Here is a 288,358-nt window from a genome sequence, read left to right as displayed (position 1 = left end):
TTGTGTGGCAGGCAAACTCATCTTTCTCTCTGCATTTGAAAACTGCTGAGAATGTACTGTAGAAAGTGTCTCACCTTGTAGAGAACTTCTTGGAAATCTGCAGAGCTTTCTGGAGAATTCTGCAGGTTGGTAATTTTGAGGAAACAAAGACAAATGTACCGTAGAATTGCAGAAGTATACTTTTTATTATTAAGTTGTTTTTAATCATTTCATTTGAAAATGTTATTGCTGAGTTTTTAATCATTCATATATTATCACCTCAGGCCCAAACAACCTCTCATTAACATCCTTCAGTGTTGTCTGCAGGTTTGGGCAAAATGTAGAATTGTCTGTCGGTTGTTCTATCATTCTGTCTTATCATTATGTTGGCTTGAGAAAGCCGGCACACTGTTATACTTTTAAACTTTTAATATTCTTCTTCTTCTGAGACTAAAATGAAGATCAATCTATATTTAAAGAGGTCATATGATGCTATTTTCAAAGATCATTATTTTGTGTATTGGGTGTAATAGAATATGTTTTAATGTTCAATAAAACACATTATTTTGACACACTGTACATTATTGTAGCTCCTCTATGCCCAGTTCTCCTAAAATGCTTAGATTTCTACAAAACCCCTCCTTCTGAATGTGTGCACTAATTTGCAAGCTGAGACAGTCCATTGTGATTGGTTGAACATCTCAAGTGGTGTCCGAAATGTAACGCCCCTTACCATAATTGCAAGCTTTAGCTTCAAAGTAATTATAAAGGCAGTTAATAATGTTGTCAGTTTTACCATCAGTTCAAGCCCGAGTCAGGTTCTGAAAATGCAGATGACCATGCCTATTGGTTGGAACCAACTCACCATAACTTAAGCAAACTCCACATTTGAACAGTCAGTAGCAAATAATAACACATACACAGGCTCTGATTTAGAAGCGCCAGATTGTCCTAGCAAAGTTGGAATTGCCTCAATTGATTTAGAAACGGCCTTGTCCTCTCGCAGGTTCAGGAAACCATCCTCTGTAAAAATGCACTGCACACACACAAAAGGCCGCATAAAGTGCTTTCGCATAGAAACACACAGCATCTCCACATCATGGCAGCAACAACACTACTGCGATACCCTCAAACCACACCTTCTTTTTGTGCGTATACATTAGGGTGGCATTATGGAAATATTGCTGCATAGTGATATAGGCATGAACACCTATGAACCTGAAACTTGATTTTTGTGCTATTGTTTGTAATTGCTCATTGTGAAATTTAACTGGTATCAACAATTTTGTTGCCATAATAAGCTTATTTCTTAGAATAAAAAATGACAAATGACTATATAAAATAGATACCTGTTGTACTTTTTTTGTTGTTGCGGCGGTTCTATCTTAAGAATGCTGAACAGACATGTGATCTGGCTTTTTTGCCTCAAGCTGCCCATGTTGGCTTTCTCAAGCCAACATCAAAGTTTGTTCACAAACTTTAGCCTCTAGTTCTGTCTGACATTTTATTGTTCTTTCTGTCTGAAAAACTGAATGACAGAATGATAGTTTGTCTGTTCTGTCAGTGTCTTGTTCTATATCTATCATTTTATAATTCTGTCTGTTGTTTTATCTGTTTGTCAGTTTTTCTTTCTTTCTGTCTCTAAAAATCTGTCATTCCCATGGTTTTAGTTGGCTAATGATGCTTTTGGGAAACACACCCCAGTTTGTCTATATTTCTGTTTGTTGTTCTATCATTCTGTCTGTCAGTCTATCACCCTATATCTCGGTTGTTTTGTCTATCATTCTATCTATCGGTCTGCATTTCTTTATGGTGCTATATCCTTCTGTCTCTTTCTGTTGTTTTATTGTTCTGACTTTCTGTCATTCATATAAGGTGTATGCATATTTTTTGTTAAACCGACTTTAATTTTTTTCTTAACTTTTGCTGTACAAGTTAAAAAACGTCGATATAAAGTATTTTTATTTCAGTTCACCTTAAGTCTTCTTGCATAAAAATTCAGATTTAATATCTGCATGCTGTTTGCTGCCTCAATTCATATTCTAAACTAAATGTCAAAAGTGGAAAATTGATTTAAAAGTAGCCTCATTACAAACTTTAACATCCAGAACCATGTATTAGATGTTTTAGAAAATTTGATAATGCCTTCAGGCACCAATAAATTGTAGCACTCCAACATATTTTTGAAACATTTGCCACATTGAAATCCAAAGAATTCTGCAGACTTTTCCCCACAGTTAGTATAGAAAATGTGGAAAAAGAGTGTTCATATTCCATCTGGGCCACATATAACCCACATGTAATAGTTTAACCACAGTCATAACAAATACTGCAGTTAGTCTGTCACATGAGAGTCTTGTTCATAAACTAACTGTGATCATGTTTAAGGTACCTTTTGGTGTGCAGTTATGAAAGTTTTTTTTTTTTAAAGTTCCTACGCTAAAATGTAATTTGCACATGTGCATCAAACTCCTGGCATCCCTTTGTCAGAAATGACAATTAGATGAAAATATATCCAAAGAGAAGCAAATGACCCTTCAAGGCCACCATTGTTCTCTCATCACTCTGGGTTTTGTTTGCGTATCTCCCCCGACTCGTGTGTCGTTGTTGCTCTGTGTGCGAGTTTGTGCTTGTGTGTGTGAGAAGTAATTATGCAAATGATGGTTGACGTCCCAGTGAGGAACAAAGTTGATGCAAACACCCCGTTACCGACATGTGCCTGTGTATTTACACACGCACACATTTCATCCCTCCGACTGACCTGTGACCCTGCAGTTGCTCAACTCTCTCAGTTCTGGAAAGACAGGTTCAGAGGACGGATGACAAAAGGCTCAACAATGACTGTCATTGTGGCTTTTCCTGCTCTGTTTTATCTGTCTGCGGGGAAGACCCAGAACCCAGGGTATAAAAATACTTAAATATTGAATAAAAGGGAAAGAATGCTGTCAGACTCTTTATTTAAGCTGTCTGAAGAACTGTCTGATGGACCACAGTCTCACGGCCTCTGTTTTATGAATCCGTTTTTTTGAGTTCTGGATGTTTTCCCTCATTATTAGCCATTCTCTTTTCTGCAGAAAAGAAGTGTCACTTTAATTCAGATTCTGAAGATTGACAAGTGAAGCTTGAGGAGTTTCAAATGAGTGTAGTTTCAGTCCGCTTCAGTCATCAACCTTGGGCCCTCAAAAAACATACTCTGTGCAAGTGGATGTGAATGCAGACTCTTCTAGCATTCATAACGCAAGTGGGTGTTTTTTTCCACTATGACCACTTTTGGTCATGTGTACTATTAGAAAATGAACCTTTAGTGATGAAAGTGTGCTTTATTGAATTGTATGTTCTGTGATAGAAATAATAACTCCTACATTTTAAAGTCAGCTTTTATTTCTGTATCCAAAATGCAAACAGTGAAATAATATCTCTCTCTTTTTGCATAATTTGACAAAAAATACAGTTATTATTTATATATATGCTATTATTACTTTATTAAAGGCATTTTTTAAATGAATTTAATTTAATATAACAATTTACTATATATCAGTTTAATATGCAATCTTGCCATTTAATATTAACTGTACACAGTAATATTTATAATTTTTTTACAGTTTATTTACCTTTTGTTTTACTTTGTTTAGATTATATGTAGCCTAATAATTCAAATTTATCACGATTTTTCACGCATATGAAACATAGCAAAAGTAAATGACAAAATAAAACATTTCCAAGTCAGTTTTAATGTGACCATGAAAATTTTTTTAATTATTAACAACAAATGTATTTATTTATTTACTTGCTTACTTGCATAAAAATCAGGGACATAAAAGTGCCTGAAGTTGAAGAAACAAGCAAAATGAATAATTAACATCCAATTTCATAGCAAAAACATTTGAAGTTAACTCTGTTGCTTCTTTTTGAGGTTTGTTTCCACCACAATAATGTAAGCATGCGTTTAAAACTGAGAATAAAATACAACAGCAGGACCGCATGCTTGCAGTGCATTTGCCAAAATATGTTTCTGGCCTAAATTTCATCTCTTCGGGCAACAATTTAAGTTTATTGTCTATCCAATGTAAAGCTGCTTTTAACCAGCTAATGTAGCCAGTTTAAAAGTTTTCATTTGTATGACATTGTTATTACATTTTCAGAATAACAACATTAGCCAGTATCAGTGGTGGGTTTGACACACGTATAATCTGGCTATAGTTGTGTTTATTACTGTGATCCAGTGGTGGTAGACTTATTTATGTTATTGTGGTTTTACAACCGAAGGGAATGCAAACGACTGAGCAGACTAAACGGATTACATTACACAGTCATTTCTCCCTTTCTCCTCCCTCTCTCCATCTATGCCATACCTGCCCGTCTCTCTCTCTGCTTTTTTCTCTATGCCTGGGGAGGGAATTGGGCTGGTTATGCATGTTCAGTAACAGGAGAGCCTATTGAAGGAGCCGTGGTGCTAATTTGCCATGGCCATGTTCCCCCTGAGTGAAGGAGATCTGCCTCACCACACACACACACACACACACACACACACACAGTAACATAAAAGCAAGAAGTTTATACTGAGAAACTGACATTTAGCAGAATTTAATATTGAGTTATATAATGTGATTTTGGGCCAATTAGATTTCACAGTGGGCGGAGCTACATAGCATGAAATCAGGCGGCCAACAAAATGTTTTGTCACTTTTCTTGGGCGAAAGCTCTTTTTTCCACTTCACGATAAGCAGCAGGCTTGTTTATATGGAAGCCTGTTTATAGCACCACAGGTAAAAAAAGTTTTGCCAGTTTAGCTCTCACATTTGTGAGTTTATAGGCTTTTTGCTAATTCTAACTATTTCCTGCAATTCTGAGTTCATATCTCGCAATTCTAACTTTTTTTTTTTTTCAGAATTGCGATATATAAACGCACAATTGCTAGTTTATAAGTCTAAGCTGCAAAGTTATCCATTTTTAAGAAAAAAGTAAGAATTGTGAGATGGTAATTCTCAATCATGAGTTCATAATTCAAAATTACAAGAAATAAACTCAAAAAAAAAAAAAAAAGTTGCAAGATGTTTACGAGTTTATAACTTTCAGATACAAGAACTCATAATTCTGAGAAGAAAAGTACAAATTTTAAGATATAAACTCACACATGCGAGAAAAGTCAGAATTGTGAGACCAAAAATGTACAAGCGTCCATATATTTAGAATTATTATAGTGTTATATTGTAAATTTGGTAACACTTTAGAATAGGGAACACTTATTCACTATTAACTATGACTTTTCCCTCAATAAACTCCTAATTTTCTGCTTATTAATATTTAGTAAGGTAGTTGTTAAGTTTAGGTATTGGGTAGGAATAGGGATGTAGAATAAGGAATTAATATGTGCTTAATTACTACTAATAAATTGCTAATATTCTAGTAATATCCCTGCTAATACGCAACTAGTTAAGAGACCCTAAAGTGTTACCGTAAATTTTATACTTGGTAGAATAATTGTTGTAATTAATTTTATATTAATAATGAATATTACAAATAATATCAATGATAAATTAAACTGTATCATATTGCTGTTTGCCACTATTTTCTAAATGCATTAAGCAGATCAAGACCTTACATCGCACTGCATGATTATATCACAGTTAAGGGGGTTTCAGGAGACACTGAGACTAAAGAAAAAAAGAGGCACAAAGCAATTCCTCCCTTTATGCCCCATTTTTTCACTTCCTGTTGAACTCTGGAATAAGACTGGAGCAAAAGCGATGATGGTGGGAATCTAGTGGACCCTAATTTGAGCCCTGACCCCTCCGTTAGCTCTAACGGCTCCAGACACAACACATTCTGTGTGTGCGGCTCAGACCGCATGAGCTGGGAAAAGGAAACTGAGGTCACTAATTACTCAGACAGCAGAAGCTCAATGATTAACAGGAAGGTGGGAAATACTAATGTTAGCTGTTTGGGTAAAAAAAAGAACCTTTCAGTATTGGTATGTACTGTTTAACCAAGTGGAATTGGACAAATTGTGCAAGCGGGCCTACTTAGCTTTTGATAATTAGTTAAAGAAAGACATTCATAACAGGGAAGCATTTTTACTATGGTTAAGTTAAAGGTTAAAGGGGTGTTATTATGTATTAAATAAAGGGGAGTTGAAATATTAATATAAAGGAAATAATTAAAAAGTTAATTGTCATGAATACTGTTCCTCGTCTTTTTCCTGTAAATGCTTCAACATCATCAGTGTGTCAGCATATGAGATAAAGAACTGAGAATGTGTGAAACCAAAAATATGATAATGTTGCACATTCTAAAGTGACACTATTATCTTAGATGTGATTGATGAGCCGGGAGCCCTTGACGTAATGTCGCCTAGATGGAGATACCTATGAAGCTGTGAAAGCGCTCACGTGAAAAAACATGTGGCGTGTGGGTGAATGCCTGACGTCTGTCAGTCACAGGACGTGCTGTTTTGCCACACTTCTGCACTTGTGAAATGCCTCTAAAATATCCTGGTTATGTGCTCTCCATGGACCGGTGGATATAGTTTATGTGTGTGTGGGTGTGTGTGTGAACTCTGCTGACACCTCAACTAAATTATGAACTTAACAGTAGCTACTGTGTTTGTGTGTGATGGCAAGGAATTATATATCAATTATAAATACTATAAATAAAGTTAAATGCAACCTTGGTGAGCATGAGAGACTTGTTTTAAACACTTAGAAAATCTTAAAGGGATAGTTCACCTAAACATAAAAATGAGCTATTAATTTATTCACCCTTAGGCCATTCAAGATGTGGGTGACTTTTTCAATAGAACAGTAAAGAACATTTTATTAGAAACCATGGTCATTGATGATTGATTAAATGCAATTCAATGGCTACCATCACTTAAGAGTAAAAAAAGCATATACAGGCAGCATAAAATTTATATTTGTGGCTCCTGAAGATATATTGAGGTCTTATGAAGCAAAATGATAGATCTGTGCAAGAAACTGCACATTATTACCTGTAATCATTAATACCTGTATTACTTGTATTCCTTTAATAATTCCAAACTTAGCATTAGTGTAGGGTGAAGTAAGCTAAAATGGGCCAAATAAGGATGTAGCATCATATCTCTTTAATTCTTTTTTACAGAAAATCACAATAACTCATCTTGCATTGTTGCTTCAACACTTGTTGACATGTAACAATCATTTTTATTGGTCTGAGTTTTTTAAGGCGGGCAGGGCAGAGTATTACATGAAGCTTGTCAGAGAAATGGGAAGGTATTGAGCCTGACAAAGAAAATTTCATTAATCACTAATAAGGGTACTAAAGCAACTATAAGTAAGCTTACAAACAAAGCAAAGGTTTATGACATGCTCTTTCAAATAAAAAAGGTTTAATTTATAAAAGAAACTTTGAATTTTGTGAAAAGGGTCATTTTAGGTAGAAATGGCTGGTTAAGTTAAAATGGGCCATGATTTTGAGCTAAAATGGGCTGCATACACACAAACATAGGCCTAGATATGTATCCATACAAAATCTTAACAGTCTTTTAAAAACTTGCATTGCAGACAGTATGGCAGAAGGACAAGCAAAGAAAGGAAAAAGAGAGACGAGAAGAGAAAGGGAAAGAAAGGAAGATGTCAGTAAAATGAGCTGCATACACACACACACGCACACTTTTAATTCTATTGACAGCTATAGTTAGTATGTTTTGTCTAATGGAGGTAATAAACAAAATAATATACTTTTTTTTTTTTGTCTTTTTATTATATAGCTAGCTTTTTGGGTTCCTCAAAAAGGGATCCTTGCATTTTTGGAGCTTTGTGGCATCAAAAAGTTTGAAAACGCCTGTGTTAGAGATCATTTGCTTAATGGCATCTTCAGTTGGATGACATTAAGATGGTATCAACAGCAACTGTTCCAAACAAGCATGTGATGATATCTAGAGCCACTTAACCTGGAATCAAAGAGGTAAAAGAGGTCAAAGTCTACAACAGCAAGCCCGCAGCATTCCACATTTATCAGCATAAACTCTTCAAATTCCCACATCATGTTCTGACTAACAGATTTACATATCCCTCAAGTGTGCAAGCTTCTTTTTTGACTGTCATGAAACCCTCAAACATCAGGAAAACCGTAAAGGCTCAAAACTGAGAATCATAACCCACATCTCACTGTAATCGACCGCCATCAAACCTCAGTTGTTAGATAAAGTTGTTCAGTGGTTTTAAAACATACCATAACAGAATGAAGTGTCCGATCTGTGAACTGTTGTCCGGTGATTGTGTGTGTGTGTGTGGATCGGGTTCAAGTTGCATGTTAAACAAACAGCACTTTTGAATGCTGAGCTCCAGAGGTAAGTAAATTAGTGTAAATTTGCACAAGTAACCCAATTTTGAGGGAAAACATATGCAGGAATTTTAATTGGACACAATGGAGCTAGAATCACGCAGCAGCCAGCGATAAATTAGCCGAAACCAATGGGAAGACTAATGGTTTGTGTAGGCTGCCGCTGCTGTTGTAGAGAGAGAGAGAGAGAGAGAGGGAGACAGACAAGGAGAGATACAGTTACAGTCCAGTCAACCAAGCATGAAGGAATGGGTCAGTCTGTATCCGGAAGTTATTTATTCTGTCATGGTGGGGAAGAAAACAACAAAAACTCTTGATATAAATGTGAGATTAAGGAGTAATTTTACTTAGTTTGATGTTGCAAATCCTACCAGTAGTAGCCAATGAAGTTAATCAGTAATTTTTCTTAAAATTTGACTTTAATGTTCAGTAGGTATGTGGGGTATGTTTATGTAACTTGTGTCGGAGGGAGAGAACGCAAAAGAGAGAGAGGGATTTGTTTATAAACTGGCAGTGACAAGGGGGAAGCCATCTGACATGTTTAAACTAACCTGCCATGAACCGGTCGCCGAACTCCTTCACAAGTTCTGCAAGTGTGTGTATGTGTGTAAGTTTGTGTGTATGCATGTATATGTGGATTACAGAGGTTAAAACGTGGTTTTTAATGTACATATGCTACCCGTTAAAACAGCGCTTTATGAAAACAGTGGCTGGTCGCCAATCAGATAAACTCAGAAATAGGCAGTGAGAGAGTGAAAGACGGAGAAAGAGAGAAGGGGGTCGTGGAAGGCAATCGTGAGGGAAGAAGTGAAAATGCAAGGAAAATTGAAGATTGTCTCGGTATGTAATGCACATTATGGGATAGTTCAGCTAAAAATGACAAAATCTGTCATTGTTTCTTGTTTCAGTCCCGTATGATTTTTGGAACACACCAAATTTTAGTTCCCCTCCAATGAGCTCCACTGTGACCAGATCATTGAGTCGGTAAGATCTGAATCAGTCGGATTTGTGATGGAATCATTCAGCTGGTTGTGTGAACTGAATCATTTGATTCATAAAAAAGATTTAGCGTTTACATACAAAAATAAGATTTACGTTTACATACAAAAATAATCTGTAATGAGATTGATAAGCCTTCATGAAGCTCAGTCTGAATTAAATTTAGATTGGGTTGTAATGGGTGGAGTAGACCTGAACTAATTACGTAAACATTTGAATCCAATTATCTTCTCAGTTATATCCAAAAAGTGGCGTGATGCATATATCTACATACCTCTTGAATGTGTGTATGTTTATTTTTGCATTACAAACTGTGGTGGAGACTTAATATTTACCAAAAAGTTGCAAAAAAAACCCTGACACATCAAGTTTTGTTATCAAACTCTAGGTTGATTAATCTAACTTAATCTGTTAGTAATTACATAGTTATCTACACAGCACAGCTGATTGGTTGCTTTTCCATGAGCTTGCTGCTAATGATTTAAAAACTTGGCCACTGTTAGCATTTGCAGTGCACTTTCAGAAACCCTCCAACTTCCCCAGCTCCACCTGTGTAGATCTGCTAATAATTGTATGTATGTTGTATATGTGGGGGTAATTCATGTAGACTATGTTATAAATGCAGCAGCATATCTGTGGACGTATCGGCAGTTTCGGTTCTTGCTCTGCCGCAGCAGCAGCGAAGCAGATCTAAATATACATTGCATTGTTTATTACCATGCTAAACTATCCGAGAGTTGTCATTACAGAATGACAATTATACTCACATCAGCTCCATTGACATTATTGCTGTAACTTTCTCTGGGTCTGAATGCAGCCACTAGGCACTGTTTTGTTTGACATACATGTAATACATATTTAAACTAATATATGAATTGGATTGAAAAGTTTTGGGTACATATAAACAGAACTTTCAGAATCTGAAATCGAATTGGATTCACTTGCACTGCCGAAAATTAGCGCACCTTAATTGAATTATTTTAATAGGCACAGCTACGTGTGCATTTATTTTCAGGGGATTTTGATAAGAAAATACAACATGGCACCATTTTCCTGCATCTCTGGCACAGGAAACGTGAAAAATAAAGAGCTTTTAATGCCTTCCTCACTCATTTTCTTGGTCTTTCTTTCTTTTTAACTCTCTCTGTCATTCCGGTTTTTGAAGATTGAGGAACACTGCCGTGTTGACTGAAAAAGACTTCGTCCCAGATCAGCTCGATCTCCTCTTCTTTAAACACCCCCCGCCAATTTCTGTCACTCCGGGAGACGAACGCACGTTGCTGAGCTTCTTTTTCCCCCCTTCCTTCTTCCCCACTGGCTGGCTAAAACACGGTTCCCCTGCCTTTGAAGTGGCTGCGTGCAGAATGGAGATTCTTTGCATGGTAAATTCGCCCCAACGCCCGCAGCATATCCATTACACGAGTTTAAAGAATGCTGGAGACTCGTTCGTGAAGGCGGCCTTTTTTCCCCACTTCACAACCAATTTCTCTGTGTTTTGAACTTGGGCACTCATGAGCCATGTAATCTATAAATTAGGCCCGTCTTGGGTGCACAAACTCCACCAGCCATACTGCGTTTGAAGTGCAATTATTTTGCTCATTACAAGTTCATTTTATTGTTATAGTTTGCAAATGTTTCCTGGGGTCACAATGTTAAAAGTTTGAGAAGAAGTGCGAACGAGGAAATTAAGAAGGCTGTTGAGCAGAAGTGGCGGCTTTGAAGGTTTCAACCAGTCTTTCTTTAAATGTGTGAAGATATTAAGCAAAATGACACTATCAGCTGAGAACTTTGGGAGGTGATTTGGAAAATGAAGTTGGTTAATTCACCTCTACTCAACCTTAATTCACCTCTAATTAACTGTTACTTTAAATGGAGATTTAGTTATATCGATCAGAAGGTGGAAAAATGATACCTCAAACTTATGAACCAGCACGCCAGTACGTTGAATGTTTAAGTCTGAGAGCTTTGGCATTTGCATTATTAAATCCCATGTCTGATGCTTTATCTATTTAATGGTACTTATTTCCAAATGTCAGTAAGAGTATATGAAATATGTACGACTTCCTGTATAGATGTATTTTGATTGCGTGGGTGTGTCTGAATTATGGAACAGCAAAACAAGGCCAGCGTGTTCTCTGATTTCAGTTTTGCACACTAATGTTATCCGGTCCCGGAACAAAGCAAACATTTGTGTTCCTTCATAAAGGCCAGTCCTAATGACGTAATGGAGTCTAATATCACCCGCTCAGATCAACGTGAAATAATAGCCATCACTTTTAAGCCGATTTGATATTTAGTGTCTCATTTCAAATTAAGCCTTCTGATATCAGGCCTGCCTAAAATGATGAAATGGATCTAACAGTTCGCTGCAGTCAGGAGATCACCCTATGGATATGCCCTAATAGCTACACTTTTCATTAGTCACTTATATTTAACAAAAACAAGAAGTTAATCAGTTAGCGGTCCAAAGAAGAAAATGTAACCACTGCACGTTGACCCATAATTTCCCACAATGCTCTTTAAAGAAATGTTAAGGGTTCAAAGAAAGTTAAGCTCTATGGACAGCATCTGCAGCATGTCAGTTACTACCATAATAAGCTTGTATTTTTCCAACTTTTCCAAATTTTCCATAATTCCACTTTAGAAAAATGTGTTATTTGTGCTGTAAAATCATAGTTTTAGTGGTTACTGTTCACGTAACCTCTGATTTGTGTATTACCAACTATTTTTGGGTATTTTAGGCTTTGATTTTTCATAAAATGAATTACTGAATATAACTTTGTACACAAAAAGTTTTAAAGCAATTGTATCTGATGTGGTAACACTTAATGTTACAGTTACACCTATTAGTTGCTTATTAGCAGGCATATTACTAGAATATTGGCCATGTATTACTGATAATTAAGCACATATTAATGCCTTATTCTACATCCCTAATCCTACCCAATACCTAAACATAACAACTACCTTACTAACTATTAATAAGCAGCAAATTAAGAATTTATTGAGGGAAAAGTCGTAGTTAATAGTTAACAAGTGTTACCGATTCTAAAGTGTTACCATTATAGTAATTTCAGTAAAGTAAAGTTCATACATAAAGTTCTAGCACACATTTTTGCACATTGGCTTAGATACTTTAGTTGAAGGACCAGTTCTCACTATTAAAGGGTTACTCCACCCCAAAATGAAAATTTTGTCATGAATCACGTACCCCCATGTCGTTCCAAACCTGTACAAGCTTCGTTCGTCTTCGAAACACAATTTAAGATATTTTAGATGAAAACCGGGAGGCTTGTGACTGTCCCACTGACTACCAAACAATTAACACTGTCAAGGTCCAGAAAAGTATGAAATTTTTTTTCATAATACTCCATCTATCATCAGTGGTTCAACCGTAACGTTATGAAGTGACGAGAATACTTTTTGTACGGAAATAAAACTAAAATAATGACTTTATTCAACAATTCGGCACCGTAGCTGCATTTTGGAGAGTATCGCTACATGCAAAATGCGTACACTCTTCCGTGTCAGCTGCGACGTAAATCCACGTAGAAAACGTATCCCTATGTTGCGGTTGACATGGAAAAGCGTACGCATTTTGCGCGCAGCGATACTCTCCAAAATGGCACTACGGTGATGTTACGGTGCCGAATTGTTGAATAAAGTCATTATTTTTGTTTTATTTCCATGCAAAAAGTATTCTTGTCACTTCATAACGTTACGGTTGAACCACTGATGGTAGATGGAGTATTCTGACATTTCTGGGCCTTGACAGTGTTATTTACTTGGCAGTCAATGGGACAGTCACAAGCCTCCCGGTTTTCATCTAAAATATCGTAAATTGTGTTCTGAAGCCGAACAAAGCTTTTATGGGTTTGGAACGACATGGGGGTAAGTGATTAATGACAAAATTTCCATTTTGGGGTGGAGTATCCCTTTAACTAGTTGCTTATTATATGCATATTACTAGCATATTGGCTGTTATTAGTACTTATAAAGCACACATTAATGGCTTATTCTGCATGACCATATTTTAGCTCCCCTAATCTGACCCCATACCTAAACTACTTTACTAACTATTAATAAGCAGCAAACTATGACGTTTTTTTTTTTTTTGAAGCAAAGGCCAAAATTCATAGTTAGTTAATAGTGAACTGTGTCCTATATGTAATTTTAAGGACCTATAATATTTGGTCCTTATAATAAAGTTTCACCAAATTTACATAACAGATTTACAGAATCTGAAATGTAAGCATTTTATATATGACATGTTTGGGATTTTTAGTGTAATATAACATGGAATTTATGCAATTTTTAGATTTTTTGTTGTTTAATTGCTAAAATATGATAAATGCTATTACATTTATGTTGCACATTGGTCATCCATTCTGTTTGTGCATTATATTCAAAGTTATCATGAGCCATATCTGAAAGTAGTATATTATGACAACAGTATATATCCAAGCATACAAAAGTATACATTACTTACCAATACTTTGGAATTCTTAATAGATCAAACTGTTCTGTCAGGCCAGTTTCATGTTAACAAGGACAGTCGTAACTACATGACTTCTGCTTATTTTTATAAACTGAAGGATGTCTCAAGGCAATATTATTTTCTATGGGAATCAACAACATGTCACAGATGCAGTCAATAGAGCATGCATTGAATCCGAAACAATTTACAATATTTGCAAAGTATTTTAGACATTTTTCACTCCAGGCTTGTGTATATTTACCCAGGCATTATTCTGCAACCCACTATGTTTCAGCATCAGTAAAGGAATAGGTTCAGGGTTTCCTTTGTTATTCTTAAGAAGTGAAAACAACTGTAGCCATTTGAGGTTTGTTCACAGTTTTATAACATTACACACTCACACATGCTTGTTTTTCTCTTTTCATCAGCTCAAGAGATAGTACATGTTGTGTTTCTCTCTCCTTTCTCTCCTTTTCTCGTTGTCAACTTGTGTATTTAATACCATCAATGCTAAATAAACTCTGCCCACATTAATAGTTGCTGGCGAGGAGTCCGCGAGAACAAAAACAAAAGGCAGAACAGGTTCAAAGGCAATGCGTCTACCAGCTTTCTCTATTCCTTTCTCATCCCTGTCTCTTCTCCTCTTCCTTTGGTTTAGGCGAAAGCGCTTTGTCTGGTAAACGGCTCCATCTTTTTGATACAGGCGTTTATTAGCTGTTGAGTTTAATTAAAAAAGGCCATTCATATGAAAATGGGACTTTGATAGTGATTGGTTTCCCCAGCAGCCTCTTCCAGATGCTTTTAATTAGAGCACTGTTTGATTGACATCAAGCCCGTAGGCTGGTGGCTGACTGCAGACGCATTCACACACACACTCACACACATACAATACACAAACACTCATAGTCATATGCACAAATTCACTCATGCAGTCACATGCACTGTGTGTGTACCACAGATCCAGTTGGTTTTGACACAGTGAATAGCCAGGTAATTAGTGAGGAGGCAGAGCTGAGCCAAAGTTAATCACCTTGGCCTTGTCAGTCATGCTCTTTGCACATTGTTCACACATATAATTAATGCAACACCCCGAAAATTGGCGTCCTTACAAGCTGACCGGCAACACACACACACACACCTTTCATGAGAGTGGCCTTAAAGTAAAATTCCCGGTTCAGTACAAGTTAAGCTCAATCGACAGCATTTGTGGCACAATGTTGATTACCACAAAATAATTTTCACTCATCCCTAACCTCAATTTAAAAACTGATGTTACAGTGAGGCATTTACAATGGGAGTGAATGGAGGCAGTTTTTGAGGGGGTTAAAAACAGAAATGTGAAGCTTATAATTTTACAAAAACACTTCCAATAATTATTCTGTTAAAACTTAATGTCAAGGCCATAGGCTGGTTGATTACCATGAAATAATTTTAACACTAGTTTCTTTCTTTCTTTTTTTTTTCTTTTTGAAAAATTGAGGTTGCAGAGAATTGAGGTTACACTTACATTAGAAGTGAATGGATTTAAAATCATAAAATTGTATAAAAGCGCTTGCATTAATTCTTCTGTTAAAACTTTTAACAGAAGTTGTGTTTTATTTGAGCTGCACAGGATAGTTCCTGTAATTTTTCACAGTTGTTTCAGGATTTTACATAGCCATATCAAGGAAGTAAAATTGATTATAACTAAACATAAAAAAGTGAGTGAATGTTTCATGCTAAAATAATGTTAACACGAATATGTCACAAGAAACACAAGAAAAAGTCTTGTGGCTATACTATTGATACAGTGAGTATTTTAATGTTTACAAATTGTTTTTTAGTTAATTATTAATTAATTAATTTATATTTATTTTAAGAATAGGAAGGACAGTTGTTAACACAGTTGGTAACACTTTGCTTGAAGCCATCATTTATAATGCGTTATAAATGTATTGATAATATGCATTGCAATTCGTTATATATTTTCATAAATAATTGTTTACTTGCAGGTTCCTTGTTATACAAGAAATTGGTTGTTTGTGTTTTAATTATACTTTCTGAGGTCTATAAATGAACTGACATAATGCACTATGGTTACAGTTATTCATAAGTTCATGTATTGTATACATAATGCTTCATACAGGCTTCAAGTAAAGTGTTACCATAATAAACTGAATCAAAATGATCCCAAACGCGGTGTCAATTGAGCTTGACTTGTAAGTAAGCTAGTGAGCTTACGTGAGCCACTGAATTCAGTACTGATGTAACTCCAGAGAAAGGCTATTTTTCTTTTGTTTGGTCACTGCGGCGCAGGCCTCATCTGCTCTCTGTGCACGCTCACTCACTCCCTGCTGTATTATCTGAATGTCAGCTCCACATGTGGCACTGATAAATTTATTCCACACATGTTTATGGCCACTGGTTTACGCGCAGCTTCATCCCAACCTGGCTTCTTCAAACGTACAACTCCATTTTATGGAAGAATACAGAGAGATGAGGACGTCTGGGACGTGTCGGGATAACTGATGTTACAGGGTAAAAATCCCATCTGCCTTCAAGGGTTATTGTTGTAATACTCCTCCTGCAATGATGTACGATTTATAAGCGTGCACACTCTTACGAATCCAGTTCACTTTTCGCTGTCCCCCGCTAACCTACGTCTAACTCCGACCCATCAGCCCTCATTTACGATTGCGTGTCTTGTGTTTGCGCTTTGTTTGGTTTGCCTGCCGTTTGGCTTTGATTTGGGAGACAGCGCTAAAAGCCTGGTGAAATCTGTAGAGAAACGTTTCAGGCCAAAACCTTTTTCCAATTACCCAGACTTCATTACTGCGCTGTCATAGCTCACTCCATGGAACTCCAGGCCTTTACTTTATGGCTGTGGAACAAAAAGCCCCGCTGTTGTTTTTTCATATAGACTGATTTCCTGTTCACCCAGTTTAATACATGAGAATGGGACTCAGATATCATTCAGTAGGAGGCACAGACAGAAAATGGCATTTTCTTGCCCAAACTCAGAGCCAGGCATGCTGTCTTCCACAGGTTTCATGATGGTCGCCATCCTAATGTGTCTTTATTCAATTAGGAAGCAGTGAGTAGGTATTCCAGCTCAATTACTCTTAGTTTGGGCCTCTTAGTATCTGATATTTGTAAGCTAGTTTTCTTTTAGCAGGAAATGCAAGTAAGTAGCAAGCCAATGAAGACATTGACATTATAGCTATATTTATGTGTGCAACTATGTTTTTATCTGGTATATTTGATCTTTACTTAATATCCTAATGATTTTTTGGGTTAAAAGAAAAAACGATAATTCTGACCCTGTACAATGTATTTTTGGCTATTGCAACAAATATCCCCATGCTTCTTAAGACTGTTTTTGTCATCCAGGGTCACAAATAAGTATGTTTAATATAGTATGAATGTACCACAGGTACCATGTTGTCATTGTCATGTGACCTACGGCATTGGTTGCATCGCTTCATTGCCAGTAACAGCTTCTCTCCTGTGGCCTCATTGGATAGTAAAGTTATCCATGACATGCACATTTCAAAACATCTACTTTCAGACTACTGTTTTATGAGATCTATGAATTTGGCCATACTACTCAACTGACATACTGTTTTCTGCCTACTATTTAATATTCAGACACCTTATCATGGTAATATGCAACCAAAAAAAAAAAAAGCCACATGCTAATGCTATTATACGTCAACATTTTGTGTAATACGATTTAACATAAAATATCAGAGAGTCTGGTCACACTTTATATTAGGTGGCCTTAACTAATATGTACTTACATAAAAAAATAAGTACAATGTACTTATTGTGTTCATACTGTATTGCAAAACACTATTGCTGCCATTGAAGTGAGATACGGGTGAGGTTAGGGACAGATTTGGTGGTATGGGTAGGTTTAAAGGTGGGTTAAAGTGTAAGGGATGGGTCAACAGTGTAATTATAAATGTAATTACAGAAATGAATTACAGATGTAATTACATATAGGTTTTTTTTTAATGTAAGTACAATGTAAAAGCATGTATGTACACAATAAGTGCATTGTGCCAAATTATTAATTTAAATATAAGTGCATAGTAGTTAAGGCCACCTAATATAAAGTGGGACCGAAAGTCTAAATCTTAAATACTGAGAAAAATGTTCTTAAAATTAATGTTAACGATAGCTAGTGGTTGCTATCCAGGCTCACTGGAAATACATGCTTCTACCTACATTACTGCAAAACTCAAAAAACACACCTATACGTATAAAATGCTGCAGTTTCCAGTTGAAATGAACACTAGAGGCAGTAAAACTTTTATTCCTGTTTACACAAAGTATGATTTACAGGCAGAGCTGGGTAGTAACTGATTGCATGTAATCTGGATTATGTAATTAAATTCCAAAAATTAAGTACTTGTAACTTGTTTAACTAGGTTAAATTACATTTTAAAATACTCATAATAAGACTACAGTTACTCTTTTATTGATTATATGATTACATATTATTAGCAGTATTTTATTCACAATTTATTGGTTCTCCCTAAATCCTCTTTTTCTTTTTTAAAATTTTCCTTTCTTAAGTAGCCTACCACTTATATACAGACTTGCAAAGTCTTGCAGTTTTGTGGACATGCACACAGTGTCCAGTCATTAGTCAGGTGGCTACACAGCATTTGACCTCTGGATTTTATGCAATTGAACATTGCATAAACTACGGATGAACATATTATTTTTGATTTGATTTATCACTCAATAAGTTATTTAAACATGTATTACCGTGTCTTTTGAAGGCTTTCATCTTTAAAACACTTTAAAATTCACAAATTCACAATTTTTTTAATTACAGGTTATGCAGGCATTCCCAAACTTTTTTTTTTTTTGTCATCTGGACCTCTTTCGCCTAATATATTTACTTAAAGTACCCCTGAGATTTTAAAATAAATATTTTAATAATTATATTTCACATTTACATGATCACAGTTCCCTATCTGTCCGTCACTACGAGTTATGTCGTGATGACATAACTCGGGGATTTACTTGAAAGCCCCAATCATCTCTGACTTAAGAGAAAACGCCAATGAATATTAGCTAGTGGATTTTGCATACCTGAGCCACTCCCCGTGCATACGGGTATAAAAGGGCGACAGGTGCATCCACTCATCAGGTTTTTGCTTCGGAGCCGAGTGGATGAACGTGTTGATCTCCACAAAGCCATTCATCATCTGTCTGGAAGCTGTTCTGGTTGGCGTCACGGTGCGAACAGCGGTGTCCTGTCTGCAGCGATTCCCCTAGTCACTTCAACTGAAAGAGCAGATTTCATAAAAGAGCAAATCATGGCCGGTTCACGTCTTTTTAAAGACGCTGTTCCGGTGTTGTGCCGAATTCTGCACCCCTGCCAGATTATGCACCCCTTCGTTGATATCTCTGCCTGATTGCCTAATCGCAACCCCACACCTACTCCTAAACCTACCAATACTAGGGGGTGCATAATTTGGCAGGATGCTTTTTTCGGCACAACACCGGCCGTGTCCTCTTGGTTGCGGTCGTTTCCTGTCCTCCGTCAACAGCCACGATCGTTGTCTTCAGTGTCTGGGCATCTGTGCATTCGTGGATGGTTTATACGTTAATTTGTGCGTGTAACATGGCAGCGCTGCGATCGCGCCTCTCTCTCCCTCTGTCACTACCCGCGCTGGCTTCTCTGCCAGCACGGGCCACGAGCAGAGAACCATCGGCTAGTGCTCTGGGCGATCTGAGGGTTACAGTGAGAGCCTTTCCGCCGGGCCAGTCCCCACGGACCTTTCACTCCTCCCGCAGTAGCTGTTCTGTTCTCCCCGGTGATTCTGCTGTGCCGTCGTACGGCGTGCCCAGCATTTTCATTCGGCGCGCCGATAAAGGATTAGATGTCGATCGCGGCATCGGGGGATGGGCAATCGTCCTCTGAGGATGAAGATTCGGCGCGGCTGCCCCCCACGGGGTTCGCGGCCGCCGCCGAATCGGACCCAGAGCTGACGGCCGTGCTTTCCCGGGCCGCCACGGTGGCATGCACACCTCCCAGTCCCGAGTCCTCGCGGTGAGATGAGTGGCTCCTCGGCATGGGCTGTGGCTCGCGACCACGCCCTGCCCTGGTTCCTTTCTTCCCGGAAGTGCACGAGGAGCTGATGAAGTCGTGGACGGCCCCTTTTCACGGCCAGAAGCAGCACGTCTGCCTCCCCCATCCTTGCTACCCTCGATGGCGGGGCGGCTAAGGGTGACGCTGACATTCCCCAGGTGGAGAGAGCGGTCGCGGTGCACTTATGCCTGCGAAACGCCACCACTTGGAGGAATCGTCCGCATCTCCCGTCCAAAGCCTATAGGCTGATGGCTGTTCTCGGCCAAAGCTTACAGTGCTGCGGGCCATGCCGCCCCTGCCCTGCATGCCATGGCTATCCTGCGAGTACACCAAGCCTAGGCATTAAATGCAGGAGGGTAGTACCAACCCGAGGTTGACGCAGGAGCTGCGCTCAGCGACTGACCGTGCCCTACGGGCAACGGAAGTCACAGCGCAGTCCCTCGGGAAGGCGATGTCCACACACTTGTGGTCCAAGAGTGCCATCTATGGCTCAGCCTGCTGAGAGGGGCGAAGTCGACAAAGTACACTTTCTCGATGCTCTCGTCTCCCAGGCTGGACAGTTCGGCGACACTGTCGAGGACTGTGCCCAGCAGTTCTCGGCAGTACTGAAGCAGACCGAGGCCGTCCAGCACATCTTGCCCCGGAGTGATGCACTGCTCCGCCGCAGGGCAAGCCCCAGTCTGCTGGTCGCCGTGGGCGCCTCCTGTGTTCCCCTGAGCTGCTGGGGTCCGGTGTTGTGCCGAATTCGGCACAATCACAGGGGTCTGGTGTTACGGCACCTCAGCCAGTTGGGGCTTCGGGTCAACTGGGAAAAGAGCAAGCTCTCCCCTGTGCAGAGAATCTCTTTTCTCGGTGTGGAGTTAGACTCGGTATGACGGCGCGCCTCACAGACGAGCGCGCCCAATCAGTGCTGAACTGCCTGAGTTCCTTCAGAGGCAGGAATGTTGTTCCACTGAAACAATTTCAGAGGCTCTTGGGGCATATGGCATCCACAGCTGCAGTCACGCCACTCGGATTGCTTCATATGAGACCACTTCAGCATTGGTTGCGCTCCCGAGTCCCGAGGTGGGCATGGCGCCGTGGTTCACTGCAAGTGAATATCACACGGGAGTGTCGCCACTCCTTCAGCCCCTGTTGGAAGTGAATCTGGCCTTGCGGCTGTTTCGGCCACTGCTGCTAGGCAAGCATGTGTTGGTCCATATGGACAACACTGTGGCTGTCTCGTACATCAACCGGCTGAGAGGTATACGATTACACCGCATGTCACAGCTCACCCACCATCTCCTCCTCTGGAGTCACACGCAGCTCAGATCGCTGCACGCTGTCCACATTCCGGGAGAGCTCAATCGTGCGGGCGATGCGCTCTCACGACAGCTCACTTCCCTGGAGAGTGGCGACTCCATCCCGAGACGATCCGGCTGATCTGGAGTTGATCTGGGGAAGCTCAAGTAGACCTGTTTGCTTCCCACGAGTCCTCCCACTGCCAGCTATATTTCTCCCTGACCGAGGGGCCCCTCGGCACGTACGCACTGGCACACAGCTGGCCTCGGGCTTTACGCAAGTATGCATTTCCCCCAGTGAGCCTGGTCCCACAGACACTGTGCAAGGTCAGGGAGGACGAAGAGCAGGTCCTGTTGGTCGCGCCGTATTGTCCCACCCGGACCTGGTTTCCCGAACTCATTCTCCTCGCAACAGCCCCTCCCTGGCGCATTCCTCTGAGGAAGGAACTCCTTTCTCAGGGGCTCGGCACCATATGGCACCCACGTCCAGATCAGTGGAACCTTCATGTGTGGCTCCTGGACGGGACGCGGCAGACTTAAGTGGTCTACCACAGGCCGTGGTAGAGACCATCACTCAGGCTAGAGCTCCTTCAACAAGGCAAGCCTATGCACTGAAGTGGCGTCTGTTCACGAACTGGTGTTCTTCTCGCCGGGAAGACCCCCGAAGATGCACGATTGGAGTAGTGCTTTCTTTTCTGCAAGAAAGGTGGCGCGTAGGCTGTCACCCTCCACCTTGAAAGTGTATGTGGCTGCTATCGCGGCCCATCACGATGCAGTGGATGGCCGGTCCCTGGGAAAGCATGATCTCATCGTGAGGTTCCTGAGGGGTGCCAGGAGGTTGAATCCCCCTAGGTCACCCCTGATGCCCTCCTGGGACCTCTCTATTGTCCTGGACGTCTGGCTGGACTTCAGAGGGGTCCCTTTGAGCCGCTAGACTCAGTCGAGCTGAAATTCCTGTCGGCTAAGACAGCGTTCCTGACCGCGCTCACTTCCATCAAAAGGGTCAGGGACCTCCAAGCGTTTTCGGTGAGTGAAGTGTGCCTTGTGTTTGGGCCGGACTACTCTCATGTTGTCCTGAGACCCCGGCCTGGATACGTGCCTAAGGTTCCCACAACGCCCTTCCGCGATCAGGTGGTGAACCTGCAAGCACTGCCCTCGGAGGAGGCAGACCCAGCCTTGGGGTTGCTGTTTCAAAAGCTCTGAGCAGCTCTTTGTCTGCCACGGAGGTCAGCAGAAAGGGAAGGCTGTCTCCAAGCAGATTTTGGCCCACTGGATAGTGGATGCCATCGCCTTGGCGTACCAATCCCAAGGTGAGCCGTGCCCCCTTGGGGTGAGGGCTCACTCCACACGGAGTGTTGCCTCCTCCTATGCGTTGGCCTCCTCTTTGGCAGACATCTGTAGAGCTGCGGGCTGGGCGACACCAAACACCTTCGCGAGATTTTACAGTCTCCGCGTTGAGCCAGTCTCTTCCCATGTGTTGGGTAACAGGTAAGTGGCGGGAAGAGTTGGCCGGTGTCACGCTTGCTGTGCCATTCCCCCTTACCCGGGGATATGAGCGCCTGTTTCTCTCCTCCAGTTTAGTTCCCCGGACTGCGAACCCTGGGGGAGTCCTCCAGCACCCCCGGCAGTCAGACCGGGCGGAGCAGTCTGACGCCAGGCCCGGGTCTCCGGTCAGCCCCTGTACTCGGCTAGGTGCCCGTGTGGCCTGATTCCCTTCGGGTGATCCCACACGTGTATTCATCCACGGTACGGTTTCCCTCACGGTAAACCCGTGTCTTCCCTTTGACAGAGCTTTGTCAGACCCTGCTGGCAGCCCTCCTCCCTACTCCTAGGTAGGATCTGCCCCAGGGTCTAGGCGTATATAGCACTGCCCCAGGCCTGGGACAGTCCATACCAGTGTCTCCACATGTTACCTCCCTTCGGGCAGGATGTGGCCTCCGTAGCGCCCTTCTCCGGAAGGCTCGCTTCCCCGTCGTTACTGCCAAGCTGTAACAACAAATAGGAAAGACTTGAAGCGGTCTTTCATAGAAGGTCGAAATCCCTTCCAATTTCTTGGGGAAAGGAACAGCGGCTTGGCTATCTCCAGCAGCAATGTACTCAGTGGTCCCTGCGGGCGCCAAGGTTAGCGAATTTGCGCTGGGGCGGTGGGAAGGTTGCGACCTTCGCATGGCATTTGTCTGTCACGCGCTAGCTTGTCAACATCTGCATGCCACAAGGTCGTGACGGGGTTCAGGTTGTGGCGCTTTCCATAGACCCCTAATGTCGTCACGACATAGCTCGTAGTGACCGACAGATAGGGAACGTCTCGGTTACGTACGTAACCCTCGTTCCCTGATGGAGGGAACGGAGATGTTATGTCCCCATGCCACAATCTTGAACCATCGCTGGTTGCCAGGGACACGTTCTCGGCTCCTCAGCGGAAAACCTGATGAGTGGATGCACCTGTCGCCCTTTTAAATAAAGTTTATTTTATACCCGTATGCACGGGGAGTGACTCAGGTATGCAAAATCCACTAGCCAATATTCATTGGTGTTTTCTCTTAAGTCAGAGATGATTGGGGCTTCCAAGTAAATCCCCTAATGTCGTCACGACATAACGTCTCCGTGCCCTCCATCAGGAAACGAGGTTTACGTACGTAACCGAGACGTTCTCTGACATTGGTTAATGGTCATATGAGATGCAGGTAAACAAGTAAAATATTTCATTTATTTTAGTCAGTGTTTTATTTTGATTGATTTTATTTTAAAATGATTAATTTTAGTTTTAGATTGTTATGATTTAATTAATTATTAGCTTTTCATTAAACTCACGAACCCCCTGAAGTTCCTTTACGAAACCCAGTATGGGAAACCTTGAAGTAATGTAACGTTTAATGCACTTCATGATGTATATAACAAAGAATGGAATATATTTTCTTATTACTTTTTATATCAATACGGTACAAGATTATACTATTTAAATCAATGTGATAAATGAGTTGGGTCAAAAGCAATCTAAAAGTAATCAAAAATAGTCTTCTTATATTACCTAAAATGTGTAATGTAATGGATTATGTAAGCATCACATAAACAGCTTCATATGTATGAGTTTTCTAATTCAGTAGGTTTGCTCGGTAGCTCACCCGATATGGCATTGCACTTGAGAGGCAAAGTGCTCTGGTACAAATCCTGTGAAACTAAGGTTTAATGAAACAGCTCTAATCTGCGTATAAGGAAGATAAAATAGCACGGCTGCATCAGTGAATGTGTTGTAATATCACTTTTGCATTCATTAAGACTATTGGGTAGGTTTAGGGTTTAGTTTGGTTTGGTGTAGAGGGTATGTTATTTTCTAATGCAATAGAGCAGTAACCTTTTAGCGAAATTAATTTGAATCCTGAACGGCCACAATACGTACCTGAACCAATGTAATAAAAATGCCACAATACATGCCTATACCAATGTAATAACAATGTGCTCGGTCATGCATTGAGTGCAAGTTTTGGCGCCACTCACTGGATATTTCACTTTGAAACTGCCTCGAAACATGCAGTAAGGCACGTAAAATGGGTGCTGCAGAAATGTCGCCACAAGCATGTGCTTCCAATGAGCCTGGGTTGAGCATTTCACATTAGCACGTGACACTTTAGCTACTCTGACAGTACACTTCAGGAAGATTGGATAACCTTTTTATTGAAGTACCCTGACATGACCTAGCACAAAACAACAGTGGCTGCAGGTGTACAAGAGAAGACTGTTTCTATGTGTCTGAGTGTGTGTGTGTATGAAGGAAAGTAAATCCAGATTGTCTCTGACCGTGTTTAGCACTACCAGTGCATTCACCGCTCTGGCCCAGCTGCCTCCTCAGGTGAGTTACCTGTGCTGGCGGGTCTCTCTAAACCCCCTGTATTCAGTGACACGGGCGCCGTCGCTCTTCGCTCAAATATCACTTAACACTGATTAACCCACGCTGGGCCGGCACTGGGTCCTCACTTCCCCACCTGCCAGCTGACTGCCATTAGAAATTCCCTTATCTAGTCTCAGATCTGTCTACAATAGAGCCCAGGCCTAGCCGAGGGGTTAAGGAGCCTTCTTAAATAATAAATCATTAGCTAAATACTTTTTGTTGATTTGTGTCGTGTTACACGTACCTCAATTTGCTACTCCCGGCACAGTGTCCCATTCAGCAGATGCCTCGTCTGTGTCTGCGCCGTCATTAAACCACTGCAAGCCAGAAATCCTTTCCTCTGTTTCTCTCATTCTGTTTTTCTCTTATGATCGTCGTTGAGCACTTGTTTGCTCCTTTATGTGTTTTTTTAGTCAGACTCAAGAAAAGAATTGCAAAGGGATGATGAATTATTAATTGACTCTTTGTCCAGCTCTGCCCCCTTAAGTTTCTGTCGTTTTCTCAGATGAGCTTTATAGAATTTTCTACAGGGATTGATTAGAGATTCCCATAAACAGTACAATTATCAGTAAAGTGTGGGCGGGAATGTAACGGTCCTGGACCAATCCGAATGGAATAAACTGGGACTCTTATTTTGAAATGTCTATGATTTACTATTTCCAACTGCTCATATAAAAACATGAGGGGGATCAAATATTAGTATTAATGACCATCTGCAACATATTACAATAAAAACACCATAAAAGAAACATGGACATAACTCATGAAAAGTAGATTATAAGCAATCTATTGCACGATAATCATAGATCATGAACTGCTCTGAAACAGTGAGCTTGTGGAACACGCAACAGTGCTACTTTTAGATTTTAAAACCTTGCATAATCAAATGAATCGCCATTACTGTTTTTCCATCTCCAAATATACGACTACTTATAAAGATCACTAAGATGTGTATCACCTAAATACATTTTATCACACGTGGCAAATGCGAGCGCTCACACTGTTGAGTCCTGACCAAAGTTTTATGCGTTCATCAAAAACATTTAGCCTACGCATAAATGCACATGCATGGCAGAACTTTACTGTAGATATCTGCTAACCGTGAACAGTAATTGGGAAATTATTGTGTTCATAGGTGAAAAAATGTTCATGCATATATGCAGTTTTCATGCACAAGTTGCCCATCTACGCAGAAACGTGTTCCTATATATACTGGTTTTATTTAGTTGCATTTATATGCAAGGTTTTTGTGTATATGAAGTTTCTCATTTATGCGTTAAAGTTGTCAATATACTTTCCTGTACAAGAGTGAAAAGGCTTTCACTTTTTCTTTGTCCTCCTTTCATGTCCTCTCACATCAGGTGGTCTTTACTGTCTCTCTCTGTTCGTTGACATTTAATCGGCCATGCTCACATAATGCAGCCAAAATTATTTTTCCACTCTACATGGCTGGGGCCACAGGGCTACGAGTTGTGTAAGAAAACAACTTTTCTGTTTTCTCTGTAGACACACACACACGTGTGTATTTGTTAGGCACACTCATGAAGCAGAGAATAGATTAGGCATTCTTTGAGTATGACTTGCGTAAAGTGATTATAAGTCAACTCAACCCAACGAATTTAGACTTCTTGACGCCCTCTCTGTTGCTGCCCCCCAGTCAGATTCATGTAATCAGATTAAATGCTAACAGAGGCTCAAGAGTGCCTGGACGCACACACATTGCTACTTTGATGCCGCTGTGTCGGAGACAGACGACATTAGTCCTGTCTGTGGCCCTTCAGCCCTGCAAGCATGTAATCTCAATCTGCAGAGAGAATAAAGAACGTCCCCTCAAGCTGATGCATTAGTAAACAGCGAATGCTCACACTCCTGCAGCTGCTGCGCTCTGCCTGTGTGTATGTGTTTACACTCTCAAAAATAAAGGTTTTTAACGGCTCTTTTCAACACCTTTTAATAAAAGGCACTCGTCTTTTCAAGCTCTGTGGGGTTCTTGAGTGTATGTCGTTTTTGGATATATCTATGGTTCTTTGGAGGCTGGAAAAGTGATGTTACATTATATGTTTTGGTGTTTGAGTGACTTAAATTTCATGTCATGTTGAAATTGATTGTACCATTATTATGTGGTACATAAAAAATGGTAATGGTGTAGCCAATGATGTGTGTAATGGCAATTACAAATTTAAGTTTTTTATTTTCCCTTCATTGCAGAAAAATGCAGGGAAACAAATCCAAATAATTGGCATCTCCTACCGTTTCGAGACCAATCAGAAAAGCTTGTGAAATTCTTTGCATTTAGTATTTTATTAATTTCATCTCTGAGATTTTACAATTTTCTTTTTTCTTGCAATACTGCTTGTTGGAAAAACTGTGCTATTTCGAAAGCAGCTTATAAAACACTGGTTTAGGGTTAGGGGTTAGTCATTAAAATTCACTCAATTTAAAAAGAACAATAAAACCAAGGTAATCCAAGTTCAATTTCTGCTCCTCACTCTCCTAGAACTTTATTAGTATTCCTATAAAAAATAATAAAATAAAATAAAGCATTAAAATTGTGAATTTTAAGGATTTCCTCTTAAGGTCATTGTAGCACTGCATACAAGTAAGTCACCTAACACATAACAATTAGCTAGTATTTCAAAACATTGTGAATAACAATTACAGTGCAATAAAACTGGAATTATTATCTTATAACTAAATTAGCTTTAGGGCCATCTGGAATAAACTGACATAAAGAAGGGCCTGTTGTTTCACTGTGGGTGGTTTCACCATGGGCCATAAACCCAAATTTATGCTACGTGTGCATTTAAATAGACTTACGGAGTCACAATTTAAAACCATAATCACTCTCTGTAACATTCTGCTTTTATATTGGCTGATAAGTTGATAGATTTTATCTTTGGCATTATTTGGTAAAGCCTAACATCTTGCACTTGAATAAGATCCCTACAGATAGCACTTAAAAGCCATTCGGAAAACACTCATTTGCAAGGAGTTCCAAAGCAGAATTTGTTCTGATCATGGACCCTGGTGATTTTAGTCTTGCCCAAGATCAAGAAAACGGCCTGTGATTAGTATAACTGGTATGTCGACATGTATTTGACCAGCTTTGGCCCAGAGGCAGCCTTTATGAGTATAACTTAAGACCATATCAACAAGATTGACACTTCATTCAACTAGTTGCATAATATGATCAGTTGTAAAAACAATACATGTTGTTCATTATATATCATAAATCATTAAAAATGCACAAAGTCATTTTTTCCATTAAACTGTTTTTCCACATAAAGACATGAATAGTACCTTATGCTTAAATAGGCTTCAAATCATATCATGCACATTTGCATAAAGCCTATTAATTTTTATTTTTTTTTAAAAGGACTGCACGCATACAATATGTACATACTGTATTATATGCATGCCCCCTATTGTACACATAAAAACCAAAGTATAGCCTACTTTGGGCTTAAAGGGATAGTTCACCCAAAAATGAAAATTTGGTCATTAAATACTTACACTCATGTCGTTCCAAACCCATAAAAACCCATTGCGTTCATCTTGGGAACACAAATGAAGATATTTATTAAGCTCTCGAATTTCATCAAAAATATCTTAATTTGTGTTCCGAAGATGAACCGGGGGTTTTGGAATGACATGATGGTGAGTAATTGATGACAGAATTGTCCTTTTTGGGGAGAACTATGCCTTTAAGAGGAAGACTAAAGTCACATCAGCAGCCTAATAAACTCAGTTTTGTTTTACATGGAGCGGGTCATCTCATGGGGGCAGCCAGGTTGATCACATGAGCTAAATGCAGCACACTTCATCTGTGCAACCCACATACTGTATTATAAGATAAATAATAATTGTATTAATCCCTCACAGGTAACTGTGCATTTATACAGTGGTACTGGCAGCTAATGGTATTTTATTTTATGCAATGCTTCATCCACACCAGTAGGTGTCAGTACAAGTCAAAGACAAGTGGCATATTAGCCAGTGCAACATCAGAAAAAAATACATCTTTTAACTGATCAAAAATGGTAATAATTGGAAATACGAGTGCTTGCTTTCTGTTTTTCTGTAATAAAGTTATTATGGGATGCGTTTGGGATGCCCAATGAATGTTTTTGTATCCATGTATATGTATTTAAGCATTAAAATGTATTACTTATTCATTTATTTATACAAAACATTTATTTATTTATGTCTAACCAATCTCTCTCTGTCTCACTTGCTTTTTTCTCACCCTTCCTCTCTGTCCCTGCCCCCACAGGCTGTAGCGGTGCTGATAGGCATCTCTGTTGGAGTCCGCCTGTGTTTCTGCAGACAAACTGCCTCCACCAGCCACACTGTTCTCCCTGGGAACCCTCCATGAACCCTCCACTCCTTTATTGCCCCTCTACCCCTGTGCACGAACCTGTGTGCCAGCCTGCCCTCCGCCCACACCGGGCTGCGGCTGGACCCTCACACAGGTCAGAGTTCGAACTTTGTGTTCCACTGTGAAACATAGTGAACCAAAAATAGCCTATCGGTGCGAGATGTGTGTTTCTGCTGAAACCGTATTAAATGCGGCCGTGGCGGCCATCTTGCATGGCTCACTACCCATTTGCTTTGCCATAACGGGGGACGATATAACGGGTGTGGTAAAGCGTCTCCTCTCGCTGTGATTGACCTTTGGATGACCTCAGGAACTCTGGGCCGCTCAGAAGGCGGTTGTTTCGTCCACAGCGTGCGCATTCCTCCTAGGCTATCTCAGCCATCACTTGACAGGAATTATATAATTGCTGCCTGTGATCTCATTCTCCTCAAAGAGCATTTTGAAGTTTCCTTCCCTTTCTTTCCCTTTTGGTTTCCTCTCCCACTCTTTTTAATGTTGAAATTGCTCACATTAAATCACCCTCTTCCTTCGATCCCCCCAATATTCTCTCTCTCTCTCTTCCAGTGTTTGGCATTCAGTCCTTCTGTTCTTGTCAAATCATTTATGATACATTTATCGCTGTAATGTGTGTGTGTGTGTGTGTGTGTGTGTGTGTGTGTGTGTGTGTGTGTGTGTGTGTGTGTGTGTGGAGGTGCATGCTGAGCGGCACTCATTTAGCAAGCACAGAGATGAAGTGATACAAAGTAACATTTATATATAACTACACAGCGTGATGTCTGTCCTGTATAGTAGCATTAACTTGACCTGTAAATGTGATCCTGTGACCCAACCTGGGGTGCATTTCCCAAAAGCATTGTTAGTTAACTATGCTTGTTAATTCCATTGAACTCTATTGGTAGCGACAGAACTTGTGACCATAGTTGTTTTTGGAAAACGCACCCCAGACCAGTACTGTCGAAATGAAGAACTGCTGATCTGCATTTATACATTCAGGATTTTTAAATATATTACGATTTGCATTTATATATTTGGAATACACCTTCATATACTTAAAATGTATAAATGTACAATCTGATGCACAATTATATTGTACATCAGTAATAGAAAATATTAGAAATATTTCTACATATTCTTTCATTTGAACCTAAAGCTATATGTTCAAGATTTGCTTCTGTATTCTATATTATTCTATATTTATAGGTTACATTACATTTATATATTCAAACTTATAATTGCATATTCTGATTAGAGCTGTCAAACAATATTTCAAAAAGTTTTTATTTACAAAATATATGTGTGTACTGTGTATATTTATTATGTATATATAAATACACACACATACAGTATACATTTGGAAAATGTTTACATGTATATATTTATATTCATATAATTTATATTATATATAAATATATTTAATCTAAAAACTTTTAGATTAAATATATTTATTAATTTTTTCTTAGATATATACATGCATGGTTGTGCATTTATATATTCATAATAAATATACACAGTACACACACATACTGTATACTATGTGAACAAAAACTTGGATGTGATTAACCGCAATTAATTGTTTGTCAATATATATATATATAAATGAATTGCTTTATTTGATTGTTTTTAATATATTACATTAAATGTGGCCAGCAAAAATAGAATACAATTGTACAATAGTACAAAAAATATAATTAATAACCATATGTACTGACAAGATTAGAACTATAGAATGACAGTGTGTTTCTGCATTGGACTCAGGTCAAGTAGTAATAAATGTAATATCCATAATTATAATAATAAATGTAATATTAATAATAATAATAACAATCATAAGAAATTAAATGTAATATAATAAAAACAAATAAACATTAGATGTACATGTATGTATACACACACACACACACTCTAAGAGAAGAATAATAAAATGACAGTGGGTCACATATTTGGACTTTTCCTCTCTTCACCGCAGAATTGTTCATGCGTGGCAGGATCATCAGTTAACGACGTCCTGACACGTTAACCCAAGTTCTCAGGGCTCAGATCTCAGAGCAGTGGTCAGGTAGCGGCCAGGACCCTCTGAGTCTGACTCACTCGGTTCTGCTGAATCCGTGAGGACTGTGTGAGTAATAAACGGGGGTCTCGACCTCTGTGGGTGTTGAACAGAGAGGATGACACATAATTGAGAGAAGTCACACATCAAGTTCCTCTTTAATGTGATGGATGGGCGACTTTGAGTTGTATTCATAAAGAGCCTGATCACAGATCAGATTCCTCTGTATTTATTTACTGATGTTATGCAGAAAAACAGATCTGGGATCAATGAGTTTGGATGTGTGATGAGTCACAGTAAGATGGTCATTCCAGCAGAGTATATGTATTGTCTTTATGGTGCACAGAGAGGCATGTGCTATATTGATCATTCTACATTCTAATTAATTAGGTATTGCATTAGTAATAATACATTCTAGAATATTATGGGTATTAGTAATATAGAAACCATTTGAATGCTTGGACAAATGTGACTGAATAAAAGTTTCTTGTAATCTGAGGAATCTTTTGAATTTAGAGCTTAAATATTAGTTTTATGGAGAAGTTGTGCCCCTACATGAATTTTGAGAAAGAAAGAAAGAAAGAAAGAAAGAAAGAAAGAAAGAAAGAAAGAAAGAAAGAAAGAGTGTTCAACATGTGTGGACTCTATTATTATCTATTATAGTACTATTCGAAAACCATTTATTGAGAATTAACAATATGTGCTTCAAGAAGTACAGGAAGAGGTACATTATAACATTTGTTTTTTACATATACTTTTGTTTACTTGTGTTTTTCATAAATGTGATGACTTTTATTATTTTTAAAATGTGGAAAGAAGTAAATAAAAATACATATAATAATGCATATACTCATACAAAAAACATATTAAAAACATAATGAGCAATAGTAATTAATTAATAAAATACTAGCATATTTTCAGTTGTAGTTCCTTTGCTAGACTGACAGGCATGTAAATTGCTATGCATAAATTTAGTAGCCTGTATGAGGTTTATTCAAATTTCATAAAATGATGATTGTCAAACAAGCTGTTAAACTAAGTTTTCTTTTTTTATAAGCAGTTTTTGTTTTCTATTTGTTTTTCTATGAGGTTTGCAATGTTCTGAATAGTTTAAAATGAGTGTTTTTTTTTTGTGTGTGTGTGACATTTTTGTTCTAGCGATAGAAATACAAAAATAAATTTAAAATAAAAGTTTAAATAAGATAATAAAACTTAAATATGAATATCAAAAGAGCTAGAATGGGTAACAGGGATGGAAATTAATTACATTTATTATCTAATTAACATTAAAATTTAAAATTTAAAAAGCTAGAATTAGTAACAGAATTGCAAATTTAGCCTAAATGAAGCTGTTACTCATGAGAAGACAGTTTGAGACCAAATGGTATTGTACTGTATATGTTATTTGTATTAATTTATAAATGTACATTTCACATCAATCAGATGAAAGTGGATGGGGATTAGCAACAGCAGGCCAAAACATTCACTTTCAACTGATTGATAAATAATGTGTTAAATTTGTGTGCGAGTCACTTGTCGCTTACTGGATCTGTGAGCCTGCCTGCAGTTCACACATCACCATTAGGAGGCAGTAGTGTCCTTTAACAGATACAGACCTGTGTGTGTGTGTGTGTGTGTGTGTTGCTGGATTTATAGAGGGTGGAAATGCTGTTATTATATATCATCTTCCTCATCTATCCTGAGGTTGAAAAAAGCATCTTTCCTAAGGCAGGCTGATCATCTTCTGCATGTTTGTAGGGAGGCACTGCTGACATCTCTCACTCCATCTTCCATTCCTCCTTTCTTTGGATGGAGAGGAAAAATCTGGCCTTCGTGATTTCTCTGGCTCGAGTCTGTTATGAGCAATGCCTGATCCTTCTCTGACAGCATGAAATGAGATTTTAACTTGTGAGATGAAATCAACTACAGAGCCCAGTGTTGTTTTGCATCATATCTGTCTGTGAATTCTTTGGAGAGGTTTGATCACAAGCCTGTATGAATGATGCCATGCTTGTTACAGGTCTATGTGTGTATAGGTTGTCTGTTTGGCACTGCAGAATTCATGCTTGTGTTTGACACTCTTAGTGTTTCTTTCTTTCTTTTCTTTTTCCTTTTTTTTTGGGGGGGGGGGGGTCCTTTAGTTCTTGTTTTGAAAAACAAAACACCAAAGAAAGCCTGAAATTAAAGAGAAATTATAAACGCAAGGAAACTTAATGACTTCCATATACATATACCATGGTATTTGTACATGATACCTGTCTTAAAACCATGGTACATACAGTATAATAGGAAATTAAAAAGACAAAAAAAAAACACGGTACTCCACTGTATTTGGAGTTTCATTATACTTATGTAAATAAAAGAAAGAGTATGGTGCCATTATTTTACCATGGTAGTCCAGGATCTTTAGCAAAAATCATGGTACCAATACCATTTTCTAAGATAATGAAAAAATATAACAGAAAAAAGAAAGAAGAAATGTTCTCCAGATTACTTTAAAAATATCATATTATCATTAAGAAAGAAAGAAAGAAAGAAAGAAAGAAAGAAAGAAAGAAAGAAAGAAAGAAAGAAAGAAAGAAAGAAAGAACAAATTTACATCCAGACATGTGAAGGTATTACTTTAAATAACATTACCACACCATTATACTTTCTGAAAGAATTAAAAAGAGAGAAGCAATCATGGCAAAGAAACAACAAAGACAGGTACAACAACGGTATTACCGTTACCATATCAGTTTACTTGTTGAAAGAAAGGAAACAGAAAAGACACACACACACACACACAACATATTCCCATCTAAAAATACCAAGAGAGTACCGAGGTACTTATCTAAAAAACATGGTACTAACATTGTCGCACCATTGTTGCTAAAAACAAACAAATAAACGAAACAGTAATCAAACAAAGAAATAGTCGAACAAATAAAGAAATGATCAAAGAAACAAACAAACAAACCTCAAACAAACAACATATTTACATCTCTTTTATTTTTTATTATGCCTTGATATGTACGTCTAGCGTTATCATACCAAAGAAAGAAAGAGCAAAAACAAACAGTCAAACAAACCAGTAATCAAACAAACAAACAATCAATCAATCAGACAAATAAATGATCCAAGAAACAAACAAACAAACCTAAAGCAAACAACATATTTACATCTATATTTTTAATTTTATCTTGCTACGTGTCTAGCATTAAGAAAGAAAGAAAGAAAGAAAGAAAGAAAGAAAGAAAGAACAGAACAATCGAACAGTACAGATAAGAGCAGAGAAGCGCTGAAGAGCATCGAGCAGTCAGGCCACCCTTGAGCTGTGAATGATGAATCATGTTGTGGATTGCAGATTGCAGATGCATTCAAAAACAGCCTCATATTTTACACTGTTCGAGACAGATTAGCTCGCTCCTAAAACTGAGACCAGCCTCATGAGAGAGAGAGAGAGATTTGGGAGCTGAAGGAGCATCTTTCTCTCAGTTCCCGTTCCCACAGTTTCACCATCCGTTTATGTTATGAACAAACACATGTAAGGATGTTTCACTTGAAATCCATAAAATGAATTTCACCCATCCGCCCCGTACATATTTTCATACAAGTGCTAATTAAGAAAAACATGCCGGACCAGGATATTAACATGTGCACGCCGCCCCTCTCCACAGCACAAAAAAGCCCCCGCAGACCGCAGAATGAAGGTACGAGAACAAGAATAGGGAGGAAATTTGCTTGAAATGTAGCTATGAGCCTGCAAAGATCTTATTACATAGATGTCCGATAAGCATCTCAACTGGAATAATACTTTGCACAAGCTGCACATTTAATTAAGCATTCATATGTGCAGAGCGACGGGAAAAAAGAGGGAGAGAGAGGAGAAGAGAGATTGCATTCATCCTCAGCCTTTGCCCTTTTCTTCCCTTTATAATCTGGGCGCTGTGAGGATGAGAGGAGGTGAAGACAGAGAGTGGGAGTTCGCCTCTTAACTTTGTGTCTTATTTAAAGCTTTACACATGTTTTTCTGTTAGCACACTCGCTACCTCCCATTGCTGCCCCCGGGGTACTCACTTTGAGGTGTGTGTGTGTGTGTGTGTGTTGGCCTGTGGCTGTGATCTCAACAATCCTGACATATTTGTTTTTGTCTTTGCTTGCATTCCGAAGTCGTTTTGCATTTGTTGTTGTACATTTATTTACAGGTTGTGAGTGATTCATTGGCTGAGGCCAGTAACAGTGGCTCAGTCATCAGTGTGTGTGACAATAGATGTGTATATGTGTGTATCAGCGCTTCAGGAGTGTGTGTTAGGAGCCAGCCTCCCATGGGAAGCCACCGATAGGAACCACTTGTCTAAACAGGACAGGACACTTTAGACACTGGAGTACCACTGTAAATCTATCTATCTATCTTACAATGTCCGATATTAACATATAATAATAACAATATAATGTTTATTGATTCATTGTTTTAATAAATGTATTAATCAACAGCCCAGTATTAAATAATTAATCAAGAAAGATATGTTAAAATTGCATCTGGCAGTGTTTTGAAAGGTCAAGTCAAGTGCATTGCATTGTGGGAACTTTTTTTTTTTAAATAGTGTGCTCTACTGCATACTGCCCATTGTGACAAATGTAGTAGGTCATGCAAGACTTTTGTGCATGCTGAAATATGCATTCGCATACTGCATATCGTCAAAATAGTATGAGCATAATGCAATTCTGGACATAGCTTCAGATTTCATAGCTTTAGATAACTATTTCATTTTGAAACTAATTTTGGGTATGTGTTGTCTAATTAAATAATGAGTCAAGGAGAAGTTAAAAGTCACAGCTGGTATTGTTTGTAAAGGTCAAGTTGACCACATTGCATTATGGGATATGGCGAGTCATTGTGATTTTTGTATACTGCACATTTTGGCAAATGTATGAAAGGTCACCCAGGTCTTCCATGAATATAGAATATGTATACTGTGCACAGTATGTATGTAAATATTTCAGAAGCTGTATGAGTGATCCTTTCTCGTGTTTCCCAGCATTCTCATGCGTTCTGATAGGGGCCTAAAAACGCAAACTTTTGAAAATGGGTTTCAAAGTGCAAAGTTTTAGAAAATATACTGTTGTAAACTACAGTGTACACTACAAAAATGCAGATTTGAATAAGTGGTGATGTCATGCACATGTTCTGGCATGCATAATATAGCATTCTTAGTCATTTTTGTGGATCTTGTGAGAAAGGGGGTTGTTTTGATAAGAGAAATAGTGATTTTTTGTGTTTTTACTTAGTAATAGATGGATATATGTCTGCTTTTGTAAGTTACTAACTCCCCTCTTCCTCTAGTGTGCATGTGTACTCACACACACACACACACTGCAGTTAACTCTTGAGAGGGTCAGGAATTGAGCAATAAAGAGAATTGGTGCTGCATTGTGAGACATGAGGTCGCTCTCTTGGGGTCTTTCCTAAACGTGTGTGAACAAAGATTAAGCCCCTCACACACACACACACACACACACGCACGGACACACACACACACACAACACTCCATAAATTCATTTTCTCACTTGTGACCTTTCCACACAAATCACAAATAAACATCTGATAGAGCATGTTGGCATGCAGATTTACTCTACAACATTTCTATATGGTGCTTTTAAGTGCAAGTATTATTTATGTATTTGTTGATTTGTTATCTTACCACATATAAATCTGTTCAAATTAACTACACAACAGTTGTGATACGGTGACAGTCAGTTTAATGCTTTTGGACATTTAACAGAAACATTTGCAGAAAGAGTTTTGCATATTTTACAAATCTGCAAGTTTCAGTTAACTGTAATAGTGCCAGGTGTCAGGTGTGAATTAAGATAACAACAATGCACAATAGAAACCAATGTTACTACTTGTTACTACAATAAAACCAAAATAAATTGTTATGGGATACTCTTCAAATGGTATATATTTTTTTGTTTTGATGAGCATGTTTTTGAGCATACAGTATGTGTCTGTGTGTGTGTGTGTGTGTGTGTAAACAGTTCTGTAATATTAAACTTAAATGATTTTGCATATTTTACTATAATTTTTAAAATAATGACAATAATTACTATAATAATAATAAAAATAACATTTACTATAATAATAATTATAATACATGTTATATACATTTGAAAACTATTAGATAGAATTTCTAAGATTTTGAAAAAGTAAAAAAAAAAAACATTGTGAAGAAAAGAAAAGAAAAGAGGAAATGATAGCAGACAACTTTATATGACATGGCAATTTAGTTGAGGTGGTGAACTAAAAAACTACATTTATGAATAAATTCATTCATGATATATGTAAAATACCTTTACCTTGAAAATATATTTGAAACGTTTTTGTTTTGTTTTGTTCAAAATAACAATTAAGATGTGTACAGTCACATCTATTCAAGGTGTAAGTAATACTTTTGTTTAAAATGGTGTAAACATTACAAAACCAACATGAATTCTTCCTTTTATTTATCTTCATCAAATTTAATTGTGGTAAATAGTTTAATTAGTTTTCCCTTTTATTCGTCCTTAGCATTATTTTCATTCTGATCAAAAAGCATGGAAAAAACAAATCACCTTGGGATGTCACATACCACACACACACACACACACACACACACACTGCGGAGGCCTGATGTAAATGAGCTAGATTGGAGAAGGAGGGGTGGGGCCTGAGTGAGACGCACAGAGAAAGAGAGAGAACTAAGACAACAGTATCAGTTCTATTATCACATTGAAAGGGGACTAGAATGAGACACACTCCCGGCCTTGTGTCCACAGGACTGCACCTGCAGGGCCGGGGTCATTGTTAGGGGCCCGTCCGTCCCCCCTCCCTCCTCCTCCTCTCTTGGAGGGCTGCTGCTCTTTTCTCTTGCACCCTTTCTTTTCATCATCCCTCACTCTCCTCGTCTTTTCTGCCGCTGCGTAAACACAGCTGAGAGAGAGGCGCTCACGTGCCGCCCCGCCGAGCCTTCTGCCAGAGGCCTGCTCCGGCCGTACACACACACGTGTGGGGCTGAGATTATGTTTGCACTTCTGAGAGTTTGTGTGAGTCCGTCTCTCTGTGTGTGTGTGTGAGTGTTTTTACATCTGAATGTGTGAGTAAATGTTAGCGCGAGTCATTGTCTCAATATCTGTCGGCTTTTTAATGCTGATGAGTTTGCTCAGTGCTGTCTGTTTGTTTGCTCTGGAGGAAAGTGTGGCGGTTTTAACAACACTGCTCATTGTTGGCTCATTCGTCTTTATGGTGCAGCATAGACACACCTGCCCATCGCTTTTATTTTGGGTTGTGTGTTCTAATGTATCATGTCTGGATGTAAATTGTGTGTGTGTGTGTGATAGATATATACTGCCAAAAATCTGTTTACCAATGAAATTAGTTTTCATATCTCATATCTTTTTTCTTTTGCTTACTGGATGCTTTACAAGAATGATGATGATTGCCATATCCATGCACCATGATATCTACATGATATACCAAGCTACTTACAACGCACAAAATGGTATCATGGTAGTTTTTTGGTGACATTATACTGCTAAGTATAGTTTGATCATTGATATTCAAATTCTGACATTTGATGGTGACAAATAAATTCAAAATATATAATAATAACAATAATAATTATAATTATTATTGTTATTAATACTACATAATAATTCACTAACTGCATCTCTCTCAAAAAATACTGCATCTCAAAAAATATGAAATTTTAATGCACCATTTAAATTATATTTCAAGGAACTTCAAAAGGATATGTAAAAAAAATAAAAAATAATAAAAAGATAGTATCATTGCAACTGTTGTTAGTAATAATATACTGATAAATAAAGTTTAATAACTGGTTAATAGTCAAATTCTATATATGTAATTATTATGTTTGTATTTGTTTTTGTTTTTCCCTCTCTCTCGTTCCCCCTTTACTTCCCATAGGCAGGAGGTAATGGCTGCCACCTGATTCCAATGGTTGGTGATCTGAGGTGATTGCAGGAGGAGGATTTAAGCTGCACCATTGCACTGCACAGGGTGTGTGTGTGTGGAGGCTGCGTCCTGAGGCTTCTATTCTCAGCTTTATTAGTTGTTTTGTTTAATATTTTGTTGATTGATTTCTTTGTAGTGTTATTGTGTTAACACTCTCGTGGTGACTGAGGCCTACGACAAGAAGTTTGGTTTGGAAGTTATTATTCCAAAATTATTACAATTTTAATAATAATAATATTAAATTATTACAATTGTAATAATAATTTTATTACATTATTATGTGTTATTGTTTGTTATTTATGAAGTTTGTTAATTAATGGGGAATATGTTAGTAGAGCGGTGGGTGCCATTTTCTTCTGTTTATGCTAGTTAGGGAGTTAGTGTATTGTTATTGTACTTCTGTTTCCTTTTCTTTGTTTTAGCTTAGTTAGTTTCTTACTGAGCCCCTAAAGGGACATTGGCAAAAAATGAAGACTTTCTCGTGCGCACGAGAAACTATCGCGTGCGCGCGAGAAACTTTCGTGTGCTCACGAGAAACTATCGCGTGCTCACGAGAAACTATACTTTCTCGTGAGCACGCGATAGTTTCTCGTGAGCACGCGAACGTTTCTCGTGCGCACGCGAAAGTCTTAATTTTTAATTTTTTTGCCAATGTCCCTTTAGGGGCTCCGTAGTTTCTCCCTAATAGTTAGAGGTTTTGTTATTTTGGCCTTGCCCCCTCTTGAAGCTTCAACATCCTCCCATAACTTGAAAATAAAAGAACTTGGTTCTTGATGAGTTGATTGTTTTGCATTTGTTAAAGCACCGGGGTTGGGAATTGAACCTTGCTGCCTCCACACATCACATTTTTATTCTGTTACTTGTTCCCCTAACCCTAGACTAACGGGGAACGTAACGGTATTTGTGTAGATATGAACATTTTTAATGAAATATAGTTGCATTTAATCAATTAATGCATAATAAATTAATACAATTATGAATGTATTCATCTTTAAATATAGTATTCATTTTGTGGTGGTTGTTGTTATGTAATATTTAAAATTGTGATAAATATTTAATGTTGCAATAAATGTAATTTTTAATTTAATTTAATTTAATTTTTAATATTATAGTTGTTGTTGTGTTATTAAATATTAAATACTTGTGTATTTATAATGAAATTGTACATGATCAGACATAGTTACAATTAAAATAAGTTAATAAATTAATGATTAATAAATTAATACAATTATAAATGTATTGTTCTTTCCAGTATTCATTTTATTGTTGTTGTTGTTGTTGTAGTTGCTATGTAATATTTACAATTATAATAAATATTTAATTTAATTTAATTTAATTTAAGATGAACTTATTTTAAATCATTCAGTGAATTTCCTGTATTTTCTCTCTCGCTCTCTCTTTTTTTTTTTTTTTTTAAGTTTTGTGCGTGAATGACTGGCAGTCATTTATTCAGGTAGGTCAGGACAGGTAGGGCATGTGTTTTGTGCTTTGAAATGATGAATAGCATCCCCTTGCTACCAGTGGCTGGTATTCTAACCATGTGGGGCTTTTACAGCTTTACTGTGCCTTTTATTTATTTTATAAAAAGCCCTGCATCAGTCTCCTCAGGTTAAAACAAACACACACACACACACGCCTGCTCTCCTCTCTGGCTCCAGTACTCCGTCCAGGGGGCAATAAACTCGTTATCTCCCTCTTTCAGATCCTAATCTGAAGGCTGGCCTGCACATTGCCAGGTGACCCTGGGTGGGGGCTGCCAGGGCTCCTTAAATCCCCCGCTTTCCCCTGCTTGTCAGCACCCCTCTACCTCATTCCACCCCTGAGCCCACCCCCTGCCTGAGGGCCGCCCCAGCGCCCCGCTCCAACAGCAATTAATCCATCTATTGATCACAGAGTGCGACTCAGCAAGCTTCTGAACCTGCACACCAAAGCTCTCCTGTCTCAGATATTGAACTGCTTTTTTTCAGTGATTTTTAAGTGTTTTTGTTGCACTTGGTTTCTCTGTCACCTCTCTCTCTTTCTAAAATAGCTCCTGCAGGCCACTGTGGTCATCATAACGTCACACTTGGGAGCCATTTTGTCTCGGCCCTGTCAAAAGATGGTAAGATGAACCAGCCCAGGCTGTTGGTATCTGTTGTAATGAATGATCTGTCATAATTAATCATAATGAGAATGTATGAGAAAAGCCACTTGTAGCAAAGCAGGTATGAAATGGTTTCCACATCCTACTAAAATAAAGCTACTGTAAATTTGTAAATAAATAAATATTTATATATTATATTTATATTTGTATTATTATTTGTTGGTTTGTCTGTTTAAAGATTTCTACTTTAATATATTTTAAAATATAATTTATTACTGTGCTGCAAAGCTGAGTTTTCATCATTACTCCAGTCTTGGTATCACATGATCCTTCAGAAATCATTCTAATATGCTGATTTGCTCAAGAAACATTTCTGAATTTTAACATGTTTAAAACATGTCTTTGCTGCTTAATATTTTTTTGTAGAAATGTTGACATTATAATTAATTTTTTTCAGGAATCTCTGTTCAATACAAAGTTTAATGAACAGCATTTATTTGAGATCTTGTGATGCCAAATACTGGAAAAACTATAGATTTTTTTTTATTATTATTTCATTTCATATAATTTTTTATATACAACTGTATGTTCTTCATGAAAAAAAGAAGAAAAATGTTTTCATAACTTTAATTTCAGTATTTGTATTATAGTATTATATAAGATTTTTTAGCATTTTTATTGAGATCACAATTAGATTACATTATTATTAATTTAGCAAATTTATTAATTTAAATAATTTTTGTCATCTTGAGGCACTTTTTGAAATTTGCTGAGAATTAAATGGGTTTGTTGTAAACTGTATACAGTTAGGTCCATATATATTTGGACACTGACACAATTTTCATAATTTTGGCTCTGCATGCCACCAGAACAGAATTAAAATGAAACAATCAAGATGAAATTGAAATGCAGACTTTAAACTTTGAACAAAAATATAACACAAAAAGCTTAGGAATTACAACCATTTTTATACACAGTGCCCCCATTTTCAGGGGCCTAAATGTAATTGGACAAATAATCATAAATAAAATGTTAGTTTTTAATATTTTGTTGAGAATCCTTTGCAAGCAATGACTGCCTTAAGTCTGGAACTCATGGACACCACTAGTGACCGGGTTTCCTCCTTTGTGATGCTTTGTCAGGCCTTTACTGCAGCTGACTTCAGTTGTTGTTTGTTTGTGGGTCTTTCTGCTTTTAGTTTTGTCTTCAGCGAGTGAAATACATGCTCAGTCGGGTTAAAATCTGGAGATTGACTTGGCCAGTGCAGAATATTTCCCTTTTTACTTTCAAAAACTCCTGGGTTGCTTTTATTGTATCTTTTGGGTCATCGTCCATTTGTACTATGAAGAGCCACCCAATCAGCTTTGCTCCATTTGACTGAATCTGGGCAGAAGGTATATCCTTATATACAGTGGTGTGAAAAAGTGTTGGCCCCTTCCTGATTTTTTTTGCATGTTTGTCACACTTTAATGTTTCAGATCATCAAACAAATTTAAATATTAATCAACGATAATTAATAATTAAATCAACGATAACACAAGTAAACACAACATGCAGTTTTTGAATGAAGTTTTTTATTATGAAAGGAAAACAAAATCCAAACCCACATGGCCCTGTGTGAAAAAGTGCTTGCCCCTAAACCTAATAACTTGTTGGGCCACCCTTAGCAGCAACAACTGCAATCAAGCGTTTGCGATAACTTGCAATGAGTCTGTTACAGCGCTGTGGAGGAATTTTGGCCCACTCATCTTGGCAGAATTGTTGTAATTCAGCCACATTGGAGGGTTTTCGAGCATGAACCGCCTTTTTAAGGTCATGCCACAGCATCTCAATAGGATTCAGGTCAGGACTTTGACTAGGCCACTCCAAAGTCTTCATTTTGTTTTTCTTCAGCCATTCAGAGGTGGATTTGCTGGTGTGTTTTGGATCATTGTCCTGCTGCAGAACCCAAGTTCGCTTCAGCTTGAGGTCACAAACAGATGGCCGGACATTGTCCTTCAGGATTTTTTGGTAGACAGCTGAATTCATGGTTCCATTTATCACAGCAAGTCTTCCAGGTCCTGAAGCAGCAAAAGAGCTCCAGACCATCACACTACCACCACCATATTTTACTGTTGGTATGATGTTCTTTTTCTGAAATGCTCAGTCCACAGAGTATTTTCCCAAAAGTCTTGGGGATCATCAAGATGTTTTCTGGCAAAACTGAGACGAGCCTTTATGTTCATCAGCGGTTTTCGTCTTGGAACTCTGCCATGCAGGCCATTTTTGCCCAGTCTCTTTCTTATGGTGGAGTCATGAACACTGACCTTAACTGAGGCAAGTGAGGCCTGCAGTTCTTTAGATGTTGTTGTGGGGTCTTTTGTGATCTCTTGGATGAGTCGTCGCTGTGCTCTTGGGGTAATTTTGGTCAGCCGGCCACTCCTGGGAAGGTTCACCACTGTTCCATGTTTTCTCCATTTGTGGATAATGGCTCTCACTGTGGTTCGCTGGAGTCCCAAAGCTTTAGAAATGGCTTTATAACCTTTTCCAGACTGATAGATCTCAATTACTTTCTTTCTCATTTGTTCCTGAATTTCTTTGGATCTCAACATGATGTGTAGCTTTTGAGGATCTTTTGGTCTACTTCACTTTGTCAGGCAGGTCCTATTTAAGTTATTTCTTGATTGCGAACAGGTGTGTCAGTAATCAGGCCTGGGTGTGGGGGGGTAAACACTTTTTTCACACAGTGCCATGTGGGTTTGGATTTTGTTTTCCCTTCATAAAATAAAAAACCTTCATTTAAAAACTGCATGTTGTGTTTGCTTGTGTTATCTTTGATTCATATTTAAATTTGCCTAAATTTGAAACATTAAAGTGTGACAAACATGCAAAAAAAATAAAAAATCAGGAAGGGGGCCAACACTTTTTCACACCACTGTACTTCAGAATTCATCCGGCTGCTTCTGTCTTCTGTCACATCATCACTAAAGACTAGTAACCCAGTGCCACTGGACGCTCATGCATCACACTGCTCCAACATGTTTCACAGATGATTCTTCATGCTCTTATCATACTTTTGTCTTCCTGTCATTGTGGTTCAAGTTGATCTTAATTTCAGCCATCCAAAGAATGTTTTTCCAGAAGTGGTCTGGCTTTCTTTTAGATGTTTTTTTTTTATTAATCTGTTTGCACCTTGTAGTGAACCCTCTGTATTTGTTCTCGTGAAGTCTTCTCTTGATTGTAGACTTTGACAGTGACACGTCTGCCTCCTGGAGAGTGTTCTTCTCTTGGCTGGATGTTGTGAAAAGGTTTTTTCTTCACCATGAAGAGAATCCTCCGATCATCCACCACTGTTGTCCTCCATGGACATCCAGGCCTTTTTATGTTGTTGAGCTCACTAATACATTATTTTTTTCTCAGAATGTAACAAACTGTTGATTTGGCTGCTCCTAATGTTCCTGCTATCTCTCTGATGTATTTGTTTAGATTTTGAAACCTAACAATTGTCTGTTTCACTTGTATGGAGAGCTCCTTTGACCACATGATGTGGGTTCACAGCAACAGCTTCCAAATGCAAATGGCACACTTAAAATCAACTCCAGAAATTTAACCTGCTTAATTGATGATTAGATTACCTGCTTAATAGATATAATGAAAGAATAGCCCATGGCTGTCCATAATTCCTTAGCCTTTCCTCCAATTTTGATGTGATACCCTCAAATTAAAGCTCAGAGTGTGCACTCTAAACCCATATTCATTATATAACTGTAAATTGAATATGTTTTGGTCAGCAGCTACAATAATAAAAATTGTGCCTGTGTCCAAAAATATATGGACCTAACTGTATATACTGTATAATTTAGGAGTAAAAAAAAAAGTGATAATTGTGAATGGGAAACATCAGCTATAAATATAAACCAGTTGATGAGGCATTTGCATTACTTCTCTCTGTCTTTTAGCAGGGTTGTTCAAGTGTGTAAAGATTTTTTGAGAGATTCATAAGGCCGCAAAGTGACTTACCAACCCACATTCCATGTGATTAATGCTCTGTTTTGCATGTCTTATGAAACCACAAAATAGCTTTGTGTGAAGAACAGGGGAAAAGTAAATAATTATGCACAGAATATCTTCCCAAATTACAACATATGTGCAAACTTTGTTTCCATTTAGCTTGTTCTGGACCCCGTCGATGGTCACTGCATGGACAAAAACAGGTGAAACCTTTTTCAAATATCATCTTATGTGTTCCATAGAAGAAGGCCAGTCATACAGGTTTGGAACAACCCAAGGATGACAGAATTGTAAAGTTTTAATAGTGGCTCTAATTCTACTGGAACAGGTAAATCCACAACTATAAAAATAACCATAAAGAGGAACATTATCATTGGAATCACTATCAGAATGATTTGTTTTCCAGCTAATGAATGATAAAAAAAATTGATAGGCAATCAGATTTCAGTGCCATGCGCAAGAGTTTAAACAGGCAGACGACAAATAATAAACAGGACGATCCCATCCGTTGGTGTGGACGACACTAATGTAGTTATCTTTATAGTTATCATTCTTGGTGTGAACGAGCCTTAAATGGAGTCCCAAAATGTGTGTGACTTGTTACTTTAGTTCAGGGGTGTCAAACTCCGTTCCTGGAGGGCCACAGCCCTGCACAGTTCAGACTTAACCCTAATTAAACTCACCTGATCCAGCTAATCGAGTCATTTAAGCTTATTTGAAAACTACATGGTATGTGTTTTGGGGCAAGGTTGAAACTAAACTCTGCAAGGCTGCGGCCCTCCAGGAACTGAGTTTGACACCCCTGCTTTAGTTCATATGACATTACATCACCGAAATGAGGGTTTAGTGAGTGTATATGTGTCGGCATAAACACTGTGTGTGTGTGTGTGTGTGTGTGTGTGTGTGTTTGCACGTGCACATACGCCGCTCAATCCAGCGTGCCGGGTGCATGAGCGGGACAGCCTGAGCTCAGTTAATGCGTCCCACTGCATGAGAGAGCAGTGTGTCACTGGGCCGCTTTGAGCTCTGGGGGCTTTGATCTGACTCTGCGGCCTGAACCGGGGGTGTCGAGCCTGTCGAGGGAATGATGGAGTGATAGGGCTCTCTCTCCTCCTCTCGCTCCTGTCCGTTCAGGCTTGAATGCCCCTCTTCATCCTCTCTAAATGCCACATTATGGGGCACTGAAGAGTGGGATATCCTGCGCTGCCCTGGGGGTCGCAGGTCGAGAGGAACAGACGACGAGATGAAAGAGACTCTAATTATGCCGAAACAAAAACTACCTTGTCTCCAAACAACTATTTTTGGTGGGAAACAAGGGAATTCGAGATCCAGACATTTCTCTCCGGGGTGCGTAACACTTATCGCTGTTGGCGTCCTGTCATGGGTGCTTGTGATTGGCTGGGAGCGGCTCCTTATCTGATGGTGATTGGTTGAGGCCCACGGACACAGGAAGTGACAACGTGGTTCCCACAGTCCCTTCCTGTGAGAACGGGAAACTATGTGGAATTGGGGAGTACTGTATACACACCCACCAGCGTGCGGAGAACACAGAGTCTGTGTGTTCATGTCTGCGGGTCACGAGCCGTCTGCCCCCAGCTCTGTTTGTTTCTTTGTGGTTGTGTGAGTGTCTGCGTGTTTGTCTGTGTCTCTCTGCGTAAGGTGGGTTCATGGGTGTCTGTTTGGGCTGGGCTGGGCCGGGCTCTGGCTGGAGTAACGTTGAGAAGGGTGAAGCTTGGTTCGTGATAAGGTGAGAGGGCAAGAGAGGGCAACAGCTACAGGAAACAGTATCTTGATTTAATTTTAGTTTCAGGGTACTGTGACATTTATGGCGAAATATGTTTATTAACCTTTAAAAATAAAGTAATAAAGCATATTTTGAAATATGTATAATATTGTGTAATATTGCGCCAATTTAAAATATTTGTTTTCAATTTTAATATATTTTAAAATGCAATATATTCATGTAATGGTAAAGCCAAAATTTCAGCATCATTAGGCTACTCCAGTCTTCAGTGTCACATGATCCTTCAGAAATCAGTCTAATATGCTGATTTGCTGCTTAGTTATTGTTAATTATTTATTGATGCTCAGTTTTTAATAATAATTAAAGTTATTATCAAATTTGAAAACAATGATGAATAGAAAATTCATTTAACAGCATTTATTGAAATAAAATATTTTGTAACATTACAACATTATAGACTTTACTGTCACTTTTGATCAATTTATTGCTGTGTTGCTGAATGAAATTATTGTTATTGTGTTGTGATTGTTTTTCTATAACTTGTTTTTCTATAACAAATAAAATATAAAATATATAAAATTCTATAATATATTTTTCTATTTTTTTTGTGTGTGATGTGTTTTCTCCGTCTGATCAAGATCAAAAACTTTTTTTTTTAAATAAATAAAAAAAAATTAAATAAATTGGGTGCTTATATCAGTTGCCGCTGATCTCACCTACTGCTCTCGCACTGATGGCATACGTTCAGCAAAGTCAGCATGTTAAACAGAAGCCTCGCTGTCAGTACTGAGTGCTCGAAAAGAGGTAGTGAGGCAGAAAAGAGGTAGTGTGGCCCAAAAAGGAAGTACATTTCATCATCTGTGCGCTCAACATCACATGCTGACAAAAAGCCTGAGTGGTTTTTCAGTTAGAAGAGCTGGACTATTTTCCATGAATACAGTTAAATTCTCTGTAGGGTGTCTATCTAGCAGATCTGTTTTCTCTGGAAATCAGGAGTCCATTTTTAATGGGGTTTGTTGACAGTTTTTGACACACAGTATTTCATGAATCCCTCTGTCAGATGGGGCTCATTTTCTTAGGAGAGAGGGATCATCTTAACTACTCTGAGAAGAATTTAGGATCCACTAGTTGAAACTGAATCCTTTGCTAAAGGATATTATGAGATTTATATTTGGGCCATCAAATATAATTGCAGCGCAGTATATACATTTATACAACAGTTCTTTCTGGTCCTCAAAACTGATTGACTGATGAGAGTGTGATATTCAAGTGATATAGTAACTCCAACCGTTTCACTGTTTGTATCAATCAGCTTTTTCTCACAGCTAATGTCATGGCGGACACCCAAATCCACTTTAATTGTAAAAATAATACTGTTTTTGTGTAACGGAATGTAGTTTTAAGAGTTTTTAAGGGGGATAATGTTCTTGTTTAGACTTCAAATATTATTTTTTTAATAAAGATAATGTCTATTTGAAAATTAGTTTCATCTTTTTTCGAAGATGTTAGCTCCAGGACGTCAGCGGGCATTCAACACTCACCGCTGAGAGCAGCCTCACCTCGGCCAGATCTACGGGAATTTGCTGGTGTCTCTGATGTCTCTATAAAGATTAAACATGTGATATAATTTGTTTGGGGTAAATCTAACGGGCAGTCTTTTGTTTCATTAATATATTATTTGTTCCAGAGCAAATCGTTTTGGTTGAGGGCAAAATCTCATTATGTTATATTTTATGTAGTCTCAGCCTCAGGCGTCACGCCCACAGAACGTTGGCTAAACGTCTGATGCATATGGCACACTTTTCTGGAAACACTTGAAGTGAAGTAAAGTGAAGTGAAGTGACATACTGCCAAGTATGGTGACCCATACTCGGAATTCGTGCTTTGCATTTAACCCATCCAACGTGCACACACACAGCAGTGAACACACACACACACCGTGAACACACACACACCGTGAACACACACCCGGAGCAGTGGGCAGCCATTTATGCTGCGGCGCCCGGGGAGCAGTTGGGGGTTCGGTGCCTTGCTCAAGGGCACCTCAGTCGTGGTATTGAGGGTGGAGAGAGCGCTGGACATTCACTCCCCCCACCTACAATCCCTGCCGGCCGGAGACTCGAACCCGCAACCTTTGGACTACGAGTCCGACTCTCTAACCATTAGGTCATGACTTCCCCTTTTTTTTTTTTTTTTTTTAGTGAAGATAAAAAAAATATGTAATAATATTGGAACTATGTATAATATTGTGTAATATTGCTGCAATTTAAAATATTTGTTTTCTATTTTAATATATTTTAAAATGCAATATATTCATATAATCATTAGGCTACTCCAGTCTTCAGTGTCACATGGAATGTCAAAGTCGTCATCTGACTGGTTGAATTAAAGCGGTGTATCGCGTTTAAATTCGGTCTGCCGGGAAACAAAGATGCCGTGGCGCCAAACTCCCTCACAAAAGAAGAAAGGAGTCGTGTTTACAAATGTGACGACAAACGCTTATCAGGGTCAACTAAACGCTGGATTTTCAAAAGTACGTGAAATATTTAATGTTCACGGCATATAATCTTTAAAATACATTCGAGAGTTTCACACACCGGTTTGTTATTGTGGCGACATTTCTGTCAAACGGCCTCATGGGCGGGCCTTGGCCAATGAAAACGGCCATATATTCCAGACCTTCAGACGGCTGAAGGTCTGGCTACGCGAAACTATATTTTATGTAACTTTAATGCTGTATATCAGAGCGCTGCCTTTGCGCTTTGACTGAATTGCCTAGCAACTTTTATAATGGCTGTTATATTACTAAACAAATAATATTTTATATAAATAATAGTAGCATTTAATAATAGCATTTAATATTGGGAAACATGTTTGTGTTACTGATGGTGATTTTAGTTACATTGCCATTTGATGGTGACAAGAGACTGTTTTTATGAGTGAGTCAGCAGTAAAGACTTTTATATTAAAAGAGACTGAACAGGGTTTTAAACAAGGAAGTTGTTTTTATTTTCAACTACACCTTGTAAGACGCAGCCAATAAATACACTGAGCCTTGCTGTCAGAAATCACCCTTAACAGGTTAAAGGATATCATGACAAAGATGTCACATTCAAACTAATGTTTTATTGTGAATATGAGATTGGCCTGCAGAATGAATGCTGTATTAGATGCAGGTAATCAAACTCACCGCAGTCCATCTCTCTCTCAAAATACTCTGCATTCAGTGAGCTTTTAATACAATACAATAATTAATAATAAGAACAATGAAAGAATAAGCTTTCAATGAAGCAACTCAGCATTCCTTTGTTAGTAGTTCTAAAGTGACCTTTTCTAATTAGTAAAGGAGGCTTGGGCTCAGCTGTGAAACTGTCCTCTGTTGGTTTATTTACATGTGCTGGTTTCTTTTAGGTAAGGTTTTGGCCCCCAAAGGGCCTTGGCTGGTCCAAACTGGCCCCGAACTGGCCGATGGATTTAGGTTTAATGTTGCACTCCCCTGTAGGTGATGGATAGAGGTGGGAGGGGGGCAGAGAGAAAGGGAGGAGAGATGAGAGAGACCTGACCACCCAGGCCTGTCTTTACGAGGATCTACAAGGAGTTGGCTGCAGGTCATCTCAGAGGGTTCAGCCGCTCAGATTCCTTAGGGAGATTCACGATCGGACCCTGCAGGAATGTGGTCGGGCCACGTGCCAGTGCACTTTTCCAGGTAAACGGGAAGGGGAACTTTTTGTGTGGGTTTGTTTTTGCATTTCTCTGCATCTAAACCATATTATCTAACCTTGTTAAGCAGGCTTTCTCCCCAGATTCTGTATTCAAGTTCCAATTGAGCACTAATCATTTTCTTTCAGGTTATGAAACCCCCCAAACCCACCTGAAAGATGTTTAAACGACTGACAAGAAAAGACAACAAGCAAAGCAGACAGAAATTTAATTCTAGCTCTTTATTACTCATAGAGATTTACGGGTGATTACTTTTAAGTCTTCTTCGAAGCCGTAAAACTCAAAACGTTTTATGTTGGGAGGTGGACTAGGTGATATACTGGGCAGAAACATCAAACCAAAACAGGAAAAGAAGTCGGAGTCTCTTAAAATGAGGAATTCTGAGATGCGGGATGTCCTAGTACAGCTGGGCCCAGCGAGGAGAGGTCATCCCTCTCTCTCTCTGTTTCTCTCTCATTATGGGTTTCCCTTCAAATGCATCCTAAAACACATGATCTATTTTTTTTTTATCTTCAAATGTATTCTAAAACACATGATCTAAAGGGACAGCTCAGCCAGTTCTTTCATCATTTACTTAAACTTGTATAGCTTCTGTCCTTCTGCAGGACAGTTTTTTTTTAAATGGTATTTGTCCATACAGTCAAAGTCAATGGGGTCCAAAACAACATTGAAAATATCTTTTGTTGTCTTGTGTTGGGGAAAGCTACTATGCAACTCAATATCACTCACTTATACTCCCTTAAAAAAGTAACTAATTGCATTGCTTAGTTACTTTTTATGAAAAGTAATGTGTTGTGTTACTTTTGCATTAATTTTTCTCATCTGGGCTGGGCTTGCATGGTATTCTTCATATATATATATATAAATTGTGTGCTTTCACACCAACAGTAAAATGACTAAAGGGTGTAGCTCAAACAAAGCTTTCTGCTGTGCTGCCATCCTGGATTGCAGAAGAATAGGACACTGGAGAAGAAAGTTCAACACTCTTACTGCAACACAGAAACACAAATGCAACATTTAACAAGTCAATTTTGCCTATTATTGGTGAACTGGATCATTAAAGGTCAACAGCAAAGAAATTTGTTAATGAAATTGACTTAAATGCATAAAGGATATTTGTGTTATTTAACATATTTATGTGGTTATGTGGAAGGAAAAAGTCATACAAGTTTGAGTTCATTAAAGAAACGTGATCTTATGGGAACAGTGAGAATTAATAGGTCATTTGTGTGTGAACTAACTGTTTGTACCTTACGTGTTAACTGAAAGTGACCGAGGATTGCTTTCCAAGAAATTAAGTATGAAAGAGAGGAAGTTGCCAATGCTGTGGAACTCAGACCCGCACTTGCCAATTTAATACATGTACACACCTACATGAACACATTCTCTCTGTTTCTGTTATAAGAGAGCACAGAAGTAATCAGAGCAGCTCCGTAGGTCAAATGTAGGTATGATGTATCCGGGCACTCGCGGTTCCTCTGAAAACACAGATAAGATAGACACAGATAAGAAAGACGTACAGGTGTATCTGTAAAATGAACCATGACAAAGTCTGATAAAGTATGTTGCATTGTGTCATGGCAAAGGAACAATTATGTCATCATTTATAAGTTTATACACACGTATGCATATGCATATGCATATACATATACATACATATACATATGCATATGCATACTGTATACATTTAGTTATGGTTCACAAATAAGTCTATAACGCTCACCAAGGCTGAATTTATTTGATAAAAAGTAAAAGGTAAAAACTGTGACATTGTGAGATACAGTATTATTACAATTTAAAAGAACTGTTTTCTAGTTTCATATATTTTTAAATGCAATTTATTCCTGTGATTTCAAAGCTGTATTTTCAGCATCGATACTCCAGCTTTCAGTGTCACATGATCTTTCAGAAATCATTCTAATTTGCTGATTTACCAAGAAACATATATGTTTTTTTTTTTTTATTATTGTAAATATTTAAAACAGTTGTGCTGTTTGATAGTATTGTGGAAAATGTGATACGTTTGTTTTCTAAATTATTTGATGAATAGAAAGTTCAAAAGAACAGTATTATTATTATATTTTTAAATAAAAAAATTTTTTGTAACTTTTTTATATCATTGTGATATATTATATCATTTTGATCATATAATATAATATAATATAATCTTTTTTAAAAGTAATATTGTATCATGAGACATAAGAATCAGTTGGGTTTCCCTGCACTGAAATCAATGATGTTTCATGAACCAAATTTAAACACCCAGGTGTTTTAAATTGAACGTATTTATTATAAATGTAGTTATATTACATGTTACTGGGATTGTGGTGACTGTCTGCATTTGGCATTACTGAGAGACCCGTTTTAGTAGCTTTTTAGTAGTCCATTATATTTAAGTCAAAATTGTGCATGGACCTAAACACCGCCAGACCACTTTTTTCTTGCATAGACACAAATTATACTCTCACACACAAACAAACTCAAGCACACACACACACACACACACACCACACTGATGGTTGGCAGTGCCAGTGCTGGGCAGGGTTGGTGGAATCACAGTGATCGGGCATGACAAGGCATGCAGTCTTATCCCGCAGCAGCATGTAGACGAGGCTTAGCATGTGTGCGCGTGGAGGACGAGTAAAGAGAGATCTCGCCGTCTGTGCTTGGATCTGTTTGGTAAGAGATGGGAATATGTTGAATGGTGAAATCTTGACTTTGGACCGATCAGTGTGGATTTAGAGTTGCTTCCTGGCAGGATGGGATGCAGCAGAGAAACACTCCTGACAGAATAATCGCCCTGAGGCTTAATACATACACACATCCTCACATCTCATCGCTGCAATGATAAGTTCAGCGCAACACACACACACACATTCAGAGGCACACACATGCTCACGCCAAGGTGAAGAGATGACACTGATACAGGTGTTGTGTATTCATATTGTGTGTGTGTGTGTTCATCTATATGATCTCCACAACGAAAGATCTGTGGAGTCGGTGCTAATCTCATACGCGTTTATCCGTCCTCCTATCCTCTCTTTCTTCCATTTCTCTCTCCACACAGATTAATAAAACACGGGCAGCCGAGGCTCTGACGTATGCTAATGGGCCTAGTGCGATTCAGCAGATCATAAAACTCAGATATTCCTTCTTATATAAGGAGCCCAGACGTGAATGTGAGATGTTAGAGGCTTGTGTGGACTGAAGCAAAAAGAAGCCATGAATTAGGATGTAAAAAATTAAATGCAAAACACAAAGCTCTTCTAGAAATGAATCTGCCTGGATGTAGACATGCAATAACAGCCTTCGTAGGGTGACCAGACATCTTTCTTCTGTGGAACACAAAAGAAAATATGTTCTATGTTCTAAATGTGTTTGTTTATGTTGTCGGTAAAAAGAAAACCAATGGGGTCCAGTGTTGTTTTGGACCCCACTGACTTTCATCATATGGACAAAAACAGATCTTCAAAAATACTTGTCAGAATGTCTTCTTTTATGTTCCATCAAAGAAAGAAAGTCATACGGTTTTGGAACAAACAAGGTCGAGTAAATGATGATGGAATTTTCCATTTTTGCTCAACTATCTCTTTAAAAAAGGATCCTTTGTGTCCTTCTGGAATCATTTGTGGTTCAAATAATTTAAATCGGTCCATGAAGATCAAATTTAGACAGCTAAACACAAGAATGTGTAACACTAATATATGGAATAGCATTTTATAGTTCTATGTTCCCGTGGGTTATTTGCTAAAATGTACTGGTAAGTCTTTACTTGTAAATAGCACAATCTACAAACACAATGAATTGATTTTGTGTTATTTTCATTTGTTTCATTCAGAATCTGAGGAATCTAATTAAACTGAAGGGAAGTTTCCAGGAAGATGATATTAGATTTAAACTAAAGATATATGCAAAAAAACTACATAAATGATATCTTTTGGAATGACTGCTAACCATTTCTAAATGCTCGCCTGTCACTCCAGTTGTTTGAGACTTGCAGAGTCCATGAAATTATAGTTTTAAAATTATAAATTGTAGTTGTAAAATTTTGTTTTAATTTTGTGGCTTTTGGTCTGTTCATTTTTTTTTTTTCAAAGAACAACAACCGTTTTTAAAGAAAAAGTTAAAAGTAATTTTTGTAATTTTGTAATTTTATAAGTTATAAATAGGTCAAATTATCTGATATATTATTCGGAGATTATATTGTTTGAAACAGTAATGAGGGTCTACAAAAGTATTTTGATATCTATAGGGGATGATACAATTGTCTCAATTATAATATCAATTGTTGAGCCAATTAATGGGGTCTTTAAAAAATCTGCTCACGCTAATACACACACACACACATAAAAAGATGGTGTTGTGCCCCCTCCCGCTGTTCAGTATCTTATTGTATAGTGGTGGTTTTGTGCAAGGGCCGCTGGGTAACTGGAGACACTGCTCTCTCTTACACTCTCTTTCTGTGTTTTTGCAGGCTTTTACAGGTGCCCTGATTAGATTTGATGGGCCATTTGAATGTGCTGAGCGCAGCCGGGCTCCTCCTATTTCTGTCTGATAAGAAGCAGAGGTTGCTTTCAGAATGCGGCATTTCCGTGACATTAGTCCCACAGCGCTAATGGGCTCTGTCAATGCAACAAGTGAATGCAAGTGTTTATGCAGGGATGATCATTTCACTATTGCTCTCTCAGAGAGGTGTGGTATCATCTGACCTTGATTTATAAACTGAGAGATAGTGGGATGGAGATGGAGTCATGGTAATGGAGGAAGAGGTGCGTAGACACATTTTAAGCTCCGAACCTGCAACATATTCACTACCATTTCAAGGTTTTAGAAAGAAAGAAAGAAAGCAGCAAATCAGCATATGAATGATTTCTGAAGGATCATGTGACACTGAACTCTGATGCTGAAACTTACTTTTTAGAATATATCAAAAGAGAACATTTCAACAAAATTACTGTATTCTTACTGTATCTACTGTTCTTACTGTATTTTTGATCAAATAAATGCAGTCTTGCTAGGCATAAGAGTCTTCAAAAACTTAAATATATAATCAAAGTTTAATATGCAGAGATAGCCTTTAACAATTAGCTACTACTGTTGCTACAAGGCACTATCAAAGTATTTATCAAAGCAAGCATCTATCTGCTCACGTGTGGGTTTCCTTCATCCAAATATCCTATTCATAGCCACTTCCAACATACATTTGATTAATATGACATTTAACAATGAAATGATTTACTTCTTCATTGTTTTGCTGGGATACATATGCCAATATACAGTTATTTCCTCTCATCCAGAAGTAAACTGTACATAGTTAGCCATGGGTTGCAGTCTTTGTGGTGTATTCCAGTGCAAATTTTTAATCAAGACACAACAACACAGTCGGCTTTCGACACTGCTAATTCATTGTTTTCGGTTTGGAGTATCACCGCTAGGGTTGCCAACATCAGAAGAAAAATAAAGGACAATCATGCTTCTTCATACGGAAATAAATGTGGTTGGTGAAGGGAAACGGAGATTCAATCATTTATCCAAAACGTTTCAGTTTAGAGTTATTCATATGGTCTAGGTGGTCATATGACGTATGCCTGCATATCTGGATAAACGTCTTTGATGCCTTAAGTATTATACGGAATCCTTGACAACCCTAGTCACGACCTTGACAAGAGGCTATGCTAAGCACAGGTCGAGAGCTGTAGTTACAACTTTGTTGATGCTGTTTGCGAATGTTCATTGGAATTATGTTTTCGTTAAACATTGAATTGTTGAACTACAGTATGCTGGTACACTTGCTGGGGAAGTCGTGGCCTAATGGTTAGAGAGTCGGACTCGTAATCCAAAGGTTGCGGGTTCGAGTCTCGGGCCGGCAGGGATTGTAGGTGGGGGGAGTGAATGTCCAGCGCTCTCTCCACCCTCAATACCACGACTGAGGTGCCCTTGAGCAAGGCACCGAACCCCCAACTGCTCCCCGGGGCGCCGCAGCATAAATGGCTGCCCACTGCTCCGGGTGTGTGTTCACGGTGTGTGTGTGTTCACTGCTGTGTGTGTGTGTGTGTGTGTGTGTGTGTGTTCACTGCTGTGTGTGTGCACGTTGGATGGGTTAAATGCAGAGCACGAATTCCGAGTATGGGTCACCATACTTGGCAGTATGTCACTTCACTTCACTCTTAAAAATAAAGGTGTTTCACAATGCCATAGAAGAACCTTTTTGTCAAAATGGTTCCATAAAGAACCATTAACATCTGAAGAACCTTTCTGTTTCACAAAAGGTTCTTTGTGGCGAAAGAAGGTTCATCAGAGTATAAAAAGGTAAGAAAGAGATGGTTCTTTAAAAACCTTTGACTGAATAGTCTTTTGTGGAATCAAAAATGGTTCCTCTATGGCATCGCTGTGAAGAAGCTTTTAAGCACCTTTATTTTTAAGAGTGTAATGACAGAACTGTCACCGTTCCGTGACCATAGCTGACTATCAATGCTTCTGAGAAATATTATATTGTGTGATGCACGTCGCAAACCTTTAAGCTACTGTTAGTCCACTGAGAATCCTCCCGTTTGCTATCAAATCTTTCCTTTATCAATTGCTCCTGTCCTTGTAGAGATTTCTCATCCTTTTTTCTTCCAGGGAAAGACTTTTCAGCGCACACACACACACAGCACGACCTTTGCTCCCTGGCAAAGCTGCTAATAAGCTTAAATTAGTGTCTAACAACTTGGAAACATCAAGTGCTTGACTGCTCAACAATAATGACATCTGCTTCACGCAATTCAATTAGTGCCACAAACACCAGCAAAAAGGTCTTCAGAGATAGAGGGAAAGAGAGAAAGAGAGAACGACAACGAGAGGGAGCCTCAAGGGCCTTGTTTGTCAGTGCATTTGTGTCCATGTGTGTGTTTGTCATTGTGTTACCTACAGCTTCGGCTGGAAACTGTCACTGTCTATGTCTAATCAGATTGTGAGAGCACCAGTGGCTAATGCAGACCGCTGCCATCAAGTTGCCCATTTAAAGCACAAATGATCTGATTGCTGGAGTTTATTAGAAAATGGAGAGGCGAGGCTTACAGTGTTGCCCCTAGCCTCTCTCTCTCTTTCTCTCTCCTCCCTCTTTCTCTGAGAGAGAAGAGAAGTTATACGGCCTTTACCTATTTAGTTCCATTATCAGTGTTTTAGGTTGGGGATGTTTTAATGTTTTAATGTGATTTCGGTCCATTGGCGGAAGTGCCTGATCACTTCCTCCCTGTCTGATTAAAGGCACATGCACAGATCAGCGTCACCGCTGTGACCTCCACACAAAGATGGTATAACAGAGTAAAAATGGAAAACACGAGCATGTCATTTTTATTTTATTAAAGTTCTTCCCACAGGACATGGTCCTTGATCAAATGTCAAATTCTGCCTCATAATAATCTCAAAGCTGCTAGAGGCACTAAAGAGAGTTTCATATTTTTTATAAACAAAATCAGCTGATCGTAGTATGCTCCATCAATAAGGTGTATACTGAATTTGGCCTTTTAATATCAGTGTTTTACTACATTACTGCTTAATACAAACCTTGAAAAATAACTGGTGGTCAGTGGAGGAAAACCTTGTTTTGCCCTCCAGGTGGGCATTCACCCAAGAGTGTGATGTCTCGTGAAAACTATGAACGTTTGGCATTTTTCCACAAAAAACTATTTGTAATCCAATAATTTGGACCAGCACGCTTAAAATTTCCCTACCACCTGATAGATATCGCTGATATGTCAAGTCAAATTAAATGTATTTGTATAGTACTTTTCACAATCCACACATTATCAAAGCTTTACAGAATGCCACACTATTATGTCTATAAGGCCTTAGTGCTTTACAGTAGAGTAAATTTTAGGACTGTACAGTCTAGCTTTATTGTAACTATAACTATATTGTATAGTATTGTCTAGGGTTAAGATATTTAAATATTACTCGCTTTGTTCTAAGAGCGAGTACACAATTCTCAAAAAATAATGATCAGTTGTCAAAAGTGAAAATTCTGAAAAAGTCTGATGTTCTAACACAATACATCTCAAAAAGCATCAATGAGATTCCAACTGGTTGACTTAAATGAACTATAAGCAATTGGACAATGTGGAGCTGTTTCGTGGACAGACATGGGCTATTCCTTCGTTATTTCTACATCATTTAAGCAGATAAAAGGTCTGTATCTTAATTATATTCTGGTGGCATACATAGACTAAATTATGAAAACGATCAGTGTCCAAATATATATGAACTGTATGTGTGTGTATGAATATATGTATACAATGCAAACTATATAACACAAACCTGTAATAATTAAAGAAGTTAAATAACACAAATATCCTTTATGTATTTAATCTCATTTTATTAACCAATGTCTTTGCTGCTGACCTTCGATGTTCCAATTCAACCATATTAATAAGCAAAAATTACTTTAGATATACATAACATTCACTTTCATAAACATAAACATGCACTTTCTTCTCCTGCATGTAATTTGTCATACAATCCAGAATGATTTGAGTTGTGCTCTCCAGTGTTGGGGGTAACGCATTACAAGTAATGCAAGCTACGTAATAATAAGTAATGTAATTAGTTACTTTTTTAAGAAGTAACGCAATATTGTAATGCATTGCTTTTAAAAGTAACTTTCCCCAACACTGTGTACAATGCAATTCGAAAACAATACCAACTTTGAAAATGCTATTTGTTTATCTTATGGGCTAAAACATCTGTTCCCGGTCCTGCCGTGCTATGCACCTATGACTTAACAACTCTTACTTACAAAAAAGTACATCAGTCAGAGGACTGAAAACTACACATTGGGAGAACTGTTAGCTCGCTCCAACATGGCAGCTTTTCACAGGGAATATCAAGCTGGAGTGTGAGTGAGAGACTGCATGTGAGTGTATTTGTATGTGTGCGTATTTGTCATGACCTTGAAGGGATCCTGGGACAATGAGCACCTTTATTCCCGGCAGATCGCCGCTAACACCACATCATCACGATGCCAGGTGGAGTAATGAAGTGTTTTCTTTGGAAGCGGATAAAAGGCCTACAGCTATTTTTGTAATCTGTGTCATGCCACATCATTGTGAGGAAAATGAAAAGGCATTTTAGTTTGTTTACTTGTTTGTGGAGATTTTCTTTTAGCAAATTTGTTGAAACAGCACACATAAATGGCCAGAAGTGCGTATTTAGAGCTGCTATGGGTTTAGTTGGTCAGGCGCTTGTTTTCTGGGAGAAGGTTTACCCATAATGCACCAGTGACTGTGTAAAACCTGCTATGTGTTTTTGTTTTTTATCCTCATCAGTCATTTATGCGTGTACACATTTGTTGATGTTTGTATATCTATGTGTGCCTGTCAGTATATATATGTACTGTCCCTTTATAACTACCCATCAGCCCCCCTCACCCCACATCCTGATCTTTATCATCACCCTGATTTTATTTGGCAGTCTTGGCTAATCAGAGTCCAACATCTGGGCTGTTACCATGGTTACAGGGCAGCCGGGGTGTGCAAGAGAATGGAAGGCAATCGACAGCCATGTCCCCAGAGAGAGAGCGATGGAGAAGGAAAGTGCAACTGATGGACAAAGAGGTTAAAATCACATACACACACATAAACAAATGTTTACCTAGCTATCCAGCTTTACATAGACTTATACCCCCGGTTTCACAGACAAGGCTTAAGCCTAGTCCTAGACTAAAATGTAAATCTTAGCTGTTTCAAATGAAATAAACTTGCACTGACTGATCTTAAAATATATCAGTGACTTTCTTTTGTCTCAAGATGCGCCCCAGTAATGTTTTTTTCTAAGCATGTTTATAAAAATTACTTAAATGTCCTAATTGAACTATGGCCTAATCCTGGCTTAGTCTAAGCCCTGTCTGTGAAACCGGGCCATAATGTTTTTATATTAAGCTAATCAGCTGAAAAGAAAACTTTTTTGCATTTTTAGAACTAAAACAGAATTGTTTTCAACTCAGATCCATTGGGGGGGGGGGGGGGGGGGGGGGGCATGCCTATGGCAACATTTGTGTAAAATGATATTACTTGCTACTTACACTCTCACAACACTTTCAAAGTAAAATGTCAAGTATGTGACGCAAAAAGTGCATTCAGTTACATCTTTTAACATGAATCTGGTGATGTTTTATTTGCATTATTTACATAGCAGTTCAGAAATTACATCCTTGGTGAGTGGCACTGAAAAGTTCATTCTCTATTGCATTTGAAATTAAAGTAGCACCTACAGTACACGAAACCCTACCCTTAACCTAACCGATAGTGTGAAGAAAAGTAAATGTGACATAAAACACATTTGCTGAAGCAACCATGCCATTTTAGCTGAATTCTACAAGTTTGAGCTTTTTAATCATGCTTTTTGATCATATTTCGACAGATTCATACCCGAGTGCTCCGCATTGCAAATGCGATGCTGTACCAGGTGCGTTACCGAGCAAGTTTACTACATCAGAAAAGCCATACATACAGAGCTGGTTATGTGATGTAAATGCCAACATTTATTAGCTTACAAATCATCCAATATGGTAAAGATATTTTGAGGTCATAGTATTGTGCAAGGAACCATGTGAAAATAAGTGTCTATTAACCAATAATCTGCCCCTGGAAACTGCCGTGAATTATACAGTATAAATATGTTTATTTTGCCGCTTTGCAAAAATATAGGTAGAGCCACGTTTTTCCAATGATTTTATTTAGCTATTGAGGACAACTCTGGAGGTATGTTTTGTCACATTTAGCTTAATTTCCAGAGACAAATTTGGCCCCAAAGTATAGCTAAGTAAATCCACACACACATGATGACCTGTAACTTGGGTTACCTCATTCCTCTTGAGTATAGCACCCCACCCATTCAACACACACCCATGGGAAAGGGTGCGGTAGGTCAGGCATGGTGTGTATGCATGTGTGTTTGTGCTTTTATGTGTCCGACAGGGAATAGATGCTCTTTGCTTAGCATGGGTCACTAAAATGTCTGTAAATACACATGGTCATCAAACAGTAGTTTTCATTTGTATTAATGATTATGGATACAGAATGTAGATGTTATGCATTATAATACATGCTGGCATGTTTGAGACAGAGGACTCAACTGTACAGCAGTAAGTAACTGAGATGAGCAAATCAGATATGTATTGGCATCTGTGGTCATGTGGACTAGTGGTTAAATGTCTGATTTGGTGGCCGAAAGGGTATAGATTTGAACCTAGCTAAGTGGTATCTTATTCTACAGCTTTACTTATTCTTTTAGAAAAGTGTAATGTCCAGTTTTACTGTAGTAGTTTTATGATTTACTGTTTTGTCACTACGTGTTTTTGATAGAGACTAGATGGATGCAGTTAAGTCATCATGCAGTCTGTATATACAGTATATGCGGACATTAAAAACATGTGCTGTTTTTATGATGGTAGATATACACTGTATGTAGATGTACTGTAAATATGTTTAGTCAAGTAATTAAAAATGTGCTTTATTTGGTTTATTCAAGCCAAAAATATAATTTAACATCATTGAATCAACCTAAATACAGTTGTATGAGTCACAAACTGCACATTTTTAGTCATCATTTTGCTATATTAAAGCTCAGTGGCTGGTGGGCAAAACCCCTTTACACTGTTTCTGAGAGTTTGTATGCATATATGCGCCCACACTTGTAGTGTACTTCAAATATTAAAAGAATATTTTTTGCCAACAACTGTATTTGCAGGAAATAAAATATTTATGAAATAAATGGCCACTCAAGTGTACTCCAAGAGAGTCCAATTTCAATGTTTTACACTCAAGTACATTTAGTTTTAATAATTACATTAGTAGCAGGCTAATGTCAAATTAAAAGTTTTATTTTAAAGTGTTTTTTGTTTTTTTGCTTTAAAGAATACACTTATTTTTATGTGTTGACTAACACACTAAAGCATACAAAGTATTTGATTATAGTTTTAAACTTTACATTCATTTCACACTTTGGTATATCTTTAATAAATCTTTATATAAGTACTCCTTGTAAAAAAGTGTGCTAAAATGTACTTCTTTTTCCCACTAAAGTACTTTCTGAAAAACATGAAACTTGAAAAATGCTCTTTCCAAAAGAACTGCACATTGTGTTCATATGAAAGATGCAAATAATACAAATTTGACATCTCAAAGTATGATTCAGTACAGCGATATTGTATGTAGCCTAATAATGTTGTCTTAAAATTGGCCATACTGCAATATAACATGGTGGAAATGTAAGTAATTGTGTTGTGGCACACCACACGGTGATTTTCACAACAAATACACCGTCACTCGCCTGGGCCATACCCTTAACCTCCATATCTCTTCCTCTGCGCTCACACGCACATATATACAGACAGAGAAGAGAGAGTTAATAAGGTCCATTACACTTTGCTCCCCCAGGCAACCAAAAACCTCATTTAACCAGGTCTGTTCGGCCAAGACAGGAAGCTCAACCCCCCCTTCATAACTACATTAAACTGAACTAACGGATGAGCCCTAGGACAGGAGACTGGGGTCCCACCATTTCACAATGAACTGCTCCCAAGTGAGAGAGGGAGAGAGAGAGAAACAGTGAGGTTGGGAGGCAGAAAACGTCCAACTGTAAAATCTAATCTCTTTTAAAAGCTGAGGACATGATCCAATTTCGGCAATTTCCATGTTGTATGGGGTCTGAGAGCAGGTAGTGTGTAAATGATGTTGTGTGGGTCCAGACTTGGTGCTATCACTGCAGGGTGATGGAGTTACGGCTATCAGAGGCGCATCTCTTTCATGGTGCCTCTCTGTCTGATTTGGGGATGTTATTTATACCAATAAGCACATGAACGGGAACCTCACTACTGCCATCAGTCATGTATCCTACAGGCCTCATATGTAGAGACAGTGTTCAGGTCCCACTGAGAGATGAGTGTCATGCACTAATGGTAAAGTGATATATTTTCGTACAGCAAGTTAATTTTCTTTCTTTAATAAACCAAACAAAAACGCATCTTGATGGCCAATGGTCAATAAGGAGTTCTGTTATATGAGCTTTAAAACTATAAATGATATGAAATTATAAAGTCATACAGGGTTTGCGCCACTGTGTTTTTATTAGTGGTGCTTATTACACTATGAAACACATTTTTATAAAAGTTTTGACATGCTGAATATGAAAGTAATTACTTTTTGTGTATCATTAACAGTGTTCATGAAACCTAAAAAATATGTTGACAGCTTATAAAAGCTAATCTGTTATTGCACATGCATAAAAATTTACCTGACCTAACTATTTACCAAAATATTGATGCTAGGTGAAAATAGATAGTACAATAATAATTATCACCACAGAATTACAGAAGACCCATAAAAAATGTAAGTGAAACCATATTTTGTTGCATTGTGGTATTATTCTTGCGGGAAAAGCTTTGTCACGTAACTTGTCCTGCACCATTTGTCACCATTTACAAAATTTAAAAAACCTCATAAAGTCAACTTTATATATAAGCACCCTGAAATGAAAGCAAGAGCACCCTCAGTTGATTCTGCAGTGATTGGTGAAACAGATTTTGCAAACACTCCATTACATTTTTGAGTGAGTTCTGGAGAACATGACTGTGTTTTTGCAGCGGTGAAAAGTGTAGCCAATCACAGACATGTTTGTTGATCTCTTGAACGCAATGGCCAATCAGAGGTATTTAAGGTAGAATCCACTTATGGCTCAAAATGACACAATGTTAGTAAGAGATTCATTATGCAGTGTAGACAACTTTATAGAGTTTAGTGGAATGTTGTGAGATCCCGAACTAAGATGAGTGATGGCTTTGTAGTGATTGTAAGTCACCTAAGAGGTCCTTGCCCTGAAAAACGTTGAAGACCCCTGATCTAGAACACTCTAGCAACTGTACAACAACATGAGCAAGCCATATCTCAGCAGGACTGGAATTGCTGCGGTTTAAAAAAAAGCGTAGGAAATGGGAGCGAGATTTCAAAGAGCAGACAGAAGGGAGGGACAGAGTTTAAATGGAGTCCTAACAATGCCAATGTTTGATGTTACTGCAACTGTAACTCACACCACAATAAAATAAAGCTGTGTTTCATTTCCACTTCCTCTTGTCTTCCTTTTAGCTCTGTCCCTTAATCAATACGTCCACAAACAAATGATCGCACATCCCTCCTCTCATTTGGGTCACCCACCCTCAATGAAGAGGCCGAAAGACAGCTACTCTTAAACCTCCTGCAACCTATCCTCTGTCTGCACATTGTTAATGGTGTGAGGTATTGTTCACTTTCTTGTAAGCTGCTCCCTTTGGCTCAACAATAGCACATTCATGTGGCCGGGGCATCATGCACAGCTTACAAATGCCCAGAGAAAGAAAGGAGCACTTTCTTTTCTTCCACAGAGGAAGATGCCATTGTTGAGGCCATTCTTTAAACACCACAAAGCAATCAATAAGCATTCAACAGGTTACGTAAAACCACCCGACTTCCAGCCCACCATACCGACCAAAAGGAATCCTATCCCATAATGCTCTGTGTATGTTCTCTTATTGTTTTTTCTCATATTTCCACTCTAGAGATATGTTTGGTATTTTCTGTAGCATGTATTGTAATAAAAAAATAAAATTTTAATTTAAATACTTCAATGTTTTTTATACATACATATATATACATATAATGTTTATTTCCTGTGTGTGCATTTTTGTGTGTATACGCTTGTGAGCATCACTGTTATTGGTGTGTTTGAAAACATACACTTTTGTAGACACACAACAGCAGGACCGTTAGCACAAACCCAAGGGACAGAGAAAAGGGAAGGAGGGGTGTTTGTGATGGGTTACGGGGTCTTCATTGACCACTACATTCAATAAACTTCCCACTGTGTCTGGCCATATTTAATAACCTCACAACAGAGAAAAACAAATTATATATATATATATATATATACACAGTGGTGGCCAAAATTATTAGAACACCTGACAGATCTGAAAGTATGAACCTTTTTTGCCTCCAAAACATGATTTAATTTCATAATGTTAATGAAATATGCAGGTGGTTGCTCTGAGAACAAATATCAGGTTAAGTGAGTCATACTATTGTTATCCACTTTTAACTTTAAGCATGTCCACCTTTTGCAACAATTACAGCAGCACATCTCTCTGGCATAGTGTCAATATATTTCCTGAGAACTTCAACATTAATGTTATCCCATACCTTCTGCAACTCAAGCCAAAGGCTTTCCTTTGAATTTACAATAGATCTGTCCAGATTACTTTCCAACTTGCCCTAAATTTGCTTGATGGGGTTGAGGTACAGACTTTGAGGGGGCCAGTCCATCATTTTCAATGTTCCAGCAGATTCCTTCCATCGCAGGTAGTTCTGGTAATAGTTCGTTTTATGGGTATTGTAATGGCCAATTCAACAAAAACAACTGAAACCTCTTATGCCAAGTGTTCTAACAATTTCAGCCACCACTGTATATGTACAGCATGGGATAGTGTGTCTGTGTTATTACAATGAAGACTGCAAAAATGTAATGTCTCTTCAAATTAACATAATTAATTCACCAGGAAAGTTTGAAAGAATCTAAATTAGTAACTCTTCCCCCGACTTTACAATAACAGTACCTTTCCTTCCAGGTGTGTAGCTGTTATACCAAACACCACTATAGTGAGAGCAAGAGCTAGAGGTCAGAAAGATAGAGGGCAGGAGCTTGAAAGAGAAAGGGGAAAGATGTAGAGATTACAGAATGAAGTGCGTAGAAAGAAAGGGAGAAGAGGCGGAGAGTGTTAGTGTGTTTGTACAGCAGTCACATGTCCCCTCAGGCATTGTACTGATGAAGATGGACATGGGGCGGGAATGACTAGGGCTGCAGGTAATTGTGTTAGTATTTCTAGCTCGGCCAATAGGCATCAATAGATCAATTTCAGCAGTCTCAACCGATCCAGCATGATGACTGATCAGAGCTAAAGTTGTCTGAAAATGGAGAAAGACCCTTTAGAATGGGTGCATCACTGTCTCTATGACTGTCACAGTTTGCCTGATTTAAATAATGGTTTATGATTTAAATGCTACACTTTTACAATTTCTTGTCAATTAGATCAATTATTTTCATAAAAAAATGTGAAATGGCTACAGTAAATGTTATTTTCTACAATAAACCTGTAAACTGTTAACTGTAAGTTATTTTATACAGTTTGTAAAGTTAAAAATGATATTGAAAAAATGGAAGAATACATGTAATTTTACCGCAAAATAGTAATTTACAGTAAAAGGTACATACTCAGAAGTACCTGCATGAACATCAGCTTTTATTTTATTTTGTTTTGTTTTTTGTGTGAATGTATGTGTGTGTGTGTGTGTGTGTTATCCTTTGTGTGAAAGTGTCTTTAAATGTTATTATTAATAATTTATATACACAAAGAAAGAGAGAGAGAGTTTTTTTTGTTTTTGTTTTGTTTTTTTACAGCAGGCTAGAAGGTTAATTCCAGAAGAAGGGACTCTTGAATAGACATGTAATAAGAGAGACAGACAAGTGAACAACAGCGATTCAAAGTGGGTAGAGACAGAATGGTAGAGGAGGGAAGGAGAGAGAGTATGTTGCGGTAAATGACAGGTTGGAGCGGGACACTGATAACCTTCCTGGGTAAAAGCTTCCTCTCCTTCCTCTGGCATTTCGTCAGACCTTCCAATTACATTGACAGGCCGTCCCAACATCCAGCATCTGATGTCCTCTCGATAAACGCAATTATTAATTAACCAGCACAATTAAATCTACCATGATGGACGGGATACAGGACAATTAGAGCAGGCAGTGCAGACTGATGTAATCATGGTTACAGTGAGTCAGCACACACACACACACACACACACACACCAGTCACAGGTACATGCAGGAACATACAGAATTTGGTTGAACCGTTCAAAACAAATGCCCCCCATTTTCGTCCCCGGTTCTCATTACCATAATTTTAGTGGGGTTTTGTGTGTGTGTGTGTGTGTGTGTCCTTTTGTTGATCAGTTGTGTTTTGTTTTTTTATTTTTTTTGTTGTTGTTTTGTTTTGTTTTGTATAGGTTTGGTGTTGCATTGCATTTTGTTTTGTTTAGTTGCACTGTTTATTGTGTTGTATAGTTGAGTTGTGTTTTTTTGTGTGTTTAGTTTTTTTTTTTTTTGGTTTTGGTTTTGATCACTTTGGTCATGCATTGCATTTAGTTTTGTTGTTTTTTTTTTGTTTGTTTTTTGTTTTTTTTGTATCGTTTTGGCATTGCATTGCATTTTTGTTGTTTAGTTGAGTTGTGTTGTTTTTCTTATGTTGTTTAGTTTTGTTTCGTTTGTCTTTGTTTTGTGTTTGTCCTGTTTTCTTTTAATTAATTTAGTTAATTTATTTCCTATTATTCTCAATTGAAATGAATATAAAACATAAATGGTCCTAAAAAGCTTGCTTATTTATTTATTTGTTTGATTGTTACTTTCATGTCTGGGTCATATTTCAGTTTATTTATGGACTATGGGTTATAGTATGACGCAGACATGTTTTTGACATGTAAGATTTACACATTTGTACCATACAAAATCAAGGACACATGTATTAATCAAATGTGTGTTGGTGTGGGAATGCGCAGTGATTATACGTATAGACACTGAGCTTGGCTTGGCTGGGGGTGATTGTCCTGGGGGGATTGTGTGGCATCAGATAAGGAGAGTTCTCATAACAGGGCATTATTGACACTTTTGTATTACAATAAGAATGATGGGCTTGGATGGCTCAGAGGGTAAAGTGGTCTGTGAGGATGGGCGAGTTTATATTTGTGAGCACTGGGGTGACCGTGCCCCCAAAACACAGCCGTGACATTGCGACTCCCCATCGAGCATGAGAGGTAGACCCCTGGGAATTGTGGGAAAGCGACTGAAACAGAATGCTTTAACATTGCCATATTGAACTGAACTAGCAATAATTTATGAAAGACATGGGCATGATTGGGAAATGCTCTCTAGGGAATGTTAAGGTGATTTTTATAGGGTCTACTGCAGGGGAATGGGGTGACAAGGTACTATGGGAAGAGTCCTCTTGGGTATATATAGGAATGGGAAACAGAGAAAGCCCCCATTCCCAGAATAAAATCAAATCCATATTCTTAGTTTTTTGCATATATTTAGCTTTGGTTGATAGGTGACACACAGTTTAGAGACTGGAAAAATAAACTGTGTGAATGGATATACTGCTTGTTTCACACAGTCAAATAAAATGATGCCCATCAGGTCATTTTTTAGACTGACCACTGGCCACCCGAGTGCTTTCTACTGTAACACGTTACCTGAAACTGAACCAGCAACCTTTGCATGACCATTATTTTTGCTATGCCCATTGTGGCCTTTTTACTATGAGTGGAAAAGTAAAGCTTTGACAAACATTAATTTTGTTTGCAAAGTACCTTGTGTGATGTTTGTGTTAAAGTATCCAAACTGTGTGGAAAACGTGCATGTGTGTGAGTGTGTGTGTGTGTGTGTGTGTGTGGATGGTTCAGCACTTCCTGGAATCAGAACATTAACACATGGAAAATCTCAGCTCTCTTTGCAAACTCTGTTCTGTGCACATTTACAAATATTATTGAGGTTTATTATTTATTGTTTCAAAACATTAGTTCAGTTCAGCTATGCATGAAATTTGCAAGTCTTTGACAGTCTCAATTTAAATCCCTTTATAGCAAATCTATAGCTGGTTTAGGATTAAATTGTGTTAAGCAAAGTTAAAATACTGGTTTAAGAACACTGGCTCTAAAATTATTCGGTAACATTTTACGTTTAGTTAGTACATCATTAACTATACAATACTTTTATAGCATTTATGAACCTACACTCAAAAAAAATTTTTTTTTTTAAATTTATTTAGCATGTAAATTTAATGAAGTAGTAAGCTGTTACTTGTCACTTGCATTAGCACAGCTGTTGCTCATAGGGTCCATGTGTTTATCTTCATGCGGTCTACTCTTCAGCACAATGGTAACCACAAAAACTTCAACATTGCAGAAAATCTTTCAAATGTCAAACATAATGGCATTAAACACTGGGAGATCTTTCCCTTAACTAAAATAAATAAATAAATATGTTAGTAAGTATGAAACGCTTCCACTGCCCAAATTTTGAAGTCATCAATATAACTTAATTTCAAGTTACTACAACCTCATTGTAAATAAAATAAATAAATAAATAAATAAATAAAGATCAGCACTAATATTTGAGTTCAAATTACACAAAATTTCAATTCAATGTGATGATCAAGAAAATGTTAGCATTGTAATGGATATGACAATGTTAATGTATCTGGTCTTGGCGGAATTAGATCTGCTACACTGCTGCTGCTGCTTCTTATTGCTGTAGTTGTAGATTATTGCTGCTGCAAGCAAGTACAGGAGCTTGACACTGCCAATGCATACGGTGATATAGTGCTGTCAGTATTTAAGACATACCTCTGCTGCATAAATAGCATATAAAATAACCCATAGAAGATCTATACAGGTGGAGCTGGGGAAGGAGGAGGGTTTCAGAGGAACTCAGAGGAACAAAATACTCTCCCCAGCATCTATACATCTTTACATCTTAATGTAAAGCAGTAAGCTCATTGGCTGCATATGCAACATGAACCAATCAGCTTGTGTGTACTATACTAATGTATTATACTTTACAAGCTTAAATGTATATTAAATGCAGTTAGCTGAACTTTTGTGCTTTTTTGACCCACTTTTTTGTAGATCTTTATATGTTATTTCCATAATTGATCATACTGCTGAATGTGCCGACCAGCATTTATGATAACTGAATTACACTTGAATGACATTTCCAGTGAAACTTGTCATGTTAAATAAATGTGTAATTTCACATCTGTAATGATGAAGTTGTGATTTAATACACTTATAGTAAGTTTAATACACTTAAATGGTCATTTATTTCATTAAAAATTTATTTTATGCAAGTGCAGTTTTTTAAATATACTTTTAAGATTTAATTTAATACAATTAGGTACACTTGTTTTTTTTTTCTTTTGTACAAATAGAAAAGTGAACAAATAAATAGAAAACTTACAATTTTATAAATTATAAATTACAATTTAATGGTAGCAGAAGCTACGGTGAACCACACCAGTGACCCGTGCAGCAAGTTTTTTACACGTATGAACTAAACATATAGACTAATACAGTCTCTCTTATGGCAAATATACAGGTATATGCACAAAAAATAGATTAATGTGTTCACTTACCATGCTCTGACCTATTAACCTAGGGCTAAAGTACATACACTTTGGAACACAGATTTATTCACACACAATTAAGGCCCCTAAACCCTAATATCCCAGTTTACACACACACACACACACACACACTGTGAGTGTTGGACAGACAGACTGCCTGGCTCTGAGGTTAATTGAGTTGGGTGTGTGGCCCCGTGTGGCCGCAGTGTGACCCCGCTGTAGCCAAGGATGCCACTGAGCTCTTGCTTTGATACATTTGATATGGTTTAAGTGTGGAATGAAGACCTAAGCCTGTTTACATTTGAACTGGATTAACGTCAGGGTGACAGTGGCTTCACTAGATACTGAGAAAGAGAGAACAAGGCAAGCCGTATGCTGTATGCAGCTGTACACAAGGAATTGAAATGTCTCACTGATCGCCTTGTAAGACTGCGTGCCGTGATTCTGTTTGACTGTCTCATCTGATTTTTAATTAAACGAGCTAATTAAATATTTGACGATCACTTAGAAGGCGTCACATTATTTCAGCAGGCCTCTGCAAATGGTTTATGCTTCCCAGAAGAAAGAAAAATAGTAATTGCTCAGAAGTTGAGATTTAATTTAAATCTCAGTTGAGGACAGGAAACAAACCAAATATGGAAACAAGAGGCGGAAACACATGACACACACGACAGAGGTCTGACAATAATATAATATAATATAATATAATATAATATAATATAATATAATATAATATAATATAATATCATATAATATAATATAATATAATATAATATAATATAATATAATATAATATAGTTTTAGAATTAAATTAGAATTAATTTAATTCTAATTTAATTTAATTTAGAATTAAAAGTAACATGTAAAATATGTATGTGTGTACGTGTGTGCGTGTGTACGTGTGTGTGTGTGTGTGTGTGTGTGTGTGTGTGTGTGTGTGTGTGTGATTGCGTTTGATCTCTCATCAGAAATCTTTCTGAACACAAGGCTGTTATTTCTTGATGTTTGCGTCGCCTAGACATCTTTTTGAAATCTAGATTGCATATGCGAAATAAGTGATTAGATTACGGCTTGATTGTGTTGCCAAAGAGAAGAGCATGTCTCTAAATATCATTTCATATAAACCATGATTAGAAGAAGCCCATATAGAGCGCTCTACAAGCTTATTCACTTTTGTAAACACACCAGAAATGAACTCTGAGAAACATGCTGTTTTATACTCAACATTGGATCATGACAAACTGCAAACTCAAATGGAGAACATAAATCTGTCTCTGTCTGTCTGTGTGTGTGTGTGTGTGTTTATGTGGTTTATGAGGACACAAATTTGTATAATGACATGGGTATGACAGAGGTATTACAATAGGAAGGTGGTTTATGAGGACACTGCCTATGTCCCCGTAATTCAAAAGACTTAAAAAACATACTAATTGGTGTTTTTTTGAAAATCTAAAAATGCACAAAGTCTCCTGTGAGGGCTAAGTTTAGGTGTAGGGTTGGTGTAGGGCAATAGCACACACAGTTTGTTCAATATAAAAACCATTACGCCTATGGAGAGTCCCCATAAACCACAAAAAACAACGTGTGTGTGTGTGTGTGCGCGCGTGTATGTGTGATCATAGGAACAGGGTGCTTGTCTCTGTTTGTGCCGTCCGAGGCTCTAATTCACTGTGTAATACTGTTTATTATGGGTATCAGTGTGCCTTTCTGCATTAGTTAAATGGGCCCCAGCACATTACTGTAATGGAGTGGCCACATGAAAACACAAAGAAACCTGATCTTCTTCTCCTCTCTCAATCCCTCGTCCTTCTCTCCCCACTCCCCTCTCTCCAGCTCTCTCCTAGAGTAATGATTTGATGTTGCTAATGGCTTCCTAAATTCTGTAGGAAGGGCAAAACCGATGTCGTTTTGGGTTACATTGGCTGGCAGACTGCCAGAGAGGGGTGAGATTGAATAAGGGAGAGAGAAAGCACAGCGACGCTCTTCTCTTTGTGCCTTTTCTTCCTCGTTGCTCATTTAAAAAAAATAACTTATTTACAGTAATAAGAATGTCTGTTAGAGATTTAATCCTCATGTTCATCTGAGCAAAACATTGAAGTTGAAAAAGTTTCACTCACAGACTGTAACGCCACGCCAGCAGAGGGAGCCCTCACCTGAATACTGACTGCATGCTCCCTCTGCTGCTTCTACTTCCACTTCCTGTTTGGTACTTTAAAAGCGATCACCATGTGCTTCCACCTTGCGAAGTATTGCCAGTTTCACCTGCCTTACCGAGCGTTTTTCATATACCCTGTCTGATTACCTGTTGCCGTCTTGTTTTGCCTCTGGATTATCGAGTTTACGGATCGCCCCTTTTGGATTGTTTGCCAGTGAGGACTGCTTTATGGTTTGACCCCTTTTGCCTGCCTTTGTCTTTTGCTCTCTAGATTTCCCCTTCTTGCTACGTTTGTTTATTTGGACTGATCACCCGGTATTGACCCTCTGCCTGCTTTATCTCACCGCTGCCTGGAATACGTTTATGTTGCATCTGCCTTAGACTGCCTTCTGACACCGACCTCCTGCCTGTTTTGTGTACTCTGCTTTTCTTAATAAACATCCGCTAATGGATTCAACTTCTGCCTCAGCGTCCCCGTTACAGAATACTTCGCCTACAATGAATCCAGCGGACGTTTCGAACCTCCAAGCGGCATTTGCTTATCAAGGAGAATTATTAAAGAGCTATCAGGAACAACTCAGCAAACTCCAGTCCGTCAACGAGCACCTAACACAGTACATTCGGTCGCTACCTCCTCCCACGCCTAGAACGGTAAGCTTTGCTCTCCCTGACAAGTTCGATGGTACTGCTGAGTTATGTAAAGGATTTATTCGTCAAGTTAAGTTATATTTCGACCACCAGAAAGACAAATTCGAAACCGAAGAAACAAAGTGTGCTTTCCTTATGACACTGTTAACGGGCAGAGCCATCGATTGGGCTTCAGCAGTGTGGGATGCGGACGTTCTGTTCAGATGCTCAGTTAACTATTTCATGGACCAACTCCGTGAGGTGTTTGAATATCCCGCAGGGGGCAGGGATGTTTCGACACAATTGATCGGACTTCAGCAAGGTGATCGTACAGCTGCGGAATATGCCATTAACTTCCGAACTCTGGCTGCTCAAAGTGGATGGAATGATGTCTCATTGAAAGCTATGTTTTTCCACAGTCTTAATCCTGCTCTACAGGCTGAACTGGCTTGCCGCAAAGAGGATTTGTCCTTTTCTGATTTCGTCTCGCTCACGGTAAAGATCGATAACCTCATGAGACAACACTCCAAACCCAAACCTGAAAGGAGTAACCCCTGTAAACTCGCAATAGCACCAACACCCATATCTTCTCCACGGGAGGAACCCATGCAGATCAACATTTCAAGATTGTCAGCGGAGGAGAAGGAAAGACGTCGCACTAACAACTTGTGTTTCTACTGCGGGGGAACAGGCCATCGCAGTCTAGGATGCCCTCAGAAACGTTCATCCAACACCAGGGTAAATATTAACCACTTTGCCTTACTTACCAACCGATCTCTCACCTTTCCCATTACCCTAGAAAATGATACTCTGTCTCTTGAACTTACTGCCTTGATAGACTCGGGAGCAGCGTTAAACATCATCAACCGGACTGTGGTGGAGGAATACCAGATCCCCGTTCAACCTTGCACCCCCCCCATAAAGATCAAAGCCATTGATGACGCCCTCATCGGAGAAGGAATCACTTATCAAACCAAGACACTCACAAGGACGTTACCATTCCATCCTGCTATCACGACGTATCTGAAGTGTTCAGTAAGACAAAGGCAGCCCAACTTCCACCACATCGTCCCTGGGATTGTGCCATTGAGCTCCTCCCGAATGCCATGCCCCCTAAAAGTAAAGTTTACCCCCTTTCACAAAAGGAAAGTCAAGCCATGGAGGAATATATTAACGAGGCTCTAGACTCCGGATTCATCCAACCTTCTACTTCTCCCGCGGCAGCAGGGTTTTTCTTTGTCGAGAAGAAGGACGGAGGACTAAGACCTTGCATAGACTATAGAGGCCTGAATAACGTCACAGTTAAATTTCGTTACCCCCTCCCTCTAGTACCCTCTGCCTTAGAACAGTTACGTGAAGCCACCATATACACCAAACTTGACCTACGAAGCGCTTACAATCTCATTCGAATCCGTGAGGGTGATGAATGGAAAACCGCCTTCCTCACCACTAGGGGGCACTACGAGTACCGGGTGATGCCGTATGGGATGGCCAACTCTCCAGCTGTGTTTCAGTCGTTCATCAATGAGATCTTCAAGGACCTGCTCAACAAGTATGTGATCGCCTATATTGACGATATTCTAGTATATTCCAAGACAGAGGAAGATCACGTTGATCATGTACGTACCGTCCTATCAAGACTCCTACAGAATCAACTGTATGTAAAGGCAGAGAAATGTGAATTTCACGTTCGTCAAACCTCGTTCCTCGGGTACCATATCAGTCATCAAGGGGTTAAAATGGACATTTCCAAAATCCAAGCAGTCATCGAATGGCCACAACCCACCACAGTAAAGGAGTTGCAACGGTTCCTGGGGTTTGCTAACTTTTATAGGAGGTTCATCCGTGATTACAGCATGATTGCAGCCCCCTTAACATCCCTCCTAAAAGGTAAACCATCCAAACTAGCATGGACCGAAGCGGCCAGTCAAGCTTTCGTCTCCCTAAAAGAGAGATTCACCTCGGCCCCCATCCTGAAACATCCTGATCCAAATTTGCCCTTTATAGTGGAGGTGGACGCTTCTGATTGTGGTATAGGGGCAGTCTTGTCACAGAGACACGGTCCGCCAGGCAAATTGTTTCCATGTGCTTTCTTCTCCAGGAAACTGACTCAGGCAGAGCGTAACTACGACGTGGGGAACAAGGAACTTTTATCAATGAAAGCAGCAATTGAGGAGTGGCGACATTGGCTTGAAGGTGCCACTCACCCCTTCCAAGTAATCACAGACCATAAGAACCTAGAATACATCAAGGGAGCGAAACGTCTAAATCCAAGGCAGGCTCGCTGGGCACTCTTCTTCACTCGCTTTCAGTTTACGGTAACCTACAGGCCGGGCAGTCAGAATAGTAAAGCGGACGCTCTCTCACGACGCCACGATCCTCCTATCGAACAACAATCCCCAGAACCAATACTTCCTCCCACGGTTATCCTGGCTCCCATCTCTTGGGATATCATGGAGGAGATTCAGCGTGAGCAACAGAACGAACCACCACCCACAAACTGTCCCCCCAACCAGCAATTTGTACCAAGTACTCTACGGAATCGAGTGATGCAATGGGTGCATTCTTCCCTAAGCTCCGGGCATCCAGGTATCTCACGTACTCTCCATTTAACTAAGAACACATTCTGGTGGCCCTCCATGAACAGAGATGTAACATAATTTGTGAAATCATGCTCCCTCTGTGCTCAGTCTAAGACCCCCAAAGAATTGCCCTCTGGTCTTCTACGCCCACTCCCCATACCACAACGTCCATGGTCACACCTATCCATCGACTTCATCACCGACCTACCACCCTCCCTACCAACCTGGGCAACGGGTCTGGCTCTCCACTCGGGACATCAAATTGCGGCTACCCAGCAGGAAGCTCTCCCCAAGGTACGTCGGTCCTTTTAAAATTCTTCGTAGAATTAATGAGGTTACCTACCAGTTAGAGCTTCCTGCTAACTATCGTATCTCTCCCTCTTTCCATGTCTCCCTCCTGAAACCGGTCCACCCGGATGCTGACCCCGGCCATGAAGCCCCAGAACCACCGCCACCCTTGGACATTGACGGGACTCCCGCTTACCAGGTGCACGAGTTGCTGGACTCGCGTCGGCGAGGGGGTCGGCTCCAGTACTTGGTGGACTGGGAGGGATATGGACCTGAGGAGAGATCGTGGGTAGCCGCCCGCGACATCCTAGACCCATCACTCATCGAGGAATTTCATCGAGCCAGACCCGACCGACCTGCACCACGACCACGGGGTCGGCCACGTCGAGCTCCGGGAGTCGCTCCTAGGGGGGGGATTCTGTAACGCCACGCCAGCAGAGGGAGCCCTCACCTGAATACTGACTGCATGCTCCCTCTGCTGCTTCTACTTCCACTTCCTGTTTGGTACTTTAAAAGCGATCACCATGTGCTTCCACCTTGCGAAGTATTGCCAGTTTCACCTGCCTTACCGAGCGTTTTTCATATACCCTGTCTGATTACCTGTTGCCGTCTTGTTTTGCCTCTGGATTATCGAGTTTACGGATCGCCCCTTTTGGATTGTTTGCCAGTGAGGACTGCTTTATGGTTTGACCCCTTTTGCCTGCCTTTGTCTTTTGCTCTCTAGATTTCCCCTTCTTGCTACGTTTGTTTATTTGGACTGATCACCCGGTATTGACCCTCTGCCTGCTTTATCTCACCGCTGCCTGGAATACGTTTATGTTGCATCTGCCTTAGACTGCCTTCTGACACCGACCTCCTGCCTGTTTTGTGTACTCTGCTTTTCTTAATAAACATCCGCTAATGGATTCAACTTCTGCCTCAGCGTCCCCGTTACACAGACCATATAATTATTGAATGAAGTTTGAAAATTTGATTTCACTTCATCGCCCCTATAGTATGTTTATTGTGGATTTGTAAGAAAGTCATTAAAGTCATGTAAGTTGTTTTGATTTTTTTTTTTAAAGGTGGCTGATCAATTAATAATCTAAATTTAAAATCGACTAGCTATTTAATAGGGCATAGAGGTGATTAGTTGACTAATATTGCATTAAGGTGACTTAATAGCTGAAAAGCAGACAAAAGTAACAAGTAAAAGCCATATGCTATGTACTCGATTATTGTAGTTATTATTAATGTACTACCATTAAGAAAATTTTAGATTTTATGAAAGTCTTTTAACTTCATCCAGGCTGCATTTTGTATTTAAATAAGTGCAATATTATTACCATTTAAAATTACTATTTTGTATTTGAATATATTTTAAAATGTAATTTATTTCTGTGTTCAAAGCTGAATTTTCAGCATCATTACTCCAGTTTTCAGTGTCACATGGTCCTTCAGAAATCATTCTAATATGCTGATTTGTTGCTCATTTATCATTTCCCTTTATTAACAATGTTGAAAACAGTTGTGCTGCTTAATATTTTTGTCAAAACTATTTATTTATTTATTTTATGTTTTCTTTATAGGATTCTATGATGAAGTTGAAAAGAATAGCATGTATTTGAAACAGATTATTTTTTTGTACATTATAATTATTACTTTTGATCAGTTTATACATTTATTTTTATTCCTTGTTGAAATAAAAAAAATTTGATAAAAAAAAAATACTTACAGGCTGAATTTGGATGAACAGTAGGGTAAAAAAAAAAGGTTGATTAGACTCAGATGTGACTTGGTTTTAATGAATAAAGTTTTAATATAAAATATCGCAATAGTGGTTGCTTGTAAGATAAATGTAGTTCCGTAAGCTTTTATACCAAATACAAAATAAACTTCCAATGGGAATGATACATGAATTTTTGTTGGACTAAATATCCCAAATGCAGTAGGCCTATATTCTGATTTGAATTTAAGAACCATATCAGTCTGAATTGTGAATGACTCACTCATTCAGACAAATTTTGCGAGCCAGATCAATTATGATTCATCCCTCATGAACACATGAAGGGCTCCAATACGGCTTCAGAGGAACTAAGATAGATTACATTGCAAAACAAGTCATATGGATCACTTTTATGACAGCCTCAGTCCCCATTCACTTATAATTAAATTTAAAAGAATGGCCAATATTGAAATTTTCCAAAAATTTAGTTCCGCAGAAGAGGGTTTGGATTGACATGAGGTTCAGTAAATTTATTTTTTGGATAAAGGATTGCTTTGAGGCATGCTTGATTCATGCTCTGTTAACTACAAACGTCAAAAAAACTTAACAAACAGTCTGTGTTCAATCTGCAACAAATTCAAACGAAGCATGAAAAAATGAAGCGGCGGCAACTTGTCATCTGAGCGAGTTGAGTAAGTGCATTGAGATGGGATGCCTTGAGGTGTGACTGCTTTGCCTTGTGTCTAACAGACAGAAAGGGAGAGAGAGCTCAAGCGCGAGCGACAGAGAAAGGTCTCTGATGTGTGCAGCATAATGCCGTTTATTGTTGTGATTAGTATTAGCTCTCTGATTCAACCCTGATGAAAGGAGAAGGCACCGTGCCAGCGAATATGTACATGAAATGAATAAGGGAGACTGATATGTGTGTGTATGTGTTTGTACCCTGATTTGCAAAGGGAGCGAGTTTGTGTGCGTTTGGTAAATTGCAGTCTGATCACATGATGGCCTATGGCAGCCCCTAACAAACCGTGTAGGCGCCAGCGGGAGGGGGGGAGAGGGGCACTCGAGGATGGGGGGGGGGGGGGTGCTGACTCGGGTCACATGACAAATAAAGTTTGAAGCCAAACTCCTTCACTTCAAACAATAGAGTATTAATGTTGATGACACATGATCTGAGCAGAGGCAATGGACGCGTGTGCGCTTGCGTGTGTGACCGTGTCTGAGTACTTTTGTGTGTCGAAAGGCCTCGGTCCTGTCTGGCATCTGCATGTCATGCTTACACAAACACACACACACATAGGCCAACGTATATTGCATGCTATAGAGAGGAGAAGTGGAACATTGCAATGCATGCATGACCATGTCTATGTTCTTTTTCATTGCTCTTATCTCCCTGTCTCCTGTCTGTAAATATAGGTTTACCATTCACCACAGGTTTGTTAAGCTAATTTCCCAATCGTCTTTCAGCATGACAGAGATAAAAGAGACACACAAACAACTGTCTAATTGCACAATAATACAGAGGAAACCAAATCCAGTACATGCTGATCACCATATCAAGCTAACTCTTAATAAATCCATTTGACCTGTATTATTTGCAGGATTGTTTTTTGTGTGTGTTTTCTGATATTAGTGAGCTAGAATCTTTTGCCAGCATTGATAGCAGAACTGATGTCTCCTTCTGACATGGAATAGCTTTCAGTGCACCTTTGAGCTGTTTACCCCACAACTGATCTTGGAAGATGTGGTTAAAAAAAAAGAGTTGTGCCCCATGATTGTGAAACACAATTTGAGACCTTTAGACATTGCAGTGTCATTCCAATTGAGCAAGTTACAGTGAGAAAGACATTGTAAAGACATTAACATGGTAAGGTGCTGTAAATGCACAATCATGGTTGTGTAACATGAAAATGTGGGATGCTAATAAGTTTATGGTAAACTAAAACAAAATTGTGTGTTTGAGAGAAACTGTAAGAGCTCAGAGCAGAATGTGGACTTATTTAATGTGGATCTGAACATTTGAATATAGCGTAAAAAACGAAAGCATCTATTTTAATAAAAGTTCCATCTGTGGTCTTTCCGGGACTTTTCACCTTTGTTTAAATATTCCTGTAAATTATATTTGATCCAAAAATAATTCTGATTAAATATTAAAATAAATAAAATAATTAATAATTAATTGATAAATAAAGGCTTGGCTGCCGCAGGCACAATGGATGTGAAGGTGCTTCATAATTTATTTTTACTCAAACTGTGTAACTGGCAGTTTTCAGGTATTTTTTCAAACGTGGTACATTTTGGGGACAGGGGAAAAAAAATTAAGAGGTTTCTGACCCATGGTACGTTTGTGAATTGCATGAAGACTTTATCCAAGAATTCAGTAAATTGAGTACATTTGGGTTTGGTGTCTTAGTACGATAGGTGTGTTAAAGATAACTGTCCTTTCGGAGGTGATAGCCTAATGTGGAGCGCACTGAGACTCAGCTATGATTCATGTGACCTGAGTTTGTATCCTGGCTTTCTGATCGGTCTCCTTTTCTCTCTCCCACTTTGCTTCTGCAGTACTCTCCGATACATACTATATAATAAAGGCAACCCTTTATTCTACACTTTATCGTATTTGAAACAGCTCATCTTTTATATGATGGGTAAAAACACTGAGCACCCTAATTAAAGTGTATCTGCTAAGTACAGTTTAGCAATAGAGAAAAAGTAGGAGTGAAGAACAGAGCAGTCTTTTGCATTGTATGCTGCTGGGTCTTGCAGGCTTGGCTGCGCTGTCATGTTCAATGTTCTTAGTCCATTAATCAGATGGAGGGTGTGAGCTTGTGTCCCAGTGTTTACACAGCAATGGAGTGATGGCTGCCCCCGGCCACACACAGAGGAGGCTGAGGACGCACTGTGAAATGGGTCTGACATTGGTGTGCGTGTGTGTATGTGATGCTTGAATTGGACAGCAGAAGGGGACAAAGCCAGGCTGTGTGTATAAGTGGGAATCAGTAAGAGGTGAAAGAGTTTATCCGTGAATAAAGTTCATATCTTTGGTCTACTTAGAGGCCTTTCAGAACTTTCAGGCAACTGAAATTTGCCTCATTACAATGCAACTGAGCTTTTTCAAATTTGGTTGTTTTCTGGTGATTTACACAGTTGCACAGTCAGGATTAAACGGCACTTATTTATATGCAACCAGCTTAATCTAGGATGAATGTTCATCCATATTATTAAACATACAATGAATCATGCATCTTCAAGCTGTCATTTAGGTGAATCATAATCACCTAATCATGTTAATCAAAATGCAAGACCATATGAATGGTTGCTCTCCCGTGACAATTCTTGCAGCACCCCTTTCAACTTTTCAATTTGTAGGACATTAACATTCTTTGTTTGTCCTGAAGCAACATTTACATCAAGCAAACATAGCCCTAGTCTAGGGATGTCCAGTCCTGCTCCTAGAGAACCACCTTTCTGCATAGTTTATCTCCAACCCTAATTAAATACATCTGAACAGCTAATAAAGGTCTTCAAACTCACTCGAAACTTTTAGGCAGGTGTGTTGGAGCAAGTTGAAGTTAAAATCTGCAGGAAGATAACCCTCCAGGATCAGAATTGGACACCCCTGTCCCACCGGTAAATCTGAAGTGTAATGAATGGTTGTTGTTCTTTACAATAAACCAAGCCCCAAGACTTGCCTAACCCTAATATCAGAAATACTAAGACAATTATTTCTTTACAAAGGTTGTTGATCCATGAACATGTCCTACATGTGTAAATGACATAAACCAGATTCAATGAAGCAGGGATTTATTAAAAGTTTTCTATGGTGGTCATGAGGTAGGAACAGTTGACCAGTATGTGCTCTCATTGTGTAAATGACAAGTTTTATACAAGTGGGGAATCAGAACTAGCTCAAGAGGAAATGAATCGACAAGAGGCCGGTCTTAATCAGCAAGTCCACTGTTCTTCTCTTTCTCTCTGTCCCTCCTCTCTGTCACTTCTCTCTCCCCTCTTGCCTACATTCCTTACAGTTTTGTTCTCCTGCCAAGGAAACTAATCAAAAGGCTCTCTACTTTTTCTTTGTAGATCTATCTGTCTGTCTTTCTCCCTCTCTCTTTCCATAGTTGACCTCTGGCTGCACATCCACTATGCAACCCATGGCATTATGCACGCTCCTCAACAACCTCGGTGGCCTGTGATGTCATGGCTGAAGTAGGGGCAGTTGGGAGTTGACCTCAGGGCAGCTTTGCTCGTGGCTCTGGGAGCTTGTGCAGTGGGAGGGTTGAAAGTAGTCAAATGATCTTGTTTCCCCTTGTTTGGGGAGCCTATTTCCCTCCACAGTTGTGTACGGATTTTTCTCCTTTTATAGAGTGTGCTGCAGAGCAAATTAAAACGGTCGGATCTTCCCTCTTTCCACGCTGTCCTTCCCACATGATGGGCCCATAATCTTATGGCCTCAATGAGTTACCTTTCATCTCCGCTCTGAGCACTTACAGTATATGCTTGCTCAGGGTGGTCTAACGGTGGTGAAAGGGTGACTTTTAACTTCCTGGGCTATAAACTCACAAACAGCCGGTATATGGTAAGGACAGTATCACCTAACATGCATGTATAAATTTGCAGTTTTAGGTATTGTGTGGTTGAGACACTATCACGCTTACAGCCATTTCCTATCTCCACATATCACAACCCCCATGTACACTTCGTATCATAACCCCAACCCTCCGATTGCCTATCATTTCAGATAGTACTTTGATAGAGGCCCAAAAACACCTTATAACACACTCCCAACCTGCGATAAAGCCCTGTGGTGCTGCTAGTGTGTTGTGCTGACGAGGAAAATCTCTTATCAGAGACGATGTTCATGTTGGAGAAAAAGATGGCATCTAACTGATGCCAATCTTCATAAGCTCGACAAGTAATTTTAATGCACAAACACATGTATCCATGGACACGCAGCGCATCTTCCGTCTGCCGCTATTTGCCTTCATTTGTGCACATTCGTTTACCGGGGAAAATGATCTGCTTGGTGTATATTTCTCTCTTGAATCAAAGATTAGGTGTTGAATGTGATCAGAAAGAGAGAGAGAGTGAAAGGATGAGCAAGAAAGAGAAAAAGAGAGGTTATGTTGAGACACACCGTTTGACTCATCATGTAGTTTTTTCGGAGACTGTCATTTCCGACCATTTCACAGATGCATATCAAATTCTGCAATCTGCTTCGTGGCGATAAGGCCCACTAGATGCTGGAGTTGCAACATCCCACTGAGCGAATGAGAGAGCAGACAGGTTTTCATAGTGATTTCCCTGTGAGATAGAACCTTTCCAGCACCCTCAGCATCACTGATTAGTGCTCTAATCTCACAGAGACTGGCGTCTGCCAGCTCAGCAAGCATACGCACATGGCCCTAGAGTATGTAAGAGTCATAACCATGCTCTTGCTCTGGAGGGAGAAGTAGCCATGAATGTCGCCTTGCTGAAAGCCAAAAGTGAAGACTCCCATCTGGAAACTTTTTGTAAAAGTGCTCCATTATTAGACGACTGCAATGTTTATTTGGTGGGGCCATTGCAGGTCAGGCTCATTAAAGGTCCGTGAGTTAGATGAGAACTTTTTTGAATTATTTTGAGGTTTTTTATTTGTTTGTTTGTTTGTTTGTTTTTGATTAATCTGTGAATATGATCTTGGAAGTTGAATGCTTAGATTTCAGGTATGAATTCTGTTGCGGTGCTGCTACTCAAGACATAGGGGTCTTAGGAACAACAAGATACTAGACACAACAAAAGCAGAAGTGTGGAAAAACAGTGTGGTGTGTTTTGTCTAGAGAGGTTTTTACCTGTAATGCCAAAGATGGCTTAAATGAGGGATGGCTAGAAGGCTTCTAAGCTCCAAGGCAAACCCATTTTGTCAGTTCTCCACCAGCTTGCACAGCGATAGTCAAAATTGTTTTAACCTGCCAAATTATCCTACTCCAAGAAACAGTTCTTTAAAGAAAAGCTTTTGTCCCCATCTTCTTTATGTTTAAAGTGAATTATTGAAAGAAAATTGCTGTCCTTTTTCAAGCTGATCCCTGGTCCCACTAAACTCTCTTGGGGACAGATACCAGGTCCCGTACCTCTCTATCCGCCCACCCCTAACTTCGGCGATGTGCCAGGCTGGCCTAGATTCACCCTCTCCGGTTACCTGATGGTGAAAGCACATGGGATGCGGATGGGGATGGGCCGTCCAGACTAACACTCCCCTGAGCCTGTTCTGGCATTAGCACTTGCCCCCTTTGCTCTGTCAATGGAAGGCCGGATGAATGTGCCCATTTGTGCACAGACAGTGGGGATGAATTTGTCTGCCTTAGAAAAGAACAGGAAGGCCTGAATGTTGTGTGTCCTGCGAGGATGCATTGAATGCAAGAGTGTCTCAAGTGGGACATATGAATACTGCTGAAGCTGCTAAATGTTACCTCTCACAGGTGAGAGTGGCCTCAGTGTTAGCCTCAATATTGGTTCTTTCAGGAGAAATGCAAATGAGTACTTGCTTTTCTACATAAGGCTGCTTTCAATTCATAGTTTCATAAATGAGAATTGCTTTGTTGACTTATATGTAAACATTTGACTATATGCTTTGTTGACTATATGTAAACATTAATAGCTGCTATGCTAACACTGACAAGACAAGCATTAATGTTAGCACTCAAAGAAAGGCTGAAAATAGATTAAATCATGTCTTCCAGAGTTGATTGGCTTTAGGTATTAGTTATATTGCTCATACATGAATTTGTGTACATATTGATCTTTTTAGCTGATTTATCTTCATTGTGGATAATCACACACCTTAAAACATGCTAGCACTGCATAGTATCTTTTATCACCCAATCAAAAAATATTTCTTTATTGACATTTGAAAATTTATTTAAGCTAATGTTAACATTGCTGTTTTGTTTCCTTGCCTATGCTTTAGGGTCAAAAAACAGATAACAACTCGAAATATCTACAACATAGCATCTGACTTTAAAAGAAACAACATTAATCCTAGTGAACAATTTATTATTTAATACCCACAATGCACTCTGATGAACAGTCGATGTTCTGTAATGGACACAATATAAACTATAATGTTTTGTGGAAAGGGATGTTGAGCATAAAAATAACAGAAACATTATATTTTTCTACTTTGTCAGCTTGAGAACACAAATGTCAACTCGACAGCAAAAAGATCGCCTGGAAATGTTCGTGAAACAAACATTTGTGTTGACTTTTGTTTGACAGTGAGTTCAGCTCATTATGAGCACATAAATCAAACATGACAAACAAATCATGAGGTTTACTGTAACATTCATAACATTCAACTATCTACAAAACTGATAAAATTGTAGAAGCGTAATTTGTTACAAAGATGTTTATGCAACATCCCAAAACCATCCCAGTGTCCAATTTCTGGTGCATAAAGTAATTAAATCAGTGTCTGAATTGTTTGCTTGTTTTTGGAAAAAAAAATAGTAAGCTACATGATTATCACTACATAATGACTGACTCAACTGTTAGTAGCTGTTTTTTTTTTTGTTGTTGTTGGTTTATTTTTGTTATATTTTTTTTTAGAATGAAATGTGATGCTAGCTATCTCACAGCTTCTGTATGAGCCCCCCAAAGAAAGATTCCAGTTCTGGCTTTCCCAGTGTAGAGAAAGGATACAATACTCCTGTCCCAGGTGGGCATGTCGACCCATTTTCTCACAGAGCACAGTCAGGACCAGGACCACACCCTCTAACTTTAGACTTTATTTACAGTCAAGCACAGACCTCTTCTGTAGGGGGTTTTCACTTAACATAGGCAGAAATAAAACATTTTGGATAGTGTCTGACATTTATATTAAATGTTGATTTTGGATCTTGTCCACAACACTGGACAATCCAGCACAGAACATCACATAATATGCCTTCAGGCTTATGGACAAAACTTGTGAATCATGGGCTTCACAAACATATTCACCCCAATATGAAAACCACAAAAAGCAATAAAGGTAGTCCTTAACCACGAGTATTTATGTGAAACCCTTACTCTCTATTCCTTTTTATCCTTTTCACTTCTCTGTACATGACATGTTTCTCTTTCACTCATTGTATCTCTGAGCTGTACAGTACAGTGAAACACAGTACAGATGTACTGTTTTGCAAAGCAGGCAAGCACAACCAAGTGTGACAATCAGTCAGCCGTGGACCATTTAAAAACACCAGTTTGACAGATTTTGGGGCTTATTCAGACCTAATAATACAATACAAGTATTTCCTGCTTAATATTTTCACTTCCTGTTTTGTGAGGTTGTGTGTGCGCACGTGTGTGTGTGTGAGGAATGTGCTCAGCACCAGCAGTATTGAGTTAGGGTTTGTTGGCTGTGTAGTGGTTTGGTGTAAGCGTATTGTAAGTACAGTATGAATCAGTGAAGAGAAAGTGAGAAAAAAAAAAAGTAAAAATGCGAGAAAGGGGGGGGGGGGGGGAGAAACAAAGAAAAGGGAAAGAAAGTGACATCCTGATACCTGCATCTGGTTTGTTCCTGAAATACGTTTCTTAGAAGCAATCACAGATTCTCTGATCTCTGCCAATGGTCTGCAGATGGGCTTCAGGAATTTTATTTTTGTACATAAATGAATCATTTATTACTGTTTTTAGTGGTGTTTGTTAAGTCAAGCATCACCATTGCTCATTCATGGGATTTGAATACTTAGAACGTTTAGTTTTACAAGTATGGGTAGTACCTAACGTCATGGTGACTGAAGAAAAATGTGCTGTATATGCACTCAGACTTATACACTTTGCTTGGCAGATGATAAAAAGTGTGAGTGTGTGTGTGTGTGGGGGGGGAAGGGGGGTCAAAGTATACATTAGATCTGATTTATTACTAGAAACCGTAATATTACAGAGACTAGGTTAGGGTTAGGATTAGGGTTGTGATGTGCTTTTCTTACTGGATAAGCTGCCATGGTAAACTACCATCCAGGACACCGTAGCAACCACTCAAAAATCCTTAGAAACCACAAACCAATGCCTTGGAAACCATCCACAACAATCTTACATTGTGTCAGAAAGTATTTGTACAGGTCAGCACCCCTCACATTTTCTTCAAAGGTATTGTCTCGTCAGCCAGTCGTCCTAAGTGAAACCAAAAGTGTCTCCCTGCCCTCTTCCTGTATTTGGCTTAATAAACAATTTGGTAGCTGTAGTTTTGTAACTTTCCCTTTTGCCCTTTCTGCAGGTTTTTAAAAATGGCCTTATACATGGGCAGGAAACTAGAGGGGAATAACAGTAAAGTGTAATGAGAGAGGAGCTTAAGTTTTTTCTTGGCTTTGTCCTGGCCTTTAGTATGAGGGACTGGCTTCCTCCAGTTTGCTATTCAGCAGGAAAGGTTAGTGCACTCTAAAAAAAAATGCTGGGCTAAATACAACCCAGCGCTGTGTAAAATATGGACGAACCCAGCGGTTGGGTTACTGTCCAGAAGGTTGGGTTAAACATTTAACCCAACTGTTGGTTGAAAACAACCCAGCATGTGTTCTGTCCAATATTTACCCAGCACTGGGTTGTATTTAACCCAGCATTTTTTAGAGTATGTATTAGTCCAAAAATCCACCAATAACAAATGCGTATATTTGGCTTTGTTTTAAATTACATATCATCTCAACCACCTCAGGGCATTCAAAAATAAACATAAAATTCTGAATTTAATATTTGGTTGTTAATCCCTTTCATTGAAGTTGTCATGAAATGAAAATATGTTCACCCTATCCATGATTCATCTGTGCATACGTTTGATGTTCCCCAACAGACGTTCTACTATACTAATTTATTGTAAATGTGAACTTATTCTACTAACCCTAACCCTAATCTGTCGCTACTTCCAATACATCTCGACTGTAATGACAGCAGCACTCAAGCTGAGCTCTAAACTACAGGGTTCATAGACAGGGTATATTTTAACCCAGGATTAGGCCATAGTTCAATTAGGACATTTAAGTAATCTTTATGAACATTCCTTAGAAAGAAGCATTACTGGTGGGCATCTTAAGACAAAAAAAGCTCAGATTTACATTTTAGTCTAGAACTAGGCTTAAGCCTTGTCTGTGAAACCGGGGGTAGACGTTTTTGTAAAACCTGAAGGTCCAAAAATATCAGACCAAGGAAATTTGCTTATGTGAGTAGTAACGTAGAAATAGTGAAGTAATACAAATTTGAATCATTTGAATCCCAGATTTGTGGTCTCCGAGTTTTGGACCCCGGTGTATGTATTTTTATGTGTATGTGTGTTTATGAATGTGTCTCTTGGGGGAGAAACAATGGAAGAACACATGCTGTAACCACCGTACCCTCCTACTTACTTTTCTCAGGCTATTGAACATAGTTACCGTTACTCCACCCCTTGCTTGGCATTTCATTACCAAGGGACCATATTTCTATGAATTTATGTCAGACCTGAAAGAGGAAGTACAGCTAATAATACCTAACTAATGCAATGTGTGATTTGCGTGTGTGTGTGTTTGTGTAGGTGAGAGTGTGAGTGTGTGATCTGGGATGCCCCACCATCATCAGAAAAAGCCTTGTGACCTTTGCAGTGGTTCCAGCAGAGAACTCAAGAGTGAAAAGGTTGTCCTTTCTCTTTCTGTCTATCTCTAGTGTCTGTAATAAAACGCAGTGGAGGCAGGGGTCAATTCAGTGTTTGTGTTTTTAAATTTGGTTAAATCTAGTAAAATTGTTTCAATCTAAAGCAAATATGCTCGGTGCCGTCACATGAGCGCTCGCAGAACAAGGACAGGCGTTGTAGAAAACATTTTATTTCAAATCACTGACAGAAAAATGTTTTATTCTGGAGACAAAGAAAGTGCCTTAGGAATGAGCAAAATTCCTTTCTCTCCTTGTAGGATATGACTCCTTATTCCCTTGGCGGGGTGCAGAAATAGTGACCAAAAAAGAGATACAGAGAAAATGAGCAAGAACAAAAGAGAAAGGGAGGGCGTGTTTAGTTGAAGCATGTTTGTATGAGGTCAAGCGTCTGACCCCGTGCATTGCTAGAGACCTGCGGTTGAACTGCTCTCCTCGCTTCTTTACGCTTTCATCTTTAGCTCCATAACTCGAGTCTGTGTGCGCACGGCCCCCGCCACCTTTTGATTCCTTTAATTCAATTTAATACATAAACAAATACATGAAGGGAGTGAGGGAGGGCAGGAGAGCGAGATGAAGGGAGAGGGGAAGGGAAGGATGAGAGGATGAAAAGAAGAGGAGACTCGTCTTGATTGTAGCTCATAAAGCTCTCATGGCTCGGAGACGAGAGGCCACCATGCTGTTTCTGAAGCCTTAGTCATAAGTCTCCATGCTTTCATTCCGCCATACTATGTAATCGTGGCGTTAAAAGATCCGCCGTCTTTTTAGACATAATTTAGGCATCTTAATTTAGAAGTAAAATATTGTTGTTATTGTAGAATACTATCCGTGGACATAGATCTTACCTTGCCTCCATGTGCCACGTTAATCTTATGATTTATTGTCCCGTGATGCTATGCAGCCATTTGTATTCAATAACGCTGTGTGCATACTTTCTAATAGCTACTTCTTCTGAATAAGACATTACTTTGTGACCGTGTTCTATGTAGTATGAATGTGTGCAGAATTAATATAATTCAGAATATTACATCCGTCATGTTGTCATTGGCATCAGTTGCGTTACCATTCACAAATCTTCTCCTGTGGCCTCATGAAATAGTAAAGGGCCATTAAATGCACATTTTGGGGTCTCGTTGGGAGTAGGAAGCTATCTGTGTTCACCTACTGTTTTATGAATCTATGTAGTAGGAAAGTAGGTATGTGTAACCCCTTTCGGATCTACTCGGCTTACTTACTCTGAGTGAGATTTGAGCATGGCGTTTGCAGCATGCTAACAAGGACGCTAAAGACACTAAAGTTTACCCTCACAGCACTTAGCTGCCCTCTGTTACATATACGAATGCAGTAAGAGGATATGTTTAGAATAGCATGTTAGTACACTAGCATAACTATTTTTGATATACATTTTCAGAACACACTTGGGAGGCTTTCTATATGCCTTACTTGGAGTAAATGGAGTACTGTCCTCGACCTGACCCTCTGTTTCCAATGTGATGAATGATGATGGTGTGATGAAGTTTAATTGTCAAAGTTAACAAAATTAAAAGCAAAATTAAACTGCAAGTGCTGGATGCCACCCATAGTATGTGGGTCAGTGATGAGATGCTCCAACCCGATCCAATAAGAAAAAGTACACTGTAAAAAAAAAAGTTGGGCAAACTTAAAAGTTTAAGGCAACCAGCTTCAGCAGATTTTTGAGTTTTCTCAACTTCTTGTTTTAAGTTTATACAACAAAAAGTTGAGAAAACTCAAAAAATCTGCTGAAGCTGGTTGCCTTAAAATTTTAAGTTGGCTCAACTTTTTTTTTACAGAGTATGAATTTGTATAAAACTTGCATCGTACAAAACATACAATGTAAAATATAAATTTAATAAGTATGAAGATCAGTTGAACTAAACCTAACTCTCAGTGGGTAGTAGGACAAATTCATATAAATTCGATTGCAATTTGTGAAAACGTGAAATAGTTGTAAAATTACAAAAAAATGTGTGTTAGACGCTGGAAGTGTTTTTTTGTTGTTGTTGCTGTTTGTTAGTTTTTTTTGTCAGTTCATGCATGCATTGACTTTAATACACACATTCTTTTATGAAAATGTTTTAATCTCTGTATTAAAAATGTTTGTGGGACAGAAAAATAATAATATTTTAATAAAACTGCATTACAGCCTGGTGTGACCAATATGCACCATATGAAACCAAAATGTACATTAGCACATATTTTTATCTAGATTATATTCTTTATCATGGATAATATTATACTTCATAGACCCACATGCAACTCTACTATTTTTGAAAAATAGTGTATAGTCTATACAGTGCAGTATTTGTTCAGTAGTAAGCTAGTATTCCACTATGAACATGGCCAAGCACACATATACGTAAGAACAGAGCACTTATATGAAAACACACATGTGGGGACGGAGAGGACAAGGACACACGTGGAACCACGCGAGCACGTCACGGTGCCTCAGCCTCTACACTGAATAAAGCTTCTCTTTTTCCTTCTCCCGTCTCTCTGACGCGGCCCCATCCCATTATTATTTTGACGAAGACAGCTAGTTCCCTCAGGAGTGCCCTGTTTGAGTCCGTTGGATGTTTCATGCTCTGGGAGCCTGGCCAAAGAGAACAACACACACACACTAACACAAACAGAAAAGCCCAGTGGCATCTATAACTGGCAAACACACAGCAGGAATGCAGTTGAACAGTTACAGTCATGGACTATTGCTACAAACACTACAAACGCAGGTTTTTCATCGCTGATGCAAAATACTGTTGACTTCATGAAGGATTTATAAGATTATCTGCTCACTTTTTTAAATATATCTTGCCAGGTTCCTAGATGATGAAAAATGGTCATTTTTAATTAGTATTTTAAGTCTCTTTTTTGAAAGCATATTGTGTTATTTGCAATCTAAGTATTAACTTGCTGAGATGTTTCGCATAAATTACTAATGAGAAATAAAAATGGAAACAAATCAGGCAATTGTTGATATACAGTAGCTATCACTTCTTTAATTACACATTACTTTTATCGCTCCATATTATGGAGCTTTAAAAGTAATGTGTAATTAAAGAAGTAATAGCTTAGTTAATTTGATCTTTAAAATATTTGATAATTGATGAGAAATGTTTGAGTCCACATTGAAATTTCTGTTGTTATATTTCAGATTTTGAAAACCATGCCGTGTTGTTTTGGACCCCATGCTTTCTATAAAAAAAAAAAAACATTCTTCGAAATATCTTTTTGCATCCTATCCGAGAAAAAAGAAAGTCTCATAGTTTTTGAACAACATGAAGGTGAGTAAATGACAAATATGTGATCTATAAATAAATCACAAATACATATTTTTAAAAAGAACAGGAATCAGTTTCCCAAATTTGTTAAACTGAAGCTCAAACAAATTAGCTTTTTTTTTTCTTGTGCATCAAGCAAGTACGGTTGAGCTTCTGTTTACCATATTTGATGTGCTCTGTGTATGTGTACTGATCAGTGTTTAAATGGGAATAAAATCCTGCCTCTTTATAAAAAAAAATTAACGCTTTCAATTTATATGGATTAACTTTTACGCTGTTTTATGAACTTTTGAAGCATTGACATTTCGGTGGAATGAACTTTCAATGGAGGGACAGATATCTATTGGTTTCATTAAAAATAGCTTAATTTGTGTATAGAATAGAATAGAATAGAATAGAATAGAATAGAATAGAATAGAATAGAATAGAATAGAATAGAATAGAATAGAGGGGTGTGTGATCATTTGGATGGGGGATGGGCATATCGGCACTTGTGCAAGAGTCAGTGCTGACCCGAAGTCGGCCCTCCTCAGCATGGTCTGTGCTGTTGTTGGGTCTCTCTCATTAACTGTTGGCTTGGATGATGGTTTCCTCAGTCGCAGCACTGGGTTAAATAGCTTGAAAATGAGACCGGGTTAAGAGCTGTTTCCTGCAAGCCTCAGCTGCAAGCACATCTGTGGGAGAAGGCTCCAAACTGCCCCCCACGTGTTTGTTCATGGACTGGACTGATTGCCTTTCCTTCCTCTTCTCCCTCTCTCTCCTTTTTTTTTTTGTCTCAATTTCTCTCTCTCCCACCAAAAAAACTTGCTGTCCTTCTGCTTACTTTTCCTTTGGCTCCAGAAAGACAAGAAAAAAGCAAGGGGGTTGAGTAGGTCAGATGAAAAGGAGGACACAGGGACAACAAATTTGTCCATCTAAAAGCATTCTGTACAGTATGGCTCTTTGCATGTGATTGGAACCCTCCCAATGTTTGGAGACTGTTGTCTGGGTCAAACCGAAGCACCCCGGGGGGCTTATACGCCACAGAGGTCTCCTTCTTCCCCAGACGGACTGCCGTTCAAGCACTTAGCTTGTGCATCTGATATCGCTTACCTTCTAGAGCTCAGCGATGCCTAGGTGAAATTCCCTCTGACACTTAGTATATGCAACAGCAGCGTATCCGAGCGCTTGGGTGTTTTTGTGTTTGGCCTTTTCCCTATTTTGGCATTTGTGTGCGTTTCTCATGTTAAACTACAGTAACTGTTTGGAAATACGATGCCCTGGAATCGGAAACGTAAATGATCAAACCAGCCTGTAGCCGCAGAAACGTCTCCGTTTGAGAAGAAGATTGACTGTACTTTGCTTTCACATAACATTAGCAAGGAAGTACTCAGGGAAAGGATGAAGTAGTAAAACTTTATTTCCTTTATTTGTGTAATGGAAAATGATAAAAACATACAGCTCAGCAACATCGCCTTGGCTAGGATAGGTCAGTGTTTTTTTTAATCAATAACAATCAAATAATATTTATTATATAACAATGTGTTCTGAGGAAAGCGAAACAAGAGATAAAGAGTGAAAATAAATTATCATAATAACAATAACGATAATAACAATTAACCTTTATAAACATTTCTTTGCTTGTATGTCGTATCCATAGAGTCCATTCAGAGGGAATCATGCCCGAGGGGGGTGTATTCCAGCATGTTAGGGGGGATAAACTTTCTGTCTCTCTTTTTTTGACTCGTCATGTACGCAGAGAGTCAGAGCGAGTCCTTAACCAGAGAGTTTCTGAGAAGGAACTGCCACACAGTGAATCTGCAAAGACACATCCTCTCTTTCAGGACAGTACCAAAGTGACTCAGTAAAACGTAACGAAAAGCTAAAAGCAAAGATAGCTCTCTCTCCTTCTGCTCTGTCTGTGAAGGTCCTCAGTGTCTAGAAGGGAGAGGTGCTTCTTAAACACGCAAACCATCCTCTATACAAGCTGACGTGGTTGTTGATGAGATGACACCTTCCTCGGCAGTGTCCAAGCAGGAACGAACCCCTTCGCGTCCCTCACCTGTGGAAGATTTCTTTACGGGAGGGGAGAGGGGTGCGTGGAAATTTTCAGTATGGAGGAGCTACCGCAAGGCCCTTGTCGAGGGGATGCGAGTGAGTGTAGGTCTTCAGTGAGGTTCAGCCCAGATGGGAGAGCGGGTGGAATGGTGAGGGTGGCTAAATGAGGGGTGAATGGGAGTCGGAGTGGGCAGCATGTGTCCAGAATGGCTGAACGGTGGCAGGTGGCCCATGTGTGGCATGTGGCTTGCCAGAGCACTGGCGCTGCCAAACGGAGAGGTCTTGTCCTGCATGCACTTGGAGAGCTCCTCGAAACCGTCGCCAGATCGTTTACACCTCTTGGACTTGCTGGACATCTTTCGGTTGCGTGTTTGGATGCCCTCTTTTTTCATGGTCAGTGGCCTGTTGACCTATAAGAAAAGAGATAGTGTAGGTTAATGATGAGCGCAAAGGAAGTAAAAAAAAGATGGAGGTCTTAAAGTACATGTTTTACATAAGCATAGATACTTTTTAAATGTTTTTAAGTATATTAAATGGACTTATGAGAACAGTATCCAGGAAAGCACATCAACAGTAGAAATCTTTATTAGATGTTACAATAAAAAACTGTTATTATCTATCATTTTATTATAGTATATATTTTCAAAAATATATGTGGACAACAAAACAAGTCTTAAGTCGCTGGGGTATATTTGTAGCAATAGCCAACAATATGGGTCAAAATGTTTCTTTTATGCCAAAAATCATTAGGATATTAAATAAAGATCATGTTCAATGAAGATAGTTTTTGAATTTCTCAGATAGTTGTATCTCGGCCAAATATTGTTATATCCTAAAAAAAACATACACCAATGGAATGCATATTTATTCAGCTTTCAGGTTATGTATATATCTCACTTTCAGGAAAAAGAAAATTATCCTTATGACTGGTTTTGTGAGGCCGAGGGTCACATTTAACTAATTTTGTGTTATATATAGGCTATATAAAGTAGGCTATTATATTAAGATAGCTTCTATCCATGGCACCGAAAATCTTCTCTAAAATTCATTGCATAAATTATTAGTATTTACACAAATTATACATCAAAGTGTATAATGTGGTCTTTTATGCTTTCAGGGTTGAATTTCAAACGACAACTAGACATCGAAAAAAAGCAATTCAGCAGCTCAGCTGTCACACAATTCCGTTTTTCTCTTTAATTTCGCTTGTTTCATTAAGGTGAAATGTATTTATTCGTCTGCTAAATAGATCGCAGCCAAGCTTAACATTAAAAAGGCTAGTTTCAGACAACTCCGAATTGATAGCCTATAACTGACGCCGTATCTTGAATGGCAGACCCGCCCTGCCGTCCTCCTGGGAATAACGCCCTCCTTTGAAACAAAGCTGGATTAATCTAAAAAGAAAACGGTCAACGGGCTCTGTCTGACAGGGAAAGCCGGCTTTGCGTCCCCGGCCTCAGTCTTCCCTCTCCTCAATCGATACAAGCTGTCCGCCCACTTGACCACTTCGCTGTCACTCTCGGTGTTTGTGGCTCTTAATACTCACGTTGTGGAGTTTGTAGTAGAGCCCGCAGGCGTTGCACACCGGGTCACCGTTCCCGTTGCGCCGCCACAGAGTGGTCGTGGTTGTCTGGCAGTTCGCGCAGCAGGTGCCAGCTCGCCTCGCAGCAGACTAGACAAGAAAAAACAAAAAATATTCAATGCTGTGTGCGACATTAAAACATCCATTATCCAAAACTGCAATGTAGGTATATAAATTTTTATTTAACAATGAAACTAAAAAGGCTGTGTTAAAACTTCCGATTTCACATGCCGTGTTATTCTGATTAGGCTATTGCGTGAAGTTTCAAAGCTTCTCGACAACCGTAAAAAAAAAGCCTAAATAGGCAACTGCATTATTTAGCCCTTTTTTATTTTTATTTTTTTACAGTAGCACGAGGCCTTCCATGGCTTGTTGTCTTATTTTTAAAATCTTTATTTATTGAACCAAATGCAACCGTCGAATGAACTACATAACTTCATCTGATCCACACTGTAATATCAATCAAGAGTTGCTTTGGCTTGAAGTAAATGCATTCATGATAAGAATCTGATGGGGTGACGTATTCTGCACCAGACAGCATTTCAAAACTATCCCCAAATAACATTAAAGCAAATGCGTCCTGGACATATGCAATCTCTTACAGGGGGTCGCCTCCGTGTTTGGGTTAATTAAATATAGCCCGTTCTGTGCATTTAAACACGCGAACTTCAATTTACCAATTTTACCTTGATTAGAAAAAACTGTGCCCTGTGAAATGCGTTTTATTCTAAATAAATTCTGCCATATTTCAGTAAATGCATTAGACAGATCATTAATTTAGAACGTTTCGATACACTTCTCACGAATCAAACGCGTTAGTGGGTGACTGCAAAGCCGGGTCATCAATCCTCTGTTCGCGTTTTGTCCATTACGGATCAATTTTTCACACATAATGAGAAATATTTATAGGCATACAACGCAATTTTCCCGCAGTCCAACACATATAGCATTTGCCGTTTGTGTTCGTTAACGATTTACATCTCCTTTTGTAAAAAGAGGATCTGAATTAAAAAAACGCCGCTATGAATAAAATTAAACAAAACGCAGACGACAACAAAAACACACACATTCCGATACTTCAACTCAGTGCCAGTCGAGCATGACAAACAAGAGAGCAAAGAGTATAAATCCATTTATTTTCCAATCCCTGCCCCAGCCCCTTCACACATAGTGCTCTGATAATCGCTTTACAGTAGATGTCATTGGGGCCTGCCGGGGCCAGAGAACATTCAGCCGGGTTTGTTGAAGACGGAAACACCCGGGAGCCTGGCTTCCTTATCGGGCCCGGGCAGATATCCGGATAGGAAACAACTGGATGGCCTTTGAACAGCGCTCAGAAAACACTTCAGCCCAAAATGCAAAAGCATGGGCCAGCACACTGACTCCATGGAAAACCCTGTGGCCTTTTTTTCACCATGAGAACATATAGAGAACGACAGAAAGAAACTAACAGGAGAAAACCTACCACTAGCCTACTAAAAATAATAATGATCATCATAATAAGGAATTGTAGTCTTAAAATGCATAGTTTAATTTGTCTTTGAATGTGTTATTATTTGTAATTCACTACAAAGCTCATGGTTCTCCGGCTATCTAAGTCTCTTTTACAACACTGGAAATAAGATTCCCTCTGTATTTACACTCTGATGGTCACTCAGCCAAGTGAAAATTAAATTATGACACATGGCTGATAGAAAAAGACGGTCTCACTCAATTAAACTACTTGTTGTGTCTCCAAAATGAATCTCTATAATAATATTACATCACGCTTTGAAAGACTGCAAAAATGACTCAATAACAGAGTAAAGAGACAGAGGTAGAGATATAGAGTTTCACCGGCTAAAGGATAAAATAAGATTATGTGAACATTATGTGAACAGAAAAAAAGATAGCTATAGATTGTATTCTTTGAAAAGTCATCAGTTTTCATCAATCCTGATGCTGAAAAAACTGCCATCCCGTCCAGGTATTTAATTCCAATGAGATATGATTTATATTTAAATAAAAGCATAGAGGAGGCTTCTTTTACAAGCTGTCCATGCCACAGACAAAAAAGGAGATTGATAACCAAAGCTTAATCAAGTTACTTTTCACACCTCTTAATGATTTCTCAAGCAAAAAAACAAACTTTCGTTTGGCTTTTTATCAATCATCTCAATGCAAAGAGCCATTAAGATAAATCAAATCAAAAATCACACAAACAAAATCTGCTTTTAAACATCTCATCAAGATTAAACGCGATAATCATGCTGGCAGCGATTCTAAAATGGAACCAGAATCATAAGCCAGCCACACAAAACAAAACACCCCCAGAAAAAGTAGATCAAACTGCTCGATCTAAACAGATGCGCTCAGACAGTGCGGCAACAGGTTTCTCTCAGTGTGGAGTGGTGATAATTGTACCGGCATGGGTATTGGTATCAGTGACAGTATCAGAACTAGAAGCAATAATGATAGCAGGAACAATGGCAATAGTAGCAGTATTGTAACAGGCAGAGTAGGGGATCACCAGGGGGTGAGGGCGACAAACAATTCCAGGAAGATTATAGGGAAAATATAACTTTCCTGGAATTGTGCTCAGGCTTTCTGCTCAGTGCTCCTATTTAGCCCTCTTTCTCACGTGTGTGGGGAACTGAAAGAATTCAGGAGGGCTCATCGACTCACCAGTCTGCGTTTTGGTTTGATAAGGGGTCGGTTCTGGCCGTTCATCTTGTGGTACAGGCCGCACGCGTTGCAGAGGTAGTGGCCCGTTCCGTCCCGCCGCCACAGCGGGGTGGAGGTGGCTCCGCAGTTCACACATTCACGCCCCTCTGTGCAGAATTCAAGTGGAGGAAAGCAAAGGGAAATTTATATAATTACGAGGTTCACACTCCATCTACAATACAGGAACACAGGGTCATGCAAAGGCACGTTCTGGGCAAAGGAAAACAACTCCCAAGTTAATTAGACAATATCTAACATGACATCCACACTGGAATCTCTCATCTGAGCTGGATGTATTACATAATTGATATCGGAATTTGTGAATGTGGATGTGTTTGTGGATGAAATGACATTTTTGTCACTGCGTGAGTATGTGAAAAATGAGCAGTACATCCAGGTTCTGCTCTTAAATTACCTACAGACCAATCTTTTCTTTGTCTGCTAAATGCCTAAACACTAAATACCAGTCTCTTTTTGCAGCTACAATATTTTCAAGACAAGACAGTGATTAAAATGTGAGTTAATTCTATGCTATACATCCCCATTCCCGTTTATCAGCCAGCTGTCACGGCTTGTCCTATTCTCAGGTGTCATATCACAGTAAAGCATCCTAACCTGCTGGAAAGGGCCGTGCGATTTAATTCATATGCTCTTCCTCCTCACTCCCCTGAGCACCTCTCCATTATTCACATTATAATGTGAGATAGTCGCTGTCCCACCCTGACCAGAGAAAAGAATCCGCCAGGACAATGGATGCTCTTTTGAAGTGTATGTGATGTGTTGCAAGTCAGTCATTTTCATTCCATTTTCTGTTTAGGCTTGACATGGTTAGAAGTATCACTCGCGTTTTAAATGTACTGAAACTTGGTGAAAACAGGCCTGCAGATGGGCTGAGTAATTAGAGGAGGTTCACTAATGCAAATTTTCCCTCCATATCTTATGAATTTCAAAATAAATTAACTTTTGTTTTCTGTCAGTGGTCAATTATGTTCATAGGACTGATTTGATTGTTTACATTGAATCCCTTCAGCTAAAGAATGATCAAAATCAATTTACTATGAAGTTCAAAATGGTCCCATTCACCAATGCACACTCAATCCTAACAATATTTTCAGAACAAGATATTTTCCATATCATAGGTTGGCTAAATAAATAAATAGCCTACATAAAATTTTCAAACAATGATAAGGGCATGTTTTGCATTTTTGAGGTTAATAATAAAGAACACAATATTTACTATTCATCGATTTATAAAGCAACTTGCATTTACGCATTATTTTTTATGTCATACAATAATAATTACACATAAGTAATATGTGTAATGTAACTGTGATGAAAAGTGTTTTAAATAATAGATCAAAATAAAGTACTTCCTTAGCAGTGCATCAGGACGAGGTCGTGCATAAATAAGCACACAAACAGCAGGGTCTTTTCGCCTATGAAGGCCTGTCCCGCCGGGGTTTTGTTAGTATTGGGGTCGTGGGAGGGCGGAGGGGGGTGTATGTCGTGATTTGTTCAGCTGAAGGTATACAGGATATGACTGGAGCCAGCGCGTCGTGACTCCTAAGTGTTTTAAGCGCAATAAGGGCTAAATTTAAAGGAAAACACAACGTGAGGCAGCACGCAACCAGCCAAATAAAATCATTCAACTTTAGGCAAACAAAAACCGTCTTTGAGGTACCAGTTTTTTACTTTATTTATTTACTTATTTAAAGCCAAAAGTTCTACAAAAGCTCAATTTTTGTTTTATTTGTCACTTTATGCAAACCATTTTCATCACAACACCGTTGATAGCATAGACTGGTATTTGTTCTCTTAATCATTGACTGGATCCCTTGCAATGTTTTATCATAACGTTGGACATGTTTGTTTTAACTTTATAATTTATGAAATTTTAACTGAATTGTCTTCTTCACCAATATATAAAAAATATATATTATAAGCTAAAGTTAGGCTAAATAATATCGATGTGTGTGGAGCACTAGTGTTCAGAGTGTTTACATAGTTATCTTTATTTAGTAGTTTATGCATGATAACCACTTTGTATGTCTTTGGAATGACACCTTCGAGTTGTGATGTATTTTGGTGGGGCATTTTTTTAAGAGCTGCCGAAACTTGCCGCTTGTCATAATTCAAAAATTGCAGTGTAGAGTTGCCTCGAGGGAGATTCCTAAAATGGCAGTCGAATTTATCTAATTAGAAAAAAAAATCCATATAAAAAAGTTGTGTCTGAGAGAAAAAATATATATATATATGTGTGTGTGTGTGTGTGTGTGTGTGAAGAGAAGAAAACTATGATAATGGAAAATCTATATTTCTAGGCCAGTAATTTTTTTCAGGACGCCTTGTATTTGGCTACATTTAATTATTTTTTTAGCATTTTTTCCTACACGAAATCCTACACATATATTATTGTTATTTATTAATGTTACATGTGCAAAAAATGCTTTTTAAAATGCTCCTTATGTTTCTCTAAACATGCCTATCTTCCCTTCGGGTCAGAGCTAATGAAACTCACCTGAGCACGACCGCGTCTTGCTTTTGCATTTAGATGTGAAGCTTGAAGCGGATCCACTGAGGAGGGTACCAGGATGAAACAGACCGCCGCCGTACTCGTGTGGCGCGGGGAGAGAGTATGTTGGGTAGGTTGGGATGGGATGGTGCGTGGACGGTGTTTGGGCGCTCATAGCCAGGCTTCCCCGAAGAGGACTACATCCCTCCATTTTCATCCCATCAGCGATGGACACTTGGTACTTGATAGACTCCTTTTCATCCATTCTTGCAGTGGTGGAGGTCGGAGAAGAAGGGCCGGGGTCCGGTGAGACGTCTTTCGGTGGGGTTGGGGGGAAATTGTAGAGGGGATGTGGACTGGAGTGGGCTACGGATGTGAGGGAGGAGACGGGAGCGGTGCTGGAACTGCTGCTGCACGGGTAACCGGCGCTGGCGGGGTGCAGGCCAGGCTTGCTGAAGTGACTGACCGCCCAGGCGTTGTGGTGGGCGGCGGAGAGCGCTGCCTTCCCGCTGTCCAGCCAAGGAATACCGGGACTGTGTATGAGGTGTGGTCGGCAGACCTGACTTCCCGTGAGACGAGCTGAGAAACACAAGAAACGAACATAAAGCTCGATCCGAAATTAAAATTAGGCTACTAGCAAAATTTCTATTTACTCCGCTCTTTTTGCCAAAACACCAGTTTGTTTCAAAGAACAAAATGTCTAATGTTCACTTCTCACCTGTTGACTCCGTACTCGAACAATACAAACTTGACATTGAGATCAAATAAAACTTATATTAATTATGCAAGGGTTGATGATTCACCCTTTTAGTTCAATCTGCAGCGAACACTTAAAATACACTTTCCTTCGCCTCGACGTGATTTTCCCAACATGAACAGACGAAAAATCTCTTTACCGAAGCCTTCTCACTACAGCCTGTTGTTCGCACAAATTACACACTTGAACTAAGAAGTTCATCAGGAATTTTTCGTTTTGATTTGGCATCCGGGAAGTGCCTTGATCCCCCTCTCTCTCTCTCCCTGACACGAACTTCCCTTTCCTCATCAAGTCATTCGCTGGACATTTTCTTTTTCTTCTTATCTTTACATTTCAACACGCACCTCATGGAGATGACAGTTCACGCCGCAGATAAGAAATCCGATATCTAACATTTCTGACACATATTTGTCATCCTAATTTGTATCTTTCAGACACATAGTCCTAGGCATAGGTAATATAGTTTTTTGTGCAAAACAACAACAAAAACATTGACATCACCATATCTTTAGTTAAGTATCGAGACGCCTTTAGGCCGCACGTTTCACTTCAAAGTCCGTGAGAGTAAAAGTCATCGAAATCTTTCAAGCACAGCACGGTCGTACTAAAGATTTAGTTTTACATTTAGCCAGCTAATGCCAAATAATGTCAACAATGTCAAATTTATTTACTACACCTTTTTAAGCGCAAGAGTAGCTTATAAAACCAAGAACCAAAATATGCCTTCGCCATAAACATGGACAGGATTTTATACTGATGTTAAATATAAATAAATAAATACGTATTTATCAGTAATAGTAACCTACAGATTCACAGATAAGTTCACATTTAGCACTTAAATAGCCTATTAAATAAACAAATAGCATATTACGCAATTTATAAAACCTTTTTTTTTTATTGTTATGATAAATGTAGCCTAACGTGTTACTGAAAGGAAATTGCATAATGGCATATATAAAAGACATATTCTGTCATGAAAATATTATATGTAGCTTACTAAATTTGACGTAAAGAAGCATCTTACCGTGTGCTTGTCCGTATGATACTCTAGCCCGAGAATTGGGGTAGTAAGGGTTCCCCTGCGAGTCCAAGTGATTCAAGAACACATCCACCTCGTCCGGGGGCAGAAGAGGGGCCATGGGCTCCATGTAATTGTGTGTAAGCCCGTGATGATGGGACTCTGGGTGCTGGCCGTTGAGTACCGCATGATGATGGGCCATCCATCGAGACTGATCGGCCGCAACCTCCATGTCTAAATTGTCCGTGCCTCGAAAATGTTTCGGGAAGTTGTCTACTGAAAACCTTTCGGACGCTAACAGACCCAGGAGCACCACTATGGTCCTTTAGATTATTGAAATATGTGTCGTGAGCTTACTGCTTCAGTTGGTGATGCCCTATTCACTTTTTGCACATGCCCTTATTTTTTGGAGAAATAGAGGTCCTGCTTCTTTGCTTTCAACAATGCTCAGGAACACCTGTAAGAGAATAACAAACAGATGCATCTTAGTTTTTTAACGTTTAATACATTGCAAGATCCAAATATCTTTAGAAGATCTAATTTTGTACTATATATGAACTTTATCGAAATATGGGTTGCAACCTGTAAAATTAAGTCGCTGCGTAACAGGCTCAAGCGCACGCAATATTAAAGACCCGTCGAAAAGTAGCCTACTTACGGCGCAAAGTAGCATTTCATCACTGCAATCCTCTGATTATTTTCCCGTGTTATTCACGTACAAAGAACGTTAATCCTCAAGATGTCTGCTGACATTCGTAATTTGCCACTGGTTTAAATTGTCCACAGCTCAATTGTTAAACTCTCCCTAAAAAAACCTCTGGGGCTGTCCGATGCGGAGAGAAGTCTCATTAATGAATTGTGCCTGTGTACTGTCGGATCTGGCGCCAGGAGATTCCATATCTTACGAAGATGGGCGGGGACACTGGCTGGCAGTGATGGCTCTGTTAACCAATAGCAGATCGCGATGACTGCCATTGGCTCGGACACCACGCTTTCCGATCTGCCACGGCGACTTTCGGCCTAGTGCTCCACATTCAGAGAGCTGAGAACCCCATCATTCAGCGGAGCAATTTACAGAGATCTTTTTAGCTTTCTTAAGAGCTTCACATTGGTGATAATGTGTGATAATGTTGTCTTTTTTACTTAAAGACTAAGAGCGCAGAACGACCTGAAATTATGAATGTAAATGTGAAGTCTTATAGCCTTCATCAGAACGTTTATCCAGACAAAAAGATTTAAAATAATTGTAATTGCAACTAATTTTCTTTACTGATAACCTAATAAGAAGGATCTATTTCAGTTAGGCTATCATAAACTTTTGTTAAAGAATTTATTAATGTGATTAGGACCATTAACACTTGCTTAAAACAACAAAACCTGTATCATTGAAGTGTCACATGTGATATATGCCTAATGCAAACAAACACAAGTCCTGGCACCTCAGGCATTAATTGGGGAGGAGTATTTTATGGTCTCTAAATTGGGGGCTATTGTTCTTGCGCGTCTAATTGTTTTAAATTAGTTGTCACCGCATTCTTCTTTTGAAAACACTGTCTTTGTATGCTGTTTCAAGCGATCAAACGTCACTTTGCATATTAATAGCGGGCCCGTCTCTCGGTGGTGCCGACAGGTCTCATGGGCAGGTCCAAATAGAGCCAATTGGTGGCCATTAGGGCAGCTTCGTTGATTCTTACTTGCAATTATCTCATGGCAAAACAAGCAGCAGACTCGCCCACCGCAGGCAGAAAGACAGAACGTCGCCAATTAGCTTGATATGCGTTTAGATAAACTGTGGATACAGAAATGAAGACTTCATTTGCATTTAGTATTTATAGCTTTCACCTCTCAGCGTTAAATTTGCCTGTCTATCCTATTCATTCAAAAAAGGTTATCTTTCGTATTCCACACGTTTTAAATTTGTTGGGAATTCATACCGCTGAAGCTCCAATTCAAATAAACATTTATTACAGATATAAAAATCGTACTGACTGTTTCTAAACGAATAGCATGTAATATACTGAGGATATAGAAACGTGCTCCTTTGGATAGCTGCTTCTCACCTTTGGTAGCTATGTGGCCTGTTGCAACGCTTTGTGTATATTAATTATTCATTTAGCTTGTCTGGTTGGATCAATCAAAGAGGACACAAGATAAACTTGTTTACCAGGGTGCTCCAGCTGTTTCGAGAAAGACACTGTTGTGGTCATTTTGCTTTCTTAATGGAGTAACACTCTTTTACACCAGAACCAGTTTTCAGATGAGAAAACATGTGATTTTGTACAGTTTAACACGTCCTTCGAAATAATTGTGGTATGTCTATCGGACATTGTTATTATTATTATTACTTAAAGCATGAGTTTTAGTCAGTGTGCTCTCCTCTGAAGCAGCAATGATTGACAGGCAATAATTGGAGCGCGAGCTCAGAGCCCCCACCGGCCGCCACTCTGACGCCGTGACTTCAGGTCATAGTATCTCGGTAAAGGAGGAGAAAAAAATATAGATGGGCTACAAAAGACTTTTCCAAAGCTATATCTACAACTAGAATGTGAAGCACTCAGCACTGATGCAGCACTGAGCACTTGACAGAACTTCAATATCAGATGCTTAAATCCCTTTTTAACACACTGGATTCTGGCCAGAGCCCCTACGCAGCACAAAAAGCCCTGGCAGCCCGAAGCCAACTAATTAGAATGTACAGGATAATGTGATGCTTAGTTTTACAGTGTAATGATCCATTTTACACACAGTTTTACATTCAAAAGGTGCAATAGGCCTACCGGATTATGCAGACATAAATGGAAGTTGATATAAACTTAAGGCGTCTAAAATGGCCTCTTTGTCATAACTGCTTTATCACAGACTGATTTCTGTGCTACTGCATAATCAAAAATAATAGCCTATACAAAAAGAGTCTGAGGCTGCTCCAAATGTAATGTATGCAGTGGCATAGGTGTGACACTCCTCAGCCATTAACAGGCTATTAAAGTGAACAATAAATAAATAAAACAAAATATTTGAAATAGCTATATTCAAATGTTATATTTTTATTATCAATTAGGTTGTTAATTGTGTCATTTTTTGTGCAGCGTTAAACCGTGTAAATGTATATTTTAGTGGTATATATGCTGTCTGGTGTAGCTTTAGTAAATATGGCATTTACTAAGTGTTTTTCTAGCTAGCTCTAGCCATGCCATCGCAACCAGTTTTAGCACTGATATTAAACTCACCTGAGGCTAAATATTCTTTAGAGAATACCTGAACTAAACACCTCCAGTTGTTCTCAATGTTAAAACAAAAGAGACTGTCCTTTTTGGTACTTAGCATTTAGGCTTGGAGTTGTTACCCCCGGCTGAGGACTCTAACTCACCCTTCTTTAAACGTGTGTGTGTGTGTGTGTGTGTGTGTGTGTGCAGATTGAGACTTTATTTCTTATGTAACACAAGTTGGGTCGTCCACCATGTGTGACTGTGACGACGACATATAAAGAGACACATTAATTCACTTTAAATTAATTGCATCAAAAATAACGGAGAGGGCTGGAAACAAGCTCCGCGAAAATGAAGGCAATCATTCCCTTAATTAACAGGTGCCGTGAAATGGCTTTGCCCGTTCGTTCCCTCACCGCGCATTTATCATTCTCCGTGGGGTTAAAAGAGGGCAGGAGGGGGCAGAGAGCGGCGCAGAAGGGTTTGTGAAGATAAGCAGGCACTGGGATATAGGGGGAATGACACAGACCAGCTGAAGCGGTATTGTCCTTTACTCACGGGTAATTAGATTGTGACAGGGCACTCGGGGGCAGACACAAGCACAGGCAAAGTCACAAGCCTCCTGTCCTCTGCTGAAGCATGGATAACAGGGATTGAAAGCAAAGCGTTTCACCCTCTTTTCATTTCATCCAACAATCCACATTATTTTGCAGCAAAATCTCCTATTTGTGCATGCGTTTGCAGTATTAAACGATGCCCCAGCTGCGTTTATTCTAACGTGCCGCTTTTTGTCTTGTGCGACTTAATGGGTAAAGTTCTTATTCTGAGTGATAGCGTTAGTTTAGTCAGAAAATGGTCCTGTGGCAGTCATAAATCTGAAGGGTGATGACAGCGCGCCCGCCCTCCTTTTGTGGTTGACAGCTCTTGAAGTCAATGATTTAAATAAACAGCACAGGTGGGCTAATGCAAGCGTCCTTGGGGCATTCCAGAAAGAGCTAATTCCTCAACTCACACACATCACATTCGCTTTCACATTTATAACCATTAAAAAAATAACAAAAAAAACATAATCGTTACGTACATTTGAAATATTGGCAGAAAACTGTGCTACTTCATAGGTTTCTATTTTGGTACGCCAAGGTTAGATTTGTTGATTATCCATTTTTTCCTCACAATCACAAATTTCAGCATTGATTAAATCTTAAATGTTCTATATTGTATTTTTCATGTGCATTATTTTATATATCCTAAGTCGTAAAATTAAAAGGCCATGTTAGTTATAAATTCAAATGAGTCAATAATAATTTTACAAATATTGTAATATCATATTAATAACGTACTATTAGCACATGTGAATAGATATCTAGCCTACATGAAAAATATGAAGATGAAGACGTGTAACAATCTCTGTCGTTTTAATCTTTTCAAGTATAACTCAAAATGCCTGCGGTTGTATAGTAAAACAATATAAAACAACAACTTTTATTTTTGCATTTAATGTATTTATTGTTATTATTATTCAGACATACAAAATGCATTATATTGTCTTTTTGTTTTATTATAACATTTAAAACTGCAGCCAAACTACAATGATTCTTTTCATTTTAAATGGAATAAAACGCAGTCCCTAACACAGCATAATTAGCCCATTTTGGATTTGCAGTTCTCTTTATAAATACCTCGCTAAAGCGCGTGAATAATCTCTTCGTTTTACTCGACTTCACGCTCGCGGTGTCGAACGATAGCCAACGCAAAACGCGTCTTACCGGTGTTTATGATTAGGCGCTCTCCTCTTGACATTTCGCAGAGAAATGTATCCTGGGGCCAATTCCGTGTGGCACCGTATTTGAAGGAAGAGTAGCGGTGATTCGTTGCGCGCTGAGAAGCGCTGAGGCTCTGGGCGCAGTCCTCTGTAGCTGGCGATGCCAACCTTTCCAGACAGTCAAGCGTCTTTCCAGAAAGCTTTCGCTGGGGATCTTTCTTCAGTGACTTACGGTGTGGTGTAGTGTCTGACACCTCGTACTCTATCTTGTCTTACTCTCGCTGTCTCTCTCTCTCTCTCTCTCTCTCTCTGGAAACAGCGAAACTTGCTGCACAGAAGTATAGGGCTGCTGCAACGTAGCCGTGCGTCAGCCAATCTGGTCTTCCGGGTCGTGCTTTGATGGTTAAAAGCTGTGCTGAAGCTGGTATGTGTGTTCTCACTCGTATAATTATGAAACAAGACCCAGTCGCTAAAGGCTTTGCGCAAAGCTCTTAAATTTTGACCTTCGCATATAGGCAAACAATGCGGAGAGGATTTGCACCAAAGACTGTCACTCTTATTCGGTTTGGCAGACTTAATTTCTTTGATATTACTACAGGAATGATTATGAAAGCTAACCCCACTATAGCCTAGGCCGATGCATTTGTGCATTAATTATTGCAGTTCTCATTAAATCACTGCGATGTTGCAGATGTGATTGCTTGAGTGTTGCGAATATGTAAAACTTTATGAGACGCCTTTAGGCTTCCCATCTTAATGAATTCTATCCCTCCTTGATCTTGTCTATAATATGTTGCGACGTTGCGGTCGACCTTGCCTTCCCCCAACCCAGCCAGTTTTAACTCTCTCACACATAACACCAACTTTTAAAACATGCAAAGCCTCGGTAAATCTCTGGCACGAGACCGTGGGCTCGCGTGCAGCGGCTCAGGCAGGGCAGGTGCAGCTCCAGCCTCTCGCGCCCGGCTTCCCCCAAGAGTGCACGCGCACAATGAAAGCGCGAGAGGAGTGAACTCTGACAGAATTAATTGCATTATATAGAATGATCAAAATAACAATGTCCATTGCCAGCTATTGTTTTGCATTCATTCGCGAGAACACGAGCGGTGAAGGATTCAAGTCAGTCAAATCAGAACTTTTTTTTGGCTGCTGCCATGATGGTGAAATAGCGGGCCTATAGGATTAGCCCATGATAAAAATCAAAATTCTACGAAATCCTTTGTCTTGCACTTATCAGCACTTATCTTGCACTTGTCAGTTTTTTAAAGACCAGTATTTGGCTACTCATCGACAGAGTTTCCGGCAAACTTGGAAGAATCGTTTTGTATTGTGTTTATCAGTCCTATCGCTTTGTGAGGATAATGTCATGACACGAGTTGGCATAGCCAACTTAATCATATCTTATTAAGTATGACAAGAGAATATTCCTGATACAGGCTGTTTCTTACATTTTTGGTTGCTGACAGCGAATCGCGTATCTAATTTTGGAGGAAACATTCCTAGATCTTAAATTTAATTTGGACCGTAAAATTTATTTTTTGTCCGCCTCATGCAACTTTTGCGCCTACACAAACAAATGTCGATTTCACCATGAGATGTAAACTCTAAATAAAAAAATAAAGGAGTAAATGACGGGTAAAAATAAGGAAGAGTGTGATATTGCTTCTTTCAATAATGCCTTTCTAAATCTCTCGTTCATTTAAATCGAAAACAAAGAAAAATCATATCATTATTCTGTCACGATTAACTATACATAATTTCTAACATTATTATTATTAATATTATTATTATTGTTGTTTAAAAAAAAGATTGTATTATAAATATGCCTAAATATGGATGTGCGGATTTATTAAAGATCTTATTAATGCATCTTTTGTCATGTTAAAGCGTGAAGAGCAGTAGGTGCTGGGTTTACAGGAGCTTTGCAATCTGACCAGAAGAAGATGCTCACTCATGATGCGTGCGAGATAAGCGCTTATCAGTCTCGAGCTTGCATCTCCAGCGCATTAAAAAAAATCCTACTTTAGACTAATAAAGGCGACTGCCGAGCGCGCCTGCTCCTTTCCAGCAGACACTGTGACATTTCCATTTCACGTTGAGCTGTCTCTGAGTCTGATCTCACTGCGTCAAAGTGTGCTCGAGAATCCGACTCATTTTACCCTGAAAACGAGGTGCTTATGCCTTTATATTAATGCATTAATGCACACATTTTTATTTTTAATTTTTTGCAAGAAAACACATTTATTCCACACTTTCACAAAATATGTTGTTGCTTTTTTGTTACCAAATTATTTGTTGCTATTTGTAATAGCATATTTCTCATAATTTTTATTATTTTTTTTAAAGGGCTCTAAAGTTATTATTTATATATGCATGCATCAGATGCCAGAGCCCGCTCCTTCCGATTATTACCGGGGGTAATATTTCATCGGCGTGAGGCAATCTTTGTTCTTTGTGAAGATAATAAATGGCCTAATCGTTATCAGCTTACCGCTGGAGGTGTCAGGACCGAGCGAGGCTGGAAACAGGGTCCAAAGTGGCGCTGAATAAATTGGTGTTTCTTATCTCTCTCCCCCAGATTATCGCCGTCTTTTCAAACCACCACAACAAATACATTCAATGCATCTAATGCATCATTTGAGGGGGAAGATCGCAGGGGTGATAGAGACAGATAGGCTACCCGAAGGAGAAATATTTACACATTTAACGTGTTCGGGGTTTTGAGCGAGTTTATTGGTACACACGCTTAACATATCAATGCAGCCATTATCATTCATATTGTAGCGCTACTGTTGATAGGTATCTGCGTGATTATTCTGTCTTGTCATTAGATCTGTTACGTGTTGAATTAGTGGTGAAATTAGCTCGTTTCATCCAAACACTTGTTTTGCCTTCTTTATCCGGTGGATATCAGCAGTATCCTTAACCACCTTTTCTGCGCGTCTTTCTTATGGGAAATAAAATCAATAGTCCTATAAATTAATTGTAAGGCAGAAAGCTGAAAACACTTGGCCCTGGCTACAGCGCCTTGAAATAGCCTACTGTGTAAATTCGTAATTACGAAAAACTATTAGCTAGATTTAAATCAGCCTAACAATAATTTACATATAAATACAATCATATAAAGAGCGCGTCAAAAAGGCTAACATTTGTTTATGGGAGTCGCTTAAAGACAATACAAATAGGAATATTTGCCCTTTAAAATATCTCTAGGCCTTTGCTCAGAAATCATTTTGGTTTGAGTGGAAATGACTGTGATCAGTGTCCTGTAACTGGATATCAGCCCGTCCATTAGGCTTTAAAACATCACTAATGAACGCATACAAGTTAATTCCATTAAAACGCTTGTCCTGAAAGTGTAGACGCCATAATGCATGAGAAGAAGAAAAAATAATCAGTTCAAATTTATTTGACATTTCCCCACCCTGATAGAAGACACTGCAACCAACTAAAACCACTGCCTTGATTGGTCAAAGTCGAAAGTGGTGCCAAAGTGAATTTAATTGATTTTCTCATGAAGAAAGTTGAAAGTCTGAAAATTACAGACATTATTATGTTAAATGGAAACAAACGTGTTGTTTTAATTAACAATACATATGTTTTACGCATTTAAAAGTTATTTTAATAAGATACTGTATTTTCTAGAGTCTTTCTAATTGCCTTTGTTGGCTATTATTGTTGAATTTGAAATCCAATTCAGCATCTCTGCTTAGAGACTCTGTGCTATATTGTTTTATTTTGGCATTTCATTAAAATGTGAAGGCTGAAGTGATCATTTCCAGTTTGGAGAAGATGCGTGAAAGGCCCATTCTGCGCGTAAGAATGGATTGCTTTGCTTTACCGTGCTCGAAGTGCATTTTGTTATTTTAGAGAAAAGAGACAGGTTTCCATTTACAGTCGAGAGGGGAACGCTGTGCATGTGAGTGACACTTATGACAAAAGCGCCTTTTTCCAATATATACAAACTCCCCTTTTAATAAAGCGGCATCTTCACGGGAGCGCGCTCTCTGATGGTCTCCACGGCGACTCAGATAACGGAGCAGCCGTTCTCCATATCTGCACCAGAGTCTATTATACCACAGGATTAGCTCGTTTTCCGAAAAGGTCAAACACAAAGTCATGAAACCTGGTATTTTCACCCTTCCTGAGAGTCCTTGCATATTCATTCGCATAACATTCGCTCCTCTGTCATTTCATTTAGCTAATTTCATGAGGATAATAGCTTTTTTCTGAGTTGAGTGGAAACTGAGTAAAAAAAAAACTGTCTACATCACCCGTTTTGTGTTGGAAAAATAAATAGCTCGCATTGAACGGAATGACTGATTATATGTATCGAAGCATTTTGCTTTGTGATATAGCTACCTCTGGTGGCCAGAGTGCAATACTTTTGAGGGGACAAGGTGTGTGTGGGAGGGGGGGGGGGTAATTAGGCTGGAATGGTTAAAACAAATGGTTGAGAGGGTATTACATAATATTATTTTTTACATACAAGTTAACTTGTCAAAAATCCTATTGGAATTTCAGTTTATCCTTTAGGATCTTATTGGATTCTTAGAATCCTATTGGACATTCTGAAAATCACAGACAGAAATTTCTTTAAGAAACTGAACCTCCTCGAAAAATGGACTAATATTGTACAGTGAATTCAGAAAGAGAAACCTTAACTGAAGAGTGGAATACCATGCGTAGCCTACATTTTGTATCAAACACAAGTAAAAGAGAGAGAGATATGGAGAGTGAGAGGCATATTTCATGGATGGAATGTCCCAGGTGGGAATCCCAATAGTTGCAGAGGAAGTGTGCTGAGTTTTGGCAGGAAGAGGGCGCTGGGAGGGGTGGTCCTGACTGAGGAGGGGGGAGTTTCCTGATATTCCTCTTAACTGGCTCCAGCTCGTGGGTTCTCTTCCCTTCCCCGACCATCCACCCCTCCATAATGCATGTCCAGCTCACTCTCAGCCCAGTGTTCCTGTCTGCACCCTGCCCTAAAACATCATCCTTCCAAAATCACTCCCTACAATCTCCCAGCATTGTTCTCTTTCCAGTGATCTATGTTCAGCTAGGACTCCTTACTTACTCTTATCATGACCTCTTTATAGAGCTATAAGCACTGCACTGATTTAGTCATCGTGTACCTTTTAAAAATGCATGTAAACCTCCACTGAAAAGAAAAATAAGTCAATAAATGAATTATCTTTCATTTGAGATTAAATTAAACGGAGAGCAAATGAAAATAAGATAATAATCTCATATCTTTCAAAACTCCAGTTTTGCTGTTTAAAAGATTAGTGGTTGTATAATAATAATAATAATAATAAATTATCATTATTATTACTAAATAAAAATATTAAACAACCACATACACTTCACTCTGCAACATGCAGTACTTATGTTTATTTAATGAAATCACAGCCATATTGCAATTTTGGATTTATTTCGGTCAATCGGACAGTCCTTGTAAGACCTTTCTCATCAAATCTTTATAGTTCTTTTTCTTAAAGTGTGGTCACATTTAGTATTCCTCAACGAAATTGGCTGAATTCCATTCATTTGAATGTGAATCCATGCGATTGGGAGTTTTACGCAAGGGATTTTTCGGTCACACATTTTAAGGTGTCCTTGTTACAGTGTAATAATACATTTAAGTCCTGAATAATATTAATTAACTACATGCACTTACCATATGGTTAGGATTAGGGTTTGGTTTAGGGTTACTTGAACGTAATTATGCCTTATTATAGTAAGTACGTGTAACAAGAACACCTTAAAATAAAGTGTTACAGATTTTTCCTTTGGGCGATTATGTTCAAGTTGTTCACACAAACAAAAACTGGTTTGAAAGTGTCTTCTGTGTGAGCAGTGCTTCATACTTCACTATACTATTGACAATGGAAAATGGAGCTTTTGTTCCCCTGAAGAATTTAGGCAAAGTGCGACCACACCTGTACTCTGTGTGAACAATCTTCTCATTCTTCTCATGTTTTTTTCTTTCTTCTCCGCAACTTTAGGAGAAACATCTAAAACAAAGTGCCTCTTGCCTCTTGACTGGTCAAAAAAGCAGGTAAAATTATTAATTTTATGACATTTTTAGGTATTAAAAAAACTAGAGGTTGAGCTTGTAGGTCAGTGTGCGCTTTTCTTCTCAGTAAAGTGCTTTGTGTGGTCTCAGGCTGGTGCAGGTGGAAGTGAACTTCAGATGTTAGAGGACAGCATGACCGGCGGTCCGACACACAACTTGGTGGAGGGGTAAATAAAGAGTGATACGGGAAGCAGCCGGGACACAGGGTCACTTCCTATCTGTCAAGCAGCTCCAAACCTCAGGCTTCATCGCGTGCCGGTGGGCAGCACACCTGGCCTCACCTTCACGTTCCACTCTGACAGGTAGAGGGCAAATAGTTAATGCTGTGGGGCAGGATGGAAGAAGTGGAGAGGGATAAAGAGAGAGTATGAAGAGAGGACATAGAAAGATGTTTTCAAGTGTCTGGGGAGGTGAGAAGGAAAAGTCTTTTTGTCTCTGCTGAGCTCAGCGGACTATCTAAGTTTCCTATCAGCAGTCGAGTAGAGGAAAAAGGCTGCCCTGGAAAACAGAGGGTTAGACTTGTGGCCAATGGGAAGTGACCTTGCCCTTCCAATCAGTCCAAGTTTGTGTGACTATATGTGTGTGTTAGATGGTCATGGTTGAAGACATTCAGAAGGAATCAAATATGTATCGACATATCTGTGTGTGTGTGTGTTTGTCCTGAAGTGGTTGGGCTATATTGTATAAGTATTTTGAGAGGGAGCTGGGTTTAAACTACATTTGGAGTCATGCTGAGGCAAAGAATAACACACACACTCATGAAAAAACATTAGACGGGGATCTGACACAGGCATGCTTCCTCCAGAGATGAATCAGGGGGCCTGACTCTTTCTCTGAGCCTGGGGTGGAGGTGCTTTGATGGGATGCCATGTGGCAGAGATCAGGGGGTCTTAGCTGGAGCTCTGGACAGTAACACAAATGAGGAGGAGAGCAGAAGGATTTGGCTGATTAACACAGGTCTATTATAAAACTAAACATGTATATAGTGTTTACAATTTCATGTCACTCAAATATTTTATATGACAAATCAGACAACTCAATGGGTTTTTTGAATGGAGTTTTGCTCTAATATCTCAGCTAAGTCTGGGGTTAACACAAGCTCAAGGTATTTTCATGTTTCATTCTACAAAATTAAATACATCAGTACCTTTTGATTCTTTTTTTTTAAGCCTTCTCTTGTTTTCAAAAAGGCAGTTGCTAACAAGTAGTCAGTGTTAGGAAGGTTACTTTGGAAATGTAATTGGTTACAGATTATAAATTACACTATTTAAAATGTAATTAGTATAGTGCAACTATTTCAGTTACTTCATTAAAGTAATGCAACTGGCTTAAATTTCTGTTCTAAGATTCTAATGACTGTTTTCAACTGTTAATGATTTTGAAACATTTAAAGCAGGCAGGATTTACCTTACACTGTCAGATTTTCAGAATCCTTCATCACTTGAAATAAAATTATAATAATTAAATTTTAAAGCACAGCCACCACAAAATCAGACTTTAGCAGCTCCTTTTTTATTTTGGGATCATTCTGAGGTTAAATACTGATTTAAAATATAAGAACAAAACATGGTTTAATAGCTATGATACTGTTTTTGAAGTCAAATTTCTGAAATAAAGACTGAAAGAGTTGTTGAAAGCTTGGTGTAGATTGTGGAAAGACCATGTAGTTGTATTTTTAAAATATATAATATTATATGGACCGATGCTGATATTTCTGATTTGTCAAACATTAGTGGACTACATTCGTAGTCGATGTGAGAAACCACACCAGCTGTGGTTACTCTGAAAAGTGACGTTAGTTCATATTCTTCATCGAATGCACTGCCATTCAGACACATCTAATATTGTTTTTGAAGCCACTCTATAGATTATTCTCCACTGAACATCTACAGATAGGCACACACACTTGCGCACAGGCAGCATTACTCTTTTCTATCTCTCTCTTTCTTTCGCCTGCCCCCACCTTCTTTTAGAAAGAATGTGTCTCTCGGCACCCAGGACCCAATCCTGCGTTTGAAGTATCACCGTCAGAGCTCTCCTTCCATCTTTCCGTCTCCCTCCGTGCCTCTTCCCTCCCCTCCCCTGTCGTGTCTGTCTGTCTGTCAGCCAAACTCATCTCCACCCCCTGCAGCTGTGAGCGGGAAACAAACCGGACCTTTGTGTGCCTCTGTTCCTGCCGTCCCTCGTCTTTTACCGCCGTGATCACACCTGCCACCTGCGCAGGGCACCACTCACCTTTCATCCTGCTCTCTCAGTGTGGAATGACCGCCGGACGGGGCAGCGCCTGCTTCTCTCACATACGCTATTGTTGAGCACTTTTCTAAACTGGCAGGCGCATGAGTGGACTAAGTTAGGCTAAGCCACTTGAAGTTGTGCATTACACTGATTTTACCATGGGAAAGGAGTGTTTTTAACCTCTGAATCACTGTACTGCACAGCTTTCAGTGTCTTATTGCTTTAATATACAATATAATTTGTTCTCTTCATCAAGTGAACTTTGAACCAGTTCTCCACTCTCCACACAACATGCTTCTCAGCAAATGTTAGTCTAGCCTTTTGATTCTTTCTACTGGTGAGAAGTTTGATCACCGCAGAGTGGGCTTTCAGTCCAAATTCTCTTAAACGTTGAGACGTATGCTGAGACAGATTCTTCCCTGTGCAGCACTGAACTGGCAAGCAATTCCAGCTGCAGTGTTGAACCGATTCCCTGTTCAGAGTCTCTGCATTATCCTGCCCTCTCGTGCATTTGTCTTTTGTGGACGAACAGCCTTTTTGGGGGACTTGAATGAGTTATTCACATTGTAAAGATGCAATATTCTAGAAATCACAGGACGACCAGCTTCTCTTGCTATGGCTGCTATTGGCCTTCATCTGGACAACCTGCTGTTGGAGGGTTTCAATCACTTTAGTACGGCTCACAATCTTGAAAAGTCAGTGAAAACTGGAAAGTTAGGCTGCCAGTTAAAATAGGGATAGGCAGATAATTAAAGAGATAGTTCCCCGAAAAATGAAAATTCTGTCAATAATTACTCACCCTCATGCTGTTCCAAACCCGTGAGACCTTCATTCATCCAAAATATCTTAATTTGTGTTCCGAAGATGAATGAAGGTCTCACAGGTTTGGAACAGCATGAGGGTGAGTAATTAATGACAGAATTTTCATTTTTGAGTGAATTATATATTTTTTAAAGAAATGAATACTTTTTTTCAGCAAGGACACATTAAATTGATCAAAATTGACAGTAAAATAATACAATGTTACAAAAGATTTCTATTTCAAATAAATGCTGTTACTGTTTTAAATATCCTAGGGAAAAAAAAAAATCATGGTATCATGTATCACGGTTTTGTTAAATGTCGGGTTTTCTGTTTTCCCCTGTGACTGTTCCGTGTCGGGTTTTCTGTTTTCCCCTTTGACCTAGTTCAGTTTGATTAGTCATTGTGTTCACCTGTCCTCCCCAATTATCTGCCCCTTTATAAGTTCCTGTGTTTGTTAGTCTGACCGTCGGTTATTGTTGCTATCATTGATGTGTGTGCACTCCCCTGTTTGTATCTGCTCCTGGAATCCTGATTAAAGGAAAAACTATTGTATATCCTCGTCGTGCGCTCCTTGTTCCGCACAGCATCGTAACAGAATAACCGACCGAAACAGTAAGATTGTGGTGTGTTTTTTCCCCGTTTTGTTTCCCGTTTTTTGTCAAGTTTTTTATTTTTTATGGATCCCGCTGTCCTCGTCATCCTGCTGGAGCAGGGGGACCGCTCTCTCGAGGACCACACCGAGGATTTTTTGTTCCTGGCCAACTTAACACACTTCCCGGACTACTGCCTCTGCACGTTCTACAAAGCTGGACTGAACAACACCACACGTGGGCAGTTGTCCGGGGACGGTCCTCGAGAGAGCCTCGCCGCATTTATCGAGTGGGTGCTGGTGTCTTGCAGATCACAACTCACCGTGGACATCGCAGATAATGACACCAGCCCCACTCGGGACCCAGTGCCCAGTCCGCTACCACCCCGCAGCGCGGAGCTGCCCGAGCCCACCGCAGACGGAGAGCCAGAGCCTGCCGCGGTCGTTGAGCCATCTCCATCTGGAGCGACAGAGCTACCGATCGTCCCGGAGCCCGAGCCCCAAGTGTCTGACCAGGTGCGAGAGCCGGCAGTTCAACCGACGGTGGATGAAGCTGTGGAGATCGCGAGGGCGATGGAACGCCCCGCCCACGGCGCCACCGCTGAGGGTGAGCATGAACTGGACCTGGGAAACCTCATTGACTTTCACACTGACACAATCATCCTGAAGCCAGCTCCGGTGTTAGATTTCTGGGAAGTTATCCCACCCAACCTCCCTCTCCCACCGCCTCTCATTGACCTGGTCCCTACTCCATCACCCTCATCACTGGAGTTCGTCAGCCCCTCTGCTCACCCTCAGCTCACCATCTGTGGCGTGGGCTCGCCACTGGTCTGCCGATCTCCAGTGCTGTTGGCGTTGAGTCTGGAGGATCCCTCGTCTCCGCCCTCAGCCTCCGAGACCCAGACTCCGCCTCAGTCCGGCGACCCTGCGGCTCCACCATGCCTTCAAGCTCCCTCGGCTCCACCGGATCCCGTCTGCCCACCAGCTCCACCGGGCTCCCTCGTCCTTCCGGCTCCGCATTGGTCAGTCGTCCCCCTACCTGCACCTCTGGACTACTCTCCTTGGGCTGCGCCCCGTCCCTTCGTCCCTCCGGCTCCGTTGGGCTCCTCCTTCCCTCCTGCTCCACCTATGTCCTCTGTCGCTCCGGCTCCGCCGCGGCCATCCGGATCTCCGCCTGCGCCGAGGTCGCCGAAGACATCTGCTCCGCCTTGGACCTCCGGATCTTCGGCGTCACCCTGGCTCTTCGGCTCTCTGTCTCCACCTCGGGCTCCACCACCACCTGCTCCGCCGCCGTTGGTCGGCCCCATAGAGTCGGCGGTCACTCCTCCACCATGGCTCCTCCCTCCGTCGGCTCCCCCGTGGGCCACCATCTGGACTGTGGCCTGGGTGTTCATCTGGCCCCTCCTGTTCCTGGCTCCCCCTTGGCTCCTCCCACCCTCCACTCCCCCATGGACTTATTGTTTGGATTCTATGTTTTTTTTTTTTCTGCCACCCTCCTGTTCCACATCCTCCTCCAGAGCCCCCACCCTCCCTCCTCAGTTGTTATGTTACGGCGTGAGGTCACGCCTTGCCGGGAGGGGGCGAAATGTTACATGTCGGGTTTTCTGTTTTCCCCTGTGACTGTTCCGTGTCGGGTTTTCTGTTTTCCCCTTTGACCTAGTTCAGTTTGATTAGTCATTGTGTTCACCTGTCCTCCCCAATTATCTGCCCCTTTATAAGTTCCTGTGTTTGTTAGTCTGACCGTCGGTTATTGTTGCTATCATTGATGTGTGTGCACTCCCCTGTTTGTATCTGCTCCTGGAATCCTGATTAAAGGAAAAACTATTGTATATCCTCGTCGTGCGCTCCTTGTTCCGCACAGCATCGTAACAGGTTTCCACAAAAATTACTAAGCAGCAAACCTTTTTTTTTTTTTTAACATTGACAATAATAAGAAACGTTTCATATTATAATTATTTCTGAAGCATCGTGTGACACTAAAGACTGGAGTAATGGCTACTTTAAATTCAGCTTTGCATTATGGGAATACATTTTATAAAAAAAATAATAATAATAAAAAAAAAATATATATATATATATATTTTTTTTTATATATATACTATATATATATCTATATATAGTATATACATTTTTTTATATTTTATATTTTTTATATATATATATATATAAATAGTTATTATTATATTGTAATAATATTTTACAATATAACTATTTTACGTTCTTTTAACAAATGAATGCAGCCTTTTGGCATAAGATACTTCTTTTAAAAACAGTAAAAAAAATATTATTGACCCCCAAGTTTTGAACAGTTTTGTTTTATAAAATGTATATTATATTCATAAGGTATAATATTAAATGAAATATATTTAGAATATTATAAATAAATATTTTTATTTAATTTTAATTTCCAATCTAATCTGAAGTAAAAATTCTCATTATTTTAACTGTGCACTATTTACAGCTGTCAGTCATCATAAAAAATTAAAACGTAACTCATCTGATCAGAATTTAGCATCAGAACTACATGAACTACAAATTTGATTTATATCCATAGTGGAACAGCGTATTTTAGAAGATGTTGAGGAAAAAGAAGGAGACGGATATAGAGGAAGCTGCAGCTGGAATTCGTCTGTCTTTATTAAAAGAGAAAAAGATGGGATGAAAGAAAGATGAAAGTGCAGTTGAGATAAAAGTAGTTCTGAGGGGAGGATCAGGCCACGGGCTTCATGTCCACTTCATGTGGGGATGTTTAGGGGTCATATGTTCACCTGTGGAGGGGTGTCTGTTTCCTGTTAGACTACTGGAGGTCTTTGTTTCTAGTATAAAGCTGAATGCAGTGCAAGGTTTTATGAAATTGAGCAGCTAGAAAATATTGGAAAACGATTAATTAGTTGAAATGGTTATTGAAATTTGATATATAAAGTAAACAACATGAAACGTTGCAAACAACATGAAATGCAACCCATGTTACATCTGTAAAGGGATGTATTTAAATCTAGGTGGGGGATTTTGGAGAATTGTTTGGAACGGGAAAAGTGCCTATATCAGTGGCAAACTAGAGGGTCTGTCTTTCACTGTAATAATATACTTATAGGTTTAGGCATTACAATTTATTTTACACTGTAAAAAAAAAATTCCATAACATTTACGGTAAAAGACCGGCAGCTGTGGTTGCCAGAATTTTACCGTAAAAAATATGGTAGCAACGTTTTAGGTTTTAAGGTTATAACTTAAATTTACAGTTAAATACTGGTATAATTAACTGATATAATGTTAATATACCAATCTATTGAAGTACTGAAATCTGTTTTGTAGCCGACCTTTTTTAATACACTGAAGTCGTGGCCTAATGGTTAGAGAGTCGGACTCGTAATCGAAAGGTTGCGGGTTCGAGTCCCCGGCCGGCAGGAATTGTAGGTGGGGGGAGTGAATGTCCAGCGCTCTCTCCACCCTCAATACCACGACTGAGGCGCCCTTGAGCAAGGCACCGAACCCCCAACTGCTCCCCAGGCGCTGCAGCATGGCTGCCCACTGCTCCGGGTGTGTGTTCACGGTGTGTGTGTGTGTGTGTGTGTGCATTTGTTCACTACTCACTGCTGTGTGTGTGCACTTGGATGGGTTAAACGCAGAGCACCAATTTCGAGTATGGGTCACCATACTTGACAATACGTCACGACTTTACTTTTTTTTTTACTTTATAACTACCAAAAGCAGGTGGTGATGAGAAAGTTACATGATGAACCAAAACCTATCACAAGCAACTTTTGAATATTAACATAATATAGAATATATGTACTGTCATTCACACAAACACTAAACACCATCATGGTAACACACATGAAACTGAAATAATGCAATAAACATTCATTTAACAACATTAGGTGTAACATACAACCCTAAACTAAGAAACAGTTATTTCAACAAAAAAACATCACATTTTAAATGTAACGCAGGGAATTCTGGGAATGTCAATTTACGGTTATTCACTGTAAAGTATACATTCTTTTTCACTTCCAAAAACGGTATACTACCATAAAATTACATGTAATGTCCAATACTGTTTTTCACAAGTTCGGAGGAACTTACCGTTAACCATTTAACAGGTTTTTACTATAGCATTTTTACAGTCTTTTACTGTTAAATTCATGGTCATTTTTTACAGTGTACAGTATGTGTACTTACAGTCTGCTTACCCAATATTGTCCTGGGTAGAATAAGGTAACTTCAAAAAGGTTGTTTAATTGTTCCAGTGCAACTTCACACAATCAACAAGGCGCATGGAAAAAAGTTAGATTGGGACAATACCAGCAACACCTTGTGACGTGAAGGGGTCAGAACAAACAAAGAATGTAATTAAAAAAGGACTTTTATTTTGCCAACGCATTTTGGCACACTGGCCTTCATCAGGGCTAAAGGTTTACAGGTGTACATGTGTTCCTTTTAATACAAATAAGAGCAAAATTCAAACTTGCAAACAACCAATGAAAAAAATTGATAAAAATCATCCACCAAAATTCATCAAACAAATAGCCAAACATTTTTTTTTTTTTGAGGTAAATATTCGAGATATTATTATTATTCGAAATATTCCAACCCCGCCCACTGGATCTTTGTTCTGCAGTGAGGGGCTACTGAAATATTCATCTTTATTTTTATAAATAATACAAATATATTATTTACAAATATACAGTTGTATAAATATACAGTCAACAAACACACATATAATTTTAATGAACATACAGTGCACAACTCCAGTGCACAAGACATTTATGCAAAAATATTAAATTTTACAAAAAAAAAAAAAAAAGAAATCCAGTGCACACCCATATGAAAAACATTATGAAAATGCTCTTATAAAAAAAGTTCTTCATTCATCCCAATAGGGAACAAAATAAAATAAAAAAAATATATGTTCAATACCAAAAAATTACATACTTTAAAATGTTTTGCTACTGGTTTAGTTACGTCCCCTCATTTTATTGAAATCCTATGTTTAGTAATATGATCCCTTAAACATCGAGATGTTTCTCCAACACATACTTTTTTGCAAGGGCATTGTGTCACCACTCACCATCAGAGGTCGCTCTTCCATCATATTGACTCTCACACCACACAGACTGTTACATATTACCCTGGACTACATTTCCCATCATTCATTGCACTAAGTACACACAGCTGTCTCAATCACACGCTCACACCTGAGAACTATAACACAATCACACACCCTACATAAACCATGGACTTCCTTTCACAGAGTGCAGAGTATTGTTCTGCGTATATAGCACTCCCCTAGTGTTAGCTGCCTTACCGAGCCATTCTGTGTTTCTGTTTAGTCTCATGTACTGTTCTGCGTTTATCACTCACCTAGTGATAGCTGCTTTATTGAGTCTAGTGTCCAGTCCTAGTTAGTCTTGTCATTCCGTGTTGCCTTGTTTCCTGTTTCCTTATTCCTGCCAGTGTATCTCGGATTCACCCTTGTCTCGCTGTTCGGACCCTGTTTGTACCTCGTTTGGATTATTGCTCACATTATTGGATTACCCCTCTTCTCAAGCCCGCTGGATATTGTTTGCCGATCAAAGACCCACGCTTGCCCTAAGATTACTCTTCGTCTTGTCTGTGTTATACCCGTTTGCCGATGTTTTGACCCTGCCTGTATTTTTGACCACGTCTGGAAATAAAGTTTGCACATGGATCCGTACGCCTCACGTCTCGTTGGCTTCGTTACACATTGTGTATATATATATATATAATAACATTTTTAGTGTTACATGTGATAAATATTTGAATGTGTATCTTTTTTATAAATAGGGTGTTCAAAACAGTTTATATTTTTGGAATATTGACAATTGATACAGTTACCACATTTAAAATTTACAAGAGGGATTGTTCCTGAGTCCTAACTGTAGATTTATTTGGGGAACAGGCTCTAACTAGTCTGTCCCTAATATTTCTACCTATAAATAGTTCTAATATTTCTATTTCTAGTATAAGAGTTTCTATTTCTAGTATAAGGGTATTTCAAGTATAACTACATGGGTTAAGGTTAGGTTTAGGGGTAGGTTCGGGGTTAATACCTAGTTATTACGCAGTAATTGTAATTGCTATAATAAGTACATAGTATGTACATGCGAAACAGGAATGTAAAATAAAGTGCTGCCGGTTTAGGGTTTGGGTTGCTTGTAATTATGCATAATTTACTATTATTACTATAGTAAGAACTTTTAAGGACACCTTAAAATTAATGTTAAAGAAAATACCCAAGCTTTTCTCTTGACCTCAAACACCATCCTTCCAAACATTATAGTATTTTGTCGCAAATCCATCTTTTCTACATGTAGACGCTTTTATCTTAAAAACGTACAAAGCAGAACTACACAAGAAGAAAAAAGTGACCCTGACTACAGTAATAACAAATAAAACTGCATTAATTCTAAACATACTTTGTATCGATCATAATGTGCTTTGTATAGTGAATTATTGACTTTCAGTTATTGAATTTATGTTAATGTTTGTGCAATAAACTGCCAGGTGATGTCCAATCAGATTCTGACGACAGGGGTTGAAAAAACAATTGCGACTGATGACTTCAACTCAAAACAAAGCAGTTTCAGAGGCAAATAATTACATCTTGATGAAAGATTATGATTATGCCATAGATGATTTAAGTAAACAGGTGTTTTCTGTTACTAAATGGAGCGCTGTGTTAGCCAGTCAGCACCCAGCACCAGGATGCTTTAAATCCATTTCATAATTACACAAATAACACAGTTGTTCTGAGAGGACGTGGTTAATAAATTGAATATTTCTCTTTGCTGGCCCAAGTCAGGTGCCATAATGTAACCTTTCATAAACACCCCTTTCATGTAGTTCCACAGCTTGAGGTTTTCTGAGTGTGTGTGTGTGTGTGTGTGTTTGGTTGCTTGTGTGCGTGTCATGGAGTGCAGACAGTGAGGGTGGTGTCTCTGTCACCGTGGTGATTTATGAGCGTGCTCAGTTGCAAGCTGCACAGTGCAGGATATTGTTCTCTGACACTGACGGGTCTCTCTGCAGGCTGTCAGGACGTGTGCGCGTGTGTGCGCATGCAGGGGCTGCAGGTGAGCCTGGACCGGCACAATCAATCAACGGCGGGTCAGTACAGGCCCGGGACCACCTCACACTCACCTCTATTGTGGGCGCTCTATCGCTAATGAACACCGGCCAAGTTGGGACTCTTTGGTGCTGGAGGCTTCTTGAGCTTCTAGAGCTTTCTGCCTGGGCTTTGAGAAACTGTCACTGAACTCTTCAGCTTGGAGCGCGTGTGTGCCCACCCTCCACCTCCCCCAACCCTCATACATACACCTCTCTTTCTCTGTGTCTCAGCTTTCATTGTGCACCACATCAGGATACAGTACTGCTGCTGGATTCCGGTTTCAAACAGAATTTAAGCTCCGGTCTGGTCAACCGCAGCTTTGGCAGGAGCTATACTGTATGTTCTAGATGAAGCTCTGATGGAGGGGCTTCACCCATAACGACCCTTTCTCATTCACCAATCAACTCGCGCTGGAAATCAAGACTAACCTCAATGTGTCTGCATGCACGGCCTTATTATGTCAAATATCTGACATGTGGCTCAAAATCAAGATGTGAGAGGAAAAGTTGTTTCTTTAAGCAATAAGGTATGAGAGGCAGTGCTATATTGTGAATATAACATGGAACGTTGTATTGACCAATCAGCATCCAGGATCCAAATTAGGAGTTGCATGTTAGTGATTATAAACAAAGTTTTACATCTAAAGACAAATTTAGTGCAAAACTCACCACAACACTATACTAAGTTGTAGGTGGCTTGCAGGGTGTTACTATGTGGTTGCTAGGGTGTAGCTAGGAGGTTACTAGCAACAAGATTTTTTTAGGTTACACTTTATTTTACAGTTTAATTATACATTTAAGTGCTGAGTAATATTAATTATCTACATGTAATTACTATATGGTTAGGGTTAGGATGAGGATTTAGTTTAGGGTTACTTGCATGTAATTATGCATAATTGATTGCTATTACCATAGTAAGTACATGTAATATTCATAACAAGGACAACGTAAAATAAAGTGTTACATTTTGTTGTTGTTATTGATGATATTGAATAAAAAAAAGTCACACAAAATAAATAAACCATTAATTGCATAAGATCTAAAATAAGTAATTACATCAAATAATTCAATAATACCGTTTAAAGGACTGAGGTTGGTCAAATTTTTAAATGTTTTGAAAGAAGCCTCTTATGCCCTAGGCTGCATTATTTGATCAGTAGAAGCAGTAATATTGTAAAATGTTATTGCAGTTTAAAATAACAGTTTTGTGCTTTCATATAATCTAAACAGTAATGCTTCAAGCCTTTATGTATCATTAACTAATATATAATGCACTATATCTTTTCATAAATATATGTAAGAAAGTTGAAAATGCATTGTAATATTAGCAGATTTCTTGTCTGAAATAGTTTTTTGTCATGTGCATTAATGCATTATACTTTCTAAAGGTGTAATATTGAACTAATGTATTATAACTACGGATACAGGTATTCCTAAATTCATACAATGCATTGCAAGGCATAATTCATGCATTAAAATACTTTCATAATGCATTATATATAAAGGCATCAAGTAAAGTGTTACTATGTATTTTTTTCCTGTAATGCAAAGCTGAATTTTCAGCATCATTACTCCGTGATCCTTCAGAAATCATTCTAATGTGCTGATTTGCTGCTCAGGAAACATTTCTTCTTATTGATGTTAAATACAGTTTGTGGAAACTGTCACTTTAACATATGTTTGCTGAAAAAATGTAATAATTTCTTTTGAATGGTAGCTAAAAAATAAAATAAAATAAAAACATAGCACCTGCACATTATTTCAGTATTGTCCATGTGTAACAAAATACTCTCACTTCAGTATGACCCAGACCGATGTACTGACAGATGTTATCAAGTTCTGTAACTGTAAACATATGAGCTATAGCAGGAGTGTGTAATGCACATTGAAAAAGTATGTACCCTTTTTAGAAAGGTTTCTGTTTGTATGCTCTGTTCAGCATTCACACATGCCCTTGACTTTCACAAAAGCCTTTTTGACAGCGTTTTGTCTGCGTATGTGTGAGAATGAGCGTTTCGCAGGGTTTCCCACCCTCCGGTGTGAAAGACTGACCACAAACACAGAGTGCGTGCCATTGTAAGGGTCCGGCCTCTCTAAGCATCAGTGCTAACAGACATTGTCTTGGTTTCCCTCCAATGTGTATTTTCAGAATGATTATTGTACAGAATATACAATATGTCTGCGATATCATGGAGACGAGAATGGCTCTTGTTATTTCGCCACAGGAAATGGCCCTGCGCTGACCAGTGATGACCTCAGGTTGGCCTCTGCCAGCTTTGTGGGTTTGGTTGAGAATTGGATACTGGACATGATGTACAAGTCCTGCACAGAAGCACCTCTAGTAAAGTTGACCATACTATGCAGATTACATTAGTAATGAAGGAGAACTGCTGATTCTGTTTTTATATTATTATTTTTAATCTCACTGCAGTGATCAAACCCAATGTATTGCTACTAACAGATGTCTTTTTTTATCCCTTATTATTCCAAAAGAAAGGTTAAAATATTAACAACTACATAGCCCATGGTTTAGATTTGAGTATGTTCTCAGTGTATACAGAATAACAGTGCCCTCCTGTGGTCATAACATGCAAACTCAATAATAGGCGGCTCATACAGGTTGCATTGCTGTTTTTGTTGATTTACCAGCAGACCACACCATATGAACTATAAATATACACCAAAAAGCAAGAATGTTTTGACTTTATGCTGTGTGACTGAATTACGTTTAGGGCATATGCAAATTTTAAACAGACCCAATTTGTTATTGTCAGGCTTTTGCTATACAGTAATTATATAGTTTAGTATGTGTGTACCTATAGAGGAAGATCCTCTGACAATGTAGCAGCAACATTTAAAACCAGTAATTAAAATATTGTGCCTATTGTAAAACATACACCCCAAAAAGAAATCTTACATCCAAAACAATTATTGATGCTTGTAGTTTTACCTTAAGAACAAGACATTTTAGATATATAGTTATTATGGGGGGAATATATATATATATATATATTTATGGGAACTATGAACTTTTTATTGCTCATAATTGCGTGATATAAACTCGCAATTGCGAGTTAACAAGTCCTAATTCTGAGATATAAACTTGCAATTCTGAGAACATAGTCTCCCCCCCCCCCCCCTCAAAACTGGACTTGAGTTTATATCTCACAATTCTGTGAAAAAAAGATAGAATTGTGAGATAAAATAACCTTTTTTTTTATTTTTATTATTATTCCGTGGCGGAAATGGGCTTCCATAGGTATCTTATGGCTTAAACATTTTAAAGTAAAAAATAAAATAATTTGTAAACAGACAGTTACAAAGAATAACATCATAGGCCTAGTTTCACACACCTTATTTATTCAGTGAAAATGATTTACCAGCAAAATCGGTCACATTTACCCTTGGTGTACAAAAATCAATGTCATTCACTGTAGAAACGAAATGCATCATTTATAAAAAATTTAAATCATACAAAAATGTGAGAAATAAAACCCCAATGGAAAATTCACAAACATGAGCATATCAGTGGCACCCATTTCAGCATCTGCTGTTCCATAATTGTGTTTTAGGAAGGGCAGATCATTTTAATATTCTTTCATTTTTTGGGAAACGATAAGTGCAAAGGTGTTTTTTAAGGTGAGGGTTATTGAGCTAATTTCAATTCAAACCCGATTCCAAAACTGCAAATGAACATAAAAATGAACCAGTCTGCTGGATTGTGAGAATGAAGAGTGCATTTGACATTCAGAAACCTGAAACTTAAAAAAAAAAAAAAAAAAAAGATTCTGCATCCGAGTACACACACAAAACCCTTTTCCAAATCACACACATTCAGCAACACAAAACAACATGCACACCCTGCAAAAATCACTTTCAAGTCCTATGAAGGCACAAGCATGATGTTCACAGAATGATGCATATCGTTTGTGAGCGTACACTATCGATCTCTCAGTCCAGTCTGAGTGTGGGTGACGCTTTCTGAGGGCAGTGGCTGTTTCATGGCCCGGCTGAAGACTGGACATCTGATGTTTGATTTACAAGGCATCCAGAAGGCTGTCGATGCGGCTGACCAGCTCTTGCCTCTTGCCTGACAGGGTTTTATCCGAATCGATGTAGGTGTCCTTCTTCACCTTTCCAGCCACCAGGCGTTCAGCCTCCTGACAGGATCGGGACACCAGATCTTTCAGCTGGTTGTCCAACTTCTGTATCTCGCCAACCTGCAGACAGAGAAACAGAAAACATATAGAAAAGTCCAGCTTAAAGGGACAGTTCACCCAAAAAAGAAAATTCGGTCATTAATTACTCAACCTCATGGAACACAAATTAAGACGTTTTTGATGAACTCCGAGAGCTTTCCGTCCCTCCACAGACAGCAAGGGAATTACCACGCTGTGGTTCAAACTTAATTAGAAAAATTAAAAAATTTGAAGAATGCATATCTACCTTTCTGGGAATTGAACGTGGTAGTTGCATCAGAAAAGCTCTTTTTGATTTCATCAAAAATATCTTAATTTGTGCTTTCCCAAGATGAACGAAGGTCTTGGAACGACATGAGGGTGAGTAATTAACGGCAGTAATTTCATTTTTAAGTGAACTATCCCTTTAAGAATTTTGAAATATGGTGGGCTTTAGAAGCGTTTGACTCTACTTTTTCGGCCAGATCGGAGCCCTCTGCTTTGAGACGGACTTGTAATGCATTGATGTCATTGGAGAGGGTGCGGTGGTCGGCCTCCAGGGTCTTGCGGCCGCTGTTCAGTGCTCCGGTGTCACGGGTCTGCTTGTAGCGGTTCACAACTTCATCCATGTGGCGGTACAGACCGAGGCGCTTGTTCACCAGAGTCAAGACCTGCTCGGTGATGGAGGCCACCTTCATGCGCACCTCTGCTGCTGGATCCTAACGGAGGAAATTAGGAAACAACAGCTTAGATAACAATGTGACACCTTCCGTCACTTCAACAATACCGTGTCCTCCAGACACACCTTGGTGATGGAGAAGTCGAGGCGCACGTAGATGATGACAGTGAAAAAGAGGATGTAGAACGCTCCCACCACTAACAAAGGCTCCTGCAGCATCAGGATCTTATTGAAGGTGTAGTGAACCTAATGAGAAACACAGTTAATACTCACTTTTGGGGTTACTCAACTGGCTCACTTTTTGACCAATCACACTTTTGCTGAAAGCATTTTTGGCACTTTGTATCAACTTTATATGCACTTCAATTCCATTGGAAAAATCTGAAGCTGCTCAGCAAATGCACATGTACTGTAGAAGCAGAGTAGAACTGGCATTAATAATGATAAAAAAAAAACAATGACTTCAATCATGAAACATGAGCAGAACGAATTTGTGTAAATCGTTCGTAAAACCGTTCTGACGTAGCCTTTTGAATTCATGAAAATGTTCGTCTTTTCAAAATGTTAGTTGATAAGAAAAAAAAAAAATTAATAAATAAAAAAAATATATATAATTTTTTTTTATTTTTATTAAAACCATTTAGTTTATATTTAAAAATGCAGTTAAATAGGATTTGTATCATTTAATTTCCAGTTTAATAAAGCATTTACGAATTGTACTTTTAGTAGTTTCTACTATTTAAGTTAATGATTTCTACTATTTTAGAAATTAAGTTCTCTATACCAGTGTTAATTTTGGCAGGCATTTTTGATTTAGTCTTAGTCTTTATCTTGAGACGAAAATGCTTAATAGTCTTAGTCACATTTTAGTCATTTGAGTCTTTCATAGTTTTAGTCTAGTTTTAGTCGACGAAAAGTCATTGCATTTTTGTCAACTTTTAGTCAAACTGCAGTTGCCAACATTTATTTTGGTAGCTATTTTATATGTAGTATTCAAACAAAAATAGTCATCAATACTTCTCTCTTTAGACCAAAACAATTAAGCTTAGTTATGAGAAATTTGAATCAAGGATTGAATTTGGGAAAACTGGAATAAATTTAAATTTTTTGGTAGAAATATAAATTAAACTAATTTTTCAGATAAAGTAGGTTTACTTAACAAGTATACATTTATTTAACATCTTTTGTTGGTTAACATTTATGACAGATAATTAGGAAGACGGAAGGTATGTAATAGCCTACTGACATACATTCAGTTTTCACCCACCTGTTTAAGCTCATTTAAACCATAACGGACTGTATTTCCGTGAGATGCTCTACATGATAGACATGTGGACTGCTGTGTGTGTATTTGAGCACTGAGAACTGATCGCGCGCTGTATGAGAACTGAAGAAGTGGAGCGTGCGCGAGAGAGAGCACTTCTATCAGCGCGTTTCCGCCTATCACACCTTCACTGACTTTAAGTTAATCGACAATGAATTGTGACTCCCGGGAAAAACGGGACGTCTGGTCACCCACTCCCTAACCCTTCGGGTGCTAAGACCATTGTTTCAGATCGCTAGTTCGCGTTTTGGTAGCCTATCTGTCCACCGCGGCTGCCATACTGAGACTAGATATGCAAACGCCCCTTATCCAATGACGGAGAGCACATTTTGAAAGACAAGACAGTTAACTTAGCCTATAGGATGTATTTTGAATGTCCGGTAGTCCTCAAATAACATTTTAGTCCCGTCTCGTCTTGTTAACGAAGACGCGCATAAATTTCGCCATAGTTTTTATCATCAGATATTAGTTTTAGCTCGTCAACGTCTCGTTTTAGTCACAGAAAAAAGGTTCGTCGACGAATATTTTTCGTCGTCCTCTTCGTCAACGAAATTAACACTGCTCTATACAGACCTAGACTACAATAAAAAACCTAAAATGTTCAGTCGATATTTTCTCTGCACTGCTATAAAAAGAGTACAAGGACAGGACAGGATTGAGGAAGACAATGCTTTACAGAGGTTAGTTTCCCTCCAAGACCTTTAACACTTTTTAAAATGACCCTGTTGCAAGTCTTCGCTTACCACAACATCCTGAATGTGCTGCTCCACCAGATTGTTCTTGGTGGCCACCAGCACAGGTCTGCCAAAGGTGTCCAGGTAAGTGTAATGCAGCTCGTCCTGACTGCGGGCGATGGGGTAGGGAGTGTCCACCTGGATATTTCTGGGGAGAACAGAGTAGTGATAAGTCACCAAATCAAACCTAATGATGATTTTGATTGTGAGGTTTGCTAATGCATATCAGATGCTCACCTGGCTCCTTCAGGAAGGATCAGTTTCACAGTTAGTTGGTCAATAACCTGGTCATCATAGACATGATCGACTAGACGCATTTTCAGAGCATACTGATCCCCTAAAGTACAAAAGGATGTGACATTGAGTTTAAATTAATAGAAAATATTTAAATCTGTCAACTTGATACCAGACACCCACCCAGATTGTAGAGATATTCATAGCTGGGAAGATTATAACCAACGATGTAGTGTGTTTTCCAGCCACCGAACAGCGGGAAACGGGGACGGATTTCAACCTCGACGGAATCATCCAGAACTTGGAGGTGAGATGTGGAGATGTTCCCGATCTCATCACGGTAATACACGTCCTGAGCAGAGGCTGGGAGGATGGTCTGCAAGAAGCAAGTTGAAGAAAACCAAACGTTTCCTCTACTTAAGCCGGTTTAAAGCTTAATTTAAGCTTCATATAATATTAACTTGCTTTTTAAGAGTTGGCTATTGGGATGCCACCTTTAGCTGAGCCAGTATGTTGGACCAGCTATCATTGTTAAATAATAATGAGTTCAAAAAACAAATACAATGAGAAGAGAGAGAGTTAAGACACCTTGAAAGATTTGACTGATGAAATGCCGCTATCAGACTGTCTCTGGTAGTCATAGCGGGAAAAAGGCCCCTTCAGGTAAGCACCGGTGTGTCTCAGGTCGATGGTTTCCTCCACGGCGATGTTGCCCCAGTGAGAGACCTCGATAGTGCGAGTGATGCTGCTGATGGTGAGGAAAGGTGTGTTGTTCTCATAGTGGATCTTCATGGCATCCTACAAACCAGCAGATCTCAAAACGTTATACACTACCATTTAAAAATATGGGGTCAGTAAGATTTTTTTTTATCCTGCTTTCGAAAATTAACACTTATTTATAAAGGATACATTAAATTGGTTAAAAGTGACAAATGTTTTTAACGTTCCAAAAATTCTATTTAAAAAAATAAAATTATGCTTTCCACAAAATATTAAGCAGCACAACTATTTTCAACATTGACAAGAAATGTTTCTTGAGCAGAAACTCAGCATATTAGAATATGACACTAAAGACTGAAGTAATGATACAAAAAATACAGCTAACAAACACAATAAAAACATAACAAAAAATATGATTTTTGAAAATGTAAAAAAAATAACGTTTTGGCAAATAAACTCTTCATATAGACACACACAGTAGTTTTAAACTTTAATATTTCACAATATTACTGTATTTTTTTAATCAAATAAATGAGCCTTGGTGAGCAGAAGAGAAAAATCTGACTGACCCCAAACTCTTTGCATGCAAAACTAAATTCACCAGGTAATGACAATATTATCACGTAACCACAGAGTTTGACGTATATTACAGTACAACACAATGATTATTGTGGTCAGTCACCTGGCTGAAGGGAGGAACATCTTTAAACGGTCCATACTCAACGGTCTCATCGCTCTTGGTGGGGTTGCCCAGCTTGGTATAGCTCTCCACAGTTTTGGAGGCCAGGCGAACGCGGGTGGTCTGGGAGCGGGTGGGGTACGGGGAGTACAGGTAGTGGTTCCCCTGGAAGACCACCAGCTGTCTCTCAGCCTGGGTGATGTGGGAGGGGAAGGGCTTCAGCACGTGACTGAACACAGTCTCAACCTTCACCCGCAGTTTAGCACCCGGAGCAAGAGACGACGGTAACTGTGCCTCGAAGAATCTACCACTGCAGGAGGGGAAAACAAAAAAGTTTGAGCTGTAAATAATACACACACACACACACCTCCAAGAAAAGGAAACATGTTATATACACAAAGATAAGCATGTCTTGTAGTCTAAACCACAAAACAACACTAAATCTGATGCTTACAAACCACATCTATATGCATTTTAAAATTGGATTCAAATTAGGGCTGCACGATTAATCACTTTTTGTGATCACGATCACAAAGATTCCCCCCAATCAGAGCTTCTCTCTTAAAAGGATACATTTTATGCACAATGTTTTACTTAATCTTCTCAACCTGGCAACCATGTGCACTTGCCTTCTATAAACTGATGGAATTTTTTTTTTTTAAAAATCAATAAAATAAAGTCGACAACATTGACAAACAAGTACGTTGGAGTTTAGCCAACATTTCAATATTCTTCTCAAATGAAAGTGTAATACAGCAGTTTGTGTTCTATGTAGAAGCCACTTCAAGTGCTATTTGCTGCAACTAAACCAGTGAGCAAATGACAAGAAATCCAAACATGAATCTCAACTATATTGTTTGCAATAGTGGTCCTTTTATTTTTTTTCTTCATAAAAAAATAAAACCATTGACATTGTTAGAATTGATATTAGGAATTTCTCTATTTTAGATTTTGAGAGATGCTTCTTTTCTCTAGTTTGACCAGTTTTCATAACGTAGATAGCAGTGGTCGACTGATGGTCATATATGTATGATATTATTCTATTTATTTTAAACATCGTAATATACGTAAAAAAATCGTAATATACAAAAGCATAAAAATTGCTGCAATAAAATGTATATTTAACATAATATTTACTGACATACTAAAACTCAAAATAATTAATTTGAAAATGAATTTGAAAAAAAATTATAAACAGGCGTATACTTTAGCAACTTCTTGAGTCTGTAAACGTTATGGCATTTTTAAAGGAGAAAAAAAAAATATGAAAAAAGAATAATAAGAAACTTTATCCACTATAAGTGTTCACAAACACTTACCAGCAGAACAGAAAAATTATTGGCTGATGCTGCTCATTTAAATAAATAAATGAATTAATGGCCTTGGCGATATATACTGATTGCCCACTAATAGAAAGCGTGTTGATATACAGTTCCCTCCATAAGTATTGGAACAGTAAAGACAAAATTGCTCTGTTGGCTGTGGAGTCAAGATATTTGCAAATATGATTAAAAGATGAATATGAGACAAAACAGCAGAATGTCACATTTTATTATTAGCCGTTTCAACACATACATGTTTTACCAAATAAACAGAACAGCACTTTTAGAGTTCATCCCACTCATTGATGTGAGCATAAGTATTGGGACAGTTGAACATAAGGCAGATATAAAAGATTAAAAGCTATTATTTAGTTGCAGATCCCTTGCGCACAATTACAGCAGTGAGTCTGTGACCCATAGACATCACCAGACTCTTGGTCTCATCTTTGAAATACTTTTCCCAGCCTTTAATGCAGCCAATTCCAATTGTTGCTTGTTTTGGGGAGTTTCTGCCTTTACTCTCCTCTTCAGATGGTGAAGTTCATGTTCAATCAGATTTAAATCTGGAGATTGACTTGGGCAATCTAAGACTCTCCATTTCTTTGCTCTTATAAATTCCTTGACTGAACTAGCAGGGTGTTTTGGGTCATTGTCCTGATGCAATATGAAGCACTTCCCAATGAATCTGCAGGCATTTTCTTGAATATTGGTAGGCAAGATGGTTTTGTATCCTTCCAAATTCATTCTGCTACTGTCATCATACATTAAGTCATCAGTAAAGTTGAGAGGGCCTGTTCCAGAGGCAGCCATGCATGCCCATGCCATGACACCACCTCCACCATGCTTTACAGATGAGGCTGTATGCTTGGGATCATTGCAATTCCCTTTTTTTCTCCACATTTTTGCTTTCCCATCACTTAGTTAAAGGTTAATCTTTGTCTCATCGGTCCATAAACACAGTTCCAAAACTCTTCTGGCTCACCTTTGTGCTTTTTTGCAAACTAATCTTGCCTTTCTATTTTTGGTGCTGGTCAGAGGTTTGCATCTTGTTGTGTAGCATCTGTAATTCTGTGTCAAAGTCTCCTGAGGACAGTAGATTGTCAGAGCATCACCTCAGCTTTCTGGAAGTTGTTGGTGATTTTACAGACACATCTTTTAGGGTACATTTTCACAGCTTTTATGATTTGTCTGTCATCAACTACTGTTGTTTTCTCAGCCGATCAGGTCGTTGTTGGTTGCTGGTGGTTTCCAAACTCTTGATTTCTCCATGCCCTTTGTTTTTGCTAGAGCTCTAATTGACTTCCTCTTTTCTTTTAGCATCCAAATTGTTTGCTTTTCTCTCAAAGTCAGCTCCTTCATCTTCATCCTGGTTTGTGTGTCATCATCGAATGCAAGATTCAGAATACAGAAGTAATGGATATAACTGATACGACACATTCCCTGCTTTTAATATCTGAAGAATTAATGCAACAGGACACAGCTGATCACTTAGAAAGACCTGTGAGGCAACTGCTCCAATACTTATGCTCACATCAGATAGAGGGATGAACTCTAAAAGTGCTGAACTTCTTAGCTGCTAAAACATCTATGTGTTGAATCACCCAATAATAAAATGTGACATTCTGTAGTTTTGTCTCATATTCATCTTTTAATCATATTTGTAAATGTCTTGACTCCACAGCCAACAGAGCAATTTGTCTTTACTGTTCCAATACTTTTGGAGGGCACTGTATATGCCAAATACTCTTTTTTTTTTGTGCTTGTGAAAGTGCAATAATTCTGATGAAATGAGACCAACTGTAAAATGAACAATCATGCTTGCTAATTGCGATTTATAATTTTTAAACAAAATAAATGTGATTATCAGTTTAACCATTATCGTACAGCCCTAATTCAAATACCACCACCACCAGCAGCACACTGAAGTCTAATACTAATAGTTGCCCCCAGTGTTTACCTTTGTCCATGGACAGCGGTCTCTTTCAGCTCCAGGCTTTCATCCTCTTCTTCCTCCCCCTTTACCTGGTAAAGATAGAAACTTGTCTTATAGCCAGAACAATTTCACAATATGCAGTCTAAAGAAAGAAAACCCCAAAATTATTAAATACAGGCCATTTGTGACCCTGGACCACAAAACCAGTCTTAAGTCTCTGGGGTATATTTGTAGCAATAGCCAAAAATACACTGTATGGGTCAAAATTATAGATTTTTCTTTTATGCCAAAATTCATTAGGACATTTAGTAAAGATCATGTTCCATGAACACATGTTGTAAATATCCTACTGAAAATATATCAAAATGATTAGTAATATTCAAGAACTTCATTTGGACAACTTTAAAAGGCGATTTTCTCAATATTTGGATTTGTTTGCACCCTCAGATGCCAGATTTTCAAATAGTTGCATCTCAGCCAAATATTGTCCGGTCCTAACAAACCATGCATCAATGGAAAGATTATTTATTCAGCTTTCAGATGATGTAGAAATCTAAATTTTGAAAAATGTACCCTTATGACTGGATTCAGTGCTTATCAAACACACAGCTGATCAAGTACACTTTTAAACACGAGAAACCAACGTTTTTATTAAAAGCAAGAAACCCAAATGACCCTGGCTGCGTGTTTTTGTGTAATATTTGAGTATTGATACAGCACGGAAGTGAGCTGCATCCAGAGCTTACGTGTCACGCTGGCACTGACAGAGCAAAGCGGAAGTGCGCTGGACATACACTGCTAATGCTAACTGCTGCATAAAACACCCCAATAACGCCAAGCGCATCATATCAGAACTCATTTACAGTACTTATTTGAACGAGCATTGCAACTTAACTACGCCAATTAGGTTTTATTTTGCCAAAACAAGTGCACACGTACAAATTGAGCAAGATTATGTAGCTAGCTCAGGCTCCAGTGTATGGAAACTTGCACTACGTATCGTCTCAATGCAAAAATAGTTCAAAAAATAATTTCTCAGAATGAATAAATCGTGCAAAGGAAATGTTAAAGCACAATTTAAAACAGTCAATGATTCTTAAGTGATATCTATCAAAGAGGCTCCCGCATCACCTACTCCTGGCTCTTTACAGATGCATTTACTCACAGATGCGCCGATGAAGGCCAGGTGCGGCGCGAGCTCAGACTCCAGCGCGAGCGTGAAGGCGTTGAGTCGCGAGGTTCCGTGATTCGCGAGCTGGATCTCCGCCGTGATCTTCGCGAGATGAGAGCTCAGGTCCAGCGTGCGCTTCACGTCTTCATTCACCAGCCCCTCCGCGCACAGCGACGCGCGGAATAAACACGCGACTAGCGCAAAACTCACCGCTCCGGTGCGCCACATGCTCTGCTGCTTATATGTTAGGATTTGGAGGTGAATAAATGTAATTTGTGTCTGCGCGTGCAGTGAGGCCTCGCGCTGCAGAAGCTGCTCCTGAAGGATGACGCTTCATTCATTCCCTCCTGAGTGACGTCACCAACATGGCGGACAACGAACCACCAAGAAAAAAAAAAAAAAACTTTCAAAGAAAAAAAAAAAACCTTTCAAAAAAAGAAAAAAAACCTTTCAAATAAAAAAAAAAGAAAAGAAAAAAAAAAACTTTAAAAGAAAAAAAAACTTTTCAAACAAAAAAAAAGAAAATATGCATTGCTAAGAGCAAGTGCTAAAAAAGTAGCAAGTGCACTGATATTTTTCTTACTCAAAAGCTTACATGTAACGGAATTACATAATGTAATTACAAAATAAATACATAATTAAATTACAGTTATTATAGAAAATGTTAACGATTACAAATCTGAACATTTTCAAACACATACAAATATGACTGATTTCTTTCCCAAATTGCATGCAATTTGGGTTTATGTATTTATGTTTTAAAATTAACATAAAATTAATTTTAATTAATATCCCCCCCCCCCCCCCAGTATCATTGCTAAATAAGCGGTTTGTTATGATTTTAAATCTGTATTTAACCTCAGAATCATCTTAAAGTAAAAAGAGGTGCTAAAGTTTGATTTTGTAGTGGCTGTGCTTTAAAATTAAATGATTATAATCTTAGTTTCAAGTGAAGAAGGATTTTGAGAGTCTGTCAGTCATCAGTGTTGAATACTACTGTGAGCTAATGTTTCGAAATGATTAACAGTTGAAAACATCCGACATTTATAAAAGTAATCAAATGTAATAAGCTACATTACTATAATAAAGTAATTGAAATAGTTTTAATATTACATTAATATTTTTAATATTATGTAATATTATATTTCCAAAGTAACCTTCCCAAGACTGATGCTGAAGGAAATGGGGGGTAAAAATGTATGCTTATATTCAAGAAAACCGATGAACAGTCATAGCAAAAACATTCTTAAAGATTTCGATTTCAAATAAATGAGCCCACCACCCCCCAACTTAAATGCAGCCTTGGTAAGCACAAAAAAAGCATTATTCCAAACAGTTGACAAGTAGTGTGTGTGTGTGTGTGTGTGTGTGTGTGTGTGTGTGTGTGTATATATATATACAGTCATGGTCAGAATTATTGGCACCCTTGGTAAATATGATTAAAGAAGGCTGTGAAAATTAATCTGCATTGTTAATCCTTTTGATCTTTTATTTAAAAATATGGGAGTCATAATGATATTTCACCCATTTTAAATTCTTATTATCCAATGAAAGGTTCAATTTTTGTGAATTTTTTAAATGAAAGATCAAAAGGATTAACCATGCAGATTAATTTTCATATACTTTTTTTTTTTTTTTTTTAGATTTTTATATAAAATAACACATACGTTTTCAAGACATACAAAAACAATTATGTCCTGTCACTGTTAGTTTATTGAAACAATAGACAGATGATGTCCAAAATGTTTTTAGCTAATACAACTGGGATGATATGAAAAATAGGTGTATTAACTTTTTGTTGTATACCATTTTCTGAACCAAGACTCAAAAACGGCCATTCTCTCATAACAATCCTAACTTCACAAACATTAAGATCAACACTTTAAAGTTCAACATTTTATGAAAATGTTTAAATTGGTCTAAGAACATTGAATAGCCAACATACAAAATCAGCCAGTTGAAAGTGCTATCAAGAAACATCAACACTAACAAAGCCAACGGACAATAATTAGCATTACAAAACCCTAAACAGAACGTTATCTGATCACAACATTAAAACACTAGGAACAGCTCATCTTGTCGGGTGAGAATGAGGAGGAATGCTTCAGAGGTTTTGGATGTTATACGTCTGTTGAATGTTTAGTGTGTCTCGTAGCATTAGGTCCCGTAGTCGCCACAGAGCGTCAGCCATGGTCTTGTGAGCTCCCTTACTCTTCAGCCAGTGAGAGGGCAGGCGGCTCTCCTGCTCTTTTGTGAGCCGTACATCTTTTCTGCGAGCTGAAGTGACACACAACGACAATATTTGGCCATTTTAAGATTTCTAGTGTTATCAGTTCCAAAATCAAAGGACAGACTTGTTAGTAGATAATACACATTTTTCTAACATTATTAATACTTTTCTAAAATGTAAAATGAGTAAATACCGTGTAACAAACCACCACTCAAAAGACAGTAAATAAAAATATTCTATTTCAAATAAATTCTGTTCTTCAGAAAGAATCTTTGAAGAATAGTTAGTAAAAGTTTCACAATGATAATATATAATAATTATTTCTTTAAAAAAATGACCCTCTAACAGTAGCGTTCTCTATCTACTTATTTTCTATTTATTTATTGTATGGCTTTTATTTTTATTTATTATATGATATCATATGACCCTGGATTAATGGCTGAAAATTTAGCTTTGCATCACAGGAATAAATTACATAAATATATTAAATAGTCATTTTAACTTATTTTAAATTGGAATAGTATTTCACAATATTATTGTATTTACTGTATTTTTGGTCAAATAAATGCAGCCATGGTGAGCACAAGAGACTTCTATCAAAATATTTATATATATATATTAGTGCTGTCAAACGATTAATCGTGATTAATTGCATCCAAAATAAAAGTTTTTGTTTACATAATATAATATAAATATATAAATGCATATACATGTAAATATATACTGTTATATTTTAAAATATACCTATTATATTTTATATTATATGTAAATATATATAATATATAAACATAACATGTTTTTCTTAAGTATATACATGCATGTGTCTGTATTTATATATGCATAATAAATAAACACAGTATACTGTCACGTTCCCTCTCGGGATACAAGGAGGTGCAGAGACGTGGAAGTTCCAAATAGGGTTCTTTATTGGAATCCAGCAGACAGACAGGGAGCATGGGGAGAGACGAACATCTATCACGATTCTGACGATAGACCGGACACAGGGGCTAGGAAACACAGGGCTTATAAACACAGGAAAATAAGGAACAGGTGTGGACTAATCAAAACACAGGGCTAGGGACTAATTAAACTAATGAAGACAAACGAGGACAGGAACAGGAAGGCCAAATATGGGCACGGGAGGAGGGGAAACACAAGACAAGGACTGACATTACGCCCCTCTCCGGAAGGCGTGTCCTCACGCCTAACACCATCCAATGGGGAGGGGGGTGGGCGCTCTGGAGGCCTCCAGGGCGGTGCCCGTTCCAGGGGCCATGGCGGGTCAGGAGACTCGGGAGGCCATGGCGGGTCAGGAGACTCGGGAGGCCAGGGCGGGTCAGGAGACTCGGGAGGCCAGGGCGGGTCAGGAGACTCGGGAGGCCAGGGCGGGTCAGGAGACTCGGGAGGCCAGGGCGGATCTGGAGACTCGGGAAGCCACGGCCTATTTTTTTCGGGTCGTGTGGCCTTGGCCCTTGGCCCGGCCACACAGGCTGTGACCCTCTTACCCCCCCCCAAAATTTTCTTGGGGAAGCTCCCCCCTGGGAGCCACAGAGGAGCGGACTCTGTCGGGCGCTCTTGCAGCGCGGACTCTGTCGGGCGCTCTTGCAGCGCGGACTCTGTCGGGCGCTCTTGCAGCGCGGACTCTGTCGGGCGCTCTTGCAGCGCGGACTCTGTCGGGCGCTCTTGCAGCGCGGACTCTGTCGGGCGCTCTTGCAGCGCGGACTCTGTCGGGCGCTCTTGCAGCGCGGACTCTGTCGGGCGCTCTTGCAGCGCGGACTCTGTCGGGCGCTCTTGCAGCGCGGACTCTGTCGGGCGCTCTTGCAGCGCGGACTCTGTCGGGCGCTCTTGCAGCGCGGACTCTGTCGGGCGCTCTTGCAGCGCGGGGCTGGATGGAACCAGCGGAAACGCAGGAGGGCACGTGCGTGGAGCCGGCACGGGAGGGCACGTGCGAGGAGCCGGCACGGGAGGGCACGTGCGAGGAGCCGGCACTTGGGGGCGCTCGGGAAGCGCGGACACTTGGGGGCGCTCGGGAAGCGCGGACACTTGGGGGCGCTCGGGAAGCGCGGACACTTGGGGGCGCTCGGGAAGCGCGGACACTTGGGGGCGCTCGGGAAGCGCGGACACTTGGGGGCGCTCGGGAAGCGCAGGGCTGGACGGAACCAGCGGGAACTCAGGAGGGCTGGACGGAACCAGCGGGAACTCAGGAGGGCTGGACGGAACCAGCGGGAACTCAGGAGGGCTGGACGGAACCAGCGGGAACTCAGGAGGGCTGGACGGAACCAGCGGGAACTCAGGAGGGCTGGACGGAACCAGCGGGAACTCAGGAGGGCTGGACGGAACCAGCGGGAACTCAGGAGGGCTGGACGGAACCAGCGGGAACTCAGGAGGGCTGGACGGAACCAGCGGGAACTCAGGAGGGCTGGACGGAACCAGCGGGAACTCAGGAGGGCTGGACGGAACCAGCGGGAACTCAGGAGGGCTGGACGGAACCAGCGGGAACTCAGGAGGGCTGGACGGAACCAGCGGGAACTCAGGAGGGCTGGACGGAACCAGCGGGAACTCAGGAGGGCTGGACGGAACCAGCGGGAACTCAGGAGGGCTGGACGGAACCAGCGGGAACTCAGGAGGGCTGGACGGAACCAGCGGGAACTCAGGAGGGCTGGACGGAACCAGCGGGAACTCAGGAGGGCTGGACGGAACCAGCGGGAACTCAGGAGGGCTGGACGGAACCAGCGGGAACTCAGGAGGGCTGGACGGAACCAGCGGGAACTCAGGAGGGCTGGACGGAGCCAGCGGGAACTCAGGAGGGCTGGACGGAGCCAGCGGGAACTCAGGAGGGCTGGACGGAACCAGCGGGAACTCAGGAGGGCTGGACGGAACCAGCGGGAACTCAGGAGGGCTGGACGGAACCAGCGGGAACTCAGGAGGGCTGGACGGAACCAGCGGGAACTCAGGAGGGCTGGACGGAACCAGCGGGAACCCAGGAGGGCTGGACGGAACCAGCGGGAACTCAGGAGGGCGCTCTTGAAGCGCCGGGTTGCGCGGGTGCTCTGGGCTGAGGACAGCAGCAGTGCTGGGAAGAGTTGGGTGGCCGGAACATTTGGCAGGGCATGTGGAGGGTCCTGGCGAGCGGTGAGCTGGTGAGGCCGGGTTGTTCTCGGGTTGGGTTGGACGAAGATCAGTTTGACATTCTTCGACTTCGAAATCAATGCCATGTACATTGAGGACATAATTTATCAGCCCGATAAGAGAAAAACTGGACGTGGGGATATCGCAGCTGATGACATCCTTGTCCAACCCAAACCGAAAACACACACCGAGTGAGGCGTCAATCCAGCTCACCTCGTTGGAAAGCTCAAGGAACTCCTCAACATACTCTACCAACTCCCGACCATCCTGCCGCAGACACCAAAGCCTGTCTTCAGCCATAGTGTTGTTGTCGTTCCGGTCTTCTGTCACGTTCCCTCTCGGGATACAAGGAGGTGCAGAGACGTGGAAGTTCCAAATAGGGTTCTTTATTGGAATCCAGCAGACAGACAGGGAGCATGGGGAGAGACGAACATCTATCACGATTCTGACGATAGACCGGACACAGGGGCTAGGAAACACAGGGCTTATAAACACAGGAAAATAAGGAACAGGTGTGGACTAATCAAAACACAGGGCTAGGGACTAATTAAACTAATGAAGACAAACGAGGACAGGAACAGGAAGGCCAAATATGGGCACGGGAGGAGGGGAAACACAAGACAAGGACTGACATATACATACACATTTTATATATATATATATATATATACATACACATACATACAGGGGTTAAAGCAAAAAAATATTTTTTCCGGGAGTGAGCTTTTTTCCGGAGGGTTGGTTGTTGCAACTTAAACATTTGAAAGAATACTATGGCACAGATATTGCTGTCCTTATTCAAACTTATTTTTTTTTCTCATGAATATATGGTTGAAGAATGAAAGCTATTTCATACACTTGGGAAATTATGAGCTATATCACCGCTTATCGACACTATGGGTGTGACAAAACACTTGAAACAAAATTCAGATACTTGGTTCACTAGAATGAGACACTATTTTAATACTATTTTTAAGAAATTTTCAATAACAAAATATTTGTCTTTTAATTACAAAGTAAAACAATGCAGTTGTAATTTGAAATATTTTAACTAATCTAGGGCTGTAACTAATGATTATTTTGGTAATCAAGTAATCTATTGATTATTTTGACAATTGAGTAATCTGATATTTTTAGTAACACAAACAGGCTTTAGAGTGACTATTTACTATTTATATAAAAAACTAACGATGAGGCAATAATAACTGACTCAAATAAAACATCAAAACCAAGTAACTGCATGGTTTTATTGAACAACACTGTTAAAATACATAATGTAATATGCCTATAATGTTAACATAACCAATTTAAGTACATTATGTATTATAACAAATCCCTGTTTTTTACACTCAGTGGTAAATATGCACTATATGGACATCTTTGATCATTGCGCCTCGCAGCTTTTTTAACGTGTCATGCATCTCCATTCATCAGGGCTGCGGCTGTGCTACTGAATACTATTATGTGCGTCTCGTGTTAATCTCGTTAAGAGCAAAACAATCTGATTGGCTAGTAATGTTAGTTTGGTTGAGAGTGAAAGCTGTGCTCCTCTCATACCACTCATGGACTCGAAAGTAATATCAACAAGTTTTTTTAAATATAGGATTTTTTTTTTTACCGCAAACGCTGCACGCCAGGGATCCGGTGTCCGGACATTTTATCCTACCCGTCAGATTTTCCTACCGGGGCTTACTGCGCATGCGCACATCAATATTTTGTTCTTTTTCTCACGCTGAACAACAATATTTAATGCATCTGCATTACTGTAAGGGGTAGGTCTAGGATTGGGGTAGGTGTAGACGTTAATAAAACACAATCTAATAGGTAGAAAAAATGATTTATTGTTGGTTTCCGGTAGCTGTATCCCACCGCGAATATACACATAATTACTGTATTTGCATTACTGTAAGGGTAGGTTAAGGGTTGTGGTAAGTGTAGACATACATACAGAAACTCTCACTCATATTTTCAATTTACTTTATGCAAAATGTAATTATTATTGTTTTATTTTTTTTATTTTGGGGTGACATGTGACCTTGACATTTCTCAACAGAATTTGTAAGAGTCACCTGGCTGCCCTGATCTCGAAGTATCTGTATTGGTCATGGAAAAAAACAAAACATGCAAGCTGACCACTAACAAAACGTAAATCTGCCATCTTACTCACCAGACAGCGTTTGGTCCCATTTGCTGACAGTAGTGGACTCAGCACTGAGTCCCTCTATGTATCTCAGGTAAGCCTCTGAATGGAGCAGTCGCTGGGGTTTGGGTGGAGGAGCCACAAATATAGGGGTGGAGGGCTGCTGCAGAGCGGGCTGCCCAACCTGGCCCTGCCCCGGGTAGGGTGGAGGGGCCTGCTGGCCTGAGTTCATCACACCCATCTAGAAAAACACAAAGAACCTCAATATGACACAATATTAACACCAGAGTTTTAAGAAACACAGAAATTAAAAGCAGTTTGTTTTTCATTTCCTTTTGTGCCCCAGCAGCTACAGCCACCAGACCTATCTCCTAAAATTAAACATTTTACATTATAATGTAAGGGATACATGAGAAAACTTTCAAAATGAGCATTACCTGAGTCCCATAAGTGCTTCCAGTAGAACCTGGGGCCATTCCATTCATACCTATGAAAGATGAATCAGCATACACCGCGAATAAGAAACTGAAACTCTAAGCTCTTTATGATCTTTGCTGAAATCATTAGCATCTGATAATAGCTTATGGTGAAATCCACAGACATGTAGACATCTGAAGTGAAATCTTTATCCTAAATCCAGCAAAAAGAGAAATTGAGAAATGCTGCTCTTTTCCATATAACTAAATCTTATAGTGACGAGGGGCTGTCAAGCTCCAAAAGTGTACTCTAAAAGTAGTCCATGTGACTTCTGTGTGATATTGTGAGCTTTCTTAAATGATAACTGTGTTTTGAAAAGACTGCAATTGAAATTGTTATTCACTACATGATTTGTGTCAGGTTTAACATTAATGGCACTATTCAGGCAAACACCAATTTTCATTAAACAATTATTTAAATGACCAAATTGTTGAAAGAAAACCAGTTCCTCACAGTACCGTACGGTTGTAGAAGACTTGAAATGCATCACACAAGTTAAATGCACAAAACTGCATACTGTCTCAGTAGACACTACATTTGGTTAAAAAACTTACCATTAAAAATGTAGGCCTATATTCTATACTTCTATACTATGTAGTTTGAGTGCAATCTAGACGTAATATATTCGCAATGTTGTTGTTGTCATGTGACCAATAGTGCATCAATAGCGTCCTATTCCTGCCATTCACGGTTCGTGAATTTATGCAGAATTTATTACGGTTAGTACTTTATGCATCGCATGTGCATGTGTAGTAAGTCATCTGGGTAATTTTCGCCTACTGTTTTATGAATACTATGAATTCAGACATACTAGTCTTTTCACATACTGGTTTTTGTCTACTACAGACCTTAGTCCTTTTTAAAGCTTAGATGCCCAAAGTCACCATTGCTTTCGTGATATGGAAAAGAGCTTGAATATTCTTCAAAATATTGGCAACATTTCATATTTTTAATAAGGTCTAATTTGTTAGCATAAGTAAATATGTTATGAACTATGCAGAATTTATTAACCTCTTTTAATGTTAGATCATGTTTATGCTAACAGATCCAACTGTTGATCTTAAAAATGTATTAGGAAATGCTAAAATGAACAATAACTAGTATTAATAAATACTGTAGAAGTATTGTTCATTTTTAAGTTATCTAATGTACTTAAAGGGATAGCTCACCCAAAAATCTTTTACTCGCCCAAAAATTTTCCCAAATCTGTATGAATTTTTTTGTTCTGCTCAACACAAATTAAGATATTTTGAAGAATATGAGTAACCAAACAGCTGATGGCCCCCATTGACTACCCCCCTTTTTTCCAAACTGTTGAAGTCAGTGCCAACTCTGTTTGGTTACCTATATTCTTCAGAATAATCTTCTTTTGTGTTCAACAGAAGAAAGAAACAACCTGAGGGTGACTAAATGATGACATCATTTTCATTTGGGTGAACTATCCCTTTAACGAATGTTAACAAATAAAACCTTATTGTAAAGTGTTACCAAAACATCTAATTTTGTGTTCTATGAATGAAAAAAAGAAGAAGAACTTGGTAAGGCTGAGTAAATGATGACAGAATTGTCATTCTTGCATGAACTATTCTTCTACAGAACCTTGGGAGTCTCTTCAGTTGGTTTAGTCATGGCCAGGGCAGACACTTTGCTCAGTTGAGCCCCTGAGCCTATGGTACAGGTAGCCCCTCTTATTAGGATTGGAGAGGCAGACAGGAAGCAACTGCAAGTGGGGGGGTGTGGCTGTGAAGTGGTCCTTACCCGGATATGGCATGCTAGGCATACCCCACGGGGAGTAGAGGGGTAAGGCAGGCAGCCTCATGGGATGCGGAGGCATGCCGGCCAGGTTAATCATGCCATTGACAGACCCCTGAAAGGGCTGCATGGGTGGCCTGTAACTACCCATCATGCCTTTGGAGGAAGAGGAAGGTGGCGACACAACATATGCATGCATCAGTATATCATGCAGTTATGAGAAAGAATTCATGCACTACATGTAATAAGAAAACTACAATTAGAGAACGTCAGCTAATTAATCATTCACAATGAAATGCCAAACCCAGTACACACACACATACACATATACACACACACACACACACACACACACACACATACACACCTTTTCCACTAAGAGGGCACCAGAGCTGTGATTACTCTGGCCCCTACCAACGCATTTCCACTGAAGGAAAGTGAAAAAGTGGTTTAAAAAGTGAAAAAGTGGTCTGAAAAACCATCTCTGCAATGGCTGCTGGTACCTGCAATGACAGCAGGAACCTCACCATTTTATGTACACTTTGTTCTACTCCAGTTTTGTCCAGTGTTATTTTAATATTACATTTATGCATTTAGCAGACGCTTTTATCCAAAGCGATTCAGGCTATAATCTTTTTTTTTATCAGTATGGATGTTCCCTGGGAATTGAACCTTTTGCGCTGCTAACGCAATGCTTTACCACTGAGCCACAGGAACACTATTAAAATTATTTATATTTAACTTTATATCAGTTTTAGTCATTTTAGTTCTTTAATTTAAATTTATTTTTAGTTAGTTGTCAAAACATCATTTCATAAATCTTTTTCCTTTTTATTTATTTATTTCAGCTTTATTTCAATTAACAAAACTATTTTTTAATAGTTAACAGTACCAAAACTGTACCATCCAACTGAAATTATTTTAGAGATGAACCAGTATTGAAATCTTAGCATATTCTGATCCAGTTTTTTCTTTCTTTTTTTCATGTTGTATGTGATAAATGGCTGATATTAAAATGATATACCTCTTTATTTGTATTTAACTAAAGATAAAGTCAAATCAATAGTTTTAAATGCTACTCATTTTGAGATTTGTGAAAGATTACATTTAATTGTTATTAAATTAGTAGCAATTAATAATAAATTATCAACAAGTAATTTTGAGTAAGTGTTAGATAATAGGAAAGGTAATATATATGTATATGTAAATATATATATATATATATATATATTTATTTATTTTTGTATAATTACTTCCATCACTTTTCTGCTTTCAAGTCAGTGGAAACACGTAGGAATTCTGAGGAAACTTCATAGAATCCATGGCTGAGCATCATTCCAATGCAAAAGGGGAAGTAAAGTTTCATGGTTGTTGCAGTTCATGCAATATTTCTTTGATGGATGACAAAGGCCATGCATTCATAATCGCATTCAGATCACATTCAGAAAATTTGGGATTATAGACACCAAAACATGTCAGCTTTGCAGAAGGAATGGATTGGTTGAAGATGGAAAGTGCACTGGGGATGAGTGTGTTAGCAGTTAGGCTTCTTATTGCAGCTCTGTGTGGCACCAGAAAGGGGTGTCCACCACATCTGAGAGGGGTTACCTGCCATAGGCGTCATGCTGTGGCTAAGCATCCCCATGGGGGTCGGGGGAGGTACTACCCCCATGAGCGCCCCTACTGGGGTACCTGCTCTTGGGGAGTTCTGATGCGCTGCTCTTTCTCGCTCCTGCTGCTCCGCTACCTTTGCTGCCCGCTCTAAATCAATGACAGAAGATAAAAACAATTTGACGTTTCATGGAAAACCTGGAGACATTGTATCCCATGCATCGGTGTGCCTTCTTTCATGATGAATAGCAAAATTCAACACTTCACCTTCGTACTCAGCTTTCTTAGTGGCCTCAAGGTTCCTCCACTCTGTGCCCACCAGTCGACTGAGTTCTCCAAAGGAGAAGTCAGGGTGCTGAGCCTTGATGACAGCTCTCATTTCACTGCTGAAGAGGATGTAGCCACTCATGTTGATCTTCCTCTTCGCCCCCTCCTTCTTTGACAGACCCTTAATTGACTTTGTTGTGGACTGTGGACAACATTAGATACTGATCATTTAGTCTCAGCCTCTGACAATATGCATAAAGCCTGCTAATGGTACTTTTGATTTATCCGCCCATCCATCCATTATCCAAATTTTAGGCAGCTTTACATAACAAGTTTCCACGGAAGAACAAGTCACTGGATTTGAGCTACTACTTTGTTGCAAGCTGGGCTGTTCTTGAGCAATAATTAATTTTAGATTAACAATGCTGTTTTAGTGCCACATTAAAAACATGATAAAAAAGACCTGAAATTTTAAAAATAAAGTAGTAACATTTAAAAAAATGAAGACTTCAATGAATAGTTCACCCACCAATGAGGATTTTGTTTGGAGGACATTCCAAACATGTACACAAAAACACAACACAAAAATAAAGTCTTGTTTGTCCATAAATTGGAAGCTACCAACATTCTTCAATAAAATGTATTTTGTGTTCTGCAGAAGAAAGTAAGTCATTCAAGTTTAGAATGACAAAAGGTATGGTCACATTAGTGATTAGTAAAATTTTGGCAAAATTGTGGCAAAAAAGGTCCCTTATCAATAGTGTATCTCCGCCTGTGAAAATTTAATTGGCCAACAGTAAATGTGACCCCACTTTATGAGTGAGTAAATGACAGACTTTCATTTTTATCACTTTACTATCAGAACTATCACTATAATATTTTGAGAATAATTTGAAAAATAGCCTTGTGCAAATTTAGTCAGCTTTTCAAGAATGAAGTTGCAACATTTCAAGATTAATGTGAAAATATTTTGTGAACACAATGTGAAAAACACTTAAGGGGCCATTACTAATTTAATCTTATAATATTACAACTGTAAGCGCAGACAATTCCCAAAACATTACTTTACTCTTCTTAAATCTTTGATTTTTTTCATGTTTTACTGTGGCACTACAATGCCATTCTAAAAATGTACCCACCACAAAATATCTTAAATTTAAACTGTGACCGGACAGTTTACGTGTCCCAAGTTGGCAGTTTTTGACAAGAATAAGTTGCAAAATGGATATGACTTTATGCAGATAATGAATAGTCTTGCTCTTGGAGAATACTAATTATCAGACAACACAGCTAGTTACAAAACACCATTCGACCCTTCTGAGTCTAAAGCAACAAGAACAAACAGTGCTTTTCTTTCAATAACAGCATAATACAGACCTGCGGGGGTGCATAATGCAGCATGTCCATGTCGCTGGTCAGCTGAGTCTGAAGCTGCCGCATGCAGTGAGCATCAGACCCGTCTCCATCATCTTCACCCAAATCCTCCAGCTCTTCATCCGTCATATCTGCAAACTTGGCCTCCAACTCCTCGATCTTCTTATCCAGCAGTGGAGATGGCTCCTTCTGAGGCACTATGAGCTTTCTGACAGAGAAAACAAAAAGCATGAGTCCAGTGTCCAAGTTTGGGACAGGAACGAGTTTTCTGTTCTCATGTCTGTTGAGATCATGAGCTCTCATCGCTATACTCTAAAGTACATAGTGTTTTTTTTTTTTAATTTGGATTACTTCAGTAGTTAACAAGAAAGAAGCAACTGACCGAAAGTAATAGATTTCATCCTCAACTACTTTGGCAGACACAGAGAAACGCTTCAGCCCTTTAAACTTCTTCATTTGCTTCTCGCTCTCGATGTAGCGGCTCTCACACAGCAACACATTCTCCTCCGACATTTCGGTTGGCCGGCATGACAGGAAATCTTTGAAAGAAGACACTGTACACTTCCCTGAGGAAAAAAAAAATACAGTCCAGATGTAGGAGAAGACATGGTGATAAGATTTAATCAGGAAAACTAACAAATCACTATCACTATTTATTTCACTTATTGTCCTTTCAATGTAAAATAACTCAGTGGTATTCTGTCTGTTCTTCAGTCAATGTCCTTGCAACCACTCAATAATACAGTTGTAATGATGGATCTTAACTTTGAGGCCATCTAAAAATACTGTTACCTCCAATACAGGTCATAGGGCAGGTTTCTTCCAGGTTGCTGAGAAAAACTTCCTTCTTGTAGAACATCTTAGTAGGTTCATGCTCAGTTTCCTCGGGATGGATGAAGATGGGGCCAAAAAAGTAGGCAGCTCCATCTCGCACCCACATCTTCTCTATCCTATTACAACACAAACCCATTCACATATAAGGAGACACTGTCACATCAAGTTTGGTTACATCAGTGGCATCAAACAATTATTTACATATTTACTGACATATTGCTCGAGACTTACTGACATAAAAGTTATAATTACTTTATTTGGAGTACTACTTGTGCACAATGCATATTTCTTAATATTAAGCCTAAAATATGTTTTAATGTCACCATTGATGAGGATTGTATAATCTTTGAATAATATCTGTCTTTAAATGCAAGATATTTAAAGTGTACCTGAAGAACACTTGCAATAGTTCCACTTTAGCACAATCAAATATACTTCAGTAAACAACCCGAATTCTGGAAATGTTGGGACGTTTTTTAAATTTGAATAAAATGAAAACTAAAAGACTTTCAAATCACATGAGCCAATATTTTATGCACAATAGAACATACAGAACATAACAGAAGTTTAAACTGAGAAATTTTAAACTTTTATGCACTAAATGAGCTCATTTCAAATTTGATGCCTGCTACAGGTCTCAAAATAGTTGGGACGAGGGCATGTTTACCATGGTGTAGCATCTCCTCTTTTTTTCAAAACAGTTTGAAGATGTCTGGGCATCAAGGTTATGAGTTTCTGGAGTTTTGTTGTTGGAATTTGATCCCATTCTTGCCTGATATAGGTTTCCAGCTGCTGAAGAGTTCGTGGTCATCTTTGACGTATTTTTCATTTAACGATGGGCCAAATGTTCTCTATAGATGAAAGATCTGGACTGCAGGCAGGCCAATTCAGCACCCGGACTCTTCTACTACGAAGCCATGCTGTTGTAATAGCTGCAGTATGTGGATTTGGATTGTCCTGCTGAAATACACATCATCTGGAGGGGAGCATATGTTGCTCTAAAACCTTTATATACCTTTCAGCATTCATAGTGCCTTCCAAAACATGCAAGCTGCCCATACCGTATGCACTTATGCACCCCCATACCATCAGAGATGCTGGCTTTTGAACTGAACGCTGATAACATGCTGGAAGGTCCATTTCCTCTTTAGCCCGGAGGGCACGGTATCCATGATTTCCAACAAGAATGTCAAATTTGGACTCGTCTGACCATAGAACACTTTTCCACTTTGAAACAGTCCATTTTAAATGAGCCTTTGCCCACAGGACACGATGACACTTCTGGGCCACGTTAAGGTATCCTTTTTGCATGATAGAGCTTTAGGTTTCTGGAAGTATTACTGGGCCCATTTAGTAATGTCAATGAGAGAATTATGCCGATGAGTGATACAGTGTCGTCTGAGGGCCCAAAGACCACGGGCATCCAACAAAGGTCTTCGGCCTTGTCCCTTACAGACAGAGATTTTTCCAGTTTCTCTGAAACTTTTGATGATGTTATGCACTGTAGATGATGAGATTTGCAAAGCCTTTGCAATTTGACGTTGAGGAATTTTGTTTTTAAATTATTCCACAATCTTTTTACGCACTCTTTCACAGATTGGAGAGCCTCTGCCCATCTTTACTTCTGAGAGACTCTGCCTCTATAAGACATCCCTTTTATGTTAGAGACCTGATGTCAATTAACTTAATTAGTTGCTAGATGTTCTCCTAGATGAATCTTTTAAAAATGTCTTGCTTTTTAAGCCCTTTGTTGCCCCTGTGCAACTTTTTTGAGACCCGTAGCAGGCATCAAATTTGAAATGAGCTCATTTTGTGGATAAAAGAGTAAAATTTCTCCGTTTAAACATTTGTTATGTTCTCTATGTTCTAGTGTGAATAAAATATTGGCTCATGTGATCATGAAAGTCTTTTAGTTTTCATTTTATTCAAATTTAAAAAACATCCCAACATTTCCGGAATTCGGGTTGTATCTGTAGTTGAACTTCAGCACTACTTCCGCACAATTAAAGTGTATTAAGCACAAAATTAGTTCTTCTAACTTAGCAGACTTTAAGTATACCAGTTTATTAACCAAAAGTACAATTTCAGGGTATTTTTATTAAGTACATAAATATGTAAATGTATTTCTAGAACATGAAAGTACATCTTAGCATAAAAAAAATTGTATTTCAAATACATTTTAGTATATTTATTTTTCACTAGGGTTCCTGATAAACTGGCACCAATATCACTAATAAAAAGGTAATTTGCCGAAGTAGGAGAAGCCACTGTTGGTCTTTTTCATATCCTATAATAAATTACGCGTGCCTCAGAGCGCTCAGATGAAATGCAATAAACATAGTCATGTTATCTCAGGATTCCTGTTTGGGAACGCAGTCGTGTTGTGGTTGTGGAGGTGGATGTAAACCCAGCTAATTAATTACCGTTATATGTCGTTCCAAACCCATAAGACTTTCATTAAGCTTCGAAAGTTTATTTATATAGCACATTTCATACACAGTGGTAATTCAAAGTGCATGAAAGGAAGTGAAATAGTCATTAAAAATAATAATCACAGCAATAAAAACAAGGAATTAAAAAAAAAACAAGGAATTTAAAACAAACATTAAAACTCTTCTGCACAAAATACCTTCCAAAACACCTAACTATTCCACTACTTCACCCCCTACTTACTTTGACCATCATAAACCAAACAAATATAACTCAGAGGTCCTACTTTCAACTGATTAACCAAACACACTTGTCTTTCTTTGTCCACATTCTCTTTAAAATTTATTTAAAACTTTAATGAATAGAAACACAAATGAAAAATATTTTTAATGAAATCTGAGAGATTGAAAGTCCATTCCAACAAGACTTTGATGCTTCAAAAAGTGCATGAAGAGATTGTAAAAGTAATACATATCAACTGAGCTGTTTAATGCAACTTTAATCCATGTTTTAGTGGAATGGACTTTGAGTGGAAATTTCTAATCTCATTCGTTCGTGCTTCGAAGATGAAGTGGTTTAGGTTCGGAATGACAGAATTTTTAACCCTTTAACTACCTTTATAGTGCCCTTCTGTACTTTTCAACGATCCACAATATGAACAACACAGCGACTCTTTGATCTCATCATTGGTACCCTACCTGCCCACACGATTTCGTACGAGCCCATGAGAGCGGATGTAGACACAGTCTCCCACTTTTAGCCACATGTCGTTATAGCAAAGCTGCTCATAGTACTGGCAGCCTGGCTCTCCATTACTGACCTCCATGGTAACATCCTCTCTCTCCTGAAGACACAGATTGATGGTCAGACAGCATATGTATATATATTCAGTATATGCCAGAATATGTCTTACCTTATCAATAATCAATGGCACAGCTTTGCCATCCTCTGCCACCTCAGGAGGCTTCTCGCTGTCCTGTTTGGGTGCAAACATGGAGGCCACACGAACCACAGGCAACGGCACTTCACGAGGGACGAACTTCACGGAGCTCAGGGGCATCGTCCACATCTTGATCTTTTTGAAGGACTTGGTTTTCGCAGAATAACGAGACTCACAAACAAAAACATCTTCAGGTCTGAAGCTGTCAGGCTGAATCTTGAAATACTCCTGCAATAAAGATTTTTTTTCATTATATCAAAAAACATTTAGATATAATGTTTTTACAATTGTATAATAAGGAGAATGTTTTGGAATCATTGCTGGATGATATTACCTTCACAAACATGACGACACATTTGCCCAGTATTTTACTGACAGGAATTTTGTTGTAATAGTCACTTTTGAAAACTTCTTTCTCAAGAAATTTGCGTGTAGCGAGATGAAATGTTTCGTTGGGTCTATAGAACCAGCAGCCATAAAGCCAGTTCTCTCCTTCGTGAAAAAATACATACACATAGTTTAACAGCTACACTAATGTTCAAAAATTTGGGATCATAACATATTCAGCATCATTACTCCAGTCTTCAGTGTCACACAATCCTTCAGAAATCATTCTAATATGCTCTAATATTCTTCGATGAATAGAAAGTTCAAACGAGCAGCATTTCAAAAAAGTTTTTCTTTTTTTTTTTTTTTTTTACTTACTGACCCCAAAATTTTGAATGGTACTGTATATTCTTAATCAACAGTGTTAAGAGCAACCTATATGCCATATATAAGGTTTTATGAAACAATACCTGCATCATCCTGCCACAGGCGCTCTATGCAGACGATGTGTGGCTGCAGGTTTGGTTCTGTGGGCTCTACATAAACATAGTCTCCCACGTGGTACATGTTGTCCTTGAAGCTGCAGTCCTGGCTGTAGTTACGTTGTAGAGCTCCATGCCATCCACCACCTGCTGTGTCCTCACTCTTCTCAGCCTCTGGAAATCAGTGTGAAAGGATTAATAAACCATCTGAACTACAAAACATTACAATTATCGGCAACTTCCACACTCAAAGTTTAGTTTAGAGACTGACAACTGTTTTAAACACAGAGGAGAATTCCCAGTGTCTATAAAATAAAGAAGACATTCCCAAAACTGTGACAGTTGATATAGGCTGTATATGAAGAAACATATATGCCAAAAGTTTATCCTATTGGAATATGGTTTGTGGTTACAATATGTTTGTCACTCCTGTAAATGGGCCAATGGCAAATAACTGTGGCCAAATTAAGAAAAATTATTAATTTTTTTAAATCTGTAACACTTTAGTATAGAGACCAATTCTCACTATTAACTAGTTGCTTACTAGCATGCCTCTTAAAGTCTGACCTTAAAATCTAAGGTAAAACATATGTAATAAGTTGTTAGTCATGTATTTGTTGTATTCTTATTGATAATTTTATTTTTAACTGTGCCAAGTTTAACTTTAATCAAATTAATTACATATTTTTACAAGTATAAATTAATTACATATTTTTCTTAATACTTGTGAGGTGTACATATCATTATTAGTATTAATTAAAAAGAAATGTAAAGGTAAAAGTACAAGGTCAAAGTTAAAATTCATTAAATATTTATCAAGGAATATACCCCTCTTATTTACCTTGACACAGTTTTGAGGGTTTATTTTTTCTGCTTGTTTCTGTACAGTGGTTGCACCACATGACTTTGTTGGTCGTACCACATGCAGATGAATGCATGTGCAGATTAGGCAGATGGATATTTATAATATATATATATATATATACACTGTATATATATCACTAAATATTTAATTGATCAGAAAATTATGAATTTTGAAATCAGAAATTAAAAACGTTTATCACAGTTCAAGTAATTGCATGTACGATGCGTCTTTTTTATGTTGCATGTGCAGATTAGGCAAATTAATATATATAGTCCGTTACATATATCACTAAATCTTTAACTGAACTACTGCACTGCTCATTCAAATCAATGTTAAAATCAGAAATTAAAAACGTTTATCACAGAAGAGGTATGTTCAAGTGATTTTATGTATAAGTTGTATTTTTTATGTTTTAGCTTGTTTGTTTGTTCTTAATAAATAAAACCGATTAAAAAATTGGATTGAATACTACTGGAACAGAACCTTTCTTCTCCTCCTCTCTCTTGAGTTTATCTTCTTCATATTCTTTAGGCAGCTTCTCTTTCTTCTCTTTCTCCACGTCGCTGTGCAGGTGTTTAGTGGTGTAGCTGAGGGCCGGCGATAGTAGAATCTCTCCGTTCTTACATAATTCATCTCTGATCCGGATGAAGAACAGCTGGAGCTCCACAGAGTCCTCAAAGATCTCAGAATCCGTTCTACAACACGATTTAAAACATTTAGTATTGTGAAAAACCAACACTTTACCTCTCCAGGTACGCAAATCCTAGACAAAATGAGTGAATTAAAAACCTCACCTGTGCAGACGCCTGGCTTTCTCCAAAACTTCAAACATATGGTCCTGGAACACATCTAGTCTCCTATAACGACCCTTATCCACGTTAGCTCTGATGATTTCAAAGTTCAGTGGAGTCTTATCGGGATTGTTGGGATCAACAGCTGGAATCTCCGCCAGTGAGTCACTATAGCAACGTCCCTCGTCATCCTGGTGACCAAGAACTGAGACGAAAAGATTGCGAATGAGCTCCTGGATGAGCCGAGTAACATCTGGGACATGAGCGTCGTCGCCTCCCTCCAAGTCTCTCCTGGTCTCCAAAAGCACTTTGTGAAGCACCAAAGCATCTTTGTAGATCAACGATTCAGGTTCGTTGTAGGTGCAAGCATTGTTGAACATCAACACTAAGTCTTCCACCAGAGCATCAACATCCTGGTACTTGTTGGCCAGCATGTGGCTCTTCACCTTCTCCATGTCTATGGGTTTCTTGATGGCCACATAGTAGTCTGGAAGCTCAGCGCGGGATGGAAGCCGGAGGAAGATTGTGCTGAGACGCCGTCCACGCTTGTCTGTGTAGTTCTTCACCGCTTCATAGAGTTCATTGAGTTTCTGCTGCAGAGGAGTCAGGTACTTGGACTTTTTAGGAGAGATGCCACTCTTTCCTGGAATGAAAGTGGCACACGGTCAGTCACAGCTTCCTGAGATGATTGGGGTTATGTAGACTGAAACTCACAACTTCTGAGACATCATTCCAAAATCCCCCCAAAAATAGGAGTTTAACTGGTGCATGTTCTGTGCCCAACTGAGCACATGCAGCAAAAGTCACTCCGACACACTGAAAACACCAAATCATAAGCTGCTCGTGTGCAAAACAACACAGTGCTACGCTTCACTCTGAAACACAAAACCCATTTATTTATTTAACTAAATTGCAACCTTTTTATTTGATAATCGCACTAAGCCATTTTGCGATTTTTTTTGTTGTTTTGATTTGATCGTTCAACCTTAGTAGCGCTGGGCGATAAAAAGATAACAATAATTATCATGCTATATTTTCCTTGATAAAACAACAACGAGAGTTCGATAAATGTTCAACATACGCACCAAAAGATATTAATTAAATGTATTAAAAGAGTAAGAGAATATAATTACAGTATATTTTGTGTTTTTTGCATTCATACCAAAAGTATTTAGACTACTGTTTTTCATTGAGGTGCTGTATGTGTGGTTTTAACTGTGGTTATCATAATCTAAATGTATGCTACTATGGAAGACCAGTGGTTAATTTGAATAAAACTCGAGCAGTCAGAATAATTAAATTTCACCATATAAAAATGAGTTAATAAAAATTTTAAATTTATCGTGATAATTATCGGTATCACCTGATATGAAAAACTTTATCGTGATTTTTTTTTTTTTTTTGGCCATATCGCACAACCCTATTCAACCCTAATTCAAACCAACCTTCAAAATAAGGTATGCAAATATACTGCTTTCAAAACATACTAATTTTCAACTTGGGTGAAACGATGTCCTCGTCATCCGGCGGAGGTCCGAGTTCCCTTCGTTTTTCTCTTAATATCTTCTCCAGAATGTTGGCGTCATTGTAAACCTAGAGTTAAACCAACAAGCTATTTATGACACAACAGAGCAGTTAGTATTTATAAAACCTAGGACAACAAAATTATTCAAAAACTCATTTACTCGACACGGTCTTTCCAAGCTTAGTACTAAACCTCCAACTCACTTGTGAACCTTCTTCATTGTAGTGACGTGCATTACGAAACATCAGCTTCATGTTCTCCATCATGGCATCTTCGCTGGGGTATCTGTCAGAGCGGATGTTGTGGTCGATGGTCCTCAGGTCCATTGGTTCCAGAATAATCTTGTAGTAGTCTGGGTAGTCTTTTTTTGAGGGCTTGACCATAAACAGGTCACAGAGTCTCCGGCCTGTGCCCATCTCCCGAGTCTCTGCCACAGCAGCGTACAGAGCCTTCATGCGGTTCTTCTTTGTGTTCTTCTTATGGCTGCCAGGGGTGATACATTAGGTTAGGGCAACTGTCACCTTTGCAGAGCGTGAATGTTTAAGACTATAATAAGCTCCAAACCAGTAGTTTCACTAATGCAGTAAATGTACCTTTTGCGCTTGGTGCTGCCCCCATCAGAAAGAGTAGATGACAGCATGCTATCTCCATCTTCATCATATCTCCTTGTCAGTTCTTTCCTCTTCATCTGAATATATCCACACATATGCACAAATATAGACTGAAGGCATAAAGCATTTGGATACTTTTTGGAAGTTAAATATTGATGGAACTTGTTCATAGTTAATGGGATGAACTATATAAAGTTTCTTTACAGGTTTATTTATCTAACAGTACTTTTAGGGGTTGGTAGAAATAAGATGGAGAGTGAGATTTTTATTCATATTTATGATAATGTAAGATAAAATACAAATATTATTGTTATAAATGAACATTTATATGGAAATAATAAAATGTTTTTCTATCTTTCATTTTTTATATATATTTTCACGGTATAAATGTATCTCATACGAAGGTATTCTCATAACTTCGTAAAATTACGGTTGAACTCCTGATGTCACGTGCACTATTTTACCGATGTCTTTGCTACGTTTCTGTGCGTTGATCGTGGTAATAGCCTTGCTGTCTATGGAGGGTCAGAGAGCTCTTGATTCCATCAAAAATATCTTAATTTGTGTTTTCCGAAGATGAACGAAGGTCTTACGGGTTTGGGACAACATGAGGACGAGTAATTAATTACAGAATTTTCATTTTTGGGTGAACTATTCCTTTAAATCACTCATAAAAGTGTTTGAATTTTACTGCATTAGATCATTAGAACTAACCCTTTAATTGTCCAAATACTTTTTTTGGGTTGCATATGCACACAAGTATCATTATCAATCAGTTATGTCAAACAATATTCTTGAACTCTCTTTTGATCTTTGAGAAACGTCAACTGATTAATTCTAACTGCACTGCCAACTGAGACACAGTAATTTATAGCCTGTTTTTGTTTGGAATGGGCTTATATTACCTGCAATATATGCTGTAACTTCATCACACGTTTGTAGATTTGAGAGCTGGGAACGTTGTAGCGCTTTGCGTTCTCAAACATCAGGTTGAGGTCTGTGTCTATCTGTTCCACACTTTCATACTCACTGTTCTTCATCTTACTCCTGAGGAAAGATAAAATACTTCATAGTATGTTCGAAAATCAAAGAACTTGCAGTGATGTTGTCCTACTGTACCTTATCTGCTGGAGGGAGATTGGGTGGCTGATTTGCTGGAAGTAGTTGGGGTAGTCTTTCCTGGAGGGAAGCTGAAAGAAGGGTTCGGCTAAAAGCTGTCCCTGGTTGCTCCTACAGCCCCGCACTGCCTCGTACATCTGGAAGATGGGGTTGCTCATGTCCATGCTGGAGTGGATGCTCTCGGCCTCTGACTCACCCTCATCATAATGAACAGAGCCTTAAGAACATAGAAACACTCATCTAATTAGTATATAAGCCAATAATATTTTGATGTTACATCTCTTCAACAGCGTTGCTCTATACAGATAGCATCATGTGTGACGTACCAGTTAGTATGGCGTCTTCTTCACTCTCTGAGCCATACTGTAGAGCAGTAGTGATGGAGGTGAGCCGGTCTCCCTGTCCAAACCTTCTGTTCCTGTTCACAAACGCCAGTGCAAATACAACACTATATGTCAGAATATACATGTTTGTTTGTTGATAAAAAGTAAAATGTTAAAGCCAACATGGTGGTGACACACCAAGACAGTGATATCATTTGGTAAAACCGTGACACTGTTATATATAGTATGACACTGAAAAATACTTCAAAGAATACCATGGTATCATAATGTTACATGCCTAAAAAAGCTGGTAACACAATGCTGCTTTTTGGTACTTTTTATAGTATTTTTACTGAAGTGAAATGTAACAATAGACAGGCATGAGATCAGATGGTAACACAATGCAGCTTATTGTAAAACTTTATTGTTTGGAATTCGTCTTCATCATCCTTTTGGACTAAAAGTTACAATCTTATGTAAATACAATCTAATTTTTTCTTTTCATTTTGCATTTTTGCATTGTAGTGCTGTAAGTTTTTTCATTAAATTATTATTATTAAAGCTTATTGTTTAATATCTGTTATACAACCTGAATTCCGGAAATGTTTGGATGTTTTTTAAATTTGAATAAAATGAAAACTAAAAGAATTTCAAATCAGATGAGCCAATATTTTATTCACAATAGAACATAGATAACATAACAAATGTTTAAACTGAGAAATTGTACAATTTTATGCTCAAAATGAGCCTGCTATAGGTCTCAAAATAGTTGGGACGGGGCATGTTTACCATGGTGTAGGATCTCTTCTTCTTTTCAAAACAGTTTGAAGACGTCTGGGAATCGAGGTTATGAGTTTCTGGAGTTTTGGTGTTGGAATTTGATCCCATTCTTGCCTGATATAGGTTTCCAGCTGCTGAAGAGTTTGTGGCCATCTTTGACTAATTTTTCGTTTAATGATGGGCCAAATGTTCTCTATAGTTGAAAGATCTGGACTGCAGGCAAGCCAGTTCAGCACCCGAATTCTTCTACTACGAAGCCATGCTGTTGTAATAGCTGCAGTATGTGGTTTTGCATTGTCTTGCTGAAATGCACAAGGCCTTCCCTGAAATAGACGTCATCTGGAGGGGAGCATATGTTGCTCTAAAACCTTTATATACCTTTCAGTATTCATAGTGCCTTCCAAAACATGCAAGCTGCCCATACCGTATGCACTTATGTACCCCCATACCATCAGAGATGCTGGCTTTTGAACTGAACGCTGATGACACGCTGGAAGGTCTCCCTCCTCTTTAGCCCGGAGGACACAGCATCCATGATTTCCAACAAGAATGTCAAATTTGGACTCGTCTGACCATAGAACACTTTTCCACTTTGAAACAGTCCATTTTAAATGAGCCTTGGCCCTCAGGACACGACGACACTTCTGGGCCATGATCATATATGGCTTCCTTTTTGCATGATAGAGCTTTAGTTGGCATCTGCAGATGGCACGGCGGATTGTGTTTACCGACAGTGGTTTCTGGAAGTATTCCTGGGCCCATTTAGTGATGTCAATGACAGAATCATGCCGATGAGTGATGCAGTGTCGTCTGAGGTCCGAAGACCACGGGCATCCAACAAAGGTCTTCGGCCTTGTCCCTTAAGCACAGAGATTTCTCCAGTTTCTGTGAATCTTTTGATGATGTTATGCACTGTAGATGATGAGATTTGCAAAGCCTTTGCAATTTAACGTTGAGGAACATTGTTTTTAAAGTATTCCACAATCTTTTTATGCACTCTCTCACAGATTGGAGAGCCTCTGCCCATCTTTAGTTCTGAGAGACTCTGCCTCTCTAAGACATCCCTTTTATAGCTAATCATGTTACAGACCTGATGTCAATTAACTTAATTAGTTGCTAGATGTTCTCCCAGCTGAATCTTTTCAAAATGTATTGCTTTTTCAGCCCTTTGTTGCCCCCGTGCCAACTTTTTGGAGACCCATAGCAGGCATCAAATTTGAAATGAACTCATTTAGTGGAAAAAAGTGGAAAATTTCTCCGTTTAAACATTTGTTATGTTCTCTATGTTCTATTGTGAATAAAATATTGGCTCATGTGATTTGAAAGTCTTTTAGTTTTTATTTCATTCAAATTTAAAAAATGTCCCAACATTTCCGGAATTCGGGTTGTAAAACCCTAATTAAACACACCTGAAGCAGCTAATCAAGCTCTTACTAGGCATACTAGAAACTTCCATGCAGGTGTGTTGAGGCAAGTTGGAGCTAAACTCTGCAGGGCACTGGCCCTCCAGGACCGAGTTTAGACAGCCCGGTACTATACTATATTACATTATATATACGTATATATATATATATATATATATATATATATATAACTAACAAATTGTAGTAAAACGTTATATGTTATGTTATACATAACTTATCCTGATGCTGAAAACATATTTGATATAATTCAATAATAATTATGGATACTAAATATTATATTATATTGTAAATTGACTTAAGCTAATATATCTAGCTAAAAAAATTAATGTGTTATGGTAACATGAAATCCATAACATAATTTACCTGATCCTGATGCTGCTTTTAATAGGTTCAGAATGTTCAAGCTCCAGTTTTCTCTGTGAAAAAATCTTTTTGATGGTGTTTGCATCCTGAAAATTCATAAATATGAATATAAATATAAGTCTAAGATATAAATATTTATATAAATTGTATGTAAAAATAAATAGAATGTCAGAGACACATTACTTTAAATACTTGTGATCCGGGTTCATTGTAGGTTTTGGCATTTTTGACTAACAAGTCAATGTCTTTAGCCATATGGTTTACACTTTTATAGTAGCCCATCTACAGACAAAAAGAAACAAGCTTCAGTGTAAATTGATAATAAATGGCAATATTGTATATGCTGTAATAAAACATGATCATAATAACAAGATACCTGAATTCGTTGTGCAATGGTCTTCAGATCTATCGGTTCTTTAATAATTGCATAATAATCTGGATATTGCTGAAAAAGAATGTTTAAATGAATTATAATAATAACAATATGATATGTTTGTGTATGTGCTGAAATGAAATTGAGAGAACCACCACTTTAGAGGGAAGTCTCTGGAAAAGTTCACTAATGAGACGCCCATGTTCTGTGCACGTCAACACAGCATCCAGAAGCTGCCCAAGAACTTCCTTAAGGCTCGAGATAGACTGTAAAAACAAAGCAAACCAAAATGATTTGTCTGGACATATCTAAAAAAAAACACATTAGTACAGTTCCAAAGCATGCCTGTCATGAGGTGTAGGAAAAATACTGAGAAAGGCGGATGGAGAATGACAGACAAGATCTGGGGTTTCTGACCTCCTCTTCTGTGGCACCTCCAGGGTTTTCCTGTGAGTCATCATCGTCATCGTCTTCATCATAGTCCCCTCGCTGCACAAACTCATTTTTGGTGCGAATATACAGGTCCCACAGTTTACAAGCAGCTCTGTACTCCGGAGTTTCTGGCTGCACAGGAAAAAAAAGTTTCCGCTTTTTTTAATGCAAGAAACATCAATATCTGGTCACACTTTATTTTAAGGTCCAATTCTCACCATTAACAATCCATTAATTACAACTTTTGCCTAAATAAACTCTTAATTTGCTGCTTATTAATAGTTAGTAAGGTAGTTGTTGTCACACTATTTGGACTTGCTGTTGTGTTTCCCTGTTCTCCCTCCTTGTTTCAGTACCTTGACCTGTTTTCCCCTTGATTACCTGAGTTAGTTCACCTGTGTCTAGTTAATTTAGTCATTAGTTCCTTTTGTATAAAGTCTGCCCGTTCAGTTCTTGGAGTTGCCGGTTATTAATGTGGATTTGCTTTTGGATTGAACAATTTTTGGATTGTGGACTGAACAATTCTTCTTCGTCGTGCGCTTTAACTAGCTTAAGCTTTCTATGACGGTTGTTAAGTTTAGGTATTGGGTAGGATAATGGATGTAGAATATGGTCATGCAGAATGTGCTTTATAAGTACTAATAAACAGCCAATATGTTAATAATTGGCATGCTAATAAGCAACTACTTAATAGCAAGAATTGGTCCCTATACTAAAGTGTTACCCAATATCTCAATGATACTTCATTGGTGCAATAATTAAAACAGATTATATTTTAAATATAAGATATATACACACTTTGTAGTACGTCTTGGCATTGTTGAATAAAAGTTGAAAATCAGCTGTGAGCTGCTCAACATCATCATACTCCTCCATCTTCAGCTTCTGCTGGATTTTCATCATGTCAATGGGCTGAGACACCACATCATAGTAATCCGGCTGGTTCCTGTAGGGAAGCCTTATCTGTGTTATCCATTATGACGTTAAAGCTAGAGTTTTGGTTTAAGTTTTAGTTGACTGTAAGCTGGTTAAGGACCAGAAATCTCTAATGTGTGACTGACCTTCTCTTTGGTGCTCTGATGAAGAGTTCACACAGCATCCTGCCCTGATCATCCTTATAGTCTCTGATAGTGTTGTACAACTCGTGACACACAGCAATCTGTAAGGAAAAACTTACTGAATGACACACTATAACAAATATCATCTGCAATTTTCCTAAAGCAGACTGTGAAGTCATTTAATCTGTGAGAGCAGGAACAGGAGAGCCATTATATAACTTACATTTCTGTATAAAACATGAGGACAAATGTGTTAATATGCACTTATTAATGTCAGATACATTAAATACATGAACTCAATCGAACTCACGGGGTCAACAGTGGGGATGTTTGTGGTTCTTCTCCTCTTCCGACTGGTTGAAGGTATGGGTGTGGTCTGGCTGTCCTCAAAATCTCCTCCGCTCACACTGCTGGATGGAGAAGTGGCTCTCCGTCGCTTTGAGCCCATTGTAAAAGCCCTTCACATAGAAAAAGGATATAATAATTCAAATAGTTAATATTCATTCAAATGGAAGCTTATTTTTAAGAATGATCATTAAATATATTTCATAAATTATTATTACTGTTGTCAGCAGTGATACTAGTACTCTAATACAGAGGTACAGTATTTGTGGCAACTAGACATTCATGTGCTGAAGGGCTGTTCTTACAAACAACGAAACACCATCATAACTACACTATATATATATATAAAAAAAAAAAAATCAGCTGTGGTTGCCAAAATAATTCAGAAAAATACAGTAAAAATTTAAACACATTTACTGTAATTTACAAAATAAAATTATTACATTTTAAATTGGTATATCTTTTCTGTAACCTTTTCAGCTGAATTATCTGCCGAAGGCCTGCTTTTGTACTCTTTATACTAAAAACCTCTATATTAACACAGGTGGTCGAGAGAAAGCCACATCACAATCAAAGTTCATCACAAGTAGCTTTTCTACAATAATATAGAAGGTGCAGTTTCATATAAACAAATACTAAACACCAACATGGTAACACACAACACTAAAACAATGCATTTTACATGAATTAACATTACCATTAAAACCTAATACACATAACTGAAAACACAAACTATAACCACAATTATTTAAATAAAATACAGTTCAATTTGAGCTGTCACAGGGAATTCTGGGAATATCAGAGATCCACTTTTACATCGTAAATTATGAGATGACTGGTTCTTTTTCACTTCAACAAACTGTATATTTAACGGTATCTTACTGTAAGGTTAGATCTATTAGTTTTTCACTGTATACAGTAAGGGAATTTAGCATTAACCAATTAACATTTTCTACAGCATTGTCACAGTCTTTTACAATTAACATTTATATCATTATTTTACAGATACAGTTGTGGTAATCTTAGCCAATACTGTTAGCTAAAATCAAATATAATCTATAAATAGTTCATAATAGTAACTATTATTATAGTAACTGATATTTAGGTTGAAACTATGCTTATCACGGGTAAACCAACACAAACAAATTCTCAAATGATTAATTATTAACATAATCATTAACTAAAGGATTATTGTTGCCTTTGTCATGAATTAACAGTAAGCTTGTTAGAGTAATCCTACAGTACAGTAATACTTTTCATTACTATTAACCAACAGAATTATTATGCCTAGACACTTAGCAGTGTCGTTTTTACAAAAATGTGCTATGGTAGCCATAATTCATAGTTACCTCAATACGTAAACAAAAACAAAACCTCTGGTTACATACAATGGTCATTACTGTCACAAAAATATAAATAAGCCAAAAAATAAAAATGAGATAAACAAAATCCTGATTTAAAGACTTCTTATATATTTATAAATGCAATGTTTATTTACTAATATTAGAGGAAAAGCTTAGGGGTCCAACAGGAAATCATTTTCAAATCTAGTATTTAAATAAGTATTTTATAGGCCTACAATCGAGTATTATTGATGCAGCAGTAATCATGTTAAGAGTCGTACGCTAATGCTTGTTAATGCCAGCTTACTAACAGCATTAGTGGTATAAGTTAACTAAATATTCAAGATATCCAATTTTGAAACAGTGTGCAGAAATAAAAAAACACAAGAAGCTGCGTATAAACACCGCTTCTGCACAAACCTGATTTTTATTATGCTGTAATTAGCATCTCGTACATGAGTGATGTGCATTTATTATGACGATAAGTGATAATGACCACTGCACTTCAACAGTGTTAGCTGGGTTGTGCGGGAATCAGTGGTTTGCAGGGCGATGATGATGATGATGATGAAGGTGGGACCGCTGTGTGTCTGCAGACACAAGCTGTGTGACACATGCATCAGCACAGGCGGATAAAAACAAAGACACACACACACACACGCATGCAACACTCTGCATGATGATGCTCGCGGGCTATTATAGCATGAGCAGCAGACAATACACAACGCGCGCCAGCTGCAGGCCTTACCGTCCGTGTCTGATCAGCTGTCTCTGAGAGCTGTCTGAGGACTGACACATTCAACACGAACGCTGATCGATTTATTAAATAAAACCGAGATGAAAAAATTTAACCCTTTACGCCGCGAATTAAAGCGGAAGCGGAAGTGAGGAATAGAGACACGTGCTGCGCTGTGTGCGAGAGGAGCGCGTGCTAGAGCAACGACAGACATGAAGAGACCAAGTGAGTATATAATCTCGAACAAATCTCGTTATTTACACGATCTAACTATACACACACAACGGAAATCGTTATATTTACCAGTTGCTCGTTATAAGGACGTAATAAAGTAGTCAAACACACTGAGAAAACCCACGTGTCTGTTTTGTAGAGTTGAAGAAGGCGAGCAAGCGTCTAACATGCGCCAAACGCTTCAAAATACAAAAGAAGGTAAGAGGTTTTAACTGTTTATGCGCAATATGGAAGTGAATGGAGGCTTTGGTTCCGACCTAGTTGTTGTCAGCAAATTAGAGCTTAATATCACTAATAAAATAGTACTATGGTGTACAGAGGAGGTTTAGTAAATGCCTAATGCTTATATGTAACGTTATTGTGTATCCAAGTTCCAATGTCATTATGTGTTAATTAATGTTTATTTTATGAATTAATGTTCCTTTTCATAAAACTAAAAACTGTATGATTAGTCTCTCCATGTTCCACTTTCAGTGTGTTACTGTTTTGTAAGTTACTTATATGTAGTAAAACTAATGCAAGTTACAGGTTTGTTTGTCTGTTATTGGGATATGCCAATATTAAAATGATGGATGATATTAAAGGTGTTATTGGCAACATTATTTCAGTATTAAAATGTAGTACTGTCTTGCTTAAAATATGAAAATCCATTATTTCAAATTCTACAAAATGCATTACAGCTTTATGATGTACTGTATTCATAAAATCATTAGAGATTCAACATATTACATTTAACTTAGTAGTGTTAGTAAGTTATTACTGTAACTGTATTGTACTATAATGCACTGCATTAAGTCATTTAACTGTACAAATAGGACTTGGAAATAACAATGCACAATTATAAATGTGACCCTGGACCATAAAACCAGTCTTGTGTCAATTTTTCGAAATTGAGATTTATGCATAATCTGAAAGCTGAATAAATAAGCTTTCCGTTGATGTATGGTTTGTTAGGATCGGACAATATTTGTGACCCTGAACCACAAAAGCAGTCTTAAGTCGCTGGGGTATAATTTGTAGCAATAGCCAAAAATATATTGTAATGCTCAAAATTATAGATTTTTCTTTTATGCCAAAAATCATTAGGATATTAAGTAAAGATCATGTTCCATGAAGATATTTTGTAAAATTCTTACATAACTTAATTTTTGATTAGTAATATGCATTGCTAAGAACTTCATTTGAACAACTTTAAAGGAGGTTTTCTCAATATTTAGATTTTTTTTGCACCCTCAGATTCCAGATTTTCAAATAGTTGTATCTCAGCCAAATGTTGTCCGATACATCAGAAAACCATACATCAATGGAAAGCTTCAGATGATGTATAAATCTCAATTTTGAAAAATTGACACTCAAGACTGGTTTTGTGGTCCTGGGTCACATTTGGCCGAGATGCAACTATTTAAAAATCTGGAATCTGGGGGTGCAAAAAAAAATCAAAATATTGAGAAATCGCCTTTAAAATTGTCCAAATGAAGTCCTTAGCAATGCATATTACTAATCAAACATTAAGTTTTGATATATTTATGGTGAGAAATTTACTAAATATCTTAATGGAACATGATCTTTATTATATTATATTATTAATATCCGAATGATTTTTGGCATAAAAGAAAAATTGATAATTTTGACCCATACAATGTATTGTTGGCTATTGCTACAAATATACCCCAGCGACTTAAGACTGGTTTTGTCCAGGGTCACATATATGATATCAGTTTATTAAAATATCTATAATATAAACCCATATCAAATGTGGTTTTGATAGTCTATATTGTGCATATCTGTCTTACACTGTTATGCTTATGTACTCAACCATGCAAAATTTGGGGACAGTAATAAACTTTATTTATTTTTCAGCAAGGATGCACTCAATTGATCAAATTGGAAATAAGGACTTCTACATTGTTACAAAAAAAATATATATTTCAAAAATTCTGTTCTGAATATTCATCAAAGAACCCTGAAAAAAATGCATCACTTTTCCCACAAATATGATGATAAATGTTTCTTAAGCAGCAAATTATCATTATTAGAATGAAGTCTGACATGACATAAATTCAGCTTTGCCTTCAAAGGAATTAAGTTATTTAACATTGTAACGATTTCACAATATTACAGTATAACACACAGTAGTGTGTCTTTAAAGTGCTCTGAAAAGTGTCCCAAATGCCTCGGGTATCAAAATATATTACTATTTATTTATTAATGTTCTTAATATTATTTAGTTCTGGCTGTTATTACACGCTTCTTTTTCTCCATTGTAAGGTTCGGGAGCACAACCGTAAAGTACGGAAAGAGGCAAAGAAGAAAGGGATAAGCCGAAAACCAAAGAAAGATATTGGTGTACCGAACAGTGCTCCTTTTAAAGAGGAAGTGCTTCGAGAAGCTGAGCAGAGAAAACAGGAGGTATGATCCCTACCAAAACCACAGACACTGCAAAACCCTGGAAATCAAACTGCATTTTTCCATTTTACATATATACCAAACACTGTGAAGTCCATATGTTACTGAAACATTCGCTGTCACATTAAACTGATGTTCATTGTGTGTTGGTCTTAAAGCTTGAAACTCTGAAAGAGCAAAACAAGATTGTAAAACAGCAAGAAAGAGCTGCAAAGAGGAAAAAAGAGAAGGATACAGAGAGTGCCGGAGACGGACCTGCAACCAAGAAGGCTAAAAAGGTAAGATGGGCGTAGAAATGGTTACTATAGAAGTGACTCGCTGGCTGTAGCTACCCTAATGCTAACTTTATTGTTCATTTGCAGGTGGCAAAAGCTAAAGAAGCAAAGGCTGCACTAATTAAACAGAAAAGCGCTAAGACATTCAAATGCTGTGAGCTGAACAAGGCAAGTTGACAAACGCATAATGTGGCCAGCACTTGACAATAATATACTCCTGAATCTGTGATGAATCTCTAGCTTGACCAGGTTAATCTTTCATTGGATTGAATTATTGTGCAGGTGATTGAGGAATCTGATGTGATAGTGGAGGTTTTGGATGCCAGAGATCCTCTGGGCTACCGCTGTCCTCAGCTGGAGGAGACCGTCCTGAAACATGAGGGAAAGAAACATCTCTTGTTCATATTGAACAAAATAGGTAGAGAGCAGTTTGTATTGCCTTACACTTCATGTCATCCAGTTATCAAGATGGAAAATGCTTATTAAAGTCTGTTTTTACTCCCTAGACCTTGTTCCTAAAGATAGTGTAGAGAAATGGCTCCGGTATCTTGAAGCTGAGTGTCCTACTTTTCTCTTCAAAGCATCAATGCAGATACAGGACAGAACTGTGGTATGTATATGTGGTTCCACAATGCAGCTCATTCCCAAATTATAAATGTTGGATGGGTATTTAATCTATCCACACTTGATCAGATACTACTATTTAAAAGTTTAGGGTCGGTAAGATTGTATGTTTTTGAAAGGAATCTCTTATTCTCACCAATGCTGCTTTTATTTGAACAGAAATAATTAAAAACAGTGCTGACGTTAAATATTATGACAGTCGAAATAACTAATTTATTCCTGTGATGGCAAAGCTGAGTTTTCCAGTCTTCAGTGTCACATGATCTTCAGAAATTAATCTAATATGCTGATTTGCTGCTTAAAAAAAACATTAAAATGTTAACATTTGGAAATGTGTGCTGCTCAGCATTTAATATGGAAGATTTTGCATATTGCTGAAGAAAAGTATTAATTTCATGACGACAAACAAACTACTGACCCCATATACAATTTATATATATATATATATATATATATATATAATAAAAATATGGATATATGAGCAAAATACATTTGCACAAAAAAATTTGAAAAATTATTATACTAAAAATATACTTAAAGGTATCAATGTTTAAGGGTTTGTAGGCATTCTTGCTCTTCAAAAAAAATGTATTACCTTTTGTAAGCAGCAACATCAATTATGTCAGTATCGTGAGCCACAGTTTTTATTGCCAGTTTGATGACCCAAGATTTAATTTTTAATAAGCTTTAGTACGGGGGAAAAAACAACAATAACAAAAAGATGGATTTCAAAGATGGGCAGATGTTCTCATCTCATGAGATCTATTTTACAGCAACAGAGGAAGCAGAGAGGAATTAATCCAGTTCTGGATCACAGCAGAGCAGCTTCATGTTTTGGAAGAGACAGTCTCCTACAGACACTTACTGACTTTGCTAACAAGAAGGATGCTGAGACCATGCTTAAAGTTGGTGTTGTCGGTAAGATTTCTTGTCATTTTTATGGACAACAGTAACCTAATGAAGCATTGCTAAAAGAAATAATCCAACTCTGAAATAATTTAGACTCTCTTGTGCATTTCTATTAAAAATTTTGATATTGAACCATCTGCGGTTGTCTTGACTGCAGGATTCCCTAATGTCGGAAAGAGCAGCATCATCAATAGTCTAAAGGAAGTCAGAGTGTGTCATGTTGGTGTAGAGAGAGGAATGACCAGGTAAAGCCTGACTATTTTGTGTCCTTGCACATGTGAATTTGAAGCATGATGAACCGTATTGGACTGACCAAAGCATGAAGTCTTCCATCAATCCAACACTGAGCTTCATATCCCACAATGCATTTCTGCCGCAGGGCATTGAGCTATAGCCTCAATAACACTCTTTCCCCCATACAGATGTAAGCAGGAAGTGCATATTACTAAGAAGCTGAAGATGATCGACAGTCCAGGGATTGTGGCGGCCTCCAGTAACCCAGGAGATGTGATGGCCCTCAGGAGCCTGCAGGTGGAGGAGAAGGAGGAGAGTCCACTGGAAGCGGTCAGGACTCTGCTGAAACAGTGTAATCAGCAGCATGTAAGGAACACCACTGCTCATGCCATCTAAACTGGAGATTTGTGGTTTAAGTTCAAGTCTGTTAGTTCACCCAAAAATGGAAATTCTGTCATTTACTCATCCCCATGATGTTCCAAACCCGTATGAGTTTCTTCTACTTATTTTGAAGATAAGGATAACCAAAGAGTTAATAGACCCCACTGACTTATACAGTATGGAAGTGTATAGTGTAGGATAGTGTATAGTGCAGGGGTGGTCTGGAGAGGTCCTGGTCCTGGAGAGCCGCAGCCCTGCAGAGTTCAGCTCCAAACCTAATAAAGTTTTTTCAGGTGAGTATAAACCAGGCTCTGCTCCCAAAGAGCTTGCATTGAAAGCGCCTCTCTCACTCTCTTCACTTGATCAGAAATCTTACTCCTGCTGCACTGTGAGGCGGCTCTGCAGCGCGCGCTTTATGCATGGAGCAGTCGAGCAGAGCAGACCATGCACTGGCACAAATGTGACCACGTCAAATTTTAACTCTCACATAGCCTAACTATCGGTATCAGCCGATATCATTCTGAATAATCGTCTACCGGTATCAGCAGAGAAACTCCGTATCGGTGCATCTCTAATCTAAATGTATGCTATGGGTGTGCGATATATTGTCTGCGATAATATCGTAATTGTTGTTTTAACGATGTGCAATTTGACATCGAGTATTTTGCAAAAACAAAACACCTACGGAGTGCATGCATATATTACGTGATGAAGTCTAGTGGGTTAAACAGTGCATGTGCGCATTTAAAGAGTGTTCATGATTCAGTCTATTAAAAGGCATTAAGAAAGATCACCAAATTCAAGATATGAAACTAAGAAATTAATTTTTATATTAACATATTAAGGCAAAATGACTGGAAAAGTGTAAGCAGTTTAAAAACGTTTCTATAACTTTCACAGAAGAAATCTGCCTTTAAACTTGAAGGAAATAAAAATTAGAAAATTATCTTGATAATTATCGATATTTACATGCATACATATATATATATATATATATATATATATATATATATATATACACACACACACACGCATGCATACATACATACATACACACACGCATGCATACATACAGTGGTGTGAAAAAGTGTTGGCCCCCTTCCTGATTTATTTTTTATTTATTTTTTTGCATGTTTGTCACACTTTAATGTTTCAGATCAAACAAATTTAAATATTAATCAAAGATAACACAAGTAAACACAACATGCAGTTTTTGAATGAAGTTTTTTATTATGAAGGGAAAACAAAATCCAAACCCACATGGCCCTGTATGAAAAAGTGCTTGCCCCCTAAACCTAATAACTGGTTGGGCCACCCTTAGCAGCAACAACTGCTATCAAGCGTTTGTGATAACTTGCAATGAGTCTGTTACAGCGCTGTGGAGGAATTTTGGCCCACTCATCTTGGCAGAATTGTTGTAATTCAGCCACATTGGAGGGTTTTCGAGCATGAACCATCTTTTTAAGGTCATGCCACAGCATCTCAATAGGATTCAGGTCAGGACTTTGACTAGGCCACTCCAAAGTCTTCATTTTGTTTTTCTTCAGCCATTCAGAGGTGGATTTGCTGGTGTGTTTTGGATCATTGTCCTGCTGCAGAACCCAAGTTCGCTTCAGCTTGAGGTCACAAACAGATGGCCGGATATTGTCCTTCAGGATTTTTTGGTAGACAGCTGAATTCATGGTTCCATTTATCACAGCGGTTTTCGTCTTGGAACTCTGTCATGCAGGCCATTTTTGCCCAGTCTCTTTCTTATGGTGGAGTCATGAACACTGACCTTAACTGAGGCATGTGAGGCCTGCAGTTCTTTAGATGTTGTTGTGGGGTCTTTTGTGATCTCTTGGATGAGTCGTCGCTGCGCTCTTGGGGTAATTTTGGTCGGCGGCCACTCCTGGGAAGGTTCACCACTGTTCCATGTTTTCTCCATTTGTGGATAATGGCTCTCACTGTGGTTCGCTGGAGTCCCAAAGCTTTAGAAATGGCTTTATAACCTTTTCCAGACTGATAGATCTCAATCACTTTTTCACACAGGGCCATGTGGGTTTGCATTTTGTTTTCCCTTCATTTAAAAACTGCATGTTGTGTTTGCTTGTGTTATCTTTGATTAATATTTAAATTTGTTTGACCTGAAATATTAAAGTGTGATGACACATGCAATAAAAAAAAAATCAGGAAGGCGGCCAACGCTTTTTCACACCACTGTGTATGTATGTGTATATTTTTATTTATATATATATATATATATATATATATAAAAAAAATATAATTGTTTTTTCTGCCATTATCACCCAGCTCTATTTCATATTCTCTTGATTTGGTTACAAAGGAAATGGCTAGAATTGAATGATTTTGAACGCATCAACATCGCTTATGTCCACAGTATAAAACATCAGGTATTCTGGTTTGTGATGTAATTGATCAGGCAGTTTCTAAAACTGAGGGGAATTTCATAGAATGTATTAGAACTTTAACAATGAAAATACTTTATTTAATTCAGTTTACTGTATTTTTAAGGAGGTTAATTTCTGTTTAACCTCATATAAATAAGACTATCTTCTCTCATGTCTGTTTCAGATAATGTTACAGTATAATGTCCCAGACTACAGAAACTCCTTAGAGTTCTTGACCACCTTTGCCAAGAAACGAGGCTTCCTGCAGAAAGGAGGCATTCCAAACACAGAGCTGGCAGCCATGACATTCCTCAACGACTGGACAGGGTCAGTTTCAGATTATGTTCATCATACCTTCAGAATGTGATGCTGAAATAAGTTACTGGTAAACTTCTGCTCTTTAGCCTCTGTCTTCCTAAGCTTTGTGTGATGTTGTTTTAGGCCAAAACTGAGTTACCACAGTAGAGCTCCGGAGCACCAGGGCCTCCCCTCATACCTCACTGATGCCATCGTGACTGAACTGAGGTCATGTTTGGATATGGATGTAGTGAGGAAGGGCAACAAGAATGTTATGAAGGGTACGTCTCAGATTGGAATGATTTGATCCATTAATGGTTACGGTTTATTGAACCAATCAGATCAGTTTTGTTATTTTATGTTGTGGAAATTAAACAGTGTGTACCTGTCCTCAGGTGTGCGATTCCCCAACCTAGCAAGCAGTATAAGTTTTAACGCAAGGGGCCCCACCACTGGTGTGCTGAATGTCAGTGAGCTACCTAAAGAGACCATAACAATCACGGCACCAACAGAAGCAAATGAGAAGGAAATGGATGGAACCATCAACACAGAAGAGGTACTTCCTATGAGAGACTAGGAATCATTCAGTAATGATGCTTTACACTTCTGTCATCAGAGACAATGAGAAATGATGAGTTTGTTGTTCACATAAGTCTTTGATGACCTTCTAATCCAACTCTGATCTCACTCTGACAGAAACTCCAGTAGATTTGATATTCACAAACCATATGTGAGACCAACTTCATTGTTTCACAGAATGCACATTGAAAGTTCAGTGCAACTTAAGATCTGTCATGCCGTTAATTACTACAGAAAATGACTGGCTTGTTGCAGTACGTAAAACTCATGTTTAGAGTAATGCCTTTACAGTACTCCAAAGCGTTCAATTTGGATAAATGTTCAACACAGTTTTAAAAGTGTAGCCACAAGAGATTTAATATGTTGACATGAGATTAGTTTGATGTGCTAAATTATATCCAATATTTTCAGCTATTTCCATGTCCACTAGGGCCAAAAAATTAAGGTTTGTTAGAAGTTTTGATGGAGCTGGTATTGTGTGACTCCTAGTTGAGGGTTCCAAGTCGTCTTTTATTTCCTGAAGCAAATTAAAAATGGCAAACGATATGTTCAGATAATGTGTTCTTCTGGCATTCAAAATAAATTAATACGTGTGGAAGAAAATCCTCTCCGTTTACACCCTCCGTTCTCTGCGGTGCCTCCTCCTAGCAACTGTAATTGCAGCCATTTCAAGCCCAAAATAGTTTTTGGGTGTTAAATAATGGCACAAATGCCAGTAATTTGACGAGCGCAAACGTTAGTAAATTGCATTGCGTGATTCATTTAAAAAAACTACTCCACTCTCCTCCCATAAATTTTGGGTCTGAAAGGGAAACCCCTACAAATACATATTCAATAAGGTGAGTGGTAAAAATAACCATGCCTTTTCAGCGCTAATTCAGGCGTGTCTGTAGTAAATCCTGACAGTACTATTTTAACACACAAAGATGGTTTGTGCTGGTGCACGCTGTTAGTAAAGCTGGCCCCTAATGTCTGTGTAAGCCTTTTAACTTTGAATTGTATTCAAATAAAGACCATCAACTCTACCGTGCGACTCCACCGGGCAGGGACACCGACCGGCAAGGGATAGAAGTATCGCTTTTATTTTAGTTTTTTCATTTATATGTTTATTATTGAAATGTTGTTATATGCATGTCAATTTTATTTAATTTCTTTATTTTCTTAAATATGTGGGTATATAGTATTTATAGAGTTGTAACTTTTAGTTTTAGTTACTTTTTCTTATTTGTAAGTCACTTTGGACAAAAGCGTCTGCTAAATGACATAAGTATTTGGCATATACAGTGCCCTCCATAAGTATTTGAACAGTAAAGACAAATTGCTCTGTTGGCTGTGGAGTCAAGACATTTACAAATATGATTAAAATATGAATATGAGACAAAACTACAGAATGTCACATTTTATTATTGGGTGATTCAACACAGATGTTTTACCAAATAAAAAGAACAGCACTTTTAGAGTTCATCCCTCTATCTGATGTGAGCATAAGTATTGGAGCAGTTGCCTCACAGGTCTTTCTAAGTGATCAGCTGTGTCCTGTTGCATTAATTCTTCAGATATTAAAAGCAGGGAATGTGTCGTATCAGTTATATCCATTACTTCTGTATTCTGAACCTTGCATTCGATGATAACACACACAAACCAGGATGAAGACGAGGGAGCTGACTCTGAGAGAAAAGCAAGCAATTTGGATGCTAAAAGAAAAGAGGAAGTCAATTAGAGCTCTAGCAAAAACAAAGGGCATGGAGAAATCAAGAGTTTGGAAACCACCAAGCAACCAACAACGACCTGATCGACTGAGAAAACAACAGTAGTTGATGACAGACAAATCATAAAAGCTGTGAAAATGAATCCTAAAAGACATGTCTGTAAAATCACCAATAACTTCCAGAAAGGAGGAAAAAAGGGAAAGGGGAAGTGGTGTGTGGCCAAATATGGTGAACCATTCTCGGAATTTGTGCTCTGGATTTAACCCATCCAAGTGTACACACAGTAGTGAACATGCATCCAGAGCCCGGGGAGCAGTTGGTGGTTTGGTGCCTTGCTCAAGGGTCTCACCTCAGTCGTGGTATTGAGGGTGGAGAGAGTGTTGGTTATTCACTTCCCCCACCTACAATCCCTGCCAGATCTTAGACTCGAACCCATGACCTTCGGCTTACAAGTCTGACTCTCTATCCATTAAGCCACGACTGCCTAATGCCCACGAAAGCTGGGGTGATGCTCTGACAATCTACTGTCCTCAGAGACTTTGACACAGAATTACAGATGCTACACAGCAAGATGCAAACCTCTGACCAGCACCAAAAATAGAAAGGCAAAAAAGCACAAAGGTGAGCCAGAAGAGTTTTGAAACTGTATTTATGGACCGATGAGACAAAGATTAACCTTTATCTAAGTGATGGAAAAGCAAAAATGTAGAGAAAAAAAGGGAACTGCAATGATCCCAAGCATACAGCCTCATCTGTAAAGCATGGTGGAGGTGGTGTCATGGCATGGGCATGCATGGCTGTCTCTGGAACAGGCCCTCTCAACTTTACTGATGACTTAATGTATGATGACAGTAGCAGAATGAATTTGGAAGGGTACAAAACCATCTTGCCTACCAATAATTCAAGAAAATGCCACCAGATTCATTGGGAAGTGCTTCATATTGCATCAGGACAATGACCCAAAACACCCTGCTAGTTCAGTCAAGGAATTTATAAGAGCAAAGAAATGGAAAGGCTTAGATTGCCCAAGTCAATCTCCAGATTTAAATCTGATTGAACATGAATTTCACCAGCTGGAGAGGAGAGTAAAGGCTGGGGAATGTATTTCAAAGGATGAGACCAAGAGTCTGGTGATGTTTATGGGTCACAGACTCACTGCTGTGATTGTGCATAAGGGATCTGCAACTAAATAATAGCTTTTAATCTTTTATATCTGCCTTATGTTCAACTGTCCCAATACTTATGCTCACATCAATGAGTGGGATGAACTCTAAAAGTGCTGTTCTGTTTATTTGGTAAAACGTGTATGTGTTGAAACGGCTAATAATAAAATGTGACATTCTGTAGTTTTGTCTCATATTCATCTTTTAATAATATTTGCAAATGTCTTTACTCCACAGCCAACAGAGCAATGTTGTCTTTCCTGCTTTTACTTATGGAGGGGACTGTATGTTTAAACCTCATTCAGAACTTGTATATAAAGATTATGCTGATACAAAAATAGTTTCTGTATTTCAAACCGTTTGGAATGTGTTGTCGCAAAGTCTTTCATTGTTTAAGTGGATTAAATGATTGGAGAAGTCTGATGTTTTTACCAGAAAAACAATCTATGACATTTTGATTAAACATTACGAGGTCAAACTTAAAAAAAAAAAACAAAAAAAAAACTTGCATTGATGAATCATTCACAATAACATGGATTTACAAAATAAAAAATTTACAAAAAATTCATTTCATGCCATCTGTAAATGTAATTGCGAATTTGTTTTTTTAACAAACTGAGTGACAAGTCTACAGTGTTTTGCGGTCCATAGAGCTGGTTTTGTCCCCAGCACATTATTTCAGTACTCTGAATTCAGTAAATGGCTGAGGTTGAATATTGATTGGCACACTTTGTTTTTCAGCCTGAGGTTGAATCCCAAGTTTCAACGGTGGTGACACAGATTCAGGAATCGACAAAAAAGAGAAAAGGTGTTTTTTTGTGATTTACTTATGAACTTCCTGTTTTTTTTATGTAACTGTCTTCTGACAATCTAAATTGTTTTGCCTTTTATCTTCTGTAGCCAAACCAGTTAAAAAAGTGAAGTTTGTCCCTGTCAACATTGACCTGACTTCAATGCAGCACAACAATGACGACGCATATGACTTCAACACAGATTTTGTGTAAAATTTCACCAGTATGTACAGATTTATATGGACAGAGGAATCGAATTGTGAAACTGCACTCAGTTGGAATGCACAATGTGTGATCTGTATGTATTAATGCATAATAAAATGTATTATTTAGTTGACTAAATAAAACTTAATACTCTTACATTGCATACAAAACTTATACTGCACTTTATTCAATACTTGGTTGGAACACTTTTTTCCTTTATGTACAAATTGGCATATTTTCCCCTTCGGGTTGAGGACAATGCTGAGTAACAGCTGATATGTGGGGAAAAAGAGTGAGCGAGAACAAAACAAACAAAAAACATGCATCCATAGAAATGTAACCCTGAACACAACACAAGGGGAAAGTGGTCCTGTAGTGTCATATACAGAAATTCTGAAATGTTAATTGTCACAGGTTTTTGTCTTAAGCCCTAAGCTCTAAAATACTTTATAATGAAAAACAAAGAGTGGGTCACAATTTCACCCAACAACAGTATTTGGAATCATACCGCTTGTTAAAAAAAATCTAGACACTTGCATGGATGTAACATACAAAATTAAGATTTTAAAAGCTGTACCATAAATGGTTTAGTGTTATTATTACTTTAGAATTAGACAGTGAATGCTGAGGTAGTGCATTGGTGTCGAATCTCATCTTTTGACTGTTGTTCTGTTCCAATGTTGGTCCCAGTTACTTGGGTACTCTTAGGTTTCATGAGGGCCCCATATTTTGCATCCAGCAACCTTTAAACATCCCCCAACAAAGTCAAATATCTGCACAAGAATCCCCCCCCCCCCCCCATCCCCCTTATTTTTTCATATAGCCCAAACCAGGGTTTATTTTTCCTCAGCGGGTCTCCGGATTGGGTGGAATTTACCTATGGGATCTGGAATGTACCAATTGTCCCAAATGTCAGAAAAAGAGGAGGCTCTTCCCCATGGTTTATAATGACCATTCCAATGGAGAAGTTTGGCAGCCTTCACAAATTGAGGCGAATACCGATTCCCAGCTCCTGTCACCCCTAGAAATATAAAAAATGTTGTTTGCTAAGAGATTTACAAAGGCGTATTACATTTATAAACCAGAGCCTTGATCATTTCCTTACCGAGGTGTCGGACGTGCCACATTGGATCAATGTTCGAGTGGTGCTTGTAGAATACAATGAGCATGGGCGGCGTTGTGATGCTGTCTGCTAAAGTCTTACTGTAAAGGTCCTCCCTAAAACAAAACAACCCCACAAAACCATTAACAGTCCTCAAAGACACTTAAAATTTGACTAAAGAGGGTTAGAACTGCCAACAGATTTGACAGTAGCTATCTTTAACATTTTTGTAATGACTGTTGTAGTTTCCAGTAACATAATACAGCAGAACACTAACTTGGCATTACGCTCCATCCAGAACTCAAGCTGGCTGGTGATATTCTGCTGCTTCCACTCGGTTAAGTTGGCCACAAAGACTCCAGGATTGAACGAGCAAGTGTTCGCTCTCATTCCAAGCTTCTTGATCGCCTCTTTTTTGAAGTCCAGAAAACCAATATAGCTGTTCTGCAGCATGTAAAAGAAATATGCAAATCCATGTAAATATATAAAATTGGTATGTAATACATGTTCTGAAAACTTGGTACGACCAAATTCTTATGAATAATTTCATACTGCTGTGACGGTATATAATTACAATATAGAAAATAAAATGATCAAAACTGATTAAAAAAAAACATATGGCTTAATTTGGATAATGAAAGAGTCCTGAAAAAACATTTTCATTTTCCTCCATGCATCTTCGTCATCCCACTCAGCTCTAATATTTTGATGAAGTTCTATGCACGGTGTGAATTCTGGAATACAGTCAGATGAAATCAGTACAGTACAATCACACCTGATTTCCAGCTCCTCTGACGATGCCTTTAGAGGACGCAGAGTCACAGTCCTCTGAGAAAGCTGCCGCATGTCCCAACTTAATACTGGTGTCGAAAAGTTCCCGAATGTCCCCTGAACCAGAGAAAAGATAGCAATCAATGCTCCTGTTACTTACTGTATTTTAATAGAAACTGCACACTGCCACACTATTCTATTTCTGCAGCATACAGTATGCATACTTCTACAGCAAGCAGATTTTCTATGCGCATTATAGAAAATCTGTACATAATTATACAGATGGCCTACTACGTGTAATACAATACAATGAACTTAACATTTTATTTCTAGTGTGACAAATTAACTGGCAGTAATTACAGCAGTAATTTTGAGCTTTTTATATACCAAATAACAATTTTATTTACCAATATAACTGGACACCACTTGCTGAATTAAAAATGTAATAAGGTCATTTGACAAGAAGGTTTATATATTTCCCGTTGATAATGGTGTACGGTTTAAAAAGATACACCACAAATAACTATTCTGTTTAATATAGTATAGCTGTATTTTTAAACCTCAGCAAACTTCCAAGGGAGATTTAAATTTACTTCAACTTTACTTTTTACATTTAAATTCACTTCAAATGTTTTGAAACAGGACAAAAAGAGCTTTCAAATAAAATTAAATTACTACAAATCTAGATATTTCTTTCTTTTTGTTCTTATTTCAGATATTTCTTAAGAATGTAGATATTTATGATTAAATCCAGCCCCAAACTTCTGGAAATCTTTCAGTAATTTTAATTCTATATTATTTTAAATCTTTTAATCTACGAGCAATCCTAATTCCTGTCAGTTTTGAATATGTGGGTCTGTCTAGAGGACAAAAAGGTTGAACCACTGCCTAATTAAATAATTACTAATTTATGACTCCACAAAGAGACATAAGCAAAAAATATATAAAAAATATTGATGCAAGGAAACATGGTTATGCCCCAATTGATAACTGATTAATGAGAATTTTGGAGTTTGTAAAAAATACAAACTATAAAACTTCACCTTGTACAATTACGTCATCATCCAGGTAAATAACTTTCTCTGCATCCGGCAAGAAAACCGGCAAGAAGAATCTGGCAAAGTTCAACTGGAAAAATAAGATACATACATAGTTATGATACACATTTTCCATTTTCACAACACCAAACACTACTTATAAACAGAAGCCCTTGCAATTGATTACCGGCTTCACTGCCTCCACCTTCTGAGGATCATTAGAAATCTTCCCTGTGAGGATCTTCGGATCAAATATGATAATTTTGTGATTCATGTCAGTCTTACTCAACCATGTTCTGGAATGAGAAATAATCATGTTATAAGTAATGAAGCATAATATTGTTTAATAAACCACTGTAATGCAATAACAGGTGTACCTAAGATGGACCACCGACTCATTTAGTGTCACTATATTGAATACTACATTGGCTTTGCTGTTGCGATAGATGCTGTTCATGGCGGTGACAGTAGCTCCCAGTCTCTCCTCTGGAGCGGTGATGACCACTGGAATCTCATCTCCTGTCCTGATGACCTTATGATCCAACAGGAAGTCAGCCTCAAAGGGCAGGACCATCCCAGGCACTGTGTCTGCAAAAGGAAAACCAGTCAGGTGTGACTTTACATGGTGCTAAAACACTTTAAAACGTCACTAGCATGAGCATATTCATACCTGAACTCTCTTGCTTGAGGAAATCATTGAGATTCAGCAGATTTCGATGCAATATAATTAAAAAGGCGATGACAAGCAGCACAAGAATAACCACATTCACTGGAAAAAAGAAGACGTCAAATATTTAAATTGATAGTTCACCCAAAAATGAAAATCATTTCATGTTCCAAACCTGTATGAGTTTCTACAGTTGACGGCAGCCATTGACTTCCATGGTATGGCAGAAAAAAGTATATTATACACACATACATATATATTAGTGCTGTCAATATATATACAGGTCCTTCTCAAAAAATTAGCATATTGTGATAAAGTTCATTATTTTCTGTAATGTACTGATAAACATTAGACTTTCATATATTTTAGATTCATTACACACAACTGAAGTAGTTCAAGCCTTTTATTGTTTTAATATTGATGATTTTGGCATACAGCTCATGAAAACCCAAAATTCCTATCTCAAAAAATTAGCATATCATGAAAAGGTTCTCTAAACGAGCTATTAACCTAATCATCTGAATCAACTAATTAACTCTAAACACCTGCAAAAGATTCCTGAGGCTTTTAAAAACTCCCAGCCTGGTTCATTACTCAAAACCGCAATCATGGGTAAGACTGCCGACCTGACTGCTGTCCAGAAGGCCATCATTGACACCCTCAAGCAAGAGGGTAAGACACAGAAAGAAATTTCTGAACGAATAGGCTGTTCCCAGAGTGCTGTATCAAGGCACCTCAGTGGGAAGTCTGTGGGAAGGAAAAAGTGTGGCAGAAAACGCAGCACAACGAGAAGAGGTGACCGGACCCTGAGGAAGATTGTGGAGAAGGACCGATTCCAGACCTTGGGGGACCTGCGGAAGCAGTGGACTGAGTCTGGAGTAGAAACATCCAGAGCCACCATGTACAGGCGTGTGCAGGAAATGGGCTACAGGTGCCGCATTCCCCAGGTCAAGCCACTTTTGAACCAGAAACAGCGGCAGAAGCGCCTGACCTGGGCTACAGAGAAGCAGCACTGGACTGTTGCTCAGTGGTCCAAAGCACTTTTTTCGGATGAAAGCAAATTTTGCATGTCATTCGGAAATCAAGGTGCCAGAGTCTGGAGGAAGACTGGGGAGAGGGAAATGCCAAAATGCCTGAAGTCCAGTGTCAAGTACCCACAGTCAGTGATGCTGGTGTTGGTCCACTGTGTTTTATCAAGGGCAGGGTCAATGCAGCTAGCTATCAGGAGATTTTGGAGCACTTCATGCTTCCATCTGCTGAAAAGCTTTATGGAGATGAAGATTTCATTTTTCAGCACGACCTGGCACCTGCTCACAGTGCCAAAACCACTGGTAAATGGTTTACTGACCATGGTATTACTGTGCTCAATTGGCCTGCCAACTCTCCTGACCTGAACCCCATAGAGAATCTGTGGGATATTGTGAAGAGAAAGTTGAGAGACGCAAGACCCAACACTCTGGATGAGCTTAAGGCCGCTATCGAAGCATCCTGGGCCTCCATAACACCTCAGCAGTGCCACAGGCTGATTGCCTCCATGCCACGCTGCATTGAAGCAGTCATTTCTGCAAAAGGATTCCCGACCAAGTATTGAGTGCATAACTGAACATAATTATTTGAAGGTTGACTTTTTTTGTATTAAAAACACTTTTCTTTTATTGGTCGGATGAAATATGCTAATTTTTTGAGATAGGAATTTTGGGTTTTCATGAGCTGTATGCCAAAATCATCAATATTAAAACAATAAAAGGCTTGAACTACTTCAGTTGTGTGTAATGAATCTAAAATATATGAAAGTCTAATGTTAATTAGTACATTACAGAAAATAATTAACTTTATCACAATATGCTAATTTTTTGAAAAGGACCTGTGTATATATATATATTAGTGCTGTCAAACAATGGCATCCAAAATAAAAGTTTTTGTTTACATTATATATGTATGTGTATATTTATTATGTATATATAAATACACATACAGTATATATTTTTTTAAATATTTGCGTTTATACATTTATATATTCACATTTCATATTCTTATATATAAATATATTTCATATATAAACAACACTTTTCTTAAATATACACATGCATGTGTTTGTATTATATATACATAACATGTTTGTATACTGTGTATATTTATTATGTAAACAAAAACTTATTTTGTATGCGATTAATCATTTGACAGGACTAATATATATATATATATATATATATATATAATGCTATGGAAGTCAATGGCTGGTTTGGCTCTCACTCTAGAAACTAAGGTTTGGAACAAGTGAAGGGTGGATAAACGATTAACTTTAATTTTTGAGTGAGCGAGTGAGTGTGTGTGTGTGTGTGTGTGTGTGTGAGAGAGAGTGTGTGTGAGCGTGAGAGCGAGTGTGAGTGTGTGAGAGAGTGTGAGTGTGCGTGTGTGAGAGTGAGTGCGTGTGTGTGTGTGTGTGTGTAACTGGTATAAGATATATTTACCTCTGCGTACAGTCATGGCACATCAACAGCACTTGAGTTTAAATTCTACATCAAAACAAACAGTAACATTAGTAAAACAGCATAGAAAACACCGTAAATGCGTATTTAACCGAGGGCTAACGTTAAGTGGAATATAACAGAAACATTTTGTGAAAGGAAAAATTCCTGCATACACAAACAAAATGCATTTTGGCAAAGAAGCAACTCCAAAACTGTTAACAACACAAAAGTGTGAAACCTGCCGGTGTACAAACCTTCGTTATAATGTCTGGACGCTCTTCGTCTAAAAACGCCAACTCAACATCAACAAGTCCAGCTACCCTTCAGTCCTGCAGAGAACAGCCACTGATACATATGCTACACTGATGCACAACAGCAGCGACTGAATCTTTTGAAAATCGTGTAAACTTTCATGCATTGACTCGTCTGCTTTTCTACTTCCAAAGACTGACAGCAGCAAGAGCCAATAGAATTCGAGTGAGGTCTTTGAACGAGCTTTTAATTGGCTTGACCTACAAAACGAACCGCCCCTTCACAGAACGAGTCACGAGTCTTTGAATATGACTCGGAGCTTCACTGAGTGGTTTCTTTCTCAATGTTATTATTTTATCAAACTTTTATTTTTTATTGTGTGCAACTGTTTTGTCAGTGTAAAAACCTTTACCACGCAGTCAAGAAAACAGAACAAAAAGACTCGTTTCGTTCATGATTCGGTGAATTGAAGTGAATGATTCATTGACTCGAATTCATGATTCATTGACTCGGATTCATGAATTCATTGGCTTGTCCTACTAGCGTAACGATGTAACCTACTGAAAGGGTCACAGAGTAAAATGATACAGAAGATCATCCTTGAGTCTGTCCTGAATTCTTCCCGCTTATATGTGAGTGAGTCAGTAAGGAGTCAGTGGTTCCCTTTGAGTTACAGATCGGATCATTTCGGTGGCCGATGACGCATTTGAACATGCCCATAAATGGTCTGAAGCGTACGTCCATATTACTGCCTGGTTAAAAACATACATTCATTTTAATTTACAATCGCACAGAGACTGCTTTAAGTGCGTATTATCTTATTATTCAAGCCACAATTGCACTGAGATATTTAATATTCACTCAAAAGCCATATTTTCCACTGGGCTGCGTAGATAGCACGCATTTGAGCCCAGCGGTTGTTTGTGTGAGGGGTCCTGCGGATCTCTACGTACACACTTTCAAACAGGAAACCATCACTCTCTTCTCAATAATATTATCGAGCAGCTTTATTTTGTCATTTCAAAATGCTTTCAGCGTTTAAATCCATTCCGACACATATGGTAAGCCTATGTTTGCGATAAATTATTATTCATCTGCATGCATGTGTTTATAATGCGAGTTCGGTGGTGTTTACAGCTTCAACACACTGACATATGTTAGCAGCTAACGCATTAGCGACGGACCTGCTCATTTGAACTATATCAAATAAATCTTTTAGTACAATTTTGCTAATAACCAACACAGTTACATCAAATAGTTAGTGCTGGTATCAGAACCAAGTGTGCACTCCGCAAGTGAATGTGACAAGTATGATAAAATATTTATTATCAAAGATATTTATGACGTAATCCATAACATATATGTGACCCTGGACCACAGAACCAGTCATAAGTGACAATTTTTCAAAATTGAGATTTATACATCATCTGAAATCTGAATAAATAAGCTTTCCATTGATGTATTTGTTTGCTATTATAGGACCATATTTGGCTGAGATACAGTTATTTGAAAATCTGGAATCTGAGGGTGCAAAAACATCTAAATACTGAGAAAATTGCCTTTAAAGTCGTCCAAATGAAGTCCTTAGCAATGCATATTACTAATCAAAAATGAAGTTTTGATATATTTACAGTAGGACATTTACAACATATCTTAATGGAACATGATCTAATATCCTAATGATTTTTGGCATAAAAGAAAAATGATCATTTTGATCCATACAATGTATCTTTGGCTATTGCTACAAATATACCCCATCGACTTAAGACTGGTTTTGTGCTCCAGGGTCACATATTTGGCTGTTCTGTTGAGGCAGTTACTTTTTGCGGTTGAAATGTGATCTGGTATTTTACACTTTAATATCTGAAATGTCATTTGCAAGTTATACATTTATATGACTCTGCAACTTCAAAAAGCTCAAATTACCTAATTTTTAGTATTTCTAGCAAAACCTAAACCTGCATGGTCTTTACAGCTCTAAAGTTTCTAATACCAATAAGAAAGCAGAATGAGAATACGTTATTCATCTTAGATCAACATATATATAATTTACCACACAACCTTAAGCAACATGAATATTCATGTTTACGATGACTATTTGCAGGACTATAAAGGACAGAAACTTGCAGAGCAAATTTTCCAAGGAATCATTCTGGTGTCGGCGGTAAGTAAGACTGGCAGCACTTTTACTCTCACAGCCATCACAACATTGTCATTTCTGCTCTGCCTCATGTCTGCTTTCCCTGCAGGCGATCGGCTTCATATATGGCTTTAGTATTCAGCAGTTTGGGTGGACAGTTTACATAATGTTGGCTGGATTCGCAATATCGTGTTTGGTATGTCGTAAGACTACTCTTTGCTTAATGGTAAGTTAAAAGTTAGCAAAAAAAAAAAAATGTGTCTTGTTCTTCAGCTCACCCTGCCTCCATGGCCAGTGTACAGAAAAAATCCTTTGAACTGGCAGCCAGCTGTGCCTGAGACGTCTGGAGAAATTCGTGACAAACCTCAAGAGAGTCAGAAGAAGAAGAAGCACAAGTGATGGCACAGCAAAGCCATATATGAAAACCTATTCATTTTTGTCACTGTTTAAACATTGAATATGTAATAAAGAACTCTGTTTGGTACTTTTTTTGTGGCCGTTTTGTTTGGGTTGTCAGCAAAAGACACAACGGGGTTCCTAAAAATGTAATTTACTATAAATCATTCCTTATTGATTTACATTATTCGTAATATAAATATACAGTTCAGAAAATAAAAAAAGTTAACTATTTATATAACATCACTTTTGTGATTCAAGATTGCTATCTACACAGCATAGGTTCACATTTCCAAAAGAAAGTTGATGTCTGAAAATAATGCTTTTTGTGAAATTTAAAGGTGCATAATAACAGCATATTTTTTTTGCATATCTAGTGTTCAACTCACTTCTATCACTACACATTAAGAAAGCAACAGTGACTGTTGATAAAAGGCTTCAATGAAGTGCTTAAGAGCACAAATCAGTCTGCTGCCCACCAGCAGTAATGCATATCAGTGTTTGACAAGGGATCCCTCGTGTGCATCTGGCTCAGTCTTTGAATGCGACGTCCTCAAAGAACTTCAGCTGTTGGACTTTCATTGCATACTGCTTGTATTTTTCCTCCCCCATTAACTCTTGCAGTAGGTGCTGGATAGAAAAACAGAATAGAAATCAGTTAGTCTAACTGCTATTTAATTCTAAAAATGTTTTCATTATTTTCCATTAAAACAAAACAGTGTTCAAATATAAATACATCTCATTTAAATGTAACTATACTCTAAAATCAAAAGGTCTCATGTACTAAAAATAGTACAGAATAATATTTTATGTGCACAGGAGAACTCATGAAAAAACTTGATGGTTGTTTTTTCAACCTCTATTTTTTTTATGAATGAAAAATCCATTTCAATACAAAAGTTATTGAATCATAATTTATACATGCACAGATTTCACACACCGTTTTGTGCACAATATACACATTTAGTGAATGATTGTCTGGTACTGAAAAGTTATAATCTACAGCTTATTGGTATAGATTGTTATGTTTATTTCTAATGTAAAATGAGACTTTAGTTAACTTGCCTCTCTGTTCTCTTCATCCTCTTCCTGCATGATGTCCAGGACTCTGTCCAATAGCTTCACCCCGAGTCCTTTAACCACATCTGTACGCAAGTGCTCGATCACTCTTCTGACCTTTGCTGGACCCGTGCTGTCGTCTAAAAACACAAAATTAGGAACATGATGATGGATTCTGTCACCATACTACAACTTCAGAATTACTCTTTAAAAATAAAAAAGCAGCTTTAAATCGCATCTACTCAAAATATTTCAACAGTTTAATTTGCAGAAGAGTAAAGGTCCTTGCACACGGAGTCTGAAATGTTCATATGTGTTTTTTCGTATTTGTCATCCTTTCCTATCAAAATGCTTGCTACAGATGCGAAAACGCAGTGTGTAAACGTAATTGACACAACATGAGGTTGTATTTATTTTTTAGCGTGCAACAATTTCAGACTCAGTGTGCAATGACCTTGAAGTGCCTCTATTATGGGTAATGAAAGGTTCATATTTTGGTTTTGGGAGTCCCCAACAACAGGCTGACATGCATGCAAGGTCAAAAAACACTTTTATTGTCTTATAGTATGCATTTGCTCAACGATTAATTTTTCCAAACCACTCCTTTGCATGACACTAATCTGCGGTCCGATTGGTCGATTTCATTTCCATTTCATAATAAAAGCTGCAATGATTCATCAATGATTCAGAGTCAACTCTTTCTTTTGAGAGACAATAACTTTATACACGGAGCACTTTCAGATTTAAAACTTCGCAGGATGTTTTCATTCACTTAGAGCTGCGTTACACACTGCATGAAAGCTCATTTTCAAAAATCCATAATAGGGGCACTTTAAATGTTACAGGAAACAAAACAAAACATAAAACAACTAGTTATTACCTAATGGGAAGCCACTGATTTGGTAATCTCCCTGTCCCTCTCTGGATTTCCGATGAAGCATCAGGGTGTCCCTGTACTTCCTGTTTAGTTTGAACTCAGGCAGTGGAGTGGAGTGGCATCTTGACCCATCTGGCTCAAATGATATATCTCTGGCATCCATGTGTAAAGTTTGTGTCATCATTTGGACCAAGTCTTGCATCTCATTGGTCTCAAACTTTCTGTAAAAAAAGCAATTTCAGAAACAATGCAAAGAACAAATGCCAGCCGTCTTATTCAGATTTCTAAAAAACAGAATATTGGCAATACGGTTAACAGATTTACATGACAGATGCATAATCAGAATATGACAATTCTGGCTCACTTCAGAATTTTTACATGCATAAATGTGGTCAGTTATATCTCATTAGAGTACAAGTTAGTGGGAGGTCTCACCGCTCTCTGTAGTCGCCCTCTGAACGTTCAGTGGAGCTGGTGGAGGAACTACAATCATCTTCGTCAGACTGTCTCCATGAGCACTTCCTCTCCTGATACACAAAGAGAACCAAAATAGTTCAGGTAAGATCCCTTTTGACCAAGTAGCTGAGGTTATGTTATACAAGATGGCGAATGGATCCATAGAGCCTATCTTAAGGTTTACTGTGTTGAGATGGTCCAGTTTATTTATTAAAAGGGATAGTTCACCCACATATGACATTTCTCTCACCATTTACCCACCCTCGTGTGATTCCAAATCTGAGTGACTCGCTTTCTTCTGCAGAACGCAAAAGAAGATATTTTGAAAAATGTTATAAACCAAACAACACTGGAGTCCATCGACCATTATATGGACAAACAAAGAAACAGACAAAATATCTTCTTTTATGTTCCACAGAATAAAAAAAGAAGAGGTCATGTGAGTAAATGATGACAGAATTTTCTTACAAAAAATGGCCATACTCTAAGTGTATAGTGTTTGACAGAGCGTCCTGAGTCAGCGAGAAAGATCAGACATACCTTTCTTGTTTCCAAAGTTGTGCTGGCGGGTCTTGGGCAGTCTAGCTGGTCTGTCTGCTTACTGTCTAATGAGGGGACATCACAAGCCACCCTTTTGACAGCGGACACAGCTTCAAAGAAAAGAAAATAAGGAATCATATTCAATGAAACTGTACAAAATCTCCTTTCATCTGAATTGATGTATGCAGCACCTGTGGGCTTTGATCATAGTGGGCAGCTCTACAGCCTCTTATGCATTCTAATGGACACACGCACAAATGTCACGCTTTGATCCACCAAAATGGTTTTTAAGGGTGTTATCGCTCTTGAGGCCGTTTTAACAGAATGAAAGTCAGACCCCTTTTAAATGGACTAAAAAGTCAACAGTTTCAAATCTAACTGTTTATATGTCAAAGAATAGTGCAATATTAGAACATGGTCATACTGTGCATGTCTAAATGTATTCAGAATATTTATATTTAGTTTTGTATTAATAATTTGAATTATCTTTTATTGTTTTCATTTAAATTTTTGTTTAATTGTTATTTTACAATATGATATTGTCATTTTTATTAGTACTTTTTATTTTCCATGTTACTGCTTCTGTTTAATTTATTTTTATTTCACTTTCAGCTTTAGTTATTGTTCAGTTTTGGTTTTATTTATTACCAGTTAGTAATTTAGTGCTTCCGTGTAAACCTTCTTTAGACCGTTGCAAATGCAACATTTCTAAATATAATTTACAGTAGTTTTAGTTTCTCATCTAATATTTATATTTTATTTAATTCCAGCTTTATTTCAATGTACAAAAAATGTTTTAATATTTTTGTTATGGCCATGCAATGACCATATTAACTTGGTCATTGTTCTTGACCCTAAAAGTGTGTTCAGATCTTGTTTTGGTCCATTTCCATTTATGCTGTTGTATTTTGAACATTTCAAAATTCAATTTAATGGCATTCAGAGAAATCCACAAACCTTGTTGTCTGGAGTTCTCTTGTAATTGCTTCAGTCTTCTCCTTTCCCTGGCTGACAGTGGATGATTCTGTAAGTAATATTGAGTTCTGTCAACAACAGCAGCAGCATCAGATTACTGCATGTAGAGTATCTCACAGAAGTGAGGGGTGTACTCATGAGCTGCAGCACGGTGGCCAGGACCATACAGCAGTTTAACAGGACAGGCTCCACTCAGAACAGGCCTCGCCATGGTCAACCAAAGAAGTTTAGTGCACATGCTCAGCGTCATATCCAGAGGTTGTGTTTGGGAAATAGACATATGAGTGCTGCCAGCATTGCTGCAGAGGTTGAAGGGGTGGGGCATCAGCCTGTCTGTGCTCAGATCATACGCCACACACTGCATCAAATTGGTCTGCATGGCTGTCGTCCCAGAAGGAAGCCTCTTCTAAAGATGATGCACAAGAAAGCCTGCAAACAGTTTGCTGAAGACAAGCAGACTAAGGACATGGATTACTGGAACCATGTCCTGTGGTCTGATGAGACCAAGATAAACTTATTTGATTCAGATGGTGTCAAGCGTGTGTGGCGGCAACCAGGTGAGCAGTACAAAGACAAGTGTGTCTTGCCTACAGTCAAGCATGGTGGTGGGAGTGTCATGGACTGGGGCTGCATGAGTTCTGGGGAGCTACAGTTCATTGAGGGAACCATGAATGCCAACATGTACTGTGACATACTGAAGCAGAGACTGGGCCGCAGGGCAGTATTCCAACATGATAACGACCCCAAACACACCTCCAAGATGACCACTGCCTTGTTAAAGAAGCTGAGGGTAAAGGTGATGGACTGGCCAAGCATGTCTCTCCAGACCTAAACCCTATTGAGCATCTGTGGGGCATCCTCAAACGGAAGGTGGAGGAGCGCAAGGTCTCTAACATCCACCAGCTCTGTGATGTCGTCATGGAGGAGTGGAAGAGGACTCCAGTGGCAACCTGTGAAGCTCTGGTGAACTCCATGCCCAAGAGGGTTAAGACAGTGCTGGAAAATAATGGTTGCCACACAAAATATTGACACTTTGGGCCCAATTTGGACATTTTCACTTAGGGATGTACTCACTTTTGTGGCCAGCGGTTTAGACATTAATGGCTGTGTGTGGAGTTATTTTGAGGGGACAGTAAATTTACACTGTTATACAAGCTGTACACTCACTACTTTACACTGTAGCAAAGTGTCATTTCTTCAGTGTTGTGACATGAAAAGATATAATAAAATATTCACAAAATTGTGAGGGGTGTACTGACTTCTGTGAGAAACTGTATGTATCTGACATGCATTTTTATAGGGATATGCTGTATGCAGCTGTTTAATATAGTCTGTACAGTCTGTAATGTCACCTGCTGCTCTGTATTGTTCTTGGTAGAGGATGAGAGATTGGCAGGTCTGCTTTTCTCTGAGTGGCCTTTCTGTTCACTGTTTACTGATAGGATATCTTCTGGAAGAGGCGGCAGAGGTCTGGGCACTGCTTTGACCTAAACATACAAATGTTATAGTTAGAGCAAAAGACAATGATATCGATTAACTGAATTAATTCTGATTCATGTTGAGTATTTGATAAAAAACATTATTTAATATTTTAGTTATCACAGAGTACTAAAATGCAAGAGGAAAAAACAAACAAAAAACTGTGCAATGTCCACACTGCTCACTTGATGGCTGTTCTGGCCATCGAGGGACTTGTCTTTCTTCTTCTGCCTGCGCTGACGTGACATGGATGGTTCGGAGGAAGAGGGCTGAAGAACTGGTCTGCTTTGATCTGAGAGAGCTGAAGTGGACTCTGAATTGGATGGCTCCTAAAATGTTATTATAAATAAAGTTTAAACTGGTTTACATTTTATTTAATGGATTATATAAATATTTATAATAAAAATATTTAGTTAATATACAGTGTCAACAACAAAAACAATAAAATAATTTTTTGATTTAAGTAATTTGCATTTGAATGACCAATTAAAAAAAAAAAAAGTTTTAAATAAATAAATAAATATTTATAATAATATAAATAAATAAACTAGTTATTTGAACAAATAAACAAACTTTTATTTTTTTTAAATGAAAGTTTTACCAGATAAGTTAAATGTTTTACCATTAAAATGACAGGAATAGGCTTGAGTAGTTTCTCTGTGGAGTCTAAACTTCCCTGGAATATGAAGGACAACAAATACATTGTCTTCAGAGTAAAGAAAAGCACAATCAATCCAATAATAGAGACATTATATGTTGTTTTTCCAAACCCATATGAGTTTCTTTCTTATTTGGAATGCAAAAGGAGATATTTCAATGAATGTTGATTACCAAACAGTTTTGATGACATTTTTTATGGACAAAAACCATTATGATCCACAGAAGAAAGTAAGTCATAAGTTAACGACACAAGGTTAAGTAAAGGTAAAAATCATATTTTGAGTCAACTTTAACACTAAATCTTTATTTTAGCACAATTCATAATATATTTTGATGTCCATCAATGTTAGAGAGTCTTTTAGAGAACTTTAAGATTCGATTCGATTTAAAATTAGGCAAACTTTAGTTTTGATTGGTTCCATCACAGTAACATACCTCACTCTCCTCAGTTGAACTTCCAGGAGGAACATCCTTTAGGACACAAGCGTTGCTAAGATTATCATCAACAGTCTTTCTTTGGCTCTCCGACTTTATCTTAGCATTGTGATGTTGTTCCATAGGCTCGTGTGGGATGTCCTCCATCCCTGCCTCCTGCAGAAGCTTCATAGTGTCGTCTTTAAGGTCCATACTTGCATCAAGAGCCTTATTCTTGCTTAGCATCTTGGTTGGATCTGCAGGCTTGGGTGTAGTTGAGTTTTGAGATATCAGTCCATTCGCTGACATCTTATCCTCCGTTCTGCTGACACCTAATGCTTGGGTCATCAGAGGGTGTGTCTGAGCAGGACCAGGATCTTCTTTCTCCTCTTTCTCTCTCCTCTTGCTCACACATGGCAGCTTGTGGTTCTGATGGCTGCTCGGTGGTTTGGTTTTTCTCTGTTTTTGTTCCTGGGATTGGATTTCAATGTCTATATTGCTAATGGTTGCTGTAGATGGACCTGTTGAGTTAAGAATGTCCCGACTTGGAGATATAGGGGGCAAGTGTGGGTTAGGAAGCACTTTTTCCACTGCACCATTACAGGGTTTTTGTCGGTTCAAGTGGTTTTCTTCAACCTATGAAATGTGGAAAGCAAGAGATCATATCCATGCCTCACACAGAAGATCAGCAGACTTCTAGGATTCCCATTTCATCATACCTTTCTTCCTCTGGACTTTGATTCAGAGTTAAGACATTGTTGCTGAACGTCATGATTTGATTTGGCTGATGCATCAGATCCGGCACTGTTCGGTTTGCTGTTCGCTGCATTTTTCCGTGATTTGGCGGTTTTTCTGTTAGATCAGTAACAGGACAGACAATTTTAAACTATTTCAATATTTTAATTTCAACTTTAAAGACAGGAAAGAGTGGACATACTCTTTTGTGGCCTCCAGGAACATGGAGATCTGCTGTTTGATGTACGGCTGTCGGAGAATGTGTTTGACGTCTGGCCTGTCCTCTGGTTTCTTACACAGCATCCGCTTGATCAATTCTCCCAATTGGGGGTCAAACTTACTCGGCATTTGGGGCAACTGAACATTAAAAAATTTATTTAAAATGTTGGAAGAATGTTTTGAATGAACAGCTCTTTAGATTTAATGCATGCAAATATTTACAGTTCAGTGAAACAGATGACAAATATATGAATGTACCTTCCCTTCTACAATACGATACACAAGAGAGTTCATGTCTTTTGCGTTGAAAGCGTGTTTTAGAGTTGCCATTTCATACACGCAACATCCCAGGGCCCACACGTCTGACTGCAAACACAACCAAACATAAATAATGATTTATCTGAAACACTAAATATCTGAGTAAAAAGAGGCCAGGCCACCCCGAAATGAAAAAAAAAAAAATTTTGCAAACAGAAAATAAAGTCTGGTTCAGGACTATTAAGATTTTGGTCCTAAAAATGAAGAAATCCTCAGACATTTGAGAGTTTTTTTCTAATTCCAGTTATTCTCATTAATTAATTGTCATTACTATAAAACAGAATATTGCACAGTATTAAAGCAGCATAAAAACTGTACAAAAGTTTGAGGTCGGCTAGATTTTTTTCAATGATTTTAGCAAATGTCTCTTCTGCTCACCAAGGCTGCATTTATTTGAGCAAAAATACAGTAAAAACTGTAATATTGTGAAATATTATTGTAATTTAAAATCACTGTTTTCTGTTGTACTATATTTTAAAATATAATTTATTCCGGTGATTTAAAAGCTGAATTTCCAGCATCATTACTCCAGGCTTCAGTATCACATGATCCTTCAGAAATCATTTATATATGCTGATTTGCTGCTCAAGAAACAGTTCTAATTATTATCAATGTTGAAAATGATCAGTTGTGCTGCTTAATATTTTTGTGGACATAGTTACACATTTTCTAGGATGTTTTTGATGAGAATTGAGTTCAAAAGAAGTTGTTACAAAACATTTCTAATTTAAATAAATTTGCATTGCTAATAGTGGGAATTAGTACAGAAAATGTGTTTAATTGTCAAATAAAAACACCACCACAATATAAATTCCAAAAAGCACTGCCTGTTTTTGAGGTGAAAAATATAGCTGCAATATATTCTTGACAGGTTTTGTGACATAGCAAAAGTATTAAAAGTGATTTAGCCAAAATTGACATAGACAATGGCGCATACAATGATTATTGTAAGTCAGTCCATGCAGTACCTTGTAGTTGTAAGGTTTGTTAGAGAACAATTCTGGACTCATGTAGTAAGGTGTGCCAATCAGAGTGCTGGCCATGTCGTTCTGACTCTCCAGGACCCTCGCGATGCCCAGATCACCCACTTTGATTATATTGGTCTTGGTCAAGAAGATATTCTGTGTTTTAAGATCTCGATGCAGGATGTGCTTCTCATGTAAATACTAGGGATCAACAAAAATGCAAAAGCTTTATTAGTCAGCAAAAAACTCAGAAAGGACAGAAGGATGGCCATTGACTTACCTGGAGGGCCATGGCAATTTGAACAAACCACTCCACAACTTGTCTCTCAGGAAGCAGTTCTCCCTTCTGCTGTTTGAGTCTGTGGTACAGATCTCCTCCCTCACAGAATCCCATCACGATGTAAAGCTGACAGTCCTCACCTTCCCATGATTCTCGGTATGTGACGATGTTGGGATGCTTGAGCTGTGAGAGGAGCTGCGCTTCCTGCTCCGCGGCTCGGCGTTCGCGTCTGGAGGATGTTCTCAGGTTCAGCTTCTTGATCACATACTGCCAAAACCATACAAGATATATTGTGTTATAACTTTGCACATAAACAAAAGACATTAATTCTAGTGGAAAATGTCCAATGTCTCTAATGTTTCTTGTAAAGAAAGCATATCAGCAATCGTATGCACCATATCTCATGTCCATTATTTTCATTTTTGTTCAATAAAAAAATCACTGCACTCTACAGACTCAAGTTGCATAGATCCATAAAAACTGAAGTAGGTTTTTAGTAGTCATTCCGTGTCAGAGGTCCCGGCTCAAATTTTTGATTTTGCTAATATTTATTCTGAAGAAAGATAAATATGTATAGTGATGAAAGCCAAAATATGAAATGTCGTGGATGAAGATTTACTGAGTAATCCGCTATTTTGTAGAGGTGGGTCAAAATGGCAATTTCACCTGAGATTCAGAGCCAAATTACAGGGGGGTAAAAATGACTTAAGAAAGTTGGCAGCATCATAATTTTACTTTTACACAGAGATTGGTAGGTCTGTTAGTAAAATCTGTTGAATTTAGAAATCTTTGTTGCATTGTGTGCCAATGGTGACCATTCAAAAATGGGGAAAGAGCACTTTTCAAGTTTTTTCTCCAAAGTTTGCAGGCCTGTAACTCAAAGGCCCGGTTTCACAGACAGGGCTTAGACTAAGCCAGGATTAGGCCGTAGTTCAATTAGTACATTTAAGTCATTTTTATAAACATTCTTAGAAAAAAAACATAACTGGGGTGCATCTTGAGACAAAACAAAGGCCACTGATATATTTTAAGATCAATCAGTGCAAGTTTATTTCAATTGAAACAGCTCAGACTTGCATTTTAGTCTAGGACTAGGCTTAAGCATTGTCTGTGAAACTGGGGGATAAAGTATTAAAGATATCTCAATGCCCTTTTAGATATTGGGTCTTAACAAACTTCTCTTTTGGCATCTTCATTTTTAAGGCCTTATATGTTTCAGTTCCAGAGATAATGGAATTTCAATATGGCTTCAGGAGTAAATCAATTAATTGTACACATTTTCAGCGGTCAAAAACCAAATGTGGGTCATTTTGCAAAACTATGATCATTCTTTTCTTATAAAGAGGAATGTCTGAAGAACAAATAATGTTGAAACTAGAGATGCATCTTGTTTCCTTCTGTCAAAACAGCTGCATTGAACATACCCGTCTCAGTGCCATAAATACTCTTTTTCCAAAGTTTGTGTGCCTGTAACTCAAGAAGTATTAAAGATATCGCAATATTATGTTAGATTCTAGTTCTTAATAAACTTGTCTTTGGGAATCTTTATTTTCAAGGTTCTGTATCATTCAGTCCCAGAGATACGGGGACCTCAATGACCCCCCGTATTCAGACTGTCGAACAATATGAGTGGTTGAAAACCAAATGTTGGTCACTTTTTATTTATTTACTTTAGGGTATTTATCGTTTATCGTTTATTATCGTTTAAAATGTACATGTAATATCTCAATAAGAGGTCATAAAAATGCATATATGATCATTTTAATTCAAAATTTATAAAGAATACTTATAGTAATTGATCAAACATGCTATCAATAACATTAAAAACATACATTATATGTCTAAACAGGTTGATTTGATTTCTGTCTTTCATATTTGAACGTAAAGTTACATAATTATTCTGATGTGAAGCGTCCTACAGACTCATAATTTTCCTCTTATATTATAAGCTACTATAAATGTGTTATGCACAAGAAATATTAAACGCATCATAAAGTAATTAAACATTTCCTTAAATGTGCAAATACACACTTTTATAGAGGAAGCTAACTCTCAGCTGTAATATCAACAACCAGAAAGTCTTAAAAACAAGGCATTAGTTGAGTATAGCGTACAGGTCTGTGCACAAACTCAGATGCATGCACCACTCTGTTACCTGTTTACGGTCTGATTTGTGTCTGACCAGATTCACCTCCCCATAGCTCCCCTTCCCCACAACTCTCACGAATAAGTAACTGTCCATGTCTGTATCACATAGCGAGTGATGTTCAACCCTTCCGCAGAAGTTAAACTACAAGCAAGCGCGCTATACTCAATGCACCGACGGTGATTTGTCTGTTTCAAACTTGTTTAGGGTAACACGGGGCACAGGAAACAGCCGAGCACAGCTTCAGCGTCACCTGGCAACTGACCGCATTAACGCTGCAGGCTCCGGATTAATGTGTGCGCGCTTTCAGAACGGCGCCCTCTATCGGCGCAGCGACACACGACTAATTTATTTTTTATTTATGTCATAATAATTAACATCTACAAACATTTTTAGTCAGTCTTTGGTATGGGAAGTCTTATAAATATTAAAGTTGCATGCTAATAACCAGTGTAGCCCAAGTCAAACAATATTTTCACCAGTAGGTGGCGTAATGTTTTTATTCACTCACCAATAAAACCATCAGCCATAGTTAAACTTTGTATGAATTTTCAAACCAGTGCTGAGAATGAAGTATAAAAATGCATTTAAACTGCTGGGTGTATCCAAGAAATACAATGCTTATTTTATTAATTGCATCCATAATAAAATATTTTGTTTACATAATATATGTATGTGTGCTGTGTTTATTTATTATGTATATGTAAATACAAACACATCCATGTATATAAGAAAAATATGCTATATTATATATATGCTGTATGTGTAGTGTACGTGTATATATGCATAATAAATATACACATATATTATGTAAACAAAAACTTTTATTTTGGATGCGATTAATTATTTAACAGCACTAATTTTTAGAAGTGAAGTTAAAATGGTTGTTTTATTATTGATGTTTTGAAGTTTGTGTGGTGAGTTTCTGAACTCGATGTGGATTGCACTCCATTTATGATTTGTTCATTTTTTTAAATACCGAGGACCACAATGGAAATAAGCCGACAGTTTTGAAATGTGTATGAATTAGTCTTTATTGGACTTTTTTTATATATTATGTTTTAAATGTTGTCATTTTGGATTCAGTCAATTTAATGCATTTGTGCTTAATATAAGCAATTCATTCATTCATTCATTCATTCATTCATTCATTCATTCATTCATTCATTCAGTTAGTTTATATATATATATATATATATATATATATATATATAAACTTTGAACTGTGTAATAAATAAATAAATAAATACATGCATACAGAAAGAAAGCTAGAAATGTTTCTTGAGCAGCAAATCAGCATATTAAAATGATTTCTGAAAGATCACGTGACACTGAAGACTGGAGTAATGATGCTGAAAACATCACTGAAAAAAGCGCATTTTAAAATAGAAAACAGCTAGTTTAAATTGTTAGAGCATTTCACAATATCACTGTTGTGAATTGTGTGTTTAAACTGTAAGCTGTATTTACTTTTATATGAGCGGAAAGAAGTCGAGGGAGAGAGTTTTTTTAAGCAAATTTGCCCATCAGCACATCCTGAGCTCTTAGGAATAAGGATATCAGATAAAGCCAGCTATAAAATCTAATTCTAGGAACACCGATTAGTACAGACATAACCCCGCCCCCAATACCTGAGAGTCAGCGTTCTCTTTCATCTGATTGGCGCAGAGCAGCAGAGGCGCTGTGACGTCAGAGCGCGCTGAGACTGGGTCAGCCGGAGGAAGCAGCAGCAGTCAGATCCGCGAGACCAGTGCGAGCGCAACGCGTTCAGATTACAGCTAGAGACGCGCCTCTGCACCTCTGCGATACACAGGTACCGACATCCACTGCATTTTAAAGCTGTGTATAACACGAAATGTTGAGGCTAGGCGTGCATGATCGATAACAGCTGCTGTGTTCCGCAGCCATTTAAAAGCTTTTAGTAGCATGCAATGTTGGTCTTATGTATTGATATCATGTATTGTGTATGTATGCATGTTTATAATGCTGCACTATTAATAACTATGCACTTGCAAATGCAGGCTAGTCCCACAGATTAAGAGCTTACAGTCTGTTTTAGTTTGTATTAGCTGGTTGTCTCCACATGACTTTATGAAGGGTTAGTTATCTCACTCAATCAGAGGATGTGGTCAACCACTCCTATAGGTCTCTGAATGCACTGAAACTTTGACAGATGATGGTTTGATAGTAGGCTATATAATGGATGGACTGCATATGACAAACAATATATCTATTTTTTTTATGTTGTCATTATGATGCATCAATTTATTATTTTCAGATATATGTAAAAATTAATTTTTATGTTGTATTAAAAACTCTGCCAGTTTAAAACTGAAAACATATCCCTGCAGCGTTTAATGAAACTAAATTACAAAAATTACACTGTAAAAAAAAAAGTTTAAACTTAAAATAATTTGTTACCCCGCTGACTTAAAATTTTTAGTTTAGTCAACTTGAGATTTTAAGTTACTCAATGTTAATTTAAGGGACAACTGGAATATTTTAGTTGACTAAAGTAAACATTTTAAGTCAGAAATTATTTTAAGTTGAATCAACAATTTTTTTACAGTGTACTCTTTTAAACTTCTGCAATATTCTGACATCAGACTAGTGAATATTTTATCAAATTATCAACTGTGTTTTTCAGTCAGTATTTGTTAGCGCCATTAAAACTGATTTGATGTCAATCCATGGCATTCAATGTTGATATATTTACTGTAATGTGTTCATAACCGTTATTATAACTTTGTCAGGCTGTTTCCTCAAAAGTGGCACAGTTAAAAACCATCAAACTTGACAGCAAAACCACAACGCACGAGCAAAGTTTTTTTTTTTTCATTAGACATGAGATAAGATTAGACAAAAGGCTCATTGCATCCAAGCACTATATCAAACATATAATGTACAACTGGTTTAAAAAAAAAAATATATATTTTTTTTTACAAGAAGTAATAGCCCCCCCACTTCAAAATAATTTACCAAATATACCCTACTTTGAACCAGTTACAAATGCCTGACCTTAAAATTTCTTTAAAAATCATATAATTTTCATATCTGACAGATAACACACACATTTTTGATACCAATATAACCTCCAATATATTGTGCATCCCAATAAAAATGGTCAATAACTTATGACTTTAGAGGAAAACGATACATAAATGTATTTCACAACCCCTTTAAAATATATGAAACCACACTTCACTGTATTTGACCATAAAAGGACACAGCTAGCTTCTAATAGACTGAAAATGCTCGATGTTTTAGTTTAATCGGTGTTATCTTATCTGAATATAGCATCTGTTTCTGTTAACCGGTCAATCAAGTAGTTCCCCTTCTCTTTCAGCCCATTAGCATTCCTTTTCTGCATTCTTGTGATATTTCCTCCTCTTTGCCACAGCCAGTGTTGGCATTATTTAAAGCATTTTGGCTGTTTGATTTCCTCATTTGAACATTCAGGGATCTTACAGCCTGCCGGTTTTAGCAATTAATAATCTCAGATGTAGTTGGTAACAGTCTATTATTTGACCAGTTGGTGTACTAGAATGGATCAAGCCTTTATCAGTCGTTGTGGGCCGCGGTGACAGTCAGAATGTGACTGATGTGCAGATAGACGCATTAATGTTAGGTCTGGTTACAATCAGCATGTCTTCCTCTTTGCAAAGCCTTCGTTTGTGCACTCAATTGTGCAGTTCTGTGCTAGGCTGTAGAAGGAAATAAACTCACAGTTATCGTTGCATTATAAGTGCTCTAAAACAGTAACAAAGCGGCAGCTGAACTTCCCTGTGCTTTCCCGCGGCATTCACTTCCCTTTAGAGTCACGTCGAGGCCGCTGTGCTTTGACGGAGCTATTTGCACATACAAAATAAACAAAATACAGCATTTTGTTATAGAGCAAGTCATGAGGGTGCTGTAATTGAAAGCTGAACTTTGTACTTGTGTGCAAATATCATGTGGATCACACACTTGATGGGTTGATTGTCGCAAGCAACCATATGGCATTTGTGTATCTTTAAGCATCTCGTCCATGCTTAAAGAAAATTCTCTCACCCTTATGTCATTCCCAACCTGAATGACTTTCTTTCTTCTGTGGAAAACTCACGGAAGTCGGGGGACCCCAATGACTCTCATTGTACGGGTAAAACATGTTAAAATATTCTTTGAAATATCATCTTTGTGTTCCTCACAAGAAAGAACGTTTTTGGATCAGAATGAGGTTCAGTTGGATTTCATGTTTGGGTGAAATACTGAAAATTTTGGCATTATTTTATTCTAGAGAATCTTTATGCTCTTATTGGCACATGTACTTTACGATTCCATTCACAAGCCCTTGATTCAATTCCACTCTTGATTCTGCCTGATTCATTTAAAGATATATCAGGTATAGTACATGTCAAGTTTTCATAGGGAACTTTAAACTTTTTCTACCAAGCTTTAAACTGTACAGGAAGTTTTAGGTTTTTAGGGAACTAGTTTTCATGACAAAATTATTCAAGCATACATTAAATAAGACATCACTAACAGTAAAAATATAATTACAATATTGTGCATATATGTTCATTGTCTAGAAAAGCTATGAATATTGAACAGCGGTGAAGTTTTGAAACTGCATGCAAAGAAAACATTAAATATTGATAATCAAAATGAAGATGTATTAAAATCGATTAATAGGTGTTCTCAACCCAGCCCTATTTTGCAACAGTTCATAGCTGCTAAGTCTATTTAGCTCCACAAATAACAAAAAAAGGTAAATAAAGTGCCATAAAATTAGTCCATACAGCTTTTGCACTATATTGAGATATGTGAGGCCGGTCTCATGAAAATGCGTATAAATAGTACACCAAATAAAAACGAAAACATGTGGGATTGATACGCAAAAATGGACTTTGGTGTATATATAATTTGGCGTGCATATAATACGCAGTTTTCGCGTACAGATGATAATAATAATAAAAAAAAAACATTAAGTGAATTGTCAGGTTCACTTAACTTATTTTTTTAAATGATTATTTACTTGATAATTTTAAGGCAACAGGTTTCCTCAATTTTTTTAAGTTAAGTCAACTTATCACTTTTTACAGTGTACCCTACAACCAATCCTACCCATTGCGTAGCATATACACGCCAAAGTCCATTTTTGTGTATCAATACCACGAGTTTTCGTTTTTATTTGGCGTACTATTTAGACACGCTTTCATGAGTTCGGGTTGGATATGTGTGAAGAACAGACCAGCGTTTGAGTTGTTATGAACTTCCCCAATTGGGGGGTGTGTTGATTCGTTTGATTTCTGACATAGTTCTAATGATCACTGAGCAGTGTTGATTGTGGAACCTTATAAACAGATAAAGCAAGTCATTATATAGCTTGTCTTTGCACATCCTGAAGTGGAGGCCTTTTTTAGGGGGAGAGAAGACTCGCTAAGGTTACCGCTGTGTGTATGTAACCTCTATACTTCCTGAGTTTGAATTATGTTGTGGTTGGGTAGCTCACCTTAAAAGGGGAAGCGCAGTTTGTGGTCATAAACGCCCATGACAGACTCTATTAGCACGAATCATGAATCGTTCTGAGTGTGGTGTGACACTATTCCGACCTGCTGAAGTTAGGTGTCACTCTGTATCTCTTCTGTCCTCTTCTGAGCAGCCATGGGAAACCAGTGAGTATCTCCATCGTCTGTCTGATGAATTTAACATTTTGAATGCTGCATGATGATCTAGATGGTAGCGTTGTGTATGGATGTGTCTGTTTTCAATCCTTCAAGCTTGCCTTTTGATTCTCCTTTCTATGTGGGTTAGTTCATAGCTCTCCTACAATCTATTTCTTGACCTCTACTTGGTTCCACTCTAACAAACGATGAATCAAAACCCTTTCTACCACTGGACCTGCATGCACAGTGATGCAAATACCTTTGTAATGATATATGGTGCCTATGTATACGCCTCTTAAAACTTCTTGCCTGAGATTTGGGATGCCTTTAAATCTTTGGTGTATGTTCATATTTTGCTTGCCTGGGGAGTCTTGGATGAAGTGTAGTCTAACTCAGGGATGTGTCTGGATGCTCTTGTGATTCTCAATGAGAAAATGGGTTTGTCGATAGTGAGAATTTAATGTCTCCCATCTTCTTTGCATGTGTCCATTTTAGATGTCAGCCTGGGCATTACATTTAATTCTGTCTTTAGCTGTGTGGGGTTGTCATCTGTCTGGAATGCAGAAGTTTTAAGGAAGTGAAGGGGTGTAATGAAGGGAAGGGGTGTGTGTGGCCAAGTATGGTGACCCATACTCGGAATTTGTGCTCTGCATTTAACCCATCCAAGTGCACACACACACAGCAGTGGGCAGCCAATGATGCGGCGCCCGGGGAGCAGTTGGGGGTTCAGTGCCTTGCTCAAGGGTCTCACTTCAGTCGTGGTACTGAGGGTGGAGAGTGTTGGTTATTCACTCCCCCCACCAACAATCGAACCTGAGACTCGAACCCACAACCTTCAGGTTACAAGTCAGATGCTCTATCCATTAGGCCACGACTGCCCTAATGCAGCGTAGTGCTTTGAGAAATCAATATTTGTGGAGTCAATTTAGTTGTGCTGTGACATCAAGTATTTCCTAATACACCATATCCTGCGGTCTAGAGAGAAGTCTGATGTTCCCTCATAAAAAAAGTGTTAAGTCTGTGTGGCTTTACATCCTAGTAGTGAATCCATATTAACACAGTGAACTAAAATACAGCCTATAAATGGTAATTGTAAGGAAATTAATTAAATTTATTTTGTTTGTTTTTGGGTCAGAATTTTCCAGAAGAATAAAAACAATCATGCAAGATTAAGAAAATTTGTCATTCATGTTGGTTTATTGAGGCTTTTGAAAGAAATCAATTAAACCATTTTCAAGAACCATTTTTTTATGACACGTCATGTGGTGTAACCGTCAAATAAAAAATAACATTTTCCCACACATCTTAATCATTATTATTATAGTGAATTTTGAGTTGGTTTGGACCACATGACCATTTACAACCTAAACTTGTAATGTAAAGGTCAACTTATCTGTTCTTTCAAGAGACTTATTGACTGTGAAAATCTTAATGGGCGCTGTCTTTGATAAAATTTAAAAAAATTATTTCCTGCATGTTTTTGCACATTGTTTGCATCACATTTCTTTGTTGGTCGCACCACATTTTGCAAGAATTTCATTATTTTAATGAGGCTCTTTCTTCATTATCATGTCAAGGATAGGAACACTCTGAGAAATTTGACTTTATCAGAATTTGTATTCTGAAATGAAAAACGTGCATTATAGAAGAAGCATCTTTAAGTATTTTTGCATAAAATAATAGGTCGAGATAGAAATGAGCTTTATATAAACTAGGCCTAAATGTTTGATCTATTTTCTGTCAGTTGCTGTCATTAGAGTTTAACTTTCTAAACCCAGAACTATCAATGTATGTCACCCTTAATGTATGTGAGGTTTAACTATGACTTTGAAGCAATTCAATTTTGATGCTAGCAAACTTTAAATGCTCCACTGTAAAAAGTGATAAGTTGACGTAACTTAAAATTGAGGAAACCCCTTGCCTCAAAATGATTAAGTAAATAATAATTTTAAAAAATACGTTAAGTGAATTGTCAAGTTCACTTAACTTATTTTTTTAATTATTATTTACTTAAAACATTTTAAGGCAACAGGTTTCCTCAATTTTTTTTAAGTTAAGTCAACTTATCACTTTTTACAGTGTCAGATGTCTTATCAGTGTAACATGGCTGTGACATTACTCAATATTGCCACCTCATTTTGCACAACTTCTGTTTTAGAAAAGAGGAAATGTACTGCCTCCGAATAAGAAACAATTAACAGAGGTTTACCGGAGAGATAGTCCTCCCTAAATGCACATATTTAAACAGTTTAGAGTGTTTACCCAAATTGTACACCTAAACCAACCGAGATCCCACTGCAGCTGCTCTGTTAGCTTGCCATTTGGATCCAGACGCACTGTGGATCACCGGGTTCCCATGGAAACATTGTCATCACAAAAAAGAATACAGTAGACCACCAATTGTGTTTAAGTTAGAAACGACAAAAACAGCACAGTAGACCTTTATGACTGACAGTAGGCGAAATGGTTTGGCATGAACTATCTCCCTGAATTGATGGTGACAACTTTTAGCACGAAGAGTATAGACAAAAACAGACACAACAAAACCCCCCCCCAACAAGTCGTGAGTCTCTCCTGAAAGCGATTGCTGAAGATTGCAGACCTGCTGGGTGACCGAATGTGCAAAGCTACGTAAATGTTATTTTGGTATTGATTTTAGAATATCCCTACGGCTGTGTGGAGTGAAAGTAACATTCACAGCTCCTAAGCTGTTTGGTGACTCGTGAATCGTGCTGTTGAAAAGCAAATGGCAAAACACTATGTAAAGATTTACAAAGTCACACATTTTATGTTTTGTTATGAAAGCCGTGATATTTCGGTAACACTTTATTTTAAGGTGTCACATTTTACATGCACTATTATAATAACAATAGATTATGCATAATTACATGCAGGTAACCCTAATCCTAACCCTAACCCTATAGTAAGTGCGTGTAGTTAATTAATATTACTCAGTACTTAAATGTATAATTACACTGTAACAAGCACACCTTAAAATAAAGTGTAACCGATATTTCTACTTGTACTATTCCATAGCAATTACATTGTAACTTTTCAGTGTAATATTGTAAATTTCAGGAATGCACCAGTATTAAATTCTGGCCAATGCAATAAGCCACTAATTATGTTCATGTTATGGTGATATAGTGACAGAATCCTAAAATGTATTCTATACTGCTAAATAAATTATGAAAATGTAAAATTATAAAACCTACTAAATGCTAAAATCACTTTTATATTCTACAATATTTACAATCTCAACATTATAATGTTCAGTATGAAAATTGCATATTGATTTTGAGATTTACTAAAGATTCTAATGTTCTAATGATTCTAAAGATTCTAGTTTTCAACACAGTTTCCTATATGGACTGCTACTTAATGCTAATTGGTCAATAAAAGCCATTCTATAATTAGTTGAAAGTTTTGCTGGGTGTCTGCTGTGTTCCATCACACAGAATTTTTTTTTTCTCTCTCTGTAAAAACGTGGACGTGTTTGGGACTCAATTTTAAAAGCACCACGCTCAAGTTAAAAAAAGTTTCAACTTAAAATAAAATGCAAAAAACTTCTCTAAACATTGGGTTTTTATATTTTATTTTTTATTTTTCAATGACTCTGTGTCTTGCGTTTTTAAGCACAAAAACGTTTTCTGCATGAATGGCCCCTAACGGTGCCCTTTAGCCAGTTTTGTTCAGGTGGAAGCTTTGATCAGGTATAGAACAGGTAAGTAGCAGGTAAATGAGTTTTTCTTAGTGTCTTGTATTAAGACATATGGTGAAAATCATTAGTTTCTACCATGCTTAACCAGCTAAGAATCAAACTTTTTCTTTGTATGTACAGTACAAACTAACAACCTCTAAAAGATAAAACCATGTGGAAACACAAGTGTTGCAAGATTCTTTAAGTAGCTGTGGCTGGCTGAGCTCAGTTTACACTCTCATGTCTCACTGAAGCTAAATAAAACAGCTCTGGATTAGAAGTGTGTAGTTGTCAGAACCCTTGCTTTGAATTACTCAAGGAAAAACAGACAGATGGGGAGCACTTGCTTTGACATGATGGTGTCTTAATAGTAATCAGTTAACACATAGTAAAAGACCTTAATCATGTGTCTTAAGGTGACACTTGTAAATGATACTGCAGTCATGTAAACCTGAATATTTCCACATGGTGAGGTCAAAGTCCTAGTGAATTGCCCTATAGGTCAAAGTTTTCAGAAATTCAGTTTAAGCAGAGTTAGTTTTAGGGAAATTTAATGTCACAAAATGTAAGATTTGGCCTGAAATATCTGTAGGATTATGTTGCATAGCACAGTAATTGAATGGTTTCTTCTTCTTCTCTCAGTTTCTCCAACATTGACCGTAGCAAAATGCCATTGGGAGAGGATGGACACTCTTGGAAAAAGAAAACATCGAACATCAAAGACATCTATGACTTCAAAGAGGTTTTGGGAACGTAAGTATAAGAACATTTTCGAACTCATCACCTACCGCTTTGTAGATGATGAATAAAAGTCTCAGCACAAAATTGTAACATAATTCAATATAAACAAGTTGATTAATGTCAACTTGTTTATATTGAATTATGTTACAATTTTGTGCTGAGACTTTTTTTTTTTGTGTTGACCTATGCGGACATGTCACTTCTCTTTCGTTCCAAGTACACGATCATAACATTTGCCAAAGAAATCAAGCTTTTAATGGACTTTTAATAGGGAACATTCAGTATTTAGTACTCAGCCCACTCTGACGAATCAGATTACATTAGGAAATTATCCAATCATAACAGCTCATTTATGAATAGAGGTCTTAAAGGTGTAGTAGCAAAAACAGTCTGTTTAATTCAGAGTATTTTTTGGTGCAAGAAGCCTTGACTAACATTACTTCAGAGAAAAAAGCTATAAATGTCTATAATAAGACTCCCTTAAAACAAACCAGATATTCTCAATTTGACAAGCAGCAAGAAAATTCCCACAACTGCTCATATGTTGCTGTCATTCTGATATGAAACTGTCCAGGCCATTTACATAAAGTGCTTATTAATACTTTCTTAGTTACTCATTTTTCTGGTTCTGGTCCCACTTATTGTTTTGTTTCTTTAGCTATTTTATAAATGATTCATTTAGCACTTTAAAAACAAAAACTCAAAAACATTAACCCTGCTCATTTGGTCCTTACTCCTAAATAAAAGCAATATTATGAATTGGGGGTATATATATATATATATATATATATATATATATATATATATATATATATATATATATATATATATATATATATATATACTTTTCTTTTTTTTCCCGGAACCAGTTCTGAACAGGAACTAGTGCTCAACTCCAAACCCTATTTATTCATTAAACACTTCCACATGCTTTACTCAGAGCCGATTTAATGACCGGGGCCCATTGTAAGGGCTGATTTTTAGGGTTTGTTTAGTTTTCGGGCGTGCTATTTGACCCTTGACCTCTTCTCATACTGTGACAGGAGTGGGAATATTCAGGACCCGTATATCCCAAGCCTGGATTCAGTGCACACAGCAATGTTAATGGAATCTTCTGTGAGCTCGTGTCTGCAGTGAGAGTAACAGAGAGAAGGGGAAATTACGCTTTCATTATTTAACTAGAGTTGGTCTAGAGTTCTCTTCTGTAAATACTGTAGGTTTAAAGGGGTCATATGATGCGATTTCAAGTTTTCCTTTCTCTTTGGAGTGTTACAAGTTGTTTGTGCATAGATAAGATCCCTGAAGTTGCAGAGACTAAAGTCTCAAAACCAAAGAGATATTCTTTATAAAAGTTAAGACTCTGCCACGCCCCCCTAAAACGGTTAATTTAAACACGCCCCCACATGTCTACATCACGGTGTGGGAAGATTTACATAACACCGCCCAAAGGTATACGCAATTAAAGAAGGCAGACTATTATTCTCGCTGTAGTATTGTTGCTGCTGCCGCCACCTTGTCCTGGAGATGCTGTGTTTCATTGTGAAAGTGAAAGTACTTTGTTTGGGCTTCCAAAAGAGGACACAACTAGAAATCAGTGGTTAAGTTGTATTTACAACACTGTTCCAGAACAGTTCAACCCAAATATTAGAGTGTGTGCAGCGCATTTTACGAAGGACTATTTCCTGAACCTGGAAGAGTAGCCTACAATGCTGGCTTGCACAAAGGCTGTCCCTATAAAGTGCGGCAATTCCAACTTTGCAAGGCCAGTCTGACGCTTCTGACTCACAGCCTGTACGTTTCTGCCACTGATGATTCAAACGCGAGTTTTGAGCAGTGTAGAGATTGTTGTTGTCGTTTCTCTGATCACAAATTCAGACATGGTAATGTTTACGCAGTCCAATGCAACACGACGTGTTAAAAGACAGTACAAGTCAATATAATCAGTAATTATATCCCCACTGGATGCAACAAATGCCTCGTTTATAATAGGTTTTATTGTTTTTGTGTCGTCGCGCCAGGACACGGCATCACAATACGGTGAGGGGCGTAACATTTCCGTCTCATGCTTGAGGTATTCGGCCAATCACAATGCACTGGATAGCTGGCCAATCAGAGCACGCCTCGCTTCTCAGAACGATGAGCTTTGTAAAAATCGACACGTTTCAGAAAGGCGGGGCATAGAGGATCAACAATTATTTTCACAACAGTATGTGGAAAATAATTTTTTTATAAACTTAAACCACATAAACGCATTGCATTACACCAAATAGACAAAATAATGTTCTTTTTAGCAACGTCATATGACCCCTTTAATGAAAACACAGAAAGACATGTAATGTTTTAAATAGTCCCAGCAACAAATGGAAAAGTCTTAATCCCAACAAGATTTTCTTTCTCAAGCCTCAAGATTTCAGTATTAGCCAAACTCTGTTCTTAAGGTCAGTTTTGTATGTTGTCCAGGCTTGTTTGGGGATAGATCAACAGCTCTACATCGTTCAACTGCGAGTTCATCGTGGGTTGGTTGTCTTGGCAACAGGAGGAGACACTTTCCATATGGACTATAACTGTTGCTATGGAAACAAAGTTTTTATTTTCTATTAATAATCTGGTGGGTAAATGTGTAAGCATCAAGTGCCTCAATGTTCAGTCTAGTCTAAAAGATTTTTTGGGTATTTTGTCCAGTCGTGATGGTCTGCTGAATTTCTTCAGGCTTCCCTTGTGTGACTTTGTGTTGCAGTGGACGCTCACCGCTTTGAGGGACAGTGTGCAGCTCCTCATCAAATCCAGGACTAAACAAACCCTTTAAATAGCCAGTCTCATAAAATCTAGCTCATAAACTGGAGAAGATGTCAATGTAATGTCAAACTGTTAATGTGCTTCCCTAAAACTGCTATTGAGTAAGTGTGAGGCTCAGGAAATGTAAATTGATGCAATTTCCTTTGGCGTGGAGTCATAAAAACCAACTTAGGACCATCTGTACCAAGCTTGTAGAACATTTTGGACCAGCAATAAACCAAAGTGGTGGTTAAGCTGGATTTATGAACATGGGCCATCTAGAAACACGCTAAAATGCTCTAAAATACAGACAGCGTCATCTTAAGATATATTTTCCAGCAGGCAATTGAGTCAATCTGTAGATACATGATCAGGATCAGTAAAACTGCTCTATTATTCATTCATCGTTTTCATTGAGATATTTTCCAGGTTCTGCAGTATCAGAATATGGATACAGTAAAATGTTTGCTGTAATTGCATGCATATTACCCTTTTTTAACTTTTGTTGAAGCAGTTTTACAGTAGGTTCTCCATTTTTTTTGTTTTTTGTTCAGGAGATCATAAAACAAACAGAAAATCTCATGGACACCTGTGCACATACAGTATATATTTTGAAAATATTTACATGTATATATTTATATTCAGATAATTTATATTATATATAAATATATTTTAAATATAACATTTTTCTTAAATATATACATGCATGTTTGTGTATTTATATATACATAATAAATATACACTGTACACACATATATATTGTGTAAACAAAAACTTTTATTTTGGATGCGATTAATCGCGATTTTTCGTTTGACAGAACTAAATTATTTTAACGTCCACACCAATGGACGATAATGTTTTGTTTACTCCAAGTTGGCGCTACAGTCATGACGTCATTTGATTTAAATGGATTGTGTGTAAATCCGATTGCTTTTATCGCTCATTAGCTGAAACAATTGTTCTGAAAATGATTCCAAAAATATTGTTATGATGCGCAGTTATCGTTATAGTTGTGGTGTGGATGTCCCTATTCTTGTAAAATTAGAACAACTGTTAAAATTTTATAGGTGTAGTTATCGTCATTGGTGCCAAGGAGCCTGAGCCAAAAGTCATAGATACTAGTTGGTCAGTAAGCATTCATCCAAACCACATTAGCAGCTAAAACCACTAAGATCTAGTCCTGATTTCTTTGTGATGGTTTCTCCACGTCTCTTATATTTGACGACTTGATTTCAAACTCTTCTATGGCCCTTGGATGTTTGTCCGTAAAGCATATGGTTTTACGTGCTTACGCTATCATACAGTACATTACAGATATATTTCAGTATGATACGGATATATTACAGTATCCCTGGTGTATTTGGATTCTCGTGAAAGCCCTGTTTGCTGTTGGCTCTGTTTGTATCCAAGAGCAACAGAATGTGTATTTAGCTTTTGGGCGGATGCTGTTTGTTCCATTCTGTTTTAACAGTTGTTGATGTACTCAGCACTGAAAACTGTCATGCTTCTTCACCCCGACCCAATCCCTCAGGCCCCCGCGCTCATGTAGTTATTCTACAAACTCAGTTTATCAACACCATAATGACTTCCTTGAGTAAATGTTTGACTAAGTGACTCCTGTGGACACTCTTTCAGATTAAACAGACTGTTTTTTGAGGACATCGTTAAGAGGGTTATGTAATTTTCGGTAAGTACACATAATTGCGATGCTTATAAAATGTACATTAGACTTAAATTCTTGCATGTATGTGTGTTTTTCAGAGTTTCTGAATACAGTTTCTCCAACTGTAACACACATTCTTGTCTTTTTTGCACTCATAGTTTGCGAAATTTAGCAAGGTCAACTTATAACTTATCAATTTTAAAGATCATTTACAACTGTCAACTGTAAGTAACAGGCTTACGATTTTAACAGACGAAGTGGAGTGCTTTAATTTAATGCAACGCTAGTCGTGCATTATCCTAATTATACCATGGACATTTGCCAGCATTGACAAGTTCACGTTAATGATGTTTGCAGCACAAGGGTAAAAATGCTGGTTATTTTCACCTGTTACGTAGCACATTTATTTCAATGAATGAATTATGACTCTTTAATTAATTATCGATAGATCAATTGAAAGGGAAAGAGGGAGAGAGAGACAGACAGAGAGAGTTGCGTGTGTGAATTACATGCGTTTGTGCATCTCCTTCTACAAATAATGAAGCTGTGTGTTTGGTTACTTCAAAAACAGGAGTTTTACCTCCTTGTTGCTGAGGAATATAATGTGACCCTGGAACATAAAATCAGTCATAAGGGTAATTTTTTTTAAAATTGAGATTAATGCATCATCTGAAAGCGGAATAAATAAAGCTTTCCATTGATGTATGTTAGGATAGGACAGTATTTCTCTCTCTCTCTCTCTCTCTCTCTTTGTGTGTGTGTGTGCGTGTGAGTCAATGAAAGCAGCGTATTAATATAGAACGGAGATTAAACTGACTTGGAATTACCTGTGCATTAAATGGTTTTAATGCATACCTGCCAGCCAATCAGAATCTAGCATTCAGACAGACCATGGTATAATAAAGTAATAATGACTGTACTTATGTGTTATCTGATACTCAGCCTATAGAAAGACAGCAGTGTGCTCTTGTTATGGTTACATACTTAGGTCAACATTACTGTAGTTGCAAGCATCTGTTACGCCATAATACTAATATAATGAATATACTAATATAACAGATTCTTATTTTTGAACCCATTTTGTTTCTGAAATGCAACATATTTCCAAGCTAAGCACAATAATAATAATAATAATAATAATAATAATAAAAAGTTTTTTCAGAAGTGGAGCAAATTTTGTGTCTAGTAAGAATAAAATCATGTAAGTAAATGGGGTCGATTTTTATTTCACTCATATTATAGGGTTTAGTGTCCCTTTGTATATTTTGGTCTTTCTTCTGCTTTGTATCTGGCCATTTTCTACTCCTGTAGTGAACATGCATCCACACTGTAACAAACACTTATGGGACAAGTGTAACAAAAGAACTTGTATCGATTGTATTTCCTGGGCATGTTTTTGTGTCGCTGTTACCATGAAAGCTTTCCAATAATCTGAAAAACCTAAGATTTAACATCGATGTTCCAAAATAGAAGATGTAATTAGGGGGAAAAAAACTGTGACTGAAGCAGTTTTCTGTTAAGTGCCGCTGGCCAGTAGCCAGAGCTATTTTTAGTTAATAGGGTAGAGTAGGGTTGGCAGTTTTTGTACAGCTAATCAAAATATTTATGTGCACAGCATTTTTATGTAAGTATGTTGTGCAGGATGGATATTTTTACAACGCTCTAAAATAGAATTGGTGGTGGGAGCAATAACTACATTATTACATTTATGTTTTATGTAGTTGAAAGCGAAAGGAAAGGGAAGTGGCCAAGTATGGTGACCCATACTCGGAAATTGTGCTCTGCATTTAACCCATCCAAGTGCACACACAGTAGTGAACATACACCCGGAGCAGTGGGTAGCCAATGCTGCAGCGCCCGGGGAGCAGTTGGGGGTTTGGTGCCTTGCTCAAGGGTCTCACCTCAGTCATGGTATTGAGGGTGGAGGGAGTGTTGGTTATTCACTCCCCCTACGTACATTCCCTGCCGGACCCGAAACTCGAACACATGACCTTCGGGTTATAAGTCCAACTCTCTATCCACTAGGCCACGACTGCCCCCATATGATATGTTGATATGTGATACCCCTCCCTTATCTTTGTAATTTTCTGAACCCTAGAAATGGCTTTTTTACAATAGAACGTGTCTAGGTACACTAGCATTTTAAAAAGTGTTGGAGGGGGGGTGTCCTGTAAGGTTTGCTAAGTTCATTTAAAATAAGTCTCACCAAGGCTATATTTATTTAATGAAAAATATAGTAAAACTGTAATATTGTGAAATATTATTATAATTTAAAATGGCTGTTTTCTATTTGAATAAATGTAATTTAAAATGTAAATGTAAAATGTGTGTGTGTGTGTATTTATATATAAGTCAGGATCCTTTGATAAACAGAACATTCAAAACAACAGCATACATCTTTTGTAACAATTTAACATTATTACTGACACCCGTGATCGAATTTTTTAACTCTAATCTAAATACAATTTTTTTTCATCCGCTTTATTGTCAAAATAGGCAGCAAATGTAAACCTTGTGACTTAGAAAATCTAATATTCATATCATGCTGTGTTTTTATGTTAACCTAATGTATTTCACTTTGTTAGTTTTTTTTTTTTTTTTCTGGCATGTCATTCTGTTCCACAACAGATCACATGCCCAACCATATTTAGTGGCACTGCGAGAACTATGCCACTTCCCAGCATGCTTTGCAGGGCTGGCGGTGTGTGGGCGGTTTGGAAGCACTGGAATAATCTAAAATCAATACGGAGTATGGATCGCCTCTGCCCGCTACTGCTGTTGCTGCTGACCGCGTGCTCTCATACTTTCATTTCAGTGATTGATAGACAGCGAGAGCACAGGACAGCCAGCAGTTTGACGGATTTCTGTCAGGTCAGCATAACTGTGTCAGACCTGCTTAGCTTTATGTGCCATAAGACAAACAAGTCAGCATTTGGGGTTTCTCAAGAAGACGTATAGCCTTGTTTCCAATAACATGACTCACAGTCGTTCTCCCAGCCCTAAAAAAAGTCACTCCAGGGCACAGCGGGAGGTTGCCCGTTTATCACCAGGTCCACAGCACACAGTGAAGTGTCAGATGTCTTACAGACGTACATGGAGGTCCATTCAGCTGCTGTCCAATCTCAGAAATCCATTAAACCCTTATGAAAACTGATCATTCAATCAAAGAGTTGAATAAATATTATATTTAAATATACTACTCTAATTTTGATCGTCAACATTTCATTTTTTGTGAATTAAATCCAAGACCGTGTTGTTGCTATATAGTGCCATTCTCCACTGTTTGAGCTACAGATATTGTAGTATTATTCAAATAATATTATTTATTATTTTAATATTAATTTATGTCTTCTGTTGACCCAGTTTTCCTCATTAGTTAATTAGCTTCACACCTGTTTCTGTTCTTCCTTGATCACGTTCAGCCTTTAAAGCCTGTGTTCTCCCCAGTTTAGTTTGTCTGCTATTGTATGTGTTTCACCATTCCTTGTCGTCTTTGAGTAAAGCTTATTGTTTTTGGATATCCCTGCCTGCCGTGTCTTGCCTACCTTCCTGGAGTACAACCGTAACAGTTTAGTATAGTGTTTATTTTTTAAATTAAATTTTAGTAGTATTTTAGTACTAGGGTTTTTTGTTTATTTGTTTGTTTGTTTTGCCTGCTCAAGTCTGTTTACTACATCAGACAAGGCAAAGTCAATTTTATCATTTTTTTCATACTCTTTTTCATACTTTTTCATTCCTCTAAAAAACTGAACACCGGTAGAACATGTAGACCATTGTAATTTTTGTATTATTTACATACTTCTGTGGTTTTTAATAATATTTGATTTAGTTTAATGTTTTCAGTTTTCATTTTAAATGTACTTTAAATTTGAGTAATTGTTGTGCTTTTGTGATTTTTTTTTAATTTATCTCCGTTTTAATTATAGCATATTAAGCCCTTCAGTTTATTTCATTTCAGTTAGTTGCCAACACAACATTTCTAGTTTTCATTCAAGTTTTTCATCTAATATTTATATATTATTTCATTTCAGCTTTATTTCAGTTTTAGTTAACAATAACAACTAATCTGGTATAATGTAATAACTACACTAAATTTATATGATTTGTATGTTGTCAGAATCTACGTCTATTTTATATGGCCAGAAGAATGTCATAAAAATATCTGTTCACTCAACAGACTGCATGATTTGAGGTATCATTCATGTCTGTAGTGCAAACATTGTGGGATAAGCTTAGTGTTATGGCTTTGTTCAAATTCATTACGCCAGGCATGAGCAGTGGTAAAAATTATGCTTGCCTTGGCTTTTGTTTTGTGTAACATTATCCTGTTTAACCAAAGAATGTTTCGGCACTTGGATATCCAGTTTTTATGCACCGTTTCCTCCAGGTACTTGATATGATTATGAAGAACCCATAATCCTTCAGAATAGGCACTGAGCTGAACCAAATCACTGCTGAGTTGCCATAGCGATTTAATGGTTTCTCTTTCATTGATGTGAAGCACACCAGGGCATGTTGAATTTCCATTTGCTGCTTATTAGCGGATGCAGTCACGGGCTCTTGTGAGTGTTGGTTTAACCCACAGCGAGATGGGCATGGCGTGTCATCCAAAGTGTTGATTGGTATTAACAGCAATTTGACGTTGTCGCGGATGTTTGTTTTTCTCTGTAACAAAGAAAAAATAAGTCTTAAAGTGCATTGCATATATTTATTCAGCATTACACAAACTGTTAGAGCTGGGAGATATGGCCAACAATATTATGTTTTATATGAAATATGTATTTTTTCTATATCATATGATATCAATATTTATGACAATATTAATTTACCATTAATGGTCTTTTCCAAACACACACGCACACGGGTGTTTACAAATGCACAATCCAATTGATCTTTTCTGGATTCTGTGTTTTTTTTTTTTTTTTTTATTTATTTTTATTTAATACACATTTTTCATGAAAATGGTGTATAATTGAATGAATTAAAAAACATTAACAATTGAAGTTCAAAATGTAGGCTAATTAAATGGAAATATAACAATTATTGTATAAAATGATTGTATATATTTTTTTTTTATCTTTTATCAAATTAGTTTTTGCACAACTGAACTGTATAAATTAAAACATGGATGAAACAATATCTTGGTTGATATTCCTTAGTAGTAATAATATATTTATTATTAAAAAGTTAATATATATTTTTTTTAATTAGTAATAAAAATACATGTTTGTGTGTAATAGTAATATATGTATGTCAGAATTTATTTTATTAAACCCAACTTTTATTTTGGAGGTGTCAGTCCTCTGTCGTGTGTGTCATGTGTTCCTGCCTCTTGTGTCCATATTTGGTTCGTTTCCTGTCCTTGTTATACGTAATCATTAGTTAATTCTTGTCCAGCTGTGTTTGTCTCGTTATCTATGATTAACCTGTGTATTTATAGTCCTGTCTGTTCAGTTAGATTTCGTCTGGTCTACTCGTTACTCCCCGGTGTTCCTGTCTGTGTCAGCCCTGCCTTGTCTTGCCCTGCCTTGCCTTGATGTCTTCATTAAAGATGATTTGAGGTTACGTCTGCATGCGTGTTCCTCGTCTCGTGTGTGCTCCGTGACAGGAGGTTTGTCATTTGTCAAAGATCTTTGAGTTTCAGTGTGTATTTAACAGTAGTTTTTCTCAAATGTAACAGACTCTATGATGCTATTCATTCACACAGAGCAAGCAAACTTATTATTATTATTATTATTATTATTTTTTTTTTAAACAGGTTGTACTTGGTTTTAATGATTTGTTATGTGCCAGAAGAGGTGTCAGCAGTAACTGAAAGTGTGTGTGTGTGGGAGAGCAGGTGTCTGTACCAGGCTGGTAAACACCATGAGGTGTCCCTGTGCATTTATTATTCAATCACTAGTCCTTGTGCACACATGCATTTGCACGCATATACACCCACAAACGTGCAAACACACTCTCAGTGGCATTGCCACAGTTTTCCATCCGTTCACTAACACAAGTGTGTCCCGAGACACTAGAGGAGTGTCGTCTGCAGCGATTATGCCAGGAATGAAAGGTTAATCTCCTGATGGCTGTCGCTTGTCCACCCCCCCCCCCCCCCCCCGGCCCGCTAATCTGCTTCATCAATCATTGCATCATCAGGCCCTCCCCCATTTCCTGTATCAGGTGTGTTCATCTTGCACAAACAGATGCATTCATGAAGGTGAGAATCTGCTCAAGTCAGACTTTCACAGGAAAATTGTGACATTTTTCCTGTGCATTGTTTTTTCACCGCAACTGATGGTTTGCAGTGACTAGAGTATATTCTTCATTATCTGCCATTCCCAACCTACCCACTACTCTTATCAATTAAGTTAGAGAGGCTCTAATTTAAGAACAGTACGTATTAAATGCATTGTTATGTGATATGTCATAGATACAAAATTATTATATGCAGTGATACAACAGAATTATTTTTTTTTACTGAAACACCAAGAGCGAAATTAAAGTTTTCATTTAGCTGAAAACTGAAAAAATAAAGTGTATTTATAATCAGTAAATGAATGAAGTTTACTTAGTAATTAACATTCAAATAATTAAAAATAACAATGAGTAAAAATATAATGAATATGTTATATAGTGCATATATTTAGCAAAATGCTTTTTTTCTGTGGATATTGAATGATTTTCCTGAGGTAAATGTAATGTTATGTGATATATTTTTTTTGCAAGCTGTTCTGTTGAAGTCTTTCTGCAGATGAAACACTGATTGAACAATTGCACGAAACTGATACATTTGTCTTGGTGTAAACAGGCCTTAACCCTGTGACTTGCCCACCAAGTCAACAGAGGTGCTTCCAATGTGAAAGCTATTTCAAAAGTGACCAGGTAGCAGGTAGCTTTTACGATACTTTGTTTTGTCCCGAATTGAAGGTAGAATCGCATGTATCTTTTACAGAAAACAAAAATTCCATGCTGAACTTGGTATAAAATTGATCCACAGTGACATACAAGTTAGGTGAAATGTTGCAAATGAACTCATTTTATTCAGAACCGTTAAGTATTAATGAAAAAAATTGAACTCAAATTGGCTATCACCCACAAGTGTGTGTAAATTGGGCTGTTAGCTTAGCAACATGCTAATGTCAAAATCAATAACGATTTGGGTGTCTTGTGCATAAAACATTTGCATGGCATGTGAAGATGCTGCCTAGTGTTTGGAGCTGTTCACACAGAATTTACAGCTAAACAACTTTTTACTTTAGGGTCACATTTTTAGTACACCATGTCACGTCTGAGATGCTGCAAAAGACACAAAATGCAAGTGCAGCACTCAAAACACATCCATCTAAAATATTACACAGAAAGACAATAAAAAAGCAGCGTAATGCAATGCAAAAATGCTTAAAAGGCAGCTGCCGTTGTAGACAGCTAGCAAGGCCGTTTGCTAATTTTTGACAGCGCTGATAAATGTTCCTGTTGGTGTACATAGGTCATTGAGACATTATTTTCAATTGGAAAGTTACTTTTTTCTGTTGTAAATTAAACATTTGCGCTATATATAGTTTAAGTCTTGTTTTTTTTTCCAAAACTTGATCATGTGATCTCAAACAATGAAATTACTTCCTTTCATCTGACCATCTTATGTAAACTTCATAAAAGACGATGTGGAAGTGAACATCCGTGAAGGGCCCGTACACATAGTATTCTCTTTACACAAATAACATTTAAAATTCGCTTTTATTGTCTCACATCTTTTTTCTGTTTGTTTAGTCTAGTCATTACAGATATGGTCTGTTCATATTTAATGGTAGTGTCTGCAGGCTAACCTCTGGGCTCGGCTGACGGCCAGGTGTGAGGTCGTAACTCCTGCTTTGGAAACAAAAACATCCCAGGGGATCAATCAGTGCTGCTGTTTGTGCATGTTTGTATGCGACCCTGATCGACCGCATTCTAAGTGCTCAACATACGACATCTGTGAATCACATGCCTAGAGGAACTGTTGCCATCATCTGCGTGCCAAAAACATTCAGCAACACTATCACAATGACCTAAGGGAATAGGATTTTCAGACTACTGTCCTTTAGTTTTATGTTTTCATAGAGTTTAGGATTGAGACAAACACTAACTTACTGGTCACACTAACTTACATAGCACCTCTATGCTTCTGCATGATATGCCTATGATATGATATGCTTAGGCTATGATACACGGGGCAACTTTTTGAGCAATGTTGCCAGGCAACTTTATTTAAAGGGGTCCTATTATGCTCTTTTACAAGGTCTTGATATTGTTTTGGGGGTGTACTAGAACATGCTCTCATGCTTGGTGGTTTGAAAACACATTATTTTTCACGTGTTTACATTATTACAATACCTTTCTCCCCAGCCTGGCACAAACGGCTCGATTAGTTCTGGGTTTGATGAAGGCCCGCCTTCCAAAAAACGAAATGTGTTGTGATTGGTTAGCTGTCCCAGTGCGTTGTTATTGGTGAACAGCTTAGAATATTGAACAAGAGGATCTTGCAGAACCTTTGCATGCAAGACATATGTGACCCTGGACCACAAAACCAGTCTTAAGTCGCTGGGGTATATTTGTAGCAATAGCCAAAAATACACTGTATGGGTCAAAATTATTGATTTTTTTTATGGCTCATACTCTGAATTTGTGGTCTGCATTTAACCCATCCAAGTGTACACACAGTAGTGAACAAACACCCAGAGCAGTGGGCAGCCAATGTTGTGGCGCCCGGGGAGCAGTTGGGGGTTCGGTGCCTTGCTCAAGGGTCTCACCTCAGTCATGGTATTGAGGGTGGAGGGAGTGTTGGTTATTCACTCCCCCCACCTACAATCCCTGCTGGACCTGAAACTCAAACCCATGACCTTCGGGTTACAAGTCCAACTCTCTACCCATTAGGCCACAACTACCCTGTTGGACATAAGGGACATTAGTAAGTAAAGATCGTAAGTAAAGATCATGTTCCATGAAGATATTTTGTAAATTTCCTACTGTAAATATATCAGAAGTTATTTTTTTGTTAGTAATATGCATTGCTAAGAACTTCATTTGGACAACTTTAAAGACGATTTTTTTCAATATTTTGATTTTTTTTGCACCCCCAGATTCCAGATATTCAAATAGTTGTATCTCGGCCAAACACTGTCCTATCATATCAAACCATACATCAATGAAAAGCTTGATTATTAAGCTTCCAGATGGAAATTTCGGAAATTGACCCTTATGACTGGTTTTGTGGTCCAGGGTCACATATTAGAGTGGTAACGTTATTGTTGTTTTGGGCACGGTGGTGAAAAAAACAGCATTTCTTCGACATGGTGAAAACTTGACGCTACAGCAGCACTTCTTCGTCGTCGTCTTGAATGATGCGTCCTAACCATGACCTCGCCCCTCCCACCCCCCAACCATTCAAATTTCTGTAGGCGGGGTTTATTTGAATGATATTCTAATGGGCCGCTTTGTGATATCACAAAAACCCTGGAAAACAACGTTGTAGTCCAAGTCCAAATGAGCCGTTCGTTGTAGTTCTTGAAAAGGGATTTAAAAAAAAAAACGGAATATCTCCCTTTGGAGTGGACTTTGAGATTTGTAACTTTGTAGATCTTTTTGATGCCCAAACATACACACAACACACTGACTAAAATTCAAAAAGTGAAAAAGCATAATAGGACCCCTTTAATGTTGCCGTCAATGGGCAACCAGGTGAGAAACAGGGCCCACGACCGATCTAAAGTATCCAGATAGAAATGTGTTACCCATTCTCATTGGGAAAGTGCCCAAGCAACATTGCTCAAAAAAGTTGCCTGGCAAAATCATTCAAAATGTTTCCTTGTGTATCATCAGCCTTTGTGCGTGTGCTGCATTGTGTGCATTTGTGCATATAAAGTGAACAGTAGACTGCTCAACAGCTTTTTAGGTCTTTGCCCATAATCTACATATTTATAGGTTCATATTTTGACCAGGCTAATAACTGTGCTTCCTGCTTGGCAGATTCATCTGACTTGATTCACACGATTCAGTCTGAGTCTGGCCTCCAGCACAAAAGCTGCACCTGCTTTTTGTTTATTTTGGGGAGCATTACATAACGCAATCAGCACAAGTGACAGTTCAGTGTCGAGTCTGTGGGACCTGCGCTGAACTGAATTTAGGCTGAGCACTGCCTCAGGAAGCAAGATGTCATGTGGCGTCGGTCTCTTGAGAGATGAATTATTAAATTGTTTGTGGTATCTAATTAGATTGGATTAATAGTTTTCTAAAGAATGTCTCACCCCCATGAAATTTGTTTGCCTCAGTGCTCTAATTTAATGTGAAGAAATCTTTAACAATGTACTGGTCACTCTTTTCCATGCAATTAGAACAATAATAGCTTTAAGCTTCCAAAAGAAATGCACCATAAATGTATTATAACAGTAGCCATTTGATAACATTATGTAATGAGCCAAATCTTTTAAAAGTATCGGTTGATCCAGTTCACCAAAGTGGTCTTAATGATTGGTTTATGATTTGAACTGGTAACGTTTGGACTCAGTGATGTGGTTGCAGTGCTTATCAGCCTACAACTGTAGGTTATTGAACTATTTCTTTCAAATTTCTTTACGAGAAGTCCCTCTCTTCTGTGAAATGTGAGAGGCATGTAACACAGACTGGAAGTTGCTCTCCCCCCTGCACTTTGCCTGACCTCTTGTTTCCTCTCAGGGAAACCACAATTTCTCCAGAAGCCAAGCCCAGCAGAAGCCATAACAAAAACCCAACACTGTTGTTAATGGAACATGAGAAAGAAAGAGAGAAATAGACAGTATAGTAATGGGAAAGAGTGCTTAATCGAGGGAAAGAGAAGATAAAGGAGAGAGAATGTGACAGTATTATAGATATTCTCCCAAAGATGTCGATGACTGTTCCAAATAGTAGCCAGAAACATTATTTAGTTGAAGAGTGCATAGTGACAAACTCAGTGAAAAATGAATCAAAGATGTTTATAGAAAATAAATGTTTTTTTTTAAATGTTCAGTCGAATTAAAATCATAACCGACAATGACTACATGAATTATGTTTAGCATTAATTAAAAATTACAGTCTGTCAGGCATATTACATATTATATAATTCAAGTTCATGTTTTGCAGTCCATCTCTGCACCCAGTGACCCTTTCTCTGTCCTCTGAGTCATTCGGGAAGTATAATCAGGAAGCCACAACAGACAGGCCTGTGTCCTAATCTAGTCCACATCCCCTGGTTCCACCAGATGGCCGTCCTCTTGAGTCTCTGACCGGAGTGGAATGTACCGCTTTGCTGTCTGACATTCCACAATCCCCAGCTCTGAATTGTTGCGCATTCTGAGGGCAAGGATCACTACTACTATTAAAGGGATAGTTCACCCAGCAGTTATGTTTATCTGCTTACCCCCAGGGCATCCAAGATGTAGGTGATTTTTAACTCAAACTGTTGCAGTCTGTCAGTCATATAATGGCAGTCAATGGGACCCACGGCTTTGAGAGTCAAAACAAAAAACATACACAGACAAAACCAAATTAAATGAACGTACGACAGACAATTGTGCATACAGTCGTTTCTGTGCAAAACATGCAATTTATCAATATGGACACGTGCGGTGGCTACGATCAAATCTCAAGTCAGGTCTCCGCTCATGTACGCAACTTTTTGAGTTAGCCTGAACTTGCGTGCAGCATAGAAAATCTGGTGCAGAATTGTATAATGACACCATTTTATAGATTATTTTCCTGACTGACAACCGAAGATCTTTAGTCGATCATTAACCAGTTTAGAATGTAGAAGATTGGAATGTCCTTTTTTGATTTAAATTATTTTTCAGGGCTTTAGCTTTATATACGCAAATAGCACACATCGTGCACCTGCAGTGCTTCTTTGAACCGAGAAAAACAGAAATTAAGTATATAAAATAAATAGGACTACACGACATATACTTCTTTAAAATAATTAAATTAACAAAAGAAAAAAAAACGTGCGACAAGTTTGCTACTCTCATTTTTGTGACACGGCATTTTATGTTTTCTTTATTTCTTTATTTTATTAAAACTGATCGCACTGGCGCCTCACACACATATACACAACATATCAGTTTTGTGTAGGTGAAGGATGACATTTTAAGTGGATATTGGAACACGAGGGAAGCAAAGCCTTTTTTACGTAATGAATAATAGTTTAGCAAGCAAATGTTACATGGTAAAATGGAAACATTTGGATTATTGTCAAATGAGAGAGGCTTGTGAGATGCCATTTCAGTTTCGCTTTAAATAAATACATTTTAGCTTGATGTTTGTATGCCATTGAATAGCCTAATTTTATAGTTTAATATATAATTTTATAGCTACTTATTTTTCATTCTTGTTTTGTTATGTATACAATTCAATTTAAAGAATTTTGTTTCATTATATTCATATAAATGAATGTAATTGTTTGAAATTACAAGTTTAACACGTGTTTTTGGAGTAACATCATTTTCTCTTTCATGAGATTATTTCCTCCATCTCGCTGGGTTACGTTTCTCCATGTCGCAAACTCTAGGGGCAAGGCTTCTAAACCGGGGTGTTTTTATTCGAATGACGATTGTTTTCAGCCGCAACATTTATCAACGTATGATCATTCATACGATGTGATTGGCGGCATATGAATGTTTCATGAATCACACATGAACCCTGTCGGGAGTTGATTTGTGCAGAGATAGACTGATAAATAAATTATATGAAATTATCAGTGTTTATACATCTTAAAGGAACACTCCACTTTTTTTGAAAATATGCTCATTTTACAACCCACCTAGAGTTAAACAGTTGAGTTTTACTGTTTTTGAATCCATTCAGCTGATCTCCAGGTCTGGCGTAGCACTTTTAGCTAAGTTTAGCATAGATCATTGAATCTGATTAGACCATTAGCATCTCGCTCAAAAATGACCAAAGAGCTTTGATAATTTTCCTATTTAAAACTTGACTCTTCTGTAGTTATACCATGTACTAAGACCGACCGAAAATGAAAAGTTGCGATTTTCTAGGCCGATATGGCTAGGAACTATACTCTCGTTCCAGCATAATAATCAAGGAACTTTGCTGCTGTACTGTGGGTGCAGCAGGCGCAATGATATGACGCAGCGCCTGAAAGTAGTCCCCAGCTAGGCAACTAGTTATGATATAGCTGGGCACTACTTTCAGGCGCTGCATCACCAGACCTGGAGATCGGCTGAATGGATTCAAAAACAGTAAAACTGAGCTGTAAAATGCCTATTTTCAGTGGAGTGTTCCTTTAACATAATTGATATTGTACTGAAATATTGATATATTTTGCATCCCTACTAAAAATATTCAGAATACCTTAACAACCTCATCAGCAAAACCCTGGCAAATTTTGCCCATGCCATTACCACTCACTCCCCCATATGATAACTTATGAAACGGACCTTTTGAGTCAAATCTTTCCAAGTAATCGCTTGTTCCAGTTCACAAAACTGGTCTTCAATGACTGGTTATGACAGGTCAGTGATCTGTTTGCAGCAGTCAACAGCTCAATTTCTTCAGAAATTGTAAATATTTAAATATTATACTTTTCTGTTTCCCATCATATAAAGTTATTGTATCCATATTTACTGCACTGTTGTGTATACATTTTAATCTGTTATGCAGCCAGTAAGATTTTAGTCTGTAACATCTGTGCAAATATTTTTAGCAAGATAACACTTTTTTTTTTCCTCACTTCACTAAGACTTCCTGTTTCAGTTCTATATGTGCAATCCGACTAGTGTTAGACTAGTTTGTGTGTGCTAGTTTTACTGCAGAGCAACTGATTCTAGGTGTTGAACCATATTGAGTTTGATGAGGTCACAGAACAGCACATTACATGACTAAAACAAACATGTTTGACATATGCAGGGTCTGCTGTTTTACGCTCGTCACATCAATATCTGTGCACCATCATGTTCAGTTGTGTGTCAGCACTAGTGTGACATTGCTGTAAACGCTCAAGTGTGCGTGTCTCCTCATGCTCGGCATTGGTAGTTTAGCCCACAGCCTTCTCCCATCCTTTCTCCTGTCATGTGCACACACATACGCATACAGGCTTAACTGTGTATCATATCAGTGTTTGTCCTCCATGATTGTGCTGAGCTCTCTGGGATACGTCTGCCTGGCCGGATCTGTGCTGCTGAGGAGCTATAATCACATCCTGTTTAATAATGAGTTTACTCTTAATCTTCATTCCATTCTCAAATATTGAACAGGCTGGGTGGTTTGCTGATGATATCGGAGCTTTTAGGCCTGATCACGGATGTTTAAATCGTGTCTTGTGACTGTGTGGATCTTTGTGTGTAATGGTATAAAGACAACTGAAACTATTGAAGATATATCAACACATAGTAAATTATTGTTCACCTGAAACTAGGGGTGTGCAGTATTGACAAAAATGTTATTTTCTGGGTTTTTGCTGATAACGATAATTAGACAATATTTTGCGAAGCGTGTTTTTGACTCCTGAAGCTTACATTAATTTCCAGTGGCAGTTTTGCCTTTGGGATTTTTTTATTTTCTTTTTTCTGTATGTGCATCATCTTTTAAGCCACATTCTCACATTTAATCAGTCAATGCAACTAGAATAATACTACACTATCAGTATCAACAAAATCCATTTTTGCATCTGATGTGATATTTAGCTCCAACAGTTTTAGGACTTCTGTGTGTGAATCTGCCTATAATGTTATAATGTTGCCAATGTTGCTTTTTCCTGACTGAGGAACCAGTGTTATTTTTGTACTTTTAAAATACTATTATAGTATTAATTAATATTTAGAAATTTATATTTATATTTACAGTTTTCATTTTAGTTTAAGTTTTAGTAATTCTGTTCAGTTTTAGTTCTAGTAACTTTTAGTTCTTAAAATTATTTATTTTAGTTAGTTGCCAAGGCAGAATTTAAATTTTTTATGTTTAAATAATGTAATATAATTTCATCTATATTTCAATTACTGAGAACAATTTTTATTTTTAAATTAAGTGGCAGTATTATCCCTCCTTATATTGATTTACAGTAGCATTTATACATTTAATGGCATTTTCCTAACCTTGTTGTTTGTATGCATCATCTTTCATCTTTCACATTTGCACATTTAATCAATAAATTAAAATATATTAATAACACACTCTAAACTGTTATCAATCAAATTAAATCAGTATGAACCAAATCTATTTTTGCACTGCAGAAGTGGTACAGAAACTTTAACTGAAATGAATTTAGATCTATTTACACAGATCATTTATTGCAGCTCAGAGGTGGGCTGAATACATTTATTCTGCATTTACAATTGCATAAAAGATGTTATGAGATTAATGTTTTAAATATGATGTTATAAATATAGAAAAATGAAAATATGCCTTTAAATATTAAATTAAAACCACCATTAGGTAGTAACAAGTCGGTGGCTTGATGGGCAAACCATTCAGTCATTTTTTTCAACCAATTTGCTGAAATGGCTAAATAAATCAGGAACTAAGCATGTGACTTTGAATGGGTCATTGCATCATTGACGATTCATTCAATACACAAATTAATTCAGTAGCAATACACCCCTGCGTGTGGCTCAAAGACGCACAATAGTTCTGTTGTGGTTAGTTGTGGAACTATTTTATAGAGTGAAAACAGACAATTTTGACAAAATTGTGTTTAAAGTGTAACTCACAAAATTAAATTCTTGTATATTGAATTGTTGTATAAAATAATGTCACATTTGCAATAATGCTGATATGCGGGAAAATCACCACTCTTGCTTGTGTGCGTGCTTAATTATATCACATGATGTAAACATAAGAAAAAAACATATTAAAACTGAATTTTGAGTGCATTCAGGTTTAACCGCCAGGAGAATAAACATAATGAATCTCTAATTCCTATTTGATATCACTTCCATTTCAGACCAAATGTAGATGGGAAGTCCATATTGTTTTGTTTCTTTCTGACCAAAGCCAGCGCAAAGTTAAACAGTATGTGTCTGACCAAAACACAGTAATGTTGTTTATTTCCTGAATGAATCAGTGTTTTTGATCGAATCAGAAAGTAGCGTTTAAATACTTCATCCTTAAACTCTTCTAGATAGCCTGTGTGTTTATCCATTCAGAGGAAGTCTTTTAACATCTGCTTCCTGTTTTCCTTCGCTTTCACTGACCCACTAGCTGTAATGGTTAAATGTGTTTTATGTTCAGCGATGGAGTGACCTATGAGCCAGTGAGATTTCTTTGTGGACAGGGCCACAGAAATAGAAACTAAATTTTCTTCTCTCATTCACAGCTGGTTTAGATAAGAACTCAGATTTGCATGGAAGCGCTTCTATTGCTTGTCATTGTACCATGTTGTGTCTGGTTAGGTCTTGTTGAGACCGATCTGTCTGAGTCAACATTCAGCCCTTCTGTGACTTTCACTGGAAATTATATTAAAAGTAAAATAACAAGAAAGCTTTCCCAGCAGGATATTACTTATGCCAACAATTTTAGGAATTTCGCATATAGGCATTTGCCTTTTAATGTTTTGGTTTTGCCAACTTTTTTGGGCCCAGAAACCTGTATTATTTTAATATTATTTACTAAATTATTGCAGTTTTGTAAACAAAACAAACAAACAAACAAACAAAAAAAGCATTTGTTTGTTAATGTTATAGAAGTTTATAATATTTAGTTAATAGTCATGAAATGTTATGAAATGTAAAATGTCTAAAAGCTTTGTATATCTGTCCCTGACCTTCATGGACCCCTGGTCTTACTGAATTCTCATAACATCATTTATGCAATTGTAAATACAGAATAAATGCATTCAGCCCACCTCTGAGCTGCATTAAACAATCTGTGTAAATATGTGACCCTGGACCACAAAACCAGTCTTAAGTCGCTGGGGTATATTTGTAGCAATAGCCAAAAATACATTGTATGGGTCAAAATTATTTATTTTTCTTTTATGCCAAAAATCATTAGGACATTATGTAAGGATCATGTTCCATGAGGACATTTTGTACATTTCCTACCGTAAGTATTTTAAAACTTAATTGTTGATTAGTAATATGCATTGCTAAGGACTTAATTTGGACAACTTTAAAGGCGATTTTTTTGCACCCTCAGATTCCAGATATTCAGATTGTTGTTTCTCTGCCAAATACTGTCCTATCCTAACAAACCATACATCAATGGAAAGCTTATTTATTCAGCTTTCAAATGATGCATAAATCTCAGTTTTGAAAAATTGACCCTTATGATTGGTTTTGTGGACCAGGGTCACATATAACTAAATTTACTTCAATTAAAGTTTGTGTATCATTTCTGCGGTGCAAAAATTGATTAGGTTAATACTGATTGGTAAAACTGACACTGATTGATTATATGGATCTTGTCTTACAGAGGGGCCTTTTCTGAGGTGATGCTCGCAGAGGAGAAGAGGACAAGAAAACTAGTGGCGATAAAATGCATCCCGAAAAAAGCTCTGGAGGGGAAAGAGAACAGCATTGAAAATGAGATCGCCGTGCTCCACAAGTGAGTCACTGAAACAGCTGTTTCAGTTAATTTACGGATGTGCACGACACACACACAAACACACACATTAAATATCACCACCTACTAGTTGTATGAACAGTGAGGCCCATAGTTGTAAAGTCCATTAAGATCTTCATCTATGTGTAACAGCCGTGTTATCTCAGGGTGAGAGGACAGTAAGTGATTTGTGCGTGTGTTAAGAAGCTTGTGTTTAAACCTCTGGAATCATAAAGCTCTGTGGGAATGACTGAAGCCGGAGCAGCTAACGCTATTTTTAGTGTCTGGGTTGCCCGGGTTACCACAGGCAAAGAGGCACAGCGTTCACAGCGAGATTTGAGGCGACATGTGAATGGGGAAGCACTCATAGCCTGCTGCAAAGTCACATTTCGCAACAATGCTGCTGGCACCAGTGAAAGGGCCTTAGACTTAAACTAGAGTTTTAAAAATCAGCTGCATCCTCATTTGCAAAACCTAATGAGCTGTCCTACTTAGACAGCAAATTTAAGGCATCATTGCTTCAATGTTAAGACAGAAATTTTTTTAAATTTTACTGTGCTGTGTATTTTATGCTCATGGAAGTTGTGAAAGGTCTTTTCATTTGTACTGTGACATACAATATCTACAACTTCCGTCCATTAGTAGTTGATTGGGTGGAGGGAAAATCTTAACGCGAGCTTGCAGTAGATTGTAAGAAAGGGATGGGATTTATACAGACAAAATTATTGGTGAAGTCCTGCATACAACATCATAGAGAATCGATGCAAGATGGCGATGCACCTTTTCTACAAAAAAAATTCAACAAGATTTTTAAACTCATCTTCTACAAAATGAGGAGTAAAGAATGTGCATCCACGTGTTTTTGCTTTTTTTGTTTTTATTCAATTTATAAAGGTGCTGAAATCTGAATTGTTTATGTATTCATATCTTTTTTTTAGGGCTGTCAGATGATTAAAATTTGTAATTTAATTAATTACATGGTGCGGCGATTTAATTAATTTGAATTAATCGCAAAATAAATTTGGCTGTGAAAATACCCACAGAAGATTATTTAAAGCTATTATTGCGTTAAATGAGAAAGTATCAAGTAGTCATTACAAATAGTAGCTTTAGAAAGAAATATTCTATTTGATTCTACATAAAATTTATTACACATAGTTGTCTAGGGTATAACGGCCTATATTTGTTCATACAATGAAAGTCACTGGTATCACCAAATCTTCAAAATACCTTCTTTTATGTTGTGCAAAAGAAAGTAAGTCATTCAGGATTGAAACAACATGAGGGTGAGTAAATGATGACAGAATTTAGTGTATTTTTATTTATTCTTTTGGTTAACTATTCCTGTGATATTACTTAATTTATTTATTTATTTCCATAAAATAAAATACATTCTAAAGAAGAAACTAAAACTGCTAGCATGTGGCTGTAAATGTCTTTATGATTCATTCAGTTCGTTCAAACGGCTGATTCATTCAGGAATTAAGAAAACGGCTCTATCTATGAATGGCCTTTTGAATCACTGGTTTACACGATTCATTCAAAATGCAGATTCATTCAGAAACTAAACACTGCTATGCTGCTCACAGATGCACAACAATTCTGATGTGGCTTTATAGGTAATATTTTCGTTGTGTTTAAAATATAGGACAATATTTACTGAACTGTTATATCACATTTGCACTCATTGACATAAACAGCACTCAACTCATGCGATATTGCTCTTGCTGCTCGTGTGATATCGATCATGTGATATAAATTTTAGACAAAAACCTTATACAGTACAGTATATAAGTAACCTTATACAGTATCGTAAATTTTAGGGCATAACTGCATTGATGGAGTTGTTGCCTTGCATCATATTTGTCAACAGTCAACTGAATGAAATTAGATTATGTACATATGTGGGGGCGGGGCCAGTGCGTTACCTACATTAAAATATTTTAATTGCATTATTTTTTCATAACTGTTTAATTAAGTTAACGCGTTAGGCCTACTTTTTTATATCACACTTTTTAGATGCAACTTTGTTTTATTGTAAATGACAAAAAATTATAATTTCATTAATTTTAACAAATTTACCATAAATACAAATGCTGCATATATTGCGTTAAATGTGTTTTCTCACTGACATGCCCCCAACTCAGAAACTTGGGAGTTGAAGAAGTTTCCCACTTGTAATTAAAACTTTGCGGTGGCGTTCATGTGTGTTTAAATTGTAAATCTCATAGATCTTTCCTACTTTTACGAAAATCTAAAAGGGAAAAATGTAGGGTTGTTGATTGGATGGAGTCAGATCTGAATGTGAGCTTGTAGTCATTTAAAAAAAAAGAAAAAATCTATTTTATTATTATTTTTTTTTTTTATGCAGTTGAACAGTGATGTGGTAGTAACCCTATAATGCAATTGAACAGATTATCTATCTTTTTTTTTTTACATATGCTTTTTCATTCAAATAAATGTACAGTATCTTACTACAGGGACATTGCCCCAGTCTTTGTCGCCCACAGAGATGATACAGCAGGATTGTGGTGTCAGCATTGTGTAAGACATCCAGATTATGTCACTGAATCTGACAGGGTGTCCTTAAGGAAAGTCATGCTCACTGACAGTACTGTGCACACTAGAGCACAGGGTATTCTGGGAAAGCTTGAGGGCCATGCTTAAATCTGCTGTCAGCAAGTGCAAGATCTGTCTACGTACTTTGAAGCAGGGTTATTAATAATTTGGGGCATTTCAGACATAAAAAAGTAATCATAGATTAATTTGACTGATAGATTTATTTATTTAGATGATTTGACAATAATGTAGTGAAAATCTGATATTGTGGCAGCCCTAGTTTTTATGTTTCAAAAAGGAATATCACTTCAAATTGTTTCATCAGTCTATGATCACATGTACTTGAAAATGACCATAATAGAATACTACCATTACAATTTAAATTCAAAGTACAGTATACAGTATAAATATACAATGTCTTCTACATTCATATGTAAATATCTGCTTAAATCCGCATTAGAGTCTGGATCTGTCAAAGTTTGCAAAGTTCATGTGTTGAATTTTTTTAATTTATATTTATTTTAGTTTGAAGCTGTTTATATATATTAAACAATACTGTGTAAAACTTTATTTTACAGTGCCCTTGTTATGCATTTCTTGTGCTTACTATAGTAATAGTAAATTATGCATAATTACAATCAACTAACCCTAAACCAAACCTTAAGCATAAACCCTTAACAAATAGAAACTATGTATTGTTTATTAAAGTAAAAGTTTACCCCAAAAATGAACCTTGCCTTAAAATGTACTCGCCTTTAGGCCATCCAAGATGTAGATGAGTTTGTTTCTTCATTCAAACAGATTTGGAAAAATGTAGCATTACATCACTTGCTCACCAATGGATCATCTGCAGTGAATGGGTGCCGTCAGAATGAGAGTCCAAACAGCTGAAAAAACATCACAATAATCCACAAATTTAAGTAAACCGCATGACTCCCGTCCATCAATTAACATCTTGTGAAGTGAAAAGCTTGTTTGTAAGAAACAAATCCATCGTTATGTATCCATCAAGTAATCAATCTTTTTAACTTAAAATTAATAATCTTTTCATATCCATAAATAGTTTGAAGTTAAAAACGTGGATTACTTGTGGATTATTGTGTTGTTTTTAATCAGCTCTCATTCTGACGGCACCCATTCACTGCAGAGCATCCATTGGTGAGCAAGTGATATAATGCTAATTGTAGGCTACATTTTTCCAAATCTGTTTAGATGAAGAAACAAACTCATCTACATCTTGGACGGCCTGATGGTGAGTAAATGTTTTTCTGTGAGCTATTCTATTGATATTACTGATATTACTGGGTGAACTGTTCCTTTCATATTACAGAAATACTTTAATTGACAGTACTTTTACGTGAAATTACACTCTAAAACGGACACCTGAAAATAAAGTGTAATCCAGTACTCAAATTAATTAACAATAATAACTTTGCTTTGGAATCGTGCCATCTCTGACTGCCCACGGTCGTGTGGGTCTGAGTGGTGTGTAGTTTAGAAGAAGTCAAAGACGAGGCCACCACTATGCCTGAAAGGGGAGGAGGCGAGAAGGGGAGTGGGTGAGTGTACATGTTGCAGACAAGAGAGAAAGAATGGGAATGAGAGGAAGAGAGACTCGGTGACTCATTCAGGTGCCGTGTCGTATTGCCAGTGGGGAGGTGTGTGGGATTCCCAGCTCAATTAGAGCCCACACATGTCACACACACACTCATCCAGCCCTTCTGTAAATCAATGAAGATCAGCTGGGCTGTTAACCTTTGTGGGGGCAGTGGAGACTCAGGGGACATTGAGGAACATGTGTGACATTAGTTTATACATTCTTCTTTAACTCTTCTCTATTATGCACTAGATTAATACAAAATCCACCCCCTCATAGACTTTAGTCAGAATAGACGGCATATTTAATTTGAATGAACACAAGGCTGTGTGGGAGGGAAGTACAGTCTGTTCAATATGTCACGAGCTGCGTTCTGGTTCTCAGGGTTCCTACGCAGTGTGCACTGATCAGAAGATTTCTGAAAGATTTTTTTCTTTTCTTTTTCACATGACGTAATTTGTTCATTTGGAGTTCCCTGAAACGTCATCCAAGCTGAAATGAATTTACAATACGTAGGCCATGTCAGGCATAATTAACCTTGGACTGTTGAATTATTGAAGATCAATATATCCATTTATTGGAGTTGTGTATATTACAAAACTTCTCAAAAGCGCAAGAAAGAAGCAAAGATACAGTTATATGATTGAGTAAAAATGTCTCAAACTACCTAAATATTAGTGTATAATTTGACCACTTTGTGCCTATTTATTTTTATTCTTATAATCAATAACTGTAAGTCTCGAGTTATATTTTAGGTCACTCTGATTAAATTATGTCATTTGCAGCGAGTAGTTGAATTATCCCCTAATAAAAGAAACATTATGTACAAAGTTTTGTACTTTTGTCTTATTTAATTTTCAAATATTGTTTTGCTTTAATATTGTGATCCATCTCAGAGCTGGAAGTTTTGGTCGATGGCTTGGAACTTTTTTAATTGAAGAATGTTTTGAAATCCCCATGGAGAAGAAAATGGATGGGGAAAATACTTATGGAACCACTGAAGGCAGCGGATTAAAATAAAGATGAAACACTTTTCTCCACACTTTTGTGAGATGTTTTTGCCCGAGTGCCTTGCTTGTGCCAGCTGCTCTGGAAATGTCACATTATGTTGTTGTTAGTAACATGCCTTACACTATGTTTATAATAGGCATGAGGCATTTGATGGAACCAAATGAGAGCTCTGTCTGGGTTTCCTCTCGTTCTCTTTCTCAGTAGTCAATGCACTCAGACCTGGTTTCATATTTACATCGCATCTCAGGCTATAGGCAACAGGAAATCTGATTCCGGATCCCCTTGGTAAATATTTATGAAGCATCTCTGGGTCAGTTTAACAGTCTAGAACATTGTGGCAGAGATTCGTCTGGACGAGTAGAGATCTGGTGTCAGAACAGCTCTCATGGAGACAGACTGATTAAAGCTGTTAATATGAGCTGTGAAGCTGCAGTAACACAAACACTAATTATAACACTCTATGACACGTTCGGCTCCACCCAAACAAATTTGCATGCTATGTATCAGTTCCGTGCCTTAAAGGAATATTTCAGGTTCAATACAAGTTATGCTCAGTTGGCAGCACTTGTTGAATAATGTTGTTTTACTGCAAAAACTACTTGCTGTTTCAAACATGTAGCAACAAGTAGGAAACCATATGCATGTCAAAATGATTTTAGTGTGATGAAGTTGCTTAACTAGCATTTTTGTCTTAAGTTATAGAACATTTTACAACATTTTTGGCATGACATCATAAAACAAAACCCCAAAATGGTCATAAATTGGCAAAAACAACTTTGCAGCTCAAATAATTTGCCATTTTTACAGAAGAATTCATGGAAATTACGAATCAGACAACAAGGGATGAGTAATTATTTTTTGTGATATTTAAACATTATACCTCAAATGCTGTCGATTGAGCTTATCTTATGTTTAACAATATCATAGGCACAACAGTTGTGCCTCACTTTCAGTACACACTGTTGCATTTGCCTTATTCCTGGCTTGACATGTTATTTTTTTTCTCTCTCTCCTAGGATTAAACATGCCAACATAGTTTCCCTGGAGGACATCTTTGAGAGTAAATCACACCTCTACCTTATCATGCAACTGTGAGTGATTGATCATTAATTATTTCATATTTTCATGCTTTCCACATGTAAAGCCAGTATGTGAGCCGACTTCCAAACAATTCAGCTATTATCTAGTGCAGCTGCCATTTGCTGGTTGCCATTTTTAGTTCCTAATCTCAAACTCATTCATTTCCGTGACTTAAAGCCTCTCCAAGTTCAGATATTGTGTGGCTTTTATGGTAAATGAATCCTTAAAGATCTCAATGTTGACTAAGAGCCAACTTTTAGAGCATCTGTATGCAACAAATAAAAATGCAAAGGCATTATTACAATTAATATTATTGCTACCATACATTAATATAGACATTTAGACCCAAAACATTCTCTACATAAGTGTGTGAATGCAAACACTTTCACTGTATTCTATAATATTTCAGAATTCATCCATAACACAGTGCAAGAATGTGTTGCATTCTCAGCCAGAGGGAGCATTTGTCATGTTTTAACAAAGTGCACTTACATTAATGAGTTTACTACATACTAAAAAAAAAAACAACAACAATATTTTAACTGTAGTCTTATTTGATATTATTTTTTTAAATGTTATGTATTTTTAAATGTACTCATTCACTGAGTCATCTTTAAAAAATTGTAATTGCAAATGTATTTAAATATATGACATTAAAGCATATTTTAGTTACCATAAATGCTTGTCAGTACATTTAACAGTACACTTTAACCATATTTTAAAGACAACTGAAGTGAATATGAAATTCTGCTAATTAATTCCTACTTAAAAAACACTTTTAAGTTCAACTTTCTGCATTTAATGTAAATTTAAAATATAATACATTTAATTTAATCATTAATAATATGCAGTTAAGTGTCTGAAAACATTACATTCAGTTCACACCTAATTATAGTCTTTTAAAGTATATTATTTCCATAATAAGTACTCTTTTTCACAAAAGGTATAGTAGGTTTCTGAAATTGTTGTCATCGCCGAAGCAGCATGTTAAGAGAGAGCCAAAGTAACAGAGCAAAAAGAGTTCTTGCCATTTTCTCTGAACTTGAGATCTACTGATAGACCACACAGAGAAAGCACAAAATGACCATGTCCATATATGGGTAAATAATAACAGAGTCAGTTTAAAGAATGACAGACTGTTTAAAGGTGCAGCGCGTAATTTCAGTGCCACTAGCCATCACTAAACAAAATCGCAAAAACAATGATTTTGCTGAACTGTCCCCCAATATCCACCATTGGTTGAATAAACACATAGCCCTGCCCCAAACCTATTAGTTGTGGTGTGTTTCCCGTACAATAATGTAACATACATTGTACGTTGGCGAAATTAGCAAGTTAATCATGACTGTTTCCCGAAACTATAGTAGCTTCTTTCACACTTCTGTTGTTTGAACATGACTCAAAGAATGGTGAAGGAACAACTTCTGTTTCTTGATCGCTTCGAGATGCAAATGTCCGATTATTGCTTTAAATGATGCAGACAGCATTTGAAGATGACTTTGCTATTTTGTTCTCCTTTGTTTTTGCTGTATTTTAAGATGTTTGATTCAACCACAGGTTCCCTCTTACGTCATATGGTTCTACATTTACGCATATGCACATTCTTCAGAAACCAGGCTTTGATTCATTTTACAAACTAACAGACGCAAAATTAAAACGGAATGATACATGCTGAATGGTATATAGCTGTATTTCCATCCAATGTTCACTGGAACTATGGTTTCGGGAAATGCTGAAGCATTGAACTATGTCGGTAATAACACAACTTGAGATCATATTTAGCTAACTATGCTTTTGGGAAACGCACCTCTGGTCTGGATGCTCAAGCAAAGAGAGGAATATTTCAGACCAGACGATCCCCATAGGAGACACACAACACAATACTAGAAGCTATCATGTGTCTTTCTAACAGGCCCCATAGAGCTACAGAGAAGCAGGTAATGCATGACTGTGTGTGTCACCCCCCTCGGCTCTCTCTCGCCCCCTCATAGTGTCAACCTCTTTTAATTACTTATGTGCCAGAGAGCCTCGCTATTGTCTTTTCCACTGAGAAATCAAGGAAAAGGCTAAACAACCACACACACACAAGCGCATTAGCCCACTGAACAGAGCTGGGAAAATATGCTCACACCTGCGTCTTCACACCTACCGTCTAAAATGTCAGTAGAGAGAGAGTTAGTTGCGTATACAGAGAAGAGAGACAGATTATATCATGGATGGCAAACGATGGAGAGAGAAACGCAGCAAAGGGTCGTTTTCCACAATAGCTGTGTTAACAGAGAGATCAAGAGTGACAGAATGACAGAAAGGGAAGCGAGAGAGATGTTCATTGTCATATTTTCCGGGTGATGGCAACTCTGCATGCATACAGCAGGACTCCAAGCTTGCCTGGGCTTTCAACTCAGTGAGAGATTAACTCTGCATGCATGTACATGTGTGTGTGTGTGTGTGTTAGCACCCACAGTCTTGAGGCTTCAAATACCACAGACTATGAAATCCCACCCTCAGCGTTCCCTTCATCCTACACATGCGAAGAGACAAAACACAGTCACTTCTGAATGAAGTTTCACTGTCTCCTCACTGTTTGTGTTGAGAAGTTAGGAGGAAATGAACAGCATGTCTTGTTCATCCAACAAATGGGTGAATCTCTCAGAGAAATGCTGGTATAATGTTTCACCGCAAAAATTATTTTCTGCCTTAATGAAATGAACCTTATTTCAGGACCAATATGACTACTGCATTGTGACATTTATTTAGACAATTAAGCATATTTCCTCAAATTCTCATTACTGTAATAGAGAAGCAATACATTTTATTAGTATAGTAAAATAAAAACTATATAAATATAAACTCTGCAATAAAAACAATATAAAATCATTTGTCCATTTTTTCATTACAGATATGATAATTGGGAGAGAAATATATAAAACAGGTACAATAAAAATGAAAAAAGTATAGTTGTAATCCTTTTTATTTTCAGTGTGGAATATGACTTTTTTGACATTTCCATGAAATTCACTCATATAGAAAAGCTGGAGTGTTTTAAGTATGGTGAAAAAAGCTCATTTTTTGTTAGTCATCCCAGATCACCCTAGTGGCACCATTTTATAGTGATGGTGTCTCATGGTATTGCTTGTTTGATATATAATAGTCAGAGCCATACTATTCTTCATGCCCAAACTCCTTGATATTACCATGGTATTGTTTGTGTTAGTGCCTCAGAATAAACATCTGTTAATATAGATTGGGTAGTGTAACCACTTCTAAGGAAGGAAATCACCTTGCTGCTACAGAATTTCTATGAGTCATTTTTGAAGTTTACTTAACCACAATGAGATATGTGTAAAAGAGAGAGTGTCTACCCAGTCTTTCAACATAAATGAGTAAAACAGCTTCCTCTGGTGGTTGTGATGAAGTACAGCATCACCATGTGGTTCTGCTGTGATCCTGCTGTGTGCCCGTCTGTCTGGAGTAAAAAAATAAATAAACCGACAGCAAGTGAGCATGTGCGTTGGTGTGTGTGTGAGAAAGACTCAGAAACCTAAAACAGATTTGCAAGCATCTCTGTTTTTCCGTTGGCAGAGTGTCCGGTGGTGAGCTGTTCGACAGGATTGTGGAAAAAGGATTTTACACGGAGAAAGATGCCAGTAAGCTCATCCAGCAGATCCTGGATGCTGTGAAGTACCTGCATGACATGGGCATCGTTCACAGAGACCTGAAGGTGAGACAGCAGTTGGTCTGGAGGAAAACAGGTCTGATGAAACCAATTAAAGGAGTTATTTCAACCACAGAGTGTCAGAAATCTGTTCTGAATGTTTTGAATCTTCTTTTCCCATTCCAAGTCCTTGATGGTGATAGTCCTTGATATTAATAGTTGGGCCTTTGCCTCCAGGAAAGTAGTTCTAGGTAAATGGCTCCAGTCCCATTTTAAACTTTAGAATAAAGTCAAGGTGAGGAGTTAGTGCATGACTTGAGCATGTTGAGCCCCACTTCTCATATGGGAGATGTGAGTTTGAGGAGCCCCCCACCAAAACCTAGGGAATTTTGCTGTCTATCAAATAACCACTCCTTAGTACACCTAGGAAGTACCCAAACACCCTAGAAACCACAAACTACAATCTAACAACCATTCTGAGGACATTAGAAAACACATTTTGAAACAAACCAACAAATAAATAAAGTAAAACTGTAAAATTATTTTTAAAACTTTAATTTCATTAATATCCTTACTAAAAGGTACATAACAATATATTTTGCATATGTGACCCTGGACAACAAAACCAGTCTTAAGTGTCAGTTTTTCAAAATTCAAATTGAGATTTATACATCATGCTGAATAAATGCTGAATAAATCAGCTTTCCATTGATGTATGGTTTGTTAGGATCGGACAATATTTGGCTGAGATACAACTATTTAAATATCTGGAATCTGAGGGTGAAAAAAATCTAAATATTGAGAAAATGGCCTTTTAAAGTTCTTAGCAATGCTTATTACTAATCAAAAATTAAGATTTGATATTTACGGTAGTAAATTTACAAAATATCTTCATGGAACATGATCTTTACTTAATATCCTAATGATTTTTGGCATAAAAGAAAAATCTATAATTTTGACCCATACAATGTATTTTTGGCTATTGCTACAAATATACCCCAGAGACTTAAGACTGGTCTTGTGGTCCAGGGTCACATATGTGCATGTGTGTATGTTTGTATGTATATGCTGCATTTATTTGAAATACATTATAAAAGTAGTATTATGAAATTTAAGGGAAGTTGTTTCTATTTTATTCTTTTTTATGTAATTCCTGAGATAGCAAAGCAGTTTTCAGTGTCACACGATCCTTCAGAAAATCATTGCAATATGCTGATTAGTTGCTTATGTATAATTTCTCATTATTATTTATGCTGAAAACAGTTGTGCTGCCTCATATTATTATTATTATTATTTAATTCTTGATGATCATAACAGTATAAACCTCTTTACTGTCACTTTTGATCGATTTAACGCATTTCTGATGAATAAACGTATTCATTTCTTTAAATAAAAAAAGATGTTGATCAAGCTAAATTCTTGCTACAGAGTCAGTTATTATCATACGTTGACATATTTTCATCTAGTTACTTTCCTTCATGGTTTCTGGGGTTACAATAAATGTGAGTTACATCAGTCTTTATGCAAAATGTGTTTGTTTATAACAGTGCAGTGAAGTGTGATTCTTGCTCTGGTTAATTAAATATCTCTGCTGGCAGATGAATAAAGAGACGGTCTCTGTGCATGTTTGGTCACCTAACTCACTGTGACAGTAAATGTCTATGTTGCCTTTTCTGTGTGTGTATATATATGCGCCACACACAAAATGTTCAATTGTCTATTTGTGTCTCTTTTTCTAACACAGCCAGAGAACCTGCTGTATTACAGTATGGATGAAGACTCCAAAATCATGATCAGTGATTTTGGCCTGTCAAAGATTGAGGGTTCAGGTAGTGTGATGAGCACAGCGTGTGGCACTCCAGGATACGTAGGTAAGACACACCTCCATATGCAAAAGTATGCTATATATCTAGATGAAACAGCCTTTAAGATTTGAACACTGTTGAAGTAAACTGAAGAGGGTAATATACATAAACCAACTGAGAATATCAGAAGTGTTTTGTCTAGATATGTAGTTCAAATCCTGGGGTAAACTCAATCTAACATCAGTCTTTTCTTATTTTATAACATTCTTCTGGTTTACCTATGAGCCTTCATCTCTTTTCCTCATCTCTTAGAAGTTTTCATGTGTAGCACTAGCCATAGCTTAGAAATGACTGGTTAAAACTGGTTTCCTTGGGCACTCAATTCTAAAGAATATCCTGTATGTGTGTCAGGGAAAATTAGATGCGTGATATTTATATAAAAAAACAGAGAAAAACTGAAACTTGGGTATGAGTATCTTTTCCACGTGGATGAATGAAAACAGAAGAGTAAGCAACGATATATCAAAAATGTATCTAGAACCAGTATTATCACCTTTACTACTCCTAGTTTTTACACAACATTAGAATTTACGGTAACACTTTACAATAAGGTGTCCTTTATTAACATTAGTTAATGAAAATACAGTTGTTCATTGTTTATTCATGTTAGTTCACAGTGCATTAACTAATGTTAACAAACACAACTTCTGATTTTAATAATGCATTAGTAAATGCTGAAATTAACATTAACTAAGATTAATAAATGCTGTAGAAGTATTGTTCATTCTTAGTGCATGTTTACTAATGTTGTTAATTAATTAATTAATTTTCAGTTAAAGGCATTTCCTTATTGAATTCAGAGACGTCATTGTCTAGCTCAGTTTAGTTTAAATAGTAATACTAATAATTACTATTTAATACTAATAAGGTAACGGGTCCTCTAGAGAAAAATGACATCCACCAAACACAGGACTTGGTTTTCCTCTGCGTATTATTTTTAACAGCATCAGTTGTCTACAATATTTCTTGAAGGACAAAAATGCAGACAACCATAAAAAAAGAAATACAATGCAACAGAATGCATTAATAGCTGGGGTGTGTAAACTTTTTGAATTGGATGAACAGGGTAAATTGTACTTATTTTGTCTTCTGGGAAACATGTAAGTATTGGCTAATGAAGGGCAGTACTAAATGAAAAAAAAAAAAAGATCTTTAAACAAAATAAGAAAAATGCGTACATCATCCTGATCAAAAGTTTACACCCCCTGCTCTCAATGCATTGTTTTTCCTTCTTGGGCATCAGTAAATGTTTTCACCTTTTGCAATAGTTGTGTATGAGTCCCTCAGTTGTCCTTAGTATGAAAAATGGGTCAAAAAATCATTCTTGGCTCCGGTAGCCTCGTGGGCAGCGCATTGACATACAGCGCCTTTCAGGTGTCCAGAGTTCGAGACCCAGCTCACGGACCTTTCCCGATCCCATCCCCCCTCTCTCTCCAACTTCGCTTCCTGTCAAATTTGATCTGTCCTATCAAAATTAAAGGCAAAAATGCCAAAAATAAATCTTTAAAAAAAAAAAAAATCATGCTTGGAAAGGGTTCAAATATGCAGAAGATGCTGGAAAACCTGAGAATGTGCAGGACCTGAATGATTTTTCTGAAGAACAGTGGGCAGTTAACTGCTAAGGACATTGGGGCCATTTTTATAAATTCAGTTGTTTTCTCTTGTGGAGTATATATAAAAAAAGCTGTGAAAAAGCTTATTGAAGACAATACTAAACAAAAATAACATACAATATATTGATCCTCTTTATTATGATTTCAAAATTATTAAAATGTTGCATATTCTGCAAGGGGTATGAAACTTATGAGCAGAACTGTGAGAGGGCAGAATTGGAGATTTACCATTTGCTGTTCAAAGTAATCAAAAAATACTAAATCTAAAATACTTTTTGGATGTAACCGTAATGAAAATACAGTTACTCATATTTTGTATATTAAATGCGTAAATAATTTACATGTATTCCGTTACTACCCATCCCTGTTAACATACCAGTTAATTAAATGGTTTTAAAGGTGGTACCTTATTTGCTCCGATGGTAGGAAAATCCTTTTGTATATGGGTTGAGGAGCATGCTTAATCACACTACTGTTATATAATTAATTAACCACAAAATTTGTAAAGTTTTTGGTTAGGGTTGTTTAGTCTACCTACTTACTAGAAAGGGCTGAAGTGATAAATTAAATTGATGTTTGAACCCATTTATTCTGATCTTCAGCTCCTGAGGTTCTGGCGCAGAAGCCGTACAGTAAAGCAGTGGACTGCTGGTCAATCGGGGTCATCGCTTACATTCTGTGAGTTTGACTATTACTGATGCTTATACGTGTGTATACTAACATCTTTTCCCTTCTCTCTGCTTCATTTAAATTTCCTAATGTTTTACCTGAACTGAATTAATTCCCAAGAATTCAACTGGACTTCTGTTTATCTCCTCTCAGTTTATGTGGCTATCCACCATTTTACGATGAGAATGATGCCAAGCTCTTTGAGCAGATCCTGAAGGCAGAGTATGAGTTTGATTCACCGTACTGGGATGATATCTCTGACTCAGGTATAACACTTTGATTGTAACGTTTCCCTGAATTTTCATAAGTTTAGTGAGGTTAAAACTTGAGTTTTCATTCTTTCTTTTACCAAACACTAATGGTTGTCAAATATATTTGGAGTCAATGAAAATATTACTTTTATGTCTGGCAGATCAAACAAAAGAATCTCTCAAGAAATTGAGGACAAGTTATTTTCTCTTTGTTTCTTTCTATCATCCTCTGAAAGTTTCTTTGTTTCTCAGTGACATTATGGAAACAGTTCTGAACTTTCACACTGTGCTCTTTTCTCAGCCAAAGATTTTATTGTGCATTTAATGGAAAAAGATCCCAGCCAGCGTTACACCTGCGAACAGGCTCTTCAGCACCCATGGTATGAGTTGAGACACCACACTGAGACTAATCATCAGTGATACTGTAAATCTCACCTATAGCACTTTAATACTTTGAGTCTGTCATGCAGCAATTTAAACAATGACAGCACACGTCCAGATATTTATTGCCATAACCATTATAGTTACCATATGTTGTGGCCTTACTGCTTGAAAATGTAGTCAGGCATTGTCATGAACCATCACATTTCAACCTTTCAAACATCTGTCAACGGGTCCAACAACACAATGAGTACCTCTCCCAGTTCCAGATAATCTAGAGCTTGTGAAATCCTTTCCAGCAACATCATTTATTTATGTGTCATTTCAAACCCATATAGCTTTCTTTTATGGAATGAAAAAAGAGATCGCTCTTTCCATACTGTGAAAGTAAATAAAGGGATGGATGTTGTAGAACTCAAAAAAAGCATCGTAAAGACAACATTTGAGAGCTGTGTCTGAGGGAAGATTTCTAGCGAATAAAATTTTGGTCAGTTCTTGATACATAATTATCATAAATGTTCATTTGACTTAAAATGTAGGGAGAAAGTCATACTGCTTTGGGAAGAACATACATGTGGGAATAGCTGATGACAGAGCTTTGCATTTGCATTTCATTGTGGCTTTAAAACAGCAGAATGGCTCCTCAAAAAGATATTTTGCTTTTATACAACCAGATGAATGAATAAATGAATGATGCATTTATATAGCGCATTTATTGTGTATTGCCGTACACCCAAAGATAAGGTTGACATTGGAGGAAACTTAAATGTCTGTTTTGTACTTCAGGATCGCTGGAGACACAGCGTTGGATAAGAATATCCATGAATCTGTCAGTGCCCAAATTAAGAAGAACTTTGCCAAAAGCAAGTGGAAGGTAAATCTGTGCATATATGAGAGTGAAAGAACCTTATCTGAGAATGTTAATAAAGTATTACCGGTGAAAAGCATGCTTTCTGATTTTAATCGACGTCTTTCTCTTACTATCATACACAGCAAGCATTTAATGCCACAGCAGTAGTTCGTCACATGCGCAGGCTGCAGTTGGGAACCAGTCAGGAGGGCCAAACGCAGTCCACCCTGCCCAGCCCTTGCCACGGGCACCTGCTGCTTCCCGAGGGGGACGAGGAAGAGAGCTGTCAGTATCTAAACATGTCACATTTATATTTCCTACTGTTTTTTCATAGCATCCATCCAGACAGACACTACTGTTAACTCCCAGTCATAATAAAGCAAAGCAAATATTTGCACCATCATAAATCTTACAGTATATATACAGTATTAGACCAGCTTTTAGTCAAGCCAGGGGCCAGTTGCATACACGGTTTAGACTAGTCTTAAAAAGTTAGTCATCTTTTTTTTTCTCAAGACTGGTCATAACTTTTTAAATTCAGTTATGAAAAGGCAGATTGGTTTTTATTTGTATTGAAAAAGTATGACTGATTACCCCTTGTCAACTGCTAGTTGGTCAAACTACTTAATTCTTAACATGTTGGCTAAGTTTATGCAACTGGCCTCAGGTCATATTTCAGCCCGTAATGTAAAAAAAAGAAAGAGAGAAAAATGACATTTCATTTTGCATGGGGGAATTTTCTTTTGGCATTTTTTAAACATTGTTTTTATTTAAGAATATTTTCCCAACAGTTTCATTACGGTAATTTAAAAAAAAATCAAATTACTTAAATTACTATAATGTGGAAAATCTAATTTTTAGAGTAATATAGTACTTAATACAGGTCTTTTTTTCATTTAAATCAGCCTACGTTAAATACAGCACAACATACTACAATAATGTGCAAATATTAATCGCATCCAAAATAAAAGTTTTTGTTTACATAATGTGTACTGTGTATATTTTATATATATATATATATATATATATATAACATATTTCTCTTAAATATATACATGCGTATGTATGTATTTATATATATATATATATATAATAAATATACACTGTACACACACAAATACTATGTAAACAAAAACTTTTATTTTGGATGTGATTAATCGTTTGACAGCACTAGTACATATATTAAAATTTAAATAATATTAAGAATCATTTTTGATGATTTGTGTGTGTGCTTAATTTCCACAAAAATCTTATTGGTTCTAAAATCACTTCAATTTCTTTTTCCATTCATCCATTTGTTCTCCAAACTGCACATTCTCTGTAGGGTAACAGGAATGCTGCCACCTCATTTTCTATAGGCATAGCATAATTTTTTATTTTTATTTAGACATTGGAGTGAAAAATGACATGTTCTTGAAATGCTGTTAGTTACTTAAGGAGGACTATTTCTCAATAGGTGCTCAAGGAGGACTAATCTCTCTCTCTATCTCTTTTTTAGCCCTGCGGAGGGAAAATAGTGGCTGTTCTGAGGGTGTCAGTGATGGAAATGACATCCAGAACTGCACCTACCATGTCCATTCTACTAGTCGGGTCTGAGTGTCAATCATCCTGCAGTAACCAATGACTGACTGTCCTGTTTTTCCACTGGAGTCCTGCTACACCCTCAGTCTGGCCAGGAATACTGAGTAGCTCCAGCATCCTGCCACTTGGAGGCGCTGCAATGTAAAGAACCCAGGTGGGAATGGGGTCACTGCTATTCCAATGGAGCGATTCTGTTTAATGAGAGTTTGAAAAGAGCCAAGAAGATTGCCACAGGTACTTCATGGGTAATATATATATATATGCTATTGTGGGAGCTGGATAGAGGTTGGACAGTGTTTTAACTCATTTTTAAAACAAAACCATCTACTTTCATTTATCTTTTCCTGAACTAAAATCCACTGGCCTGTTTCTCTTTTAATTCAAAATGCGACAGTGGCTGTTGGTATGTGGCCTGATTTAATGCACATACATTTTAGATTTGGTGACATTTTACGAGATTATGAATTTTGGCGTTAGGTTATGCTAAGATTGCCCATTTTAAATGCACATCTTGAACAGTAAATATTCTTTCTTTTCAACTAAGGTACAAACAGATTTCACATCCATGAGATTCTACATATTAGTTGTGTTGCCACGTCTCAGATGCTTTGTACATCCAAAAGAAGCTCTGATTTCGTGTAAATTACATTTTAGTTTGTTTTTGAAATGTCTTTTTTTACACTAAGTCTTCAGAACAGATCATTCAGTCAGTATGTTTAAGAGCGTCTTTCTCGCTTCAAATGTTTTCTGTGGTGCCTTCATGGATTCAGTATCAATGTTTTACTTTTTTTTTAATTTGTTTAAATATGTTTTGATCTTTTCAGTTGGGAATGTTGGAAGCTGTACATGTTAAAACATTGCTGTTTACCATCAAATTCACCTGCATGGCATATATGGCTATTCTAAGCTATGCACTGTCGGTGGCTTTGTAAATGTCTAATGTTTAATGCTGCCATCCTGTAAATATTGCAAAGCTATTGTTTTTTGTAAACCCCTTTCTATTACAACATTAAAAATACTCAGGAGAGGAATTTAAATCAGAGAATTTTGATATACTGAATGGTCATTTTACAAGAAAAAACTATAGGATACTGAATAAACATCACTACGAGGCTGTGGTCCATATTATATAAATATATTTGACAATTTGGATTCTTTTCAATGTTGGAACCTGTATGAAAGTAACCTCCATTAAACTACATGAATATGTGACTTGACTCCAATTTTATTGTTTTGTTTGTTTCCGTTCACTGCTGTCCAGAAGTTAAAGAAAAAAAACATTCAATATAAAAAGTCACATAATAGAAATCTCCAGATGCTTGCGGAAAAAGTTGAAAAAAAAAACACTTATATATATAAAAATAAAAATTAAGTTATATCTTTAAAAAAAGAAACTAAAACTTATGAATTTCAATGAACAATTATTTGATTTAAACAAATTGTGGTTTATGTTGTTCTATATCTGTATCTGCTTTCTGCATTTATTTTTACATGTGTGGTAAAGACAGGAAATTAAAGTTTAAAAAGTATAAAAGTATTTATAGTAAAAGGCAATGTGTCGTGTGATTTTGCCTGCAGTGTTGCTTGCGCAGACTTCCTGTATTGATCAAGATGCCAATATGAGATGGTGGGTCAAAGAATAAATTCAACTGAACTGGCCAGTTGTTGTTTCTGTGGTAGCCCTTTACATGCTCTGGTGTTTTCAAAAATATATGTATGATTGCACAGTGATGCACAGGTGGCATTGTGTTCTTGAATGTGTTTAAAAGTGATGTTGCCTACTGATCATGGTTGCAACAGTGAAAATGAGGATTTGCTATCTATATATCTATCTATATATATATATATGGTTCCGTTTCTCAAAAGTATTGCTGTCCTGTTGAGCGTCAAGACAGTTAGCAAGGTAAATCGCAGTACAACACATTCCTAATTTTTACAGACTTAAACATAGGCTGTTTTATAAGGTTGAATGTTTAAGTAATATGTTGCTGTCTGTATTTAAGCATGGTGTGGTGATTTATGTACATACATAAAAAGCTTATTGTAAATACAAATACATTTACTCACAAATATATGCTATTATTAAATGTAAAGTGCAAAAAAAAAATGTTTACTAGTTAAATTTAACATCAATTGAAACATCTAATATTCTTAATAACAGCTATGTATAATTGGTTGTTGTTGTTTTTTTTTCTTGGCTGAATGGCAACATTGAACCAGCTATACAGACAGGGACATGATTATCATAAACCAACTATGTTCGGAGTGGAATACTAGTGTGATGTGTACTTCATACTGCACATTATACTTCCTGTCAAAAAATAAAAGTGTTTGGTATGTTATTTTGCATTTCTAATTAATTTTCTGTAAAATTTATTTTCATATATTATATTAAAAAATTAGGCTAAATTAAATATAATTTTTAAAAGCGTCACAAAATGCGGCTGCCAAGCACATTGGTTCATGGGACATAGTAGGCAGTGTGGTCTGCTGTATACCACACAATTTTGGCAGGGCTTAACTCGAGTATTCTATACATATTGCACTTAGTATACATACTGTGCAAACAATAAGAACAGTATGATAGTTTGCCATTCCGAGCATTTGGATTATCCCTACTCTTTATGACACACAAATAAAGAGTAGATAGCTACCTCTCTGGCTTCTGAATGCTTTCTGCAGAAATCGTGGTTTGCATTCAAATATTTATTTATTTATAAAGCATGTTTTTGACAGTATCTTGGAAAAGAACACAGCGTGAAAATGTACCAACTTGAAACAACTCAGGATTGCAACAATATTGGATTTACATTCTGTATATTAAAAAATGCCCCATTTTTCCAAGTCCTAAAATACATTTGCAAACCCAAACATTAGTATAATTGGCCTTAGTAATAGTGAATATGCAAAATGAATTTTAAGGGCTTGACTCCTTAAAACCAATGTCTTTCCAATTGTAGTCTATTAGTCTTAAAATTGAAGTTAGATTTATTAATTTCGCTTTCTCAATGTTTCTAAACACAACAGACAAATTTAAAATCAAAAAGAGATTTGCTTCAAATTTCACTTTATAATAAATGTTTACAGGGTTCTCTTTGATTTGACAAACAAAATACTAATGAAAATATGTTGTAAAAATATGTATAACCACAGGCATATACATACTGTTTAGCCTTTTTTGTAAGACGTGTACGCTGTTTTGATCCATTACTTGTATGGATGCAGTGCATCATAGGTATTTACTGTATTTTTTCATAATGGAGTACTGCTTGATATTGACGCCAATGATTTATATTTTTAAAACATTTGTAACTGTAAAGTGGATTAAACTTTCCTTGTCTATGCACTGTTTCTGTGTGCTATCTAGTGTGTTTAAAGAGTGAGAATGAGAGAGAGAGAGTGAGAGATGAGTGGACGGATGTGGTAGAAGGGAATAATAGCAGGTTATGGTAATAGGCCTACTCAAGCATGTTTTTTGAGAGAGATTTTTCACACACTTTTTCAAAACTTTGTTTCTCTTTCTCAGAACTTTACACACAAATCCAAGAATGGCACACACAAAATGCCTCAGATCTCTTGCAAAATGAAGCACTGCATTCAAAATATCACAAACACATCTCAAAAGCAGACTTACGTTATTTGTCTTACGTTGCAAACACCTTTGCCATAATATTATAATATTTTTAGATATATCATATACACATAGTTATTCAAAACCTAAAGCTCTTCTTTCATGAGCTCCTATGTATATTTATGTACAAAACTGAAAGTAATTGTCAGAGAGATGTTGAAAAATTCACAGTAAACATGAAAGCAAGATTGAAAACAAACTTTTTTTTCTTTTCTTTTTTTTTAACTGAAAGCATTTGTGATTGTGAATGGTTGTGAATGGTTGTGCACAGTACGAAAAAAAATAAATGCATTGTTTGCATCCACTGTGTTATGGTCACCAGTTCTGTCACCTAATCAGAACTACATTTCCCATCATCCCTCTTGTTGCTCGCCTGCTCATTGTCAGGATTTGATGCTCAAAGACTGGCATCGTGTGTTTCCACAATGCCAGTCTTGCGTCTGGGACAGATGAAAATCGTGCAGTGTGTCTTGGGCTTAAAGGGGGTCATATGATGCGATTTCAAGTTTTCCTTTCTCTCTGGAGTGTTACAAGCTGTTTGTGCATAGATAAGATCCCTGAAGTTGCAAAGACTAAAGTCTCTAAACCAGAGATATTCTTTATAAAAGTTAAGACTCTGCTACGCCCCTCTTAAACGGCTCATTCAAAGACGCCCCCACATGTCTACGTCACAATGTGGAAATATTTGCCAAATGCTGCGAGATGAGTATAAAAGGAGGTCGGAGCCAGCTGCAAATAGGTGGGCCAGCCGCAAGTGGGTGGGACTTAAGCTGCAAGTGGGCTGTACAAATCAACATAAGATTTTGATTGGTTTGTTTAATGTCATGTGGGTTGTAGTATCGGATCACGCTCCTGGCGGCGGTAGTGGGCGAATATTTTGCGATTCGTCAAAAAAACGAAGACGACGACTTTCAGCAGCGGCATGGTAGATGACTGGAAGACGTAAGTGTGATGTACAATTTTTGTTTGTTTTGTTTTGTAAAAAGTATTACAAGCTGTGAAAAGTGCATTTTCTTGGTGGATTTTTTTGTACAATGTTTTCTTAGAACCTCACACAGCTTACAATCTGTAATGTGCCTGACAATATCTTTTTTTTTCTACAAACAACTCATTTGCTCTCCAGGTTATGGATACTGAAGACCATAAGCAGGCAATGTAATTGCATGGCATTGTAATTTTGGTAACACTTTCTATGAATCCCATATTTATAATACATTATAAGTATTATAATGAATGCATTATAAAAAAATTAAAACTTATAATATGTTATATCATCTTATGAATATTCATAAGAACAGTTTTAATGTATTATAATATTTACTTATTAGTGGTTATAGCTTTTAAGAGTATGATGATTTATAACACAGTGACCACGTTGCATCCGCTTAAGTTACAATGGATTATATTTTTCATAGTTATAATGTTTTATAAGTCTCATATCTTGCCACCTTTCTTATGCTACTTTACCTAAAGCCATCAATGACCACTTATAGGTATAGTAATAATAATAGTAATTTTAGTTTTTGCAAGATTAGTTATTTGAACTATTTTTATTTTAATATCAGTTTGATTATTTTGATGGTACCCTTTAGACAGCTGTTGTTAAGTAACTCTGCATGTCAAGTAACATTGTTAAGTAACTACATGTCAACTAGCAGTCATTGGAGTATTAGTAGTATGTCTGCTAAATATATGCTAACACATTGATTTTGATGGTTCCCCAACAGACAAACTGACTAGAAGCAACTTTGCGAGTACGTCAACATTCTACCTACCTTAACCTTAATCTAAGCCTACTAATACTCTAATGAGAGTTAGTTGACACGTAGTTGCAAAGTTGCTTATAGTCAATAGACTAAGAACATCTAAATAAAATGTATTATAATTATTGTTATGATTATTTATAAAACAATATAATATATTATAAGGTTTTTTATAATACATTATGCATTCATTATAATGCCTTAAGAATACCCTTATAATGTATTATAAATATGGACGTAATAGAAAGTGTTACCTTAATTAGTTTTTTACATTTTGGACTGCACTGATTTATAAAGTGTAAATGTCTTAAACGTTTGTGAACAGATACCTGTTTTTATACAGTCTATGATAGATACACTGTACAAAAGTGAACAGTTGGATCAACTTAAAAAAATACTTAAATTGGTAATTTATTTTTTTAGGTGTTACCAATTGAAGTATTTTTTTTTTTTTAAGTTGATCCAACTGTTCACTTTTTACAGTGTAATTTTCTAAAGAATAAGGTACATTTTCAAAAGTATTAGAACACATCTCCTAATCCACAATGTAATATAATTAAAACATGGTTTCAATAACATTTTTGTATTTAATACTAATAATAATAATCAATAATCAGTTTTGTGTAAATTAATGGTGAATAAACTAGCATTTAGTCTAGTGGTTTTTAAAAGTAATACTTCCTTTGAAAATAGTAATAAAGTCTAATTTACTTGGCCTAATGTCATCCCTTAAAATTTCTGGACACCATTTATTTGAATAGCATAAATCTACAGAGCTGAGAAATTATTCTTGAAATGTTTGTACATGTTCAACAAGAGAATAAAGTCATGCATATCTTGGATGGCATGGGGAGAATGTTTTAAATTTGGGTTAACCCTAATGCTCATTGTGCTTCTTGTGTACCCACCAGGGTATGTTGGGAAGGGCAAGCGAGGCGAGCTCCGTGGAATTTACTCAGAAGCAATGCATCCTGGATTGTGCAGTGTCCACTGCATGCAAGTCTATTGTGCTGAATGAATGATTGTACATAGTTTGATTCATCGGAAATAAAATAATTTACCCACCCTGACATTTCAAATTAATACATTTATTTGTGTAACATGTTCTGAAGAACATTAGTCTGTCATTTGCTGTAATTTGATTAAAACAAAATATGGAAAATAAAAAATGTGCAGTACAGGCAAATTGTAACTACATTTTCTTAACAGTACTCAACATTTTCTTTATGTATCACACATTTACCTCCTAAGTGCAATTGCATCTCACTTTAATGTTCCTTGGTAGGCTACTGTAGAAGAATTGTAGAAGTAAAATGTAATATCCAGAAATATGCTTAAATTAGCTACTACAGTTAAAGGATTTAAAATGACACCATCACAAAGCATGGCAAAAGATTTAAAGACATGATTTCAATTTTGACAGTGAATATTGGATACAAACAATAATGACAAAACTAAGAATAAGACGTGATTTCAATGTTGACCGTGAATGGTATCGGACACAGAATAATAACACCACTAAGAATTTCAGTTTAAACTACTATGAAAATGCGTTATTTTTATATAATTTTAAACTACAATGAAATCCAGCCTACTTGCGGCCTAAGCTCCTCCCACTTGCTGTTCTTCGCATAAGCTCCTCCCATTTGCTGGTCTGATATCTACTTGAATGCTGCCCAAATGTGCACGCAAAGAAAGAAGGCGTGGTTTCAGTAGCAGCCATGACAGGGAGACGTGTTTCTAGGCGAAAGCGAAAGCACTTTATTTGGCCTTACGAAAGTAGATGCATTTAGGAATCATTAAGATTACTTACAACAGAACAGCAACGCATTTTATGGACGACCGTTTCGTGAACCTAGGAGAGAAGTTAATTCTGACTTTGCTATGACAATCTGGTGCTTCTGAATCAACAACTGTAAGTATGTTTTGTTATTAATGTAAGTGTTTGCTATTGACTGTTCAAATGCAGAGTTTTGAGAGTTTTGTGTGTGTGTGTGAGAGAGAGAGAGAGAGAGAGAGACAGTCAGTGGAGACAGCTTTCTTAATGGCGGCTTGTGTTTACATAATAATCACCTGAAGTTTACATACCTGTTGTTCGTTTCGTTACATTAAAGGAAAGGAAAGTGTTTACCTCCTCATCAAGGCCTGTAAATATGTGTGTGTGGCTTCTCACCTGTCTGATCATCCTCCTGCTGCATCTTCTATATTTACCTGACCACCCATCGCCTATTCTATACTGTTGTGTTAAATAAAGCCTGCTTGAACTTTAATTACCATCTCTCTGGTTTGTGTACCTCCGACAGAAGACTAGACCACAACAGACAACAGCAATATGAGCTCCATTGTTGATCCAGACACAATAATTCTCTCCATAACCCAAGATGGCTGCCCGATCGAGTTCTATGTTGAGGAGTTCCTCCAGCTCGCTCACCTGGTACCTTGGAATGATGGGACATTAAAGTCTTCTGGGCTGGTTTGAATAACCAGCTCTGCCTCAAAGCACCAGCAGCTACAACCCCCAGTTCCCTGGTTCATTCATCATTGGTGAGGTCGATGAATACACCAGCGCAACTCAGTTGCTGCCGTCCCAACACACTCCAGCCTGCCTGGTACCGGCGGTTTACCAGTCCCAAAGTCCACTCCAGTGTTTGAAATCTTCAAACCAAAGTCACGTGTTTTCCCTCGAGCCAGGAAGATGGTTTCTAACAGCGCCGACTTGGAAGCGAAAGTTGCAGATCCTGCCGTTGTTTCTCTCTGGAAGGCCCTGAAGGAATTTCCCCCTCTCAGGCTCCCTTATCCAAAATTTTGTCCAGTCATTACCTCCATGTCAGAATTCCATCCCGTCATGGCTGCCACACCTGAGCCTTCATTCAAAATGGCCGTCGCACTTGAGACCTCATTCAAAATGGCTGCCGCACATGTGCCTGTCACCATGTCTGTCTGTCTGTCTTCTCACCTGTCTGATCATCCTGCTGCATCTTCTATGTTTACCTCAAAATGTGCTCAAAATGTATTATATAGATTTCTGTGCCATAATCTTACCCCTCAAAACATCTAGTCATTAGTTCATCATATAAGTCATTACATGCAAAATAGTTGATAGTTGTCATAAACTGTCAAGCATATTTTCTATATATTTCTGTTAGTCTTTTTGTAAATTGTGCATGTGAATCTTGACTTTCGCTAATGAAGAGCATGTAGATCAACCAATGATAAACTGGTTCTCTGAAATTCTTCATACAGTGCTGGATGCAAAAGCAAAGTTCTGCCTAAGGGGTGTTTCCTATGTTTGTCTTTTTAATTTTGTATTTTTGCCTTTGTGCCTATATTTCTTTTCTATATCACAACGACGTTGTAATGTGTGTTTTTTTTTTTGTCAGACCACTAGTAAAAGTGTAACTGTGAATCCTATCCTGTCTGTTTCAATGAATAGTCCACATACAGTAATGTGTAAATTTGTACTTTTGAAAGGGATATGGCATACATAAGAATTGTAGCCTCGTGCATTTCAATAGAGTAACTGTCATCCAAACGGTTGCCATAGTTAACATTAGGTAATACCAACAGAGTGCACTGTTATATTGACAACATGACTAATTTTGACTACCTTGTTTGTTTGTGACACAAGGACTTTTCATTCTGATGGAATTGATATCTTCATTGATATAAATACTTACTTTTGAGAGATGAACTAAAGATTTTGAGTAACAGGCTTTTGCAAGTAATCCATTGTGCGGTGCTGTTTGTACAAATTGTTTTGAGAAATGCACACAGAATTGGTGTTTGTGGTTCTGGTGTTTGAGTGTCAAGTTTAAAAAATTGAGTGACAAGTAAAGATTTTGTGTGTAAGCAGTTTAAAAAAACTTTTTTTTTTTGACGTGCAAAAATTTCGGACAGTAAAAAAAAAATATTTCAATCTTGCCGTCGTTTTACTGTGAATTTTTCAACATCTCTCTGCCAATTACTTTCAGTCTTGGACAGAAATGTACTCAGGAGCTCATGAAAAAAGGGCTTGAGGTTTTGAATAACTGTGCCATAATATTATATTTTTAGATATGTCATATACTCAAAGGTGTTTTGAATGTAAGATAAATGTTTGCTTTTGAGATGTTTGTGATATTTTGAATCCAGTGCTTCATTTTGCAAGAGATGAGGCATTTTGTGTGTGCAGTTCTTGGATTTGTGTGTAAAGTTTTGAAAGAAAGAGGCAAAGTTTTGAAAATGTAAACAGTTGAAAAAAAACTGTAAAATGTTGAATTTTGCGGTAAAATCATACCCTATATATTGTATTTGTTTTAGTGCTGTCAAAATTAGCACGTTAACGCAGACAATTAATTTTTTCAGTTTAACGCAGGGGCGGAGCCTATGGTTGGCCACCCCACTCATAACTGCTGTTTTTGTCTGTTTTTTTGTTTTTTACAAGAAGTGCATTTATTCAGTCGCAGAACGTCTTTACGATCACATCAATCCGGAGACATTTCAGAGGCACGCTCCAGCTTCACTTCAGCGGGAGGTGCGAGTCAAACAAGCGCGGAAACCGGTGCGCGCTTTAGCCTGTATCAATTCATATCAAAGCGTGAAATAAACTACGTGCACGCAATGTCGTGGTCAGGTAAGGCATGAAGTTACCAAAAAGGCGATTCAGGCCGCCTTAAAACTGTGCGTGCATGTTATATATTAGTTGCATTAATAACATGTCTCTGAAATGGTTTTATAAACTGCCCTGCCTTTCCCTCATCTAGCACACTTGATTCAACTCATCAGCTCATTAGAAAAGACTGAAATGGGTCCGACCTGAAGTGGGTCAGAAAAGATGATGAGAGAAAATACGATGCGTGTCAGATCTGCATCACGTTTAGCAGTGACATCTCTTAAAGAAATAGCAGCCAAATAACCTAATAACCAGCTGCTGTGTTTATCAAGAAAAAAAGAGGAAATCAAAAACTTTTATATAGCTGTAAGTATTTATCTGTATTTAGTTTAGAATTTAGTGTTTGATAACTTTATTCAATTTACTAGCCTAGCTACATTTTAACAGGATTGTGATAAAGAAATATGACTGCCGCCCCGACTGGATCCCCCAACATTATTGGGCTAGAGTACTGTCAATCTGACGGTGCCTGTATGCCATTGGATCAGAGAGCTGTCAATTACTGCCTGATTGTTGCATGCAAAGTTTGCATTTGGAGTGCTCAACAACACCTTTATATCAGTGTGTTCTCTCAGTGCTCTGGCAAGGTAACCTTTTTGCCATGCAAAAAAAGCTAAGTTCAAAGGCCAATTTAAAATATTGGTACAGTAAAAAGTGCACAAAATCAGTATTTTGTTTAGGCAGTCAATGCGCCAATGCACTGTTAAAAGATTAGTGTGTAGTGTAATAATATTCCAATATAAAACTTGAGCAGCCAATTAAAAATATTAGTATAGTAAAATTCACTAATTCATAAGATCAATATATCCTTTATTAAACTGCATTGTCAAATTTAATGCATCCTTATGGAAGTGTCGAAATGCTGAATCAATTCATTCGCTTCCAACAATGGGAGCAGTGTGATAGACAACATAGAGAGCAGAGTGTCGCGTTATCTAAAGAGAAATTTCACGCGTCAATGAGTAACAAAGGAATAAGTAGCTGCTTTTTGATTACTTTTATGCCACTAATCAGGCTTTTATTACGGTGGCCGAGAGAGCTCAAAGCGCTGCAACTTCAGTGTTACACCCCGTCTAGGGGGTAAAGGCGCAACATGAAAGGAATACAAGAACACAGTAGTTTTGAAAAGCGAATGATCAGTATTTTAATGAGAACAATTTTCAACTGTACTGTAGGAACAATTCTTTCAACACACACACACAATTTCCAGACCGCTTGACGCCTCCTGGAAGGCCCTCCCTTAAATCTCCTGAGACCAGAAAAACATATATTTTGGGTTTTTGAGAGCCCTTGTCATTTGGAGGAACTCCACAGAAAAACCCTCCCTAACTGCTCTCCATTAAGTCGCAGTAAATTCAAGGACGATAGCAGAGGATGACGTTTTTTACGAGTAACTCTGACAACGGACAAATTCCAGAGCTCTCCAAGAACTGACTTTATGACCCGGCTATCACGCACATTCCTGAAAGCGCGCCTTTTCTGTGCGTCTGTATCTAACAAAGAGAAAGAGAGAGCCACACCTTTGAAATAGAAACAAATGTTTACAAGGGGAACAAAAGTTATACTGTTTTCTGCTATTTGAAGCAAGATATGCTCGAGAAAAGAAACACTATATACAATATATCTATACATGTATTAAGAAGTTTGTGTTTGTGACATTTATAAGCTGTTGCATTATTTTAAATCTATGGTAAATCTGTTTCCAGAATGTATAAGTTTACCTGATCACTAGATGTTCAGTTCACCTGCTATTTGTGTCGTTTAGAATTCGGGATGGTTTAATCAATGTATTTAACCAAGTAATATCCTTCGTATTCACATGTATTTTTGGCTATGCAAAGTTACGTGGTGTTTGGTGTCAAACGAACGCTAATTTCATGAATAGTATTATGGTGAATGGAAATGATTTGTTTACATAACTCATGATTACAATAACGGATAGAAACTTGCTTGCAATAATTTGTTTCATGTGACGAATGACTGAACAAGATAATGTATGCAAAACACGCAACTGTGCAGGGTGGGGCTCCGCCCACAGCTACACTTGCGATTGGATCAAACGCCCCGCAGGAAAGGAGCCGATTGGACCACGCGCCCAAAGGCGGGTCTCAAATTGGCCCCTTAAAACCAGATGCACAACCGAAAGTTTTGGTTGAAGTTGAAAACTACAGGAGGCCACACACGCCTCGCGAGTCTCTCGTTCTGCTCACGCTGCAAAGCGCTTCTGGCCTCTAACACCACGGTGAAGGCATTGCACAGCGATCAAAGTTAAACTTCTAAGACCTGAATAGACTTCCTGAAAGCTTCATCACGTCAGAACGAGATCCTCCAATCACTGAAGAGTAACCGCGTCACACGACCTACCGAGCAACCAATCCATACGCGATCTGTCTCTACCAGAGCAAAGGACGGAAGTCACCTGAGGAAAAAGCCTGAATTTGAACTGAAGGAAAGACTGAGTTGAACCGAAAGCAAAAGACAAAGTAAGGCAAAATCTCTTTACTGCTTCCGGCACACACCCAGACTGAGATCTCACACACACACACACACACAGGGCCTTGCCCTTTTCGTTTTGTTTTTTGTTTTCCTCCGTGATCCCGTTTGCCACTGAACCTGCTTTAACGACGACAGTGGGGCTTTGACAGCCTTAGTCAAACGGGTTGGCGCGTTTGGTCGGGTTGTTAGTTAGTGCGCTATATTGAACCGTTTGCCACTGAACCTGCTTTAACGACGACAGTGGGGCTTCGACTGCCTTATTCAAACGGCTTTTCTATAACGTGTGAATATATCCACTATAGCGTTCTATAACAAATCCGATCAGAGCGCCTGTTTATCACTAGTTTTATTCTGATTCTCGAGTCTGCTATTAGCTTATAGCCCGTTAGCATCGGCAGCGTGGCAGCCGCTAATCTCGCTTACATTGCAAATCCTCTATTCACACACATTACTATCGTTTCACTGTTACTTGCTTAAATGGCGGATTTGTGTCTACCTCTGAGTGCAGGTGAGGACACGTTCGAGCTGCATTCGGTGCAGCTGGAGCTGGAGGCCGTGGAGAAACAGATCCACGACCTGATGGAGAAGCAGGCCCAGCTGAAGGAACGGAGAGCTGCGCTGGAAACATCCCGGGCTGACGCTCACAAGTCCGGGGTAAGTATACAGCACGCTGCTAACACTCCCACCACCTCTACTCCGTGTGTTTCTCTGCACAGACCCTGTGCACCAAGGACTCGATCTTCCCAGATGTTCTTCACTCCGGCGCCGGGACACCACGGACCCTGGGTGCTGCAGCAGCGGAGGACGCGAGCCAGGCCTCGGGTGACGACTCCCCCCCCCCCCCCCCCCTGTCTTCGAGATCTCCACAAGAAACAAATTCGCCCCCCTCCGCGAGACAGAACGCGACGTTGTGATAGTTGGAGACTCCATTGTCCGGCACGTCCGTGCTACGCTAGCTGAAGGTAAAGTACACGCTTCTAACATCCCCACCACCTTTACTCCGTGTGTTTCTTTGCACAGACCATGTGCACCCAGAACGCAATCTTCCCAGATGTGCTTCATCTCCACCCGGAACCGCTTCGCCCCCCTCCGCGAGACAGAACCAGATGCTGTGGTCGTGGGAAGCTCCATCGTCCGGCACGTCCGTGCTACGTCAGCTGAAGGTAAAGTGCACACTCACTGTTTCCCCGGTGCACGTGTTCTTGATGTTTCTGCGCAGATACCTGCGATCCTGAAGGGCAACGAGAACATCGGTGCTGTCGTGCTGCACGCGGGGGCCAACGACATCAAGCTGCGGCAGACGGAGACACTGAAGAGGGACTACAAGAGCCTGATCGAGACGGTACGCAGCACATCGCCCGCGGCGACGATCATCGTGTCAGGACCGCTTCCCACGTATCGACAAGGAAACGAAAGGTTCAGTAGACTTTTTGCTTTAAACGAATGGTTATCGTCATGGTGTAAAGAACAGAAACTGCTCTTTGTTGATAATTGGAATCTTTTCTGGGAGCGTCCTAGGCTTTTCCGTGCTGATGGCCTGCACCCCAGCAGAGTCGGAGCGGAACTCCTGTCGGACAACATCTCCAGGACGCTACGCTCCATCTGACTAGTAAGCCAATTCTCAAATAACTGCTATGACGACTTCTGTTCTACCCACTTAAAAAATAGAAGTAATTACGTTGTCCAATCTATACAGACTGTGTCTGTTCCCCGAATAGTGAGATCAAAATATAAATTTAATGCAGGATCTAGAAAAAATCTGATCGTGATTAAACCAGAAAAACGCAAAATAAATGAACAAAAACAATTTTTAAAACTTGGGCTCTTAAACATTAGATCACTCGCACCCAAAGCAGTCATTGTAAATGAAATGATCACAGATAATCATTTTGATGTACTCTGCCTAACTGAAACCTGGCTTAAACCAAATGAATATTTTGGTCTAAATGAGTCTACTCCACCAAGCTACTGTTATAAACATGAGCCCCGTCAGACTGGTCGTGGTGGCGGTGTTGCAACAATATATAGTGATATTCTCAATGTTACTCAGAAAACAGGATACAGGAGGTTTAACTCATTCGAAATACTTCTGCTTAATGTTACACTGTTAGATATGCAAAAGAAATCTCTCCTATCTCTTGCTCTGGCTACTGTGTATAGACCGCCAGGGCCATATACAGATTTCCTAAAAGAATTTGCAGATTTCCTCTCAGATCTACTAGTTAATGTTGATAAACTGCTAATTGTCGGAGATTTTAACATTCACGTTGATAATACAAATGATGCGTTAGGACTTGCGTTTACTGACCTAATAAACTCTTTTGGAGTCAAGCAAAACGTCACCGGGCCCACTCATCGTTTTAATCATACGCTAGATTTAATTATATCGCATGGAATTGATCTTACCGATATAGATATCGTACCTCAAAGTGATGATGTTACTGATCATTTCCTTGTATCGTGCATGCTGCCTATTACTGATATTAGTTATATGGCTCCGCGTTATCGTCTGGGCAGAACTATTGTTCCAGCCACCAAAGACAGATTCACAAATAACCTGCCGGATTTATCTCAACTGCTCTGTGTACCCGTAAATACGCATGAACTAGACGAAATGACTAGCAACATGGGCACTATCTTCTCTAATACATTAGAAGCTGTTGCCCCCCTCAAATTGAAAAAGGTTAGAGAAAAACGTACTGCGCCATGGTACAACAGTTATACCCATTCTCTCAAGAAGGAAACTCGTATTCTTGAGCGCAAATGGAGAAAAACTAAATTAGAAGTTTTTAGGATTGTGTGGAAAAACAGTATGTCCAGCTATAGACAGGCTCTAAAAGCTGCCAGGGCAGAGCATATCCGCAAACTCATAGATAATAACCAAAACAATCCAAGGTTCTTATTTAGCACAGTGGCTAGATTAACAAATAAACAGACACCGCCCGATCTAAATATTCCCTCACAGTTTAATAGTAATGACTTTATGAATTTCTTTACTGATAAAATAGATAACATCAGAAATACAATATCAAATGTAGATTCTAATGCGTCTAGTATTTCAGCTTCATTCATCGCACCCAAAGAAAAACTGCCGTGCTTTACAACTATAAGACAGGAAGAGCTAAATAAACTTATCAGTGCATCTAAACCAACAACGTGTTTATTAGATCCTGTACCTACTAAATTACTGAAAGAGTTGTTACCCGTAGCAGAAAAACCGCTTCTCAATATTATTAACTCATCGTTATCTTTAGGTCACGTCCCAAAACCATTCAAGGTGGCGGTTATTAAGCCTCTTATTAAGAAACCACAACTAGATTCTAATGAACTGGCAAATTACAGACCCATTTCAAATCTTCCGTTTATGTCAAAGATTTTAGAAAAAGTTGTGTCTACTCAATTATGCTCCTTTTTGCAAAAAAATGATCTCTATGAAGAATTTCAATCAGGTTTCAGGCCCAATCATAGTACAGAAACTGCACTTGTTAAAATTACGAATGACTTACTACTTGCTTCAGATCAAGGCTGCACCTCGTTGCTAGTATTACTTGATCTTAGTGCTGCGTTCAACACTATAGACCATAATATACTCATAGATCGATTACAAAAATATATTGGTATTCAAGGACAGGCTTTAAGATGGTTTAGATCCTACCTGTCTGATCGCTACCACTTTGTTCATTTAAATGGGGAGTCATCTCAATTATCACCAGTAAAGTATGGAGTACCACAAGGATCTGTCCTAGGTCCTCTGCTATTTTCAATTTACATGTTGCCCCTTGGAAATATTATTAGAAAACACGGGATAAGTTTTCATTGCTATGCTGATGATACTCAATTATATATCTCAACAAGACCAGATGAAACTTCTCAACTATCTAAGCTAATAGATTGTGTAAAAAGTGTAAAAGATTGGATGACCAATAATTTCCTCCTCCTAAATTCAGATAAAACAGAGATATTACTTATTGGACCAAAAAACAGCACACAGAATCTCGTGGATTATAATTTGCAACTAGACGGATGTACTGTTACGTCCTCTAAAGTCAAAAATTTGGGTGTTATTTTAGACAGCAACTTGTCCTTTGAAAATCATATTTCCCATGTTACAAAAACAGCATTCTTCCATCTTAGAAACATTGCCAAGCTTCGAAGCATGCTACCTGTTTCTGATGCAGAAAAGCTAGTTCATGCATTCATGACCTCTAGACTGGACTATTGTAATGCACTGCTAGCTGGTTGTCCTGCATCTTCAATAAACAAGCTACAGATAGTCCAAAATGCAGCGGCTAGAGTTCTTACCAGATCAAGAAAATATGATCATATTACTCCAATTTTACAGTCTCTGCACTGGCTACCTATTAAGTTCCGTATCATTTACAAATTATTATTACTTGCCTATAAGGCCCTAAATGGTTTAGCACCTGCGTATCTAACTTGTCTTCTACCACGCTATAATCCAACCCGCTCCCTAAGGTCGCAAAACTCTGGACTTTTGGTAGTACCTAGGATAGCAAAGTCCACTAAAGGAGGTAGAGCTTTTTCACATTTGGCTCCCAAACTCTGGAATAGCCTTCCTGATAACGTTCGGGGTTCAGACACACTCTCTCTGTTTAAATCTAGATTAAAGACACATCTCTTTAGCCAAGCATTCACATAATGCATCTTATAATCTTGTACTGCAGTTATATCTGATCAAATGTACATTATTATTATTCTTTAGCTTGGGTTGAACAATTTATTTTTGCTTAGATGGAACAGCAGCTACGCTAATCATGTCTCTGCTTGTCTCTACGTTTCTGCCACGGGATTAACATCCCGTGGTAGCCAGGAATTACAGAACTTCAGTCCGGATCCAACCATTACATGATCTGAGATGACCGAACACCTGAGATGGAGGATCAGCGCCGGGAGATGACGTATGTGACCCTGATCGTAGGCAGAGGCCAAACGCCTGGATGAACGCCAGAGACAGATCCCCATTGAGGACCCCGCCACTTAGACAGCCATCGGAAAAGACCACTGGAACCAGCTGAGCCCATTCAATCTGACTTGCTGCAGTTTGAGACTGAACTGCTGGTTTGTTTGGCCAGAGGAGAACTGCCCCCCGACTGAGCCTGGTTTCTCCCAAGGTTTTGTGCAGTGCTTTGACACAATTTGCATTGTAAAAAGCGCTATATAAGTAAAGGTGACTTGACTTGACTTGACTTTACTGACTGAAACCGGGATACCTCTCTGTTGTTGTTTAAATATAGAATAATTCTCTGTCTATGAGTTTCCTCAGGTTAAAACGAGCATTAAAACCTAAGTCTCTCTCTTCAGATATAAAACAACTCGCTCCCATCTGTGTGTATGTTAAATCGTCTGTTTTATGTTGTCTAGTCAGTAGTGTATTAGAGTTAGTGAATAAAACTTTGACTTTATTAAGAAATCTCTTGTCTGTGCTATGGATTTTACATGTCGTAATTATTTGCCAAAAAGATCGCGTTTTACCTACGCTCATGAGTCTGAGAACTAGGTTAACTATTTGGTTATTTTAATCGTTGGCCACGAATTAAATAAACAAAGTGTTAGAGAACTTGCTGATATCAATGCTTGCTGGACAAGTCGTTGATAAGGTATAAGTTGGACGTTCTGATTAATATCAATTAATCATATGAAGATCAACTCTTAAGAGTGATTCCCTAAAAGCTAAATAATAATAATAAATATTTGTGAAAGGATTAATTTCGTACAGATATAATGGTGGAGGATTTAAGCTGGCATTAGTTCGATTTGAAAATTCATAACATATTAATAATTTGTGTGTTTTTCTATTTTTAACCGGAAAGAAATAGTTCATACACAGAGAGTCAAAGTTGGTTTCACTATTCTGTACTTACTCGTGGCAATGTGTATTGGTGTTGTTTAAGAAATAGAAAAAAAAAACTGCAGTAAAATTAAAAAGTGTCCGTGAGACATTGTAAGAAGGAGAGAATAAAAGCGTGTCCCTTTAATTCTCTTTCCATATAAGGCCTTCATAGTGTTGATAGTCAGTGCGTGTTCCACTATTCTATCCACCTATGGTTAAAATAAATCTCCCTGGTGAAAACATTAACTTAGCTACTTAATGCATTTTCTGCCATTTGTAATTCACTAAAGAGTGAAATCAGTGCGCGGCACTCAGAAGGAGTGGCCAGATCGCGTCTGTGAGGGGGTATTTTATTGTATCTGATTTTTTAAGTGTGATAAAATAATCCACTGTGTTTTTTCTGTGAAGTCACGGGAAGTGACGCAGGAAATTGGCCCGCCGCGGCCAGGTTGTTAGATGGATAATTAATCTGTGGGTTAATTTGATTCGGTCTAAATAAATTGAGATTGTAGTGCTGGAAAGAAAATAATCTCAATAGCGCTTGTAAAGGCTGTTTTGGTTGAAACCTGAGATACCCTGAAACTAGGTGTGTCACCAATGGCAACAGCCTGACCGGAGGTCATCAGAAGACTCTCCCGGAAATGTTCTAGTGCGCACGCGCAGCCGCGAGCGCCATTTTGAAGCTATTGTAAACAAATAGCATAGCATTTGAAGCTAGTGGGTAGCATTAAAGCTTAGCCGAGCTGGTAGCATTGAAGGCTAGCGATTAGCACCCAGCATTTTGTATCCGTGGGTTTGAATGCAGTGTGCTATGCAGTGTGTGTGTGTGTGTGTGTCACAGTTAACCCTCTGTCTGCTGAACTCTAACTCACACTGAGTGTTCACGTCATTCCTCCCTCTCTTGTGCATTATTCATGCTATCTCTCCTCCCTTTTGAAAAGATTTTAACAAATACAGACGTCGATAAACTATTGTTAAGCAAGGCAGTTAATTTTATAGGAATAAAGGCATTTTATTCAGGATTGGTTTCCTCCCTTTGGAGTTAGACACAGTTAATATCAGACCTTAACTTCATTCACCTTGATAAAAGATAATTAATTCAATTATAAGTGCGCTCATGATTTTAAGATATCAGTGGGTGAATCGCTATGAAATATTTGAAACTTATAATTTGATTTCATCCCAGATTAGAAATTAAACTCATTTGAAAATAATTTCAGCTCCGGATTCCATATAGACTGATTGAGATCATTATGTGTGCTCTGATAATTTAACAATAACATTAAGATCGTAGTTATTAACTATCAATGTGTTTGATTTTCAGGCCCTGAAAAATTTAAATTTCCTTTTATAAATTGAGATGGTAAAGATTAATTTGTTCTGAAGGTTCTGATGACACAAGGAATTAGTAACCTGTCAAATTTAGGGATTTGGAAGTTGTAAATTAATTTCATAATTAATTACGAATTTGAAAATTCTAATTTAATTTAATAATTAATTACAGTTCCTGTTTCATATCGGTTTCAGTTGCAATTGTGCTTGTAATTTTAATGACAACCCTCATTAAGATCTTGATACTTAACTGTCAACTAGGAAGACCATTATAATATTAGAATATTATAATTAAATATATATCCCTCTGAAAAGTTAATCTGAATCGATCCTATCAATTTTAATGATGACATCATGAAAAATTTAGTTAGGAATCTCTATTTATAATTTGAAATTCTAAATTCAAATTGCAATTAAGTTTGTTCTGTCTACCTTATTCTCAATCCTTTAGTTACTTAATTAACACGGGAGTTAAATTTAAATATACTTTTGCTTAGGTCTAATAATTAATAGGGCTCTCCCTAGTGCTTGGTTGGTGAAGTGACATTGTTCACAGTGCGGGTTACAGCAAGTGAAGCCATCTGTCCTGACGTAACCTGGTGCAGGCTGGGGGGGGGGGGGGGGACCGAATATCTCGGTCCTAGGGTTGCAAGTGCAAATCCGCAGCAGGCCTAGCAATCGGGTGTCGGAGGAGGAGTCAACGGGTAACTGGGCGAAGGTGCGGATATACCACCTTGGCTGGCTATTGACTGAGGTACGTCGGACTTCGGGTCCGCGCTGACAGGATAGCTCCCGAGATTTAGCCCCGCACCTCTTCAGGCCAGCAGTCGATGACGTGCCTCACCCGTGTTCAGCCCGGTTGTGCCAAAAAGCCACAGCTGTTTGAGTGACTCACTGCGATTACGTGGGGACTGGGTGTTCGGTGGACCCTTTACAGGAGCTCACCTGGTGCGTTTGAGGCAGAGGGCCTTGCTGCTGTACTCCACTGGACCGATTTAATTTCCCATCTTGCCTAGGACATAAGAACTTAAACTTCTAAGTAGCCAAACTCCAAAGAAAATTAGGTTTTTCTCAATACTTAGACCAGTATATTTTATCCTACTGAAATTAGTAAGCCAAACCCTTAGGTGTATCGACTCAACAGCACCACCGTGCGGCCATACTTGTTATTAATCTTGATATTGGGAGTAAATCCTCAATCTTCCTTTTTCTCTTTACTCCCTGCCACTATCTTCTGATTTGACTACTGCTACTGGTTGCTGGGATTTTGCCTGAGGGAAATCATAAGCAGAACTATAGCTATCAAACAGGTATTTGGAAACTTGAGAACGGCGTTTCAAAATTGTTTTCATTTTACCTTCCTCTTTGTGAAATCCTACCCCACTAGGTTGAAGCAGGTCAACGAAAAGGTAGGCGTCAGCGAGATTTCCAACACACACGAGGAACACGCTAACAGGCGTTGCGGTGTCAATCTTGCCATTATGGGACCAGTGCTGTCATTGTTATTATTTTCCTTCACTCCGGAGAAAAATATTAGCAATCACAGACTTACAAAAAAAATTTTCCTTTCATAATCCTCTGACTAAGAAGCAACCTTCTGATATCAGACTTAACAAAAAAAAAAGGAAATCTAATATCAGAAAGATATATTTTGTTTGTGTCCCTCTCCCTCACTGTGGCTTAGCTTAACCTTCGCCCTTGAGAAAAGAAAAAAAAAAAAAAGAAGGGCCTTCTTTCACAAGAAAACGGTGAGGCACCCGATTATCACCTTGTTCCTCGCTCTGTTGGTGTTTTTCCTGTCTTTATCTGTTCTCTAGCTGTTCTACCTGTGTGTGTGTGTGTGTGTTCAATTTCTCCCACAGAGGCAACGAATTAGAAGCACACACCCCCCCCAGAGGATCACAGTCACAGAGAACCACACTCACCTGTTCTAGTACACACTCAACAGTGCATATCTACATCCCTTTGTTTGTTGATTTGTTTTGTTTGGTTTCTTTTGTTTTGGTTTGTTTTGTTTTTCTCTTCAAGGTCTGTGTCAGTTGCGGTTGGAAAACTTCCCTCACCCGTCAGAACATGTCTCGCGCAACAGAACATGTTGGTCACTGGGAGGATCTGGAAACATGGCTAAGTGCTGCAACCGACAGCCTCCTGCCTAAAGCCGCTGAAGCACTGAAACACCAGACACAAAACCAGCTGGATGAAAACATCACAAGTCTCATGGCACAAGACCCAAGTCAAAGCTACAGTCACAAAGAATTAGCCAAGATTACCGGCTCCTTAAGCCACACACTCATCGCGACCCTCAAGTTGAGCGACAAGAACGCTGCACAGCTCCAACGGCGCATCGAGCAGCTACAACTGGAAGCTCAGGAACGACGGGAAAAACCCGATGAGGTGAACCAAGGCGCTGCGGAGGAAATCAAAAGGCTAAAAGAAACCCTAGCAGCTACTCACAAAGAAATGCAACAAGTCAAGGCAGACTACACTGATCGGTCCGAAAAGCTACAGTACGCGGAACAGCTGCTGGCGAAAGCAAAGGCCGACTTCAGGGACAAGAACAGCAGGATCAAAGCCCTTGAAGCTCACCTGGATGAGTCAAGAAACGAGGTTAGCCGTCTAACATATCAGCTAGACTATGTCAAAGAAGAAGCTGATAGTTTCCAAGAGGAACTCAAGCATGCTTATGAACTGCACACTGGTGGTGGACGAGGAGATACCCCCCTTACTATGTAAAGCGCTTTGAGTGCCTAGAAAAGCGCTATATAAATGTAATGAATTATTATTATTATTAACTGCGCCGTGAGCCATCAAGGACACGAGACGCACCGATCTCACCCCTGCCAAGCGGGACTGGGTCACCTGTTCCTGGGCTGACACGTGAGAAAAATATGGAGGGCGTGGAACGGAAACCTTCACCACCTGCCTCTAGAGAACTTTACCTCACTCTACCTCAGCCACAAGTATCTGCGGCAGCCAGCCACAGATCATCGCACGGCTTGGACCTAAAAGACCTCGACAAACTCGTCAGGAACATTGGCAAATTCACTCCGAATGTGCCAAATAGCCAAAATGTCCAAGCGTATCTCCAAGACATCGATTTCCATCTGGAAATGCGACCTAACGTTACGGACAAAGATAGACTCTATTTGCTCCGAACAACATCCAGTTCTGAAGTTCGCAGCTTCCTGGACAGGCAGCCTGCTTACACAAAGACTGATTACCAACTGCTCCGAGAAGCCCTCATTAAAGAGTTCTCCGACCCTGAGTCCGAACAAGGCCTAGTGGCTGCCCTGGAGACAAGACAAGGACGTCACGAACCTCCTCAAGCCTACTACAGCCGACTCAGACGAGCATACTTCGGAACTCGTAACGAACCTGACATGGAAGATGAACTAAACTTCAAAACTCTCTTCCTAAGGAACCTTCACCCCGGCGTAAGCCACCATCTTGGCGTTCTCGCATGTCCACGAACAATGACTGCTCAGCAGTTGCGAGATTTGGCGCAGAAAGCCTACGGCAAACAGAAGATGGCCTCGGAAAAGAGCGGCAAAAGCCCAGCAGTTCTTGACTTCAACACTAACAGTCAAGGCCTGGGTCTAGAGGGCGCCCAACGCCAAGACAGTGCCAAGCCGCCACCCAGAGAGTGGAATGCACCCTCGTCCAACAAAGAACGAGACTCCCACGCCGGTACCAGATCTAAACAGAGGTATGAACGCTGGGATGGACCGCGTGGACGTCAACGCTCACCTGGACGGCATTGGGAAAAGACATGGGACCAGCCAAGGCCTCATGAGAGTCAATGGGAAAGATCGTGGAACCAGCCAAGCTCGTTTGGAAACTCAAGAGAAAAAAACTCATGGGAATCCAACGGAAACGCCAAGGGAAAACGACAAAGTCACCCTGGAGCGACTAGCCCAAGGAATCGACGAAAGAATTCACAACGATTCCAAGCTGACCGAGCTCAAACTGAATCCACGCAAGAATCAAAGTCACCACCGTGTTCCGACTCACAAAAACTGATGGAAATGATGATGAAAGAATTCTTCCAACGGAAAGAGGAAGATCGGAGATGGGAAAAGAAAGAGAAACCAGATTCGGCCTGACTAGTGGCCGGACGAGAAGGCAGCGACCAGCTGGCCCAACCAGCCATGGAGAACAGCACTCCTTCAGATGGACACGAAACCCCATCTGAAAACCCAGCAACAGAGTTAGACATTAACTCAACACTCAAACCTCTAGATCACAGCAGCATCCAGCAAACACCTGCTGACGAAACCACTCAAGTTCCTGAAAGTGCTGTCTTGGTCGTCTGCCACTCCTCCGAAGAACACCACATCAGCCCTGATATCCTAACCGTTTCCTTCCAAAATCCAGTCCCTCAACTCCTAGGCGATCTCATTGAGAAAGGTATATCGAAAAAGTTTTACCTCTCCATCATCATTGAACGACACATCAGAGTCGAAGCCCTTCTTGACACGGGAGCCGACATCACTTTAATGTCCACCGAGCTCCTCAAAAAGGTCCAAGAAAGAACGAAAGGGACTAACAGAACTCTCAGACTCCAGAGATGTGAGCTGGACCTCCAAGCATATTCCCACACGGGCCTCCAACTGAAACATGTGGCCCCAATCCACCTAACGGTTGGATCAATGGATCTCGTCCATCCAGTATACGTCTCACCACTCAAGACGTATCCACTTCTCATTGGGAAAGATCTGCTTAATCGCTTCGAACCGCTGATAGACTTCAAGCACCTAAAGATGTGGACACAAGTCCGCGAGCCTCTGCCCTGCCAGTCATTAGACTCCAACGAGTCGCAGTGTCAAGTCACAGACACCACCCTCAATCCAGCGACTGATGATGCAGTAGCAAAGCCTGTACCTGGATCAAGCACAAGCAACAAAGACCAGGACCCTCTCCTATGCTCACTGCAGGAGCCTGAATCAAACACAGGCCCCCTTCGAGTCATGACTGCAATAGATGTTCAAGGCACATCAGTGTCCGACGCAGCACTAGCCCTGTGGGCAGAGAACTCAGCCATCAGCCTGAAGCTATTCAGCACAGTGAAGCAAAGACATCAGAGCCTACCACATGTCGCTAAGCACAGCCGCTTCCCTCTCAGTCCCTGGGCGACAACCATGGCCACCTCCAAGATCATCTGCGCTCTGGACATACGATGGAACAACAGACATCTGAGTCACTACTTCCTCGTCATTCCAGATCTACCGCATTACATCTATATTGGAGCGGATATCATGGTCCGGCTCAATGCTTGCATTGATACTGTGAACGACATCATATGGGCTCCTCTGTCACACCAACTGACAACTGCAGTCAACATCAAGAACCTCCAATCTGGTCAAACCATGCCCGATGCATGCGCTATGATCACGGAGGAAGAAGCCATAATACCTGCCTACAGCAAGAGTGTCAGCGTCCGCCTCAACATGCGACCTGGCCAAACTCTCAACAGTAAGCTAAGCTTCTTCCAACCTTCCAGGACCTGCCTGAAACTGGGACTGACCCTGGAAGCCACACCTCTCATCGAAGTGTCATCTCGTGCTGTGTATGTGTTATTCAACAACTGTACGGCCCAAGACATCCACGTTCCCAAAGCCAATCACCTGGGATGGCTCATCAGCCAGACATTCCATGACTTTGAACTGATGGTACCTGTCATAGGCCCTATACCAGCACATCTAATGCCAGACGAACACGAATACGACGACACCGTAATGTTCACAAAACCTCATGGAATCATTGTCATCACTTCCATTCTGCCGGTGTCCAGAGAAAGCGTCTGTCGATCAGAACTAACAGATGACACTCATCTGGCTGTCTATGCTGTCTCAACACAGCCTGCGACGGAATCACCTCCACAGGTAAACACCGGGGTCCAACGCCCCTCAAATGACTTAACTACAGAAGAACCCTACACCGGGTTCAACGCACAAATTCAGCAGATCCTGAGTGAGGCGGATGCCCTTCACAACGAAGTGGATCGCCAAGGACTCAAAGACATTCTGCACAAATACCGAGACTCTTTCGCAAAGGATTCTCTGGATTATGGACTGACCAACATCCACACGGTGCGCATCCCGACAAACCCGAATGCGCCACCCACATTTGTGCGTCATATGAGCCAGTGCAAGAAATTGTTGACTCCATGCTGGAAAAGGGGGTCATCCGGCCCTGCAACAGCACATACTCTGCCCCGATATGGCCAGTCCTAAAACCTAACGGCAAATGGCGGCCCACCATCGACTATTGCAAGTTGAATCAACAAAGTACCACTGTCACGATGGCCTATGACCCAATTGGATCAGGAAATTCCAAAAATCAAAGGCTCGACGATCCTGTCAACACTGGACGTCGCCTCCGGGTTCTGGACGATCTCTGTCCACCCCGAAGACCAACACAAGCTAGCATTCACCTTTGGCAATCGACAGTACACCTTCACACGGTGTCCCTTCGGCTATGCCAACTCACCAGCTGAATTCAACATCTTTCTAAACAAAGCATGCCCTGACGCCAGAGCTAGAGGCAACCTTGTTTACGAAGATGATATTTTGATGAAAAGCTCAAGTGTTCAAGATCACCTCAAGGAAATTGATCACGTCCTAAACCAGCTGACAACGGCAGGAGCCAAAATCGCTCTTCACAAAGGACAGTGGTGCAAAACCAAGGTGAACTATGTCGGACTGCTTGTCGGAAGAAACGGCATCGAGCCACAGTCTAACCGCACTCAAGCAATCCAAAGCATAAAAGCGCCGACTAACATCTCTGAACTGCGGAGCTTTCTGGGAATGTGCAATTACTCGCGACAGTTCATCGATGACTACGCTGACATTGGCCGACCACTAACCTCCCTCCTGAAAAAGGATGAAACCTTCGTCTGGACGGAAGCCCAGGACACCGCGATGAGCCAGCTCAAACAGCGCCTGTGCTCTGCCCCGTGTCTGGCTTACCCAGACCCCGGAAAATAATTTTACTTGGATGCTGGATTCTCCAATCATTGCCTCAGCGCAGGCCTATACCAGCTCCATGACAAAGACAAGCGAGTGGTCGCTTATGCCAGCAAAACGCTGCTTTCCCCAGAATGCAAGTACTCAGACTGCGAAAAAGCTTTACTTTGCACTGTGTGGGCTATCCAGCGTTTCTCGAATTACATCGGTGCACAAAAAGTCATCATCGAGACTTGTCACCAACCTGTCACCTTCCTCAACAGTCAACGCATCAGAGATGGCGTGGTGACCAACGCACGCATAGCTACCTGGCTAATGACACTCCAAGGACGGGATGTTGAGGCACGATACGCCCAAAACTACAAATCATCATTGGGCAACGGGCTAGCAGCCTGCCAAAACTGTTCAACGGACACGCTGCACACACCAGCGGAACCCAAAGAACCACCACAACCTCAAATGACGAATCACAGGTACTTCGAGGAGAATGTGTGTAAAGGAATGCCCACAGCATATGTCGATGGCTGCTCCTACAACCACAAGGGCAACTTACAAGCTGGAGCGGGCGTGGCCTGGCTCAACAACGACCCTTGCCCACCGCAACAATTCAACTTAGGCCCTCGTTCATCACAATATGCTGAAATAGCAGCCATCCTCATTACACTGCAAATGGCCGCAGACCACAACATCAAAGAACTCCTCATCTGTACCGATTCAAACTACGCCCGTCTCAGCTTCACCTGCCATTTAGCTGGATGGAAACAGAATGGATTCAAGACAGCTAACAACAAATCTGTCAAGCACCAGGAACTCTTCCAAGCAAGCGATGCCATTGTCACTGAACACGACATTATCGTTTATTGGAAAAAGGTTCGAGGTCATTCACGTCAACCAGGACAAGACAAAGACTTCAATGACCAAACCGATGCCCTCGCCAAAGCAGGAGCATTACACGGAGAGTCCTGGACATTTCAATCCCTCCCACCCAACCCAACGGTGGCAGCCATAACCCGCCGCCAGCACGCCACTGGCGTTCATACCCCCCACCTCCTCCCTCGTTACCCTATCACCTCAGTTCGCTGCTGACGATCTGCTCACCCTCCAAACTGCGGATCCCACTCTGCGAACTATTGCAGCTCACATAGCCGATCCATTATCTCATCCTATTTCCACTTCCGACCTAACTGCGTCCTCTGAGCTCCGCACGCTCCACTCAATCAAGCACATGCTGCATCTGAGAGATGGTGTTCTCACATATGTCCCTGAGCCTCTCACTGCGCCAAAGCTCGTAGTGCCTCATGGCCAAAGGGGGATTTTGCTGACACACGCACACGATGCACCATGCGCTGGACACCACGGTGCCAAGGCCACATACGAAACCCTCAAGCAAGTAGCATACTGGCCTGGCATGCAGCAGGACGTAGCGGAATACGTAAAAGGATGCCTGGTGTGTTGCCAGTTCCAACCGGCAAACCCAAACCACCGAGCCCCACTGCAAAGAAAGGGAATGACCTTCCCATGGTCGGACCTCCAAATAGACTGGGTAGGACTCCTGCCACGGTCAACACGGGGTAACAAATACTTCCTCACCGTGGTCTGCGAATTCACAAAGTGGATAGAATGTCTCCCAGCTCCCAACGATACAGCAGAAACAACAGCCTGCCTGTTAATGAACCACATCTTCTCAAGATTTGGACTGCCTTTAAGGGTCAAGTCTGACCGTGGAACCCACTTCACCGCTGCAATCATGCAGGAAGTGTGGAAACTCCTGGGCATACAGGCCAAGCTCCATATAAGTTTCCAACCAATGTCCTCAGGTCAAGTGGAACGGGCCAATCGGACAGTGGTCAGCATGCTAAAGAAGTATGTGTCCGCTAATCAAAAGGATTGGGATATCAAACTTCCGCTAGTGTTGATGGCCGCTCGAGCCACCCCTCACCGGTCCACCGGAGTACCCCCGTTCACATTGATGACAGGGAGAAACATGACGCTACCGCTGCATCTGCTGTACCAACCCGGTGACCTGAACCTTGTCACCGCCTACACCACTCACCAGTACCTGGAAGAGTTGCATCAGCACCTGAGAGTGACTTTCGCCTTCGCGCAACAGCAACTGCAGCGAAGCGCAGAAGGTCGTAAAGCCTACTACGACCAAAAGGCCTCTCACCATGAGCTCAGTGTCGGAGACAAAGTGTGGTACTACCGCTTTGCCCAACCAAAGCAGAACACTTCCCATCGCCTGGCAAAAAAATTCTTACCTCGCTGGACAGGACCCCATGAGATAGTAGACAAGCTCTCACCTGTCGCCTACCGAATCAAAATCAGCCAAGGGCGCAGCGAGCCAATACTTCGATGGGTCCATCGAAACCAGATAAAGAGGCACCAGAGCTCCAGCCGACTGGCAAAGGGGGAAGATCAAACCCACTGACACAGACCGACACCCATAGCTCTACACCATACTAACATAACTTCTGTTGTTTAGGAAACATATAGCGACCTCGCTTAAGCACAACACATACACTCTCTCCTCAGCTGCACTACTAGGGCCTACCTCTAGTACAGAGGAGTTACTCCACACATGTGACACTCGTTTGCGGCCTCACCTCATTCTGTGTCCTTGTGTCTCTTTGTGTATCTCTTTTGTTTGTCGTGTCTCTTTTATGTTTTCCCGTTTTCCTTTTCTCAATCCAATTTCCCTTCTCCTCTAGTTCCCTCATCAGGAAACTCCCTTTACAAATTCCTTAAATCCAGGTCCCGAAATTGAGATTGACTCCCTTCACTAAAGTCGGTGTAACTTGTTGTGAGAACCGTCGTCAACTGATAGAGGCGATCCGCCCGATCATAATCGTTGTAGCTAATTGTGCCTTCTGTCTGCTCTATCACCAGGAAGATGATCAGACTCGCCGCCTTGTTCCTCTGCATAATTGGGGTTATGCCCCAGCCAGAAGTTACTTCGCCCGGACCAACATCAGGGATAGCGGTTAATCTGGGGGCAGATTAACCGCTAATGCTGTTAATCTGGCCACCGTTAGGAGGCACGTGGGCGAAATTCAGGCCGAAATGCCCGAAATACGGCAACAGCTCCTAGTCCAGAGTCACGCCTTACAGACCTTCGGAAAATCACTGAACGGCACGATTACGATTCTAAATACCCATAGCACCCTTCTGAACCAAACCATAAAATCTATAAACAAACTATTTTCGGTCGTTCAAAACGATTTAGCCCAAACACAACTCCTAACTACCCTCATGACCGACATGCTACGTGAAGTAAGCTCCTCAGTTGATAACTTAGCCATGGGTAGGATTCCACACTATCTGATACCTCTTAGCCTTGTCCAGAACGTCCTAACTTCGGCCACCGGGGGCCCTGCTAGCCCCATCCAAACTCATCTCGCCTTTTCCCTAGGTAGCGCTATTCCCTTGTACGTAGACCCGGAAGCCGGCGACTTAGCCTTTCTCCTCAGTTTGCCCATTATCGATTCTAATAACATTTACCGGCTCAAAGATGTGGTGAATGTGGGATTTTGGCAAGGGAACACCTATGTCAAAATCCACACTCCTGAAGTCGTTGCGTATCACGATAACAACGAACAGTTGTATCTGGCCCCAAACCTAAAGATGTGTACGCTCACGAAGGACATTCACTTCCTTTGCCCGAGTAAGCCTTTTATCCGCGATAATACTGAGGGCATCTGCGGCCTAGAATCCATAAGGCCCGACACTAGCTGCCCCGCCGAAGCGACACCACGTTCTCAAGTTGAGGTAACGCAAGCCGAAATTGTCGGAAACCGATGGCTGGTCAACACCCCAGCGCGAACGGCTACCCTCACATACGATCAACACGACACCGCCACACGCATTATCCTACCTAACCAAACTCTATGGATCACGGTCCCTAAGGGCTCGATCCTCCATATTGACGATTTGGCGTTGTACCACCTTACCGACGACGAGTATCAGGCTGAAATCGAAATCTCACCTTTCTTCAAGCAGCACTCCTTCTCCCTTGATCCAGAATTGGAAGAAAGGATCAGGGAGGAAGGAACACAGCTGATTGATTTAACCCCCGTTGATACAGCTTTAGAAGCTATCGCTCACCTTCCGCCCGCTGGCGCGCCAATTATTCGGTCTTGGTCTGCCGCTGACACAGCGCTTTGCATCTCTACTATTGTAGGATATGTTGTGACTTTGACCCTGGCCTTCCTCCTACACAAACGAGTGAACGCCGTTCAAGAGTCTTGCAACAAATGCACGTCAGGCGTCCCGCGCATTTTCCGACGTGATAAAACTGACCAAGAACCCGAACCGAAGAACTCAACTAACCTGATTGAGATCACGCCTATCAGTAAACCTCGTCGAACCCCGTACAACTAAACCAATCAAAATAACCCCACTTCCAGTAACCCAGTTGTCTTCTCAAGTTTCTAACCTGTACATTCCAAAATTACCCTGCACCAGGATTCAGTCAGTGATGGAGATGTTGTTTGTGCCTTGTGTGTGCCTGTTCTCCCTTCTTCTTGTTCCAGCGCCCGCTAACGTTCACAACGGGAACCTCACCGAGCAAAGGGGGATATGTAGGAACAATTCTTTCAACACACACACACAATTTCCAGACCGCTTGACGCCTCCTGGAAGGCCCTCCCTTAAATCTCCTGAGACCAGAAAAACATATATTTTGGGTTTTTGAGAGCCCTTGTCATTTGGAGGAACTCCACAGAAAAACCCTCCCTAACTGCTCTCCATTAAGTCGCAGTAAATTCAAGGACGATAGCAGAGGATGACGTTTTTTACGAGTAACTCTGACAACGGACAAATTCCAGAGCTCCCCAAGAACTGACTTTATGACCCGGCTATCACGTACATTCCTGAAAGCGCGCCTTTTCTGTGTGTCTGTATCTAACAAAGAGAAAGAGAGAGCCACACCTTTGAAATAGAAACGAATGTTTAAAAGGGGAACAAAAGTTATACTGTTTTCTGCTATTTGAAGCAAGATATACTCGAGAAAAGAAACACTATATACAATATATCTATACATGTATTAAGAAGTTTGTGTTTGTGACATTTATAAGCTTTTGCATTATTTTAAATCTATGGTAAATCTGTTTCCAGAATGTATAAGTTTACCTGATCACTAGATGTTCAGTTCACCTGCTATTTGTGTCGTTTAGAATTCGGGATGGTTTAATCAATGTATTTAACCAAGTAATATCCTTCGTATTCACATGTATTTTTGGCTATGCAAAGTTACGTGGTGTTTGGTGTCAAACGAACGCTAATTTCATGAATAGTATTATGGTGAATGGAAATGATTTGTTTACATAACCCATGATTACAATAACGGATAGAAACTTGCTTGCAATAATTTGTTTCATGTGACGAATGACTGAACAAGATAATGTATGCAAACAACAGTGCAGGGCGGGGCTCCGCCCACAGCTACACTTGCGATTGCAATGCCAATGTTGCAATGTTGAACCGAAAGCAAAAGACAAAGTAAGGCAAAATCTCTTTACTGACTGAAACCGGGATACCTCTCTGTTGTTGTTTAAATATAGAATAATTCTCTGTCTATGAGTTTCCTCAGGTTAAAACGAGCATTAAAACCTAAGTCTCTCTCTTCAGATATAAAACAACTCGCTCCCATCTGTGTGTATGTTAAATCGTCTGTTTTATGTTGTCTAGTCAGTAGTGTATAAGAGTTAGTGAATAAAACTTTGACTTTATTAAGAAATCTCTTGTCTGTGCTATGGATTTTACATGTCGTAATTATTTGCCAAAAAGATCGCGTTTTACCTACGCTCATGAGTCTGAGAACTAGGTTAACTATTTGGTTATTTTAATCGTTGGCCACGAATTAAATAAACAAAGTGTTAATAGAGAACTTGCTGATATCAATGCTTGCTGGACAAGTCGTTGATAAGGTATAAGTTGGACGTTCTGATTAATATCAATTAATCATATGAAGATCAACTCTTAAGAGTGATTCCCTAAAAGCTAAATAATAATAATAAATATTTGTGAAAGGATTAATTTCCTACAGTACAATGGGGTAATTTAGCGTCAGGAGCCGACAAGGCCAAAATAACAAACAAAAGCCAACTAATTTTATCCCTCTAAATTCCCTAATTCACAAAACAAAAATAAAATAAAATACAGATTACTTACCTAACTCCCTATCCAAAAACAATCAACAAAGAAATTCCAACAAAAATAGCGTCGGTCTCCCTACCTCCCCAAAAGGTTATTACAGTGGTTAGCAAACAAGTCCAAACAGGGGCAATCCAGAATCTAGGTCAGAGAACAGGCAGTAGTCAATAGTACAAACAATTGGGCAAAACATATCAAACAACAATTGAACTCTCTCACGGTCAAACACACACAGATTCTCAGGCTAACTATGTAACTAACAAGCAGAGCAAACAGCAAGCAAGCACAAAGCTAAAGCAGGAAGTGATGACGAAGTCTCTTATAGGCATCCAGAAGTCAGCTGACCAGGCAGGGTGTTGCACCAATTGGACTGCAGGAACCAGTCAGACATCCTCCTGCACAGAAACACACACAAACAGCTCCCAAACAAAAGACAACACACAGAAATAGAACAAAAGGGATGTAACATCAGAAAACACATGCAAATAGACAATGCACAAGCAAATAGATGATACCAAGACAAGATAAGATGGCGCCGCTGATGGCAGCTAGGTGCGTTGCTCTCCAGTGTTTGTGTATTGTTTTTGTTTGTTTTTCCTGTTTTTTGTTTTTCAAATACGATCAGTTTTCCAGGGATGACCTGCTGAACATTCGGCAGAACACACCACAAAATCTTTTACCGGATTTAGATTTTTCAGACATTTTGCTGGACATTGTAGTTGGCGGAGCCGTAGCTCTGGTCAAACGCTACAGGAGGCGCAGGTGGGGGAAGCGAGCCGGTGCGCTCGTGAAGCTTCGTCAGAGCGGATTTAGAACGGCGTTGCCTAGCATCCAGTCACGGAAACCTGGCTAAATGGCGACATACTGGACAGCGCGATTCATCTGCCTAATTTCACGCTGATCAGAGCAGATCGCGACGCAGAATCAACGGGGAAATCGCGCGGCGGCGGGGCATGCTTTTATGTCAATGAGAGGTGGTGTACAGATGTAACTGTGTTAAAGAAGATGTGCTGTTCAGATCTAGAAACGCTCTTCATTAAAGGATTAGTTCACTTTTAAGAAAACTTTTGTTGATAATTTACTCACCCCCATGTCATCCAAGATGTCCATGTCTTTCTTTCTTCAGTCGAAAAGAAATTAAGGTTTTTGATGAAAACATTTCTCCGTATACTGGACTTCAATGGGACCCAAACGGTTCAAGGTCCAAATGACAGTTTCAGTGCAGCTTCAAAGGGCTTTAAACGATACCAGACGATGAATAAGGGTCTTATCTAGTGAAACGATTGGTCATTTCAAAAATAAATAAAAAAGTTTAAGTTTTATAAGCACAAATGCTCGCCTTGCTCTGTTCTGTGATGCGCGTTCATGACGTCACGTAATACGCAATTACGTTGAAAAGGTCACGGTTGACTTAGGCGGAAATGATCGTTTCGCAAGATAACACCCTTATTCATCGTCTGGTATCGTTTATTTCGGTCATTTTGGACCAGGAACACAAAACTGTGTAAGATGTATTGTTTCAGGCAACAACATGGCTTCAACTAAGTCACACAAAGGCATGAGTGATGCTGAATGGATTGCGCGTCTGGAGAGTTTTGCCCGAACAGGAGCTTGGCCATCTAGGCAGGGGAATAGACCTTCTCCCCGACAAAAAAGATGGCATGAGTTGTATCAGAAGGTAAGTTATGCAGCTAGAGTCATGGGCGAACTAATAAACTTGTATGATAATACATTGTGCTATTTTTATTTAAGTGTATGGATAAGTAATTATTTACAATGTAAATACAATGTAATATTGATATAATTATGATGACTTAATGCTGTTTTGAGATACAGTGTCATAGCTATACTTTATGTTCACAGATAGAAAAGTGCCCTCTGCAAATGTGGAGGCAGACCACCCTTCTGAAGGAAGCTCACAAATGTATTTGTGGATTTCACAAGGTAACTCCAATTAGCCTAGTTCAAGATGCATAAATAGATAGATGCGTTTGCAACATCAGTGTGTCTTTATATCTAAAATCACATTAATATTATGTGTCTGGTATATCTTTATGCAGGTATCACAGGTTCATCCACCAGTCACAGTGGATGCATCACAGAGCACCCAAAGCACACCCTCTGTCAGTGATGTGTCACGTCCTGCAAAGATGGCCAAACTGACATTGTCAATGGTAAGCAGACCGTACTAGGTTGCAGGTTGCAGGTATCACTGCATACGTCGAAATATCTCAACCTTTACCTATAGTGTTAGGGTTTTGTTATCACTGACTATGACAAATCTTTTCAGTTTGAAAAGTCAAGGTTTGGAAGCTCACATGTGGCAGCAGCAAAACCCAATTTGAGCACCCAGAGGAAAACCTCTCGGGTTAATATAAAAACATAATGACATTATCACTTTATCACTACATCATTTTATTTAATAAAAAATGGCAATCCCCTTAATAGATTAATCATGATGTTTGACTCCACAGACATTAGAGCACTCCAGTTCAGCTACAGCTTCATGTCCACCCACTGATCCTCGTCCTCCTCCATCCCCCAAACCTCTTCGGCCTGTCATCCAGTCCTCCTCTTCCTTCTTCATTCCTCCACCTCAGAGATCAGAACGCATCAAAGAAACAGCAACACCATCGACTATTTCTGAGTTAGCTCTTGTGAGGAGCCCAGTAAGATGTCATACAAAATATAAACATGCCTTCGTCATTTAATGCTGTCTTAGTTTTTATTTAAACCAGTGTTTTTGATAATATCAGCAGGTCTCATCTCAGCCAGAAGATCTCCCACTATTGTGGCCACAGACAATGCCACAGCAAGACCAGAAGTGGGTGTCGGAAGCACTCATCAATAATTAGATACCTGATAATAAGATACTTGAATGAATACTTTTTTCCAAGATATGCCTGTGACATTCGGGTTCTTCGCTTGCTGCGTGGGAGGGGCATGGGGAATGGCCCAGTGAGGATCATCGGCCAGCTGAGGGAGAACCACAGTGAGGAGTGGTTGAAACGCGTGATTCGGTACACATCAGAGTGTGTGGTCTTTTTGGATAATCCTGGCCTGCATTCCAGGAACCGCCACCACTTGCTTCAGTACCCAGCTACAAATGGCTCCTCACTGTATACAGTCAGGATATCCTCAACAGGCTCGATCACATCCACGTATGGATCAATTTTAAAAATGGATTCAACTAAGAAGGTCAGATGAGCTGCTGTAATGACTGTACCCTTATCTATAATGTATTGTTAGAACAAAATAGCTTTATTTGTCAATGTTACTGATTTGGATGCATGTTGCATTATTTGCTATGCTTATTGTGTCTTTCAGATCACCAAGAAGTTGAGTGGGCCTGCAAAAGGCACAGCACAGTGGCTTACCTCAGTAGGCAATGAGATAGGTCAGGTGCTGATGAGTGTCCTGACTGCGAATGAAGGAGCTGGGTTAGACCTCTTGGCTGCAGGGCTCATGGAGCGGTACCAGAGAGCTGGTGTTGATCCTCCCACTGTCATTTATGTGGACTGTGACTGTTGCAAGGAAGTGGGAGAGACTAAACTGAAGAAGCGGTTCAGCAGCTGGCGCGATGTCATCGTCCGCCTAGACATTTGGCATTTTATGCGACGTCTGGCAATAGGGTGCACCACTGATGCCCACCAGTTGTACCCTACTTTTATGGCTAGGCTGTCATCCTGTATTTTTGAGTGGGACGCAGGGGATTTCACTCTGCTGAGAAGGGCCAAGAGGGAGCAACTTACCAAACAGGGCGGGTCTGCAATGACGGAGGCAGAGGTGGAGCGTCACATAAGTAAAGATGAGCTGCTCCAGCACTGCAGGAGGAGAACAAGAGGAGAGGAAACCACTATCCACCTCTTTGATACGCTCATCAGAGAGCTCATGGGTGGCAAGGGGAAAGATGCCCTTGGTGTTCCTCTCCTTGACAGTGTGAGAATGCAGCACATCTGGAATGTCCAGAGGCGGCACGTCTCCTGTATTCAACAGGACCCTCCAAATGTGCCGCTCTACACGGAAACTGGAACCATAAACAAGGGTGGGGTGGTTCTAAAAACATATCGGTGTGCCAGAGGCTCCACATCCCTGGAATCATTTCATTGTCACCTAAACAGATTTATTCCAGTTTTGTCATGACAGAATATACCACATCTTGCCACTAATTCCTGTTTATTTAGATATTTGCAGATAACCAATAATATTTTCTCTTTTGCATTTTCTTAAAACAATGTTTGGCTTTCTATTTATTTTTTTAGGCAACAGCGCACATAGCCTGAACTTCCAGATTTATCTCCTGGAAGGTTTATTACGCTGGAATCAGGACCGGGCTGCAGCTGCTGTTGCAGGTGGAGGTTCAACTCTGCGCACTTACACAGGGGAGCTGGTTTACTCTGTCAATGAGAACTACACTAAGTTGTATGGCAGGAAATTGATCCCTAGCTTCACTCCACCTGCAGTATACACAGGTAAAAATATTTTGATAAATGCAATATGTTTTTGTTAAAATTACAAGTGCTTCTGGACAATAATAATGTCATTTTGACATATCAGAGAAAAATTATACTACCAGAATTTTTGTACACTGGATTGTATTCTAGATGTCAGGGCAGAAAATAAAATACATAGTAGAATATAGAGTAATCGTGTCTTTTTATGATACTGTGGTGGTTTCCCTTCTTTCTGAAGAATCACGCTCAGAGCCTTGTGGGGTTTTGATGCCAGAAAATAGACTTTATTATAACAGGACAATAAAGCCGAGGAGTCTTCTGCAGAACAGCCCTCCTCACGGTCTCTGAGTTTCTCTTTATATAGTCTATATTCTAGGCGTGTTCAGAACATTTCATACATGTGCATTTTTCCTTTTTTGGCAATATTTATACATATGTTCTTTCCCTAGAGAGAAGGGGCTCCTAGACGTGTTTAAGGAAAGAAGCCTTCTTTGTTTCTCCACATATGTTTTCCATCATAAGGGTCTGAAGCTTCCATCCATGCGAGCCCTTAACACACAGGAATATGCTTATATTGGAAATATAGCTTAATACACAAGTGGTTAAATTCACATTAATTATACTTGGTTAATTCATATTTTGACTAATAAAAATATTCTACATATTCCCCCTTTGAGACTTATTAAGTCTCACATTTGCTTATTTTCACCCAGAATGCTACTTCATAATTCAGCCTCATCAGTTAACATTAACTAGCAACTAAATAAGTCACACAGTCTTATTACTAATGACTAGATTATGCAGCAGCATTCTGGCGGAGCAACAGGACCAAACCTCTCCCCCCACACTTGACTAGGAAGGAGTAAAAGATCCCATCTCCGTAACCCCTTATCTAATATAAAACAATGTTAAAAGCATGAGCATGTAATTGGTTCAGCACTTGCCTATGGTTGTCATAGTTATGTATAAAAGACAATAGAATTGAACATCAAAACATAAAAGTTGTAACATCACAATAACATAGTTGATCTTCAGCTCAGTAGAGGGCCACCCTTGGGCTGAGGTTAGACTAGCTCTTACACCCAGGGTAAGGTTCATCTTTATACCTCTTCGTCGTTGTCATCGGAGTTACTGGAACTACCATCCGACGTTAGCTCATTTAAGTTTAGTTTGTTTAGCCATCCTTCATAATATTCATCCAGGTTCTTTTCTGTAATCATTCGACCATTATTTGGGACTTTTATCACTTCCATTTGCTTAACAGTAGCATTAACGATTAATGTTCATAATATGGGTAATACACAACAAAATAATAATCCTCCTATTAATGGCAACTCCTAAAAACATTCCCAGTTTAGCAAACCATGCTCCCCATGCTCCAAATTTCAGATCAAACCAATCCCAAATTTGTTTGTCTCTTCCGGCATTTGCTGTAACTTCAGCTCTTAATTTTTTAATTTTAATCATAACTTCGCTGAAAGCCCCCCTAGGTGCAGTATTTTTGGTATAAAAGTGCAACATTGATCGCCAAACATTACACAAACTCCTCCTTTGTCTGCTAAAAGCCAATTAAGAGCTTGTCTGTTTTGCCATGTCATTCTACTAGTTGCATGCACTTGGTCTCCTAATAAGGTTAATGCGTCATCAGTATAATTGATAAATCTTTGTTGATTATAATAAATATAATTAATCCATTCGGTATTTTTGTTAGGTGTGATCCAAACAAATTTTGACTCAAAACCTACTTTTATTTCATCTCTTGCCTTAAATT

At 38.5% G+C, this 288,358-nt stretch overlaps 8 protein-coding genes across 15 annotated transcripts; 3 read left to right on the top strand and 5 right to left on the bottom strand.

The window, feature by feature from the left end:
• Positions 1-93,889: 93,889 nt before the first annotated feature.
• LOC306856735 (GATA-binding factor 2-like) lies at positions 93,890-109,226 on the bottom strand. 3 transcript variants are annotated; one of them, XM_079396163.1, is made up of 6 exons: positions 108,095-109,226; positions 103,129-103,579; positions 101,354-101,926; positions 98,797-98,942; positions 96,097-96,222; positions 93,890-94,960 (listed from the first exon to the last, which is right to left on the bottom strand). In XM_079396163.1, exons 2-6 carry the CDS (start codon positions 103,352-103,354, stop codon positions 94,661-94,663), a joined length of 1,371 nt encoding a protein of 456 aa, XP_079252289.1. In that variant the 5' UTR covers positions 103,355-103,579; positions 108,095-109,226; the 3' UTR covers positions 93,890-94,660. The 3 variants fall into 3 exon arrangements, with proteins under 3 accessions (XP_079252289.1, XP_079252290.1, XP_079252291.1); XM_079396164.1 differs by lacking the exon at positions 108,095-109,226 and adding an exon at positions 103,781-103,993; XM_079396165.1 differs by lacking the exons at positions 103,129-103,579; positions 108,095-109,226 and adding an exon at positions 102,066-102,294.
• Positions 109,227-128,261: 19,035 nt separating this feature from the next.
• Positions 128,262-138,266, bottom strand: LOC306857269 (dolichyl-diphosphooligosaccharide--protein glycosyltransferase subunit 1-like). Its single transcript, XM_079397122.1, has 10 exons — positions 137,891-138,266; positions 136,750-136,814; positions 133,474-133,780; positions 132,660-132,869; positions 132,255-132,447; positions 132,075-132,174; positions 131,847-131,985; positions 129,906-130,025; positions 129,574-129,819; positions 128,262-129,142 (listed from the first exon to the last, which is right to left on the bottom strand). The coding sequence occupies exons 1-10, from the start codon at positions 138,122-138,124 to the stop codon at positions 128,960-128,962; spliced, it is 1,797 nt and encodes a 598-aa protein (XP_079253248.1). The 5' UTR covers positions 138,125-138,266; the 3' UTR covers positions 128,262-128,959.
• A 1,302-nt stretch (positions 138,267-139,568) lies between these two features.
• Positions 139,569-168,127, bottom strand: LOC306856537 (protein polybromo-1-like). 4 transcript variants are annotated; one of them, XM_079395883.1, is made up of 31 exons: positions 167,990-168,100; positions 167,662-167,844; positions 165,864-166,011; positions 165,557-165,654; positions 165,294-165,441; positions 164,481-164,627; positions 164,219-164,329; positions 164,067-164,135; positions 163,874-163,972; positions 163,691-163,776; positions 161,127-161,218; positions 160,801-161,017; positions 160,587-160,728; positions 159,664-159,758; positions 159,274-159,553; positions 159,033-159,138; positions 157,549-158,188; positions 157,238-157,449; positions 155,878-156,063; positions 155,415-155,572; positions 155,054-155,308; positions 154,839-154,984; positions 151,669-151,826; positions 151,259-151,442; positions 150,880-151,084; positions 149,503-149,704; positions 149,233-149,385; positions 147,631-147,780; positions 145,833-145,882; positions 145,423-145,636; positions 139,569-140,173 (listed from the first exon to the last, which is right to left on the bottom strand). In XM_079395883.1, exons 2-31 carry the CDS (start codon positions 167,709-167,711, stop codon positions 140,001-140,003), a joined length of 4,974 nt encoding a protein of 1,657 aa, XP_079252009.1. In that variant the 5' UTR covers positions 167,712-167,844; positions 167,990-168,100; the 3' UTR covers positions 139,569-140,000. The 4 variants fall into 4 exon arrangements, with proteins under 4 accessions (XP_079252009.1, XP_079252008.1, XP_079252010.1 ...); XM_079395882.1 differs by lacking the exon at positions 167,662-167,844 and having other exon boundaries at positions 167,990-168,127; XM_079395884.1 differs by lacking the exon at positions 167,662-167,844 and having other exon boundaries at positions 139,591-140,173; positions 149,317-149,385; positions 167,990-168,127.
• On the top strand, positions 167,914-180,338 carry LOC306856538 (guanine nucleotide-binding protein-like 3). Of its 2 annotated transcripts, XM_079395886.1 has the most exons (15): positions 167,914-168,202; positions 168,351-168,409; positions 170,480-170,620; positions 170,776-170,895; positions 170,980-171,060; positions 171,175-171,310; positions 171,399-171,502; positions 172,290-172,434; positions 172,583-172,670; positions 172,848-173,025; positions 175,615-175,757; positions 175,872-176,008; positions 176,123-176,283; positions 179,920-179,986; positions 180,079-180,338. In XM_079395886.1, the coding sequence occupies exons 1-15, from the start codon at positions 168,190-168,192 to the stop codon at positions 180,180-180,182; spliced, it is 1,677 nt and encodes a 558-aa protein (XP_079252012.1). In that variant the 5' UTR covers positions 167,914-168,189; the 3' UTR covers positions 180,183-180,338. The 2 variants fall into 2 exon arrangements, 1 of the variants encoding a protein (XP_079252012.1); XR_013783029.1 differs by lacking the exons at positions 179,920-179,986; positions 180,079-180,338 and adding an exon at positions 179,423-179,720 and having other exon boundaries at positions 168,134-168,202; positions 176,123-177,613.
• On the bottom strand, positions 180,330-186,623 carry LOC306856539 (glycosyltransferase 8 domain-containing protein 1-like). The gene is made up of 10 exons (XM_079395887.1): positions 186,476-186,623; positions 186,222-186,266; positions 183,754-183,852; positions 183,461-183,671; positions 183,271-183,379; positions 183,090-183,174; positions 182,051-182,163; positions 181,553-181,719; positions 181,279-181,391; positions 180,330-181,194 (listed from the first exon to the last, which is right to left on the bottom strand). Exons 2-10 carry the CDS (start codon positions 186,235-186,237, stop codon positions 181,010-181,012), a joined length of 1,098 nt encoding a protein of 365 aa, XP_079252013.1. The 5' UTR covers positions 186,238-186,266; positions 186,476-186,623; the 3' UTR covers positions 180,330-181,009.
• Positions 186,624-187,404: 781 nt separating this feature from the next.
• spcs1 (signal peptidase complex subunit 1) lies at positions 187,405-189,101 on the top strand. The gene is made up of 4 exons (XM_079396541.1): positions 187,405-187,534; positions 188,578-188,637; positions 188,723-188,809; positions 188,887-189,101. Exons 1-4 carry the CDS (start codon positions 187,499-187,501, stop codon positions 189,010-189,012), a joined length of 309 nt encoding a protein of 102 aa, XP_079252667.1. The 5' UTR covers positions 187,405-187,498; the 3' UTR covers positions 189,013-189,101.
• A 42-nt stretch (positions 189,102-189,143) lies between these two features.
• Positions 189,144-200,430, bottom strand: nek4 (NIMA-related kinase 4). 2 transcript variants are annotated; one of them, XM_079396534.1, is made up of 16 exons: positions 200,142-200,430; positions 197,987-198,253; positions 197,710-197,907; positions 196,682-196,789; positions 196,407-196,561; positions 196,189-196,321; positions 195,491-196,105; positions 195,018-195,071; positions 194,581-194,724; positions 194,269-194,403; positions 192,899-192,965; positions 191,942-192,051; positions 191,381-191,472; positions 190,949-191,166; positions 190,075-190,208; positions 189,144-189,639 (listed from the first exon to the last, which is right to left on the bottom strand). In XM_079396534.1, the coding sequence occupies exons 1-16, from the start codon at positions 200,226-200,228 to the stop codon at positions 189,541-189,543; spliced, it is 2,616 nt and encodes an 871-aa protein (XP_079252660.1). In that variant the 5' UTR covers positions 200,229-200,430; the 3' UTR covers positions 189,144-189,540. The 2 variants fall into 2 exon arrangements, with proteins under 2 accessions (XP_079252660.1, XP_079252661.1); XM_079396535.1 differs by lacking the exon at positions 195,018-195,071.
• Positions 200,431-201,828: 1,398 nt separating this feature from the next.
• Positions 201,829-250,953, top strand: camk1b (calcium/calmodulin-dependent protein kinase Ib). Its single transcript, XM_079395888.1, has 12 exons — positions 201,829-201,945; positions 210,120-210,230; positions 232,054-232,185; positions 238,366-238,440; positions 242,012-242,150; positions 243,829-243,955; positions 246,165-246,240; positions 246,385-246,497; positions 246,784-246,862; positions 247,650-247,737; positions 247,857-247,998; positions 249,212-250,953. The coding sequence occupies exons 2-12, from the start codon at positions 210,145-210,147 to the stop codon at positions 249,307-249,309; spliced, it is 1,155 nt and encodes a 384-aa protein (XP_079252014.1). The 5' UTR covers positions 201,829-201,945; positions 210,120-210,144; the 3' UTR covers positions 249,310-250,953.
• The last annotated feature ends 37,405 nt before the right edge of the window (positions 250,954-288,358 follow it).

This window comes from Barbus barbus (assembly GCF_936440315.1).
Source record: "Barbus barbus genome assembly, chromosome: 37".
In the NCBI taxonomy this organism is placed as follows: Eukaryota; Metazoa; Chordata; class Actinopteri; order Cypriniformes; family Cyprinidae; genus Barbus; species Barbus barbus.
This window is presented reverse-complemented; position numbering and strand designations above follow the sequence as displayed.

What these genes read in the sequence shown, in the direction of transcription:
- LOC306856735 (XM_079396163.1), bottom strand. Translation starts at nt 103,354, where the DNA reads ATGGAGGTTGCGGCCGATCAGTCTCGATGGATGGCCCATCATCATGCG. An exon ending in ATCATACGGACAAGCACACG is followed by an intron (nt 101,927 to 103,128) that starts GTAAGATGCTTC and finishes TGTGTTTCTCAG; the next exon opens with CTCGTCTCACGGGAAGTCAG. An exon ending in TCTACTACAAACTCCACAAC is followed by an intron (nt 94,961 to 96,096) that starts GTGAGTATTAAG and finishes CTTTTCTTATAG; the next exon opens with GTCAACAGGCCACTGACCAT.
- LOC306857269 (XM_079397122.1), bottom strand. Translation starts at nt 138,124, where the DNA reads ATGTGGCGCACCGGAGCGGTGAGTTTTGCGCTAGTCGCGTGTTTATTC. An exon ending in AGCACATTCAGGATGTTGTG is followed by an intron (nt 130,026 to 131,846) that starts GTAAGCGAAGAC and finishes GTTTCTCATTAG; the next exon opens with GTTCACTACACCTTCAATAA. An exon ending in TCGACTTCTCCATCACCAAG is followed by an intron (nt 129,820 to 129,905) that starts GTGTGTCTGGAG and finishes TTCCTCCGTTAG; the next exon opens with GATCCAGCAGCAGAGGTGCG.
- LOC306856537 (XM_079395882.1), bottom strand. Translation starts at nt 168,039, where the DNA reads ATGTGTCAGTCCTCAGACAGCTCTCAGAGACAGCTGATCAGACACGGA. An exon ending in CCTGTGGCAGGATGATGCAG is followed by an intron (nt 155,573 to 155,877) that starts GTATTGTTTCAT and finishes TTTTTCACGAAG; the next exon opens with GAGAGAACTGGCTTTATGGC. An exon ending in GCCTAGCATGCCATATCCGG is followed by an intron (nt 145,883 to 147,630) that starts GTAAGGACCACT and finishes CATCTTTCATAG; the next exon opens with GTATGAATGGAATGGCCCCA.
- LOC306856538 (XM_079395886.1), top strand. An exon ending in GCTTAAAGTTGGTGTTGTCG is followed by an intron (nt 172,435 to 172,582) that starts GTAAGATTTCTT and finishes TCTTGACTGCAG; the next exon opens with GATTCCCTAATGTCGGAAAG. An exon ending in AACAGTGTAATCAGCAGCAT is followed by an intron (nt 173,026 to 175,614) that starts GTAAGGAACACC and finishes TGTCTGTTTCAG; the next exon opens with ATAATGTTACAGTATAATGT.
- LOC306856539 (XM_079395887.1), bottom strand. An exon ending in TGATGACGTAATTGTACAAG is followed by an intron (nt 182,164 to 183,089) that starts GTGAAGTTTTAT and finishes TCTCTGGTTCAG; the next exon opens with GGGACATTCGGGAACTTTTC. An exon ending in TCAGAGGAGCTGGAAATCAG is followed by an intron (nt 181,720 to 182,050) that starts GTGTGATTGTAC and finishes TACATGCTGCAG; the next exon opens with AACAGCTATATTGGTTTTCT.
- spcs1 (XM_079396541.1), top strand. Translation starts at nt 187,499, where the DNA reads ATGCTTTCAGCGTTTAAATCCATTCCGACACATATG. An exon ending in AATCCATTCCGACACATATG is followed by an intron (nt 187,535 to 188,577) that starts GTAAGCCTATGT and finishes GACTATTTGCAG; the next exon opens with GACTATAAAGGACAGAAACT. An exon ending in GAATCATTCTGGTGTCGGCG is followed by an intron (nt 188,638 to 188,722) that starts GTAAGTAAGACT and finishes CTTTCCCTGCAG; the next exon opens with GCGATCGGCTTCATATATGG.
- nek4 (XM_079396534.1), bottom strand. Translation starts at nt 200,228, where the DNA reads ATGGACAGTTACTTATTCGTGAGAGTTGTGGGGAAGGGGAGCTATGGG. An exon ending in GAGGGCGACTACAGAGAGCG is followed by an intron (nt 191,167 to 191,380) that starts GTGAGACCTCCC and finishes CTTTTTTTACAG; the next exon opens with AAAGTTTGAGACCAATGAGA. An exon ending in AGGATGAAGAGAACAGAGAG is followed by an intron (nt 189,640 to 190,074) that starts GCAAGTTAACTA and finishes TTTTCTATCCAG; the next exon opens with CACCTACTGCAAGAGTTAAT.
- camk1b (XM_079395888.1), top strand. Translation starts at nt 210,145, where the DNA reads ATGCCATTGGGAGAGGATGGACACTCTTGGAAAAAGAAAACATCGAAC. An exon ending in TTGCCAAAAGCAAGTGGAAG is followed by an intron (nt 247,738 to 247,856) that starts GTAAATCTGTGC and finishes TATCATACACAG; the next exon opens with CAAGCATTTAATGCCACAGC. An exon ending in GGGGGACGAGGAAGAGAGCT is followed by an intron (nt 247,999 to 249,211) that starts GTCAGTATCTAA and finishes TCTCTTTTTTAG; the next exon opens with CCCTGCGGAGGGAAAATAGT.